Source organism: Eleutherodactylus coqui, chromosome 10, assembly GCF_035609145.1.
Source record: "Eleutherodactylus coqui strain aEleCoq1 chromosome 10, aEleCoq1.hap1, whole genome shotgun sequence".
In the NCBI taxonomy this organism is placed as follows: Eukaryota; Metazoa; Chordata; class Amphibia; order Anura; family Eleutherodactylidae; genus Eleutherodactylus; species Eleutherodactylus coqui.
The window spans coordinates 126,315,527-126,589,553 of NC_089846.1; the positions used below are offsets into that span (position 1 = coordinate 126,315,527).

The 274,027-nt window shown below is 44.4% G+C and overlaps 3 protein-coding genes and 2 long non-coding RNA genes across 10 annotated transcripts in view; 4 read left to right on the forward strand and 1 right to left on the reverse strand.

Moving 5' to 3' along the window:
* Nucleotides 1-74,639, forward strand: part of ATP11C (ATPase phospholipid transporting 11C) — a 157,756-nt gene extending 83,117 nt beyond the window's left edge. The window contains exons 9-30 of one of the 3 annotated variants that reach the window (XM_066581798.1): nt 1,031-1,095; nt 2,258-2,339; nt 4,531-4,681; nt 5,762-5,959; nt 7,901-8,053; nt 11,294-11,451; nt 16,817-16,888; nt 17,268-17,341; nt 18,367-18,470; nt 20,950-21,131; nt 24,876-25,139; nt 28,601-28,769; nt 31,190-31,292; nt 32,680-32,825; nt 33,202-33,261; nt 34,952-35,079; nt 36,152-36,287; nt 53,029-53,094; nt 54,112-54,215; nt 55,723-55,876; nt 58,289-58,379; nt 68,918-69,010. In XM_066581798.1, coding sequence (XP_066437895.1) covers nt 1,031-1,095; nt 2,258-2,339; nt 4,531-4,681; nt 5,762-5,959; nt 7,901-8,053; nt 11,294-11,451; nt 16,817-16,888; nt 17,268-17,341; nt 18,367-18,470; nt 20,950-21,131; nt 24,876-25,139; nt 28,601-28,769; nt 31,190-31,292; nt 32,680-32,825; nt 33,202-33,261; nt 34,952-35,079; nt 36,152-36,287; nt 53,029-53,094; nt 54,112-54,215; nt 55,723-55,876; nt 58,289-58,378 — 2,659 coding nt within the window. In that variant the 3' untranslated portion in view covers nt 58,379; nt 68,918-69,010. Of the gene's footprint in view, nt 1-1,030; nt 1,096-2,257; nt 2,340-4,530; nt 4,682-5,761; nt 5,960-7,900; nt 8,054-11,293; nt 11,452-16,816; nt 16,889-17,267; nt 17,342-18,366; nt 18,471-20,949; nt 21,132-24,875; nt 25,140-28,600; nt 28,770-31,189; nt 31,293-32,679; nt 32,826-33,201; nt 33,262-34,951; nt 35,080-36,151; nt 36,288-53,028; nt 53,095-54,111; nt 54,216-55,722; nt 55,877-58,288; nt 58,380-61,740; nt 61,843-68,917 lie in introns of all 3 variants that reach the window. The other 2 variants (XM_066581797.1, XM_066581796.1) reach the window with 2 other exon arrangements.
* The window catches only part of LOC136580895 (uncharacterized), a 261,801-nt gene extending 183,939 nt beyond the window's left edge, over nt 1-77,862 (forward strand). The window contains exon 2 of the long non-coding RNA XR_010787025.1: nt 71,116-77,862. This is a non-coding gene — a long non-coding RNA (uncharacterized lncRNA). The remainder of the gene's footprint in view (nt 1-71,115) is intronic.
* Nucleotides 77,863-96,521: 18,659 nt separating this feature from the next.
* LOC136579831 (uncharacterized) lies at nt 96,522-97,985 on the forward strand. The gene is made up of 3 exons (XR_010786931.1): nt 96,522-96,669; nt 96,833-97,006; nt 97,318-97,985. It is a non-coding gene; the product is annotated as an uncharacterized lncRNA (long non-coding RNA).
* Nucleotides 97,986-105,059: 7,074 nt separating this feature from the next.
* MCF2 (MCF.2 cell line derived transforming sequence) lies at nt 105,060-243,495 on the forward strand. 4 transcript variants are annotated; one of them, XM_066581801.1, is made up of 30 exons: nt 105,060-105,649; nt 138,126-138,194; nt 140,206-140,320; nt 157,269-157,359; nt 187,806-187,925; nt 189,793-189,909; nt 196,294-196,443; nt 198,612-198,736; nt 200,635-200,749; nt 202,573-202,692; nt 202,873-203,064; nt 205,181-205,372; nt 208,467-208,638; nt 210,560-210,648; nt 215,264-215,352; nt 217,136-217,202; nt 221,053-221,168; nt 225,095-225,164; nt 226,162-226,254; nt 226,583-226,675; nt 229,366-229,491; nt 229,967-230,188; nt 230,276-230,368; nt 233,329-233,407; nt 233,505-233,568; nt 236,693-236,796; nt 237,272-237,381; nt 238,450-238,559; nt 239,255-239,355; nt 242,917-243,495. In XM_066581801.1, exons 1-30 carry the CDS (start codon nt 105,553-105,555, stop codon nt 242,955-242,957), a joined length of 3,342 nt encoding a protein of 1,113 aa, XP_066437898.1. In that variant the 5' UTR covers nt 105,060-105,552; the 3' UTR covers nt 242,958-243,495. The 4 variants fall into 4 exon arrangements, with proteins under 4 accessions (XP_066437898.1, XP_066437899.1, XP_066437897.1 ...); XM_066581802.1 differs by having other exon boundaries at nt 225,110-225,164; nt 238,450-238,562; XM_066581800.1 differs by having other exon boundaries at nt 105,061-105,649; nt 238,450-238,562.
* A 9,549-nt stretch (nt 243,496-253,044) lies between these two features.
* Nucleotides 253,045-274,027, reverse strand: part of F9 (coagulation factor IX) — an 80,861-nt gene continuing 59,878 nt past the window's right edge. The window contains exons 7-8 of the mRNA XM_066579886.1: nt 259,296-259,425; nt 253,045-253,894 (exon numbers count right to left, since the gene is read on the reverse strand). Coding sequence (XP_066435983.1) covers nt 253,344-253,894; nt 259,296-259,425 — 681 coding nt within the window. The 3' untranslated portion in view covers nt 253,045-253,343. The remainder of the gene's footprint in view (nt 253,895-259,295; nt 259,426-274,027) is intronic.

Genomic DNA, 274,027 nt, shown 5'->3' on the forward strand with positions numbered 1-274,027 from the left:
CATTTTGCGCTGTAAATGACACAACGATTATCGCTCAAAAGTTGCTTGAGTGACATCTTTTGAGCGACTATCGTTGTGTCGAAGTGGGCCTTAAGCCACACATTTGTATGTATTCAGTGATCGATGTGTTTTGTTTTACCTTTTTTTATTTTATTCTAACAATTATTACAGTAAAATATTGATATTTCCGCATCCTCAGCAAGATGGAAACTTTTAATACTGTCAGGATAGGTCATCAATAGTTAATTGGCAAGGATCTGCCACTTTGGACCCAGCCTGATCAGCTGATCTCGCACCCGCCGTCAGTCCTGCAATACACAGGGGTGATTGATTTTAATGCGAGCTGTGGCTGCAATTGCAAGCACCGGCCACTACACAGGGCTTGGCGCAGCAGCTTCTACTCTGTGCCCTGTGTCTTGTGGATCAGACAGGGTCCCAAACGGTGGACCCCAGCCAATCAACTAGTGATGACCAATTTTGGGGATACGTCATCAGTAGTATTTTACTGGAAAAGCCATTTAAGGTGGATGTACCTATTAGACTGCGGTCACTCTAACCTGCCAACTTCACGGGGCCCGCTGACCAGGTGATGTATATTACATGTTGGCCGGCATTCTCTGCGGATGTCTGATGTGGACTTCCAACATGCTCGATCATTGATTCTGGAGTGAGCTAGCTGTCATGAGAAGTCTCTGGCAGCGATTTACCCCCCTCTACCTATTAGGAACATATGCATGCTCAGCCAAACAGAGGGTATGCGAAGATTGGGAAGAGTAACTTGGATCCACAGGATTCCTTATTGTCTCGGCATCCAAAAGCCTCCAAAGTGCTGATTTATATTGTAAATCTTGATGCTGACTGACTGGTGCACAGGAGACAGTTCATTATAGCCCTGACGTCTCCCTGAAATGATGCCCCCGGTGGTTGCATCATTAGTTGCACCCTTTTTGTACTTTTTTTTATTTAGTTGCAGTGACAGCGGGTGTCTTTTCTCTAATACTCTGACATTCTTTCTTTTACTTCTATTTAGATCTTTGGGCCCTGAAAATCTGCTGCTGAAAGGAGCGACATTAAAAAATACAAATAAAATTTATGGTAAGTAGAAGAATTTGCATAAATTGTTTATTCTGTTTGTTTAAGGAGAAGTTTTTTTATTTGTTCATTTGTCATAGCCAGAATTAAAATGAAGGAACTGCTTTTGCTATTAGACTGCAGCACAATGCAGGCAGAGCTCCTCTGATCGTGGCCCGTACCTGTACCATGCGGTTGGCATTGACCAGCTGCAATCGGCATTTCTCCAACCGCACTTTGAAGGAGAGAAACGCTGCATGTAATCGGAGCCTTACGCATCACCGAATGACCCCAAGTCACTTCAGGGATGTCAATCTGTCCATCTAGGAGGCATTAAAGTGATTGTGAACCAATTTCACCTGAAATGAACATGACAACGGGTGCACTGGAGAAATAACAGTATGACCCCGCCTCCCCCACCACCACCACCTTCCCCTCAAAAAAAATCTAGTTTTGCAGGCGGTGGCCAGAGATAATTAGTCTTTCCTTATCCTTTTCATTTTTGCCAGTGTCCTTGTCACTATGGTAGAACAAGGCGGCACCTGCAGCCCAATCAGGTTGCTCAGGTACTGCAGCTCCTCCAAGATGGCACAGGAAGGTTTACTTTGTCTCCCAGCGCAGTCTCAAGAGCAGATACCAGGACACGGCCGTTACATAAGGACTTGGCCGTAGACGGGCATTAACCCAACATCAGGACCAGTACCTGCTCCATTGTGCGAGGAGGAGCGCTTGCTGAGCCTTACAAAATGACTCCAGTGGGCTACTGATCTGCATATTTCTGACCAAATAGTCAGAGGGGTGAGGGTGGCATGACGGCCCAATGCCCGGTAGTGAGACTGAGCTCATAGCCCAGCTTGATTGGCAGGTCCACCATTGGCATCCCGGTCACAGATGAGAGCAGGATCACACTTGGCACGTGACAGGCGTGAAGAAGTCCACAGACGATGGAGATCATTAAGGTCCCATGTGTGATTTAAGTGTTTCCTTCATTTTTCTGAGCAGCGTATTTCCATCACTTCAGTCACAGTTTGCGCTCAAATAGCCCAATGACTAAGAAACAATGGCATCTAAGAAGGCATAGCTAAAGAAAGTAGAAGGTGCGAGCTGTCCTACCAAAGTCATTTGGTATTTTAGGTAGCGTTTCCAACTTGGTCTTTGTTCAGTATCGGCCTTTTCTGTTCTGCAGGTGTTGCAGTATATACTGGCATGGAGACGAAAATGGCTTTAAACTACCAAGGAAAGTCCCAGAAGCGCTCTGCAGTGGAGAAGTGAGTCCATGTAAACAGCTGGTCGTACAGTTTATAGAATGTGTTCCCGTGTCCGCTGATGACGCCGTAGTTCTATCTGCTCAGATAAGCTGTCCTGCGCATTTCCTGTCAACGCTGACAAGGACAAGGCTATTCCTTCGTTCAGACCTTTCAATCAAGTCATCTGGGAAAGTTCTAATTAAAGGATTTCCTTCTCGCTTCTTTTAGCTGAAGGACAAGGAGTAAGAATAAGCATTGCGCTTAGTAAGCAGCTCCTGTGCTGATTAGCAGTAGATTGTATTGGGGGGGGTTATCGTAATTGAAGGAGTTGACCCTTGAAATTAAAGGAGCTGTCCGATTACTGGACACCATTCCCCTAATTGCTGTAACTGCATTAAAATAATAAGAAGCAGAATGGTACTTAACACTTCTCTGCCGCCACGATTCAGCATTGCAGCCCCACTGTGGTCCCGCTGATTGTTGTAGCAGATGATGTCACCGGAAGTCAGGTGACAGCTGCAGCCAATCAGAGGCTGCAGCATCACTGTTCTGAACTGCAGTGCTGATGCTAGAAGAACAGGTGGTGACGACATCTGCCACAACTAACACCGAGACCACAGTTGGAGCGCGGTGGCAGACGTGGAGTACGCAGAGCTGTGTTTGTTATTGTAGCGCAGTTACAGCTATCGGGGGAAATGTTATCCAGTGATCGGATTCACACACACGCATTTTGCGTGAAGTATGAGATTCTGCAGCGCTCGGCAGTTTTATGATTGCTTTACTCTAGCATGTAAGGAGAACGGGTTCTTGGTTTTCTGCAGAAGCACAATGATTTAGTGATGCCGGCGTTGGCCGCACCGCTTCTACAGGCGATACCAGTCGAAAGAACTTATTTCAACTGCAGAAAGTACCCTGAAGGGAAGGATTCCCAAACCAGTTTAGGTACTTGCGAGTTAAAAAGGTGCTCCAATTTCAGCAAGTAAAGCTTATTCATTAAAGGTTAACCCTTTGCAATCCAATTTTGGATTCAGGGTTTTGCTAGGGGGCTTTCTCTTTCTGCCATTATACAATGGCGCCCTCTGCTGGCTAGAGCCAGTACTGCGGTATGAGACACGTTGGAGAGGCCCCTGACAGCAGAGCGGCCAGTAATATACAGTAAGAATACCCTGCCGGACGTCTTCCGACATCAGAGCTGTACAGCCTTCAATCAGAATGTCGTCAGACAGTGGATTGGAAAGGGTTAACTTACTCGATTTCTGTATCTCTGCTCGCAGTCTTTCAATTAGAACTTTCATTGTTTCCTCTTAGTGGATAAAGTTCTGGCCATGTTATCAGAGCTCTCCTGCAACAAGCCAAGCACCTCTATGTGCAGGACATCATCAGGGCAAGGATTTAAAGGGAGGTTCCAGCTTTAAACTAGTTGACCTATTCTAAAGATACGTCAACAACAGGGGGTCTGCCCCCTGGGCCCCCGGTTGATCAGTTTTTCGCCGGGGGCCAGTGTTTCAGGGCACAGAGCTGCTGATGTGTGCTGAGGCAGTGGCCAAGCTTGGTTTTGCAAGCACAGTTTCCACTGACGTTTATGGGCGCTGTGCCTGCGCTACTACCCCAGGCCCCTGCACAGTGTCTATCCAGGGCCGTGTACTGAATCACCGGCCCCAGGGCTAAACATACGGCAGAGATTATTGGCTTAGCTGCGGTTTTTAGAGGCAAAATCCCCTCTAGACTTTGCTGCGTGCCAATACCCTAATGTGTTTTTCACCTCCGCACCTCCACTTGGAACAGGTACAATGCACAACCCCAAACAGAAAGATGCAGGAAATCTGACCAACCCCATTGTAGTCAGCGGGGTCCGCCAGGCGCTGCTTGTGCCTGCGATGTCCCATTATCCTTGTTGTTGAGCTCCTATGATGATTGCACAGTGCAGGCGTGAGCGAGGCCTTCCTATTTATTTACCTCCCATAACCTTTACTCAACACGTTCTTAGTTCCCAAGTAAAGTATTATCTCACTCCGAAGGCCGATACTCTTGACACAAGGTAGCACTGATAACAGGGAGGTTACTATTGTCTATGTGTCTACTGCATCGCTGAAATCGCACTTTCTTATCAAAGGCTTTACCCGAGAGAGCCACAAAATGACATTTATGATGGTTTTCTATTTTACTTCTTTTCGCCTTTATACATAATAATCGCATTTTCTTTTTTGCTCAGATCAATAAATGCCTTTTTAATAGTGTATCTGTCCATCCTGGTCTCCAAAGCTTCCATTTGTACCACACTGAAATACATATGGCAGAGCAATCCTGGCAACGATGAGCCATGGTACAACGAGAAAACCCGCAAGGAAAGGGAGTCGTTCAAGGTACGGTTTATATACAAGCTGTACTCTGTTTGGGATAGTTGTGGGTATGATGGCGTATGGACCACAGCAGATTGGAGAGAGGACTTTAACAGTCATGTGAGGATACAATGTAGGCCATGTGCTTATCTGTGATGGTGAAGAGACAAATCCCGGAGGATCAGCCCTCATCCAGCTGGACTCTACATCAGAAACATCTTATATGTATCTGCACATTCCGTTTTTCATATGTAAGTGGTTGCATCGTCGCCATTGAAAAAAGAGGATGACTATTTCTTGCCCCCCCGGCGCATATAATAGCGATTCCTCACCCATTAGAAGTTGTTACATTAAAGTAAGAATAATATGCTGTGCTTTAAAAGAAAGGGATAGCTAGAATTTGGGCTGACATGAGGACAAGTCAGGTGCTCCTACAAATGTAGCAACAAGTAAATGAATGTGGATACATTGTTGCAACAAGTTAACAGAATACAAGACATTAAAAAGGCAAGAAAAAGAGATAAAAAAGGGGTGGAGCAAACCCGGTCTATATGAGGGTCTGGGGCCGGTAGGATGCTTAGGGTCCAGAGGCTTCAAGGAGCTGAAGAGAAAAAAAGTGAATGTGTGTGAAACTAATCTCACCAGGAGGCGCTGCTGACCAGATAGATCACCAAATGGTGGTCAAACTGGAGTGAGTGGAGATGCACGGCTCTCCAATAAATTCCGACAGACAGAGGAATATCATTATCCAAATTCTCTCTTTATTATATCAATTAAAATCAGTAGATACGCGTTTCGGGATAGACCCCTTCATCAGTCAAGCTAAATGAGACATCACTCTTGGGGCTGGAGGATGTCCCCAAAAGCACTGGTGGTACCAGGTGGTGCCGTGAGCCTATCCAGGGAGCACCAGGAGAAGTGGTCATGAGTACCACAGTACTGGTCAAGTTAAACTCTGCTATATCTGTACTTGGAGGTGTTTTCACCATTTCTGGAAGAACCACCATTGAACTGTTTGAGTCTTCTCTTGTAACTTGACCTCTCCACCTGACATGATACAGTACTGGTTAATGTTTTTGTTTTTTTTTCCCTTCTTGCTTATAGATATTAAAGATTTTTACAGATTTCCTTTCCTTCATGGTTCTTTTCAACTTCATCATCCCGGTGTCCATGTACGTCACTGTGGAAATGCAGAAGTTCTTAGGATCTTTCTTCATTTCGTGGGATAAGGAGATGTATGACGAGGAAATAAAGGAAGGAGCGTTGGTGAACACCTCTGACCTTAATGAGGAGCTTGGGCAGGTAGGCAAACGTTTTGTATCAAAGATAGATATACATTTTTATTGTTTTTCTCCTTATCTCTTAAAAAGGCTTTCGCATCATTAATATACATTGAATGGCTTCTTTATTAGAGAAAACCATCAAGTAACACATTGGATCCCATTCGGCCTTTAGAACCGCAGAAATACCTTGTGGTGACCATCCAAGGTATCAGAGGACCCAGGGTTTGCCAAGAAAACTATTCTCACCCCAATTTTCCACCTCCACCAGCCTGAGCTGATGAAACCTGACGGGAAGGGTTCATCATTTCATGCTGCTTGCACCAAATTCTGACTCTCCCACCAGCATGGTGCAATAGAAATGTGGATTCATTTGACCAGGTGATGTTTTTCCACCGCTTAATGATACAGCCTTCTTCTCTCTTGCCCATCAGAGTTTTGCCTTTGTTTCTGGTGTTTTCTTCTTTTACACCACTCTTCATATGCTATTGAAACTCTTGCAAAAGAAAACAAGGTCGGCACTGTATAAGTTCCTGGCCCCGGCTAGTCTAGCACCAATGACCCGGCCTCGTTTGAAGTCACTCAGATTGCCGATCTACAGAAAACTTGTCACTTGATTTTACCCCACACTCCGGGGACAAGTATCTAATTTTCATAAAGGCAAACTTTAATTGTGAAAGGACCAGTGTCTCTAGTGAAGTGTCCATTCATTGTGTCTTGATTAGTATCTGATTTATAGGGGTCTAACTGCTGGGACCCCTGTCCTGCTGACTCTTACTATAGGGACTAGTAATTAGTAGGAAGTTATAGGATCAGTGTTTCCGGTGGCACAATGCGCCACACAGCTGTGCTACATGGTACATCCATTATGATTCACAGACCTCACACACAGCTCTACTACATCCATCCTGATTCACACACATGACACACACAACTCCTGGATGCAGTGATCAGCCCCTGGTCATTTGATCCCTGACTCCACCCACACAGGTGATCGCATGACTGTGACGTCATCACAGGTCCTGGTAGCTGCTGTCGGATTACCTAGTATACAGTACTTTCTACCAAAACCCAGTATGGCTTCTGCCACGGTAGTGACATCACCGCAGGTCCTTCAGCCCGCCAGATCTCTGTGGTGGCGGTTGGTCGGTGTCCCTTGTCAGGACCGCTGAATTGTGTCTGAAATAATAACGGCTAAGTTGTATTCTCAGTGTGTTATTTTTGTCCTCCCCTTCAAGGAGCCCTAACTTTGTTCTTCTTTTGTTGCTCAGGCTCTGTGTTTTATACATACTGTAGGACCTGTGGTGATGTCACCAGGGGGGCGGAGCGATGACATCACCAGGGTCGGCGCATGAGAAGCACCCACATACATACATACGGACAAGTGGTCGTTAGTAGTTTGATGACCAGTCTTGCCTCCCGGTGAAGAAGTTGCAGAGTCCCTCTCTCCCACCGCCCATTTACTTTGATAGTGCGCACGTTTTGCTTATCTGCTGCAGTTCAGTGGAGAGGACCATGTATGTGCAGCCACTTCTCCACCTGGAATGGAAGCACTCACTCTGCTCTATGAGGGTCCCAGTGGCCAGACCTCCAACATAGGGCTTGTATGGTACATCTAGTTGATATGCCATAAAACCCTTTGATGGAAAGCCCCTTTAAAGCCAGCTGTTTAGAAGGAAAAGCCAAACACATACTACATGGATAGGCTGGGTTAGCCAGGGAGTGAAAGGCTCCTTGTTAGCAACTCTCCATTCTGGTTTATAGCGGGACCCCCACTCTATGGTATGCAGACGTATGTCCTAATTCACTTATGGAAAGTGGTTGTCGTGATGAAAGAATCCCTGTACGTTTTTAGCAAAATATTCGCTAGCCTATATTTCTTTATGTATGTTCACACGCACCATAGAGACCATACATTTGATAATTAACAAGACAACTCCCAGCTTTGTGTTTGTTTCCATAGGTGGAGTACGTCTTTACTGATAAGACTGGCACACTCACAGAAAACTCCATGGAGTTTATTGAATGCTGCATAGATGGCTACAAATACAAAGAGACTGGAGATGGGCTCTCTGTAACGGATGGTCCTGCTGGAATCTATGGAAGAGCCTCCAAGGTAATGTTCTCCTATATGCTGAAACCGCCACGTTTCTATCTCTGCATTTCTTGTATGTAGAAACAAGGTCAAGCGACTGAACTATGCACAAAAACATAGGAAATGGGGTGCAGACAAATAGCAGCAGGCGCTGTCAAAATATAAAATATTTGGCTGTAACAAAAGACAGTTTATTTGCTGAAGGGCTAGAGAGCGGTACAATAATGAGTGTCTGCAAGCAGCAGTGATCGCACAAAAGAAGTTGATGTAGGCAGCAGTTGCGGTGCAAGTATAAACGGTCTTTATTCCTCCCAAAGTGTGACGTTTCGACTCAATGAGTCTGTGTCAATTGACACTTGACACAGACTCATTGAGTCGAAACGTCACACTTTGGGAGGAATAAAGACCGTTTATACTTGCACCGCAACTGCTGCCTACATCAACTTCTTTTGTGCGATGACTTCTGGTGGTGTAACCTGGATCTAAACCACAGTGGGCGCTGCAGACAACCTGTTCAACCCGACGTGGATGCTTTTTTTTTTTGCTGCTGACTCCTTTGTTGTTTCTATATGCAAGCAGCAGTGAAGCATGGTGGAGAGCGGTACAATAAGGAGTGTCTTCAGGCAGCAGTAAAGCATGGTGGAGAGTGGTACAATAATGAGTGTCTGCAGGCAGCAGTGAAGCATGGGGGAGAGCGGTACAATAATGAGTGTCTGCAGGCAGCAGTGAAGCATGGGGGAGAGCAGTACAATAGTTAGTGTCTGCAGGCGGCAGTGAAGCATAGTGAAGAGCGGTACAATAATGAGTGTCTGCAGGTAGCAGTGTAGCATGGTGGAGAGCGGTACAATAAGGAGTGTCTGCAGGCAGCAGTGTAGCATGGTGGAGAGCGGGACAATAAGGAGTGTCTTCAGGCAGCAGTGAAGCATGGGGGAGAGCAGTACAATAATAAGTGTCTGCAGGCGGCAGTGAAGCATGGTGGAGAGTGGTACAATAAGGAGTGTCTGCAGGCAGCAGTGAAGCATGGTGGAGAGCAGTACAATAATGAGTGTCTTCAGGCAGCAGTGAAGCATGGTGGAGAGCGGTACAATAATGAGTGTCTGCAGGCAGCAGTGAAGCATGGTGGAGAGCGGTACAATAATGAGTGTCTGCAGGCAGCAGTGAAGCATGGTGGAGAGCGGTACAATAATGAGTGTCTGCAGGCAGCAGTGAAGCATGGGGGAGAGCGGTACAATAATGAGTGTCTGCAGGCAGCAGTGAAGCATGGTGGAGAGCAGTACAATGAGTGTCTGCAGGCAGCAGTGAAGCATGGTTTGAGAGCGGTACAATAATGAGTGTCTGCAGGCAGCAGTGAAGCATCTTGGAGGTTCCAAGCAAGTTTGAGGCTGCATTTTAGAAAGTGGAGTTGGGGATTTGGGCAGGATTAATGGTGTCTGCAGTGCTGGGAAATAGGGGCAGATATTGATCCATCAATAAATACCATCAAGGAGGTATCCAAGTGTCTAGAAAATTATTCTGTAGCAGGACAACAACCCTAGACATACAGCCAATATCATTAAGAACTATCTTCACCAGAAAGACGGCTTCACATGGGCGAGAAAATCGTGCGAGACTTGCCCATTGTGAGACGCACAAATCTCGCACCACTATGAACCCCATTCTTTTGAATGGGGTCATACTCATGAGTGAATGCGATGTAGGGATTTATCTAAATCAGAAGATCGTTAGCACTTACCACAGAGGAAAAGAAGGGATCCTCAGCCTCCTACCACTCCTCCTCAGACAGATCTGTCATAACCCTTACTGAAGGGATAAATAGTTGTTGTTTGACGATAGCAATAACTTTGGGTAAGTGGCTTAGACAGTTGGAGTACTCCATAGACTCTCCAGTTCACCAGGAGAGAGGGATAAAGTACCAAATTGTGACTGCAGAGCGTGGCAGAGCTGAAAATACTTGAAGAAAGCATTTTTCCGGGACTCCATAACTGTCCTGTAGATCACTAAGAGAAGGAAAAGGACCCTCGCTGGGATAAACATGAGACAGAAATTTCCCTTCCACGCCCAGAACCTTGCCCCAGGGTGATCCAATGAGTGCGATAAATGAGGGCTAGACCCCATGGGCAGTCTAGATGAGAAGTGATTCCCATAATCGCCCTCTACCCCCATCCCTCGAGCCCTTGCCCATAGACCAGAAGGGCGGTCTAAATGAGAAGCGATTCACATTTATATATCTGTAAAGCAAACTGGTCAACTTTCATAAGATCCCATCAACGCTCCGGCCAGTCCTTAGAACTATGTCTGGCCACCAATCTGCATACACTAACTGAGATGCCAAAAGTACGTATTTGGAGCAGCCAAAGTCCCACGCTGCCTGGACACTTGAGTTGTGAGACTAAAGCAAGTGTTTTTCCCTGCCAGTAAAAAGTCCTAAAGAGGCGATCTAGCACATTTAAAGGATTTTTGGGGGATCATCACTGGTGAAACATGGAAGAGATCTAAGAATTCTGGAAGGTAGGATCGTAGGAGGTGGTGCCGTGAACTCAAGTTTGTTTGGGTGGAAAGTAGCAACAGTTCCAAATTAACAGCAACAAATTGGTCACACCTCGTATGACTACCACCCCAAACTTTCATTTTTAGACTTGTCTGCAATGATACCGGCACGCTTGTCTCCAGTTGGTACTAAGGACTCAATGGAAATAAAACTGATTCATTCCAGTTTACCTGAAGACCTGAGAAGGTACCGAACTCCTCAACTAGACGAAGCATTGAAGCCGGAAAGGACCAGCATCTGCCATAGACCGGTGGATCATCGGCATATAGTAAAACTGTTCCTGATAGAATGCCCCTGGTTAGACCTCGCATGCCATCAGACGCCTGGATTGCCAGTCTGATGAACAAAACTGTTTGGCTGTTGTTTAATCCCAACGAGGAACAAGAATCTTTCATTTATCATTCCGTTTCAGCTGGCATAAAGATCATCGTCGGCTCGTTCCCCTATCATTGCATTCAAACTCTCAGGAATATGAAGCACTGAACGAGAAGTCAACATTTCCCAACGATGATCTGCCTGTCTAAACGGGCTCCACCAGTGCCAACGATTTGACATCATTCACTAGTTTAGACGAGAATCGGCCCATCTAAAAGGGCCATAAGTCAAAGCATTCTTACTTTTCAGCATTTTTTCCACATCTGCCTAAAACTTTCACAGTACTGTATTATGTTATTTTTTATATATGGTAATTAGATGCTTTTGATGTCTTCCAGGATAGGGAGGAACTGTTCCTACGAGCGCTGTGCCTGTGCCATACAGTGCAGATGAAAGACGAGTGTCAGACCGACGGACCTGTCACCGCCTCGGAGAGCAAATGTTCCTACATCTCATCGTCTCCCGATGAAATCGCTTTAGTGAATGGAGCGAAAAAGTAAGTCAAAATATATACTCTGTAAATATAATATATGATGACTTTCAATGGCTTCTTCTTAAACACGGTTGGATGAAGCAGTGCCATTCACCCTACAGTACAATGCATCGCTCTGCTGCTGCATCCATTATAGCATCCCATTGGAAGTTAAAGGTAGGGCTCTGACTTTTTGCTACTATTGGCTATATACCCAGAAGGTATAAAATCTAACATCCTTTTATCACATTCTTCCTTGTCATGTGTGCTCCATGGATTCCTATTGCACCATGGAAACTATCAGCATGCAGCCCGGCTGTTACTGGCATATCTTATCATTTTCATTCTTTCCCCTGTTTAGCAGTTTGAGCACATATGATTATTTCCTAATGGGATGTGGAGCCTCAACCCTCTTTATTAAAGGGGTTGTCATGTTAAAGTAACTCTGTGGTTTTGGGACAAAATTCTGTACCAGAGTGGGCAGGGGGTACATTTACCTGCACTTGTTCTTCTTTACCATCCCTCTGATATGCCGATTCCAGTCCTGGTTTTGGACCTTCCAAGATGTCTGCTGCAATATTCTATCTAGCTAATGCCCACTCTGCATCCTCTCTGATTGGCCGGCATCGATCACTTGAGCAGCGCTGACCAATCAGAGAGCAGGTATAGAGCACTGGTAGTTTAAAACCATCAATGCACTATGGGGATTGGGTAGTCTTAAGATTTGCGTCGACCGGTTGAAAATAAGACCTGGAACTGGTAGAGAGCAGCTGCAGGCTATCTACCCCCCCACTTCCTCTGAGAGTTTTGTCCTGAAACTGGGGGGTTGCTGTAATATTCCCTGTTATGTATATACTGTAGTACAGAGGGGTCCCTTCTTTGGGACTCCTAATAATCAATTCAAAGATTAGCAACAAAGAATATCTCTTAGGGCTTATTCACACAGCAAGATGCGTAAAACACTACATGTATTATGCAGCGTTTTACCGCTGTGTGAGCCGGCTAACGCTGATGAGAGTTATCATACTGACGGGCAACTTCAAGTCACAGCGTCACAGAAGAGTTTGAGAGTATAAGTTTATGTCTATGTTTGACAACCCTCAAGAATGGAATGAACCTCAGCCCGGGATGCTTGTATAAATGGGGAATATGAAAGGTCTGAAGGAGGTCAAGACGGGTGTCCCCCTCCTAATCATTTTTTGTTTTTCTCAGAAAAATTCAGAAATTGATTCTAAGAACGTTTCCATCCAATAGGTGGTGCTGCGGAGCTAGTATGTCCGTCTTTGACCCTCTTCTATATGCATCAGAGATAAGAGACATCATAAAACTGTTTTTTTCCTCAGCTCAGTTGACTGATTTAGTACTTTCTAGTTTCTCCTCTCAGACTGTCTTGTGTTTGTTTTAAGTCTCAAATTTCTGTGTGTGAACATTTATTTAGATCAAGAGGGGTGTCCGCCTCCCCTCTGCATCTATATGTTATAATTATGTGCTATCCAAACTAGCTTCATTCATTAGCCTGAGGAAGGGGATATCCCGAAAGCTTGCTGCAACATCATGTATTTCTGTTGGTTCATTAAAAGGTATCATATCTACAAGATTACTTGGTTTTTCTTACTGAAAACAATGACACTTTAACCCTTTCCAATCCATTTATTTTTTCTCACCCATTCTCCCCAGCTCCAAATAAATTGGAGCTGGGGAGAATGGATGAGAAAAAATACATTTTCCCTGCACCCTCCTGAACTGACAGAGTTCAGGAGGGTGCAGGGAGGGACCTGCTTACCTGTCCGGCGTCTTCCGCATTCTCCTTCTGCCTCCCGGCTCGGAGATCATGTGACCGCTGGGGTCAGGTGACACCTGGCGGTCACATGATCGCCGGGCCGGGAGGCAGAAGGAGAATGCGCAAGACACCGGTCAGGTAAGCAGGTCCTCCCACGGTGCAGGCTCCCGGCTCGGCGTTCATGTGACCGCTGGGGGTCAGGTAACACCGGCGGTCACATGATCGCCGGCTGGAATCTCTCTGCATTACATAGCGCTAATTGAGCGCTATGTAATGTGTAAAGGAGAAGGCAGAAAGGGTTAAAAACCCTTTCTGTCTTCTCCTCGGGGGTCTTCGATGAGGATCAGTGCAGGAGTGCATCTGCACCCGATGTGTCTGATGATGGGGTGCAGATGCACTCCTGCACTGCAGTGTCGGGCATGTCCCGACATCGGAGCTGTGGAGGAAAATGATGATGTCGGGGCAGGCCCGACATTGGATTGGAAAGGGTTAATCTAGTGGCTAGCATCGTACCAAACCTGCTTTTCATATTAGTTTATAGTCAGGGACACTTCTAACCAAAAGGTCTTGTTCAAAGTAGAAGCCCCCTTGAAAGCCGCCAACCCCCCCCCCCCCCCTCCCCACACTTACATACTAGACAGCAGTCGTCCATACCTGCCAATTTCAGCACGTCTGGATGACTTTTGGATATGTATGAAGGTCTCTCAGATCTCCCAGGCAGACGATGTCAGTGAAATACGGATCGGCCAAATTTCAACGCCTGATCCCTTTGTTCTTGCTGTGAATAAGCCGTAGCTAGATGCGTTCAGCTGTGGCTTTCCCCACAATGTGTGACGGAGGCCTAAGGGTGCACTTGTCAAGTTCTGCACCAAAATCCTCAATCTACTGCAGATCCACACCAAAATCCACATCGCAAAATAGGCCGCAGACTTTGTTACAGATCTGCTGTGGCGTGTGAACGCACCCCAACACCAATCATACCCTCCAGTATTCTGCATCGCTTCGACTTGGTTAGTCTATATTCATATACTACAGAGTGTACGGCTATTCAATGAGGTTCAGCAAAATATTTCTTTTTAGGAGTGAGCAAGGCCTACTTATGTTGCGTGACACGAAGATCGCAACATCGCGCTGCAAAGACGCACGCTATGATTGACAATGGGGTTGTGGCAGAAAAATCCAACTCTGTTGAATTTTGGTCACAAGAGACTTTTCCACCGTTAAGACCGTTGTAAGTAGTTAGCGACTGCTACTTTCCTTCAGGACTTGTGTCGACGGGTACCCCGAGTATAGTAGAGCGCGGAAATCCGATTTTTCTTTGGCTTCTGCCCATCCTCACCCGACACGATGATTTGACTGTAGTCTTTCTGCGCCGGCTGCTTTGGGATAGAAGAGACTGACGTATCGTATATTGGGGACTTGACACAATAGTCGCTGGCATTTTGAAGAGGTGAGCGGAGAAACATTAAGGGCTCATGTCCACGGGCAAAATATGATTTAAGATCCGCAGCAGATCTCCCGCATGCGGATCCGCATCCCATAGGGATGCATTGACCACCCGCGGGTAGATAAATACCCGCGGATCGTCAATAAAAGTGATTTTAAAAAAAATGGAGCATGGAAAAATCTGGACCATGCTCCATTTTCGTGCGGGTCTCCCGCGGGGACGGCTCCCGCGGGCTTCTATTGAAGCCTATGGAAGCCGTCCGGATCCGCGGGAGACCTAAAATAGGAATTTAAAGTATTTACCATCCGTAGCGGACCGGGAAGGTCTCCTCTTCCTCACGGCCGCATCTTCCTTGCTTCGGCTCGGCGGATGTGCCCGGCGCACGTCGACGACGTGCCGGCGACGTGCCGCCGGCGTGAGGAATTCATCCGCCGCCCGAAAAAAAAGATCCGGCCGTGAGGAACAGCTGACCTTCCCCGCCCGCGCCGGATAGGTAAATGCTTTTAAATTCTTATTTTCGGCGCTCATGTCCGCGGGGCAGGAGGGACCCGCTGCAGATTCTACATTGAGAATCTGCAGCGGATCTTATTTTCCCCGTGGACATGAGGCCTAAAGGGGGTGAACAGTTGCGCATCATGTGTTTCGCAGATCTCACGCCTGCTGTGTCTTGTCCAGGCGCCGTTTTATTGCCTCTTCCAGAAATTCTGCAGGTATAATGGAATGATGTCACTCGCATTTGCAGCACTTTATCGGCGCTTCCGTAAGGTGTTAAAAGCACATGCTTCCGTTTAGCGGGATCATTAGCTCTGTCAGCAGTCCGCACAAGTGGAGCAGCTGTCTGCTTTCACAATCCAGTACTCAGACGTTCTTCTCCCACCTCTGGTTACTATAGTTCATACGAGAAGACAACACACGCCAGCAACATATCATAGTCCCCGGTCTCTTAGCTCCCCCTCATGGTAGTTTGCCAGAACATCATGCGTTCCATATAACTGTTCCGGTTACAAGGACGGAGCATAATACTTACAAAGTACATGAATAACCAGACCTATTGCAATGTTAGGAAAGTTTTAAATGCACTTATTGTGTCAAATGTTAAGATGATTCATAATATTATAAAGCATCTTAACAGCTGGCACAAAAAAAGTGCATTTTAATGTTTTTTTGGAAATATTTCTAAGCCACTAACATAACTTCTGCACATTGTGGTGAACTCACAATGCGTTATGTCCGCTGGGCGCACCCCGTTTCATCCCGGACGCAGGGATGGTGTCCTAACAAAACCGCAAGAACACTCTCCGTATTTGCAAGGACAGATTACACCACTCCAGGCAAAGATAGGAGAAACCTGTGCCTTACTAATCAGGGAAAGTGAGGAACCCCTGCCTAAAAGTAGGGTAGGCGTCCTAATAAGGGCGGCCCAACTGTCTTTACCTGGGACCTGGCTATCTCTGATTAGGCACCTGGAGAGATGTACAAAACACAGGACATGGCACTGTTCACACACAGAGAATAGAACTGTTCATACACCTCATATCCGGCCACCTGCACAGACACACACACACAGAACGCGTCGCATTTCACACCAATTATACAGAACAGGAACCCCACTCAGAACTCTCATGCATACAGTTAGTAATTTATAGCTAGTCCAAATGTCCTCACACCAAGGGGAAAGAGAGTGGGCCACCGAAATGACATAAAGGGAACTGTGTCAGGCATCACCCATCTGACAACACACAAGACATCAGATGTCTGGAGGCCGCACCTGTCAAAGGGAAAGGGAGAAGGGGGGACTGCATAAGATGCAGATGGGGAATACAGGTGTCCAGACCATCCTCAGGGAAGATGGAAGAAACACTTCAGACTAACAAGCATGACTCCAAAACTCTTAGTGGGAAAAGGCAGAATGAGTAAAATGACCAGTATTCTCTAATCAGAGGAGAAGAGTGGATTGTGCGAAGCTGTGGATTACATCAGTTCAGATGAGGGTGCTGCAGCTCGGTGGAGCGCTCCCTCTGGTCACATTATACTGGGGGTTGTTTGATGGTTTCCTTGCTGCATTATGTTAAAGTGACGCCATTGTATATTCGAAGCACTGAAGGGCCTTTCACTGATTGGGATACATTTTAGGTCAGTTTTAATTTTACTTATTTTTGCAGGTATGGATTCACATACATGGGGACTGAGAATGACTTCATGAGAGTGAAGAACCAAAAGAATGAGATGGAAGTGTAAGTATGTATGTGTGTATATGTATATATATATATATATATATATGCCACTTGATTCCAAGGCAGCCACATGAAGATACATGTGACAGCGGGAGAGAAGGTAGGGGACAGGGATGGAGGTTCAGAGAGCTGAATGCATGGGGAGTGAGAGAAGGGAGTATGAGGGAGGAGACCGACAAGGACCAAGCCGGGAGCAGAACGGAGGGAGACATAAAGGCCGTTCTCCTAGTAGACAAGAACTATGTGGGATCCAAAAGGGAGGCTCACCGTTCCCAATAAATGACACCAAGATTTTCCCCATGGATTAGCTGTAACTTGGTTTACCTGTTGTTACAGATATTGTTTGTACTGATATAAGTGTCCCTGATTTCATTACCAGCTACCAACTCCTCCATGTGCTGAACTTTGATCCTGTGAGGCGGCGGATGAGTGTGCTTGTCAGAACAAACACAGGTAGCTATGGATGACAATAACGGAATACTCTACATGGAAGTACTTTTATTTATCATTTGGTCTTATTTAAAGGGATATTCCACAACTTAAAATTGCTTCACAGTCATTCTGCGCTTCCTGGTTGTTACTGACCAGGACATGTGACTGCTGCAGCCAATCACTATCTACAGCAGTGGCCGTTTGTGGCTAGTGATTGGCTGCAGCAGTCACATGTCCTGGTCAGTAACAACCAGGAAGCACAGAATGGCTGTGAAGCAATTTTAAGTTGTGGAATACCCCTTTAAGTACAGCTGTGTCACTATATACTGCGCTTGCTGTCCGTGAGTGGAAACTATCACATCCTGAGGCAGTTATCATGATTACTGAGTAGATAATCCTTTACAGACACTGCAGCGGTGGCTTACTGAGAAGAAGTGTCAACTCTGTGTATGATCTCTTTACTTCTTCTGGATCCACTAGAAATATGCTGCCTATTTAATAATGGGCAAAATAACTTCCCACCTGCCTTTCTTGCCAACATCTGGTAACTAACCGGCATCACAAAAGTTGAAATTCTGTGTTGAGGGATGTATTTTATTAGTTTTATTTCTTTTTAATTTTTGGGTGGGGGGTGATTTTTTTGCATTGTTGCGGATGAGTTTTACCGGCACCACGCTCATAACAAGCGTCATGATGTTACACGGGAGTGCGGTGACCAGGGCCTTATATGTTAAAGCTATGGTGCCTGTGGCTTTCCAAAGTTTCTGCCATTTTCCCAATATGGCCAGTAGCCTGTTTGTACATGGGGGGCGTCTGTATTATTCTCCTCCAGGTTTCTGCAGTGTAATAAAGGAATGTAGAGATTCCTAGTGTAATTAGTAGGCCAAACCTGTCCTGTTCATGCCCGAAACAATGAAGGTTAGGGGTTAACGGCGACTACCGGTAATGAGATGCCCCCTCGCTCCTCTCCGGATTGAGCTATACTCACGGTAGAGACTTAACGGAACTTTGTGATTTCTTAATTCTCTTTTCTTCTTCTGTTTCAGACCATATTTTCCTCTTCTGTAAGGGAGCTGACTCGTCGGTGTTCCACCGGGTGGCCAGGGATGAGGTCGATCGCATTAAGGTTCATGTTGAGCAGAATGCATTGGTAAGTGCCCGGCCTGGAACATGTATGAGTAATATAGGTGTGCTAACTGGAAGGCACGGATGAGCACACGCCTCCTACAGTCTTCTGCTGCCGTCCACTTTAGAACATATATTTGTGTTCACTAGTGAAATGTTCTACCATCGGCGGTGACCAGAAGTTCTAATCCTGCCGTCCTTCTCCACTGACTACAAGATATTTCATGACCTCCTGTAGTCAGAAGTTCACAGGCAGACCCAAATTACAGTCAGTATTCTGATTTACAGGAAAGCTTTTGAGAATTTGCTGGCTTTAAGGTGCGTTCACACGTTGCGGATTTGTGGTGGAATTTACGCAGCAGATTCGCAGAGTTACATTGGAAAATCCGCAGTGTTTTATGAAGTTTCCGTGTGAACGAGATTTGCTTTAATCCCATCCACTTTGATAGCAAACGTTTCCTCTGCAAAGAATCTGCAGCGCTGTGTGAACACATCCTAAGGGCTCATTCACACGAGCGTATATCGGTCCGTTTTCACGGCCAACCGCTAGACGTGACCATCTGATGCATTGGATTCCAATGCATCAGCTCAGATGGCCGATTTTCGGGTACGTAAAAACAGTTGGCTAGAAAAGATAGCGCATACGGCGCACATTCCAGTTGTCCGTTTTTACTCCGGCCAGAAAAGATGGTTCTGGACCTATTTTTTCAGACCGAATACACCAGTTGGTCCCATAGACTCCTATAAGAGCTGCCGGGAAAAGGATGTGGGAGGGAGTTTAGCAGTATGTCTGCTAAATTCTCTTCCCTTCTCCGCCCCTTGACGGCTGTTTGCAAAGAGACAGAGCAGGAGATTAGCACACTAGCTCCCGTCCCGCCCCCTTCCATTTCAGACATCTGGCAGGGGGCAGAGAGGGGAAGGGGGGTTTAGCAGAGCTAAATTCTCGCTCCCCGCTAAACAGTATTTCCGGGCACATAAACAGGAGAAGCAGCGCCCGTGTGAAGAAGCCCTAAGGGTGCATTCACACATAGTGTTTCTGCTGCAGATCATCACCATTTTCGCATCAAAAACAGAGTCAAAATGCACACCAGTGAAGCAGATTTTGACTCTGATGCTGCTGCAGGTCCGCCGCTGATTCCAGTCTTTCAGATATGGCTAGTATTTAAGAGGAGCAATTAATGATACCAGTCGCTCTTCAGCATCACCTGACTAAAACCACACTAGTCAGGTGATGCGGAAGAGCGCTCAGTAGCGCTTCAGGGATAAAAGGGGGTAAGAATCTTTAATTGTTCCTTTTAAATACTATCTGTATCTGAAAAGCTGGAAATAAGCTGCGAGTCCGGGCTGCAATCAGCTGCAGACTTTCAGCTAAATCCAGGTCAAAATTCGCTTCAGTGGTGGAGATATTGACTCGTTTTTAATGCAGAAATCCAGCATATTTTGGTGCAGATCCGCAGCATTTCCGCTAGGTGTGAATGCTCCCTAGAAGGGTTTTCCCTGTAATTGCAAGCTTAGCTTTTCTGTAAAGGGCCACTCCGGTAGAGTTTTTCTCATACATTCTTTAACTGGCCACACAGTATATATAAGTCAGTTAGTATTGGTTTCTATCTGAAACTTCCTGGGGTCCTTCTTCTCAGATGGGTCATGTGACCTCATTCTGACCCTCTCAAATTTACTTGGCTTCATGTTCCTCTCAAAAAGTCTGTTTTTCAGACAGTAGAATTCCTATGTGATAGACCCTACTACACAAACTTTTAGAGGGGGGACTCAGAGACTCCTGTCACAGTTTTTGCTGATAAGTAAAGTCTCCTGTCACACAGTAATAATGAAGGAGATCACAGCTCGTCCTCCTGACTGTATACTTTTTGATCTGTAGCATATTTAGGTCAAGGTAAAGATAATCACAGTGTCCTCCCAGCAGGCAGAGATGGTACAGACTGTAGCTGCTCATGTGAGGATGTATCATGGGATTGAAAGCACAGAATAGTGAAAGCTAAAGCAAGGAGAAATCCCAGCATCAATCAAAATGGTGCCTGATAAGTATTAGACAAGAGGCTACACTGCATGGAAGTGACAGCAATATACACAGGAGACCTCCAGAGTTTGACAGGCAGTTAGGTGAGGGGTGAAGGGATGGATCAATGTATATTCACCCAAGTGGCCCTTTAAAGCAATTTTAAATGGTAGATGTAGTTATAGTTGTTGCAGATTACAGGCAACTTTAATCAGATAGTTAGAGGGATTATCCAACTTGTGAGAAGTTTTAAAAACCACTGCAAATGTTCTAAAACAGTAAAAGAAGCAGTCCTTGCCTTCTTTTGCCTGGAAAGTGCTCGGCTATCTCTGGTGGCCCCTTGAGCGAGCCTGTGTGACCACTGCTGCCTTCATCACTGGACGCTCTGGGTGCCAGTTCTCCGAATTGGAGGAGGTCCCAGTAGGATAGGGATAACTTGTTTCTTTCAGTCTTCGAAGTTTGGCCAACCGCTGTTTTGTGATGCTTTTAGGATGGATACCGGACTCTCTGTGTAGCCTATAAAGAACTCAGCCCAGAGGAGTATGACAAGACGAACAAACAGCTCGAAGAGGCAAAAATAGCTTTACAAGACAGGGAAGAGAAGCTGGCCCGCGTGTTTGATGACATAGAAGATGGCATGCACTTACTGGGAGCCACTGCTGTGGAAGACAGGTCTGTTGTGTGCGGTGCATGGGATGCAATGGAAGTTAGCAATGAAATTACATTTGGTATCTTAGAGAGGGGCAGGAATAAAAGGAACCCCTTTCCAGCGAACTATTGTTAAATAAGATGATCATTTTATAGTCCTGCCATTGCATATTATTACCACAGTAGGGGGCATAAAGGGGTGGTCCAAGGTTATAGATTATTTAAATAAATGTCTGTTCCTCATGCAATGAAACCTCAACTCAACTGATGCTCCTCTCCCCCCACTCCTGCTGTGTCCATGCTGCCGCCCGGCCCTCCGCTGCTCTGTTTATTTACAGGCTGCAGTCCCGCCTGGTTTCCATGATGTCACAGGCACTGCAGCCAATAACAGAGCTTTGCAATCGCTCACTGAGCTCTTATTGGCTGCAGCGGCTGTGATTTCCCATGTAAATAAACAGTAGCAGACGTCTGCACGGCAGAGGGGAGATCCACAGGAGTGGTGTTAGGCACAGCCAGAGGAGGACAGGTGAATATATGCTGGTTTGTCATTTTACTACATGCAGAACAGACATTTACTAAAAAAAAATATAACTTGGAACGCCCCTTTAAATGTGTAATTCTCCGATCACTCATGGTACACTGCGATACTTCTAAATTGCAGTGCATTATTCTTGTCACTGTTATGCTGACAGGCATCCTAATAAAACAACCCTCTGGTTTTGCGACAAAATTCTGCCCTTGAACCAGAGAGTGGAGGGGTATCTTACCTGAACTTTATCTTCTTTCCCTGGTTCTTGGTCCCGCCAGTTCCTGTTCCATTTTTCAGGCTTCCGCCAGCTATAGACTACCGGAGCATCTATAGTGCATTGGTAGTATCGGAACTACCAGTGCACTGCAGCCGCCCTAGCCAGCACGGCTTACATCAGCGCTGGCCAATCACAGAGCACTTCACAGCGTCTATTAGATTGCTATAAAATGGGGGCAGCCATCAAGGATGCCTGAAACTGAAACTGAAGCACCAAACCAGTGGAACGGAAGATAAAGTACAGGTAAGATATGCTCCCAGTCCCGGGACAGAACTTTGTCCTGAAACTAAAGGGCTGCTTTAAGTGTTCTGCCTTTGACAATCACTTTGCAGGGGGCAGATATGGTAACGGCGGGAGCCCCCTCCCTTTATCGAACCACTTGGATGTGTTGGCCACTCTTGACTTTTGCATGTAAGGGATTAAGTCTGCATTGTAAGTGTTTAGTGGATTGCTGGAAGTAGTTACCAAAGGTGCCATTTCTCTACGGCAGAAGTCAACAAGGGGTTAAATAGCATCCACTTCTAAACCTAGCTTTTTGTCTAATGCTAGCAGCATAGTACTCAGACGCTGGGCTGATGAAGTCATGAAACAGCACAGGTTACACCCCATGATGTCACTCCATTACAGATCTGCCTGTTGGCTCATATAGGGATGACTAATGCAGATAATTGGGGGATATTAGGTCTTCTGGCTACATTACGTATTTTTGTATAATGACAGCTAAACAGAAAAATAGTTTACCTGCTTTAGGGTGAGCGTGATATCTATTTGAGAAATTCGGACCGATATCGTGCTTATAAAATTGCTACGTTCTCTTCGAGTGCGTTGGGTTTTGCGAGAGCATCGCATTGCTGAACTTGCTATTTTCCCGTGCGTGAAAAGTGCATGTCTTTTCAATTTGGAAAAATCGCACAGAATGAAACTTGCATGTACATGCGAGTGCGATGCAACTTTTTCTTCTTTCCTGCCCATTGCAAACAATGGGCAAGATTTCTGTGGACTCTCCAAAAATAATTATTGCAACATGCTCTATTTATCGTGCATGCCAATAGACCCATTAAAAACATTGGCATCTATTTCACGGTGAGGCTTGTGCATCCTGCATCGTCTGTGAATGCACCTTTATATAGTTCTCCATCTACTCCCTGACGTTACACATTGGCTGCAGGAGTGAGCGCTGTGCGGAAGAAGATGCTGCATTGCAAATGAGATTTAGTGCTGAGCCCCTGGCGTCACGGATGACTCGTCCATGTAGCACGCAGTATACTGAGCAGCTGCTGATAAAGTACTGGTGCGGCTTATTCTGTCATGGAATCGTTTGTTTTCAGACATCCTAAACATTGTAGATACTATAGGGGAAAGGCGACAGAATTAATATATTGGTATTTCCCTGTCACTTCAGCATTTCAGTGGTAGAATCCCAATATCCCAAAGCAACTCGTGTATACATCTGTATACTTAGATCTAGGAAAGGACTGACTGTTCTAATTTCAGCCGAAAGATGATGGGACGAGGGTCTCAGCTGTCTCGGGCATATTGGTCTCTATACCTGATTTCTTTATAGAGGAATTGACGTACAACACCAGTATAACATGAAGAGGTAGAGCAGATTGCTTCAAGTTTTTATTGCACCTTACAGATGTTTGATGTGGGTGCCATTTGTGCATGGCAGATGTTAAATTGGTAGTTCTACCCAGGCACGTCCCGGCATATCCTCTGTTATCGATTCCACTGCAGCGGAGTTTTAAGTCATCTAGTGTCAACAACAGAGCAACTTTAGAACATCTGTTAGGTGCAATAAAAACTTGAAGAGTAGTTCTATCTTTTCATGTCATTCTGGCTGTCACATGTCAATTCACGTACGTAGAAATCAGCTTTACTTTTGCACCATTCTTTTGGCATCACCCTGTATATAGTGAAGTTTTGCCGCTTTCCAATATACTTTGTATTTCACTTCCTGTCTGTTTTTAAGTTCCCTGCTTGCTGTAAGTGAATGAATCGGATAGCTCTCGCAGCAGAGAGTTTGCTTCGCTGCAGTGTTTCCAGTCTACACAACTCTCTACAAGCTAAATAACTTCTCCTCCTGATACACTGTAGCAAACGCTTAGACAGGAAGTGAGATTTGCGCTGCTGATGTGTTTAGCTTACAGAAGATTGCCTGAGGCTGTGCTTACATGCGGAGTGTGATGAAGGTCCCAGAAAACTGGCCCTTTATCGTAAATGTGTGATTTTCAGGCTTCTGTGATGCATTTCCCCATGAAAAACGGGATTTGCTTCATTGCACATGCGTGTAAACAAAACTGTGCGTGCGTTCCGTAGTTAAAATGCAAAAAAAGGAATCGCCCTTACGTGAAAATCACACTTATATGCGTTTGGTTTTGGCCTCCATAACGGGTGATTCTCGCAGCGGGTCGCCCAAAAATTGGACATGCTGAAATTTTTCGACCTTGGTGCAAGCAAAAAAATAAAAAATCGCTCATGTAAATTAATTCATTGAAAGCAATGGGTTCTTTAAATGCGCACGTTCTGTGCGGCTCACAGATCTCGCTCGTTGTTAGCTCCTGTGTAAATACAACCTGAAAGGGATACAGTTGTAACAAACCCTCAGCTGTGAGACGTGGATATATTTAAAAAAAACACAAAAAAAACAATTTTCAATTCCTGGCAGTGAGCAGATAGAGCTGTATTTTTTCATTATTTATTCCCATAAGGGCTCAGTCACATGGGCGACGATCCGCCCGTGTTTCTGCCCGATTCAGACCACTGCACTGCAGGTGCGGACGACTCTCCGCACCGCCGGCAGAAAGAACACATGGCCAGCAATGCAGCCAGTCATGCAGAGAGTCGTCGGCACACGGTGCAGCCGTCCTATCGGGCAGAAACACGGGCGGATCGTCGCCCATGTGACTGAGCCCTAATGAAGAGGCTTTTTACTATTACTTGATTGTAATCCTCCCAATAGGCTGCAGGAACAAGCGGCAGAAACCATCGAGGCCCTCCATGCAGCCGGCATGAAGGTGTGGGTGCTAACCGGAGACAAAATGGAGACGGCAAAGTCCACGTGTTACGCCTGTAGATTGTTCCAGAATACCACTGAGCTGCTAGAACTGACAACCAAAAACATGGAAGAATGTGAAAGGAAGGAGGATCGCCTACAGGAGCTGCTCCTCGAGTATCACCGAAAGCTGGTGCAAGAAGCGCCCAAAATAAAGGCGGGTGTTAAAAGGTAATATTGTATCTAAAGTACATAGTCCATCATATCCGCTTCTGCAGTTTTTCCAGCTGATGCTATCCGCACTTGTTGGTTATGACCAATATGGCCGCCATTACAACTCTTACAAGTGTTGGTCCCCGGTCCGTCTGCCCCAGTATGGGCAAGGGGGTGCATTCCGAGATAACTAGAACATGTAGACGAATTGTAGGTACATTACTCTGTGCGGATTACTTAAAGGGGCTGTTCTGCGACTGCGGCCAATGATTGGCCACAGCGGTTATGTACTTACACTGCATGTGACCGTGTAACTTATAGGTTGAAACCATTACATAGCGAACTTAGTAATCTGGATGTTAGATATAGTTGGGCAAGACAACATTCTGTCTTGTGTTTGACAGCCACATGTTTACTCTTAATTTAGGAAAACAACACTAAGGCTGGTTCACACGGGGCGGATTTGCTGCGGTTTGCTGTTGCATAGCCGCACTGCGGCAAAACCGTTGTTTGCAGTGCAAATGTGTTTGGCCACAAAGCTGTTTTCACAGGACGGAATATTTCCACACTGCCGCAATGCGAAAATGCAGCTGTAAACTATTTTAGAATATGCACCATGTCAATTCTTTTGGATTTTCCGCAGCACTTTTTTGCCCATAGCCTCCATGGACGCAGCAAAATCCGCACTTAAATATGCTGCAAAAGTAAAAAAGTGCTACGGGGAAAAAAAAAACGCTTGCAGATTTTCCAAGCCAAAAAGGCGGCCAAAATACGCAGGAAAATCTGCAAGCCAAAAAGAACCTTTTGAAGCAGTTTTGCCACAGAAATGGATCATCTGTAGCAAAACCGCAACTGAAAAAAACGTGGCAAATCTGCCCCATGTGAAACTAGCCCAAGAACTTTGGAGCCAGGCCATCCAATCCCGCCTGAACTTTTCCTTTTTTAAGTAGCAGCACATGTGAAAAGACTTGGGTATACTAATAGATCATAGACTGAACATGAGTCAACAATGTGATGCAGCAGCCAAAAAGGCAAACACAATTCTGGGATGTATTAAGAGAAGCATAGAGTCTAGATCACGTGAGGTCATTATCCCCCTCTACTCTTCCTTAGTCAGACCTCATCTGGAATACTGTGTCCAGTTCTGGGCACCCCACTTTAATAAAGACATAGACAAACTGGAGCAAGTTCAGAGAACAGTTTACCAAGATGGTGAGCGGTCTGCAAATCATGTCCTATGAGGAACGGTTAAAGGATCTGGAAATGTTTAGCTTGCAGAAGAGAAGGCTGAGAGGAGACTTAATAGCGGTCTACAAATATCTGAAGGGCTGTCACAGTGCAGAGGGATCAGCCCTATTCTCATCTGCACAAGGAAAGACTAGAAGCAATGGGATGAAACTGAAAGGGAGGAGACACAGATTAGATATTTGACAGTGAGGGGATCAATGAGTGGAACAGGTTACCACAGGAGGTGGGGAGTTCTCCTTCAATGGAAGTGTTCAAATAAAGACTGGACGGGCATCTGTCTGGGATGATTTAGTGAATCCTGCACTGAGCAGGGGGTTGGACCCGATGACCCTGGAGGTCCCCTCCAACTCTACCATTCTATGATTCTATTAAAGGCGCTAGAGTGCATGCTCTCGTACCAACAGTTATTGTTAACCGATTTGATTATAACAGGAATGGAGAAGATGGACAATCAGGTGATTTGTATGTAAACCGGTAACTAGAACCAATAACATGTGTGCATCACTAAAGAGAGAACTAGAAGGAGGATAAAGTGTTTAAAGACATTTAGGGCGTGCAAAATGATCGAGACCTGAAGATATTTGAAGGGGGGGGTAGTGAGGGATGGGGGGGGGGTAGCCGTGGGCTGGATAGGTGAAGGAAAATATGTTCACCATAAATCCCACTTTGATTGCCACCATTTTTTCACAAGTTGGTTGAGACTATAGAAGTTATTTCTTCCTGGGAAGAGAACTCAGAACTTTTCCAGTTGTAAGCGATTGAGAGACGACTTGTATGTAATATGTGACAAATGATTCTAAAGTCCATCGGGAAACTGTCTCTCCCCAGAAATAAGAGGTAGGCCATGTGTTTCCAGAGGGTAGAGGTAAGGGGACAGCTCCAGAAAATACGAAGCTGAGACCCAAACGGCCGCAGTTTCTCCAGTAGTTTGGCGATATGTTAGTATAAATATTAATGGGATGTAGTGACATCTGACTGGTAATATATAGTATTGTTCGCAGTGAGAGGTGCATGCTGGGGATTTTACAGCCCAGTTTGAAGTATTTTGCCATTCTTGTATGGGGATTTGGTATGCAAGGTCAGTCTCCCATTTTAAGAATTGAACGGTTTCTGTAAAGTAAAGTTCGTTAGCGAGGAAAGAATGTATTGGTTTTGTGTGGTTTTATGTTGATTAAGGCTGGGTTCACACAGGGCGGATTTGCCGCGGAAATTCAGCGCGGAATTTCGCCGCGGCAAATCCGCCCTCGGCCGCTAATCTCGGGATTAGCCAGCCATGTGGACGAGATTTCTCAGAAATCTCGTCCACATGGGACGGCCCATCCGCTGCGGTAAGTCCGGCTGAAACCGCGGCCGCCGCAGCCGCGGCTTCAGAATATGCAGCATGTCTATTTATTGTTTATTTCCGCCGCGGCCGCGCTCTCTCCTCTATGGATGCCTGCAGTGGGAGAATGTGAGAAGGGGTTAAACCATAAAATATGACTGCCGATCTAACACTCATAGGTGGTGGGATTCTAGTGATGGCCACGTTTAGTCAGGATGTGTAGCGCATAGAAATTTAATTTGGTTGCTTTTGACTGCAGCATTTAAGAGATTAAAATGAATAAAGACCCACTTCATTGGTTTTCGATCAGTGCCCGTTCCTTCTGACGCTCTGCAGTAAAGAGACGGCGTTAAACGGCAGCCGTGAAATCATAATACGGCACTTGTTAAGAGGTTAAGCTGAATAACAAACCGTTAGCTCCTCCTAGTGGTGACTGTGAGCGGACAAAATTTTATCAGTTATCAATTTTTTCATCTTTGCATTGGGTTCAGCTCTCTAGATCAGAAAAAGGGATCTCCGACCCCAATAGAGAGATTCTAAAAATTTGACTTAATTTTCAACCTATGCAGAATAAAGAAATCAAAATGATGCTGATGGGTGGACATTTGTTTAAAGGAGATGTCCAAGATTAGAAAACATTGGCTGCGTCCTTTTTAAATTTTTTGGGGGTCTGTGGCTCTAGTGAAGCGAATGGGGTTGAGCTGCAGTACCACACATGACCTGCGGGAAGGTGTGGTGATGTGTATGGCATAAAGCAGACAAGTTGTCCTCATACTGTACAACAGCTTTACACTTGTCCTTGGTTCACTCACATTCATGTTCAGCCCTACTCTGTATATCCAGTAGATATGTTCATCTGCTCACCCACGGCCTACCTGGTCAGGTCAGTCAACTTCTTTATCTGTTTCAGGAGCTGGACGGGAAACCAAGATTTCGGGCTGATAATTGACGGATCCACGCTGTCCCTCATATTAAATTCCAACTACAGCTCCAGTCATTATAAGAATATATTTCTGCAGATCTGTCAGAAGTGTACAGCGGTTCTATGTTGTCGTATGGCTCCACTGCAGAAAGCACAGGTGTGTATATCAGAAACCGTAAAACAATCGCACTTTGTACATGGAAGGACAGAGGGGACCTTGAAAACAAGAGTTTTGTAAGAACTTAACGTAAAATCTCTTTCTCGTCTGTATCATTGGAGAACACAGCTTTGACCGTGGGTATATAGCAACTGCCGATTGGAGGTGGACACTAAGCAGACAAACGAGTTGGCTCCTCCCACTTGCTATATACTCAGCTAATCAGTTTTGTACGCAAGCAGTAGGAGCCAACTCGTTTGTCTGCTTAGTGTCCGCCTCCAATTAGCCCAGTGGGGCTTGTTATAAAAAAAGGTAGTGCTTAAATTAACCTAGGAGGGCGCCAGTGTGACCATAAACAAAAAAAAAAAGGGAGAAGAAGGCAAAGCATGATGCTAAAAAAATAAAAAATCCTTATCGGGTGGGTGTTGTGTCCCCCAATGAACATGACAAGAAAGAGATTTGACGGTAAGTTCTTACAAACATCTTGTTTTCTTGCCTGTATCATTGGGGGGCACAGCTTTGACCTTGGGAGGTTCCGGAGCAGTACCGAAGGGGTGGGAAAATTATAAGAAGCCGCATTTGTAAAGAAGCGTAATTAGCTCTTTATCCACGATTAGCGTTAATGGGTGCCTAGGCATTCAGTGTGCTCAGAGACAGAGCTTAAAGGGGCTCCCAACGAGGAGCTTCCAACAAGGCACCCACTGTCCAAGAAATATGTGCCGTAACACAGCCTGAACATAGGATGTCTCTGGCACGGTAACCCTGCACTGGCGCGAAGTGGCACCAGTGCGAGGAACCAACCTCAGAAACTTAAGGATCCACTATTGTTGTCGGGAGCACCAGCAGAGAGCCAGGGCGACTGAAAAATTCCACTAGAGATAGGAAAATTTGAAAATTGTGACCAGCTCATCCCATGGGACTAGTCTTCATAACGCGGGACCAAGTTACTACATGCGGTGAAATAACATGCAACAGGACGATAACTACCTTCATTTGATGACAAAGAAACTTGTGCCCGATAGCGCCTCTCGCTTAGGAGAGAGACGAGTTGACTGTGCGAGCTGGACGTGACATCAGTACCATCAGAAAGGGGGGTGAAACTTAAAAGAGCTGAGGCCCTATAGCAGGCAACCTAGTTGAACGTCAGGGTCCGCTGGAATCCAGACTGTAAGCACCCCCCAGCTAAGCAGGTTGTCGAAACGACAGCAACGCTATTGGAGGGTTAGTAGGAAGCACCCCAGGTGAATGCACAGGAGCTACCGCTACCAGATGGAATGGGAGATGAAGACACATAGCTCCAAAATACCATTAATATCCACCTTCTGAGACTGACATTGGCCACAGCCTCCACCTTCTGCATGAAGCCCCCGGACCCTGAAGAAGTCTAGGCCTAGGAAAAAGGCATCTGTGGGTTTTCAGGCCAGGGTGGCTTCATACCAAGATGTCACTCCCACCACATGACTCCAACCAGGCACCATAAAACGTGGCATAACTGCCAAATTTCCCCCAGACATAAGTCTTGCTGGTCCCTTTTTGGAACCCAACAGAGTCGGGAGGGTGACTGCTAAGAATTGAAATCAGTATTGGTGTACTAATCCGTCTCCTGCAAGCAATCCTGCAGGAGAAAATGGCACAGGAGGATCGCAGCGCGCTACTAACTCCGCCTGATTAAATGCTTTGTCTCCCGGAATGCGCCCTTACCTGCGTAGGACGACTATATAGAGAAATGCTGTAGGAGTGAAGTTGTAGACTGCATAGGAGAGAATGTGAGGCCTGTTCTGCTGCCAAATTTTGGGTCAGCGACGGACTCTGCCTCAACAAGATCATACATGCATCACAGACGGCATGAGTGACCCACGTCCGCATGGACACGGCTGACTGAGCTAGCAGCACAGTCATCCTAGAAAGCACTAGATATTGGTTTGGTCCCTAGGCCGCTTGGAGAGGGACTGGACCCATAGTGGTTCAGCATGTCAGAGCTTTTATTGCTCCGTTGACCTGCAATCGCTTCTTGAAGGAGGACAGTCGCTTGTCCCCACATCCCCGTAGTCCTGAAGACCTTACTTGAAGAGGTGTGCCTCCTACAGACACTAAGCTAAAAACTGATTAGCTGAGTACCTGCAGAGGGAATATAGCAAGCGGGAGGAGCCAACTCATTTGTCTGCTTAGTGTCCGCCTCCAATCAGCAGTTGCTATATACCCAAAGTCAAAGCTATATCCCCCAATGAACATGACGAGAAAACAGCTTCTCGCTGTCACACAGTGGAAAGAATGGCGCAGCACTGACTTTGTGTGAACTGATCAGTTGGACAGCATTAAAGCTACATCCACAATGACTTTTACACACTTTTATTCACAAACATCTCATTGCTGACCTAAGAAATATAACTGCAATTTTTATTTATTTTTTTTTTTTGCAGATCGTTAAAATGGTGAAAAATAGTAGAGGAAATCCGATCACGTTATCTGTGGGTGACGGAGCGAATGACGTTAGCATGATATTGGAAGCACACGTCGGGATTGGTACGCAATACCTTTTACACAACTGCCAGTGTATACACGCGTGATCTCTGTGGGGGCCATATTGGAGACATACACTTCCTTTTGTACCATTTTGGCATACAAAGGACTCTTTGATCGCTTTTTATTAATAGGGGTTTTCCTAAGGAACTACTATTGAGGACCTATCTGGATAGGTCATCAATAGTTGATTGGCTGGGGTTTGTATCTTGGGATTCTGAGTAATCAGTTGATTTGTGTGCCCGTTGTCAGCGCCACAATTACACATGGATCGGAGCTCCTACCACTGTGTAGTGGCCGGTGCTTGTAACTGCAGGCACAGTTTCCATTGATTTTAATGAGAGCTGCGCTAGTAGTACGATGTAATACCATAATATTACATTATACCGCAATCTGATAGGCAGTCTGTCAAGCCATGGCACGGGCATGGCTTGGTAGGCAATCTCCATTAGCTTCCCTGGGGGCTTTCAAAAGAATGATCAGGGCTTTTAAATGCCATTGTCAGAATTGACTGCGGCATTTAGAGGGTTAACGGCTGAGTTCAACGTGAGCTGACGGGAGTCAGCTGTGACAAACAGCCGGCACCTGGATTGTGTGAAGCGGGATTGGCTCCCAATCCCCATTCGTACAGATGTCCAGGACGTAACTGAACGTTAAGGGGTTAATGCTACTTCTAACCACCAGGCTGAATTAATTACATGGGTTATCCGAAGAACGACTTTCATCACCAATCCACAGGATGGGTGATAAACATCTGATCATCGCGTTTCATCCTCTCCTCCTCGCCGTGGGCTCTCTGCACCCTCCACAATGAGGGGCAGACTGAATGGAGTGGCGTTCGTACATGCGTGGCGCAGCTCCTTGTAGCTTTAGTGGGACAGACGGAGGTAGCTGAGGCTTGTACTCGCCTATATCCGTCATTCCCCATTGTTAACGAATGGAGAGGCGCCGTGCATGCGTGACCACCTCTCTCTATTCAGTCTGACGTCACTGCGGGTGGGTGCTGCAAGCCGGAAGCGACACCGGACCCCAATTCCTTGGGATCGTGGGGGTCTCAGTGGTGGGATCCCCACCGATCAAACTTTTTTGACCTATCCTATGTTTTTGTAATGAACCCTGTTTTCCCCCTTTCTGTTTTTGCTGTGAAGTATTGTCATGATACTTGGCTCATCCCTTAAAAATGATTTGCGTTTCGAAAGTCCATCGCAAACCCCATTCAGCTCATTTATATGGCCCACAAGTTACACCGGCGGCTGTAGATCGGGTCACTTGGCTCTACTCAAGGGTCTGGACCCACTAGCATTACTCTATCTGGTTTAGTAAGCAATACCTTTTTAATGCGCTCTCCTATAATCTAGCAGAATGTGAATAATCTACCATTTCCTTCCAGGTATTAAAGGAAAAGAAGGTCGCCAAGCAGCGAGAAACAGCGACTATGCCGTGCCAAAATTCAAGCACTTAAAAAAACTTCTTTTAGCTCACGGCCATTTGTACTACGTCAGGATAGCGCACCTTGTACAGTACTTCTTTTATAAGGTAAGCGCTCATTGACACCATTACCCCTTTAACGCAAATCAAACCTCAATTCCAGTAACGTACGGATCGTCCGCAGTAGAGGAAGGTTTCTTAGAGAGAAAAAAAAATCAATCTTAATCAAGGGCTTCATTAATCGGGCTTTGATAATGAGCAAGAAAGCTGCTGGGGTTTGCTGAATCTGCCTTTGCTGGCATTGTCCATGCAAGCGCCGTCCGTCATTGGTGGCTGCCCCTTATTGTAGCTGCTCCTGTCTACTGAGGAGGTGGGCAGTGTATCGGTGGAAGGTAATCCTATGAGGACTTCTTGGGACCATGGCTGCTCTTCATGGTAGTCTCATCAGTGTAGTATATTCTGACTTTTCCTTCTCTCTTTGCAGAACCTGTGCTTCATCCTGCCACAGTTTTTATACCAGTTCTTTTGTGGGTTTTCACAACAGGTAAGCGTTCTGTCCTGCTAATAACACAATGACGGGTCTCTACTGTCAATGAGGTTCAGTGGACGGAAATGACTGTACAGGAAGGCCAAGCGTGGCAGCAGGGTGTGGTGATGGTTGAAGGGTATATAGGTTGGGGATTAGGGTTGGATCTGCTCTGATATGCATTTCCTGCAGCGGGCGTGTGCTAATCTATAGATTGTAAGACGTCACCTGATATATTTCCAGGTGTGCAGCAAGGAGGAATGAATATTAAAAGGGGTTTTCCAAGGAAATACGATTCATAACCAATCCTTAGGATAGATCATCAGTAGTTGATCTGCGGGGGTCCGACACTCGTTACCCCGGCTGATGTGCTGCTCTGACCTCTGTGTAGTGGCCGGCACTTGTAACTGCAGGCGCGGTTTTCATTAGTCAATGTATACAAGCTTCATATGAATTTAGAAAGCTCATTGACTTTAAGAAATTAAGGTCTCTTCATAAGTTGGATGTTCCAGCTGTTCTTCACTGCAGAACAAGTACCTTGTGTATGGAAATCCCTTCTCCCATGACATCTAAGGAACTACTGGTGTACCACACAGTCTTTTAAACTTAGAGTGACCCTCCTGTCCTGGACAGACAAAGATGACCACACCAGCTTATCTGACTACCTGATGTATACTGTGCCTTAGTGTACATCTGTAGTCTAAGACGCTGCACTTCGCTTTGATTGGCCAGTGGTGCATACTGTGCATTTGGCTGTATTATTAGTCTTGCACTCCGCTTTGATTGGCCAGTGTTACCCACATGAGCATCCACTGACCAATCGGAGCAGCATATATTGTCTAAGACCAGTGTGCACCAGGTAGTCAGAAAAGCGGTGCAGCCATCTTTGTTGGTCCAGGACCAGAAGATCTCTTTAAAGAGGACGTGTCAGATCTTCCAATTAGCAGGGGGCAGATTGTATACTAGTACCGCTGCCCTCATTTGCCCCGAAAATATCCAATCACTTTTCGAGCCTCTTGCTAGTGTATTGTCAAGTACGCGGTCTCCAGCCGCCAGTGTTAATGGCTGACTTGAAATTTAATTGAAGCTGAATGGTGAAATTGCCCAGTTGACAAGGACAAAGCAGGAGCCATTGATGGTGGCTGGGGCGGCCGGTAGCTAAAATAAAAATTATTCTGGAAGCAGCAGGGACTCAGCAGTATAAGTACGCGGCCCGTTCTCATTATTTCATTTCATGAAAATCACCGTTGGCTCGTTCACTAATCATTACGTTTAAATAGCGGTCGCTCAGTCGTTCTCGGTCACTTATACGGCTGATGTGAACCGCTGGACGATTTCTCGTACAACAGCGTATCTTTCCCTATAAGCAGGTGGCGTGCGCAAACTCTGACGTCGTTCGCTGGCTCAACCATAAATAAGCGGACCCTTGGACAGTCTTCTGTTCTGCCACATGTGTGGGTTCCAGAAGCTGAGATGTTGGGAGTTGGGCAGTCTTACACCATGTGTACCACTGCTTTAGCTGTCCTTGTAAGACAGAAGGAATGAGTGTTCTATCCCCGTGTGAAAGACAATCTGTCATAACTGACCTTCTAGCGTACAGATAATCAAGTCCGCTGGTGATCCTTGTGGGAGGCTGAAGGAGCCGGGGCGCAGGAGATTGTTGACTACTGGATACCTAAAATATCTTTGTATTTCCCCTTTGTTGTAGCCACTTTATGATGCTGCATATTTGACCATGTACAACATCTGCTTTACCTCTCTACCAATCCTGGCCTACAGTCTGCTGGAGCAACACATCAGCATTGAAATGCTAATCGCAAATCCTAAGTTATACATGTGAGTAGAAGCTGTATTACCTGTTTATAAGGTCATTCTGCCACGGGGGCAACTTGTACACTGAGCCGAAAGTACCTATGTTATACCTTGGCATGTTCCAGAGCCTTCCAACTGATGTCAGGGTGTCCTACGTCCGGTTTCATGACTGGTCGGTACTGCTGATCACAAGTCTCGTAGTCAGTAATGCTGCAAGGAAATTGGAGCCCATTGAAATCCATTTCTGCATGTTGTAGAGATGCAATTGATCCTACAGAACCAGCGTGGTTCTTTTAGCTGCCATTATTATTCTGATTCGTCTAGTAGTGACAAGAAGCTCTTTAAAGGGGTTTTGTCATTACAACAAACCCCGTCCACCTGCTTTGCCCAGCCTGAAGTAAAAAAATAGGGCATGCTCGCCTGTCCTGGAGCCCCGGGATGCAGCTGAGAGCCACCGCCGGTATCCACAGTGACTTTTGAGTATACGGCCAAGCGGAAGTCAGGTGTCACCATGCATGTTTACCAGGAGCATGCACAGTGATGGATGCACAGTTGCGCTGTGGCCTCTGATTGGCAGCAGATGACACCTGACTTCCGTCAACCCGGAAGTCACCGCTGATGGCTCTCAGCTGCATCCCGAGGCTCCAGGACAGGCAAGTATTTCCCTCTTTTTTTACTCTAGGCCGGGTCGAGCAGGTGGACAGGGTTTGGTGTATTGACAAAACCCCTTTAAGGTTACATCTTCCAGAAATTATTTGTTACTTATCAAAACTGTAAGATGTTTGGTCAAAGGAAAATGGTAATGCTTAGAATTAGAGATGAGCGAGCCTGCTCGGATAAGGCAGAAACTCGCGCGAGCCTCGCTCTTCTCGAGTAACTGAATTCTCGTCCGAGCAGGCTCGTGGAGGGGCGGCTGGGTAGCGGGGGGGGGGGGAGAAAGAGCGATCTCTCTCACTTTCCCACTTCCCACTAAATACATCCTGATGAAGACTTGATGTAAAGCATAATGCACAATACTCCATAGGGTAACAGGCTGGGTCCTTTAGGGTCTTGGCATGCTTTTATAGACACTTTCCGCCTTCTTTACCCATTGCAGGAGAATATCTGATAACGCGATGCTGCAGTGGATGCCTTTTCTATACTGGACTGCATTGGGAGCTTTCGAGGGACTAGTATTTTTCTTTGGTGTTTATTTCCTGTTCCAGAATCCCTCATTGGAAGGCAATGGTCAGGTAAAGTCTACTTATGACCTTTATACGCCCTTTTCCCAAAAATATGCCATGTTTTTTCTATGTTTGTAAAGTTTTGCTTGTTGTTTTTCTTTATTACTCATATGAATCCACATGCAGTGTCCCATTAGCACATAAGCAACTTAATCAGAGACAATCCCACCCCTCCAGTGCTCATGTCATACGGCTTTTTCAATAAATATCCAGAGGAATGGATGGTTGTGCTTTTTTATCCCTTTTTTGTAACAATAGTTGTCCTTTAACCCCTTAGTGACGGACCTTTTTTCCGTTTTTCCATATTCTTTTTTTCCTCCCCCCTTTTAAAAAATCGTTCCCCCTTTATTCATCCATCGGCATCGCTGTATGAGGGCTTGTTTTTGTGGGAAAAGTTGTATTTTTCAGTGGTACTATTTAATGCACCATATAATGTACTGAAAAACCTAAAAAAAAAATCTAAGTGGAGAGAAATGAAAAAAAATGACATTCCGCAATCTTTCGGTGCGTCTTGTTTCTAAGGCGCACAAACTGCAACAAAAATGACACGATAACTTTATTCTATGGGTCAGTACGATTGCTACCATACCAAACTTATGCGGGTTTTTTTTTGTTCGTTTTTTTTGCTGCCATCTTCTGCACACAATAGCTTTTTTATTTTTCCATCGACATAGTTGTGCGAGGGGTGATTTTTTTTGTGGGACGTCCTGTGGTTTGCGTTGGTACCATGTTGGAGTACATACAACTTTTTGATCGCTTTTTATTGCATTTTTGTCTTGGAGACATGGTGACCAAAAAAGCGCATTTCTGGCGGTCTTTTTTTGACTATGTTCATCGTGCGGGGTAAAGGATTCATTACTTTGATCGCACTTTTACGGACGCAGCGATACCAAATATGTATTTTGGTTGTGTTATTTACATTCTTTTATTATAAATATGGCAAAAGGGTTTTTATCAATTTTATTACTTTTTTTTTTTTTTTAATTAGTAAAACTTTATTGATCTTATTTTTCCTTTTGTTTTTTTAGTCCTCAGAAGGGGCAATTACTTGCGATGCTTTGATCGCTACTGCAGGATGATGTAATGTCATAGCATTACATCATAGCACTATTGGGCAGGTAGTCTATCAAGCCACCCTACAGGCATTGCTTGATAGGCATTCTGCCATGACAGCCCTGGGGCCTTTTCAGAACACTGCCATGACACCTGCACGGCTCCCTGCGATTTCATTGCGGGATGGGTGGTGTACGGGGTCCTGAACATCGTTCCGGGGATTGAAATGCTGCTGTCAGAATTGACCACAGCATTTAAAGGGTTAACAACTCAGATGAGCCGCGCAACTTATTGGAGCTGTTGCCACTAGGTGTCGGCTGTAAGAAACAGCCCGAAGCCGCGATGTATGGCGGAAGATCGCCACATGATCTCCCTTCATACATGTCCTGCAGCTGCAGGCCGTCAAAAAGTGTACCGACGGTCGTTAAGGGGTTAAACAGAAGGCTTTTTTTTTGTTTTTGTTTTTTTCTTTAATAAAGTTTATTGCATTTGTTTACAACTGTAGAAAAGTACAAAAGCAAATTGACCACCATATACCCTATCACACTAAGGCCGCGCTCACACAACCGGGTTGGGTTCTGCGTGCTGATATCTGCAGCGGAAGACCTGTGAATGATCGCGGAAGTGAATTGCTTATGCATGCGGTTTTGGCTCGGCTAGATTTATACTACTTTTGTGGTGGTAGTATAAAGCACTTTAAAAGAAAACACTTCTTGTTGTGGAGGAAAAGCCCAGAAGAACAAGCGGAGGTTGCAGACAGCGGGCTGCATGGGGTGCTGCTCCCATGAATCCGCCCTGCATTGTCTGCCCACAACTTCTTAATTTCCTTATTCCATTTGTCATCTGATCTCCCAGCAACGTGCGTACGAATCTGCGTCCATAATTGCATATGCGCTGTGCTTTGAACACATCCATAGAGCTCAATGGAGCCCATATGCGCAGAATCCCCGGTAAAATAGAACATGCAATTGTTCTTCCGCTCGCGGAATCCACAATTCCTACCCGCAAGTGTGAGCGAAACTTCGAAAGTCAATGCCCGCGTATCATACACGTGGACGGTAATCGCAGGAGCCACAATTAAAATCCACTCGTGTGAGACCAGCTTAAGGGAGCACGCCAAGACCACGTCCTGAAGTATGAACTAGCGCATGAATGGCCAACTTAGATTTAATAGGACATGAGAAATGGATTGGCAGGTAGAGGGGCGATGCGGAGGAACACCCTCACCTCTGTGGGGAAGGGGACAGAGCGGTGTGGCTATAAACGGCCAGTCAAACAGACGAGGGGGGTTGCCAGCCAGCCAGAATTTTGCAACAGCTTTCCTAGATAGAGACAAGACTTCAGTGACAAATGATCTACCTGCTCTCCTAGGAAAGATGTCCGGCTTCGTATGTAGCTCACTTCCATCATAAAGGGGTATAGGGGGGGATCTAAGGTGAAATCCTTAGACTAAAGGAAACATTTTTCATCATCCTTTAAGAATAGCTTGTTGCCTGCTGTATTTGTTAAACCCACTTCGCAACAGACATGACAATTGGCTCGCTTGGGGACCCCTGTTCTTGCAATTGGTGGGGTCCCAGCAGTTGGACCCCCACTGATCAGATAGTTAGCACCTCTCCAGTGAAAAAGGAATGACTTCTTTTCATGAGACATCCCCTTTTACTGACTCAGCGCAACAAAAAACACATAAAAGCAGCGGCTCCTGCTCTGGCGTACTTTAGAGGGGTATTCCCTTCTCGGCTTGTCATGGCTGAGATGGGATAACCTGCAAGCTGCGTTCTGACCGCCTGTCGGAATGAGCTGAGCGCTTAGCAGTTTCCGTATGCTCTGGGTGGCCGGTAGCCCATGGCCGCTGTGTCCCATCTCGGCTATGAAAATGCAAGGCGGGACTACCCCTTTACTAGTCTGTATCATGCCAAGGATGCTGTGTTCTGTCCCTGTGTATAGGATAGTGCCTGTGAACGATCCACGTTTGTCTTTCTAATACATTTTCGACTTATTATGAAATAGAAAGTGAAAAAAAAAATTGAATTTATTGCATCGTATTTGTTGAGATTTTTTTCTTAATTTTTGTGTTTTTGCCACGGAGACATGTTACATTTCACTTCCTGTTTTAATGTTGGCATCCAGATCATGACAGCTTTTGGTAAGCATCTTTCTTTCACCTTGTACTGCTGAATTAGAACCTGATCCATGCATACATTCTAGTCATTAGTATTTTACATCTGACCCAATGACCGTACCATAGTGTGTCTTCATGGTAACGATTACTATGTAGTCTGATTCTGGGTCCTGCAGGCGTGTTCCTTTCATCTGCTCCCTACTCCTTGGTAGTAATCTGTAAGCAAGAAATAGCGGACAGATGAGAGAGAATTTGACTGCTTCTTTATAATCTGTTGCAAGGAAAAACCAAGGTCTGCAAAGGTAACATAGGCGCAAAACAATAGGGCATGTTTAAAGGGCCACTCTGGTGAAAACACATTTTTCCATCCCTGCCCCCTCACCTGGTTGTCTGTCACACTCTGGAGGATCCTCTGTATATTATAGTCACTTCCATGCAGTGCAGCCCCCTGTCTGATTCTTATCAGGCTGCATCTTGAGTTGCAGATTTCTTCCTACTTTCGCCTTCACTTTTCACTGCTGTTGATCATGCATCAGCACTGCATCACATGAACAGCTAGAGACTGTAGCATCTCTGCCTGCAGGAAGGACAGCACCATTAGCATCTGCATTCTACGTTCATCTACATAAGTTACAGACCATAAGTATACAGTCGGGAGGCTGAACGTTCATCTTGCCAAACCCAACACAGGAAATGCCAGACTAAATTTCCCCCATAAAGCAAAGTAAATCTCAGCTACTAAGAATTGAGATCACATGACCCACCCGAGAAAAAAGACTCAGGGAGGTTCAGATAGAAAGAAATAACTAACCAAGGTTATACTAGTCAACTTATACTGTATATACTGGGGGATAGCTACATAATGAAGAAGAAAGAAATTTCCCCAGAGTGGCCCTTTAACCACGACCATGCCAGATGCATTGGGGCAATATGACAACAGATCGCAACGGTGGACAAAATCATGAAAGTTTTTCATTTACAGCGTTAATGAAGCATGTTAAATACAAATGACTATGCAGTACCGCTGTATGCACAGTATTTAGGGGGCTCTGTACACACGTTCAGGGTTTGCAGCATTTCTGGACAGCAAGAATTAGGAAAGTGTCCTAGTATTGCTGTCAAAAGTACTTAACAGACGCCTTTATGGGTCAATGTGGTCCGTTAAGGTTTCTACCTGTCCGACTGAAAACAGACCAGACCTGGATGTCATCGCTCCGTTACACACCGAAGCCATGACATGAGTGTGAACAGAGCCGAGCGTTTCCCTACATCACATGGAAGAATATCTATAAGTTTTCCGGCTCTTGGCTTTGCATGCAATGAAGTAGTCTAGATTTTTTTTTCAGCATCACATTAGTTTATGCTGTGTAGTTATCCATCATTTGCCAAACCAATATCCAAATAGATTTTGTCATTTTAGCTATTGAGCAAAAATATTTGGATTATTTATTTTTTGGGACGGTTGGTTAAACTGAAAAATAAATATTTTCGAAGGCCATCCGGCGGCTCGCACCTGCATCCTCTATTCAGCGCTTCGTAGGCATTTGCTTGTTGAGATAGCTTAGTATTTCTCATTTCATACTGATGTGTAGTAAATGAGTGGAACGTCGTGCCAGCGTTAGTGCTGAATGATACTTTTACCAGCAGAACTTTATTATTTTAGCTGCAAAAACTAAATATCCACTTTGGAGAGAAGTCATCCAAACCGGCCAATTCTGGCAGAATTTCCTGCAAAGGAAAAAGAAATTTGGCGCATTGTATTTCAAAATGTCCTGTTCTAATGGGAGATAAACCACCGCCGTACATATCTGGCAGCTGCTCTGTCTATTGAAATACAATTACAGACTGAATGAGCTTTTCAGGCAACAGCTGTCTGAAGTATATGACCGGGCTAATAGCTGGACGCGCACATTAGATAAATATTTGCCAACGGTTCGATGAAAATGTGTGACGAATGGCCAATACTAGAGATGAGCGAGCACGCTCGGATAAAGCAGCATCGCTCTTCTCGAGTAACTGCTTACTGGTCCGAGCGTGCTCGGGGGGGCCGCGGGTGTTAGCGAGGGGTAGAGAGAGAGAGAGAGATCTCTCTTATTTTCCTCCTGCTACTCCGCGCCACCTCCCCCCCGAGCCTGCTCGGACCAGTAAGCAGTTACTGGTTATCTCTAGCCAATACCCATCTTGTCTATGCTGGAGAAAAGTTAGGGCTCATTCACAGGGGCATATATAAAAGCCGCAAGGAACCAATCAGAGCACAGCTTTCATTTTGAAAGTTGAGTTGTGATTGGTGGCTATGGACAACAAAGACAGGGTATCTCTTAGTTAGTCTCACAAATCTTTTTGTATAGTCATCGGCTAGGGTGGCCCTGACCGGCTGGTACAATCTGGCTGGTTGGTATTTCTTTACTGCGGTCCATTTTTATTTAATCTATGTCTCCTCCTCTACTGCGCCTGCACTTGTTTCCTGTGTGCAGGGTGTATTCCTATAGGGGAGGCTACATAACGTATATAGTCATATGCCCCTCCCACTGCAGCCGTATGATGAACGGGACCACCGAGTGCGCAAGATAGCTGAACAATGAGGGGGCGTGGCCAGCGACCAAGATGGACGGTCGCAACTGAGTGAGGCTCCCCAGGGGATTATATAATCCTGTAAATATCCTGGCCGCTCTACCTTAATTCAATTGCCGAACCGGACACGAACACTGCCCTAGCCCAGCTGCGACTGCTGGCTCGAGCTAAGGAGCCCACATATCTCCTGAACTCCCCTGCACGGAGCGGGAGCTGGCGGGAACGACCAGCGCGCCAACCGCCGCCATTACCTTCAGGCCTGCAGTCGGCACCCGACAGGCACCTGCATTCCCCCACCTCCGCTGACGACAGGCGAGCACCTTGCCTATCCTCCAGGGGAAAGACATCGCGGCGACACCGGGAGAGACCAAGCGCCTGACATCCCCTCACCACCGGACCCGGACATACCCGACGCGGCGCTCCGTAGCGGGACTCTATCATCACCGGGTGAGTGTGCCCCCTACCACTCAACCCCCGGAGCGCCCAGCGTCGGATGAGTACGGCGCTAGAGCGGACCCGCGTCCATACCCGTAACAAGCCGCCGCTGCCCTTGCTCCGCGGCCGGCACCGGAGACCCCCGCCGAGCCTCCACAGCCTGCCTCCTACCTCCGCAAAGCCGCCACCACCCTTGCCCCGCGGCCGGCGCCAGAGACCTCCACCGAGCCTCCACAGCCTACCTCCTACCTCCGCAAAGCCGCCGCTGCCCTCGCCTCGCGGCCGGCGCCGGAGACCTCCGCCGAGCCTCCACAGCTGCCTTCTACCTCCGCAAAGCCGCCGCTGCCCTTGCCTCGCGGCCGGCGCCGGAGACCTCCGCCGAGCCTCCACAGCTGCCTCCTACCTTCGCAAAGCCGCCGCTGTCCTCGCCCCGCGGCCGGCGCCGGAGACCTCCGCCGAGCCTCCACAGCTGCCTTCTACCTCCGCAAAGCCGCCGCTGCCCTTGCCTCGCGGCCGGCGCCGGAGACCTCCGCCGAGCCTCCACAGCTGCCTTCTACCTCCGCAAAGCCGCCGCTGCCCTTGCCTTGCCGAACCTCCACAGCTCGTCTCCCTCTACCTCCGCTGAAGATCGGAGGACGGTCCGGGCCCCCGCTGGGCGAACTGCACCTGAGGGGAACTGGGGAGGCAGAACGGCACATCGGCACCCCTTCACTGCCGACTCTAAACATAAGTGACAAAACAGACCGCTCTCAACCCCTGCGAGAGCTAGCGGGCAAACAGCGCTAGACAGACCCCATTAGAAGGCTACCACCTCCACCTCCCACTTTCTGCCGACAGGGGGATTCTCCCGCTCCCAGCCGTAACATCCGCCTCGCGGGAAAGGACTGCAACACGCGCCTCCACCCCCCCGCTGCCGGCCCTAGGCGCATCACACGCGACGTGCAGCACTTTGCCCCTGCCGACACGGAGAGTTCGCCCTACCTCCCATCTAAATCCTGAGAACACAGACCAGGAAAACCGGAGGGAGACCGCAGCATCCGCATCGAACATTCGGCCGCGCGGAGCTCTTGGACGCAGAAATCCACGGCCTAGAGACTACCTGGTGCACTTTCTGGGAAGACCCCCGCACCTAAGGGACGGGGAAGATCGATCGAGGCTGGACCCCAGCTTCGGGAGGAGCCACCCCAAAAAAAAGTGAGTAGACGACGGGGGAAGGGGGGATATCCTGGGACGTTTTACCAACCACATAGTCACAGAGAAACCCTCCCCCCCCAGAAGACATTGTCTGGTAATCAGCCGGCAACTATAGCCGAAAACACAGAGGACTATCATAGGCCTTTCAGTAATAAGACTATGCAGTCTGCGATAACTACAAACTAATTTGATCCATACCAGCAAACAATACAGTTATACTCCTTACTTACCAGGCACTATACAGCTACACTAGCCCAACGTCACTGAAACTAAACGACCACCCGGGGTCTCATCCAGAATTAGAGAGTAACCCTTAAGACCCATAAAGGAGAAACGTGACCGGCCCCATTAAATTAAACAAGACAACGATACGAGCAAGGATCCTACCAATAATATAGATTACATAGCTGCTCACCATGAGCACCCGCACTAAAGGCGGCGCCGCCGCGGAACGACTTAAAGAATTCTCCCGCACCGAGGGAACAGAGCAGTCACCACGTTCGTCCCGAGCCGAGCGAGCCAGAGATACCGAAACCGACTCGGGACAAAATACAGAACCTACACTGCGCCAACTATTAGACGCCATAAATACCTGCAAGTCCTCCCTTACTGGGAAAATAGAGGAAGTTAAATCAGATGTTACTTTATTGCGTCAAGATCTACAAAACATACGGGGCAGGATGCACGAAATGGAAGACCGAATCTCGAAAGTAGAAGACACCCTGCATCCGCTCCCTAAAGCAGTCCAAAAAGCCGTGAGGCAAGCAGAATTCTGCCAATCCAAAACGGATGATCTTGAGAACCGGCTTCGACGTAATAACGTACGCATAATAGGTCTCCCAGAGAGAGTCGAAGGCTCCCAACCAGAATCCTTTGCAGAAAACTGGCTCAAAACTATGCTGGGTGAAGACATCTTTTCAGCCTCCTTCACGGTAGAAAGAGCCCACCGAGTTCCGACCAAACCACCAATTCCGGGCGCCCCACCACGGCCATTTCTGGCAAGAATTCTGAACTGTAGAGACCGGGACATAATACTACGCCAGGCCAGGCTGAAAGGCCCCCTCAAATATAATAATGCGGCAATTTCCATCTTCCCTGACTTTTCAGCGGACTTACAAAAACAAAGAGCCTCCTTCATGGACATCAAAAAGAAACTCCGAGATAGAGGCATCCAATACTCAATGGCATATCCAGCTCGCCTGCGGATCGTGGCGAACGACAAAGTGATCTTTCTGCAGTCCCCAGCCGAAGCCACGGAATGGCTCCACATGCATCCGGTGTCACCCGAGACGAAATAACTCGTGCAGCAACCCAAAGATAATGTAAATTTTCTTTAAAGTAGATCTAGATTCATAATTCACTGGCATATAGGTGACAGCAGAGAGGAAAAGAACATGTCAAGGAGTGGCAGATCTCCTTTAATTACAGGTGGGCTCCGAGGCACCGGCCGGCAGTCCGATTGCCGCCATAGCGGTAATAGCCTATGATCTAAAGTCCGGAGCTAATCCCCTATAGGCCAGAAGAATTTCCCCCACTCACAACAACAGCTACTCTCAACCAGATTGTAGCTTATTTCTTTTTCTAAATTCAGATATCTGCGACATATTTAGGTCAAGCAGAATGTTAATTGTTAATTGTTCAAACTGTTATAAATGTGTACTAGTTGAGGTACAAGCCAATCTGTGCTGGTATAATATTTCCTCCTTAATGCACAAAGAAACGCATCCTAACTACCCGAAGCATCCGAGTAAGCCATATATCACAATATTTTTTAATGTCTCTGATATGTCTTAGCTGGAATGTGAGAGGGCTAGGCGCTACTAACAAACGCAAGGCAGTCTTCTCACACATCAAACAATTTAACCCCCATATTGTGGGCCTGCAGGAAACTCACCTCACCGCAGATAAAGCAGACTCCCTCAAAAAACCCTGGGTACAATGGACGAGCCATTCCTTCCACACCTCTCTCTCCAGAGGGGTTTCTATACTTATACACAAATCACTAAGATGGAACCCCATAAATGTTAAAAGAGACCCTGATGGCAGATTTGTATTCGTATACGCCGAAATTGATTCTAAACCATATGTTATTATGTGCATCTACAACCCGCCCCACGATAGCCTTCACCTCTTACAGGCGGCAATAACGTTCGCCCATCAGTTCCCCTCGGCATATGTTATCTGCATGGGAGATTTCAATCGGGTAATGAACCCAAATAAAGATAGATTCCACTTGTCTCCCAGTTCACATATCCCAATTAACTCCCCAATGCAACAACTTGTGGAAAGCATAGGATGGATAGACCTCTGGCGATCAAAACATCCAGACACCCTTGAATTTACATGCCACTCCACAGGCCAAAACACACTGTCAAGAATAGATTACATATTATCTTCCCCGACATTAGCACTTTATGCAACAGATGTAACACACTGCCCACGAGGCACGTCCGACCATAGTCCAATACTATTAACCCTTAAATTCCCCAGCTGTGGACTCACCCCTACCTGGAAAATACATCCCTTTTGGCTCAAACTCCTAAAAACTAATGACCAAACCCCAATACATATTTCAATGTTTCTAGAGGCCCATGAGAATAACACCCACTACGCCTTGAAGTGGGATACCTTCAAGGCATACCTTAGGGGAAGCCTTAAATCAGCCATCTCCTATATTAAAAAATCAACATCCCAGGCCGATAAAGAGCTTGAGACTCAAACATCAGAAGCCGAAAAAATCTATGTTGCCAACCCCACGGACTTTAACAGAACAAATTGGCTCGGCCTAGCCCGTTTATACAAAATCCAAATACATGAAAAAACCAAACGTAAATTATTCTTTACGAAACAACACTACTTTGAATTGGGTAACCAATCAAGTCATTTACTGGCGAATCTCATCAAACAGGAAAATCAAACAAATACGATCTTAAAAATTCAAAACACGCAGGGCATAGAACTAACAGATGCACAATCCATAACAGCTCGCTTCCAAGAATACTATGCAGACCTCTATAAGTCATCCTCGGATAAATCACTCCTGGACACTCTTAATTATCTACAAGACCTAAAATTTCCAACACTATCAACCGAACAAATAGAACAGCTGGAAGCCCCAATAACAATAGAGGAAATTCAACAAACAATTAAAGATATGGCACCCAATAAATCCCCTGGACCTGACGGCCTCCCAATAGAAATATATCGGAAATACAGCGAGCAAATAATCCCACTTCTACACGAAACTCTTCATCAGGCCCAACTAGGAAATTCTCTCCCTCCTTCTCTATATGAAGCGTCTATTATAGTCCTTCTAAAACCTGACAAGGACCCAGTGGACTGTAACTCGTACCGGCCCATCTCATTGGTAAATGTAGACTATAAAATCCTCACTAAAATCCTAGCTACCAGGCTGAACCAAGTAATACTATCCATTATACATCCTGACCAAACCGGTTTCATGCCAGGTAAATCCACCACGATTAATATTCGAAAAGTACAAACAGTGATCCAGCTGGGCAGGAAATACAACATGCCTTGGGCCCTCGTCTCACTAGACATGAAAAAAGCATTCGACTCCCTGGAGTGGAATTTTCTGGAAGCCTGTCTAACGCGTTTCGGGTTCGGTCCCAAGTTCAGACAATGGATCAACATCATATACAAATTCCCAAAGGCTAACGTAATAGTGAACGGGGTCCCCTCGGCAGAATTCCCACTTACGAAAGGCACCCGTCAAGGGTGCCCATTATCCCCAGCTTTGTTCGCCATAGCTATAGAAGCTTTGGCAATCCGGTTGAGATCTTCCGATAATGTGACGGGTGTCAGATGGGGGGGAGTAGAAAGCAAAGTGAGCCTATATGCGGACGATACCATTCTTTTTCTTTCAAACCCGGATATCTCCTTCTCCCAAGCCATGACCTACATAGACCAATTCTCCCAATTCTCCGGACTATTTGTGAACTGGACCAAATCCACAATTCTATACACCGACCTTAATCCAAAAAATGACCCCTATGTTACCAAATATAACCTGGCAATAGTCTCCAGATTTAGATATCTGGGAATAATCATGGCGCGTGAACACCATAAAGCCATAGAAGATAATATTACTCCCTTGCAAGAAACTCTAAGACACAAATTTAAGAAATGGGCCAAATTACCATTATCAGTAGCAGGCCGTATAAACCTAATCAAAATGGCGATTCAACCTAAATGTTTATATATATTTCAACATATGCCACTACAGATCCCCAAACGGCTCTTTCAATCCTTCAACTCCCTCATCACGTCATTTGTGTGGAATTCCACCCGCCCCAAACTAAGCCTTACGACACTACAAAGGCCAAAAGACCGAGCGGGGATGGCCCTCCCAGATCTCCGATTATACTATCTAGCAGGACAGCTGAGGAATATCCAACCATGGTTCCGTTCTAAAAAGATGCCCACGGCAGACAGTTACTTGGCGGAACAAGTAAAAGGCAACAACCTACTAAATTACTTAGAATTCCCAGAATGCTCAAACTCAGCCGAAGTATTACCCCTACACAAGCTGGCACTCAGTGTCTGGAGAGAAGTTAAAAAACTACAAAATTTCCACGACGTGATGTCGGATCTCCCTCTCTGGGATAACCCCGGGCTGACCGCCTTACTTTCCATACCAGATACCCACTATTGGACCAACTTGGGAATTACCACGACAGGCGACATATATAAGGAAGGAGTATTCCCTACATTTACCCAGATGTGCGAACAACTCCAGACCCCCCAACTGCAACTATTCAGATTTTTTCAGCTGAGACATGCGTTGAACACTCAATTTCCTCCGACCTCTACCCAAATATCAAAATTCCCCACGATCGGCATACTAAAATCACAAGGCCCCAAGGGTCTGATTTCAACCCTATACACACACCTACTCTCTGCAAAGCTAAACTCTAATCCACTTCCCGCCTTCGATAAATGGAAAACTTGTATTCCTTCCCTGACACCGGAAGAATGGACAGAAATAGAGGAATCCCACTTAACAGTATCCCCCGCTATAAACAACAAATTGATTCAACTATACATTGTCCATCAAGCATACATAACCCCTAGTCGTTTATTTAAAATGGGAAACACCCAGTCAAACTCCTGCCATAGGTGCAACCAACCAAACGCGGACTTCTGGCATCTAATATGGAACTGCCCAGCTATCAAGACCTACTGGTCCAATGTAATAGTCCGAATAAACCAACTACTAGTACCTCCCTACATCATAAACACTGACCCCAAGATAATCCTGTTTGGCATGCTGGAGGAAGAGTACTGGCCAAAATACACCTCTATATTTCTTAAAGAAGTACTTTTCCTGGCACGCAAAGAGATAGCCATGCACTGGATGGCCACGGACCCACCCTCAACCACACAATGGATTCAATTGGTAAACTCGATAATCCCATACGAAAAAATTATATATAAAAACAGAGGGTGCCCAAGCAAATACCACAAGATCTGGGGCTCATGGCTGGAGTCCTACTCCACGCTATCTACAGACTAAACAGCATATAAACAGAAATAAAAACAAGACCAGCACGGATTGCTTCAATTTAATTGTTTTTAGATATTTAGTTATTTCAGACCTTAGACATATATAACACAAGATTTATTTTGTTAAATAAAAAATAATAAACATGTGAATAAAACATGAAGATACAGCTAAAGTAAACCATAGACGGAAAACTCTAAGTACAACATTGAAATGTATTTTGATATTCTATATTTCTTTTTTCTGTATCGTATAATATGTGTGATAAATAAAGAGAAGTTAAAAAAAAAGATAGCTGAACAATGGGGTTCAGGAGTAATGCAGAACAGGACTTTACATAAATATGTATGAAATTTACTCCCACCAGCATTTTACATGTAGGTTTAAGTGCCCTAACTTTTAGTACACCAAATTAAAAGGCGCGTTCTTCATAACAAATGTAGCACGTCTGGCCAGTCTACGCACCAGAATGTGAAATCCACGCCAGCTCCGGCATAGTTTTTCACTATAATTTATGCCAGCTTCTGGCGTATATGTTTGCCTGCAGGAAGCCACACCCCATTTTTCTAATCTTGCCCAATTTTGGGGGCCAGGTGAGAAGGATGCAAAAGAGTCAGAAAGTTGCACATTTTTGTGCAAGCATGATCTGCACTAAAATTTGCAACTTTTTATCGCAGGACACTGTCATAAGTGAACACATCGATTCTCCCCAGGGTTTGTTGACTTATCCAACATACTAATTGGCTTCTAATAATAATCTAATGTTTACGTTGAGTTCTAGAATTCGGATTGTAAGCAGGCCCAAGGACAATCTACTTAATTTGCCCATAAATATGCAATATCTAACTGGAGCTTTCTCCATTATAGAATTTTATGTCTGACTTGTGGGACACTGATCAGTAGGATGAAGGGGCCAAAGTGCTAGCATTACAGTGCCTGGTCAGAAGCAACAACATGGCATAAATTGCTGTGTTTGAAACACTTCTGTAGGGTATGTTCATACTTGGTGAAGCGGTATGGATTATCCACAGCAGAAAATCCACACCACATTTCTGCGTTAATACCATTTGGTGTGGATTTTCATGCAGATTTTGGTAAGGATCTGTAGAACGGATGAAATCAACTGTGGCTCTGCACCAAATTTCGCACCAACGGTGTAGATTACGATGTGGAAAATCCACGTGTGAACATACCCATCAACTAATCGTAAAAAAGGAAATCCCTGTCAACAGGACACTCTCGTGTATCTTCCAAGATCTCGCCAGCATTTCTGCAGGTTAGTGTTGACCATAAGTGGAGATGTTCGCTTCAGCTTCATTTTATGGTCTAGACTGGACAAATGCATGAAAGCTGGTACAGTAGATGGTTGGCGGTTCTGCACAGTACTCTTATTTTTCTGCATTACTTTCACATATTATTGCATTTCACTGTGTTTTATTAGATGTCTGTACAAAACTAGAAGCTTCAGCAACAAAGGTCTCTCTATATATATTTCAGTTTTATTCCTGTTCTAGCTTTTGACCTCTCGGCTGTACATTATTCTAAATCTATAAAAGTTTTACATCATTGGAAAAAAAACTGAAAATGTGCTTTCCGATATTGTAGAATAATTGTACAGCATGTGCAGTTCCCTTGCGGATACACAAAAGTTCACTAAAGAGTAAACCTTTGGTTTAACATGACTTTCCATGGCCTTGATCATCTTCATTGCCCGCAAGCTCCATGTAATGCCTTTCGTTTGACATGGTAGCCTGTGGTAGAAGGATGAAGCTAGTCCTTCGTTAAACCAGAGGACAGAATAAGTAGTGTTAGATTAAAAACTCAGCATTGATTTGCCTTAGGGTGCTTTTAGATGGGACAACTGTCGCTGCTGTACTTTCACACAGTCATTCAGTGAGTGGAGGTGGAGTTCATCGAAGATCTCTTCTGGCTGCCCACCTCCATTCACCGTGAACAGGCAGTCATTCAAAAATGAGCGACTGCCTGTTTATGCTGAGTGAGAAGACTCTCGCTAGTTGCTTCATTTCAGTGAGCTAAAATAAAGCAACTAACGAGTGATTTCTCACCCAGTACCCTGTCGGGTCCAGCAGTTATACAAAACAGCTATTGGTCAGAATCATTCTTTTGAGCGATTTATCTGACGATAATTGGCCGGTGTGAAAGTATCCCTTAGTTAGACCTGATCCTGCATTATCAAAAAGACTTTGTGTTCCCAAAATCTAGAAATCCTGAGGATCCTTCCAACTTGCCTTTTGCTTTCATCCAGGGGCCATGCCACTTCAGTTGGGCTCAGCCCATAAACAAGAGCCTCCGTGTTCTAGAAACCATTGAGTGCCCAAGTAATCCTTTTCATATTTTGGAAAATCTGGTTTTGTCCATTTTGGACAGTGTTCTGGCCTTCTACACTAAAACGAAACTTGATATCCGGTATAAAAGGAGAACTTGATGAACACAATTGGTATTACCAACACTATAGTTGTTTGAGCTTGGCAATACACAACTCTAAGCAGTATCTACAGTATACGCTGAGGAGTCTCCAGTATTTAGAGGATATTGGCCATCAAGTTAAGATCTTGTTTGTCCTACTCTGTTTTTCTTTTATCTTTCAAAAAGATTACACAGGCATCCTCCGAACATCTTAAGGCCCATTTAGACTCAACGATTATTGCTCAAAATTCGCTCAAAAGCCATCTTTTGAGCGATGGCTGCGTCTAAACGCGCTGCCATCGTGCACTATTCATTCATCGCTGACTTCAAGCCAGCTTGAAGTCAGCAATGTGTCTTATCAGACCGCACGCTGAGTTCTCAGTGGGATAGCGCTGATAGCATTCTTTCAGCTGCAGTCTTGCTTGAGAACAAAGCAGCTGAATGCAGATAACAGACCTCCAGCTGTTACCTGCGTTCAGCAAAAGGCTTCATTTGCACACTAATAAACTCTTAAGTAGCTGAGTAGCTACTTAAGAGTTTATGCAAAATGATCACTCAAAGCTGTCACTCAGAATGACGTTACAGCGAATTTTGAGCGATCATCGTTGCGTCTAAATGGGCCTTTAGTAAAGAATTACTGATTTGAGATAATATATTGTAATGCACCGTCTAGTTTTGACAACTGTCTGAAACTCTGTCCTGGTGCACTGTGTAATTCATCAGATTTTTCTTTGATGTTAATAGAAAGGTCATTCATCAGTAAAATGCAGATTGTGGATCTACTCTTCGGTTGAAGACTACATAAGCAGAGTTGCACTAATGACAGCAGAGGAGAGCACATTGTTACATGGCCATACACATTAGATGGACGGCTACTGGACCCAATGATTATGGCAGGACCTGTTGACAGTCTAATCTAAAGAAGGGTTGGTATGAGGGGTTTCCACATGCCCCATCCTTTTGTTCTCATGGGAAATAAGCCAGCAGAGGCTTCTGGAAGCAGCTTATTCCCCTTTCCCTATTGAGAACACATGCATGCTGGACAACTATTTGAAGATGTCTGACCACCTTCCCACATCTTGCCTTTCACATTTATTAATATATTTAGCGCAGATACTGTAATAGGGAATACTATTGGTGTCTTTCCTTACAGCTCTACTGAAAGCTGTTTTAGGGCGCATTCACACTTTACGGAAACGCTGCAAAAAACGGAAACGTTCACGATTAAACGGAATGGGATTAACGTAAATCCTGTTAACATGTAGAGGGAAAAACCGCTGTGGAGGTTCTGCTGTATCTGTACCGCTGCAGAAATTCCGCACTAAATGGGCAGTATTTCCACAATGCGCGAACGCTCCTAATGTGTTTCTAAGACCGTTAGCATTTATGAATGAATTAATGATTTCTATCGTTGTGATTTTTAGGTATTTGGAAACTGGTCTTTTGGGACAATTGTGTTCACTACATTAGTGTTTACAGTCACATTAAAGGTAAGGTCATGGTTTTCTATTGACGTTCACTTCTGGTAGGGTGAATTAAGGTCCATTTAGACAGGTCGAATGTCGGGCAAACAATGCCTGACACTCGTCCCTGTGTGTCCTCACTCCCGTGCTATTGCACAGGAGCTACCGTAGTAGCGTTGGCTCGCTACCAGAGCAGCCAGCAAAGGGGCGGGGAGGCTGCAGGAGATTTCCCTCCTCTCGCTCCCCCACCCCTCTCCATTGACATAACATAGCGGACATTCAGTACTGAACGGCCGCTATTTACACTGAGCGATCAGCTCATCGGTTATGCAACATAAACGATGGCCGATGAGCTGATCACTCATCGTTCAGTGTAAATAGCAGCCGTTCAGTAGTGAACTGCTGCTGTGTTATTTCAATGGTGATGAGTGGGGGAACGAGAGGAAAAAAATCTCCTCCAGCCGCCCCGCTGTGAGCCAGCGATACTAGCTCTGGTGCAGCAGCACAAGAGCGAGTATGTGCAGGGACGAGTATCAGGCATCGTTTGCCCAACATTTGTCCAGCCAAAACGGGCCTTTGCTTTTCAGATCAGAACATTCTACTGAGCAGGTACAGATAAAACGTTTTCCTTGTATAAAGGTAATTTGCATGTATGCAGTCCTTATCAGCGGAGCCTGTGGTTGGCCATATCGTTAAATAGCTGGCGGCTATCTCGGTCAGCTTAGCTGATTGTGAATGTCTAATGAATGTAGAAAGGGGTGAAAGCCACTGCCAGGGGTAACAAAAGTACTGCCCAGACCTTATGGGGGAGAATCAGGAGGCCCCCGTACACATTAGATGATTGCCCGGTCCCACCAAATGTGTTGGCTTTGGCCAGTATCTAATGTGGCATACCCAGCTTAACTCTCTTATCTGACTGACTAAACATTTACTTTGGGTGTGGGTAAACAGTACATTTCAGCAATGTACCTACATATTACTCTGCATAACAAGCCTGAAGGTACTTCATCTATAAATAATGTATGGATATATATCTGTTTACAGCTCGCTTTAGATACCCGATACTGGACTTGGATGAATCATTTGGTCATATGGGGCTCTTTGGCCTTTTACGTTATCTTCTCAATATTTTGGGGAGGAATCATTTGGTAAGTCTTTAGTTCAAAAGATGCAATAAGTGCAAATTATAGTACAATTATTACTCAGAAGATGAAATGTACCCCAGCCAAGAGAGAAGGACTTGCATCCATATAGGTTTACACGAGCATGCACGGCCTGACGATGTAACCCACAGCCACCATTATACTGGAAGGGAAACCGACCGCCGTAATATTATTTCCTTATTGTTTCTCTTAGGATAGATCTCTGCTTATCCCCGGCAGCCTGAATTCATGTATTGATGATTTTCCAACCACGTCTGCTGGAAGTTTGTTCCGAGCATCCACTACATTTTTAGTAAAATAATATTTCCTGACGTTGCTTCTCATGTTCGCCCAACTAATCTCAGATTGTGCCCCCTTGTTCTAGTATTTAGCTTCCAACAAAAACACTCCCCTCCTGAACCGTATTTAAATCTTTAACAAATGTCAAAAGTTTTGCTCATGCCCCTCCCTTCTTTCCGCCAGGCCATACAGATTAAGTTTTTTAAGCCTTTCCTGATAAAAAACGATGTCAGGAGCTGAATGTGTTGGGACTTGAACCCTGATCTTCTCTGTTGTAACTTGCGGATTGGACCATTATTCTGCCCCGACTAGACAACACCTATTGATATATGTTAGAGAAAGGGACCACTTGGGACCGCCCTCTATTAGACAACCCAGAGAGCTGCTGGAAAGCGCAGCTCCCACTCTGCATTTCATCTTTCCCCACTGTTATTTCATGCTGGGAATGGTGTGACCACAACAACAAGAGATTACCGCCAGGTGTTACACCATATACCTCCTTTTGTGTTTCGAGTCGGCCATATGAGAGATTGTTCCCAGTTCCATCATAATTATGAACACTTGCCCAAGCATACATACTTAAGAAAATAGGAACAGGAGAATAAGTCTCTTTTTTGGCTTTACGCCCATGGGGGGTACAAAGGGCTCAAACCTGCTGAAATCCAATACTTCATTCTTCTCTCTTAATACCTGCCACCAGGGTAACAGTTGGGAGGCCAATATGCGGATAAGGTCATCACTCAGTCTTACAAAAATCAGTTTTAAATCAAGTGCTTGACAATTCTAAATGTGTTTTTTTTTTTTTCTGAGATTATTAAAAAAAACAACATGAGGCAGAAAGGTGCTAAAATAAGGGAAAAAAATAACTGTACCCACCTTTCAAATGTCCCTGGTATTGCCAGTTCTGATCTGTGCTGGAAGTCCCTGTAGAGGTTATATGACATTCATGTGGCCACTGCAACCAATCACTGGTCTCGGTGGTCACATGTGCATGAACATCACATGACTGCTGAGGCCATTGATTGGCTGCAGCTGTCATATGAATGGCAGGATCTGGTGCAGGGAGGACATTTGGGAGAGGAGTACAGTTCTTTATTTTAGCTCTTTTCTGCCCTTAGGATATTTTATAATAATCTCAGAAAACCTCTTCTGAGTTTTCTGTTGACTCGGCGGATCCGCTCTCACATCTCTCCTGTGTCTGACTCTCTTCTAGGCCTTTCCTCAGACAGCAGCGAATGTACTTTGTGTTTTCTCACATGCTGACATCGGTGTCAGTTTGGCTTGCCATAATCCTGCTGATTTTTATAAGCCTTTATCCAGAAATACTGCTGATCGTTCTAAGAAATCTGCGGAGTGCGGGCCAAAAGGTAAGCGGGGCCGAATACAACAAAAGAATCAGTCGTTTTTTACTGATTACCAGATTGCTTTAAAGCCAAATAAACACCAAAAAAAAGAATGTTATTAGTTTATATGACGAGTCTTCTCGGCTGTGTAGTTTGTTAGAACACTTTAACCAGTTCGGGGAGAAATCCGCTTATTTCATAAGAATCTTCTGTAACCAATAATGGCCAGTCTGATGGCGGCTTTTCGCAGGTCGAAGTTGACTTCTGATTGGTTCAGACCGTAGATTTATTACTTAGCGTCACATGTTCACAAGGGAAGCGCCTCAAATGAATCACATCTGCTTTTTTCTATTTCTAATTAAATTTATGGGCTGCATGTATTGTGTATTTTACAAAGTGGCCTAACTAAGGTGATAGAAAGTGATTCGGAAGCTTTACAATAGTCTAAGGGGATCTTATACAAGTCCCATTTATCTCTAATTAAAGGGGTTATCTCAAGTTTTAAACTTATCCCTACAGAACAACATGCATGCACAACTGTCGCTCCATTCATACGGGAGACACAGGGCCCTTAACGGTGGTGGGGTCCAGTGATTGGACCCCATCAGATCAGACACTTATCTCTTATCCTGTGAACACAGGACCCTTAACGGTGGGGGGTGCAGTGATTGGACCCCACCAGATCAGACGCTTATCTCTTATCCTGTGAACACAGGATGGGAGGTAAGTGTCTGATCGGTTGGGGTCCAATCACTGGACCCTCCACTGTTAAGGGTCCTGTGTCTCCCTGTATGAATGGAGTGACAGTTGAGCATGCATGTTGTCACTCCATTAATCCTTATGGGACTGTTGGAGATAGCTTCCACTTGACAGCAGATGAGGTTAAAACTTGGGACAAACCCTTTAAGGAAAACTTATTGGCTCTGCTTTTAACTAATAAAATAACTATAGAAGCGGTTGAAAAAGTTAAGCTGATTTGGGGGTTTAATTGGGGAGTGTATGGGCTGCTCCAAGACTTAAAGGGGTTTTCACACTACAAAAGAGGAAGCTGGGCATGGCAGAGAATAAAAGCAAGATCATGCTGATCTGTTTTCAGCCCCCGGGACACAGCTGAACGGCTCCGGCTGGCAGTATGTATGTTCAGCAGAGGTCAGGTGACTACTGCAGCCAATCGGAGACCGCGGCATCACTGTCCAAACCTCTAGTAACAGGCCTCACATCTTGGGCGCCATGATGACGACAGGAGTTCAGGACGGTAACGCAGCAGCCTCGGATTTAGACCTCATGTCCACGGGTGGGTCGGATTCCGCGTTCAGGAACCTGCAGCGAAATTCAACCCTGGCCGAGGACTGTGCAAACCTGTCCGGCTGGCGCACCGCCACACGTGCTCAGTAGAGTTGTGTGGGGTTTTTTTAAACTCCTGCTTTCCCGTGGAAACCTCAGCACGTCCGCAATGCCAATTTCGGACAGGCCGCGGATCGGACAGCTTCCATTGACTTAAATGGAAGCCATCCATGCGGGAACCGCACTGAAATGTAGCATGCTGCAAATTTGTTTTCTGGACGAAGAGGTCCGCAGATGAAATCTACATGCTTTAATTCAGCTGCGGACGTCCATGTATCTCTAAGGGTGACTTGAACTGTGGATCGTCTGCGCGAGTGCCCCGCTGATTCCACAATTCAAGTCTGCTCGTGGATCTTACTGCAGTGGTCAGCTGACTTCCGCCAATAGCACCTACCGGCAGCCAGAGCCGTTCAGCTGTGTCCGGGAGTGCTGAGGACAGAGGAGTAGAATCTTTTTTCTTTTCTGATATGCCCAGCTGTTAACTTTTTACTATTATTTTTTTTGTAGTGTAAAAACCCCTTTAACCCTTCACATTACAGGTGAGATGGGGCAACGGAGAATCCAGCACTCGTCCCCAAAGATAAAAACAGCCACTTTTATTCTGTCATATTAAAAACATCAAAAAGTAAGTCAGCAAAACATAATGGAGACGATACTAAGATTCGGGGGGGGGGGGGGGAGCGGGGAGGAGAGTGAGAGAGAACCCTCTCTCTCCCTCCCGATCCCCTCTGCAACCCCCCCCCGCTCACCCCGGCGGCCCCCCCGAATCTTCAGGGACGAGCCAGCAAGTTCTCGAAAAAGGCGATGCTCTCTCGAGTATATCGCCTTACCGAGTATGCTCGCTCATCTCTAGTCCCTACATTAGTGGAGATTCGTACTGCGGGAGACTTGAGAAACAGCCGTCTATACTGTCTGCGGCCCCCCCGGCTTGTCCGTCCTAGTAGGGCTATGGCTTGACTAACCAGGCATTATTGGTGTCCGTATCCTGTACTTTCCTTGCTTGCCCCTTGTGTGCCTTGTTACCTCTCACTATGTTGTCTCTCTCTTACTGATCCTGCTTCTCTCCCTGCCCCTGTCTCTGCTGCGGACCAGGCAACAAAACACTTACCTTCCTCAGGAACGTCCACCATCTTCATGCTTTCTCAAACCTCTAGTACTCACAGTTTCCCCTGGAGTGATTAAGGTGAATTTGCTTGGCTTGTTTTCTTCTTTCCCAAGTATTTCTCACATTCTTCTTTAAGGGGCCGTACACAACACGTCTTCACCTTATTTCTGGTTATTTGCTTTCCAAGTAAAGTATTAATATTATAAGCTTGCATTTGAATTAACTCCATGTTGCATTTCAGTGTTTTAGACGTTCTTCTTTTAATGATTATTACCCTAGGCTTAGGGGGTCATCTTACCTAAGACTGTAGCATAGTTAGGATGTCCACTAGAGCACACTAAGGGCCTGTTCACACGGGGGAGTCTAACGTCTAGCTAACTGAACTCGGATCCGTTAAAGGGAATGCAGTCCTTCACGCATGTGGGTTTCTTCCACAGACCAATGGTCCATGTTAAATTGCAGTATGTTCTACTTTCCTGCACCAAAATCGACTATTAAAGTCAATGGGTGCATGAAAAAAAAAACGGAATGCACTCACATGGTATGCGTGCTCGCTTCTGCGTGCATCTTTTATGTGGTCCCAACCGTCTTGGCTGTCAGCAACACATCTCCATGTCAGCTGGGAACGTGCTGCCAACAGCCATGAAACTGTACTGGGGGCGAAGGATTGCTTGTGTGAAGGCCAGTTGAATGAGCTCCAATCACTTGGACCCACCCATGTTATCTGACTCGAGCCGTGTAAAAGGCCCCAGTATACAGCGGTTTCCAAACCTTTCATTGACTTGACCAAAGAGTCATCGAGCATGCTTCCCATAGTCTTTGTTGGTGGGGGTCCAGTTGGGTTAGAACCTCACAAAATCATCAAGTTGAAAGAGTTTTGTTGTGAATGCAGCAGTTCTTTGTATTTTTCTGTAGTCATTCCACTGAGTTACCGCATTTTGACCTTTTATCCTCCATAAATTCAGTAGCTGATAGTCCTTTTAAGCTAGAACTGGCATCCTACATGACGTTGGGCAGAGTGTTCTATTTTGAGCTGATTCGATAACATTATTTGTCCGCATACACAGACTCTTATCTGTTCTGCTCATTATGAGCCGGGATGAAAGCAGCCATTGATTCTGGAAATGTTCGCGTTTATTGTAATCACTTAATACTTTTACAATAAATTAATTTGGTCCTGTACTTCATGTCTCACAACAGGTAAGTTTATTCCTCGCAGGCTTCGCCTTCCTCGCTGCGCTGATTACAGGATTGTGCAGATATCGGTGATAGAATAGATCCCTCCTAACTTATTCCCTGATCACAATTATCAGGGGCGCAGCTCTTCTTCCCCAGAGCCCCCATGATGAAAGTGGGGAGGTATAATCAGAACGCGGGGCAGATTATGAAATGTTAGCATCCCAATACGGGTTTTTTTTTTCCATTAAATAACAGTAAGTTCTTTTAATCCATTTTGAAAGTGTAACTAAACTTCCAGCAAACCTCTGACATACCATAGTGACATATCGGAAGTACTTATCGGCCGTGGTCTGGGACCAAGAACCCCCACAACCACTAAAATAAAGGGGCATAAGCTTGCATTTGAGCTTTGCTCAATCGTCTCTCCTTGACAGGCTCTATAGCATTGAGTCTGTACAATGAGTCTGTAACGGCGGGGGCGTAACTATAGAGGGTGCAGGGGATGCGGTTGCACCCAGGTCCAGGAGCCTTGGGGGGCCCATAAGGCCTCTCTTCTCCATATAGAGAGCCCAGTACTATGAATAAAGCATTATAGTTGGGGGCCCTGTTACAGGTTTTGCATTGGGGCCCAGAAGCTTCAAGTTATGCCTCTGTGCAGCATGGTTTAGGTATGGGTACAGGTACAGATACAGGTAGAGGGGGGCCCCAGCTCACCTTTTGCATCAGGGCCCCTGAGCCTTTAGTTAAACCCCTGTGTAACTGCATTCATCTGAGCTCTTCTGCACCTTTGATTTAGAGATCAGTGGGAGTCTCAGCACCCAGACCGGCAGCAGTCAAAACTTGTGACAAGTCAGTGTTAAAATTCAGAACTTTGCTGAAAGTTTAGTTGACTTTAGTTTAGTATAGCTAGAAATGTACTAATTTTACACTGTCGTTACACAGATCAATAATTTTTACAATGAACATTTGAAAAATCGGCTAAAATGTAACTTGTTATCAACTATGAGCATCAAAAACTAAGTTACGGTGCATGTAGGACAGGTCCCAAGAAGTCTGGGAATCTGCTTTGCATATTTACTTGGCTGCCGCGTTCCCACGCTGTCACACGTGGAAGTTGGAGTGCTAACAATGCAGTGGACAAGCACAGTGTTCTCTATGGGTTCATGCGTACACAGCATGCAGAAATGAACTCAATGCATGCCAACTTCCATGGGCGAGGGTTGCCAGGTAAGTATGCAGAGCAGATCCACATACTCCTCGGGACCTTTTCCATAAGCACCATAACTTAGGTTATAGCTCTTATAAGTGCTGACATGTTCGCTATAATGCGATTCTCCTGTCTTAAGACAAAATTTGGCAGCTACTGGGTGAATCCACCTTTTTCACGCGCTCCTCGGAGGCTTTCCAAGATGGTCCTATTGCTTCATCTGATGTACACTGTGCATAGGTAGTCTAAGGCATTCCTCCTACTCCTATTGGTCAATGCTGATGTTGGCCTGTCTGAAAGCAGCATGCATTGTGTAGCTACCACCCGTGGAAAAGGTGGATCTGCATCAGTATGCACACAAAGAAAGGCACCAGCTAATGCAAACACACACACCTCCGGTACTTGGGAGGGTCAGATTAAATGATTACAGCACATTGTACCACTAAGAGGCTTTCTATACTGCAGTTTAAAAAAAAAAAACAACAGCATAAAGATACAACAGAAACCTAAAATATATACAAAGATGTAATGTTTTAATTATTTTAAATAATAGTTGGGAACAGCCTTGGAACTATGGGAAGAGTCCACAACCAAGGTGGAGACTGTCCGCACCCTCCTCTCCCTGCTCAAGGCTGGTTTTCATTGGTATAGAAAAAAGCTGGAAGTTTTTATCGAAGCGTATGGTGCGAAAAACCACATGCAACAGAAATCTAGAGCTGGGCTTCAGACGTTCCCATGGTGTGGGCCCCTACGCTAAAGCTCATCAGCCACAAACCAGTTTTTGCCTAATTCGAAAAAGAGTTTGAGAGCTTACAGAAATGCCCAACCAATGCCAAATGGGCTGGTGCCCCTTCATTTCAGAAATCAGTGGTGGTAAAGATCACAGACCAATACGATCTCACATCTAGGACCAGATTTCTCCTTTAAGTACTTTGTTAAGGAGCTCTTGATTTAGCGTATCTGTCTAATGAAACCTAAGTGACATCCATAGAGCCATTTACATCTTCTCATTTCTAGCATGTTCATTTATATGTTGTTTTATCATTATTTTAGAGGAAAATGTGCACCAAACCGAGTGTTTCAGAGTCTTCCCGATCGACTGTAAGACCTCTGCTTTTAAGAACCTTCTCAGATGAGTCTAATGTACTATAAGAGGTACATCATCCTAATCCAAATGATATAATGGCACCAATCAGCTCTAATCCGCTTCTGATTGATGCTTAATCTTGGGATTGTGATACCAAATCACCGCACTGCTGAATGAGGTTCACGTTTTGGTTTGTCGATACAATTGGAACGGATGTGCCTCTTTTACATTGTAGTTTAGCCCATATAGATTCACGTGACCCGGCATTAAAACATATTGGCAAACCTTCCAGCCGTGCCTGAAGTGTTCCCATCAATAGATGGAAACTTCCAGTATGAAGAAATCTATTTTGTAGTTTGGAAACTGTTTCCAATTGTGTAAATAAAGCCAAAACGGACTTATTCAATTTGTAGCAAAAGCTAAAGGAAAGCAATAATTTTATCTTCAAGCTTCTGGTGGCGTATGGCTTATCTGTGATTTTAGTACTAAGCAAAGATGTAATTCTGCTTCTTGTTAATAGCGGCATCTGTTAGTCATAAATAATGTTGGCATTCACTCCTCTTCTAACTTCCACTTGGTTTATTGAACTTCATGTACAGAACGGGGTGGAACGGCTTTAACTATTGCTAGTCTATGACATTATTAGCAGTTCTTTAATTTTCATCTATCTGAGTCATTACCTTTTTATATGTGGTGCTAGTGAAGGGTTGTCACAGGGAATTCAAATATCCCATGATTGCCCTCATCCAAATATAGGTACCAGTCCTATTGCCTAAAAATGGGAGGAGAAGGTTCCTGGTAATGCACTGTTGGAATCTGTCGCTATATACCAGACCTGTATGAGAATGCTCTATGGGTACTCAGAGGGGGAGTGAGATGCAGATGGATACTAGGTGTAGATTAGAGAAATGACAATATGGTTTTCAAACAATAGGATCTCCTATCTGTACTTTAGTTCTCCTCTTCGAGGAGCATCCTGAACCATAAAACTTATGTCTATTGGGATCCAAATATCTAGGCTTTGTGTTCCCAGCTTCTATCCAAATCAGTAAAAACTACATTCAGGCAGAACCCTGGACAGATCCATGTTTTTTAAGAAGTCAAATGGAGACCGCTTTGGTAAAAAAAAAAGTGACAAAAATAAGTTTCAAAAAAATTACAGAATAAAATAAAATATATACATAAAAAAGAAAATGACCGACAGCCAACCCCAACCATATTATATAGCAAAACATCCAAAACACAATTAGGAACCCATTCCCGTACTTAAATTTAGCGTAAATATACTAATTTAAAAAAGAAGTTTTTTTCAAAAATGTATAGTTGTTTCTTCTTTTTTTTTTTAGCTTTTTACCCCTAATAAAAGTAAAAAATGAAAAAAAGTAAGTGAAAAAAAAAGATCTACAATAATAGCCCTATATGTCCACAGGAAAAAAAAAAAAAACCTTAACAAAAATAATTTTGGTAGCTGAAGAAAAAGATATAGGGCAATAAAACCACCACATGGGTAGAATCCCTAAAAAGTGTCTGGTCCTTAAGGAATTAATGAAAGAGGAGGAAGAGAGCCTTGACAAATTGGACAGTTTACCAGCTATTTGCATACCGCCCAGAATAGAAGATATTTCTGCTTGGACGGATCTGTGGAACAATATAAAGGTACAGTTAGTGTCATTACGGCGTCTCATATCCTGTGATAGGATTAGTCTATACTGCCAGAATCTGGTGACAGACTCTTTAAAGGAAGCCTACCACTAGGAGTATTACATCTTGTATTTGTGATCAGCACCTCACTATTTCATTGCTCCCAACTTTATCTGCAATATACATTGTTATTAACGGCATTCATTACATTTAATCAGTCTGAGTAGTTCTAGCGCTGCTCTATTAACTCCAAAGCATGGTGTCAATGGCAGAATTGCATATTTGTGCTAAAGAACTGTAGCTGGGTAAAGATTGTGCTTGTTGGAAGGTCAGCTAAGATTAAAAAAAAAGTCTAGGAAACAACACAAAATATAAAGGTGAACTAAACCAAACGCCACAAACTGTGCAACCCATAAAGAGAACGTTTGATATCATTCATGCAGACAGCAGGCTGAGAAGAAGAGCGGATGGATGGAAGAGAGTAACACATAAGAGCAGAACCAGACTACACACCAGAATTGTTTGTAGTCTGTAACCATGGAGACACATCAGTCTGTATTGGAGCTGCATATTTGGACTACTTACAGAGCCACTTCATTTCTCTAATATTTTAGGTGCTTTTGAGTAATGAAAAACATGGTTGCAAATGTGCCCTAAACAGTTAAATGGCCAATTCATCTCTGCTGCATATGTTTGTGTGGAAAGCAGCAGGGCTCGCACCTTCTTCCTCAGCGCGTAAGTAAGCATACGAAGCTGCAGATGGACTGTTCTCCGGGCTCGGTGCACACAGCACTATTTTGACATGTTGAGCTTAAAACTGCAGTTTTCAGTCATCATTGCACAGAATAATGAAGAGTAAAACATATGTTCTGCGCGAAGATCTCCTTTAAACCACGGAGCTACGGCTTCCGGAACAGACTGCGAATTTTCCTGCCCATTATCCCAACACTGACTTGATAGCCTCTGAATATGGCTTCAGGGACCCGTTACAGTGTGTCAGACTCATTGGGAGCTTCACATTCTAATTGATGCTTGTGATCTATTGCTAAAGCTTCTGAGGAATTAACGACCTTCTGTAGAACGTCATCTGTGACATGTATCATTGTGCTGAGGAAAAGACGCCGTGGCACGACCCGTTCTGTGGAAATCCCTATCGCACTTTATACAAGCAGGTTTTATTTTTATGCTTCGTTCTCTTCCACTGAGATGACTAGGGTGTAGGACCATAAGACAAAACTCACTATAGGATGCACCCAAATATTGGACAACATAAAATGGGAAAAAATAGTTCATGCTAATTAAAATTTCAATGTCGGTTTAAGGAAGCAGGGCGTATGAGGGCTCGTTTTTTGCAGGCCGAGTTGTATTTTTCAATGGTGCTATTTATTGTATCCTAGAATGTAGTAAAAAAACTTTTAAAAAACGAAATTGCTCTATCTTTGGGGCTGGGTTGGTCCTGTTTTTATGGCGTATACACTGCAACAAAAATAACATAACTTTATTCTCTGGGTCGGTATGATGAGGACAATACCAAATTGATATTGGTTGTTTTTGTTCTGTTTTTTTTGTTCTGTTTTTTTTTTTTTGTTGTTGTTGTTGTACTACTTTTAAAAAACAATTTTATATTTTTCCAAAGATATTTTATTTTCTGCCACCATCTTCTGAAAGCCATAACTTTTTTAATATTCCAGCAACCTAGTATTTTGAGGGATCGTTTTTTTCGGAACTTCCCGTAGTTTTTATTGGTACAATTTTGGAGCACATATACTTTTTGATCGCTTTTTATAACATTTTTTCTTTGGCACAGGGTGACCAAAAAAACTTAAATCTGACATTCTGGGGTTTTTTTTCCGCGCTAATAAATATGTATTTTGTTTAGTTTTAATTTGTTATAAATATGGGAAAGGAGAGGGGTTAAACTTTTAATATTTTTCATTTTTTTCTAATATTCATAAAACTTTTTGAAACTCATTTTAACTTTTTTTTTTTTTTTTTTAGTCCCCATAGGAGACTTGAACTTGCGATCATTTGATCGTTCCTGCAGTATAATGTAATATCATAGTATTACATTATACCACGATCTGACAGGCATTCTATCAAGCCACACTACAGCAATCAGCCATGTCAGTGCTAAGAGCCTTCAAAAGGCCCCAGGCTACTATGGTAACCAAACAGCACCCTAAGATCTCATCGCGGGGAGACGTTTGGGATCCATAAGACCAATTGAGGGATTTAAATGCCACTGTCAAAACTAACAGCAGCATTTGCAGGGTTAACAGCTGCAATCAGCCAGTGCCCGCATTGTATGGAGTGAGACAAGTTCTTGATCGCTCTTCATACAAACACGCTAATGCTCAGGACATAACTACATCTGGTGTCATTAATGGGTTAATGGCACTAACTGCATTGATAGGCACTGGGTTTTGATGGGTCTTTTGGTGACAGCGCACATCAAGTAGTGAAGGTAGAATGGTGAAGTATTACAAGGCAGAAAGACCTTCGATGGAATTTATATAGAGGACTTCTGGTGACGCCTCCATTCTACTCGGACCTCCTGTGCAGACTAGTGGAGAGGGAAGCCTGGGAGCTTTGCTGCCTTTAAAGGGCTTCACAGCATGAAAGGGCGATGGGTCACTCACTGCTGGATATGAGGAGGCTTACCCACAGTGCAGACCTCTAAATTAACAGTTCTTAGCGTCCTTTACCCTTCTTGGGCTAGATAGTGCCAGTAGTTGCATGGGCTGGGCATGCTGGGGCATATACAGCCTGCCCGGGAAAGGCAATGGAAAGCATCTGAAGGGGTTTAAGGGGATGCATTGGTGCGGGCTGCTAGACTGCAAACCAATCCAGCTGACTCTTGAACCACTTGGCGTTGGAGCTTTTTTTTTCAGTTTTTCCATTTTCGTTTTTTCTCCCCCCTTTTAAAAAATCGTAACTCCTTTATTTATCCATCGACGTCGCTGTATGAGGGCTTGTTTTTGCGGGACGGGTTGTATTTTTTAACGGTGCTATATGATGTACCATGGAATGTACTGAACAACTTTAAGAAAATTCAAATTGGAAAGGAATGGAAAAAATATGAAATTCCACCATCTTTGGGTGCGTCTTGTTTCTATGGCGCACAAACTGCAACAAAAATGACATGATAACGTTATTCTATGGGTCGGTGCAATGACTGCGATACTAAACTTATGTCGTTTTCTTTTTGCAATACTACTTGTATTTTCTTTCATAGATATTCAATTTTTTAAACTTATTTTCTGCCGCCACCTACTAGCTTTTTTATTTTTCCGTTGACGTAGTTGTGCGGAGGCTCATTTTTTGCGGGACGTCCTGTAGTTTGCTGTGGTACCTTTTTGGAATACATACAACTTTTTATTACATTTTTTTCTTGGAGACAGGGTAACCAAAAAAGTGCATTTCTGGCGTTCTTTTTTTTTTTTTTTTCTGACGACGTTCATCGTGCGTGGTAAATAAAGCGTTATTTTCATAGCTCATACTTTTACGGACGCAGTGATATCAAATATGTATTTTTGTTTTATTATTTAGATTATTTTATTACAAATGTGGCAATAGGGTTTTTTTTTTACTTTTATTACATTTTTTTTTAATATTCATTAATACTTCATTGATTTTATTTTTACTTTTTTTTTTTTTTAAGTCCCCAGAGGGGACCACAACCATGCGATGCTTTGATCACTCCTTCAGTATGATGTAATGCCACAGAATTACATCATACTGCTATCTGACAGGCAGTCTATCAAGCCACCCCATGGGGATGGTTTGATAGCCATACTGCCAAGACAGCCCTCGGGCCTTTCAGAAGGCTCCCGGTTGCCATGACACCCGTACAGCTCCCTGCAATCCCATTGCAGGGGGCCGTATGGGACTCGCGAACATTCGTTCAGGGGTTTGAATGCCACTGTCAGAATTGACAGTGACAAAAAGCTAACAGCTCCGATGAGCCGTGCGGCTCATTGCAGCTGTTTCCGCCGGGTGTCAGCTGTAAGAAACAGCCGGCACCAGGGATGTATGAAGAGGTCACCCCGCAATCTCTCTTCATATATAGACTGCCGATACAGGCCGTCAAAAGGCGTATCGGCGGTCGTTATGGGGTTAATAAGCGGAGTGCCACTAGACCCAATTATGGAGGTAATCCTTGTGCTGAGCAAAGCATTTAGAAAGAGATCATAAAGAAATTGGTCGTGGGTTCTCATAGTGCTGAAACCCAGACTTTAGACTATAAGATGCAGGGACTTTTTTGCATGTTTTCTTTTTTTCTTGCTAAATAGTGATTTTTGTAGCCTGAAAAATACAGCATATTGCAGTTTATTGCACTATGACCTGAATCCTGTGCCATAAGTCAAACATATATATATACACGGATGTAGCAATGTTTAACTTGAGTGTAATAACTTTCTGTGACAGGTTATCTTAAGCCATTGAAAACTTATCTCAGCATACCAAAACATTGAAAAGATTTTTAAAGGGCAAGTAAACTGCGGCACAGGACATTAACGCACTAAGCCACAATTACACTTTGCTACATCTCTATCCTATCCATTGAATAGAAAAGCCGTGAGCTGCAGTACCAGGCCCCACCATCCATAGGGCTGAGCTGCTGTAAACCAGGAAGCTCCAGTGAGTGTTGCTGTCCCTCTATTTTTTTTTTTACACATCTGTTGGTCAGATGTGTAAACCTTTATCTACAACTGCTGGAGAATCCTAGAATGGTAGAGTTAGAAGGGACCTCCAGGGTCATCGGGTCCAACCCCCACTCAATGCAGGATTCATTAAAGGCTGACTTAGACACAACAAGAATCGCTCAAAAGAATCTTTTGAGCGATTCTCGTTCTGTCTAAATGCACTGACATCATGCAGTTTTCGTGCACAAGTCGTTGATCACTCACTTCACTTTTCTTTAATTGAGCGATCAGCTGTTATCAGCGGAGCAGGCTGTTATCACAGCCGGCTGCGCTGATAAGATTCTCTCTGCCTGTGTCCCACTGTTATTTCACAAAGGGGCAGGGGCAGTAAGCGCGAAGAACACTACAGCTATTTGCTTATGCAAAACAGCTGCATTGTTCGGAGGGAGATATTGGCGGTGTCCTGCTGTGCCTGCATAGCTCTATAACAGCTACTTAGCTACTATAGAGTATGTAAAGATGATTGCTCAAAACTGTGACTGTTGAACGATCATCTGTCAGTGTATATGGGATATAAGTCATCCCAGACAGATATTTGTCCAGCCTTTGTTTGAACACTTCCATTGAAGGAGAACTCCCCACCTCCCATGGCAACCTGTTCCACTCATTGATCACCCTCACTGTCAGAAAGGTTTTTCTAATATCTAAATCATCGTAAATCATAAATTCAAGACTACTAGTGTACCGCATGTAGGACAATCACAATCTGCAAACCCGTCATACTTTTTATATGGAAATGAGAACGATATCACTCGCACCTTTCTAGAAATACTAATAATGACTTGTGTTTTTACAGAATTTACAGTTCCAGCTGCCTATGCTGATATCCTACAAAAATGTGGAGAACGGGTGCCTCTCTCGAATCAAATTTGAGGAGTACAAACTGAATCCTTTGCTGTCTTCTTTCGATGTATATCAATGATATACAGAATCCACTGTGCAAGGCCAACCATACCACTAATGACTAGGAAGCGCTTCTCTTCCGCGATCTTAATGTTACACATAAGATGAAAACCTGAATTCTCTTCAGCCAAGAACACAAAAAAAAGTCCACGAGAAGTTATGAGAGGATTCCCGACTTCTGATGCTTCTACACCCCCCCCTTGCTGCAAAGACTTGTGGTTGTTCAGACATGGCGTCTGGATGGGTTTCTTGCCTAAATCTTTTGGTGCATGTGCTGTAGACATTAATGTCGCGTTTGTGCAAAACCTTGCACAGCTCTTGGCATCGAAGAGATGCATTCTGCATTTTTATATTCAAGTGAACATTTATAACAATCAGATAACCGCATATTATTGCACAGAAATACTTATCAGTTTGTCTTTTTTTATGTTTTTTTTCTCCATAGAGTTTGTTTTGTGTAATATTGTCACATTTTGTTGTTACACATGGAAGAATTTTATGCTCTTTGGCCATAACTAGAGATGAGCAAGCATACTCGCTAAGGGCAATTACTCGATCGAGCATTGCCCTTAGCGAGTACCTGCCCGCTCGGAAGAAAAGATTCGGGTGGCGGGCGGGGGAGAGTGGGGAAGAACGGAGGGGAGATCTCTCTCTCCCCTGCTCACTGCCGCAACTCCACCTGTCACCCGCGCCGGCAGCCGAACCTCTTCTTCTGAGCTGGGAGATACTCGCTAAGGATAATGCTCGATCGAGTAATTGTCCTTAGCGAGTATGCTCGCTCATCTCTAGCCATAACCCTAGCTGGTATACTAACTGATACAGCATTACCGGTGGTTTTCGGCTGCACCAATGCCCACAATGATGCATCCTATACAAGTGCATCCATCTAGGCTTACATAGGGGAAACCAACGACGTGGAAATATGTTACGTCTACATGCAAGAATGGATGTACCTGCAGAGGACTCATCCGGGTCAAGCAGGTAGTTTATATTTAGCCACATGGACAGAAGTAAACTACCCCCTAACACTTTAAAGGGGACGTTCAGCAATGCAGTTTTATCCAGAATGGACTGAAGCCGGCATTGCCCGTCACCCCGGTGTAGCGATGTCTACGGGCGTAAATAAACTCAAACAGAAATACTTGTTGTATTTTTCTACCAGAATTTTTTAATTTTGAGATTGATGTCTTATTTCTCCCATAATGTTTTACTTTTTTTTTTTTTTTAACACATCCGTTCCCAACTTCCATTTATTTTTCTTGCGTCCTCACAGTAACCAAAAGCAGCGGTCTGATAAGTTTCTTCGCAATGCACTTAGGTTTGCTGCAGTTTATACCAGAGTTATGAGATGTGGTTTGTTACCGACTGTTTTAAAGAAAAAAATGTAAACTATTTATTAAAAAAAAAAAAGGTATATTTTTATACAGGACATCCGAGTAGAGCAGTACTAAACAGTAGTATTTATTTCACTAAACGCAGTCCTATATTATACCGCAAGTCTTCGCTGTAGGTGCACAATAATTGTGCTTACAGAGGAGCTGTAGATCTTTTTACACTTAGTTTGATGTAATATTTTACCCATCCAAACCATTCCAGATTTTAATACGACGTGTAATATACATGCAGGAATATTTTGTTTGGTTTTTGGGGTTTTTTTCATATTAAATGAAGATTTTACATTTGCGCACATCTTTGTTTCCCTTTTATATATAAGAATTTCCCAAGTCAGTGCCATCATTATGTTGAGATGTTTGATGTATATGGGCCATTATGTAAAGTGAATATAGTAGAAAGGAGACAAACTACTTGTTGGGCAAAGTGGACATACCTATAAATTAATGTATATCACGTATTGTCAGGATTTAATTCGTTCCAATTCACTGTCTGACCTCTGAGGACATTATGATTTAAGGCTGTACAGCTTCGGTGTTGGAAACCGTCCATCGGGGTTCTCTTACTGTATATTGCCAGCTGCTCTGCTGTGTCACCTCATGCAGTACTGGCTTTAGCCAGCAGATAGAGCTGTTGTATAATGGCAGAAAAAGAGTAAGCCCCCCCTAGGAAAACCAGGATACAAATTGGATTGGAAAGGGTTAAAGGGATTCATGCTGCCCCGAACCATGGACAACGTGAACCCGGGACAACATACTTTGAAGTTGCGGTGGAAATGGAGCTTTGAGTCAGAGAGCCGGGCCACACCGGCCTGTCCATTCCCGCTGCATGTGGTTTGGGCAGCTTGAACCTGGTGATAGTCCCTTTAAGTGACTGCGAATTTCTTGTAACAGTACAGTATTAGTCCTCCATTATGTTTTTGGAATTTGTTCGTCTCGGTTTAGATGGATTACAAGAAAAATACTAGGGAATATTAGTGATATAGGCGTGCGCAGACGCCGTCAATGAAACGGTCATATAACCTGTGTCTGTAGTGTAAGAGATGACTACTAAGAGCCTGAACCCATGTGGACAGGCTACAACCGAAGCCTTATTCTTTACGTATGGCTGCTGGAGGCGTCCTCCTAGATGATGTCAGGACCTCAATGGCTTCTACACTTCTGTACACCCTTCCGCACATGAGTAGAAAGATTCAGAGGTTAACGCGGTAATTGGGGCTACTCATGTGATTGTGGCTGATAAATATATATGTGCCAGGACCCCCACCATTCACAAAGTGATAGCAATTCCTAGTGACATCCCATCACTTGGTGTCATGGAGTAACCTTTTAAGGAATAATAGTCCATTTAGGACGGTTCCTATTTCAAGTGGTTTCAATTGAGGCTTAACAATTTAGTGGATGACCCTTGCCCACTAGATTAATATAGGCAGATCATTGTGCTGATCTCTGCCAGGAACTGCTTCCCTTTAGCTAAAACTGTCTATAAATGTCTTCATAAGTCCTTGGAATCTGCATGTAGTGCAAACGTTAACAATTCTGCATTTCCCTATCCCCAACCCGGAGACATACTCTTAAATGTCCATTTTGGTCCAGTACTTATACTCCAAAGGCTTAGAGCTAAACTTTGATGCTAAGTTTATGACCACGTTCTATTGGTTTTGAATTGCTAGCATTCTGGCACGGTTTATTTATTATACTATTACTAAGAAACACCTTGTGACCTCTTCGCCTTTTATTATAGGTTATTAAATCAAAAAATGATGCACTCACTAAATGACAGTCCAAGTTTAATTAGCTTGCATACTTGGTTGCATAGTTTAGAGTCTTCATGGACTGGAACATTTAGATTTATTTGGACACACCCAGTAGTCTTGTAACCGAAAGCTTTGTGATGACTAGGCTGACTATGGTCCACTTTCAAGGACTAATGCAAGGGCATTGCAGTAAAGACAAGAAGAGAGAAATAATGTAGTTAAAGGGAAGCTGTCATCTCGTTTAAACCCCATAAACTACATTATGGAGTTCAACGGTGACACAGCAAGGATCATGGCAAGCTGTTCATAATTATGGGGCTCACACTTGATTACACGTTCGCTTTAAATCCAGATGGCAAGAAAATGTTTTAGTCTTTTATAGAAAGTGTCCTTCTTCAATGAAAATACTATCAGAGTGTATGTAGGTAATGTTGTTGGCATCTCTTCTAGAAAGGACATGTTTAAGGCTCAATTACATGCAAAGGCAATCTTTCAAACGATTGAAAGATTAACAGTTTTTGTCGATCATTTTGCATAAAGTACTAATGGGCACTAATGCCCATTAGCACTTTATCAGCTTCATTTGTATGCAAATAAGCCTCCAAGAGCTGCTTGCAGAACTCAGCAGGTGGTCTGAGTTGTGCAATCTGCTCATTTGTTCTGGCATGGGCTGCAGAGAGAATATAATGTCTTTAAGGGATAATCGTTGCATGTAAATGGGCCTTTAGATTAAGGTTGACAATGGACAACCTAGATAACGCCTGAAGAAGAATAGCAAGGCACTGTATTGCATATATTACATTACAAATTTGAAGGCATAGTTTCGACCAACAGGGTCTTTATCAAGACTTAGTCCTATGTGGGTCTTCCGGAATTGTACCTTGTACTTGAAGGACTCTTGTCACCACAGTAAGCTTACATTTAAGACACTGCAAATCTCTCAGAAAGAGTGACATTTTCTTAACTTATCAACCTCCCAAAGTGTCAAATTGTCCACTGGAATGTAGTAAGCACTTATGCCCATGTCCACTGGGACCAAGAAGGGTCACATAATTCACTTCCCTTGGAGCTTTTACTCCAACCGAAGCAACAGTACTGTGCCCAGAATATCTGCTTTGTTTGGGTGCCTGGTCTTCTGATCTTTGGCTTTGCACCCTGAACAAAAGTTGAGAAGACTTTTTAAAAAAGGTACCTATTATTCCATAAGCCTTTTGACATGTCAGTGACAGGTTCTAAGTTTTGATCCCTGGAGGTGTAAGTGCCGAAACCTAAACCAGTTGCTGAAATGAAGGGGCAGAAACTTACCTGAGCATTACACCTCTCGAGCTGGGATCTGTTGTGTGGTGTACAGACTCGTATACTTTCTATGAGCTCATCCACTACCTCGATGAGAGCCCAGCACTGAAGGGTTGCCGGGATTTGGTGTTTCTTCTCCTTTCTTTTGATGATTTCTTAGTATCTCGGCACCTTGACCTCCACTGAGCGGAATATCAAACATGTCAAAAGCTTTATAAAATAGTAGATAAACTTTAAAAGTTGTCTTGACTTTTCTTGAGTCTTCAAAGTCCATGACCACTTAGGAGCTTTCTACTGAAATGATGCTCCACAGAATCAAAGTTGTTAATTACTTTACTGGTATTGGTCTCCTAATATTTCTATGTTGTACATTTTCCAAGGGTTTACTCTATTGCTATGATTTCTTTCACCAATGACCTACGTATAGCAGTCAGGTGAGACATAAGTCGATTACCAATGAATAGGTCAAAAAGGCTGGTAAGGAGTACAAATGGAATCATTCAGACTTTCTGGTGTAAACGAACATTTAACCCCCCCAGAATCCTATTTTATTACTCATACTGTCTTTTGTCAGTGCTGCTTGTGTTTGCTGTTATCCATGGAAATAACCACAAGAGGTTTCATCTGACATTTGTAAATAATTTCCAATCCTTGGAGATTCGATGACTGTGTGTCTATGTTTGCATGTAGTTGTGTGTTGAATGTATGTTTCTGTTCTTTATACAAGAAGCATCGGAAGTATTTGCAACTGTTCTCCGTGAATGACTCTTATTAAAGCCAAGTATTTAATCCAAATGTTGATTCCCTTTATTTTCATATCCAGAGTCCTACAACTGTTATACAGACTTCATGACAAAAGCATGTAGACTTTCCACTAATTGAGATTATTCTCTGACCAGATCATATTGCATGGGTATATGAATATCGATGATATGCTTTTTACCTTTGGTCAGATGTGATAACCAGGTAAGATGTCTTCATTAAAGACTAAAGTATTTCCTATTGAAATGCATGTATATGATATTTGTGCTATATTTTGTGTCTGTTTAAATCTGTGTGTTTGACCAAAAGAACACTGGAGTATAACATCTGGTGTACATGCAGCCAAGTATGTTCTTTACCAAATCTGGAAGATCAGTCCTTTGTTATAATAAAAGCGAAATCAACATTCTATCAGTCTGATCAATTTGATATCTAGATGTCTTATTTCTTATAGCTAATGATCATTCAACTTGGCCCTATGGCACCATGTTGCTATATACACTGAATGACCACTTTATTGAAGACCCTCATCTAGTAGCACACTGGACCTCCTTTGGCCTTCAGAACACAGTAGTTCTTCGTGGCATATAATTCCATTAGATTTTGAGATAGTTCTGCAACAGCATTGGACCATTTATGAAGGTCTATAAACATGTATTTGCACAAAAATGTACAACTTGTCTCCTTTCGGTGCCACTTTTTCAAAAAGTGTATGGGGCTTGTCAAGAAAAAACGTAGCCGCCCCGGATTAACATACTTCTATATAATTCATACCACAAACCGGCGTAAATTATACCAGAAATGTATGCCAGGTTGGACCCGGTGTACATTTCTGTCTAGGTGCATGGAGCTGCCAGGGATGTGCTGAAGACATGAAGAGTCGTGTGCCTCTTCTTCATGTATTCAGCGCACCGTGCCCTGGGCAAATTGTACTAAGCCTGGTGAGGGAAATACCAAGTTTAGTAAATTTCCCCTTATGACATACAGTGACTGACCACTTTATTAAAGGCACTCATCTAGTAGCGCATTGGACCTCTTTTGGTCTTCAAAACCGCAGCAGTTCTTCATGGCGTAGATTCCACTAGGTTTTGAAATCGTTCTGTAGCAGTATTGGCCCATGTGGACAGGATAGCTTTTAGTAGTTGCGACAAATTTGATGGAGGTAATGACATGCTCTGAACAGCTGACAGGAAGGGTTCATCTATTTATGCTGCTTGCACCAAATTTCAACCTTCCCATCAGCATAGTGCAACAGAAATCTGTGGTCCTCTGACTAGACGTTTTTTTTCCAGTACTCAAGGATCCAATTTCTGCATTCTTTCACCCATGCCTTTCTGTTTTCTCTTTGGCTGGTGTTAGACGAACGCATTCCAGCTACATTTAGGTGTTTGTAATATAGACTAGTGTCCCGGCCTGACCGCAGGTCTCCTGAACCAAGCTCGGAATATCATAGATTCCTATGATGCTCAAAGTTTGGGTAAGGGGAGCCATGGCCAGGCCGGGATACTCTTTCGTATTACGGACACATAAATATGGCCAGAATACACTTGCCTGTCGCCCACCTGAGACAATAATGACATTCGAACTGGTTGTCTGATGTTATAGCCCATCCGTGCTAAGGAGTGACGAGTTGTACGTTCAGACACCTTAGTTGAAGCCTGTTCATCAGATTAATTCTTGACATTTTTCTCTGACCCCTTTCATCGACAAGTTATTTACACCCACAGGATTCCCTGTCATTGCATGTTTTTTCTTGAGCATGCCATTCTTAATATACTCTTCACACCGTTGCATGAGAAATCTCCACAAGGTTGGCAGTCTTTGGAAGACTGGCCCTGGCTAGTCCAGCACCGATTCGAAGTCGCTCAGACACATTCTAATGCGGATTTGCATTGAAACTGATCCAAGCAAAACTTGCTCGCTTGGTTTTATGCTGGAGTCATAGGGAAGCTCCAGTCATGAGGGGGCAGATATCCCTAATAAAGGGGCCATTCAGTTTCGAGGAGTGGGCTGCCATTTGTGTCCTTCAAACATGGAAGCATGTGCTGCAGCAAATATATAACATGTAACTAATTCTACCATTCCTAGTTTATAAAGATCTCATGTTCTCCAGCCACTTAGTACAAATGACCCTCCTGAATTGTTTCATACAGCATTGCCGACAGCTGACTGTCTCTACATTAGGGTCACATAATACCCGGAGAGTGTTGCCACCTTGCTGTTATTCCCCATCGCAGCACCCATGAATCAGTGTTGGCTGTCAGCCAATTAGCCGTACTTCTAAAATCCAGTAGCAGAATCTATAAAATACTTACCTTGTACGAATGTGCCGGATACAACATGACTCAAACAATTGTACCAATCAGAGCCCAAATAATGCAACACACTTCTTCCATGGTCCTGCATGGCTTACGCCCCTAACAGAAATGTACATGCAAGCAGCAAATTAGTAGCCGCCTTAACCGATCTCTTCCCGTATCCGTCTCTGCAGCCAGAGATAAACACTCAATACAACAAGTGGGGCAGAAAGGATAGCTTCATTCCAAAATAGTTCTATCACTTCAGGGCTGCCTACCTAAAGAGCTCCACAACCCACCTTGTGACTACCTTGGCTATGTATTCCGCAACTGAAATTAAGTGACGGGCTGCAGAACAAACTTTGCTATTACCGAGCAGTAATAGCTTCGTAAGACACAACTTGCACGTTCTACTGGGGAAATTTGGACAACTTTTCTTTGAGTGGTACTAGATGCAAATACCAGAAGAGCCAACACCAAGCAGCCAAGGTGGGATCACTTATGGAACACATATGGAAGTATTGACCCTGCTGCATGAACCAATATGACTAGGCGACTAAGAGTCTGTAGACACACAAATATGATGGACTCTAGATATACAGGGTGCTGGAACATAGTCCTTGAAGTTAAATCAATATCAATTAAGTGAGCAAGTAGAGACTCTTACACTTTGGTGGACCTTGCTTCTATAGAGGGCCCTGCATGGTGAATGTCTCTTTTATAGAAAGGTAATCACCACTTAGTGTTCAAACTTTTGGGTCCAATAGTTTCTTTCCTGGGAAAACAATTTTTTTTATGCCCTACTTTGTATTCCCGATACACATTGTGTGATTCTGGCCAAATATATCGCTAGGCTATGGAATCAATTTATAAGCGGTGAGGTCCAGCTGGAAGGATCCCCACCAATCATGAAATTGAAGGGGCCGTGGTGCTCTTTTAATGCTGTGCCCCCTTTGGCGGAGTGCCGCTATGCAGAGAATTGCAGCACAGCTCTGTTTAGGTAATGGCGTAATGCTGCAGTACCCCGGAACACAGCTGATGGGCATTAGTCTTGCGGTATAAGGCCCGTTTCAGATGAGCATATGGCAGCACATTCGTAATACGGATCTGTATTACGGACATGTTACAGATGATATTACACCTGTATGTCATCACTATTTGACCTATATTTGCCTCCATATATTTTATTTTCTACTGGGCAAATAATGACCCTTATTTGCCCAATCGAGAACAATGGAGGCAAAAACGGAACAAATGGCTGATAGTACGTTTTTATAAAAACTGCACTGGAAAATACGGCCATGCCAATAAATATATAGATTTATATTAGCTTATTTCAGAAGCCTGTAAAGCCCCCAAACACGATTAGGATGACTGATACAAATGTTTATTGGAATATTCTGCATCAACTCCAACAGTGTGACCTTTCTGAGGACCACTAATGTATCAAGGTACATTCTGACCTTATTTATCAGGACATCTTAATATTCAAATGCTTACCGTTCCACAATGAGCGGTTTTTGCTTCTTTGTACTACTTCCAGTTTCTGAATCCTTTTTATATGCGAGGGGGGGGGGGGGGGGTGTTGAAGGCTACTTCCCTGCATGTCAGCCTAAATCTCACAGATTTTATATTTCACCAGTTTTACTGCATGGATGATACAACGTGCAAATGTCCAAAGTAGATGACCATTAATATTTTAGTTTAGAAAGGCTAATGAGATGTCATTAATAATTGCCTGTTTTTATAATATATGCTGCAACCACTGGATGTAAATCTACAATTTTGTAATGCTTGAGTTTAATCTTGCAAGCTATTTTATATTGAGATGCTTATTGCAATAAAAAAATACAAATTTCATATTTTGCTGCTTTTGTCTTTTTTACCCCCCCCCCTAAAATTAAAATCAATTGTTTCTTCTCGCCTTTTTTTGCTTTGTCCTCTCAGCACATACATCCGCCAGACAGTTCTTAGAATATGGGATGTTTTTGCCGTTTCTTTCATAGGTTTCCGCACTGACGTTCCTCAATAACACCACCCTGTCTTTGGTCCTGGCAGCTAGTGGAAGCCATCTCTCATTAGTTATGTGTAGCCAATGAGCTATGGTCCTATATACTGCTGTGTAGTAGAAGATTGAAAGAATGACAGCACGTCAAAATACTAAAAGGTTGCCATAAACGCTACATAAAATTCGCCACTTGATAAATGACTCCGGTCTTATCCAATTCAGCCGGAAATTGGGTGGTGCCGTGTTGGCCAGAAAAATCTATAATATTACTGAAAATGGGCAAAAATATTTTGTACTAATGTCAAACTGCTTTATGACTCGGTCGAGCAGTAGCATACTCGGAACTACTCGTTACTAGAGCGAGCACCAGGCGGTGCTCTGATGCTCGATCAAATTTCAAGAGAGTGAGAGAGACTCGACACCCAGCGGGTCCATTGAAAAATGCTCGGATCTCCCATTGACTTCAATGTTGTTCGTTACTCGAACAGAGCTCTCGAGCATTACAAAAAGCTCAGCTCAAATAACGAGCTCCCGAGCATTTTGGTGCTCGCTCATCTCTAGTGCTGTATTTATATGTCAGGTTATCGATGGAAAAGTCCAACATGGCTAATCGATACAGTAGATCTCTTAGATGAAATAACTAACAAATGAGGTCCAATAATCAGTTTTATCAGATTTATTGCCTGTTTATGGGCAACAGATTTCAGACCAAATGCTAATATCTCAATCTTTGGTCTTTGTTATCTGTTTACACGGACGTGCTTTCTAAAGATTGAACTGGTTTCTGAAGGGGGGAAAAATGATTCAAGCTAGTCATGTAGACGAGGCCAGTCCTAGATTGGATGGTGCCCGGCATAGAACCCTCTCTTGAAGCCCCCATTATAATCATGGTGTCCAAATAACATCACTACACAGTTGTCTAATCAGGTTCTTACCCCTATGTTTGACATACGTTTGTAGATGGCACTATAGATCTGAAGGAGGCCTTTAGGAACTCACTGGGAGGAATATGTCAGCATTAGAGATGAGCGAGTATACTCGCTAAGGCACATTACTCGAGCGAGTAGTGCCTTAGCTGAGTATCTCCCCGCTCATCTCTAAAGATTCGGGGGCCGGCGCGGGTGACAGGTGAGTTGCGGGGGAGAGAGAGATCTCCCCTCCGTTTCTCCCCGCTCTCCCCCGTCGCTCCCCGCCGGCCCCCGAATCTTTAGAGACGAGCAGGTAGATACTCAGCTAAGGCACTACTCGCTCGAGTAATGTGCCTTAGTGAGTATACTCGCGAGTATACTCAGCATATATATTTTTTTTAATTTTTTTTTAACTGCGTAGGAAAATGTAGCCTCATACTTCCATGTATAGTAGCGTTTGCAAAAAAAACCCTCTGTGGTATACTTTAAAAAAAGAGCCTATTGGCGCTATATGCCAAGTGCAGTATGAACCTAGCAGGAACATCAACTGCTGAATAAACTAGAGAATGGAACTGTGTGCTATGTAACTGCCTTTTCATAGGGTCAGGCACCAAGGCTGAGAAGTTCAGGTCATCCGTGAAGCTGGCTTCGATAATGACAGATTTGCCCTCTTCAGGTCACACAACTCTATGGCCAGTGGACATAATGGGGATTGTTCGAAAAATACTGTAGGCTTTACAAATATGTTTTCTGGAAGATGAGGCCAGTTGGCATTTTATGCTCACCAATTTAGACTGATATTAGTCTGATTGTTCAAATATCAAGTCAAAGCCCAGAATATTTTGAAACGACGCAAAAAAAGGAAATGTTGACAATTTCCATGTTATCACCACGGTCATCAAACCCAGGGTCCTTTACATGGAGATAGAAATTGTTCAAATAAGTCCTTTGCTTTCAAATGCAGTCAGTTTACACATGCAGATAATCTTACATTTGTCATCATGCGGGGGGCTGTACCAGTGAATGGGAATAACTGAACAATCGCTTTTTACACGTAGCAACAAGTGAACAACTAAACAAGGATTTTTACATCTGCATAAAATGAACGACGAACAATAAGCGAACAAATCCTTGTTCATCGTCCGATCGTTGGGCTTACTCAACTGAACAATTATCGTCCAAATTCACACAATGCAACTATATTTTTGAATGCTAATCGTTGCGTGTAAAAGGGCTCGAACGTAGATTTTTCAAATAGTAACAATTATAATCAATTCAGCCTTCAAAGCGTATCTATTTTATACACAACTTAAATCAAATGTAATGATCGCCGTACAAAGGAATCAAGATGGTTGAAGGACAACTCTTAAAAAGAGAGACAAAATCCATGGGAAAGAAATCCCAAAATGTTGCAGTTTTCCCACTACACACCGAAACAGACATTTCTTATTTTTTATGGTTCATATTTTGAATTTGCTGCGCAGACTGGAACAAATCAGCAGAGTCATCTCATGATCACTAGGCGGTGGAGGGTTGACAGCTCTATTGCATAAAAAGAGAGTACGTGCCTCCAATATGAAAAAATTCTAAAAATCATAAGCATATCATTTATTTTCTGCATTAAAGGGGTTTTCTGGTCCAAAGCTGTTAATGACCTATCCTTCCAATGGCGAATGGGAACGAGCTGCAGTACCATACTAGGTCATTGTAGAACAAATGCTGTTTTGAGACTTCCGGTTGGACACAAGCTGATCAGAGTCCCCACCGATCTGCTATTGATCACCTATCTTGAGGATAAGTCATCAATAGCTTTGGGCGAAAATACCCTTTAATGAAACTAAAGTACATGATCTGTACCCTTTTAATCCGCTGTACCTGTATGGCCGATGTTGGATGTCATTGTATGGAGCAGGATTGGGACCTAAGCCAGCTCTATATATAGCTGATCTGACACCAGCATTTAAAAGGCCCAATAGAGAGGGGTTTGTCACCTCAACGGCTCAACAAGATCCTGGGTGGCCATTCAGATGTCATGACATCTTAGAACATTCTGAAGGCCTCCTGGGCTACCATGTATTTCTGCCTATTTAGCCCTTCCTGTATGGATGAAATGAAGACTAAAAAGTAAAAAGATTAATAATAGAGATGAGCGAGCAACAAAATGCTCTGGTGCTCGTTACTCGAGTCGAACTTTCCGCAATGCTCGAGGGTTCGTTTCGAGTAACGAACCCCATTGAAGTCAATGGGCGACTCGAGCATTTTTGTATATCGCCGATGCTCGCTAAGGTTTTCATTTGTGAAAATCTGGGAAATTCAAGAAAGTGATGGGAACGACACAGAAACGGATAGGGCAGGCGAGGGGCTACATGTTGGGCTGCATCTTAAGTTCCCAGGTCCCACTATTAAGCCACAATAGCGGCAAGAGTGCCCCCCCCCCAACAATTTTTACTTCTGAAAAACCCTCATTAGCAAGGCATACCTTAGCTAAGCACCACACTACCTCCAACAAAGCACAATCACTGCCTGCATGACACTCCGCTGCCACTTCTCCTGGGTTACATGCTGCCCAACCCCCCCGCACGACCCAGTGTCCACAGCGCACACCAAAGTATCCCTGCGCAGTCTTCAGCTGCCCTCATGCCACACGCTGGCCTCATAGCCACACCACCCTCATGTCTATTTATAAATGCGTCTGCCATGAGGAGGAACCGGAGGCACACACTGCAGAGGGTTGGCAGAGCCAGGCAGCGACCCTCTTTAAAAGGGGTGGGGCGATAGCCCATAATGCTGTACAGAAGCAATGAGAAATCCAATCCTGTGCCACCTCCATCAGCAGCTGCACACGTGGGCATAGCAATGGGGAACCCATGTGCCACACACTATTCATTCTGTCAAGGTGTCGCATAGCTCAATCGACACTGCAAGTGGAAAGCCGTCTGCGCTCTGCCCCCTACCCAAGTCAGTCAGTGTCTTTGTGCCAGACAGGTCAAACACCGCGATGGGAGCTAAGTTTGCACCAACAGCATAGGTGGGTCCTAGGAAACCCAAGACATGAACCAAAAATTGATCTGACCAGCCAAACATGGCAGACTTGCACCGCGCCCACGACATAGGCCTCGGCCCACAGCTTCAACAATCCTAGGCAGGAAGCGGACTTTCACTGCACCCAGGACATAGGCCTCTGCACAAACCCTCAGCAATCGCGGGCCTACAGCGGACTCCAATGCTAGCATAGCTGTGCACGTCTCATTAGCGCTGTATTGCTCCTGTAGTTTGTCCCAATGCAGTGCCCCGGATAGTAGAGCTAACGTCAGATTAAATACAGGTGGGCTTCAGCCCACACTGCATGCCCCAGTCAGACCGGGGTTTTTTATAAATAGTCACAGGCAGGTACAACTCCGTGTGGACCGACATCATAGGTGGGTCCCAGGAACCCACCGGCGGTACATAAACAAATCCCATTGCAGTGCCCAGCACAGCTGAGGTAACGTCAGATTAAATGCAGGTGGGCTTCGGCCCACACTGCATGCCCCAGTCAGACTGGGTTTTTTTATAAGTTGACACAGGCAGGTACAACTCCCTAATGTGAAGTCCATGTGGACCCAAAGCATGGGTGGCTCCCTGGAACCCACCGGCGGTACATAAACAAATCCCATTGCAGTGCCCTGCTCAGCAGAGCTAACGTCAGATTAAATGCAGGTGGACTTCGGCCCACACTGCATGCCCCAGTCAGACCGGGGTTTTTAATACATAGACACTGGCAGGTACAAATCCCTAATGTGAAGTCCCTGTGGACCCACAGCATGGGTGGCTCCCTGGAACCCCTCGGCGGTACATAAATGTATAGGGGGAGCACAGTCTTAGTTCCATTTCAGTAGTAGTAGCAGTCAAGACAGGCCACAGTAACATTCCCGTTGCAGCAGTTTAGGGAGATAACAGTCTCTTTCACATTTCAGTAGTTGCAGTATAGACAAGACCCCAGTTACATTTATGTAGCAAAAGTGTAGGCCAACCCCACACACCTTGCTGTACCATGACTGCAGGCGAAGCCCATAAAAATTACTAGGATTACACTGTAGGCGAGGGCCCAAAAAAATTGGTGTACCAACAGTACTAATGTACCTCAGAAAAATTGCCCATGCCCAACCAAGAGGGTAGGTGAAACCCATTAATCGCTTTGGTTACTGTGGCTTAATTTGTAACTAGGCCTGGAGGCAGCCCAGTTAAAATAAAAATTGGTTCAGGTGCAAGTTTCAACGCTTTAATGAGAATTGAAACGTATAAACATTGTTTACAAAAGTTATATGACTGAGCCTTGTGGGCCTAAGAAAAATTGCCCGTTCGGCGTGATTACGTGAGGTTTCAGGAGGAGGAGCAGGAGGAGGAGGATGAATATAATACACAGATTGATGGAGCTAAAAGGTCCCCGTTTTTTATGGTGATAGAGAACGATGCTTCCATCCGCGGGTGCAGCCTACGTATTGTTTAGGTACCGCTGCTGTCCGCTGGTGGAGAAGAGAAGTCTGGGGAAATCCAGGCTTTGTTCATCTTGATGAGTGTTAGCCTGTCGGCACTGTCAGTTGACAGGCGGGTACGCTTATCCGTGATGATTCCCCCAGCCACACTAAACACCCTCTCTGACAAGACACTAGCCGCAGGACAAGCAAGCACCTCCAGGGCATACAGCGCAAGTTCAGGCCACGTGTCCAGCTTCGACACCCAGTAGTTGTAGGGAGCAGAGGCGTCACGGAGGACGGTCATGCGATCAGCTCTGTCAGACCTTGCAGCAGTTCGTGGGCCGTGTGCCTCTTGTCTCCTAAGCTGAGTAGTTTCAGCACGGCCTGCTGACGCTTGCCCACCGCTGTGCTGTCACGCCGCATGACACCGACTGCTGGCGACGTGCCGCTGCTGACACATCTTGATTGCGAGACAGAGGTTGCGTAGGAGGAGGAGAGTGGTTTAGTGGAGGAAGCATACACAGCCGCAGATACCAGCACCGAGCTGGGGCCCGCAATTCTGGGGGTGGGTAGGACGTGAGCGGTCCCAGGCTCTGACTCGGTCCCAGCCTCCACTAAATTCATCCAATGTGCCGTCAGGGAAATATAGTGGCCCTGCCCGCCTGTGCTTGTCCACGTGTCCTTTGTTAAGTGGACCTTGGCAGTAACTGCGTTGGTGAGGGCGCGTACAATGTTGCGGGAGACGTGGTTGTGCAGTGCTGGGACGGTACATCGGGAAAAGTAGTGGCGACTGGGAACCGAGTAGCGCGGGGCCGCCGCCATCATGTTTTTGAAAGCCTCCGTTTCCACAAGCCTATACGGCAGCATCTCCAGGCTGATCAATTTGGCTATGTGCACGTTTAACGCTTGAGCGTGCGGGTGCGTGGCGGCGTACTTACGCTTGCGCTCAAACAGTTGTGCTTGCGACGGCTGGACGCTGCGCTGAGAGACATTGCTGGACGGGGCCGAGGACAGCGGAGGTGAGGGTGTGGGTGCAGGTCGGGAGACGGTCGTGCCTGTGTCCTGAGAGGGGGGTTGGATCTCAGTGGCAGGTTGGGGCACAGGGGGAGAGGCAGTGGTGCAAACCGGAGGCGGTGAACGGCCTTCGTCCCACCTTGTGGGGTGCTTGGCCATCAAATGCCTGCGCATGCTGGTGGTGGTGGCTCCCCGGCTGATCTTGGCGCGACAAACCTTGCACACCACAGTTCGTCGGCCGTCTGCACTCTCAGTGAAAAACTGCCAGACCTTTGAGCACCTCGGCCTCTGCAGGTGGTGGATTATTCGGTCTGGCCCTGCCTCTACCCCTGGTCACCACACTGCCTCTTCCAACCTGCCCTGCTGCTGCACTTGCCTCCCCCTCTGAAGACCTGTCCTCAGTAGGCTTAGCAAACCAGGTGGGGTCAGTCACCTCATCGTCCAGCTGCTCTTCCTCAGAATCCTCTGTGCGCTCCTCCCTCGGACTTACTGCCCTTACTACTACCTCACTGATAGACAACTGTGTCTCATCGTCATCGTCCTCCTCACCCACTGAAAGCTCTTGAGACAGTTGTCGGAAGTCTCCAGCCTCATCCCCCGGACCCCGGGAACTTTCCAAAGGTTGGGCATCGGTCACGACAAACTCCTCCGGTGGGAGAGGAACCATTGCTGCCCATTCTGGGCAGGGGCCCAAGAACAGTTCCTGGGAGTCTGCCTGCTCCTCAGAATGTGTCATTTTAATGGAGTGAGGAGGCTGGGAGGAAGGAGGAAGGAGGAGCAGCAGCCAGAGGATTCAGAGTTGCAGCAGTGGACGGCGTAGAAGACTGGGTAGTCAATAGATTGCTGGATGCACTTTCTGCCATCCACGACAGGACCTGCTCACACTGCTCAGTTTCTAATAAAGGTCTACCGCGTGGACCCCTTAATTGTGAGATGAATCTGGGGACACCAGAAACTTGCGCCTCTCCTAATCCCGCAGCAGTCGGCTGCGATACACCTGGACCAGGAGCTCGGCCTGTGCCCACACCCTGACTTGGGCCTCCGCGTCCTCGCCCGCGTCTACGTCCTCTAGGCCTACCCCTACCCCTCAGCATGGTGTATTACGAGTAGAGCAGAAACAGAACGCTGTAATTAAATGTGCCGCTTATTGGCCTGTGGTTGGAGGCTGACTTCGCTTACGGAGCGCACAGCAGAGCTAGGAAACAATTATGCGCAAGCCTGTCGTGAGACCTAGGTGCGAATGACTCGGCTTCTGTAATTCACAGCGCAGAAGCAGTCAAGTGGCCAAAGGGCAGTGGTAGGCCTTAAGTATTTTGCTACAATTTTTTAAAATGGTGAGGTGAAAAAGCAGACAGACACCGTATGCAGCGGATATATGTATACTGTTTCCCTGTGGCGGGATGACGGCGATCATGTAACGGAGCACACAGCAGAGCCAGGAAACAATTATACCCAAGCCTGCTGTAACGCTTAGCTGGGTATTAATTAGCGACTACTACCCCCAGCAGACACGCAGGAAACTGAAGACGGTCACAGGCAGCCCAAATATAGTATTTTTCCCCAATTTTTTTGAAAAAGCCCACTGCCTATATAGCCAGTATACCTCTTTCCCTGCCTCACCAGTACTGGCCCTATACTCTGTAAAATGACTGCAGACTGAGGACGCTATGGTCTGCACGCCCGATATACAAAAAAAAAAATGTGCAACACTGCTAAAAGCAGCCTCAACAGTACTGCACACAGTCAGATGTGGCCCTAAGAAGGACAATTGGGGTTCTTGAAGATGAATATAACACCTAACACTCTCCCTATAGCAGCTACAGCAAGACAGCACTTTCCCTGATCTCTGTCAGCATGCATCTGTGGCGAGCCGCGGGAGGGGCAGATTTTAATACTCGGGGGTCACCTGATCTCCCCAGCCACTCACTGCAGGGGGGTAGTATAGGGCTGGAATGTCACAGGAGGAAGTTGTAATGCCTTCCCTGTCTTTCTATTGGCCAGAAAAGCGCGCAAATTTCTCAGGGAATAATTAATAAAGTTGGTTTTTTTTATTCTTAGTAAATTTAAAAAATATTACAAGTTAAAAAAAACTTCCAGTCATCACATCAAAAATAAATACATTTTCATTAGAGATGAGCGAGCACCCAAATGCTCGGGTCCGCGTTATTCGAGTCCAGCTTTTCGTAAAGTTCGAAAGCCCTACTGGAGTAAGAACCCCATTGGCTACAATGGGAGACTCCAGCATTTTTATATGTGGGACACAGGTCCCGAGCTTTTTTTTTTGTTTTTTTCCTTGGTTCATGTTTCTCCCTCCCTCCCTCCTCTCTCCCTCCCTCCCTCCCTCCCTCTCTCCCTCTCCCCTTCCCTCTCCCCCTCTCTCCCTCTCTCTCTCCCTCTCTCCCCCCTCTCTCTCTCTCTCTCTCTCTCTCCTCTCCCTCTCCCTCTCTCTCCCTCTCTCTCTCCCTCCCTCTCTCTCCCTCCCTCTCTCTCCTCCCTCTCTCTCTCTCCCTTTCTCTCCCTCTCCCTCTCTCTCCCTCTCTCTCCCTCTCCCTCTCTCTCCCTCTCTCTCCCTCCCTCCCTCCCTCTCTCTCTCTCTCCCTCTCTCTCCCCTCTCTCCCTCTCTCTCCCTCTCTCTCCCTCTCTCTCCCTCCCTCTCTCTCCTCCCTCTCTCTCTCTCCCTCTCTCTCTCTCCCCTCTCTCTCCCTCTCTCTCCCTCTCTCTCCTCTCTCTCCCTCCCTCTCTCTCTCTCCCCTCTCCCTCTCTCTCCTCCTCTCTCTCCCTCCCTCTCTCTCCTCCCTCTCTCTCCCTCCCTCTCTCTCTCTCCCTCTCTCTCTCTCCCCCTCTCCCTCTCTCTCCCTCCCTCTCTCCTCCCTCCTCTCCCTCCTCTCTCTCCCTCCCTCTCTCCCTCCCTCTCTCTCTCCTCTCTCTCTCTCTCTCCCTCTCTCTCTCTCCCTCTCTCTCTCTCTCTCCCTCCCTCCCTCTCTCTCCCTCTCCTCCTCTTTCTCTCCTCCCTCCCTCTCTCTCCCCTCTCTCTCTCCCTCTCTCTCCCTTCCCGCCAGACTAAACATTTTCAAATCACGTGCAGCGGGGGAGGAGCCAAAAGCTGGGGCGGGGTCGAACGCAATTTGATGTTCGTTCGAGTAACGAGCACTATAGAGTACGCTAATGCTCGAACGAGCATCAAGCTCGCCAGAGTACATTCGCTCAACTCTAATTTTCATATCTGCAAAAGTCCAATTCATTATAATCTCTCCATTGCCATCCCGCAGAATGATACCAAGAGAAAAAAATTAAATATAATGCAAGATTGCAACTTTTTTCATAAACCGCGTCTCCAAGAAAAACCAAATAAAAAGTGATCAAAAAGTCATATGTATCCCAAAATTGTATCAATAAATACTCTGTGTTGGTGGAAACCAATCAGGAGAACATACAAACTCCATGCAGATGTTGCCCTTGGTAGGATTTGAATCGAGGACCACTGGAGCCACCGTTCTGCCCCCATCAATAGTGCTCCCTTGTAGCTACAGTCAGCGAAAGGCACCAAATCTTTGCATGCCACTTTGGTAAAGGCAACTTCTTCTCACCTGATGAATAAGTTAGGCTGCAGGCTAAATCATGTGACATTCTGTAGTACAAATAAAGTAAATCGACCATTGCAGAATTTCAGTAAAAATGCATTAAGTATAGAAGGGCAGGAAATCGGCAAAAATAACATGTCCTCTTTAAGAAAGCCTTGAAGGAAGCCACTTCTTAATATCTTTCGTTCCCGATCTCTCCTGAACTCATTTACTGTCTTTGAACTATCTCCAAAATTGAAGAAAAACCTACTTAAGTGATTATTGAACTAGATAAATATATCACACTTTCTGTGTCGTATTGAATTAATTGGAGCTATTCACAGCAGAGCTTAATTAAAGTGGCACAGCGAAATGTTCTCCGTCTTTGTTACGTGATATAATCAGCTTAGAGTCACCAAAGGGAAAAAATGAATGTAACTATTTTTGGTTTCCCGGAGGATGATATGCAGTGGTGATAATGTGAGGTACCAACTTCTGTATCTCTGTATACTATAGAATGGCAACAATCATTTTATAGGGGTCCCTGGAAATACGAGTATTAAAAAGCCTTTAGCGGTTTGTACCTCCCCCTTGCCTAACTAGGGTCCTCGACTCAAAATAACGCAGTATCTGCATGCAAGTTTTATGTTCTCTCCATGTATGCTTCAGAGTATATAGTCACATGCCAACTGAGTTCATATAACATTGAAGTTAGTGTTTGTAGTAGTCCCATCAATAGAGCATGTGCGACCAGTCCTCCATTGTGTCTTCTCACTGCAGGAGTGCAGCAAGCATACAGTGAGAAGGAGGGGGAAGATGGGACCCTCATTCTCGGGATCAGACTATAGATAGGTGATAAAAGTCTATTCTATACAAGCCTTTCAGGAGGTATTTCAGGCTCTTAGTAAGCAAAACTTTGTTTCATTAATATTGCACATTTTTCAGTTTTTTAATATAGCTCATGGTATTGCAGTCAGTAGGAAGCGGCTCTGTTAACTCTTAGGAGAGGAATATTTGTACTGGTCATGTGATGGGCAAATGGGTGAAACTGTAATTGTTACCATGCTGTGGCTGCGGGTCCTCCCGTGGTGGCTGGGCGCTTGGTCCCGCTGTCGTGGCGCATCTCCCTGGCCTGTCCGGCTGCCGGAGGCGCGGGTGGTTGGTCTGCACGGTGCGCGCGCTCATTGGTCCGGGCGGCACGGTGCGCACGCCCGTTGGTCCGGGCGGCACCGTGCGCACCTGTGAATGCAGCTCCGTGCACGGGCTCCTGTTTATTTGATTCTGCTAGGAGGCGTGGCCTCCCGCTCTCCGCCCCTGGGTGGAGGCTTCTGTTTATAAGGCTGGCAGTGAGGTATATTACTGCCAGTTATTGGTTTCTGTAAGTGTGTTTGCTTCCTGCCTCTGTCAGTCTCCTGTTGTCAGCTTGTTTGCTATATCTGCCAGGTTATCCCATCCACCTCGGTCTGTGTTATTTTCTGTTGGTTTGTTCATCTGCTCTTCCTGTCAGTATCCTACCCTGTTCCATCTTGGTATGCCAGCATCCCTCCTCGGTCCTAGCAAGAGTAGGGACCGCTGCACATTTGCCCGCCTGGGCTTAGCCAGGAGTGGAGGCAAGTAGGCAGGGACAGGGGTTGCGGGTACATTCTAGGGCAACTCGGGCTGGCGTATCATCGGGTAGGATACCGTAACAGTAATAATCTTTGAAACTTACACAAGAATCTCAAAAAATAAGGCAATATTATTACACAAAGTGGAATCTTGTACAAGCGCAGGTTTCAAAAAGTTGCAGAGCTTGGAGGTCATGGCCCAACCGATTCCTTATAATTTGCTCAGTCAACTGGCATAGTATAATAGCTGCTGTAGATTTGATTTTTCTCCTACGTCTCTGACCATAGTTTTACTTGCTGGCTTTCCTTCTCTTCTTCCTCTTGCTGTTTGGGCTCCTCTGTTACAGTTCTGGGTCCTCTCCTTTTTGCATCTCCACAGCCCCTATTGAAGAAACGATCAGCAGATTTGGTTTTCAGTACCATCTCTATGCTTTTGACGCCCAATTATACGGCTCTTCCTGTGATTGTCTATCTGCTTTCTCTAACATCAAGTCCTCTCTCTATCTGAAACTGAATCTTTCAAAGACTAAACTCACCAAACCTACCAAAGTTTGACGTTTCTGTCCCAGTGTGTGGTATTACTATAACTCAGCCTGACCGCTGGGTTGGGGTTATATTTGATCGTTCCTTCACTCCCTATATCCAGTCACCTGCTCACTCATATCAGCTTCACCTTAAAAACATCTCCAGAATTCGCTTATTCTCACCCACTTTAGAACACAATTTAAACTTATCACTCTCATCCATAAAGCTCTCCACAGTGCTACACCTCCCTATATCCCCTCTCTCATCTGTCTCACACCCTTTCTGCTAATGACCCCAGACTAAAGGCCCATTTACCCGCAATGATTATCACTCAAAATTCCTTAAAAACAACGTAGATGTGCGATAATCGTTGCGTGTAAACGCTCACATCTTGCACTTTTCGTCTGAACGATGATTTTAAGGTTAGCTTAAAATCCATCGTTCAGCCGCAGAGAGAGAAAGTATTTCTCAACAAACCGCATGCTGTGTTCGTAGCGGGAGCCAAGAGAATACCTTGTATTCTGCCGACAGCCCCACCGAGAACAATGCAGATGTGTGCAGAGCCCAGCCCAAATACTGACCTCTGTAAACAGCTACCGGAGACCCTTTTACATGCAAATGAAGAGGATAAAGTGTTAATGGACATTAGTGTCCATTAACACTTTATGCAAAATGATTGCTAAAACTTTCAATCGTTTGAAATATTTTTTTTGCGTGTAAATGGGCCTTAAATTCTGCCATAGTCTGAACGCCACACTCATCTCCAAGACGTTTTCTAAACTGCTCCAGTTCCCTGGAATGCAATACCCCAGACAATCAGGTTGACCACAATTTAAACATGCCCTAAAAATACATCTCTGTAGGTAGGCACTTCATATCCTCTAATCTAACTCTTCTCCACTTATCCTTTTCCACTTTTGTATACTACCATATTTATTTAACCCTTTCCTATCCAACGTCCCTGCTACCTGCACGCTCCCCAGCTCTTATTTATTCCGGGTGGGAAAGTGCGTTGTGGATTCCTTGGAATTACTCAACAGAAACGCACAAAAATGACCCGTCATGATGATTTTATTAGTAATTGGTTTTGAAATTTAAATGTGAATTATCAGTATTGCACACATTATAACATACATTTATATAATAAGCTATTAATATCTATCTAGCCATACAGAGACATCCTAACTGCATACAATGGGTATAGCATATATTCAGAACACTATGCAGGACAGCTCTCTGATGTCGGAAACTGTTTTGTATATTACATTATGCAGGACAGTGCTCCATCAGACATCTCCATAGTGCTAAGGCCCATTTACACGGGGTCGAGTGTCGGGCAGACGATGTCCGATACTTGTCACCGTGTGTACTCGCTCCCACGCTGTCACACAGGGGCGAGTATCGCTGGATCGCTCACAGTGCGGCCGTCAGGAAGGCTGGAGGTGAGTTCTCTCCCCGACCTCCCCTGCTCTTCTTCATTCTCTGTAAGCAGCAGCTGTTCAGTACTGAACGGCTGCTGTTTACACCGAACGATCGTCGTTCAGGATTTTAAACTGCTTAAAACTGGACGACCGGATGATTCTCGTCCAGTCGTTCGGTTTCAGCATGCTTTTACACGGGACGATTATCGTTCAAAACCGCGCAAAAGTGCAGGAGCCTGAACAACCAGAACGTAATTATCCCGTTTCTTCAAAAGTGTTGAGAGTGGCACAAAAATGAGAAAGATGTGTTAGAAAATGTAGCGTGTCATGGATCCATGTTTTGCAGTGGAGTAAAACATCAAATAGCTACATTTTACTATGTTTTGGTTTGTTTACGTTTCACTGCTTTTTTTGTGGGATTGAAAAACCTATATACTACCGTGTTTTCTTAGGCTGACTGTCCAGGGCGATAAATCGCACGCGGAGCACTCATGACACACTTTCCTTAGGATAACTATGGAAAGTGCAGCCCAATGTTCACGAGCGGAAAACCACTTGTGATTTTCTGCTCATGTCCAAAAATCACGACGTGCCGCAATTCTCCATTATCACATCTAAAAATCGCGGTGACATTAGTGCTCTCCCGAGGCAGAATATCGCTTGTGATATTCCGTCCCACCCGTGGACACTCAGCCTTATAACCCACACACCAAGCGTATACCAATGTGTTATATCATTGCAGCCAAAGGCATACGTATGTAGGCATGTGTGCTTACAGCTGCATACGTTTTACACATGCGTGATCCTTTATTTTCTAGCGCTTTGTAGAACAGGCAATGGAGGAGGGGTTTTGCTACTATAAATCAACTATTTTTTAATGCACCACAAAACTGATGGTGGGAAGGGGGGTCACTCCGTCTCCATATTGCTGCATAGCACAAGAGGGGCTGTATGAAGACTGAAGAGGGGCTTTGGAGTTTGGAGATTGCTAACAGGTTTTGGATTACAAGACTGAAGAGTTGCAGAGAGTCACCGCTTGTTTGATTGCTGTCTGGAGACTACTGACAAGACTCAGGAAAAGCAAGTTCAAAGTGTTTAGCTTTTCTCTTCCACAGGTAGTGAGTGTATTTCTAATGGCAAGCATTTCCTAGCAATGTGTTTTTGATGTATTTTTTAGTTCAGATGGTGCCTTTGAATGCCCTCTGTTCAATTCCTTTGAGTTTGGTACATTTGTTGTTACACATGTAGGAATTATGTTTTAATGTCATACTATTCTGTGTTTACAAGGTTTTTTCAGTGTATGTATATATATATATATATATATATATATATATATATATATATATATATATATATGGTGGATAATAGCAAAGTATAGCAGACAAGATGACTGAAGTAGGAGACCAACAGAGGCTGACTAGCTAGCACACTGATTGCAAGTCTTTGCCCGACATTTTTAAAAAAAAGCTTTCGCCCAGGGGCGGAGAGGGGGAGACAGCCAACTCCCAAGAGCACATAATAAGTGGGAGCTCGTGCACGGCAGCTGCACTCACAGGTGCGCACGGTGCCGCGCGCCACCAGCACCACGCAGGCCAGTCACCCGCGCCCCCGGCAGTTGGACAACAAGTCGAGGGACGCGCCCCGACCGTGGGACCCCGCACACCGACGCCCCACGGGAGGACCAGTAATCGCCGCATGGTAACATATATATATCTATATAGATATATATATATACATACACACACACGTATGTGTATTGTATTTTGCAATGTTTGTTTTCCAAACCCTCCAGTTTTTCCAAGGTTGTATTTGAGTTTCCTCTGTAAGGAAGTTGTTTGTTGATGGGTAAACTGGTTTGCTATGTGGATCGATGGTTCTGTTCTTCTGTACTTGTTGATGTTGGGAAGTATTTGCTTCTTCCATGCAATCTGGCATCTATAGAACAGTTTTTGGTTGGCTAAAATGTATATCTATGTTGGTCTAATGTTTTCCTAGGTGAAGTTTAAACTTTGGTGTTTTCTATGCGCTGCGGTGTCTTCAGAACTGCTTTCCAGGCCGATGAAATAGCATTTATTTCAGGGTTTTTAAATAGAGTGCATGTTAAATATGGGCTTTGTAATTCTTGGAACATTCATTTCCAAGTACCGTGTTTTCCCGAAAATAAGGCACCCCCTGAAATGTGCAGAAGTCCCAAATATAAGGCACCCCCCGATAGTAAGGCATAGTAAAGTGTGCAGGCAAGTCAAGAGGCCTGTCCCCTGCTGCCATCCCCGTTGTCTCCAACCTCCAGATGTATAGGTAGATCTGCAGACAGTCTGCTGTTATCCTGTCCCTGCTGTGCTGTACGAGTGTGCCGTTGTGAGCTCCCCTTGCTGGCTGGAAAAGTCCATACTGTACGTTCTGTTCCTGCTGTACATGTCTGCTGTGATGAGCTCCCCCTGGTGGCCGGAAGCTGCAATACCATCCCTGCTTACAGGTGGTCCAGGACCTTCTGTCTGCAGACAGGTACGTTACTTTACAGCCCTTATTTTTTTATGGCTCTGTGTGTGAGTCAGGCAACCTGTGTGATTCTTAAGGCTGGGTTCTCACAGAGCGTATTTCCAGCGGAAATCTCGCAGTTTGGCCACAGCGATAAACGGCGAGATTTCTGCCGGGAAAGCGCTGCTTCAAAACCCACGGCACTCAGCCACTTGTTTTGAAGCGACCTGGCTGCACGCTTTTCTGTTTCTGTGGCCGGTGAATCCGCACCACAACACCGGCTTCTCCCAGCTTTGCCGTGACAGATTTGCTGTCCCATGTGGACGAGATTTCTGAGAAATTTCGTCCACAAAGCTGGCCAATTGAGGGATTAGCGGCCACAGACGGATTTGCCGCGGTGAAATAAGACACCCCCTGAAAATAAGACGTAGCGCATATTTGGGAGCAAAAATTAATATAAGACGCGTCTTATTTTCGGGGAAACAGGGTAGGTGGACATGGTGGCAATGTAAAAAGTACAAGCTAAGCGCTGCAGAATAAGTTAGCGCTATACAAATAACGATTATTATTATTATTACAAGCACACTCGCCTCTTCTTGAACCCCCTGGTATACAGCGCCTATGCTGCTGCTGGCGTGCAGGTAGATGGCCCACCAAACATCATGTGGTACTGCAAACAATCGTAGGCTGCACTGTCACTGTCAGCACTCCTGGCATCAGCATTCACATCCTGAGTGCAATGGATGGTGCCCGGAGTGCTGGTGGTGATGCTGTAGCCTTTGATTAATTGAAGAGTCTCGTGACTTCTGCCAGGCCATGTACCTTGAAGATGCCGCCACCGTGGCTGTTTTGTTGAGTACTGGGGGGCTGCTCATTTTTTTTTAATTATTCAAAACACCCCGCCCCTGCTTTTCTTCTTGTGACTCATATTGCTAAAGACTAGAGATGAGCGAGCATACTCGCTAAGGACAATTACTCGATCGAGCATTGTCCTTAGCAAGTATCTCCCCGTTGGAAGAAAAGGTTCGGCTGCCGGCGCGGGTGACAGGTGAGTTGCGGCAGTGAGCAGGGGGGAGAGAGGGAGAGAGAGATCGCCCCTCCATTCCCCCCGCTCTCCCCCGCCCGCCGCCGGCAGCCGAATCTTTGCTCCCGAGCGGGCAGGTACTCGCTAAGGGCAATGCTTGATCGAGTAATTGCCCTTAGCGAGTACGCTCGCTCATCTCTACTAAAGACATTTTATTTTTTTCAGCCCCACAATCCAAATATGTCTTCATCCGAAGCAGGAAGTGCTGGTCATGTAAGCGGTCGTGTTTGTGCAGTGATTATCATTTCTTTGCAATAACTTTGTAATAAGGATGCATTATTTTGTAGGCCCTAACTAAATGAAGGCAGAAAATGCAGGAAGAAAGCTTTAAGGGAACCTGTCACACCCCCCAGCACCATAAACTAAGTCATGGGGCTGTTACGGGACGTGACTGGGAGCCAGTTGAGGTATTTTTTTTATTCTCGCACGCCCCGCCAGGAAAATTTGTGCCGGCACTGCGAATTCAACTCTTGTATGGTGCAGAGCATTAAGGCAGCAGAAATGCAGTCCTAAGCTCTCGCTCACAGCATGAAGGTTGTGAGTTCAATCCCCACGTGGTTCAGGTAGGCGGCCCAAGGTTGAGTCAGCCCTCCATCCTTCCAGACCGGTAAAATGAGTTGGGGGAAATAATAAAAATTATTTGAAAGCGCTGCAGAATAAGTTGGTGCTATACAAGTAACAAGATCTATTATACTCTGCTATACAAGTCTATAGTAGTGCGTACGCAAGGGACTCTGAAAAGACTCAGAATTGCAGTTTTGGCGCTCTCTTCGGGGGACACCGCTGGATCCAGAGAGCAGGTGAGTATAAATACCTCACCCAGCTCCCTGTCACATCCCGTAATAACACAATAACTTAACACAATGACAGGTTCCCTTTAATACCGTCTTTCCCCGAACCATCAGCAACTCAGATGTGTCTAATGTTTTCCTAGTATTGCAGTTGTCAGCAAATAGCGAGTGTTGGCTTTATGATGTTTTGGCTACACCACATGACCGGACTTCCCAAGAGCACACTTCTAGCAAAAGATAAAGCAAGTGAGGAGGTCACGAGCGAGGGCAACGAGAGAAACAGCGAGAGGTAAAAATTGATTGTTTTGTTGGTTTTGTAATTAGATGTCTGCACTGCGAACTCTCAGGGGTAAATTCACCAAGAGCAACCCTTTAGAATCTTCTCTTAGTATGATTTACCTCAACACATGATGGTCTGAAGGACGTGTTTAATGTCTGTTATGTATTTTCAGTCATCATCATCTTCAAAGAGACATGGTCCAGATGAAGACCCAACTGATTTTGATAGTGAGACATTAATAGCCTTGATCCAAGCACAAAGAGCACTGTGGGACCAGTCCCATTCCAAGCATGCCCTTACGGTAGAAACTACTATGGCCACCCATTGAAAAGTCAAGAAATTTTTGGTAAGTGTAGCAAGCATGTGTTTGCTTTATGTATTGTTATTAGAAATAATACATTGCAATTGTGCAAAGAACATGTCAATCCATGCGTGACAGATATGTCCGTGAATGTGCTAGGCAGTCAAATTGGAAGTGGGGCTGGAGCACAGGAGAAGGCAATATACAGATTCTACAAGCACTTGCATTTAATGCAGAAAAGTTCCATGCTTAGAATTTTTTTTTTTTTTGGGGGGGGGGGGGGGGGTTGTTTTTAAGCATCTGTAAAGGGAAAGGTTTCTGAATATTTTAATAGTAATATTTTTTTTCTTCAATAGGACATCATCAAGCGCAGAACTGGAATGGAGGAGGAGGTGTGCCACGCTGTTGGGGTTGAGGGTAGTACAGGACAAGAGGAGGCAAGGTCTTCTCCTTTTGCTTCTCTGGTCCCAACTGAAGCCCAATGGCAGTGGAGTATTGCTAAGGCGGTTTGGGACCGATTGAGGCATGAGAGGAGAAGAAGAGGAGGCAACAATCACTGAAGAATACAAAGCCATTGTAGATGGTCTTCAAAGATTAGAAGATTCCCTCAATAACAGGAACTTATCCTTAGAACTCAGAGGGAACCGGTTGGAGGATAGAGATAGCAGGCCATCTCCAGATAACGGTTATCACTTCCAATTACACAGATAGCGCAAAACAGTTCTCAAAGATTTCATCAATGTACCCCAACTCTGACACTATTTCACAGCACTCCTAAGGCTCATCAGCAAGTTCTTAGATATTCACAAACATCACCCCCACAGCAGGGGAGTCCCTGGGAGCCTGTCTCTGAGTATATCAAGCTGTGAATGGTTTGGGATCCTTTTTGCACTGCTATGTCTGCTTGAGTGCCTGTGACTTTGGAACACCACCATCAAGTTGTGCAACTCGAGGCCATCATGTGGATCTATGGTATGTGTTTTTTGGGCGCAAGTGCTGTATAGGTGTTGGATGTTGAAGACTGCACACCTGACTCCACCCTTTTTTTTTTTTTACACTGAAATCCTGTAATAGCCCTATCTATCTGTGGGTAAATGCATGCATAGATACTTTATCATCAGACGCCTGTAGAGCAGCTGAGTCTAAGAGCTTATCCCTTGACTCCACATGACCTCCATGGAAAGCTATTACTTTGAATGCTGCTGCTCCAAAGTGAAAGGTCCCTACTCAAGTGACCCTCCCGTTTCAAGACCTATTTTATGTCTTGGGGCATGAAGTCTAAGTGTGGATAAATACAGTGTTGTTCTATGTTGCGCCTCCAATTTGCAGATTCTACCTCCATGTTTCAGTTGTCCTGATATGCCTATGGAGATAATACGGACTGTGATTGCTCGCTGCTGATCATATAACCAGCTGTGGGCAATCAGAGAGTAAATGTAATGTTCTGGTTTTTCTACCAAATAGCCAGTTGGTATACTGCAAAGTATAAGGGCCAATGATGGATAACTGAAAGCAGGACCTGGTGGAGCAGAGGGACAGGACAAAATACTGAACTATAGTTCTACATTCCTCCTTCAGTCCCGGGACATTACTGTGTCCTGAAACCGGAGGCTCGCTTTCATGTTATGTATCAGTATATATATTGATGTATTGGTTATGTGCCATTACTAAACCCAAAAATAAGCAAATGCCGTGCGCTTTCAATTCTTTGGCATTCATCTTGTACTGACCGCCATTCCTAGTTTACGAGAGCTCTTGATATTTGACATAAAGGTCCCAGCTTGGTTTTAGGTTTAGACTTGCACTTTGTATTGTTACATTCTGCTCTACTAGTCCTGTTACCTCGCTGTAATGATTGTACAACATTTAAGGGCTCGTTCACATCGGTGTTAGGAAGTTCAATCTCCCTGCTCCTTTTCCAGAAGTTGGAAAACAGCACCCTCGGCCGAACGGTTGCATCCTGACGGAAACAAACAGCCCTGCCATTGACTATAATCGGGGTGTGTTCGATTTCCAGCCAGGAGTCCAGCACTTTGCCGGAATTTACAGGATGAAATAGTGCTGCTTGCTACGTTATTTCGTCATGTTTTCTAACGGAAATCAGCGGTCGCCGTTGAGCCCCGGCAGCCGTCAATGACTTTTCAGGGAAAGGCTTCATAAGCACTTCCCTGAAAAGCCATTTAAGAAAATCCCCGCCTGCTGGTAGCTCTGATTGTGATTGGCTGAAGCGCTCAACCAATCACAATTAGAGCTACCAGCAGGAGGGAATTTTGAATCCACGGCTGCTGATAGCTGAGAACTAAAGAGCCAGAAGTCGCGGCTGAGCCCCGGCAGCTGAAGGGAAATGAGTATGCTTTTTTTTTTTTACAATAGTTTTCTTGGATTTTCAGGGAAGGGCTTTTGTTTAAAACCCTTCCCTGAAATCCAATGACAGAGTGTCAGCAGCAGGATTCTCTACCGCAGCTGTCATGTGTGACAGCTGCGGGCGAGAATTGAAGAATTCCTCTGCTGCATCTGCCACAGATGTGGCAGCAGGGAATTCTTTTAACTAGCGGGGGTGAAGGAAACATCTGCCGCATGCAGCAGATGTGTTCTTCATGCCCGCGGGGGTCTCGGCAGCGGCGCACAGGTACGTTTTTTTTGTTTGTTTGTTTGTTTTTTTTACACTAAAATGTTTATTTTTCAGGGAAGGGCTTATATGTAAAGCCCTTCCCTGAAAAAGAATGCAGGGGGCCGGCAGAGCATTGCTTTCCATGGAGCCGCCAGCAACAGCCGCGGCTCGATTGACAACAAGCACGTAGCTGTGTTCACGCGTGTTTTTGCTCGTACCTAGGTGCGGACGTGTGTACGCACAAAAACACTCGTGTGAACCCACCTAATATGGTCCAAATCATTTTTACAACAAATGTTTGTGTAATATTTTCATGTTTCTGACCGTTTCTGCATTTTCTGCTTGGATCTCACTTGAATGTTTCAATAAACAGACATTCCTGTTTCAAGGTTTTATAAATAAACTATATTTTATTAAACTATTGTGAGGTATTTCACCCCAAACCGTTCTTGTTCCTTGTCAGATTACAAGACCGTTCTCTGCAATAAAACTTGAGATAGAAGTATGTTAGTAGCTGTTTTATTTCATGTTAAGTACAGCCAAAAAAAGGCATGATTCTTCCCGTCTCTGTTGTACCAGACAAAACTTTTTCTTAAAACACCTTGAAGAAAAAAGACCAGTGCTTCAGCTGCGCAGTGTTTCCATGGCTACGATTTCCTTGGATCTCGGGTCCATAAATCGGTATGAAGCGTTTCTCCTTTTTTTGCTCCGTGTCGGATGGCGAATAAGTAGAGTAGCTTTTTAATATATAAAACCTCAAGAAGGAAATATCCCTACATAACCTATCTATACTGTGCCGTAAATGCTGTAAGGGGGCACCTTGTGAAGCCCACTCATAACACTACAAGGTCACATGCAGTAAAAAATGTAATAAGAAAAGGGCACAATGGAGCCACAACTCCAACTCAGGCAATTAGCTCAACTCAGCATTGAAAAGGCTGTAGCTGTGGTTCTTCTTCTTATGCCCTATGTCCTGGATGGCAGATAAATTGCTACTCGGTGGTGGTCTTCAAAGTTCAGAAATTTAGCTCATATGCACTAAAATGAAGTTCAAATTGGGATTAGGACCATCTATTGCAACACACTGATTGCTCAATAATAGCTGTATACACTTTAAGGTCCACTTACCTACCTGTTTTCTTACCAAGGGAGGCATCCTTCTGCATTCACAAATTAATTAGCAAATCTATCCCGTATCTAGATAGCAGCAGTAGTGGGACAGTGAGCGGCCCCTTGGATGTTCTGCAGTGCTGAGGTGCAATCATTGAGATCCACCAACCATGGTTCTTAACCGGAGGTTGTCAAGTACTATACATACTTGTCAACACTCTCTGGTTGCAGCTGAAGTTGTTAGCACCCTCCACTTTGCAGTTAGAATGCCAAATGCACATTCCACACATCTTTTAGCTCTTGTGAGCTAGAATATGTAATTGTAAAATAGGTAATTGAATATGTGCCTTGCTTTATTTAGAATCTACTTGCCATATGGTTTTATACGGTTTTCTGTCATTTGAAAACCCTTGTCCCCCACTACCACCAAAAGACATAGGCTCTGTTGTGCCTGAAAGAGGACATGGGAAGGTATCTCAAATTTTTGACCGTAAAGGCACTTGCCTCCTTAAAAGTATGGTAATCATTTGTCCTACCATAGGCACCTATGTCCACCACCAGAAACCAATACCTGGCACCGGCAATCAGCATCAGCACAATTGTAGACACTTTTGGGGGGTTTCTTCTTACGTACATGCTTCCCGTACACAGCTACGACATAGTTTAAGAAATTAGCTTTTCTCCAAAAATTTTTTGCAGCTGAGAGTCACTTTGATTCTGAGGGATGAGGGAGACGTTGTGGTTGCAGTTGGTTCCAAATAGCTTAAAGGGGTTTTCCAGTAAAATACTATTTCAGGATAGGTCATCAATAGTTGATCGGCCGGGTTCCGTCGCTTAGTCCCCCAACCGATCAGCTGGGCGGGCGCATGCTGTCAGCGCCACAAATATACAGAGGTCGGAGCGGAGGTCTCCGTGCTCACCTCCGTGTAGTGGCCCACGCTTGTAACTGCAGGCACGACTCTCATTGAAACAATGGGAGCCCTGCCTGCAGTTACAAGCGACGGCCACTACACAAAAGTTGGCACGGAGGCTTCCGCTCCAAATACACAGAGATCAGAGCAGAAGCCTTTTAACTGCAGGCACAGCTCCCAATGTTTTCAATGAGAGCCATGCCCGCCGTTATAAGCGCCGGCCACTGCACGGAGGTTGGCACGGAGGCTTCCACTCCAACCTCTGTGTTATTGCGGCGCTGACAGCTTGCTCCCATTCAGCTCATTAGCCGGGGCCCTGATAATAGGTCATCAATAGTATTTCACTGGAAAACCCCTTTAACATGTGTCCATTACTTTTTCCACTCCACTAGGCTTTCTGATGCGGAATTGGTAGAGGAGAGCGGTAAAGCACTCCCAACTTGTCAGTATTTTACCGTTTTTGCTTTTCTTTTTAAAGCACAATATAGTAGATTTTGTGCAACTGCCCCTTGCAAAACACTTCACATCATGGTGAGACCCAGTAAACAATATGCAGAGATATGTGCTGACAACTGCCATGCAGGAATGTATGTACATAACTCATGAAATATACTTACCGCTATGTGACCACTATTCTTTGCTCCAGACATAGACTCTTTCGGAGGTGAGTATCTTCCCTCCGGATGGAAGGTGTGATTTTCTGGAGCAGACAGTCAAATGTTTCCGTAGACATCCTGAAGTATTCATCAAACTTTTCTGGATGCCAATGTAGGTCAGCGTACAAAGTACAGAATAACCCAGACTCCTGCCTCGCCAGTAGTACCCAAAATCTTCGAGACAACCTTCTCTTGTGCTTTTTCGGCCCTTCTGTAACAGGAAAAGTCTCAACGTTCTACTGTAGACACCATTACACCCAACGCATTACTGAGCTGTCGGCACAAAACTCCCAGAATTCCCTGTTCTATTTTTTTCATAGCGAAATGGAACAAAATTTATGAAAACGCATACAATGCATACGCTTTAAAAACATAAACCTTAAATAAATACGTTTTTGCACATTTTTAAAAATACGCTTTTTGTATCCAAGTAACGGACAGCACATATCGGTGCGGACAGCCCTAGCAGAATGCTGAGCATTTCAAAATCCACAACATGACTATTCTCGTCTGTGGTTTCCTTCGGCTGTGAGTGAATGGGGTTTGATAACACCTTAGGGCTCATGCCCACGAGCGTCGTGGGGTACGCCCGCGGATTTATGGCGTGGGAGTACCGCGATTAAAAACAAAAAGCGCCTGCTGGTGATCATGGAATTCCATGGTCTCCATTAATGCTATATTAATGGAGACCTCCCACGGCGTAAATCCACGGTAAATAGAACACGTCGCGATTTATTCTACACTGCTGAAATCTGCGGTAGAATTCCGCATGTGAGCGATGGCAGGCAGAAAGCTACTAGAATAGAACCTGATAGCTGCAGAATTCACGTGCGGATTTCTGCTGCAGGAAACACGGTAGAGATCCGTTAGTGGGCATTCACCCTCAAGGACACGGCGTATTTTGGCCATAAGGGCGCAATTAAATTTTATGGGATTTTCATCTCCACTTTTCAAAAGCCATAACTTTTTTCTTTTTTCCTCGCCACGGCCGTGTAAGGGCTTGTTTTTTGTGTGGCAAACTGTAGTTTTTTATTGGTACTTTTTTTTTTGAAGGGCAGGGAGTGGAAAAACTTCAATCCTGCCATTTTTTTTCCTACAGCATTGACATTTTTTCTGCAGGCTGGTACGATGATACCAAATTATTAAATTTTTTTAATGTTTTTCCACTTTTACATCGTTGTATTCAAAGTCCCATTGCTGTTTTATTCATCCATGGACGCAGTTCTGTGACCTTGGGGAGAGCGACATCGCCCTCACAATTCTTAAAACCCCTGGAAGAAGGTGTTTTCACATGGACACAGCCTCCCTTCATCCCTGCTGCAGCAGTCACAGCCGCAGGAGGGGATGGCCATGTTCTCCAACTGTTTTCACTAGGGCTGGCGCTGCTGCCGCCGGCCCTCGTTGAGAAGAATGGGCGATATCACAAAAAGAAAGGCGATGCTGCGAAATGTGTTTTCACTTGCTCTCGCATCGCTGGAAAATCGTGCAGTTTTCAGTGTGAAGGAGTCCTTAGGGCTTCTATTTTGCGTGACGAATAGAGATGAGCGAGTATACTCGCTAAAGGCAATTGCTCGAGCGAGGGGGAGAGAGGGAGAGAGAGATCTCCCCTCCGTTCCGCCCCGCTCTCCCCCGCAGCTCCCTGCCCGCCGCCGGCACCCGAACCTTCCGTCTCGAACGGGGAGATACTCGCTAAAGGCAATGCTCGCTCGAGCAATTGCCTTTAGCGAGTATACTCGCTCATCTCTGGTGACGAACTATAGTATGTTTTGGTACCATTTTGGGGTACATATGGCATTTGTGATCACTTTTGTTGCGTTTTTTTGGGGAGGCAAAATGAACAAAATAAGCATTTTGCCTCAGTTTTTTGTGGGGTTTTTTAGTGGTTTTTGCCATGCAGAATAAACAGTGTGTTCAATTTATTGTACAGTTTGTAACAGCCATGTTCACACCTAATATGTGTGTTTCTTAAATTGTAATTTTAAAAAAATAAAAAATGGGAAAGTGTGCAAAAGGGGGCTTTTTTGTTTTCTTTTTAAAAAAAATATTTTTATGTCCCTGTAGAGGACTTGAACCATAAAACCTCTGATCGCAATGATAATGCATCGCAGGACTTCTGTCCTGCAACGCCCTATCGCTCACAATAGTGTCACACAGGGAGTGCACTCCGTCGGTGAAGCCTTCATATGCCGTGATGTACATCGATGGTGGCATGTAAGCTGTTCTCAACGATCCCCGCTGCATCAGTCACAGCCGAAATATTTACGTCCTCTTGCGTTAAGTGTCCCCCAGACAGGACGCAAACTTTCATTCTGTGGGGCTAAAACCTCATTCGCTTACATTGGACTGTATTTCAGCGTCCTGCGGCGCATCACTTCCGCTTTGTGTGATCTCACCTTTCTATCGCAGTTTTGACTTTCTCTACTATTTGATGCTAGATTAAAGGAATGTCATCCTATGTAGCCCTGGAACGCAGGTCCTAAGGAGGGTCTTCTTCAGTAGTTGCTCTTGTGTTTACAGAATCACATATTTAGTTACAATGAATCATTTTTGATACATTTGAATGCACTGATGAAAACATCTTGAGTTCTTTATCCCTTTAAGAAAAAAATGTGTCTATTCTCCGCGTAAGCCGGTATATAAGTATAATGTAAAAGCCAGCGGAGCAGCGGCGCGGTGTCACATTCCAGACTTTATATGTAACACAGCCCTGTCGTGTGTACATTATTCCTGTTTCTAGTGCCAGGGGCCCGGCTCATTGGCTGCGACGGGGAACTTAGCAGCAATTATAGTAGATTCTGGGTAGGAAAAACTACAGGGAGGGAGGAGTGAACTTGAGCTCTGGCTGCACACAGCTATCATTAACACTGATGTGATCAACTTGCATGGACTCCTATGGCTGCTGCTGCTGTCACATCCAATGCTTATTGCTGCTCTTGAGGACAGGAGTCTTTGCTGGATGAGGACGTCTGCATCCGACTTGCTTGATACAGTGTGGATTCCCTTTTTAGCAGGCAGATCTGCAGTCTCACTGCACCTTAGTGGATGTGATGTACTGTGCTCTTATGTCGGATGCCCATCACCAGCTCATACCCTGAAGATTGGCCCTGGCTGGCGATTTGGGATGTGTACCACAAGTGGAAAGTTGTAGTAGGATTTCCACCCATCTATTGCCGTCGATCACAGTCATTGCACATCACTTCGGAGGTCCATCCATGAGACATTGCAGTATGATATGGGGGCAATCCTGCACTGATCCTGCCCCGCCTGGTGCCACTCTGCATCCTCATTCACCCTAGGACTGATATGGCATCCCGAGAGGCTATCAGGATATCAACTTTGGAAATGGAGAAGTATTACAGTCTTCAGCAGGCGGTCTCCATTCTGTACACATTGCTGGAAAGTAAGTACATATCCAACCTCCTGCAATTTGTAGTTTTATCCCCCTGCAGTCCGGATACGGCAAATAGCATCCTGCTGCTGCATGTCCCTAGTAAAACTGCAGTGCTGCACTAAAAGCATCCAACGCTGCATCAGACTCCTCCCTGGCAGCACCTAAAAGTTGTATCGCTGTAATGATATCTCAGGGATGGGACATCGGGGGGAAGACCAGGAGCTAAAGGGGCATTCGTTGTAATATATGTATCAGCTATCCGCTGGATAATGTGGGTCAACCATCTACCTCCAGCTTCATGGCTGTGCTGTGGCTTGGAGGACTTGGAATGACCAGCCGGGAATACCCCTTTAATAAAAGACTGCAAATGTCTTAAGAATGTTTGCCCAATTGCCGGGATACAATCATAAGACAATTTTAATCAGTATAGGGTCTCTTACACACAAGATGTGACCATCTGAAGCATGGGATTCCAATGCATTCATTCAGATGGCCGCTTTTTAGCCACATCCCCGATAATAGGACATTGCAGCTGAATATGCCGGACAATGTTTTGACACAGCCGGAAAAGATAGGTCTTGCCCCATCTTTCAGCTGGTGGCTCCCATAAGCATCTATGGGAGCTGCTGGGAAAGGTAGGCAGAGGGAGTTTAGCAGCGGCTAGCACTGCTAAGCCATGTCAGCTAGCTCGTTTGAGCCATTTTTAATGGATTCAGGTACGGACATTGTATACGAAACATCGACGCTGGTGTGAATAGATCCTAAGGCTGCCTGTCCACGGGCGATGATCCACTTGCGATAAATCGCCCGCGGATCACGCTATGAAAAGCTATCCATAGGCTAACTATAGAAAGCACAGCCCGATGTCCACGAGCGGAGAGTCATAGCGATTCTCCGTCCCCGCAATTGCAATTGCGGCACGCTGCGATTCTCCGTGGAGAGCCTATCTATTAGATAAGCTCATCGTGGGGACCTGTCAGTGCTCCCCCCTCCTCACCTGTGGCGCAATACCGCTATTCCATCACGGCCGTGGACACACGGCCTAAGGCAACTTACATCTACACAACCGCTTTCCATATAGCCTGCTAGTACATATGGAAATAGAGAGGGGAGTCAGGGAAAGAGCTGCTGTAGGGTCCGTTCACACGTAGCGGAAATGCGGTGGATTTTTCACAAAGGACGTCTGCAGCGTTTTGTGGTGACGGTAATGCCAAGGAGATTCCAAGGAATTTCATCCACATGCAGCAGAAAATATTTGAGTGAGAGGCCGGGTAACACACACGGGTCGGAGTCCACATACTGGAGGCCCACAGCGGATGAGCCCGGCCGGTGGCTCTGCGTACCTGCTATTATCGTACTGTGCAGGCTCGCCGTTGGTCTTTCGCAGTACAGGTTTTTTGTTTACGTGTATTTCCTGCTTAGTAATATGTAGTGAATACAACTAATTGATTTCAATGAGTCTGTGCACAAGCGAGTATTTTGCGCGCGCAATTCCATCACGCAAAAAAATATGCAGCGTGTTCTATTTGGTTCTTAAACAGGCATATGGAATTAAATAGGCCAATTAGCCATTTCAATGTGCAGGACCATGACTGGCCAAAGACCTTCTGCTTACTTACATTGTCAGCGTTGGGGTTTAATTAGTATAGCTCAGCAGAAAGCACTGCTGCCTTACAATCATGGGGTCCCGGGTTCAAATCTCATCAAAGGCAACATCAACTGTGAAAAACTCCATACAGACATCAACCTGCAACAGTGCTAACAACTGAGCCACCACACCTTGTAACACTGGGGTTCTACGTTCACATTTGACTATGGACAGCATCGGCATGGAGGTTAGATGTTCTCATTGTGTTTATTCTTCTCTTTCTTCTTGAGCATTCTCCGTCATTAGTAGCGCTGGAATCGTAAGTTCAAATCTGACCAAGGGTGATGTCTGTATTTGCTTTTTATGTTTACTCTTCTATTACCTTGCCAGTGAAAGAGCAAGTATGGTGGCTCAGTAGTTAGCACTGCTGCCTTGCAGTACCAGAGTTGTAGGTTTAAATCCAACCAAGGGTGATGAATGGCTGGATGGAGTTTTTCAGAGTTGATGTTGCCTTGGATGAGATTTGAACCCAGGACAAGTCCTAGCATTGCAGGGCAACAGTGCTAACCACCACCCCACATTCAATGAAGGGCCACCACCAGTCCCCCTACCAAAAAAATCCATTAAGAAACTGGAAAGAAAAGTGCAGCGGTTTGTGCTTTTGATCCAGTGTTAAAAACGGAATGGAGATGGAAAATGTAGACATGGATTGAAACTGAAGACCTTACAGTTCGCTTTTGGAAAACGGAAATGCTTGCTTTCTGTTTGCACAACGGATCAGCAAGATGCTATCAACGATGATAATTGCTCCATGTAGAGAAGCGAGATCTGTTGTGATCAGTTGATGATTGGGTCAGCTACATTCTAAGTAGGGGGGTATCTACTATAAAGGGAACCTGTCACCAGGTATTAGCACCGTAAACTATGTCATGGCGCTCATACGTCCGGCTCCCTGCAGTCCGTGGAGATATTTCTTATACTTACCCGGCTCCCCAATCCAGCACTGTCACCCCCCAAAGTCAATGTGAACCATGCAGCCGGACCGCCGTCTGCACACTGTGCGCGTGCACTCCCATAGCAATCAGTGCTGTATGCAACTTAGTGAATGGTGCTCCTACCTGCTGACGGGTTCTCTTTAGGTAATCCTTATATGCTGCACGATTTCCGCCATGGCTTTGCACGCGGAAAAAAATACACAGCATTTAACAGCACAGGTAAAGCAGATGGGATGACAAGAAATATCCGCATGCTGGGGCAGAAATCTGCAGCGTGAACGGACCCGCTGTGCGGATTTAACCCTTTGCAATCCAATTTTTGATTCAGGGTTTCCTAGGGGGCCTTCTCTTTCTGCCATTATAAAATGGCGCCATCTGCTGGGTAGAGCCAGTAGTGTGGTATGAAACATGCTGGAGAGGCCCCTGACAACAGAGCGGCCAGTAATATACAGTAAGAATACACTGCCGGACGTCTTCCGACATCGGAGCTGTACAGCCTTCAATCAGAATGTCGTCAAACAGTGGATTGGAAAGGGTTAAAATTTGAAGCATCTTAATTTATACTGTGGATTTTCACTGCAGATTTCACCCCTTCTATGGTGAATCTACGATAAAAACTAGACGATCTGGTGGGATTTTTGCCGCTGCAGATCCACGCTATGCGGCAATACTCTAAATGAGAAATTCAGCTATAATGATCATGTGACACTTTATAGATAAGATGAGCCGGATCTGGGAGATCTCTGGACGGCTATAGATGTGAAGAATTACATATCGCTTAGCCAGTCATTTACACAGAGCAATAGTCATACCGGTGAAGCTCTCCCACAAGGGTTCCTCCGCTGCGAGTTACATGAAATCCTCTTTTTATTGAACATTTTGAATACTTTAGTCTGAATTAAGACTGGAGGGGATCTCTTACATTCTCTGCTTATCTTCTCTGTCCTTCTACTGCACGTTCCGGAATGCAGACTTTCCTTCTGCGTTATGTCTCAGCATATACAGAGCGCCCCAAAAAGTGGACCCATGTGAGCTGGTCCCCTTCACACAATGGCACATGGCCTGTTACATTATGGAGGTTATACCCGATAACTATTGGATCAGGGGTGTCCAACTCATTCTCACCACATCAGCATTATGGTTGCCTTCAGAGGTCCATTTATAAGGGCTCATTCATATTCGCACTCCATATTACATGCATAATACGGACCGCTTAACGCCTATTGACTTACATTGGGGTATTAGGACGTGTTTTACGCGCACGTGAAAAAAATAGCAGGATGTCCTATTAAAACACAATGAATAAGCATACAAAAAAATGCAAGAAGGTCCACATATGCAGTGAATATGCACAGTTTTGGTCCATGAAACTACATACGCCCATGTGAATGAGCCATAAATGTGGAGTTCTCTGCACTATGATGGGGTTTCTCCTCTTCCCCCTCTTTAGAACTGAACTTCCTCCCTCGGAGGGTGACTAGAGTGCCCAGGTAGGACTGTCAGAGCTGTGCCACCACCTCCGAGTCCTTAGGATTGATATGGGTCCCAGCTACCATACCCCCACCGATCTGTCAGTTTTTACCCATCCATTGAATGGGAGGAAAAATTGAAATTTTATCGACTAACCAGACAACTCCTTTAGAGGGGTTTCCCAAGTCATGTTTTTTTTTAACTATGCTGGCCATACACGAAAACAAACTAGCCTATACTCACTTGCCTCAACTCCCCATTGCTTCAGCACTGTCTTTCCGTTCACCCTGCCCATGTTCTGTTTACTGATGGGATGTCACAGGTTCCTGCAGCCGGTCACACTAACAATTATTCGGGCACATACAGTATTGCTGATTGCCCCATATAATTGGAGAGGATCGATCAGCGCTCATTCCTGGAAGAAAAGGGCCCTAAGATCACTATAGGTCATGTTCAGACAGCTTAAAGGGGTTGTGCCAATGGGGCATCCACTGTTTGAGGGGTTCCCCACTGAGGACCCTCCTCAATGGCCAGAACAGAGAGTGCTCTATAAGAGCAGCTCCCGTCCGAGGGAACCATATTTCGTCCTTGTAATTACAGGATGGCCATTCGTGTGAATAGTCAAGCTGTAATACTGCAAATTCTGCTGGGGAGATGTATCCCTGGGCATGGCTTCCCTGGCATAGTCAGCTGGGGTACTGAGAGCAGAAACCAGCTCTTTGCCCTCAGCCCTACAATATAAATATGATTGTGAATGTGTTGAATTCTTCTGCCAAGGATCTGAAAATGAATCCACGGCAGAGTTTCGAGGCGGTGGCTGTGGCTCAGAGTTCTGCCACGGATTTGTATGGTCATGTGCAGCCTGACAACCGCATCAAGAATCGACATGTCAATTCTTTGGACTGCAATGTGGATTTCAAAATCCACATACAGAAAATTCCAGCATGGACTTCCATAATATTTAATTATGAATACTAAATAGTGCGGATTTGGACATGGATTGTGGTGCAGAATCCAGGGGCGTAACTATAGAGGATGCAGGGGAGGCGGTTGCACCCTGGCCCAGGAGCCTTGGGGGGCCCATAAGGCCTCGCTTCTCCATATAGGGAGCCCAGTACTATGGATAAAGTATTATAGTTGGGGGCCCGTTACAGGTTTTGCATTGGGGCCCGGGAGCTTCAAGTTATGCCTCTGGCAGAATCAATGATGAAAATAAACCAAAATGCTATGGTGTTCAGTTCATAGTTCAATTGAAACAAGGTGGGCTAGGACGTCAGTGTAGCCATATTAGGGAGACCTGAAATTCAGCCAAAGTGTTTTTAATGGAAACTATCCAATGTTTCATTTTCACTGCACTTGTTTGTAGAGTTCCCCAAGATATTACAAATGGAATTACTTGAATCCAATTGAAATATTATTGCTACAAAGTATCGACTAGAGTTGAGTGAACATACGAGAGAGAGAGAGAGAGAGAGAACCAAGAAAAAAAAAGCTCGACACCCGGCGGCCCACATACAAAAATGCTCGAGTCTCCCATTGTAGTCAATGGGGTTCTTTCCTCGAGTAGAGCTCTTGAATGTTACGAAAAGCTCGACTCGAATAACGCGGACTCGAGCATTTGGGTGCTCGCTCATCTCTAGTATTGACACTTCACAGTCATATCTGATTACAAGTTCTACTTCAGTTTTTCGAGTCATTTCTGTTCTGCGCTTTTTTTCCTGATGTTTTCCTGGAATCACCTTTCCATTTGACTGAAGAGCAGTCTTTTGCTTACAGGAAGTACCTGTCAATAGGAATGCTATAGAGTAAATGGCTTAAGAGCCGTCCGATATGCTGACATGTCATTAATTTGCTGTGATAGTCTTTTGGCTCAAACACATCTTAGGCTTTTCCCTCGGGAAAGTCCTAGACATTTATAGGATTAAATCTTTGGGTCACTGGTCTGAAATTCAGTTCTATACTATTTTAGAAATTATTGTTTGACAATGATATATTGTAACTTTTCAGGATAATTTGAGGATGGTCGACCCCGTGACCTCCCTTCTCTCATCATTTGGCTTGGCTGCTTCAGTTTATGATGTTAATAATAAGCATTATATAGCAATTTCAACGTATAGCGATCAGTCAAGCTAGCCATCCAATTCCATGAGCTCGGAGCATTGGGTATTGGGACTTTGCCAAGTTCACAAAAAACTGATGATTGGGTTTGATCCGTGACCTTAAATAGGTTTGTTGAGGATTTTCATCTATTACATTAAGGGAGATTTATATTTGTCCCTGTAAGGCACTGACATTTTATATGATTAGTGAGTGCCCCTTTCACAAAGTCGTCGCTGTATCCTAATTCAAATACAGTTGCAATCAGAATGATTCAACTCCCATTGCAAATTAGATTTATTTGCCAAATTTACAAATTTTCGGAAGTTTGCAAAAAAAATCTCAAATAGGAGCAATTTACATAGCTGAACAAAACTAATATAAGAAATGTTTTTCCCAAATTCAACACAAATTCCACTTTTAATGACTACTGTAATCACAGAACTACTCAGCCCTCTGAATAGAATCCCCCATGAGAACATATATTTGAAAATCAGATGCTGTCTCAACCACACCTGATGCAACTAACCAAGGGTTTTATTAGTTGCATCAGGTGAGTTTGAGATAAAACACAGAAAATACCTAGGCTGGCTACAGTCTCGTTGGCTGTGACATTTGATTGCATGTTAGAAACATGGCTAAATCAAGAGAATGGTCTAAAAAGTTAAGAGAAGCGATCATTGCCTTGCACAAACAGGAAAAAAGATAGTAAAAGATAGCAAAGGCACTGAATGTTCCTAGAGATGCAGCTGGGAGCATAATTTGCAAGTTCAAAGTTAAAGGAAGACTGGCTACACTGCATAGACCTGGCAGAAAGAGGAGGCGATCACCAGCTGCCACTAGATTCCTAAGGAGGCAGTTGGTCAGGTTTGAATAATCTTAGTTGAAATTTGATTGCAACTGTAGGTAATTTCTATAATAATATTAATAATCTTTATTTGTATAGCGCCAACATATTCCGCAGCGCTTACATAGACAGGGGGATACAGAAAGACAAAAGTACAGAACTACGGTTACATGTAGTAATCAGTTGATGAAAACAGTGGGGCTGAGGGTCCTGCTCCAACGAGCTTACATACTACAAGTAATGGGGTGATACAGAAGGTAAAGGGGCTGGAGGTGTGCACGGTATGGTGAGGTGGAGAGTGAGGGGTGATATACACATAGACAATGGTCAGACATTTAGCCGTGTGACGGCAGAATCGTTATGACTGCATGGGCGGTTTATGATGGCTAGCAGGGATTGCAGTCAGTAGGTCAGGGAGCATGTTATGAGGTGGCATACAGAGGAGTTTGTTTAGAGTATGCGGTATGCCTCCCTGAACAGGTGCATTTTTAGAGCACGCCTGAAGTTTTTCGATTCCTGGATTGGCCGGGTAGCCTTTGGTAGTGCGTTCCAGAGGACCAATGCTGCTCTGGAGAAGTCTTGGAGGTGGGAATGAGAAGTTCGAATTAGAACACCATGTCTACTATGTTACTAAAGGTAATGATATGTTGTATGTGTCATGGCCCTTTTACCACTGCCAGTGATTGGGAAAAACATTTCTCTGAACATTTGTTTGCCCGATCATTGACCTGTGCTGGAAATTAGCCAACAAGCAAGGATGCACTCATTTTCTGCACGCTCGCATCTTCCATGTGGCCCCAAAAATCTTTGATTGTCTGCAGCACACCATTCTATGTAAACAAATGACCATGAAAGATGACAATAATGATGTTTCGAGCACATGCTATACAGTAGTTCTAATCACTCCATGTAGCTGGAGCTGAAGACCTGCAGAATCATTAACCCTTTCCAATCCACTGTCTGACATCTGAAGACATTCTGATTGAAGGCTATACAGCTCCGATGTCGGAAGACGTCCAGCAGGGTATTCTTACTGTATATTATGGTCGCTCTGTTGTCGGGGGCCTCTCCAGCATGTCCCATACCGCAGTACTGGCTCTAGCCAGCAGATGTCGCCATTGTAAAATGGCAGAAAGAGAAGGCACCCTAGGAAACCCTGAATCCAAAATTGGATTGCAAAGGGTTAATATGTGTATGTTCCTAGCACAAAATATGCCAGTGTAAGGATCTTATCCGACCAGTGTTGTAGGGGGTCCACCACTATTGAAAGCAGCTGGGCCTTCTCAACTTGGGATAATGGCAAAGGTTGTATGTAAAACAAATGGTATTTCTGTAAATGAGATGTTATTTCATTTGGCATGTACAAAGTTGGAAAACCATGACCTCAGAGGTGATGAAGCATAGGCAATAGGAGGACATCTGACTCATATCTGTACTTGGCATGAGCTGGCATGTAGTGTTGTGATCATTCATTTACACTTAGCTAGCTAATATGCCCAACTCAAGCCAGGGCATATCATAAACCCAAGGATATATGATGGTTTGTTGCAGTAAAGCCTTCCCAAAGTCATAGCTATGCTTTCTGTCTTCCAGGAGAAAGATTGACTTTGCTGCCCTAGCTAGAGTGGCTTGTTGGCCCTCCATCCAACACCCAGCATCGAGCAAATAGCCAAATAGCCTACTTTTCATTGCTCCAATGCATGATGAATAAATTTTCTGCGTAATGCTTCAGTGTAAACCTATGTGTCTCCATGGCAACAGACTTTAAACAAATCTTGTGTAGCCGCATCCTGCAGTCATATCAGATCGGTATCTGACTCCTCCTTCTATTTTTTAGTAAGAAGTAGGGGGCAACATCAAAATACACAGGATTTGCTTGTAGTCCTTTACGATTACCCCCTTGTTATGGGTCCTGTAGTGGTTGTGTAAGGGGCTTCCCTAAAGGGTTAAGAGGCTGTTTTGGTGATGTGCAGAAAATGTGACAAAAATTGCACCAAACTTGGTAAGGTAGAACTGAGCGTGCCTGAAGAACACTTACTGAGACTCCCAGACAAAAAGGATCATTTTGATGTGCAACAGGAGAGTGCAGTGGGATGTATAGTAAGCTAGAGGTGCTTATGGAGCCCTACTAAAAAAAAGGCGCATGCATACCAAGTGGAATGCAGGAGAGCTGCTGCCTATGAGAAAGCTTGGAGTACACAGTGGGCACTAGACTAAGGAACCAGGAGCTACCTGCTGCGAGGAACCATCCAAGGGGGGAGAGTTGTGTCGTGACAACCCCAACTGGATGGAAGTCACTGGACTGCGACAAGGAACTGCATTAGAACTGTGCTCCTGAATGGCAAAAGCCTGAGTGAGTACTAGTGGCGATTCTCACATACCTGAACTGTAAGTGAGGCCAGCCTCATTCCTAACTTTAGGTGTGCACAAGATTAGTTATATAGTGAGGCACCAAGGGATTGGTACTTGTTTAGACTGACTGTGTGAGGTTCATGGAGTCACAAGCATGCATAATAGACTGCAGTTCAAAGCTGAGTTCTAACAGACCGTGGAGATAGAAGTGGACGGTTTATTCTTTGGTCACAAACTGAGGAAAGCATTGTGTGATTTGTAGTTCTTTGCAGCAGGGCTCATCTTTATACAGTGTTATTGATACGGTTTCTTGTGTTACTGTTATTTTGTATTGAGCACAAAATACAAGTAATTCTGGGATTTAGTTAGCAGTATTTATTGCCCAGTTATTCCAGAAGAAAGCAGGATATTGATTGTTTGTATTTCTTTGCATCTCTTTGTTCTTAACCCTTTGCAATCCAATTTTGGATTCAGAGTTTCCTAGGGGGCTTTCTCTTTCTGCCATTATACAATGGCACTGTCTGCTGGCTAGAGCCAGTACTGCGGTATGGGACATGCTGGAGAGGTCCCCGACAACAGAGTGGCGAGTAATATACAGTAAGATTACCCTGCCGGACGTCTTCCGACATTGGAGCTGCACAGCCTTCAATCAGAATGTCTTCAGACATCAGACAGTGGATTGGAAAGGGTTAAATGAATTCTGTATATTTGTGGTACTCCTGCTCCATTGTATTCTGAATCTGCATTGCACCGCCATCACCCGACGTGTAACAGTTGCATGAGTTGCCTCTACTGCATGCCCACCCTGGAACCGCATGTGTCCCTCGGTTCTGAATCAATTCAATCAGTCGCCCCCTCGGATTTGGTGCTGAAGATCCTTTATCTAGAGATCGGCACCCCATTAAGCATCCATAGGTTTTCTTGGTCAGAATATTTTTGACACGCTACCCTAGTAGATAAGAACTCGCCGGCGTCCATAGAAGAGAAGCTATTTATATTGTATTACATACCATGTACTATACAAACCATGGTAAAGAGCCAGATAGTAATGTGCTAGTCATTCCTCTGTGTCATGTATATATAACAAGTCTGAAGTTGTAGGCAGACTCGCTGGGCGTAGGCCCGAGTTACGCTTTCACCGCTATAATTATAATGTTGACAGAACATAAAAACTAGATTTTTTTAAAACTTTTTTTTTGTTTTGATCCAAGCATTTTAAACTTTTGCATGGGTATCCGAGGCGTTTAGTTATCTTGCATTTGCTCAATCTCATCATATTTTGCTATGATTTCTGTTCTAATCATATTGTTTTTAGGCGATAGATGATAAAGGTCCGATTGCTGGGGACTCCGCCTCTGAGGCCATCATCAATCACTACAACAGGTATCCCAAGCCCCCAGTTACTTCTCCATGTGCAGCTGCAGCGAGGAAGAGTTTGTTCTTAGAGGAATGGCAATACAGCTCTCGCTGTGTCCATCAGCCCCATAGGCACATGTTTGACCACTGCTCTATTCAGACTCTTGGAAGGGACTCACTGTAAGGCCTAAGGGCGAGCACCCACTGGCGTTTGCGTTTTCCGCGGGGAAAAAACGCAGCGTTTTCGCCGCGTTTCCCGCGGTTTTTCCGCCCGTTTTCCGCGGCGTTTTTCGCGGCGTTTTCGCGGCGTTTTCGCGGCTTTTCTATTAATTTCCATGGAGAAAAATAAGGACACATATGCAACTGACAGCTCCTATGTTAAAAACGCAAACGCAACGCAAAAAAAACGCCAGTGGACAGGAACACATGTTATCTCTATGCCTGTGCAGGAAAAACGCAAAACGCAAAACGCAAAACGCAGGTAAAAAAACGCCAGTGGGTGCTCGCCCTTATGTCCACGGGGAAAATCAGGCCTGCTACAGATTCTCCATGGGTCCCTCCTGCCCCGCGGACATGAGCGCTGAAAATAAGAATAAACTTACCCGCAGCGGTCCAGGCAGGTCTTCTCTTCTTCACGGCCGGATCTTCTTTCTTCGGCCGGCGGATGTGCTCGGCATGCCGGCTGCGTGACGCGCGCATGCGTCCGCCACATCCGACGGGCCGAAGAAAGAAGATCCAGCCGCGAAGAAGAGAAGACCTGCCCGGTCCGCTGCGGGTAAGTTATTCTTATTTTAGGTCTCCCGCGGATCCGGACGGCTTCAATAGGCTTCAATAGAAGCCTGCGGGAGACCCGCACAAAAATGGAGCATGTCACTTTTTTTTTCATGCTCCAGTTTTTTAAAATTTACTTTTATTGACCATCCGCGGGTATTTATCTACCCGCGGGTTGTCAATGCATCCCTATGGGATGCAGATCCGCATGCAGGTGATCGGCTGCGGATTTAAATTCATCTTTGGCCCGTGGACATGAGGCCTAAAGCTGGGTTTCCACGGGGCGGAATTGTTGCGGAATTTCCGTGCGGACTTTCTGCATGGAAATTCTGCCGGCAATTTTTATCCCGGGATAAAGCAGCAAAGTGGACGAGATTTGCAAAAATCTCTGCGGAGAAGCTGTTGTGTCCAAGCCGCGCTAAAACAGGTCTGCCACGCGGAATTCAAAGCCGCGGCATGTCTGTTTTATCGCTGTCTCTGCTGCGGCCATCTCTCCTTTCTATCGGGGCGGCACTGAGTAATGCAGGCGGCAAAGCCGCTTTAAAACCCACGCAAGTTTTGAAGCTGCATTTCTGCCGCGGAAATCTCGCTGTATTTCTGTGAGATCCTGCTGCGGTCATTTCGTGAGATTTACCCCCTGTGTGACCGCAGCCTAAAGGGTCATGGTTGCCATGAAGATGAACTGGGAGATATACCAAAAATTGCACCAGAATTACCATGTGTGCCAACATTTTTGCCAAATTTGGCACATCTGAGCTTAGCATGCCCAGTGGGAACTTTCTAGGTGAATGCTGCCCTGATGTAAAAGGGACAAATTCTTGCTGAGTGGTGAGCAGAGCAGGTGTGGTAGAGGAGGGAAAGAGCTGCGGGCTATGAGGACAAGGTGTACAGAAACTGCAAGGAAGACCAAGGAAGCTGAGCTGATGCTGGACCAAGGTTGAGGAAGCTGGAGATGGCCGGTGAGGACCAGCCACGCTATGGGCCAGGAGCGAGTGGATATCAGCAGCTACAACCAGCGCCGACGAAGAGAGGATTGTTCCTGACCCGTAGGCAATGCTGTAGGAGCACTGGGGTTGGTAGAAGCTTCGACCGCAGCACAAAATATTATAAATGAGACCAGCCTCAAAGGTAGAGAGTGTGCACATCATAAAGGGTTAATATAGTTAGCCAGCAGGCCTGCTACAGAAGATATGCCATATACTGAGGATACTGAAGTGTTGACAAGTCTCCGGTGCTCAAGCTTCTGTTCATGGATGGCATCATTATTAGACACGAGTTATTGATAATGTTTGCAAGGTATTACCGTTACTCCAGAGGGGTCAATAGGTGTTATTATACCTACGTTATAGTTAGCAGTAGATATTAGTTAGTGCATAGGTTTTCAAAGGTATAATCATTATTATTCAATTGTTCACTTTTATTCCTGGGTTACTAAATAGATATTATACACTTTGGTTACTCCTTCTGCTGCATTGTATCCACCCACGACACTCTGAACTCACTGCAGGAATGGGGAACTCAGGACACCCATTTTAGTGATTCATGGGGCCTCCAGCGATCAGACCTTTAATGCCTATTCACGGAATAGGTGATAGATGTCCATTGTGGTACAACCCTTTTAAAATAGTATCCCCTAAAGACATGAAAATGGGTATGTAGAGATCAGATTAGCGCTCCTACAGGCATGAGATAGTACAAATGAATAAATAACTGGATTGGACTTACCCAGTACTTAGTGAGGTCCCATGGGGTAAGGGTGCCTCACTAGTACTTCCAGGTCCAAGGGTACCTTTAATATAGAAAGTTCTTCCTCCCAATCCTTAAATGGAGAGCTGCTTGGATCTTTGTGTCCTCCCAAAGCCCGGGGACCCAAACAAAATTTACACCAATAGAGGAAAAGAAGAAATGACCCCAGCACTCACTGGGGACGAACATTCTTCTTTATGGTAAACTCTTCTAGTTTATTGCAACGCGTTTCAGCCCACATCAACAAGGGAACTTTTTCAAGACTTGGTGACTATTACCACATCTCTAACCATCAGGAACCTACTGGCTTACACCCATTTCCTTTTCTTCATATGTTGAAGCCATCTGTTAGTCATATTCTTACTTATGCAGTGTTAACCTGTTGTCGTGTGTGACTAATGGTTCTTTTATCAGGGCTGATTATCACATATGACATGTTCCTCCGAACGCTTCTTCACCCGACAATCGGGCTGTGTAAAAGGATAATGATCAGCTGAGGAACAAGGGCATGATTATCACAACATAAAGGGGTCGTACCAGAATTACAAGCTATCCCTTGTCATCAGGATAGGGGATAACGTGCTAATCGATGAGACCCTCTCTCCTGTTACTGTGGAGGTCAGTTTTTCCCCGTCACTCTGAATAGAGCGCTGGCTGCACATGTGTGGTCCGTGCTCCATTCATTTCAACTGGGCTTCACCGCTAAGACCCCCGCCAATCTCGAGAACGGGACTCCTGATTCCCTCTCTCCTGTTACTGTGGAGGGCAATTTTTGTCCCCCAGGTTTCTTGGCAGTCCCATTGAAAGTGAATGGACTGCGTAATCAGTGCTTCGTTCCATCTGTTCCTCACTGTGGGGGAATGTGCAGTAACCATACAGAGAGGAGGACGTGGGAAACGGAACTCCTGTTCTTGAGATCGGCAGGTATCCCAGCAGACCCCCACCGATTAGCAAGTCATTCCCTATCCTGTGGATTAGGGATAACTCGAAGTTCTGGTACAACCCCTTAATAATCCCAAGTAATTGAATCCGTTGTTACCAGATGTATACTGAGAATGTTTCAGAACAAGTATGATAAAGGGAAAAGGTTGTGCCAGAAGGTCAATGTCTAATGGGTATGAGCCGCACGTTGCGTCACATCGCCTTCTGTTATCAGCTGTGTATGAATCATCTTGTGTATACATACTTAAGCATAGTTTTCATATAATTGGTTGTCTGTCCACAAACTAATTATTTTTGTGTACAAGACTCTCAGTTTCACAATATCTTCATTCTTTTGCATCCATCTAAGTTGACTCTTTCGCAATATGTTTTATGTTCAGTGGGCAAAGTTTTGATTAAAATATTCCCAATGAGACCTACAAAGTCCATTGAAACAAAAACAATAGTTCCAAACGATATCCCAGCATTCAGAGGCTTTGATAACAATGGCCATAACATTGGAGAGCCGGATATGCTTCCCATAATCCCTTATATACATTTTTAATGTCTTTCGTTACTCAAAAGCCTTTCATTACCCTGTTGTTGTTGGAGACCGTATTGGTTCCTGAAGCTTGCTACGACCATAGTTTTAAATATGATGGTGTCTGCAGTTTATCTTGACTAACGTTTTAGAGATTGTAATGGACTTTGCGGACCACCATGGATGTTCTAACATTCTCCAATCCAGCTCTAGGCATCAGCGTTCCATTCAAGATTGCACAGGTATAGGAGGTCCCTCTAGGAAAGATTACAATGAGAGCCAGTAAAATCATAACCACCTACAGTCCCGTACGCCCCCTCTCCCCCCCTGTTTCCATTACTTTCCATGATCATTGAGTTAACCCTTTGCAATTCAATTTTGGATTCAGGGTTTCCTAGGGGGCTTTCTCTTTCTGCCATTATACAATGGCACCATCTGCTGGGTAGAGCCAGTACTGCAGTATGTGATATGCCGGAGAGGCCCACGACAACAAAGTGGCCAGTAATATACAGTAAGAATACCCTGCCGGATGTCTTCTGACATCGGAAGCTGTGCAGCCTTCAATCAGAATGTCTTTAGACGTCAGACAGTGGATTGGAAAGGCTTAATTCCCCACAACCTTGTTTGCTAACACTGTAATGCTGGACGTGTGGACCTGCACAAGTGCTCACCACCCAGTGTTGAGTTTGTCCAGCCATACTCTCCCACCTGATCTGACATCGGATGTGAAGAGACACAAGTGCATGCTGGACAGTACAATTGCCAAGGCAATTGTCCTTGTCAAGCCAGTATCATGCACAGGTCCTAATCCAAATAATACCACCAGTGCATGATACTTACAAGGGATGGTTGAGTCGGCAAGTCCACCATCCAATATGCAGTTGTGTCTCTCCATACCCAATGAGAGAATATGCCTGGACAACCTCTTTAAGGACGCATTCATCACACGTAGCTGATTTGCTGCAGATTTTGCCACGCATTTTGGTGCAGACCTGCAGCAGATTTCATCCCTTCAATTTGGATTTAGTTGAAAGGGAGTTCTGCAGCAAATCAACCATGTGTGAACACATCCTAAATAAGGCATGCAGCCAACCTAGTCTCTGCCAGTATCCCATGGCATATGCATTGTTGACATCTATACCATGTATGCCCATTTCCAGCTTGTGTATTTTGTGAACTGCTCTCAAACCATGGGATCCTGAGGGCAGTACTGACGTTCTCCTAAATGGAAGATCTGCTTCGCTGATGAAAATGTGACAGTTACATGTTCTCGATTAGATATCACACTGTTCCCTCAATGCCAGGACATTGTGTCTCTCATCAATATTTTATGATGTCTTTTGTGCTCTTGTAAAACTCATTACAGTTAATGTGTAGAATAATTTAAGCTGATAGGAACTATTGACTAGATAGACAACATATGGAGGAGAAATATCAGACCAGTAGTGATTGTAGAAGCATCTGTCAGCCATTGTGGGAGAAAAGACAACACCTGGTTCATTGTCAGGCGTAAAAGGATTAAATCCACGGGCGTCCACATCAATGCTGGAGGACTGGAGAATATTTCCACTGGAAGATGAACTTGTCGTTGCATGTTACATGTTTATTATAAACCGCAGTACCCCGGCATCACATTATCAGGACCATTTTACTCCATGGAATGGTCCCAGGTCCCTTATACTGTAGAAACACTTGTAGAATGCCTTGTCCTCTAGAGATACAATATTTTAGACTGTTTTGCTTTATAAGCAGTGACATCAGTATTTTTCAGGCAGTATTATTGCATCTCCATTATTGCAGGTATTATATATGGATTTGTTATTAGATTGAAAGGATGATAACTAGAGATAAGTGAGTATACTCGCTAAAGGTAATTGCTCGAGCGAGCATTGCCTTTACCGAGTACATGCCCGCTCGAGACAGAAGGTTCGGGTGCCGGCGCGGGGGAGCGGTGAGTAGCGGCAGTCAGCAGGGGAGAGCGGGGGGAAGAGAGGGAGAGAGAGATCTCCCCTCCGGTCCGCCCCACTCTCCCCCGCAGCTCCCTGCCTGCTGCCGGCACCCGAACCTTCAGTTTCGAGCGGGGCAGGTACTCGCTAAAGGCAATGCTCGCTCGACCAATTGACTTTAGCGAGTATACTCGCTCATCTCTAATGATAACTATGTCTATTCACTTTGCTGTTGGTACTTCACATTGCATGTATAGAAGTTACAGGTATTCAGTTTTTATTCATTCCACCTATATGCTCTAAATCCAATGGGCTTTTGTACCTTTCGCACCTTAACCGCAGTTTCCCCCATGGGCCTTAGATTTGTTAAAGGTTTGTGATGTTTCTGCAGTATGGTGTGTGTCTGTGCTTATACATGTACATATACAGGGTGACTGGGGAATGTATTCGCACTTGGAATGATTATAAAGTCAGTGTTTATTAACATGCAGTTCATTCATTCATACAGAAAATTAATGATCTTTTTGTCTAATTGTTTTTGTTTTTTGTCAATGGCTGTCTTCAAACTGATGACCGTTCTGGTCCAGGTGCTGCAGATAACATGAACAGGGGGCAACGATAGAGGATGCAGGGGATGCGGTTGCACCTGGGCCCAGGAGCCTTAGGGGGCCCACAAGGCCTCTCTTCTCCATATAGGGAGCCCAGTACTATGAATAAAGCATTATAGTTGGGGGCCCTGTTACAGGTTTTGCATTGGGGCCCAAAAGCTTCAAGTTATGTCTCTGTGCAGCATGGTTTAGGTATGGGTACGGGTACAGATACAGATAGAGGGGGGGGGGGGCAGCTCACCTTTTGCATCAGGGCCCCTGAGCCTTTAGTTACACCCCTGAACATGAAGCAATGGAATTGCAAACATCAAGAATAATTTAATTGGTACTTGTCCACATTCTTGTTCACTGGCTGCCCTCCATTCATTCACTGTTGCTGTTTTTTGCCACAAACTTTATCTTTTAATTATCCTCATAAAAAAGTTTAGTTTTGTGAGGTCTAGTGAACGCAGACGGTGTTCTACCGGACCTCTTTGTCCAATCCGTTTGGCTGATTGTCATCCATGTAGGCCTTTACTTCATGATGGAAGTATGTGAGAGATAAAGCTCCTCATGCTGGAAGTCCTCCTGAATGTGCGGCATGACAGATTGCTGCAGCAAGTTCAGGTAAACGGCACCAGTCCCGGTAGCATCAATAAAGAATGGGCCAAGTAATCCCTTCGTTGATAACTCGCACCACACTGTAACTCCTGGTACATTACCATGGTGTTCCTCCATAATGTGCGGATTCTCAGGTCCCCGGTAGGTGCAGTTGTGGTGGTAAATTGAGCTATATAATATAAATATAGCCTCATCGCTGCAAACACTCTGTCAGGATTCGAATCCGGAGCTCCTGTACTCCAAGCGTTGGCTTCTTCTTGCTTGCTCCTGATCCAGTTCTTGATTGGCTCCGCCCTATTCCATGATTGGACTCCCTATAAAGCCTGGCCCTTCCACTCATTCCTTGCGAAATTATTGTGCTCTCTGCCTGTAGTCAATCTCCACCACCTGCCTGCTCCTCTGAACCTACTGCTGCCATTCCCATGTACTGACCTCTGGCTTCCCCTGACCACATTACCTGCCAGCACTGGTTGCAACAAGAGGCTCTGAACCTGAACCAAATTGTTAGTGCCGCGTCCTAATAAATAAATGCATTCCTAACAGTGGTAAACAATAAACAATCGAAACAAGTAAAACACAGTCCTTGAATAACCTAACCCAGTGAAGGGACCTGCCTATACACAGGTAGCCCTCCCTGAGAAGAGTGAACCTGACAACATACCTAGGCCACTAGCTGACCCTATGTGGGAAAGGAGAATATCACAGCAAACAAAATGTAAAAGATGATAACTGTAATACTTAGGCTTGAGAAGCAGCAGGGAAGCAGGAGATCAAGTTTCAAGCTCTTACTTCCACCACAGTCAGAAGAAGACTGAAAGTAACCTGCACTGAAGCTAAGCACCAGGCCAGGCTAAATAGTCCTGACAAATTACCCACAGGTGAGGCCAAGCATGTCTCACCTACCACTCCCAAAAGAGACAGAGAAACACCTACAAAACCTGTACTAGATTATTTAAAAAGGAAGTGATCCGAGAACTGTCCATCCTCTGCACATCTCACCAAGTACCACTCACAGAACTGCCCTCTCCGCTCCTGATCATCTTCATGGAGAGTATGGACTGTTCTTGGAATGTAACTTTTCCAATAAAACTCCTATCTCACGACCCGCTTGCTTTGATAATTCTAGAGATGCTGCCTCCTGGATTGATAAACATGAACAGTATTTATATAACAGTAGTAAGTAGTCCTTTTTATGAGTGGATTATTGGTAAAGTATTTGCCCACCTGAAATGAGATTATTTGTTAGGTAGGTGGGAGGTTCCTGGGTACAGCTCCTTAGTATTAGTGACCTTACTGTGATAGCAGGATTTTCTTGATCCTTATCACTATGTCTAGGTGATTAGAGCCCTGGGGAATATGGGTATGTGTGTATGGGGTTGTGCATGGTGGGATGTTTTTTTCCTCCACTTCTCTCTCCTTCTTCTCCTCTACCATGCAATGCCACCAGACTTTTAAATTATATGTGTAAAACATAATAAATAGAGATGAGCAAGTATACTCGCTAAGGCACATTACTCGAGCGAGTAGTGCTTTAGCCGAGTATCTCCCCGCTCGTCTCTAAAGATTCGGGGGCGGGGGAGAGCGGGGAGGAACAGAGGGGAGATCTCTCCCCCCCCCCCGCTCCCCGCCGCAACTCATCTGTCACCCCCGCCAGCCCCCGAATCTTTAGAGACGAGCGGGGAGATACTCGGCTAAGGCACTACTCACTCGAGTAATGTGCCTTAGCGAGTATACTCGCTCATCTCTAATAATGAATGTAATTTCCCATGGTTAAAGAGGTTAATACAATTTCATGCAATGTGTGAGGCATGGGGGACAAAACCAAGAGATACTCTTTTTTTGTTCATTTCTTCAACAATTTCCACCAGCCATTATTTGTTTATTAGAAACGCACTTAACAAGAGATACTGAACACTTGCCTCCCCGTTCTGTATGGGCACAGTCTTTTCATTCGATGTACTTGAGTTATTCATGTGGAGTAAGTGTACGGATTCACAAACTATCTCTTTTAGATGGGAGTCATCTTTTATAGATTCCATGGAGAATCTATATTTTATAGTTTTGAACAATTTAGAGAGCTTTATGATGTTCCTATGGTTACTTTCCCAGTTCCTTCAGTTACGACATGTGTTTGCTGCTCGGGCCCAGCCAGTATCTGTGCTTACGGTTCAACACCCTTTGGTGAATTTCCTTGAGTGCTCTGGAGCTGCGGAGGGTCTTGTACCTTATTTATGGACACAGAGGCTTTCTCATTATTTACAGCAATTTCCAATAAAGCTAAAAGAAAAATGGGAAAAAGATTTAGGTCATATTAGCAAAGATAAATGGGCCACAGTGTTGTATGATTCCAGTGATATCTCTATGTGAAAGTCAACGAATATCATGATTGTATTCTGTGCATAGAGCTTATCTTACTCCATTCAAAGTTGTTTAACATGGGTATTAGATTAAACTCAGACAGTTGGAAATGTCACATGGATGGTGCAGATTTAATGTATATGGGCTGGAATTGTGTGAATTTTAGAAATGATATAGGAGGTCCCTATTAGTATATATATATATATATATATATATATATATATATATAGGGGTGGGGGAGATTATGATTTGCTTAAATATGATTGATTCTATTGTTTGGGTGCACCTTGTGTTGTCCTGTCATTACGTAATGTGAATGGCCATCCTGTAATACTTGGATTATTGGAAATTCCTGTAGCAAAATCAGCTGATTGCCAAAGATGCCAAGAGAAGGACCTGTGGAGAGCAGCTGTTTGCGCCAGAACCCATGGGTATAAATATAGGGGATGCAGGGGATCCGGTTGCACCCGGGCCCAGGAGCCTTAGGGGGCCCATAAGGCTTCTCTTCTCCATATAGGGAGCCCAGTACTATGAATAAAGCATTATAGTTGGGGGTCCTGTTACAAATTTTGCATTGGCGCTCAGAAGCTTCAAGGTACGCCTCTGCCAGGACCTACATTCAGGCAAGGGTTGCGCATCTTAGCATATGACCTTAAGGAATGCAATAGGGACAAGTCCTAAGGTGGAGAGGAAGTCAGAAGCCAGAGTTCTTCTTTAATTATAAAGAATCTCATGTTCTATTAAAACTGAGCTGCGGGGCGAGAAGCTGAGTCATAGGAACATTCTAACCGCTGTCCAGAAATTTCTGCTATGTTATTAGACAGACATTGAAGTACAGTCTGCAGCAAAAGTCTGCATATAGTGGATTATTAGAGTTGAATTTATGTATAGTTATTCATTTTCTGATGATATAAATAATAAATGATGTTTATGAAATATGCATTTTATGGTGCTTTTATCAGCAACCGCTACTTTCTATCATAGGCTATTATTAGGTGACTAGGACTAAACTTCTTACAAGGGCACAGGATCAGCCATGGACGGAGCAATACGGATATTCTTCTAATGACATACTCCTAGTTCTATATAAAGGAGGCCGGTCACATATAGAGACTCGAGATGCTCTAACAAGGAGAGAAACAATGTATGGCGCCATATTATTATTTAGTTGCAACAATTCATTCTATCCTCCTGTATGTTTCATTTCTCTTATGACAAAGAGATTCTGGTATTCTCTGAATATACAGAATGGTTATTCACCCATAGAGTATGATGTTGTGCCACAATGGACATTTATTATCTATATCCACAAATGTTGGAAATGTTCGGTACTTCAACCCAAATTCTTGTTCAGGGTAGAGCAGGAGGACTCACAATGATTTCTTATGAAAATGGAGATTCATTGCAGCTTTCATGAAGTTTGTAGTAAGGAGCCCCCCTACCATGAGGCAACTTGAGCCTGCTGCCTCAGGCTGCAGGACCTTAGAGGGGCTGCTACATATTAATGGCTGGTAAAAGATTGTCAGCTGCAAGCCTGCCAGGTTGCTACCTGACAAGCATTTCATTCACCGGGTCAGGGGCATAACTAAAGGCTCAGGGGCCCTGATGCAAAACGTGAGCTGGGCCCCCCCCCCCTCTATCTGTATCTGTACCCATACCCATACCTAAACCATGCTGCACAAAGACGTAACTTGAAGCTTCTGGGCCCCAATGCAAAACCTGTAATAGGGCCCCCAACTATAATGCTTTATTAATAGTACTGGGCTCCTTATATTGAGAAGAGAGGCCTTATGGGCCCCCTAAGGCTCCTGGGCCCGGGTGCAACTGCATCCCCTGCACCCTCTATAGTTACGCCCCTGACCGGGTCAATAGCTCTGCTCTAGCTGCTGTTATCAGTCTGTGACACCACCCCCCTCCCCCATTGTGTGCATTCCTGTATGCAGCGTAAGCATAGGGGAGAAGCTTGGGGGTCACAGACTGATGGCAACGATAGCCGCCTGACTGGAGCTGCAGATGGAGTGAATGAAATGCTTGTTGGCTTGTTGTCTGGCTGGAGGTCCACTATGAGTGACAATATTACTGCTGGGGTCACTATTACTATTTGAGCTACTTTAGGGGTCACTATTACTACTGGGGCTACTATGAAGACCACTATCACTGCTAGGGCTACTATGGGGGGGGCGGGGGGGTCACTATTACTACTGGGGCCATTAGGGTGGTCACTATTACTCTTCGGACCACTAAGAGGGACACTTACAATTGGGCTAACAATTGCTCTGTCACTTTAGAGAGGTCTCAATGGTTCAAGTATGTGTTGGGTATCTTGGTTATTGGCGCTTCCAATGCCTGTAAAATTAATGTGTTTCTTGTGAGGGGGATGGGTCATTTCACACTTTGCCTCAGGCAGCAGAAAGACTTGGAGCTACCGTGGTTGTAGTTGTTATATTTTGCAGCAGTCACCGTTCATGTCTTTCTGTCCTGGAGATGTCATGTTAGCAGTCCATTGACCCCTGCTGTAACTTCCCGTCACACCATCCTCTCCGTCTCTGTGCAACATCTATATCCAAAGATGTGGGCATGTCTTCATACCCATACAGTACTTCCACCCCCCTTGTACTAAAATAGATGGTAAATACTTGGTTAACTGTGAATATCTGCAAAGTTAGGCATTCACATTATATACCACTCTCATTAATTTTGTAACACATTAAATATAACAATGGGAGCGGTGATAAATGTCTGATCATTGAAGATCCTACTGCTGAGCCCTCCACCCTCTATTTCTCTTGACTGCACAACCACAGTGCAGGGGAGTTTGAATGGAGCACTAGTGTAGCATAATCCTTAATAGAGATGAGCGAACGTGCTCGTTTAGAGCAATTACTCGAACGAGTATCGCTTTTTTCGACTAACTGCCTACTCGGGCGAAAAGATTCGGGGGGCGAGGGGGTGGAGCGGGGGGTAGCAGCTGGAGGGAACAGGGGGAGCTCTCTCTCTCCCCTCTGCTCCCCCCCCCCCCCCGCAACCACCCACTCCCCCCTGGGGCCCCCCGAATCTTTTCGCCCGATTAGGCAGTTAGTCGAAAAAAGCGATACTCGTTCGAGTAATTGCTCTAAACGAGCACGTTCGCTCATCTCTAATCCTTAATATTTCATTCAATGCTTATGGGGTTGATGGAAACAGATGAGCATTGTAATTGGTTGTCACTGTCAGCCTCATGTATAAAACCCCTCTAAACTCCCCAATTGCATTTTTTAAATTACTTGAGCAGGCCAAATCATAGTTGGTAAATGTCTTCAGTCCTTAGACCTTCATGGTTCACAGATAGGAAGCCCAGAAGTGCTCCGCATAACTATTAGTTGTTATGGCGGCTGGAACTGACCAACAGCGTTCCTAATTTTCTCCTGCTGTCAGTCATGGCCATCACCATGCCCCCAGGTCCTGTGTTGCAGATGCCACACCAGTTGCCTCTTCTCTCACCTATAGGGTGCAGCATGCATCTGACTCACTTCTTAAATGGTCAACCAGCTTTCCCATTTTCTCTATTGCTGACCTCAGATTGCATCTGGACCACGTATGGTTTGCCTTATTATTCCACAATAATTCTGCCTATCCTGACCTTGGCTTTGTATTTTAACCACATCCCTCCTCTAGTACCATGCTACACTTTCCTAACCAGTCTATGTCAGCTGCCACGGCACCAAGACTGCTCCAGGGATAATGGCCTGGAGGTTCTTGCAGTGTAGACCAGATCCTGTTTGGGAGAGTTTAAGGGTCAAAACCGGTCTATGGCATAGTGGGTTCATACCTGCTGTCCTGACATCAGTGCTGTTATTTACTACTGACATGATGTGGCATTAGAGCAGTCTGATGATCTGACAAAGGTCTCAGGACTGAAAACATTCACCACTTGTGTTTTTGGACTGTCCAAAACTTCTCAAATTGGACAATGTAGAGTTTTTTTGTATACTGAATCAGGATCCAACCCTTCTATCATTAACGGAGTGCTGTGGTTTATTGTCTACAGACAATGAGTGAAGTAGCAGAGCGCATGCTCATCCACTGCTCCATTCTTATGCAATGAGGGGGAAAGGGGGCTCAGGACATTTGTTTCAGTGATCGGTGGAGCCCCTAGTGTTCAAACGCTTATCACCTAGTCTGTAGATAGGTGATAAATATCCATTGTAGCACAACCACTTTAGAAAAGCAAATTTTCATGGGCAATTATAAAAATGTCCGTGTTAAGGTTCCTCCATATGGGGCAATTATCACCTGAATAGCGATAGCCATCCTCGTACACTGAGGACCAACTGGGCAGTGAGCGAGAAATCACTCAGAAGTCGCTAGTCGCTTCATTTCAGCTCACTCTTAGCGAGCGACTTCTCCCTCAGTGTAAACAGGAGTCATCCAATAATTGAATGACTGTCTATTCATTGTGAATGAAGGCCTCCATTCACTAAGTGACTACCACTCCTATGTGAAAGCTTATGCACCTGACAGTCATCCCTAGTAAAGGTACCAGTTAGATACCTGGAAAGGTGAATTTATGTTACTAGCCCAGAACTGAGATAATCTAGTAAATTTCTCAGGTCAACCCTTTCCAATCCACTGTCTGACAGTCTGAAGACATTCTGATTGAAGCCTGTTCAGCTCCGATGTCAGAAGACGTCCTGCAGGGTATTTTTACTGTATTTTACTGGACGCTCTGTTGTCAGGGGCCTCCCCAGCATGTCACATATTGCAGTACTGGCTCTAGCCAGCAGATGACGCCATTATAAAATTGCAGAAAGAAAACACCCCCTAGGAAACCCTGAATCCAAAATTGGATTGCAAAGGGTTAATGGTGACTAGTGTGTTCTAAAAAATGCATGCCTACATTACATAATGTCACCAATGTTGAATTGCACCATTTGCCTCTGTATGGTGACATTATGTAATGGTGAAAATCAAGTGACAATCGGGGTTCATCATGATCCCAAGGCTGGAATCCAATGCTGTCTATAATGGTGGTACATATCTACTTCTCGATACAAGAGGGGTTACTTGCTAATTACTTGTACTGTCTTTGACACTCACTCTCACCTCTGTTTGCACCGCTGTGATAAATGGTGAAACTGGACGCTATTGAGTGAACCAGGTTGTCTTCGATGACGAATCCAGGTTTAGTTTGGGCACAGACAATGGACATGTTTGTGTCTGGAGACCTCGAGATGAGGTCCTCAATCTTGCCTTTGCTGTGGAGCGGCACACTGCACCCCCTGCTGGTGTGATGGTCTGGGGGTCATCGCATATGACAGTCGCTCCCCCTAGTGGTGGTACGAGGGACAATGACAGCTCAGCGATATATTTAGGACATTCTGCAGCCACATGTGTTCCTCTCATGGTGGCTTCCACAAGGCATTTTCCAGCAGGATAATGCTCGGCCGCACACACAAGGGGGTCACAGGAAGCCCATTGTCACACAACATTGTCACACTTCTGTGGCTGCCTGGTAACCATATTTATTGCCAATAGAACATGTATGGAACCATCTAGGATGCCAACTTTGACAGCTTACGAGTTTACACAGTCTGGAACCTCAGTTACAGCAAATGTGGACTGACATGCTGCAGGATACCATACAGAACCAGTATGTCTCCATGCCTGTCCGTATTACATCTTGTATCCAAGCTAGTGGGGGTACAACAGGGTACTAGAACCTCCATGCCCACCTGTATCACATCTTGTATCCAAGCAAGAGGCGGTACAACAGGGTACTAGAGCCATTATACCACATGTATCCCATCCTACATTCAAACTAGAGGTGGTACAACAGGGTACTAGAGCCCCCATGCCCACCCATATCACATCTTGTATCTAAGCTAGAGGCAATACAACAGGATACTAGAGCCTCCATGCCCGTCTGTATCACATCTTGTATCCAAGCTAGAGGCGGTACAACAGGGTACTAGAGCCTCCATGCCCGTCTGTATTACATCTTGCATCCAAGCTTCAATCAGTACAACAGGGTACTAGAGCCTACATGCCTGCCTGTATCACATCTTGTATCCAAGCTAGAAGTGTTACAACAGGATACTAGAGCCTCTATACCTGCCTGTATCATATTTGTATCCAAGCTAGAGGTGGTACAACAGGACACTGGAGCCCCCATGCCTGCTGGTATCACATCTTGTATCCAAGCTAGAGGAGGTACAACAGGGTACTAGAGCCTCCATGCCCAACCGTATCACATCTTGTATCCAAGCTAGAGGAAGTACAACAGGGTACTAGAGCCTCCATGCCCCCCATATCACATCTTGTATTCAAGCTAGAGGCGGTACAACAGGGTACTAGAGCCTCCATGTTCACATGTATCACATCTTGTATCCAAGCTAGAGGTGGTACAACAGGATACTAGAGCCTCCCTTCAAGGGTTCTTTTTTGCGCAAAAAATGATCCTTTTGCTTTGATCTTGTAATCAGTTACATATATTAGTGTTACAATCAGACAGAGAAATTGGATTCTGACAACTGCTTCTAGGTGCTTGATTTTTTTTTTTAATGAGTGTAATTACTTTACAACCCGTGGTCCGTCTCCCTTTGGATTGCTCCACCAGGTTTGTTGGCTCTCTTTCAACCTAATCTAAGAAGTATTACGTTATTACTCTGATCTCACTGTAACGTACCTGTATAATAATATATGACGATGGACGCTCACCTCCCAGCTTCTCGCATCCCGTTTACCATGGCTTTATTTCAGTTAGTTGTAGCAAGGACTTGGTACACATGTGATATGCATTGCTCACAGCGTAACTTGTAATAAAGTGGGTTTATCAAAAATACAAGTTGTGTCCACCCCAGTGCCAATGACTGATCCAGACCTGTGACCTAACAGTCTAGTAATGCATATGAATGGGGGAGATAACACAGTACAAGATAGCAAAGCAACATTCACAAGGAAGCCCCATTCATGCAGTATTACTCAGATTGATGTGAAGTTGCTCGAAAGTGAAGTATACCTGTGAGACCTGCATGTAGATGGCGTGCACACATACATATCTAGTGGGATATAAAGTTATGCCTCTGACACGGTTTTCCGTTCCCTGCAAGGTCTCATGGTCTCCACCATCAGCAAACACCGGCTGCAGCGCACACCTGTCCGCTTCACCTGGGTGATAGGCACAGCTTTGATTTACAGTGCAAACAAGTACATAGGTGGGGATAGAACTCCTAATTATAGTGCAGGACTGAGTGCGCCAGTGTTATGGGGAAAATAGCTTTATTGTTATTGCAGAATATACGTTTGGGCAATTCATTTATCCTGTTGCAATCAGAGGGGTGTCAGACAAATAACATGTGCTATGGAGAGCTTTACACATCATGTTACTCAAATTCTGCTCCTGTGATCATTGAATTAGTGGCTACAAGATGTGTTATGTCCGTCGTATTCATCACACAGAAGTCTTCATACACAGTTGTGTCTTCTTCAGTGATATCATATTCATGGTTTGGTCACTTTGATGAGATCAACGCACTCTTTTTCTTCTCCTTTGATTGCTCTTATGATCAGATTGGTTACAGAGTGACAGAGACTTACTTTTGCTCCACCGGTAGAGCGCTACACTTTCCCGAACAGTCTACCTCACCTGCTTCAGCACCAAGACTGGCGGTAGCAGCCAGGGGTCCTACAGGGAAGACCAGATCCTGATTGGTGGGGTGAAAGGGGGAAAATCAGACAACCCCCAGTTCTGCCCTCAGGAGTATCCCCTAGCCAAATAGTTTTGTGGAACGGTGGGTCCATACCTGCTGTTCTGACAGTAGTACACAAATATAAAGAACTGCATCATGTAGGACATTATACAGAAGTTTGAAGGAGTGCAGATATCATTTCAGTTAAGTGTATAGTTGATTGTATATTTAAGCTCCGAAACGCGTTGTAGGAGTAGTTTAGAACTTTGCCTGTTTCAATGGTCTTTTTTTTATGTCTATGGATTAAATACCTTTTATTAAAAAGTCCAAGGTGGATCCCATTTATAATCAGCTTTACTCATCATTCTACAATGCTTATGAGCACATCCCCTTTTCTACCTATCCATTTCAGAATTTGTGGGACCGTAAATCACTCACCATTAGTTGCAGCAGACATGTGACTTTCGTTCCCCCCTTCTCCTCAGCCCCATCGCCTTCTTATCCATCTCAGGGTCTGTGTTACTAGAGATGGACTACACTTGGCAACAGGCAGTGGCCAGCAAGTTAGAAGGAAGGGAAACCCTCAATGGCAGCACAAAAACATCATTTTTGATAGAGTGATTTGCACTTTTGCCAGTTATGACATTGACTAACACAGAAGCATAAGTTGTTTGAAAAGTCAGTGACTGTGTAAAGAATTGTGTGTACATTACTTTAGATGTGTAGAGATCTGCCCTTGCCTGGCTCAGTTCTTAATGTTGAGTTTGGACCCTTCCGTTCAATCACCTATAGTCTAAACATACAGCCCTAACTATTCAAAGAATGTCATCCAGTCTCCCTTCCAAGTTCAAGTACATTTCCCCTTCCAAATACTCCATCCTCCCAAATCAGTTGTCCGTTTGACCCTCAGCTTTACTGCCGGGTTATATTTCAGTATTTTCATCCAACCTTGACCCTCCTGTTCTGTATTCCTCACAGTCTAACTTGCAGTTCTGCTATGATTATGATTACTTGTTACTCGCTCCCCCAGTAACATGTTAGTATATCCACGTGTCTTGGGAACTGAACCAGACAAGTCCCAGCTGATGCAACTTTACTTCGAACTGGAGCATTTCCAGTGGTGATATTAGCCAAGCAATATCTTTAACAATGTGTATTTGACAGTAATAGTGGACTGGTCATAGGATGAGTAACGCAGCACTCAGATGAGTCTACAAAGTCATTGGAATCATGCGGAAAGAATTTCAATAACTTTTAGTGATACAATTTGGAAAAATGATTTCCTCATGTTATTGGAATATGCGGCGTAGCAGGATTTGGTTCTTTACTATATGCAAGCATGGGATCTATATGATATAGTAATGTGTATTACTTCACTCCTGGCTTTCATATACTTGCTGCTATTTGTTTCCACCCCGTCGTGAATATCAAACGTGTCATTGATACTTTCTGATACATTTCCTTATAAATACCCTCTTGATGTGGATGTGTTCACAGGGAACCAATCATGTCCTATAAGCACCATAAACTAAGAGGGAATGTGGAGTTCGAGGGCGTACTTTTTATATTTACCCGGCTCCCTGCACTGTCACCCCTGAAAGTAATCACTTGGTCTATGAGTGCTTAAAGGGGTTGTCCCGCGAAAGCAAGTGGGGTTCAGCACTTCTGTATGGCCATATTAATGCACTTTGTAATGTACATTGTGCATTAATTATGAGCCATACAGAAGTTATTCACTTACCTGTTCCGTTGCTAGCGTCCCCGTCGCCATGGCTCCGTCTAATTTCAGCGTCTAATCGCCCGATTAGACGCGCTTGCGCAGTCCGGTCTTCTCCCTGGTGAATGGGGCCGCTCGTGCCGGAGAGCTGGTCCTCGTAGCTCCGCCCCGTCATGTGTGCCGATTCCAGCCAATCAGGAGGCTGGAATCGGCAATGGACCGCACAGAGCCCACGGTGCACCATGGGAGAAGACCCGCGGTGCATCGTGGGTGAAGATCCTGGCGGCCATCTTGCTAAGGTAAGAAAGAAGTCGCCGCAGAGCGGGGATTCGGGTAAGTACTAAACTTTTTTTTTTTTTAACCCATCCCTTGTGTTTGTCTCGCGCCGAACGGGGGGCCTATTGAATAAAAAAAAAACCCATTTTGGCGCGGGACAACCCCTTTAAGTACTCCCATAGAGAACACTGCAAGGGCGAGCGCATTGTCTGAAGAAAACTTTCACGCTCACAGACCAAGCACCTATTTCAGAGGTGACAACGAGCGAATGGGAAGCTGGGTAAGTACAACTAGTACACCCCCAGACTCTACATACCCTGTCCTATGAGCGCCATTATGGCCCTTTTACACCAGACGAGTACCTCACGATTCTCCTATTTCCGAGTTCATGACCCAGTGACATCATCACCAGCTCGTTCGCACTTGTGCAGCCTGGTTAGACAGGCAAATCATCCTTAGGAATCATGAAGATCAGTATTTAAATGCAATGAGCAGCCAATAAGCCAAGATGATTTTCATGGTGGCTGAAAGTGACTGATGAAGGAGAAGCGCATGACTCTTCTTGGCCGTTCAGTCGTTGGTTCACGTTTACACTGGATAAATATCTGTCACTTTCATTCGATGGTATGATATGGAATGATGAACGTTCTGTCTAAACACACCTTTAGTTCATGGTCCTTACTGGACGTGACGGGTTCCCTTTAATGTTTGTACTATTAAGGCTAGTGGCACACAAGCATATTTTTGGGTCGTGTGCTGTCCAATCCCATTATAGGCTTATGAGGCTATACAGATGGACATGTTTTCAAATGGACCCATTGCCAACATGAAAGAACTCATGGCATGTCCTATGCCTGTCCATTTCACGGATGAGATATAGGATATACAATGTATGTGAATGTGCTGTGTCCGTGTATATTAGACAGCATAAAGAATGGATGCCCATGAGCTGTCTGATGTGGATCTCACAGTTATGGTCATGTGCCATAGCCTAAAGGGATTGTTCCCATTGGACAATCGGTTTGGGTTAGAAGGGCATCCTGATAGTTCTCATGTAGCAAAGTATAACTTCACTTGTAACACTTTAGGATAACTTTCTGTGCCACAGTTTCTTTAAACTTTTAATTACTCTACAATAAGTTGGTTGTGTTAAGATAAGAGAACACTAACTTTCTAACGGCCTAGTCCTCATGCCTACGGCCGTGACGGAATCTGCCAGCAGAATATCGCAGTGGAGTCCGCCACAGCGCCCCCTCAGAAACCCCATACTTACCACTCTGATCCGGCGCACGCATCCCACATGAAGGGCCGGCTCGCACATGACATGCCGGCAGTGTCATATGACGCGGCCGGCGGTGGGCGGGGCGTGTATTCACGCAATACTTTCACTGTGTTACAGCGGAAGTATAGTGTGACGGACGGCTTTCATTGACTCAATGGAAGCCGGCTGCACGTATTCCTGTGACATTTAGAACACGCCGCGTTTTATTTCACGCTGCAGAATTCCGCAGCATGAACATTGAGCTATTAGGTACAATAGAACCTAATAGCTGCGGGGCAGCGTAAAATGTGGCAGAGCTCCGGCCGTGGTCATTAGCCTTTAAAGAGGTTTTATGTGTCATTTTTATTGATGTTGTATCCTTAGCTTAGGTCATCGATAGTTGATCGGCTGCTGTCCACTGCTTAGGATCCCGACCTATCAGCTGTTCTAGCACCCTGTCTCATACGCAAAATGCATAGGGTATGAACTGGAAGCAGATCACTCTGACCCCTGTATAGTGGCCAGCTCTGGTAATTGTAGGTGCGATTCTCATTGATTTTAATGGGAGGCACGCCTGCAATTACCAGCGCCGGTCACTACACATGGGTTGGAGCATCAGCTTCTGTTCCATACCTTGTGTTTTTTTTGCCAGTGACAGTGGGTGGAGGAATAACTGACTGGTCAGGATCACGAATGGTGGACCTCAGCCGATCAACTGTTGATGACCTATCCTTTCACCAGGTTCATGACGGTTGACTTGGAACCGAGCTCTGAGTCAAGGAGGCGGACTGTGATGGCCTCTCCCCGCACACAGCATGCATAAAGAGGGGAGAAATCTGTCAGTCTGCATAATACCAGCAAGAAGAAGCTGGTGTGGCCAGACTCCATGACTCTGAGCTCAACTCCAGTCAAACTTCATGAACCTGGTTACAGAGTCCCTTCAATACAAAATGTGTTGAAAAGCCCTTTAAGATAAGGATAACTTTTCACACTCAAGTTAAACTTTTCTGCATTGCTAAACTAATCACAGAATGTCAATGATGTGGGAGAACTCAAAAACAAGTTTTCACTCATCGCCACTGTAGGAAATGGACATTACACACTGCCCACTGTAATCTATAGTACCTAACTGAGTGACAACTGGGGTTTCCCGAGACACTGATAAGATTGACTACTCTTGTAACAATGAAGTTATGTGCAAACTTTTTATTTTGAGTTCCGATCTGCACGGTAAGCCATTGGTTTTGGGACCAAATGAGTCCCTTCTTCAAGGTAAAGAACACCATTTATGGTGTTACTAAAAGTCATCCTGTCCATTGAATTTGATCTGATCCACTAAATGTGTGCATCATTATGTCTGTTTTATAGAGGCTGCAGCTCCCATCTGTGCGAAGGACATCACTGATCTGTTGATGAAAGAATTTGCCTTTCTCTCCGGTAAGCAGAGCGCTCCTCTCCATCACCTCTGTGTTATCTTGTAATTAAATCCTCAGCATGAACCTGCCGACTGTTTGGCAAAGTGATACCCTGCGTATTATCCTGTAGTCTGCAATGCCACAAAAGTGTGCTTAATAAAACATTATGTGGATGTAGAAGATATAAAGTTTCTGTGGGGAGATAATGAAGACCCTTTATGACTGCACGACTCATAAATATGGTGCAGATATCGCTGGGCGGACCACGCTGGCATCATAGCTTCTAGTTAGACGGTTTATGTCCTGGCATTTGCATGAAATGGATTTATCAGGAGTCATTTGAGACATCTTAATAGTCTGATTAACATATGTATTGGGATGTTACCACGTCAGGGTATTTACTGCTGTAGCGGTTACATTGTATTTATTTATAAACACAACTACTGTAAAACTGGCAAAATACTGCGGGATTTGCAACAGTTGCAAGAAAACACCTTGAATCACCTGGATCTCTGCATTGATTACTAATAAAATGCGATTTGTTGCCACAGCATCTTGGTAAGGTTCAGGTTAGGACTCTCAGGGACCTTTCACAGGGGACCGAATTGTCCGCAGGATGCAGTGGATTTTGTCAATTAGTGCGGATTGTTGTTTCTAACTGCGGAGTGCGTTTTGCAGAAAGTCTTGCGAAATTTCTTGTGTGTTTTTTTTCTGCAGACCCAGGCTGCATTCCCACGAACGTATATCGGCTTGGTTTTCAGGCCGAGCCGATATATGTTGCCCTCGTGTGCAGGGGGGGGGGGGGGGGAGGATGGAAGAGCCAAGAGCAGGAACTGAGCTCCCGCTCCCTCTCTGCCTCCTTTCCACCCCTGTGCACTATTTGCAATGAAAGGAGGTGGGGCGGGGGCGGGCTAAGTTCCGAGAATTAGCCCTGCCCCACCTCTCCCCATTGCAAATAGTGCAGAGGGGCGAAGAGGAGGCAGAGAGGGGGCGGGAGCTCAGTTCCTGCTCCTGGCTCTTCCATCCTCCCCCCCCCTGCACACGAGGACAACGTATATTAGCTGGGCATGAAAACTGAGCCGATATACGTTCGTGGGAATGCACCCTTAGGGTGGATTCAGACGAACGTATATCGGCCGGGTTTTCATGCCCAGCCGATATACGGCGTCTCTCTCTCTGCAGGGGGAGGGGGCTGGAAGAGCCAGGAGCAGTGCTCTGAGCTACCGCCCCCTCTCTGCCTCCTCTCCGCCCCTCTGCACTATTTTCAATGAGGAGAGGCGGGATGGGGGCGGAGCTAATTCCCAGAACTTAGCCCCACTCCCTGTTCTGCCTCCTCCCATTGAAAATAGTGCAGAGGGGCGGAGAGGGGGTGGAGAGGAGGCGGTAGCTCAGAGCACTGCAGCGCAAATCCATCTGTGCGCATTGGGCTTTAGATTTAATGATTGTTGCGCTTTTTCATTCGTTTGAGCAGATTTTCAGCGGCAATCGTTACATCTAAATGGGCCTTAACCTGTCGTTGCTTCATTGTAGCAAAATTAGATTTTACTACATTGTACAAGAAGAGGAACTGAAAAATCAGTCAAAACAGAAAAACTGAAAAGAGCTTCTATTACAGTCAGATGCCAGACTTTACATTTACTGACGACACCGCTAATATTCAAAGGTCATATGAAGTTAGAAGAGAGATCTGCTGCCACCTCCAGAAACAGCGCCACTCCTTATCTAGGGCTTTGTCAGGTATTCACATGAACGGGGCTTGGCTGCAGTACCGGACATATCCCATTGACAAATGTGGCGCTATTTCTGGAGTAAGAAAAAGCAGATCCTTCTCCGTAATCTCATACAACAACCATGGAGCTTCACTTGAAATGAAATATTGCTGCTACAAATATTTAATCTGAAAATGGATATTTTTGCAGCTTCCTGACATAATTTTTAGCATGAGAAATAATGATTGCTCTATGATTAGATGTCCCTGCGTTAGTGATCTAGGTGTGATGCACCATATGAAATATGCCATTTACTTTTGATAGGTGGTCGGGGGAAGGATAATGGCTGGATCATCACAGTTCCTGAGAACACCACATTCCATGACGTCTCGGAGGACGTACTGAAGACCGTGCTGACATATTTAACTTCCGTTCCAAGGTACAGCTTGTAGAGTGTTATCTGATAAGCCGGGTGGTAAGCACAACTTGTTAGGGGCAGTTTTAGTTTTCAGGGGATTTAAGTTACATTGAAAGGTCAACGAGTGAAATAACAGTAATTGTCCTTCAAGAGTAAATTGCTTAGCTTGCACATCCAAGAAAGAGTCTCTTAGTTTACATAAGAGAAAGACTAATGATGTTTACCTGCACTTAAAGGGCAATTCCACCTTTAATTACCATTGGCTATACGCTAACCAATCATTGCATTAGAAACACCTACTTAATAACAGGTTGGTCCACCCTTTTGGCGATCACAGCTATTGGATATCATGGAGCACATTCAACAAAGTGGCGAATATTCTCCATACTCAACTTGACCCATGCCCTCTGCAACAGTGATGTCAGTTGGTGCACATTTTGCAGATAGGTCAGAACAGATATCACAGCCCTTTCTAGGATATGCCATACATATTCAATGGGGTTCCAGTCTGGTGAGTTTGGGGTCCAGAGCAGGGTGGATAATTCATGTTCATCCAACCACTCCTTAGTGATCGGAACACAATGACACAGAGTGTTGTCTTGTTGAAAGATGGTAGTGTGGTTGGGGAAGACTTCCTGAAAATATAAGTGCAGATGGTCAGGTATCAGGTGCCTGTAGCATTCACCATTCCAGGATTGTGGTATGATGACCAACCAACAGTCCTAGGCCATACCAGGGGCTAACTCAAGCAATGACACTGCCCACGACTTTGCAACTACTGCCCTATTGATCTCCAACAATGACGGCTTCATGCTGTTTACACCAGATGAGGACTTGGCCATCCGTATGGTTCAGTAAGAAATAAGACTCTTCACTCCAAACAACCTTCTGCCATTTGTCCAAGGTCCATTTATTGTTTTTTCTGGGCCCACATAAGGTTCTGTTGACAATGACATGGGGTCATCAGGGGCACCTTTGTTAGACTTCGGCTATTGAATCTCAATCCACACAAGGTACGCCGCATGGTCATTGTGGAACTTTGTATAACTTTCCCGCTGTTATACAGATGTGGCAATGTGGCAGTCATTGCTGAAATACCGAATGTGCCACTTGGCGTTTGTCTCTAAGATAAACCACACGTGGCCTGCCACTGTCTAATCTTCTGTCAGATGTCTGTCCAGGATTCCATCAGTCTTGGTGCACTCCTAGTACCATAATTTGGGAAAAGCCAACAAGAGCGACTGTTTCAGAAATGCCAGCACCGCACCTCCGAACACCAACGATCTGCCTGTGGCCAAGTTACCACATTTCAATACAAGGACTGAAGTCTACTATGAATCTGCACCAAAATCTGTGTCAAAATCCGCAAATGGACAGATTTTAGCACAGTTTTTAGTGCGAATCTGCAGCAGACTTTACTCCTATTGAAAGGGTGAAATGAACTGCTGATGGGTGCCAAAATAAAAAAAACAAAGTCTTCCTCAGCTGTGCAGATTTTGACACATTTTCTGATGCAGAATTTAGGTGGATTTTGGTACAGACTTTGGCCGGCCTCACACGGCCGTGACGGGCTCCGCCCGTCACGGCGTCCCCCCCCAGAGACCCCAATACTTACCTCCAGATCCGGCGTCCTATGTCCTGCATGATGCTTCAGCGCAATAGAGCGCCGGCTACGTCATAAGACACGCCTACAGCGTCACATGATGCACCGGCCGCGTCATATGCGGCTGGCAGTAGGCGGGGAAGCAGTTTCACGCTATCTTCCACTGTGCTACAGCGGAAGATAGCGTGACGGACGGCTTCCATTCACTGCAATGGAAGCCATCCGCGCGTATACCCGCAGCAAATAGAGCATGCCGCGGGTGAGGAAGGGTGATATTACAGTGCGGAATTCCGCAGTGGAATTCCGCACTGTAAGCATTGTGCTATTAGGTTCAATAGAACCTAATAGCTGCAGGCAACGCACCAGATTTCCGCCGCGTATTACACGGCGAAAATCCGTCCGTGGGAAGGAGCCCTTTCTGCTGTGGAAAATCTGCACCATTTCCGCTATGCGTGAGCGTACCTTTATTGAGCTCCAAATACTCTCTACAGCCGTAGAGCTAAGTTATAGAATTTTACCTGCCTTCATCCACCAGAAGGGGGAGCTCACTGCAGAGGGATTTATTACTGAGTTCAAAGGAACTTGTGACTATGTATACAAGAAGCTGTAAATATACATGGATTTCTCTGGATTTGAAGCTCAGCATCCAGACAGCTGACACGCTTTTGAACCTATTTTAATATTAAAAAAAGGCTCTGCAACAGTACAGGGTGCCCACAGAAATACCCACCCAGGGGCAAAAGAGATCTTTCCAGCATTGCAAAAAGGTATGTGTTTGGAGCTGCTTGCTTTAAAGGGGTTGTCCCGCGCCGAAACGGGTTTTTTTTTTTTTAAACACCCCCCCCGTTCGGCGCGAGACAACCCCGATGCAGGGGTTAAAAAAACCACCCGCACAGCGCTTACCTGAATCCCGGCGGTCCGGCGTCTTCATACTCACTTGCTGAAGATGGCCGCCGGGATCCTCTGTCTTCATGGACCGCAGGGCTTCTGTGCGGTCCATTGCCGATTCCAGCCTCCTGATTGGCTGGAATCGGCACGTGACGGGGCGGAGCTACACGGAGCCGGCATCCTGCACGAGCGATCCCATTCATAAAAGAAGAAGACCCGGACTGCGCAAGCGCGGCTAATTTGGCCATCGGAGGGCGAAAATTAGTCGGCACCATGGAGACGAGGACGCCAGCAACGGAGCAGGTAAGTATAAAACTTTTTATAACTTCTGTATGGCTCATAATTAATGCACAATGTACATTACAAAGTGCATTATTATGGCCATACAGAAGTGTATAGACCCACTTGCTGCCGCGGGACAACCCCTTTAATGCAAACACTACCAAAGGGAATCTAGTAAGACAAATTAGCATAATAAACAAATAATGTTGGGCTATAAAGGATTAAGAAAAATGCAGGAACTGAAAACAAAAAATGATCTTAATTACTTCAGGCCTCATGTCCACGGCACGCTGGGAATCACACATGGAATCCAGCACTGCCCGCGCCCAGTCAGCCCTGCTTACCTGCATTTCCCCGGCAGCAGCGTCCGCATGGATCACTCCACTTCCGGGTTCTCTGTACTGCGTAAGGTCCTCATGGCGCGCCGTCGGACATGCACAGTACAGTTTTTTTTTAATTTTCAATAGTTTTTATTGAAAGAAATAGGCATGACATTTGTGAACTTACAATATTTTACAGTCCATACAATTATTAGATGGATTGAAGAGTGATACATTTCTTGAATACAGTTGTGTATGGGGCATTTGCCCAACTTCCTTGTGAAATAATACTTTCTTAAACTTCTAAGAACAAAAGGACGGGGGGGGGGGGGTAGCTTAGGTAAGTGGGAGAGGGGGGGGAGGGAAAGGAAGGAGGGGGGGAGGTGGGGAGGGGGAATTCCGTGCTTATACAAATTAGTATATTATTTCCATTCCGTACATACTTAAGTTTGATCATATTTAACATTTTCTATACATCTTCTTGGATAGAGTTTTTTGATCTTTACCTAGAGACTCGAGATTTTAATTTATAGATTTTATGAATTTAGGTTTAGCATAGTTTGCTGTGGGTGCAAATGTCTTATCCAGGGATCCCATGTCTCCACAAAATTGGAGATTTTGTTTTCTCTTATGGCGTAAATTTTCTCCATGGTCATGTGTTCTTTCTTTTTTTTTTTCATCAATAAGTTTTTATTATTATTATTGTTCACAAACAATGAAAAGGTTACATCTATGAGTAAAGACATTTGTAACAAGATTTGTAAATATAGTAACATACGAGGTTGAGAGTCTCTTGAAGATGAAGGAATTCCGTTGGAGATTGAACCGCTTTAGAATCTCCTTGTTGGTTTCTTAGTAAAGAACCTAGAATATTTTTGGAGAAAAGGGGGAAGGAATGGAGGGTAGGAGGGATGGGGGGGATGTGAGGGTGAGGCGATGAGGGGAGTTGCGGAAAGAGGGTAGAGGGAGATGGTATAACAGTAACAACATTAAACCAGGTCTACAGTGATTAGATTTTACTTCTGGATTGGAAATAAAATGAGCCATGGGTTCCAAGAATTCTCGAAATTGGGTAAGCTATCATTGCGGAGGGCTAAGATGTATTCGTATAAACTGTGTTCGGAGATTAATTGAGTTAACTCGTTCTCACTTGGCGAACTGTCCGACCTCCATTTCCTGGCTATTAGGAGCTTTGCGCACAGGAGGATATGACCTATTAGTTTCTTGCTAGTAGGAGGGATTGTCCCTGGATCTAGGAGTAGGAGTGCAGTTTTTGGGGTGAACCTTCAGGCCCGTCACTTTGAGTATAAGGTCGTAAGTGGATTTCCAGAAAGGGAGAATGTGGGGGCAGGCCCAAAAGATATGGATCAGGGAGCCTTGTTGATCGCACTTCCTCCAACAAAGGTTGTTGTTGGATAGGCCTCTTCTGGCCAGGATAGATGGGGTGAAGTACCAGCGTGTTATCAGCTTCTGGTGAGTTTCAATTAGGTTAGCGCTGTGAGAGGCTTGTCCTGACCATTTAAAGGCCTTAAGCCATGCAGTAGTAGGGATTTTTTGGCAGAGGTCCTTCTCCCAGTTCAACAAATGGCTCTTACCCGCTGGCCTCAATGCACCAGTTAAGTTGTCATAAAAGAGACGCGTATGCGTTTTAGGAAAGCTGGAACAGAGTGTCTTATATATTATCTCAGGTACTTTAAGCTCCCGTAGCTGGTGATTGTGAAGAATGGAGCATACTTGCGAGTATTTAAAATAATTTGAGTTGGTCAACATGAATTTGGTTTGTAGTGTTTGAAAAGGTACAGGGCCTTGCGGGGAAAGAAAGTCTGATATAAAATGGATTCCTCTTTTGACCCAGGAGTGTAGCTGGAGATTGGCAACAAAGTACTCTAGGATTCTAATAGGAATGTTCTTTAAGCTTCTAGTATTGTTTTTATCTGCGTTATGGAATAGGTTCTTCCAGGCTTCTATTGAAGTTAGCATAGGGGGTGACAAGTTCGGAATTGCGAAGCGTGGCAAGAGTTTTGGGGACGACCAGGCGGCCAGGAAAGCTATCAGCAAGCATTTCAGTGGTCTTTGGAGGTTGTTTTCTGTTTCTATTGAGACCCAGCTAACTTGTTGTGTTTGGCGAGTCCACGATATTGTTTGGCTTAGTGTTGTGGCTGTTCGGTAGGAGTCTAAATTGGGTAATCCGAGACCTCCCTGGTATCTGTTGAGGGAAAGGATGGAGAGAGCAATTCTCGGCTTTTTATCGAGCCAAATGAATTTGGATAATTGACTTTGAAAGCTTACTATGGTTTGTCTGGGGATTAATATTGGAAGAGTTCTAAAGTAGTGTAGTATTTTGGGCAAGATGAGCATTTTGTATATGTTTATACGTCCTAGCCAGGAAATCGGGCGAGATCGGTAGGAGTCCAGCTCTTTTTGGAGAGTTGCGAGAAGAGGTGGATAATTGACTGAAATTAAGTCCGTTGTTGGGAAGCATAAATTTATGCCTAAATATGGGATGCTTTTAGATTGCCACTGAAATGGGAATTCCCTTTCTATGTCTTGTTTAAGATCCTTGCTAACCTTAATGCCCAGAATTTGGGATTTGGTTATGTTTAATTTGTAATAGGATATAGAGGAGAATATGGACAGAGTATTTTGGACTGTTCTCAGGGAAAGGGTTGGGTTTGTGAGTGTGAGTAAAATATCATCAGCGAATAGGCTGATTTTATGTTGGCGGAGACCTGCAGTAATTCCCTGAATGTCTGGGTGAGTTCTTATATGTCCCGCCAAGGGCTCCAATACCAAAGTAAATATTAGGGGTGATAAGGGGCAACCTTGGCGTGTTCCATTAGAAATAGTAAAGGGATTAGATAAGAGACCATCTACCATGATTTTTGCTGATGGGAAGGAATAAAGGGCTTTGATAGCTTTGAAGATATATCCTGAAAAGCCAAATTTGTTTAATGTGGAGAAGGCATACCCCCAATGTAGCCTATCAAATGCCTTTTCGGCGTCAAGGGCAACCAGGATTGAGGGGATTTTTGTAGATTCAGATTTATGTATAAGATTTAGAATCCTTCTGGTCCCATCCAAGGCCTGTCTCCCTTTTGTAAAGCCCACCTGGTCGGAGTGAACGATATCAGGCAAGATTTTGAGTAGTCTATCCGCCAGCACCTTAGCAAAAAGTTTTATGTCGCAGTTCAAAAGGGAGATAGGCCTAAAGTTGGCAGGTGATGTGGGGGCCTTGCCTGGTTTTGGAATTGTTATGACAGTAGCTTCCAACATTTCCTTGGGAAAAGAGCTTTGTTCTATGCCTTGATTGAAGGCCTGAGATATGTGTGGAGCCAGGGAAATGGAAAAAAGTTTGTAATAATCATTAGAAAAGCCGTCAGGGCCTGGGGCTTTGTGGGATTTAAGGGTTTTAATAGTATTTATTATTTCTGTCGGGAGTATTTGGGTGTTAAGGGATGTGAGTTGGGATGGCGAGAGTGTTGGGAGATTTGTTTCTTTCAGAAAATTTTCGATAGTTTGGGTAGATGGTTGGGGTGTGTCTTTGTCATCTTTTAAATTATAGAGATTAGAATAATATTGGCGAAATGTTTCTGTGATTTGTGTTGGGTGAAAGAGTTTTGTTGAGGGATTGTGGGGGTCTATGATATATGGTATCTTAGATTTAAATACTTTTTTTTTAACCAAATTAGCCAACATACGTGTGGGTTTGTTTTTGGAGGCATATAAAGATGACCGAGAAGCTGTCATTTCTCTTTCATAGTTGTCCATTAGGATGGATCTAAGGGTTTGTCTAGTAGCGAATAATTGTTTATGTAGTGAGTCTGATGGATTTTTATTTATTTGGCTTTCTATAGAAGAGAGTTGAGCTAAGATTGTGTCTAGTTGTCGGGATTTTTCCCTTTTGTGTTGGGCACCGATCTTAATAAGCACCCCCCTGATAAAGGCCTTATGGGCGTTCCAGATGGTCAAGGGTGAAACATCCGGAGTGGTATTGTGAAGAAAATATTCTTCCAGCGCTAGTTTAATGTTGGTGTGGTATTTTGGGTTTTTTAGTAGGAAAATATTGTTCCGCCAAGGTTTGGGTCTTTCTTTTAGTACCTCAAGAGAGACATCGATCGAGACAGGGGAGTGGTCCGACCAAGTGGCCAGACCAATCTGGGCTTTTTCAACCAGAGGAAGAGTGGATCTGTTCACCAAGATCAAGTCGATTCTTGAAGAAGATTTATGTCTGGCTGAGTAGAAGGAGTACTCTTTAGATGAGGCGTTTAAACATCTAAACGTGTCGAATAGGGATTCTGTTTGTAGCCAAGGGAGCAGGGAGGTCGCCGATCTCAGAGAACCCCTTGTGGAGTCTAGGGAACTATCCGGGACAGCATTAAAATCTCCACATATAAATAGGTGACCCACTTCGCACCCTCTAGCTTTTTTTATTGTTTTATTTAAAAAGCGAATTTGGGCTTGGTTTGGAGCATATAAATTTACTATCGTGAAGGGTTTGTTGTTTAGTGAGCCAGATATAATGATATATCTGCCTTTGGGATCTATAACCTGTGAGTTAACTTCTAGTTGTAGCGAATCTTTAAAGGCAATTAAAACTCCTGCTTGTTTTCTAGGGGAGCAGGCTGAAAAAATTTTTGGAAATTTTTTGTGGGAGAGTTTTGGACAGGCGGAAGCTGCGAAGTGGGTCTCCTGCACACAAATAATATCAGCGTTAGAAGAAAGAGCCTCCTTCCAAAGCAGAGATCTTTTAAATGGTGAATTTAACCCATTTGCATTGATTGATACAATCTTAATTGACATTATGGAAACCCAAGAAGCTTTTGAGCCGGATTATTAATACAATTTGAGCAGTAGACCAAAAATAAAAAATAGTAAAAGAAGTAACATGTAACAGGCATAGAAAACAGAGCAGAATAGAGAATGCCCATATCATCTTGTGTAAGATGATATTTCCACTTGTGGAAATTATTGTGGGCAGAAAAAGAGTAGTACACTCAGAATTACAGCGTAAGATGGAGAAATACGCATAAAGCTATTACAGGCTGGGGGGCCTGAATAGCGGTAATGGGGAGCGGAGAAAGTTCGTCTGGCGGAGAACTGTCCGGGTCCGCCTGAGTACAGAGCTGGATGGGTCTCAACCTCAGACAATATTGTGGACTTGGACTTGAGTGGGAATTTGCGCTCTTTTGGAGGAAGGATGATGAGAGGTCGAGGAAGGTATATCAATCTTCCAGGATTTAAGAAAGTGGATTGCGTCTTCTGGTTTTTGAAAGGTATGAGTGGTGTCATCTCTGCGAATCAGAAGTTTGACGGGAAACCCCCATCTGTATGGAATCCTAGCTTGTCGTAGGGCATCGGTGACAATGGAAAACTTTTTTCTGTTCAACATGGTGGTTTGTGAGAGATCCATAAATAGACGAATCTTTTCATACGGTGATGGAAGGTGGGATAGGTTACGCGCTGCAGACATAACAGCATCCTTTATGTGGTAAAAATGAATGCGTGCTATAATGTCTCTTGGGACAGAGTCGGCAATGAATCTAGGCTTAGGCAGCCTGTGGGCTCTGTCAATAGTTAGGTCTAGGTTACTGGCTTCAGGGAGCAGCGATACCATCAGTTGTTTCAGGTAGTTAGGGATATCAGTGGAGGAGACGGATTCAGGAATTCCGCAGAATTTGATATTATTGCATCTATTCCTGTCTTCAATATCCGCCATTTTTGTTTTGAGCTGCTCAACCTCCTCCACTAACTCGTAGTGTGCGTCAATTAAGGCGTTGTGTAACTGAGAAAATTCACCCATTTTATTTTCCGTATGGGAGACACGGTCGCCAATCTCGTCTATGGTATTTTTAATAGCGGTATTTAGTGATTGGAAGCTGACTTGAATAGAATCACTTAATGCTACCACCATGTCCTTTATGAAGGACTCAGATGCTGGTTGTGATGTAGATGACATGGATGACACAAACTCTCTCAGGGATGGTATTTGAGATACTGAGGAAGCTGCAATGTCAGTCCTAGGCTTTTGTTTTTGTGGACTATCAGATGAGGAGGAGGACTGTGACATGTGCGGGGAGGATGTCGGCGCCATTTTAGATGGTTGCTGTGAGTGGGAAAAGTGTATCTTTCCTCCTGATTGTATCTGTAGTGAGGGCGATGTATTTGCACTCACCCGTCCCTGCTGGTGTTGTCTCGGCGGGGAGCTGTCATCAGATTGAAGCTGAGCCGTTCCCTCCTCGTTCTGTATGTCGGGCTCGGAAGGAAGCGGAGCGGTGTCTGCCGGAGCGCTCCGGGATGCCGTGGCAGTGAAAAAATCATCAAGGCGCTTAGGCTGAGCGCGGGAGTCCCTGCGGCAAGGCATTGCAGCTGTCTCTGAGATCCCCGACACCGCGGGAGAGAGGAGAGGACCCGTTAGGTGCTTTGAAGTTGCTTACAGGCTAGGACCGGAGCGGAGCTCAAGAATTAAGTGGCCATCTTCCTGCGCTGCCAGGCCACGCCCCCCCATGGTCATGTGTTCTGACATCAGCTGGGTAATATTGGACAGGGAGGGTATGAGGTGGGATCTCCAATTTCTCACTATCAGAAGTTTGTATACCAACAGACTGTGGGTAATGAGTTTTCTCAGTTTTTGAGGTATATTTTCTATGCCTAGCAGGAGTAAGGCTAAGTCTGGCGTTGGAGATATCTCAACCCCCGTAATTGTTTTTATAAGGTGCAGGAGCTCTCTCCACACCCCATTGATTTTTGGGCAGCTCCAGAAGATATGTAATAAGGAACCTCTTTGCCCACACTGTCTCCAGCACTGGTCCGAGGAATTTGGGAAGAAGTCTGCTAATCTTACTGGGGATCTGTACCAGCGGGTGGTTAGTTTATAATGTACCTCTATTAGTGAGGCGTATAAGGATGCTTTGTTTGCCCACTTATATGAGTGAGTCCATTGTTCTATTGAATACGATCTTCCCAATTCCTTTTCCCAGTTTAGGGTATGCGCTCTTTTCTTTTGGTTCGGTTGAGAGTTGGATTCTCCGCAAAAGAGTTCATAGATGTCCCTTAGGGGGGTTTTGTGAGGGGAGGGGTTGAAGAGGAGATTAGTTAGAATTTTGGGCAGGGAGGTCCCCTCAAGTGCCAGAGTGGGCCATCTACTTTTTAGTTGGGGATATAGAAGGAAGTCCCCTCCTTGTAGGCCATATTCTTTTTGAAGTTGGTGGAAGAGTTTTATTTTTTTTCCATCAGCTAAGTCTGAGATCAATTGGATACCATTTATTCTCCAGGATTTTGTGTTTATGGTGTTAGGTTCGAATTCTACACTTCCTATCGGAAGGGGTATATGCGATCTGGGAAGGAAGTCTTGCGTGATTTGGAGTAGGTGTTTCCATATTGCTAGCGTATTTGTTATTATTGGGTTTTTGATTGGGTTAGTTTTCCAGTTCAAACTTGTGATCAGTAATAAATCCTTTAGTGTTCCATTGCCCAAACTATTTTGTTTTATGGATAGCCAGCTAATTCCTGCTTGGGAGGTTCCCCAAGGTCTAGTTTGTTGGATGATGTTTGCTTCATAGTAAGCAGCGATATTGGGGACACCCAAGCCTCCTTTTCTTTTTGGGGTATAAAGTATGGAAGCGGCAACTCTAGGTCTTTTGCTTTCCCATATAAAGGACATTAGTTGTTTTTGTAGTTCTTTTAGTAGTTTGGGGTTGCATCTTAATGGGATACTCCTAAATATATATAATATTTTGGGTAATATCATCATTTTGTAGATCACTATTCTTCCCATCCAAGTTAGTTCTGTTTTGCTAAAGTTAATCAGGTCTTGGTGGATAACCTGTATAAGTTGTGCTATGTTATTCAGTACAGTTTTTTTTAATCTCCTGCTTTCCTGCGGATCTGCGGCACGTCTGCAGTGTCAGCTGTGCGTGTGCCGCGGATCGGACGGCTTCCATTGACTTCAATGGAAGCTGTTTGTGCGGGATCTGCACAAAAATGGAGCGTGCTGTGATTTGTTTTCCAGGCCAAAAGTCCGCAAATCAAATTTGCATGTTTTAATCCATTTGCGTTCCCCTGCACGGATTCCACAAATCAAATTTGCCCATGGATATTGGGCCTTACTTACAGAAAATGTTCAAAACCACCGCCATCAGCAGCGATACAAAGATGTATATGGTCAGAGGCGTAACTTGAAGCTCCCGAGCCCCGATGCAAAACCTGTAACAGGGCCCCCAACTATAATGCTTTACTCATAGTACTGGGTTCCCTATATGGAGAAGAGAGGCCTTATGGACCCCTAAGGCTCCTGGGCCCGGGTGCAACCGCATCCCCTGCATCCTCTATAGTTATGCCCCTGTATATGGTTGAGCGTGGTGAAATTGATGGCATGTAGCGTTCCTGGGGCCACTGTTTCATAATGTAGTTTATGGAGCTCAGAGATGATGACAGAGTTCCCACGAGACAACTTCACTACGGAAATCTTGCGGTTTTGCCGCAGCGAAAAACAGCTAGATTTTAGCCGGATAAGTGCAGCTTCAAAACCCACGGCACATAGCCGGGGGGTTTTAGAGCGGCTTCGCCGCATGCTTTTCCATTGCGGCCAGCTCTCCCATACAGAGGAGCGAAGCCACAATGGAAAAAAAAAATTTGACACGCTGCGTCCCGGCAATCCGCGCCCCAGCGACAGCTAATGCCAACTTTGCCACAACGGATTGTCCGCCCCGTGTGGACGAGATTTCTGACAAATTCTGTCCACACGGCTGGCCAATCCTGGGATTAGAATCACAGAGGTGAGGGTATACGCAAAAACATATTTCACTGGAAAAGAGCCAAAAATGCAATACCTGATAAGGTGCAGAGCAGGCACGATCGCCGCTAAGCAGGCACAATTTCCATAAGGCCGGCACAATGGCCGTAGAACCTAACAATATGCAGCAAAATGGACTGTAAACTGGACGAGCTAAACTGTCCACTGCAGACCTATGTGCAGCCGCCCACTCAACCAGCCCAGATTGGGGAGGAGCGACTGCATGCAACCAAATCTGCAATGTGAACGATACCACAGAAGCCAGCCAATAGATGGGTGCATCCCACAATACATGATTACAGCTTGCACTGATATAACAGCGGGTTGCCCCGTATCTCAACAGCGGGCCACACTGGCTAACATCTTGGGCTCCCCCAGAAGTCTATAGCAAACTGCATAAAGGAAATAATAATACAAACTAATAAAATGCAGGTGTTAGTTTAGCATTTTGGCCAAGACGCATCCGTCAGAACCCACACTATCTCACTGTAAAGTCAATTAAAATCACAGAGGTGAGGGGGAACACAAAAACATATTTCACTGGAAAAGAGCCAAAAATGCAATATCTGAAACGGTGCAGGACAGACAATCCCGGGATTAGCAGCCGCAGGCAGATTTGCCACAGCGAAATTCTGCGGCAAATCCGCCCTGTGTGAACCCAGCCCTAAACTGCTTCCCTTTGGTTACTTAAAGGGGTTGTCCCGCGGCAGCAAGTGGGGGTATACACTTCTGTATGGCCATATTAATGCACTTTGTAATGTACATTGTGCATTAATTATGAGCCATACAGAAGTTATCAAAAGTTTTAAACTTACCTGCTCCATTGCTGGCGTCCTCGTCTCCATGGTGCCGTCTAATTTTCGGCCTCTAATGGCCAAATTAGCCGCGCTTGCGCAGTCCGGGTCTTCTGCTGTCTTCAATGGGGCTGCTCGTGCAGAATGCCGGCTCCGTGTAGCTCCGCCCCGTCACGTGCCGATTCCAGCCAATCAGGAGGCTGGAAGCGGCAATGGACCGCACAGAAGAGCTGCGGTCCACGGAGGGAGCAGACCCCGGCGGCCATCTTCAGCAGGTGAGTATGAAGACGCCGGACCGCCGGGATTCAGGTAAGCACTCTCCGGTTTGTTTTTTTAACCCCTGCTGTCTCGCGCCGAACGGGGGGGGGGGGGGGGGGGGTTAAAAAAAAACAACAAAAAACCAGTTTCGGCGCGGGACAACCCCTTTAAGCACTGAGGCAAGCATGCTCCTCGCATATATACCCTTGTGTGATGCTGGAAAGATCTCTTCTGCGATAGGTATTTCTGTGGACATCCAGTATATACACAAATGCAGTGTTTATATAACAAGCTAAAGTCATCCAGGTCATTCAGCCATTGTGCAAAACTAGAATCAATGCAACTAACACATAATATAATATACTTTATAATTTGTACAAGAGACATTAGTACTAGAGATGAGCGAGTATACTCGCTAAGGCACAATACTCGAGTGAGTAGTGCCTTAGCCGAGTATCTCCCCGCTCGTCTCTAAAGATTCGCGGGCCGGCGCGGGTGACAGGTGAGTTGCGGGGGGGAGAGAGGGAGAGAGAGATCTCCCCTGCCACTCCCCGCCCCCGCCAGCCCCCGAATCTTTAGAGACGAGCGGGGAGATACTCGGCTATGGCACTACTCACTCGAGTAATGTGCCTTAGCGAGTATATTTGCTTATCTCTACTTAGTACCATATTAGATTTTCAGCATGTCTCTTCCTGAGATAAACGGAATTAAATGGGATCTAGGCAGTAGATCACAATACACACACACACATATATATATATATATATATATATATATGCAGAGAAGTCATGCTAGCTGGTTATGTAGAAATCCCCTGCTACAGTAGCTCCAGAAAGTCCTTTCACTTTCTTACATTTTGTTATGTTGTTGCCTTTTGCAAATTTAAGGAAAAAAATGTCCCCCCCCCCATCATGCTGCACTCAATGCCCCATAATAACAAAGTGATAACAGAATGTTAATCATCTCTGTCATTTTTTTCCCTAATGAACAACTAACGTTTCACATTGCCATAAGTATTCAGACCCTTTGGTGTAACGCACATCTGGAGAAGGCTACAAAAACATTTCTGCTACACTGAAAGTTCCCAAGAGCTCAGCGGCCTCCGTAATTCTTGAATGAAAAAGTTTGGAACAACCGAGTGTCTTCCTAGAAATGGCCGACCCACCAAGCTAAGGCGGGGCTCAAACGGACGGATTCGAATGGCGGATTCGGCGATTGCCATCCACAGTGAAGATCGCGGGCATTGAAAGGAATTTATTTTTGAATTTCTATGCAAACTCGAGGATATAAATTGCGTATTTTGTGATCGGAAGAAAAATCCCAGCATACTTCATTTCAGCACGGATTCTACGTGAACAGCCTCCATTGAAGCCAATGGGTGTGTGTGCTCCATCGCTCATATGCAATTAGCATTGCATATGAGACGCAGAATCACTCAGAACTAGGTATGAGAATACAGAGAAAAGGAGAGAAAGAGAGACTAAGACTCTGCATAGGCATACATCCGTGCGGTGAAACACTTTTTCACAATTACTTTTCGGAATGGATTGCAGGTCTTCTGCTGCGGAAATCCGTATGTGGAATCCAACCCATTCGTGTGAGCCCGGCCTAAGCAATCAGCGGAGAAGGGCCTCGGTAACAGAGCTGACCAAGAACACAATGGCCACTCTGGATGAGCTCCAAAGATCATGTGTGCAGATGGGAGAAACTTCAAGAAGGTCAACCATCGCTGCAGCCTCCACCAATCTGGGCTTTATAGCAGAGGGACCAGAAAGAAGCCTCAACTCTGTAAAAGACACATGAAAGCCGCCTGGAGTTTGACAAAAAGCATCTAAAGGACCCTTAGACTGTAAGGAACAAGATTCTGTGGTCCGATGACACCAAGATCGATCTTTTTTACCTCAATTCTAAGTATTATGTCTAGAGGAAACCACACACTGCTCATCACCTGCCCAATACCATCCCTACAGTGAAGCATGGTAGTGGCAGCATCATGTTGTGGGGGTGTTTTTCAGTAGCTGGGGCAGGGAGACCGGTTAGGGTTAATGGAAAGCTCAATGAAGCAAAGTACTGAGATATTCTTAATGAAAACCTGAACCAGAGTACAAGAGACCTCAGACGGGGCAGAAGGTTCACCTTCCAACAAACAATGACCCTAAACACAAAGCCAAGAGAACACAGGAGGGGCTTAGGGACAACTCTGTGAATGTTCTTGAGTGGCACCGCCAGAGCCCTGATTTGAACCCAATCAAGCATCTCTAGAAAGACCTGAAAATGGTTGTCCACAGACGTCCCCCATCCAACCTATCAGAGCCTCAGAGGATCTGCAGAGAATAATGGCAGAAAATCCCCAAATCCAGGTGTGCAAACCTCGTACCTAAGACAACTGGAGGCTGTAATCACTGCCAAAGCTGCTTCAGCTATGTACTGAGTATAGGGTATGAATACTTATGTCCATGCAAAATGTTGGGTTTTTCATAAAAAAAAAAATTACAAAGATTTGTAACATTTGGTTTTCACTTTGTCATTATGGGGTATTAATTGCAAAATGCTGGAGAAAAACTTGCATTTTTTTTAAAATTGACCACAACATAACAAAATGTAAAAAAATGAAAGGTTCTGAAGACTTTCCGGATCCACTGTAAGTTATTTGGATTTCAAAAGGCAAATGCATTAAAATGGGGATTTTATAAAGACATCCATTACATTTGTGTGACACTGACCTGCCTTATAATCTGTGATTGTATTGTGTTTCGATTGCATATATTGAATGTTTTGGAATGTTAGACTATAAAGTGTACAGCATGTAAAACCACGGAACATCTAAAGCTGTTACTGTTACAATTAGTAGCCGTGTTGGTCTTTATCACCATCTGCTGGGCGCAGCTGGTATCATTATGTATCATTATGTCTGTTTGTTTATGTAACAAACATTTGCATTAGTTTAGACAATGCTGACTTTGGGCAAGCACTGATATTGGTCTTCGGCTGTCCAATTACTGGTGCAATCATCATTACATAGACAACTAAAATGGTTTTATGAGACTAGAAAGAAAGGTCTTCTTCTTTACCCCACAATGTATATTCTATTACCTCAACATCCTTCCCAAAAGTATCATTAAATCAAATATCAGGCCGCCCCTTATACTCATGGCAGCCAAGAGTCTCACCACACTTTTTTGGAAACCTCCTGTTCTTCCCTCAATATATGATATTTACAATTGGATACAACATATACGCTCTCTGGAATACTTGATGGCCTCCATCCACAATACAATGGAGATGTTCGACTCCATATGGTCTACTTGGGACTCCTATGTAATAACTATCTGCTTGTAAAGCCTGCTTCTTTCTCTCTACTGAGAATTTTCTTTTTCATGAGACTGTGCGATCACAACTTTGTTTCTTATTCTTTGTGTTAATGGTTTGATATTGTTATGTACCTATTGGAAAATATAGGCAAGTTACTTCTAACCTTGGGAGTATGTTGTACAAAATGTATTTGCATAGTCAATACCCGGGTCAACCAAGTGTCTTGCAATTAGCTAATTTCCCAGGTTTCTCAAGTTCCCTCCATCTTCTATATATGGAACGTTAGATAATACGAGTTATTAACTCTACAATACGGTTTATATGTCCCATCACAGGGAGTACTATTCATCTTTGTATTTAATTATGTTAAAAATTAGAGATGAGCGAACCTACTCGTTTCGAGTAATTACTCGATCGAAAAAGATTCGGGGGGCGCCGGGGGGCGGGGGGAGGCGTGGCAGAGTGGGGGTAGCAGCGGGGAACAGGGGGAGCTCTCCCTCTCTCCCTCTCCCCCCCACTCCCCGCTGCAACCCCCCACTCACCCACGGCGCCCCCTGAATCTTTTCACCCGAGTACGGAAGTACTCGAAAATTGCGGTGCTCGGGCGAAAAAGGGGCGTGGCCGAGTACGCTCGCTCATCTCTATTAAAAATCAATAAAAATACTATTTCAAAGAAAATGCTTGTAATACCAAGTTTTGTTTCCTTTATTTTTTTTTTTAGTAAGGAAGAAGATGACGTTAAATTCATTGTTATATTAGACAGAAGATTGGATACATGGACGTCTCTAAAATTGACACTTCAGAAATTAGCTGTAAGTTGCAGCCATGATATTAACTTCCATGGGTATAAAATGGGGTTAGAACTCATTGTGTTCTCATCATTCCTGTAATATACAGTACTTGCACTAAAAATGTTGTTGCTTTATCACTGTAAATCCCGTTTGAACTGGCTACCCCTAGGGGTCTCCCTTCTAGCTTCTCTGCAATCCAATAGCAACAGAAGGAGGGGCTATCATCTCAGGCAGCTCCTCTGAACTTACAAGCGGACAGATTTTCAGACATTGTGATAATGATCTCCACAGTCTCTGCCTCTCCTTCTGTTATAGCATCTGTGTTTGTCTGTGCACACATTTCAGTGGCTTTACTAACTATTTGGCTAGAATATCTCTAAATGCCTCAATCATACTGGGAAAGTAGAGGGCTGGGCATTCAGATTCAGCCTCCCTGCCGATTTGACCAGAGACAGTGCAATCAAGCATGGAAAGTAAGGGCAAGGAAGTCAGGACAGTGAACTAGTGGCAAAATAATAGGCATGCTACCAGCCCTCCTTCTGAAAGTGGACAGCAGTGCATCAAAAAAATGAGGAAGGACACCTGAAAATCAGAGCTTACAGATATGAAACAAGGTGAAAAAGCAGGAAAGGAGAACCTAGTACAGTGTTGCCTTGGGTTAAGAGTTTAATTTGTTCTGTGATGGAGCTCTTAACCCAAAACACTCGTAAGTCAAATCAATTTTCCCAATTGAAATGAATGGAAAAGCCATTAATCTGTTCCGGATTGAGAAGCTTTCCCACTGATTTCAATGGGCATGGTGCAGCCCCATTGAAAGCAATAGGATGCTGGAACCCCCGCAGTGATTTTCGGGGAAGAGCCCTTCCCTGAAAATCATCCCTAGCTGTAGTAAAAAAAATAAAAAATATATATACTCACCTGTCTGCCGGGGCTCAGGCGCGTCTAGCCGCCGCTTGTTCTCCCTGTACTGCTCTGAAACTTTTCAGCAGGTGGGGATTAAAAATGCAGGGAGAACAAGCGGCGGCTAGACAAAAGCCCTGCCCCGAAAATCACTGCAGGGGTTGCCGGCAGGCCGTTGCTTTCAGTGAGGCCACCGTTAGCAGCGGTGGCCCCATTGAGAACAAGACTCCTAACCCAAGTTTTGCTCTTAAATCAGAGCAAAAATTTGGGAGAGAGCCTACTCTCAAGTCAAAAAGCTTGTAAGTTGAGGCACTCTTAGCCCAAGGTATCACTGTATATTGTAGAAAACTTGTTTCATTCTGCACTACAATCTCTTTAATCTGTAGAATGTAAAATATGATTAATGGGTATTCCCATGTTAACCAATCATGACTGCCATGGAAATAAACCTGCTATGAGGCAGCAAGGGTAATGTTGAGTAGGGCTGTTGTATGATGCTTCTGTTACTTCCATTCACTTCTATGATAGTTACAGAAATGAGCAGCCCGCTCAAATATTTTCATATGCCTGACCACCCCCAGCAACTGCATACAGCCAGCACAGGGTTGGGGACTCCTTTCTGTAGTTGCTGCTACCAAAGGTTGAAACTCTCATCTATCAGACTTTTATAGAATATCCTGTAGAAATAGATAATAGCAGCCCCAAAATTCTCCATAAAAGCTTCATGCTTTATGTATGACATGAAGAAAAAGGTCCATGGTGCATGCAACCAAGTTTAAAACACCAACAGTTTACATCAGGGGCGTAACTAAAGGCTCAGGGGCCCTGATGCAAAACGTGAGCTGGGGTCCCCCCATCTATCTGTATCTGTACTTTTACCCATACCTAAACCATGGGGCCCCTAAGGCTTCTGGGCCCGGGTGCAACCGCATCCCCTGCACCCTTTATAGTTACTCCCCTGGTTTACATGTTTCAGACTGGAGTCTGGTCCCTACTCATAACAGAGGTATTACATGGAAGGTAAAGTTTTACATAGTATGGCAAGAAAGGGGGAAAGTCAAAAAGCAGAAGGAGGACTGAAAGAACAAGACAAAAAGCAGATAAAGAAAAAGATAAACATAAGGGTTAATAATAATAATTAAAATGAAAAACCTCACATAAGATATTACTATATGCCAAGATTCATAGATGCAATATTAACAAATTCACATCAAATCTGTGTGGTAATTAAAGGGTTTTTTAGGGAAAATACTATTGATGACCTATCCTCTATCCTCAGAACAGGTCATCAATAGTTGATCATCTGGGGTCCATCACTCAGGGGTCAGAGCGGTGCTTGTAACTGCGGGTGTAGCTCTCATTAAAATCAAAATGAGCGGTGCCTGCAATTACAAGTGCCGGCCACTACACAGAGGTCCGAGCAGAGACGTTTGCTGCTTGCTCTTGACTCCTGTGTAATTGCGGTGCTGTCAGCGGGTGCACAATCAGCTGATCGGCTGAGGATTCCAAGTGACGGACCCCAGCTAATCAACTATCGATGACCTAGCCTGAGGATAGGTCAGTAATAGTATTCTCCTTGGAAACCCCTTTAAGTCCCTGCAGGGCCTGCGTCCCCAAATTCAGATTGCGGAAGGCTCACGCATCATGAGGAGTTTTGCCTAATCACCTACTTTAATGAGATCCCTGAACATTTTCTATGCCTTGTACATGTGATAAGCGCAAATCCCTTTTTGTCCTCTGTTATGAGCAAGGACAGGACTCTGGTCTGAAATGCGTAAACTATTGGTGTTTCTATCTTGGCTGCATACACCAGGGATCTTTTCTTCTTGTCACGAATAAGCCATGACATCTTTATGTAGATTTTTGCCTTGCTGATGGAGTTACCTTTGAACTAATGCTCACCTAGAAACTAGTTTTCTTCCCCGCACCCGCTATCACTCCTGAAAGTTCGGATCCCGATCACACTCAAAACTTTACTAAATCTCTACAGTCTTCCCTGTACCCATCTCTCTCCTGCCCCAACCTAGCCGCCACACATTACAACACCACTCTCATACATGTCCTGGATGAAGCGGCAACCCCTGTTCCCCGTGACCCAAATGGGGGGGGGGGGGGTGTGGCTCACACCTCAAACTCGCTTCCTCTGGCAAAGCTCTAGGTGTGCCGAATGGCTGTGGAGAAAGTTGCAAATGTCCGCCAACTTTCTCCACTTTAAATTCATGCTCAGAACCTACAACCTAGTCCTCCACCATGCCAAACAAGTCTATTTCATCTCTCTCATCTCCTCACTATCTCACAACCCTAAATGTCTTTTTGACACTTTTCACTCCCTTCTCAGCCCTAAATTGCGTCCCCCAGTGACGGATCTCCGTGCCAAAGAGCTGGCTGCTAACTTCAAAACGAAAATCAGGGACATCCAGCAGGAAATAACCTCCTAATCCCAGACTAGCCTTGACCCTAGTCTTATCAGTACTGCATCTAGCTCCTGCTGACTGTCTGTACTCAGACCAACGACAGAGGAAGAAGTCTCCAAACTGCTTTCCTCTGCTCGCTCCACCACCTGCGCTAGTGACCCTCTTCCCTCACACCTCCTCCGGTCCCTCTCCCCAGTGGTTATCTCCCATCTCACCACTATCTTTAACCTCTCTCTGACCTCTGGCATTTTCCCCTCATCATTCAAACATGCCATCATATCCCCACTGCTAAAGAAACCAACTCTTGACCCGACTGATGCTGCCAACTACCAACCCATCTCAAATCTTCCCTTCATCTCCAAACTATTAGAACGCCAGGTTTACTCCTGCCTTATAAGCTATCTATCAGAAAACCCTCTTCTTGACCCCCTACAGTCCGACGTCCTCCCTTTACACTCAACAAAAACTGCCCTTACAAAAGTATCAAATGACTACCTGACAGCCAAATTGAGGGGTGACGACTCCCTAATGATCCTCCTCACCCTCTCCGCAGCATTTCACACTGTTGACCACAAACTCCTCCTCAGTATGCTTCACTCCATTGGCCTAAAGGACACTGCTCTCTCCTTGTTCTCCCCCTACCGATCCGACTGCTCATTCAATGTCTCCTTTGCTGGCTCTACCTCCCCTCTTCTTCCCCTTGCTGTTGGGGTCTCCCAGGGCTTGGTCCTCGTTCCCCTTGTCTCCTAGCTATGGGGGTCCCACAGGGCTCGGTTCTCGGCCCCCTCCTCTGCTCCATCTACACAGCCCCTATTAGACAAACCATTAGGAGCTTTCGCTTTCAGAACCATCTGTACGCTGACGACTCCCAGTATACACCTTTTCCTGTGACATCACAGCAACATTGCTCCAGAATGCCACTGACTGTCTGTCCACTGTCTTTAACACTATGTCCTCTCTCTACCTAAAACTGAACCTCTCAAAAACTGACCTACTGGTGTTTCCACCCTCCACTAACCAACCTCATCCTGACATCTCCATCTCAGTGCGTGGCACCATAACTCCCAGCACGATCACTGCCTTGGGATTATATTCAACCCCGATCTCTCCTTCACTCACTATATCCAATCTTTTGCCCGAACATGTCATCTGCACCTCAAGAACATCTCAAGAATACGCCCTTTTCTCACCCTGGGCACACTAAAAATCCTCACTGTTACCCTCCTCCACTCTCGGCTCAATTATTGCAACTCGCTGCTGATCGGCCTTTCCCCACACCAGACATTTTCCCCTCCAATTAAGGCTCATCTTCCTGTCCAGCCGCTACTCGGACACCTCTGCCCTGTGCCAGTCACTGCACTGGCTGCCAGTCAAATACAGAATTCAATTTAAACTCACTACCTTCATCCATAAAGCCCTCCAGAGCACCACACTGCCCTACATTGCCTCCCTCATCTCAAACCACCACCCAGCCTGCGCCCTCCACTCTGCTAACAAAATCAGATTAAGTGCCCCTTTAATTCGAACCTCTCATTCCCACCTCTAAGTTTTCTCCAGAGCAGCACCAGTACTCTAGAACGCATTACCCAAAACTATACAGGCAACCCCTGACATACTAAACTTCAGGTGTGTTCTTAAAACGCAACTCTTCAGGGAGGCATACCACATCTCCTAAACCAAACCCCTCTGTACACCGCCTGATAACATGCTCCCTGTCCTGCTGATTGCAATCCCTGCTAGCCATCATCAACCGCCCCTGCAGTCATACCGATTCAGCCACTATATGGCTTATGTCTGACCATTGTCTATGTGTATAGCATCCCCTCACTCTCCACCCAGCCATACCGGGCACATCTTCAGCCCTTTACCTTCTGCATCACCCCATTATGTGTAGTATGTAAGCTTGTTGGAGCAGGACCCTGCTTCGAGCAGTGATCTGATTCTTCCTTTCTTTCTGGTTGCTTGCAATATCCTGTGGAAATGTCTGAGATGGAAATAACCGGATTAACAAGACGAAGTAGAGAAAAATGTCAAAGTTCTTCCCTTAAAGCATTGAATTCAAAGCTCAAAACCTACACGTCAAACATAAGGCCCGCAGGCTGACTCCAGGCCGCCGCTTCATTTTATGTGGTCTGCTGCACGTAAAAACCTAGATCAGGTTCATATGGAGCGCCATAGAAGCGCAAGATTCCATGCACGCCGCGGCAGAGTTTTTTACCCCTTCCACTTGTCCTCTCTCTGTGACCTCGCTGTTTTTTTTGTTTTTTTTTACACATGTAAAATAGATGAATACACCAATATGCCTAAATACTTCAATGCAAATCAATGGTGTTATATGCTGTCTGCATTACGTTTGTGAGAACACGCCCGTGTGGATGGGCCCCGAACCCTTCTATACAACCACTGTGGCTTTATATCATTGATATATTTTTTCACTGACTTTTTTCAGTTTTATTAGGGGGAAAAAAAGCTAAATAAAAATATTTATTTTTAAAATTAGTATATTTACGCTAAAAAGATGTATAGGAATGGGTTTCTTATTTTGTTTTGGACGTTTTGATATATAATATGTATGGTTTTGGATTACAGGGTGAATATGGCAACGGTTTTGGTTGGTGTCAGCTTTGGGTCATTTTCTTTTTTTATGTATAGATTTTTATTTTATTCTGTAATTTTTTTTCACGTAGCTTTATGACTATTTTTTTACCATCTATGTCCCCCATGATGTCATATAAGACCTCTGGGGGTCATTCATATTGCGTTTTTTTTTTAATTTCACACTTTTCTACTGTAGCTGGGGCATCCATAGGAGCCGCACCAATGGAAGCCCTAGTTGCAGGGAAAAATATCCCCCCGTAGTGACAATAATCACTAACAGAGCTGATCTTGGTCTTCTAGGAGCCTGCAGCTCTGCTGTGACATGTGGTAGCTGGCGGTCATGTGATCACCGGGTTGAATAGGGGAGGTAACACTTCCGCTTTTTCTCTTTAGTATATAGGGCTCATTGTGCACTATGTTGTATGTAACGGAGAAGGCCGGAGTGGTTAAAATATCGTTTTTCCCTTTTTCTCCACATCCTCAGCTGTGTCCGATAGCCGAGGACCCGACCTGCTCCTGCTTGATTGCAGAAGCTTAAAAACTACGCCATACTTCTGCTTTCAGATGGGATTATAACCAAGGACCAAGCCCCGTAAATTTACCACGCTTGGTCCTTAAAGTGTTAATGGGGTTGTACCACAATAGTCTTTTATCACCTATCCATAGGAAATGTAATTAGAGTCTGATTTGTGGGGGTCTCACCACTGAGACTATCAGCAATCCTAAGAATGGGGCCCCCATGTTCCTCTTTCCTCCTCACTGTAGGCTTCCTGCATCCCCCTCAGTGAGGAGGTGAGTGAATGGAGCAGTGGTGATGCAAGTGCTATGCCGCACCATTCATCTTGGGATGTCAGAGATAGCAAAGTGCTTGTACTCAGCTATTTCCATCAGCCCCATTGAAATGAATGTAGACGCCCTGCACATGTGTGACTACAACCCTATCACTGTGGGTGGGTGTAGTCAGCCCAGAGTGATGAGAGATGGGGATACGGGGCCTCTGTTCTTGAGATCAGCGGTGGTCTTTGCAGTGAAACCCCACCAATAGGACTCTAATCATATATCCTATGGGTCGGTGATAAAAGTCAGTTGTGGTACAACCCAATTAAGGGTATATTCACACACAAGGGGAAGTGCTGCAGTTTTTCCACAGTGGAAAATTTTGTGTCAAAATCTGCAGCATTTCTACAGAAGGAACGGCAGCCAGCAGCCATAGAAATCGCAGCACCGCTGGTCCCATCGGATCCATCATTGGTCAACCCTTTTTTGGGATAAGAAGGGAGTTCTGCTTGTTGACCTCCCAAAGGGTTCAACCATCAATGCAACATATTACTGCTCATTATTGACAAAGCTGAGGCAAAATATTAAGGAAAAACATCAAAGAAAGCTCTCCAATGGGGTCATCCTGTTGCATGACAATGCCCCGTCATACACTGCAGGTGCATCAGACTGCTGAAGGGGGTGCCACCCATGGCCTGGCATTCAAGGCTCATGAACACCAGAAATCTTAATATGAATTGTATATTAGTACTGTTATTAACAGTATAGCATATAGCGTAGGGGCCGCCATAGACAAAATACTGCACTGGACACCATTCAAATTATGACTGGTCCTGCACTTACTACCCCTGATGTCTCATATTAATTGCCCAATTTTGTATTAAAACATGTGGGAAAATGTCCCAACATGTCTACAGTAATATTTACCTTGTTCAAGACCCTGACCTGTATTAATATAAGGCTTTATACGCGGTTGTCCCTTCATATGTGACTGATAATTGAGTGAAGAAGTTTCAAAGAGAAATGCTAGGCCTCATTTGCATGGCATGGAGGCTGGATGGCGGCATATGGTGTCCCATATGGCTCTGTATCATATGCCACTATCTAATCCTCTGTGAAGTGATATACGAGTTGCCTATTCTTTGCTAGAATCAATACTTCTAAGCGAGTACATGTGGCATCCAATGTAGCATCATACAGTATAAATAAGTATGAAGAAGAAATAGTGGAATGCCCCATCTGATGCTAAAAGGTTGGAGCTTTTCTCCCACGCTAGAAAATTGTAGGCATACATGTGTACAGTGAAGGCTTCCTGCACATTTATGGGCACCCTATTATGGCTGTGTTCAAGATATAGTGCGACTGTTAGTGTAGTCAATAGAGATGAGCGAGCACCAAAATGCTCGGGTGCTCGTTGCTCGTGTCGAACTTTCCGTAATACTCGAGAACTCGTTTCGAGTAACGAACCCCATTGAAGTCAATGGGCGACTCGAGCATTTTTGTAAGGGAACATCTGAGGCTCCCAGGTCCCACTATTAAGCCAAAATGGGGGCAAGGCACACCTTAGCTAAGCACCACAGTACCTGCAACCAAGGACTATCACTGCCTGCAGGTGACACCGCTGCCTCTTGCTGGCATTGCTGTCCAACCCCCCCCCTCCCGCACGATCCAGCGTCCACAGCGCACCCAAAAGTTTCCCTGCGCAGCATTCAGCTGCCCTCATGCCACACACTCGCTTCATAGCCACACCACCCTCATGTCTATAAGCGCATACTGGATGAGGAGGAACCAGAGGCACACACTGCAGAGGGTTGGCATGGCCAGGCAGCGACCCTCTTTGAAAGTGTGGGCGAAAGCCCACAATGCTGTTGAGAATTGATGATAAATTGACATACGATCATCATTCCAATCCCGTGCCACCTCCGTCACAAAATTGTCAGGAGCCGCAAACGTGGGCATAAAGGGGACTCAGGTGCCAGCCCAGCACTTCTACATATCTCCACAATGCAGCAATACTCTGTGTGGGAAGCACGTGAGCGGGCCCTGGGTCAGGCTCGGTCCCAGCCTCCACCTTGTGTGACCCAAGGTGCCCTGAGTTACATAGCAATTGGAAATCCATGTGTCCCTACACAATTCATTCTGTGTAGGTGTTAGATAGCTCAACACCGCAATAGAGAGTCCTTGAGTTCCTTGAGCTTGTCTATGCTGTCGGTGCACAAAGATGGTATTACACAAGAAGAAATCAGAACGCCCAAACATGGCAAAGTTTCACCCCGCAAAAGACCTCGGCCCACATTTCTACCCTAGTCAGTCAGTGTATTTGTGCCAGACAGGTAAAGCAACACAATGGGAAGTCTTTGTGCACTCACAGCATAGGCGAGCTCAAGGAACTCAAGCATGGTATTACACATGAGGAAATCAGAGTGCCCAAACATGGCAGAGTTTCACCCTACTAAGTGCCTCGGCCTACTTTTCTGCCCTAGTCAGTCAGTGTATTAGTGTCAGACAGGTAAAACACCGCTATGGGAAGTCTTTGAGCACCCACAGCATAGATGAGCCAAAAAAACCCAAGGATAGTATTAAACATGAAGCAATTACAGGGCCCAAACATAGCAGACTTTCACTCCGCTGAGGACCTCGGCCTCTGCCCACACCCTCAGCAATCGTGTACATAAAGCGGACTCCAATGCTAGTTCAGCTGTGAAGGTCTTATTAAATCAGTTATGGTTGCTTTCATCGCTCCAAAGACTGGAGTAACCAGGAAGAAGTTCCACGGGCCAAAACTGGCGCAGTTGCATTTCCCCCAGGACATAGGCCTCTGCCCACACCCTCAGCAATCGTGGGCATAAAGCGGACTCTGATGCTAGTACAGCTGTGAAGGTCTCATTAATGCAGTAACGCTCCTTTTGTTTGGCCCAAACCAGTGTCTCAGATAACTGTGGTAACACGAGAGAAAATACATGTTGCCCAGTGCTGATTCCCTGACCCCAAGCAGGAGGAGGAGGTGGCATTACAAGGCCAAGAAACCATGACCAGGACCCGCTATAGTCTGTGTGGGAAGTATGTGAGCGGGCCCTGGGTCAGGCTCGGTCCCAGCCTCCACCTTATGTGACCCAAGGTGCCGCGAGTTACATAGCAATAGAAAATCCATGTGTTCCCACGCAATTCATTCTGTGTAAGTGTCAGATAGCTCAATCAACACTGCAAGGGGAAAGCCACCTGCACTCTGCACCCTAGCCAAGTCAGTCAGTGTATTTGTGCCAGACAGGTAAAACAGCGCTATGGAAAGTCTTTGTGCACCCACAGGATAGGCGAGCCAAAGGAACCCAAGGAAAGTATTAAACATGAAGCAATTACAGTGCCCAAACATGGCAGACTTTCACTCCGCCGAGGACCTCGGCCTCTGCACACACCCTCTGCAATCATGGGTATAAAGCTGACTCCGATGCTAGTACAGCAGTGAACACCTCATTAATGCAGTAATGCTCCTTTTGTTTGGCCCAAACCAGTGTCTCAGATAACTGTGGTAACACGAGAGAAAATACATGTTTCCCAGTGCTGATCCCATGACCCCAAGCAGGAGGAGGAGGTGGCATTACAAGGCCAAGAAACCATGACCAGGACCTGCTATAGTCTGTGTGGGAAGTATGTGAGCAGGTCCTGGGTCAGGCTCGGTCCCAGCCTCCACCTTGTGTGACCCAAGGTGCCCTGAGTTACATAGCAATGGGAAATCCATGTGTCCCCACACAGATAGCTCAACATCGCAAGGGAAAGTCTTTGAGTTCCTTGGGCTGGCCTATACTGTCAGTGCACAAAGATGTTATTACACAGGAAGAAATCAGAGTGCCCAAACATGAGAGAGTTACACCCCGCCAAGGACCTTGGCCTCGGCCCCCATTTCTGCCGTAGTCAGTGTATTTGTGCCAGATAGGTAAAACACCGCGATGGGAAGTCATAGTGCACCCATAGTATAGGCAGACACCTGTAACATTCCTGTAGCAAAGGTATAGTCAGACCCCAGTAACATTTCAGTAGCAAAGGTATAGGCAGACCCCAGTAACATTTCTGTAGTAAACATAAAGGCAGACCCCTGTAACATTCCTGTAGCAAAGGTATAGGCAGACCCCCTATAAAATTCCTGCTGCAGAAGTATAGGCAGACCCCAGTAACATTTCTGTAGTGCAAGTATAGGCAGACCCCTGTAACATTTCTGTAGCAGAAGTATAGGCAGACCCCTGTAACATTTCTGTAGCAGAAGTATAGGCAGACCCCAGTAACATTTCTGCAGTAAAAGTATAGGCTGACCCCTGTAACATTTCTGTAGCAGAAGTATAGGCAGACCCCAGTAACATTTCTGCAGCAAGAGTATAGGCGAACCCCTGAAACATTGGTGTACCATGAGTGTAGGTGAAGGCCGAATAAATTAGTTACATAACAGTATAAGCGAGGGCCAGAAAAATTGGTGTACCAAGAGTACAAGTGTACCCCTGAAAAATTGCTCGACCGCGAGGGCAGGTGAAAACCATAAATATTTTTTAAAGATACAGCTCGCTGTTACTTAAAGGAGATGTCCCGCGCCGAAACGGGTTTTTTTTTTTTTTTAAACCCCCCGCCCGTTCGGCGCGAGACAACCCCGATGCAGGGGTTAAAAAAACCACCCGCACAGCGCTTACCTGAATCCCGGCGGTCCGGCGTCTTCATACTCACCTGCTGAAGATGGCCGCCGGGATCCTCTGTCTTCGTGGACCGCAGCTCTTCTGTGCGGTCCACTGCCGATTCCAGCCTCCTGATTGGCTGGAATCGGCACGTGACGGGGCGGAGCTACACGGAGCCGCTCTCTGGCACGAGCGGCTCCATAGAAGACTGCTGAAGACCCGGACTGCGCAAGCGCGGCTAATTTGGCCATCGGAGGCCAAAAATTAGTCGGCACCATGGAGACGAGGACGCTAGCAACGGAGCAGGTAAGTAAAAAACTTTTTATAACTTCTGTATGGCTCATAATTAATGCACAATGTATATTACAAAGTGCATTATTATGGCCATACAGAAGTGTATAGACCCACTTGCTGCCTCGGGACAACCCCTTTAATTTGTAACAGAGCCTGGAGGCAGCCCTGTGAAAAAATTGGTTTCTGTTAAAGTATCAATACTTTAGAAACTTTGAAAAATTGTAAAAAAATTATAATCAGAGCCTTTTGGGCCGCAGAAAAATTTGCAGTTCAGCGTGATGACATGATGTTTTAGGAGGAGGTGTAAGAGGAGTAATAATATCCAAGAGTGATTGACAAAGCTAATTCCCCCTTTTTTTTCCGGTGATAGAGAATGATTTTTTCTCCGGTTGCAGCAAAAAGAATCTTTAGGTTCCGCTGCTTTCCGCTGGTGGAGAAGAGAAGTCTGGGGAAATCCAGCCTTTGTTCATCTTTATGAGTGTTAGCATGTCGGCACTGGCAGTTGACGTGTACGCTTATCCGTGATGATATCCCCAGCTACACCAAACTAGCTGCCCGCCAGTACTTGTCCACGTGTCCGTGGTTAAGTGGACCTTCCCAGTAACCGCGTTGGAGAGGGTACGATTAATGTTGCGGGAGATGTGCTGGTGCAGGGCTGGGACGGCACACCAGGAAAAATAGTGGCGACTGGGGACCGAGTAGCACGTTACCGCCGCAGCCATCATGTTTTTGAAAGCCTCCGTTTCCACAAGCCTGTACGGCAGCATCTCCAGGCTGATTAATTTGGCAATGTGCACGTTTAAAGCTTGAGCGTGCGGGTGCGTGGTGGCGTATTTGCACTTTCTCTCCAATGCTTGCGCTAGCAACAGCTGAACGCTGCACTGAGAGACATTGCTGGATGGGGCTGAGGACAGCGGAAGTGAGGGTGTGGGTGCAGACCGGGAGGCGCTCGTGCCTGTGTCCTGAGAGGGGGATTGGATCTGTGTGGCAGGTTGGGGCACAGGGGAAGAGGCAGTGGTGCAACCCGGAGGCGGTGAATGGCCTTCGTCCCACCTTGTGGGGTGCTTGGGCACCATGTGCCTGTGCATGCTGGTGGTGGTGAGGCTGGTAGTGGTGGATCCCCGGCTGATCTTGGTGCGATACAGGTTGCACACCACTGTCATCCGCTCTCTCACTGAAAAACATCCACACCTTGGAACACCTAGCCCTCTGCACAAAGGTTTGCCGCGAGGTGGTGCTTTGGGAAACAGTTGGGGGATTCTTCGCTCTGGCCCTGCCTCTCCCCCTGGCCACCCCACTGCCTCTTCCAACCTGTCCTGCTGCTGCACTTGCCTCCCCCTCTGAAGCCCTGTCCTCAGTAGGCTTAGCAAACCAGGTGGGGTCAGTCACCTCATTGTCCAACTGCTCTTTCTCCAAATTCTCGGACTTATTGCCCTTACTACTACCTCACTGACAGACAACTGTGTCTCATCATCATCCTCACGCACAAAAAACTCTTGAGACAGTTGCCGGAAGTCTACAGCCTCATCACCCGGACTCCGGGAACTTTCCAAAGGTTGGACATCAGTCACGACAAACTCCTCAGGTGAGAGAGGAACCATTTTTTCCCACTCATGGCAGGGACCCGAGAACAGTTCCTGGTTGTCTGCCTGCTCAGAATATGTCATTTTCATGGAGTGAGGAGGCTGGGAGGAAGGAGAAGCAGCAGCCAAAGGATTCAGAGTTGCAGTCCCTGGGCCGGGAGTAGTGGACTGCATAGAAGACTGGGTGGTTGATACACTGCTGGATGCGTTTTCTGCCATCCACGACAGGACCTGCTCACACTGCTCTGTTTGTAATAAAGGTCTACCACGCGGACCCATAAATTGTGATATGAAGCTGGGGACCCCAGAAACTTGCCTCTCTCCTAATCCCGCAGCAGCCGGCTGTGATTCACCTGGACCAGGAACTCGGCCTGTGCCCACACCCTCACCTGGACGCCCGCGTCCACGTCCTCGACCCTTACCCCTACTCCTCATCATGGCGAATTACGAATAGAGCAGGGCCCAATTAAATTACCCCACTGTACAGCACTGACAACTGTGGCTTAATTCACCGCACACAGAGACTTGTAGATAGCAGAGGCTCTATGCTGTGACTTGAAAAAAGTAACCCGCTGGCTTGCGCTGATACCTAGGAGTAATTTACTGCTTGCAGAGACTTGTAGATTATAGAGGCTGTGTGGAGTGGGAGAAGACTCTAAAGCCAGTGGATAGTGCTGGTAACTGCGGCGATCTCAACTCCACCAACGGAAATGGTATTGTGAGATGCTCTGCACAGCGGCAGAGCTGAAATACTTTGCAGTGGCCCCCGGTAATATTACAGAACTGTTTAGCTGTGAGACCGCTGTCTAATTCACTGCAGATACAGAACGGTATAAACGAAGTCGTTCGCAGCAGGCTAGGAGATGTTAGAGAGCAGTTTCACGGTGAGAGCTGGTTGTACGGCACAACAGCCTGAGAATGCTATTACTGACAGGCTGGGAACAGGCCTAGGCCCTAGATGCGTAATACAAAAATGGAAGCACTACAACTCCCAGCCAGCCACAAGTATAATGCATGCGGTCAGATGTAGCCCAACGAAGGAGCTTTGGGGTTTTTGAAGACAGGATCCTACTCTAACACTTTCCCTATATCTGAGAACACTATAGATGAAATGGCCTGCACCGCCCGAGATGAAAACAAAAAAATGGTGCACTACTGCTCCCAGCCAGCCACAACAGTAGTGCACACGGTCAGATGTAGCCCTAAGAAGGATCATTGGGGTTCTTGAAGACAGGATCCTAAGCTAACACTCTTCCTGAATGAGCAGCAGCACTTTCCCTAACCTTTGCCAGCGTGTGTCTGAGGCGAGCCGCGGGTGGGACCGCTTTAGGTACTCGGTGGTCACTTGATCTCGCCAGCCACTCCCTGCTGGGGGGTGGGATAGGGCTGGCACGTCACAGCAGGAAGTGGTAATGCCTTCCCCGCATGTCTATTGGCTAGAAAATGGCGCTAAACATGCGGGGAAGGAAATGCAATTGACTCGAGTACCGCGTGGTGGTCGTCTCGAGTAACGAGCATCTCGAGGACCCTAATGCTCGAACGAGTATCAAGCTCGGACGAGTACGTTCGCTCATCTCTAGTAGTCAACTATTCTATACTTCAGATTTAGCAGAAGCAAACAAAATCCCTTGTCAGATGGACACCAAAGTAGAGTCTGTTTAACTAATGACAGTGAATAGTTACAACTCAATGCCATTTTCAGCACCTGTGGCCAAACCCCAAGACGGAATTCCACACAGTAGTGAAGACGCTGTGTAAGGGCAGCCTAAGAGACTGTCACTTAGTCTAGTACTTATGACTGGTGGTTGGATTCAGATATATAAGCCATTATCATGTTTCTTTTTAATCAATAGGCTTTAATGTTTATTTCATGTTTACAGTATGATAGCTTTACATTGAGGTCTACTCTAATAGGTTGTGAGTACATCAATGATGCATTAGTTCAACAATTACAATGCACAGTCTGCAAGTTTTAGAATAAAGCTATTCATATAGACCAATTGGGTCCTCTGAACCACCAGTCGTCTTAACCCTTTAGTGACCAAGCCTGTTTGAGCCTTAATGCCCAGGCCAAATTTTGGAAATCTGACATGTGTCACTCTAACATAGAACAACTCTGTAAAGGTTTTGCATATCCAGGTGATTCTGATGTTGTTTTTCACAACACATTGTGGTTCATTTAGTAAAAATAGACCAATAGAATTTGGGTATATTTATTAAAAGTGCCAAAATTGGGTAAACTTTGAACATTTTTTTCCCATTTTCAACTGCAATATCTCAAATATGTGCAAACATACTGTACACATTTTTGATGAGATATATATATTTCCGTCTGTTTACTTTATTCTGGAAGCACATTGCAAAAACTTCAGTCTTTTAATCATTTAGGAGATGCACAAATTTAACATTATTAACATTTTGAGGAACATTTTATTCTTCTACACCAAGCCAAGATTGCAAGGGCTTATAGGTATTAGAATGATAGATAACCCAACAAATGACACCATTTTAAAACTACACCCCTGAATGTACTCAGTGAGGGATGGCATGAGTATTTTGACCCCACAGTTAATTTTCAGGAGTTAATGCAATTTAGAGGAGAAAAAATAAAACTTCATATTTTTGCAAACATGTCATTTTAAAAACAGGATTTTTTTCTTTACTGCACATTAAAATAAGGATTTGCACCCCAGAATTGATACCCATGTGTGTCCTGTGTTCAGAAACATACCCATTGTGGCCCTAATCTTCTGTCCATATGCACAACGGGCCCTAACCGAAAGGAGCAGCCGGTGGCTTTTAGAACAGACATTTTGCTTGGAGGCATTTTAGGCCCCATTTCCAACTTGTAGACCCCTTGAGCGACCAAAACGATAGAGAACCCCCATAAATGACCCCATTTTGAAAACTAGACCCCATAACAAATTCATCTAGGGATGTACTGCATATTTTGACCCCACAGTTTTTGAGTAAATGTAAGCAAAGCATAAGGAAAAAAATTACGATTTAAAAAAATTTACGTTTTTGTGGCTATTGTGTAATTTTAAAAACACTTTTTTTTGTACAGCACACATAGGAATGAAGACTTTCAACCCAAAATCGATACCCCTGCTTGTCCTGTGTTCAGAAACATACCCATTGTGGCCCTAACCTTATGTCCGTATACACAACGGGGCCCAAACCAAAAGGAGCATTAAACTACAACAGTTTTTTTACTTTTACGTGGTTGCCATCATCCATTGGTTAACAGTGATGATGTGACTGGGCTCGCTCACCGCAGCCCTCAGTCACTGCTCCAGACTTGTGGCTATCTATAGTAGCCAGGAGAAAAGAGATTTTAAATGTCCTGGGCCCTCCCCAGCTTCTGAAAAAAGGTCCGCGGATAAAATGCATCACACAAAAATTGCAAAGCACAAACTTGCAACGTGTTTTTAACATTAGAAAGTCCCATTGACATTCTCGTTAAAAAAAATGCAGCGATATCGCAGAGTTAAAAAAACACAAGTGGGTAGAATCCCTTAGGTAAGTAATTCCACCTCCTCTCATAGATCGGATCCCTGAAGGGAGGTGAAACTTTTGATTTTTTCTACTTTTACGTGATTGCCATTAGATAACAGCGATCACATGACCAAGAACCAAGGACCGCCTGCTAAAAATCTCCAGGTTTTAATCCCCAGATTAGGCCGCCTGCAGACGGCTGGGTTGGATTTCACTGCGAGAATTCTCGCATCGGGATGCGGCCCCGTGCCCCTGCCGCTCCCGGCATCTTCCGTCTCTGCAATGCGCCGGCTGCTGGCCAGCCCGCGCATGCGCAGAGCAGAGCCGGCCTGTCACTACTGACATTTCTATGTGGACCTCTGCGAGACCCGCACAGAAATAGAACATGTCGCGATTCGTTTTCCATGCGTGTTTTCGCGTTTTGTAATGCAATCCTATGCAAGCGGGCATGGGCGGAAATTCTGCGGGAATTTCCACCCATGTGCTAGGGGCCAAAAAGATTTTTATATTTCGTTGACATATCCAGATGAGGGCTTGCTTCTTGCAGGACCCGTTGTATTCTTTAATCACACTATTCTGAGGAATGTATTGTGTGTTGTATAACTTTTTTTCTTTTTTTTTCCGGCGGGGGGGGGGGGGTTATTTTAAAAAAATAAATAAATAAATAAATAATTTCCGCCATTGCTTTATCCACTTTGTTTTATTTGTGTTCACATTAAAAGCATTTTTAAAAGTAGAATAAAATTCTCTCTCCGTTGCTGCATTACATTTTTATCGACAGAGCTGTATAAGGACTTATTTTTGGCAGGACAATCTCTAACTTTTATTGGTATAACTTTTGGGTTATGAATGACTTTTTGATTAGTTTTTATTCCACTTTTTAGAAAGTAGCATTGGCAAAAAAAAAAACCCCACCAATTCTAGAACTGGTTTCTGAAGGTTTTTTTTTTCCAGTATTCACTGTGTGGCATAAATGACCTTTCTCTTGATTCTGCAGGTTTATATGATTACAGGGATACCAAATTTATATAGTTGAAAAAATGTTTTTACCACTTTTGTTATTTTTTTTAAAGAAAAACGAGTTTACCTTTCCGCCTTTCCGCATTCCAAACTTTTTTTATTTTTCCACCTACGAAACTATGTCTTGTATTTTTGTGGAAAGAGATGTAGTTTTCAATAACACCTTTTTTGGGGGTACATGTAAAATTTTCATTGTTTATTATTGCATTTTTTTGCGAGGTGGACAGAAGAAAAATAGCTATCCCAGCATATTTTTAAACTTCTTTTTTTATGTCTCTCACCTTGTGGGATAAATAGCTAAACATTTTGATTGGTCAGGTCATTTTGAGCACTGCAGTATCTATTGTATGAATTTCTTTTTTTTTTTTTTTTTTTTTTTTAAGTATTTGTGGCAGAAAATGTTTTTTTCCCTTTATTTATAGAACTTTCTTGACACAATTTTGTAGCCTCTCCAGTGGGCTTGAAGATGTTTTCATTTGATCACTAGCATAGCATACTGCATTACTTCTGTAATGCAGTGTACTATGCACAAACTGTCAGCTTATTAGACTCTGCTCGAGTTATTGTCTGATAGGCTGAGCTAAATGGCAGACATGGAGGCCTTGTTTTAGGCCTCCTACTGGCAGGGAAACTCATTTGTATCTCACAATCGTATCATGGGGTGGTTATGGGTTATAGGGGAAGCCCCCTCCTCTGTCACCTGCTTACATGCCATGATCACTATTGATTGCAGCATGGAAAGGATTAAACAGTCAGGAAGAGCCTGACACTGATGTGAGATTCGTGGTCTTGTAATGTTGTGTTGCTTTGCTGGTAGGAGATGGCAATTCCTTGGTGCCAATTGGGTAGATTGTTCAGTGGAACTGGATGAGGTGCCTTAGAGACCTACTGTAGGCCTGAGCTTGTCTGCGAAGGAACTGATCAGTGGGTTGGAAGCTGAGAGGAGTGATAATGTGCCTGAGTAGAAGCTGTGTGGTGGATCTCATGAAGTTGTGATGGGGCCCAGAGGTTTAGAAGTGCCAAATTAGTATGGCATAGCAAAGCCCACGTATCATTACAGAGAGGTAATGGGTGTGCTGGCTGAGGGCAGTGTCCTGTGAACTATTAAGGCCTTGTAGAATTCTTAAGTCCTCAGAGGAATTGAGTCATTAAGACTCTGTGGGCTGTGTGAGACCTTCAACACCTGTGGGAAGCCATAGTAAGGTTAGTGTGGGCTGTGTAAGAACATCAACTCTGATGGCAATAAACAACCTGTTCCTTGTGGGAAATTTCCCCAGGGTCAAAGCGGGACAAAGGGGTGTGGTTAGGGGTGTGGCTTATCATTATGTATTTTGTCTCCGTTGTTATAAAATGTACAGAGCTGATTCAAAAAAAGACAAGGAGCAAATTCGGCAGTTTTTCTGCATCCAAAAAACTGGTAAAATACGTATGTATCCACAGCTGAGTTCTTACTATTCTGTGTTCCCCCTCACCTCCTCCATAGGCTTCTCGTAGTTGACAAGACTGCTGGGAATCAGTCAGCGGGAAGCCTTCAGGGGAGGTGAGGGGGAGCACAGTATGAAATCAATTGCGGATATCAGTACCAATGGTAAAGATTTTGACAGTTTTTTTAGATGCACAATTTACTGCAGACATTCTGCAACATTTCCGCCATGTGGTATGCTGCCATGTGCAGAGTGGCCTCAGTAGTAATAGTGTCCCCTATTCCAGCTCTATCAATAATAGTGACCCCCACAGTAGCCCTAATAGTATTATCGCTCCCCTATACCATACCCAGCAATAATAGTGACCACCACAGTAGCTCCAGTAGAATTAGCACCCTCCTAAACCAGCTCCAGCAATAATAGTGACCCCCACAGTGGTCCGGCAGTAATAGTGCTCCTCTATACCATCCACAACAATAATAGTGACCCCCACAGTAGCCCTAATAGTATTATCGTTCCTCTAAACCAGCTCCAGCAATAATAGTGACCCCCACAGTGGTCCGGTAGTAATAGTGCTCCTCTATACCATCCACAACAATAATAGTGACCCCCACAGTAGCCCTAATAGTATTATCCTTCCTCTATACCAGCTCCAGCAATAATAGGGACCCCCACAGTAGCTCCAGCATATATAGTGACCCCCACAGTGGTCCAGTAGTAATAGTGCTCCCCTATACCAGCCCCAGCAATAATCATAACCCCCACAGTAGCCCCAATAGTATTATCACTCCCTTATACTTGCCCCAGCAATATTAGTGACCTCCACAGTAGCCCCAGTACTAATAGTGACCCCACAGTAGCCCCAGCAATAATAGTGACCCCCCCACAGTAGCCCCAGCAATAATAGTGACCCCACAGTGGTCCAGTAGAAATAGTGCTCTCTTAGACCAGCCCCAGCAATAATAGTAACCCCTACAGTAGCCCCAATAGTATTATCACTCCCTTATTCCAGCCCTAGCAATAATAGTGACCCTAACAGTATCCCCAGCAATAATAGTGACCCCTCACAGTAGCCGCAGTAGTAATAGTGCCCCCCACAGTAGCCCCAGCAATAATAGTGACCCCCACAGTAGCCCCAACAATAATAGTGAGCCACCCACAGTAGCCTCAACAATATTGTACTCCCTTAAGACCCATATACTTACCCTTCTTCCGGTCTTCACAGAGCCACTGCTCATCTCTGCACTGCTGCTGGCGGAAGTCTGTGCACCCACCGCAGTGTCTCCTCCCCTCTCCTCTCTTGCAGAAGCAAGGAGGAGAGCTCAGGGGAGATGATGAGGAAAATCCCCACTTAATATGACTTGGGACTTCTTTCACTTATATGAGATTTAGGACTTCTCTATGTCGGATGAGCTTAAGTCTGTCTCAGAGGGTGCTCTTATTTGAGAAAAAATGTGATTTTCTCGAAAATCCTGTAGATCTCTCAAAAACAGGTTATGTTTTCTATCCTTTATTCGGTGTGCATATTTGTTAATGGTTTCTTGTAGAGCTTTTTTGCTTTGCCCGAACTCTGGATCGCCAGTGAATTTTTTTGCTTGGAGGACCGAATCCTCCAGCGCCTTTTGATTTTTATTTAGCGTAATTTTTTCCTCTTCCAATAGTAAATCTATTAGCTTTAGGGAGAATTGAGTCCTAAATGTCATATAAGTGAAAGAAGTCCCAAATTATTTATTTTAATCTAGTCTAAACTGTGAAGAGCTTAAATATAACTATCAAACTACTGCCCCTGTGAATTAGTTTGAAATGAAAGTAAAGAACAAATAAGCGAGTTAAGATGAATAAAAATATTGGATTAACTTTGTTTCTCCAAATTAAATCTACATTTTTGTCTCTTCACAGTCGCCCCTCTAGCTGATATAGTAGCTTTACACAATCCATTGTATTCAGATATTGTTCAGAGATTTCATCCCAACGTTGTTACAGAAGTTCCCACAAATGTGCTGCACTTGTAGGTTGCTTTGCTTTCACCCTTCTGTCCAGTTCATCTCAAACAAGCTCAATGGGGTTTAAGACTGGAGATTGTACAGGCCATTGCATTCCTTGAAGCCTACTGGCTTCTTCTTGTCTTCTTAAGTAGTTCTGACATAACCTAGAAGTATCTTTTGGATCATTAATGTGCTGTAATATGAGGCCCTGACCAACTATGCCGAATGAAATGGCAAATTAGTCTAATGAGTTCCAGATGTGTTCTTTTTCTACTATGCAGTTACGTGCATCTCCCAGCGTATTTTGCAGGCATTTGCGAATCCCCATTGGCTTCTATTGAGGACTTTGGGTGCGCAAATGCATCGGATCATATAGCATGCTGGGAGTTTTTTCGTGCAACCGAAATGCTCAGCAAAAATACAAGCATGTGAATGAACCCATTGAAATCAATGGCTTCTATTCTCTGCATGTTGTAAATACGCCCGTGTGAAGGCGCCTAATTTATCAGTTGTATACAGAACCTAACACAAAAAACACAAAATGCCTCCATATAGAATCAAATGGCATATAGAGGCAAAGTATGTTGTAATAGACTGCTATGGGTGCGACATTACTGCCCTGGAGGTTGTCTACATCCAGGTACGTCCAGATGGCACAGTCGGGTACTAGTATTGCTTCCCTTAGAAATCCCCAGTATGAGGACATGTGCGTGTGGGAGGTTTGGTCACATTGATTGTAACCTTGAGCCGCGATAAAGCAATGATTGACTGCAGGACAGAGTTCTGATGCCGTCTGCAGTTTCTTCCAGCCGCTGTACATTCGCATTCAATTGTCATTTCCCCCCTATGTTATAACTAAGCCTCCTTCTATTTGTGACGCATTCTATTGTGTGTGATGTCTGTTGGAATAATGCATGTGTAAGGGCTAAGCTTAAGTTATACACTAGTGACAAATGCAGAAACTTATACAATGATTGCTATGCACTATATAGATAGATAGATAGATAGATAGATAGATAGATAGATAGATAGATAGATAGATAGATAGATAGATAGATAGATAGATAGATAGATAGATATTGAGAAAGGTTTGTTAAAAGGACTTAAAGGGAAACTCCACCTACAATAAAACTAATCGCCAGTGAATAGAACTCAAGTTCTCTTCTTCTTTTGGATTGGTAGATGTACAGTACAACCATTTGTGCTTCTGCAAAAGCTTCACTATGGAGGTAAGCACACCTCCCAAGGGGTTCTCAACCAGGAGTCCTAAAGGCAAATCTACCTAGAGGAAGGGAATGCATACAGTCTAACTAGGCAGAAGTCTAGGAAAGTTGGATGATTACTTTTGTGGGCCAATTTGGTGGTTTCCCATCCTTCCTGAAAACAGATAAAACTTAAGGCAGGTGCACATTAGGGTAACTGGTTTGCGCCCGGAGGACTTGTGTATCAGTCTAATCCAATGCTATCCAATATACACATGCATCGGCACATCCTATTTATTGACCATGAAGCAGCAGAAATGGCACTCTAGCTCCCGCCCCGTCCTGCCCACTCCCCTTACCGGCAGCCAACAAGGGGCAGAGAGGGGGTGGGAGTTTAACATGCTGGCTCCCGCCCTGTCCTGCCCCCTCCCTTTTGCCGGCAAGGGACGAGGAGTGGGAGGGAAGGGGGAGGGAGTTTAGCAGAGCTAAACTCTCTCCCCCTGCCTGACGGTATTCCGGGTTGTGGCATATAAGCACTGCAGCCTCGGCCGTCTGAGCGGGTGACATAATCATGCGATTTTCATAAAGGAGTCCTGAGGCTGGTGTCACACAGACGGAAGTGCATTTACGCACACATTTGGACTGCATATTTGTGCAATGGGTGTTGCATATTTGCACGTGTGTGTGTTTTACTATAGTTTTTGCGTGCGAATAAAAAGTGTGCAAATTTCATGTCTTGATATGGAAATGTGATTTTCTGTATTGGAATTCTGCACATAGATTTTGCCCATTGACGGGGCTAAATCTACATGTGGGTCCGCACCAAAAACTGCGATAGAAAGACGCAGATTTTGACATGGTTCTTAAAGGTGGATTTCACAGGGAAAATTCCAGGGTGAATTCCACTGCCTGATCCTACCCTTACAGATGTAATCCACATAGTGCAGAACATTCCCTGTGGATTTCATCCTTCAGTATACAAAGGGCGAAATCTGCAGCAAATTCACAGCATTTCTGCATTGAAATAAGAAACAAAAACTGCACCATTTGGGCAAAAACACACGGTCATATGTGTCACTACAGAGGGAAGTTGCACATGAACAGTTCTTTTATTTCAGGCCATTCAAACTCTGCCCCTCTGAAGAAACCCTTTGGTGCAGTTTTTGTAATTGCAGATTTTGCGCAGGTTTGCTACGGATTTTACACCGTGGAAAATTCCTAGTGAATCGCTCCCTTGGGAACATCTCGAAACACTGAAGAACTTAACAGATAAGGACAACCCAAGGACTTCTCAGTGTAGTGCTGGTTACCATGGTGTTCTACGGAAAACGAAACTCCATGTTAAGACATGCATCGGTTTAAGGCTAGCTTCACTGGGGCGATCACGATATCGCTGCGAGAAACTTGTGGCAAAATCACATCTTTTTGCTGTAATTTTTGAGTGTCAACGCTGCTTTCTCTTGCAAAAAAAGATTGCTTGCGATTTTCCTGTGATTTTTTTTTTTGCGCAAAAGTCAATAGGACTTTCTAATGTTAATAACGCGTCGCACGAAAATCGCAAGTTCGTGCTTTGTGATGCAATAAAAAGGAGGCTCCATAGAGAAGCATTGGAGATTTTGCACATCGCAGAAAGATAGGACATCGCATGAGTGAAAACATTGCAAATGTGAAGGAAACCATTGAAAATCATTGCTTACATAATTCTGTGTTTTTATTCACTCTCAAATTGGGCGAAAACCGTGCAATTTTATTGGCAGTAGAAATGCTGTTTTTTTTAATAGCCCATAACAATATACAGATGGAGGAAACTTTAGTGCAGCGACCCCAGTGCACCTCAGTGTAGATATTCCAGTACTGATCATCTACAGTATGGGGACTAACGTGTGACCCATCTGTTAAAGCCATGTTCACACAATAGTTATAGTGCAGTTTTTTTTTTAATGCATTTTGGCTTGGATCCCAAAACATGAAGCTTTTTGTACTTCTCATCCCACTGTGATCCACTCCAGGTTTTGTCTCAAGACTGCATAAGACACCTCTGCTTGCTGTAATGTATTCTTCACGCTCAGTATTGGGCACTGCAGAGCAATAGCCATCCTGTATATGTCCCATCTGGCATCTTAGAGGTTAACTCCCCGTCATCCCGTCACATGCGGAAGACAGGTGTAGTGGTTCATCTGGGCTGTGTGCGCAGTAGATGCTGCTCTGTATGGCTATGAGAGCCAGTAAATGAGTTTCTGCTGGAGATTAACATGAATGCTGGCGAATCAATGCAGGGCTCTGAGCAGTTTTGTAGTCCAGTAGTTCCTTCTTTTTCGCAGTGCTGTGATAATGGAAACGGCTGCAGCAGCAGCAGCATTGCTTCAGCTCATCAGCAGCAGTCACTTAGCAATCTCTAAACTCTCACCAGCAGCCAGATCATATATCAGCTATGCTGCCCTGACAATAGCACAAGGAGAATAATTATCGGAAGACATGGCCGAAGGAAACCCCCCAAGAGGAATGATGAGGTTCCGAAGGAATGCGGTAAGGGCTCTGACTGCAGTCTGTGCAGCACATCCCAAGTTCAGAGGCTCCAGTACTGCAGCAAGGAGCAGGTTCTGGGCTCTGGCACAAACTGCTGATGTACACATCACATACGTAATGCAGATTCCACTCTGCAGACACATAGCCAAGTTTCTTCTGTCATTCCACATCCAGAGTGCTGATCTTATACAGGTCACCACTGCTGGCTGCATTAACTTCCAGCTCGGGTCCGCTTCTATTTATACTGGACTTGGCCTATATTTGGGATCATGTGATTCCAAGTATAAATTCTGCCTTATGGTGATAAGTAATTATCAGTGTAATTGGTTCTTTCTATAGCATGAAACTAAATATAGCTCCTTACTTAGTAAATGCAATAGAAATGTTGCAGACTGAGTTTGGCAGATGTTCTGTATCACTTTTGGTATTATGCATCAATCATACCACAATGTTTATCTGTGAGAATAAAAGTTACACAGAGACGATGCAGTCCTGAAGTGACACATTCAGCTCTGCTTTGTTACATATATGTTTTGTATACTTTACATCTATTTGTATTTGTTTATAATTGTCAGTCCTTTATTTTCTATTTATCGTATTTGTATCATTTTTAGGGTTGGAAGAATCAGATGTCTATCCAGCTTGCAATCAAGTTGAAACCATATAATGTTACTGATAGAGGCCTATTGTCTATTATGTTTATTCTTCCACCATTAGATTAGTACAGTAAATATATCACATTGGCTGGCAGTGTATGCTGGAACCTGTAGTTCTACTGAAGGCACAATGTTATTCCAACAGACATGCTGTACTGTAGCTATTCTGTTTTGTTTTGAAACTTTAACTCCATTTCTCTAACTTTATTAAAGGGTCTCTGTCAGCTACTTCTTTATCGAAGGGTCTCTGCCAGCTACTTGGAGACCTACAAACTAAGCTTATGGGCTCAAAGTAGCTGACCCACTGAGTTTAGGAATGTATATTTTATTCTTACCTTCCTCGCTGTTCCCCTGGTATTAGCATTGAAAGCTGGAATTGCAGTGCATTGAGGTGGGCTCTAAGTTCTAGGCTTAGAATGGGAGAACTACTAAGGGCACCATGCAGTCCACTCAATGCACTGCAGCAGCGGCTTTCAACACTGACACCAGGGAAATGGAAATAAAGATAAGTATGAAACTTACCTCCCTGAACTTAGTGGGTCAGCTGTTTTCAGCCCATAAGCTGAGCCTATAGGGCTTAAAGTACCTGGCAGAGACTCTTTAACTAGCAAAAATGGACCAGTGAGATCCCTTTCCCAAAGGGCTCACAATCAAAATAAAGTTTTACTGTGAGCCCTGAGACTAATAGTATTGTTTGCAGTTTTTAATCAGTTTAATGTGTTTTAGTAGTCAGGGACTTATAGTTCTTTGGTGGGTATAGGGACAGAGTCATCATGTAGTTCTGTTTAAAGGGGTTTTGTGGGTCTCGATGTGATTGGCTGGATGATAAAATCGGGCCAATTTTTGCTAAATTGGATCAGATCATCCTGATCCGATTTTTAGCAAGAATCACCAAAATATTACTTTGAACAGAAAGAACAGGTGTGTTGGCTTAGCAGTGCTGTCTTGCAGTGCTGGAGTTCTGACCTTGATGTGGATTTGAGCCTGGGACCCTACCACTGCAAGGCAGCAGTGCTAACAACTGGGCTGCTGCTGCCGCCACCACCATCATTGCATCCTCCACTGTTCTTCAAGGAGGCCAAATTAGAGAACATGATTTATGCTCCTATTGATTTTAATGGAAGTTGGTAGCCTGATTCACAATTATTTTTTAGCATTGGGTCAGTAACTTCAGACCTGATTATTTCAATAATCACCTAACACTAATCATCAATATCTGAACTGTGGGGGTATGAGTTGCAACACCTATTGATCACTTATTTACAGAGGCTGCAGTGCTTGGGTGAGTCCCATGGCCTCTTCACTGCATACTAGGCACAGCGCTGTACATTTCATAGTGGCAGTTCTTGGTATAGCAGACCAATACCATTCACTTGAACGGGAATTAGCTATTTTCAGGTCATGACAAACAGGATGTCAATGGCCTGAGAAGAGGATGCAGGGATCACCCCAGTGCCATGTTTTTTCAGACAGCTGATCAGCAGAGGTCCAATGCGATGGACCCCCACTGATCAGAAATTGGTGGCCTATCCTGAAGATAACCCCTTTAAACTGTAAAAATACAGTAAATGAATGAATGGCATAATTGAAAGGATGAGAAGAATTATCTAGAATATTATAGGTAGTTCTCAAACAATAGATTGACACAATTAGAGTGGTACAATGATCTTTTTTTTTTTTATTACTGCAATGCAACTAAAATAAAAATTTCCTACTGTTTTATGTACACAGCTCCTTTGCAGATCAATGTGTTTCCATAGTCACAGACTACATACAAACTGTGTGTGTATTCTAATGCTGTCCCCTGCTTCCATCTGTCCCCTACTTCTTGCTATCTTATGTAGGTATGTGCAGTAGGTTAGCAGGAAGTACAGAGGGTATGTTTCAACTTTTTAACTATGGAGACACAAAGGACTGCATAGGAGCTGTATACACAAAACATTAGGAGATTTTCAAGTAAGACTGCAGAGAAGTTAATTATTGGATTGGTCACATTTTGTGGGTGGAGGGTCTTGCTGTGACTTGTAGTTTTACAGTGGCTAATTACATTACATGTATGTACAGTGGTAAAAGATGATTAATTGTAATGTAGTGTTGTCCCGTCTGTAACCTGAAAGCCTCAGTCCTATAATGGTCGCTGTCTGTGGTGCTGAAATGATATATGGCAATTAGAGATGAGCGACCATACTCGCTAAGGACAATTACTCGATCGAGCATTGTCCTTAGCGAGAACCTGCCCGCTCGGAAGAAAAGATTCGGCTGCCGGTGGGGGAGAGCAGGGGGGAACAGAGGGGAGATCTCTCTCTCCCTCTCTCCCCCCCTCTTCCCCCTGCTCACTCCTGCAACTCACCTCTCACCCGCGCCGTCACCCGAATCTTTTCTTCCGAGCGGGCAGGTACCCGCTAAGGACAATGCTCGATCGAGTAATTGTCCTTACCGAGTATGCTTGCTCATCTCTAATGGCAAAACTATGTGTGCTATAGCTTATGACCGCCGGGCAAAAGTCTTCAGGCAAAGTCATCCATTACTATGAAGGACGTCTTTATCACTTCGGATGATACTTGTGTCCTCTAAACCTGGTTATCTGATCAAAGTGTCTTATAAGACTGCAGATGACACCATGAGTGAATATTAGATTCCTGATAAACCTATTCAAAGTTATGTGCAGACCTAGCAAATCTTAACTTGACATTTAATGCATAACTTAACCCCTTAAGGACACGCCCCCCCTTTTTTTGTTTGTTTTCTTCTCCCCTTTTTCAAAAAAATCAAAACTCTCAACCTTCTATTGATGTAGTTGTCTGAGTGATTGCTTTTTTTACAAGATGTGTTGTAGTTTTTAATTTTGCCATTTAATGTACTGAAAAACTGAAACATTTCGAAGTGGAGTGAAATAGAAAAAAATACACTTGTATATTTTTTTTTGGGGGGGGGCTGATCTTGTTTTGACAGTGTACACATTGCAGCAAAAATGACAGGGTAGCTGTATTCTGAGGGTCAGTACAATGACAACAATGCCAAATTTATTGAGTGTTTTTTTTTTTTTCTGTACTACTTTAAAAAAGATATAATATATTGAAAAACAAATTTATGCTGCCATCTACTGACTGCCATAAAGTTTTATCCTTATGTCAATATAGCTGTGTGAGGGCTCATTACTTGCAGTTTCTCGTGGTTCCCTTTTGGCATACATACAACTTTTTGATAGCTCCGATTAAAATGTTTTTGGAGACATTGTGACCAGAAAGATGCAATTCTGTCATTGTGTATTTTTTTTTCTGATGCCGTTCACCATGTGGGATAAATAATGCATTATTTTAATAGATCAGACTTTTATGGATGCAGTGATGCCAAATATCTTTTTTTATTATTTTTCTTAAACTATAAATACAGGTAATGGGGGTGGAGTAAAACTTTTAGTATCCTTTATCTTTTACAATAATAAAAAAAGAAAATTTCATGGATTTTAACTTTTTTTTTAGTCCCCTAGGGGGACTTGAACTTGTTGTTTGATTAGTTATACAATATACTGCAATGCTTCAGTATTGCAGTATATGGTATTTCTGCAGGCAATCTATTAAAATGTGCCACAGCCATGTCTGATTAGGTAGAAATACATGGCAGCTCTGGGGGCCTTTAGAGGGTCCTTGGCTGCCATGACAGCTGGATAGCACCCCATGATCTCATCATGAGGGGTCCATTTGGAACCTCTGATCACCAATCATTTCAATGCAGCTGCCAGAATTGACAACAGTACATAAAGGGCAAACATCTGTGATTGAAGTGAACTGAGCTAACACTAGCTATATATGGAGCAGGCTCGGCTTCTCATCCCACGCCATATTTATCCCACGCACATCAGATGTACATACACGTCATGGGAGATGAAGAGGTTAACTAGCACTACAGTGCTATAAATCGAGTTATCACAATGCACTATAGTCTGTCTCATGAAAAGAATATAGTATCACTCCACCGTTTGTGGTTCAGGACTGGCCTCCTGTGACAAGCGTCACTGGTGCCGATCATGTGACCATCTCTGTTAACCAGAATAGAGACAAAGAAATGACAGGTGGCCAATCCCCCAACTACAAACGGCGAAGTGATACACTCAGTACCCCCACCATCGGCTGCACTCTCTTCGTAAGACAGGCTGCAGTCATGTGACCAAATGCTACATCTGTACAACATTGTACCATGTGATCTCCCACATCCCACACCTCTCTATGTGTTGTGCAAAGTGAATACTTGTTATCTAGGCATAATATAATAGATTGATGGATATTGTAGACTGGTCCATGGAGATGACAGAAGGTGCTACAACCAGAGATGAGCGAGCATACTCGTCCGAGCTTGATGCTCATTCAAGCATTAGGGTGCTCAAGATGCTCGTTACTCGAGACGAGCACCACGTGGTACTCAAGTCAATTCCATTTCCTTCCCTGCAGCGCCATTTTCTAGCCAATAGACATGCAGGGGAGGCATTACAACTTCCTCCTGTGACGTGCCAGCCCTATCCCACCCCCTGCAGTGAGTGGCTGATGAGATCAAGTGACCGCCAAGTACTTAAAGCGGTCCCGTCCGCGGCTCGCCTCAGACACACACTGGGAGAGACCAGGGACAGTGCTGCTGACGAGATAGGGAAAGTGTTAGTGTAGGATCTTGTCTACAAGAACCCCAACGGTCCTTCTTAGGGCTTCCTTAGTCTACAAGCAGTCCATTGCATTTACCTTTAGACCTTGAAGGCAGTGCACAGCATATGGCACCTATACATGGAGATATCAATGGTGGGCACTGCATTCAGGTCCATCTGCCATTCACAAAGCGTCACAACTACTTGCATACAAGGCCCAAGTGCTACAGATATTCACAATGGTAAATGGGTGCGATCTTGTATTTATGGACTGACACACTCTTAAATATCATTTGTTTCAGCACTCATTTCCTGGGAACCTGCATCTGGTTTTGGTCTTACGGCCTACTGGATTTTTTCAGCGGACTTTCACCGACATTGGATTTCGCTTCAGCCAGGAGGACTTTATCCTGAAGCTTCCGGTAATGTTTACAGTATTCAAAACACAATCAAAATCTTACAATTTGCTCATAAATGCAGTCAGTACAGCTCTGACAACCCCTTACTAGTGTACATGGCTAGGATTTCTAAGGACTAAGCATTTTTTTCATTGTCACTAGAGATGAGCGAGCGTACTCGGTTCGGGTGTTTTTGAACTCGAGCACCGCTTTTTCCGAGTAACTCACTACTCGGACGAAAAGATTCAGGGGGCGCCGGGGGGGCGGCGTGGTGGAGTGGGGGGTAGCAGTGGGGAACAGGGGGGAGCTCTCTCTCCCCCCCCCCCCACTCCCCTATGCAACCCCCTGCTCACCCCCGGCGCCCCCCGAATCTTTTCGTCCAAGTAGTGAGTTACTCGGAAAAAGTGGTGCTCGAGTGCAAAAACACCCGAACCGAGTACGCTCGCTCATCTCTAATTGTCATATTTAAAGAGCCTAAACTTTTTAAAAATATTTCCATCGATATTGCCGGGCGAAGTCTGGTTTTTTGCGGTATGAATTGTATTTTTCAATTGTACCATTTTGGGTTACAAAAAATGTATTAATGAGCTTTAATACGATTTTTTTTTTAGGGGGAAGCAAAAAAAAAACCAAAAAACAAAAAAACAATCTCATAACTTTTGATGTGCATTTTTTTGTTTACTGTGCAGTAAAAATAACCAGTAAGCTTTCATCAATGGGCCGGTACCAATGCAGTAATGCCAACAAAGGATAACGTTTCTTTTACCTTTTAGCACTTTTTACACAATAAAAAACATTTTTTTTTAACTTTTAAATCCTTTTTATGTCAGCGAATTCTGAGCACCATTGTTTACTTTTCCATCAGTATAGTCGTATAAGGAGATTGTTTTTTGCAGGATGTTTTTACGTTTTTAGTCGGACTATTTTGGGCTTAATTTACTGATTATTTTTTAGAATTTTGGGGGAGAGAGAAGTGGGATGCACAAAACCTGATTAGTTCCACCATTTTTATTTTCTGCATTTTTTTCCATTATTTGCTATACAGTAAAATTAACAAGTTACGCCATGATCACATCTGTGTTTGAAACCTCCATTCCGAGGCTCCATTGGAGATCTGGCATGAAATGCCAGCCAAAGTCTTGCATGCTGGACTTACTTGTCCGGCAAATTGCAGACAGTTGAACGGAAACTGAATGAATCCCATTATAGTAGATGAGGTCTGTTTAGCGCCGTTTGGTTCCATCATGAGACGGATCCATTCAGCCAAGGAGTGCTGGCCCCCAAACGGCAACCCTGGACGCAGATTTGAATGACCCCTTAACTGTGGTCTATAAGATAGTACAATTGTAGTGGGGCTAAATATGTTTTTTTATGGTGATCCATATAAGGATACTATTACATGGGCCAGTAGTTTCCCGAATAATCGATCAAAGGAACGATTAAGGCCAGCTGACTGCCTATGTAAACACGGCACCTGACAGGCATTCCATTTTGGTTAACTGAAAGGGGAAGACTAGTCAGCGACTTCTCACTCAGTATAAATAGGCAGTCATTCATCTGTGAGATTGAGTGAATGGAGACAGGTGTATAGAAGACATCCATGGTGCGCTCTGCCTCCATTCCCTGAACCACTAGCACACTGGGTGAAAGCACAGGAGCAGCAGTCATTGGGATGGCTGTTGGGCGCTCAAGCACCTGCCTGTTGTCCCATCTAAAGCCACCCTAAAAATACAAGAATGAAATAAGGAATTTTCCTTTTCCGTTTTCCTCGGCATCGGGATCGCAGCGCACATCTTAATGTTTTCGATGAAACCTTGTTAATATTGGCTATGCTAATACACTAAATGTTGGTCAGCCATGTAACAGCTAACATTCCGCTTTATGTCCTCAGGTGGTTATGCTCAGTTCTGCCTCAGATTTACTTAAGTATATAGATGAAAAGCAACTGACAACAGAATTTGGAGGAACACTTGAATATCGGCACCGGGACTGGGTTGTCTTCAGAACAGTATGTCTTCATCATATTCTAAGTTGCATTTTTTACACTTAAATGAAAAAGTTACTTTACTTCCCTTTTATTCAGCCATTATTATCTTGCCTTTTCCTTCTCGATTTTCTGTAACAACCCACATTATCAGAATGGGATTCCTTGGACCCACCAGAGGAAATGATTCTGAGCTGCTCCTCCATCTATACAGAACATGTGTCGTTTTAATTGCATACACTGGCGTAACTATAGAGGGTGCAGGGGATGCGGTTGCACCCGGGCCCAGGAGTCCTAGGGGGCCCATAAGGCCTCTCTTCTCTATATTGGGAGCCCAGTACTATGGATAAAGCATTATAGTTGGGGGCCCTGTTACAAGTTTTGCATCGGGGCCCGGGAGCTTCAAGTTATGCCCCCTATTGCATTATAATCTTTATAATTACCATTGTACTCACAGGACATATCATCTATAAGGTCTACAAGGCTGGGCCCCTTTCACATCTACTCTGGAGGCTCTGTAGTGAGCAACCAGTGCAGATCTGACATGAAATCCAGGATAAAATAGCACAGCATGCTGCACTATTTAATCCAGGACACTTTGGGTGGCATGCAGCAAGCTGGTGGGGTCTGTCTGGCATGGTTGGGGTCTGACATTTGTTGGATCCAACAGTTTCAGAATTTTCATTATTCGGTTCCAAGCACAAAACGAGACAACAAAAATAAAATCACAGATGTGGAAGGGGGCTTATTTGTTAACCAGCCCACAAAAAGTAGATCCTGTTGACAAGTGACTGGCGGCAGAGTCATCTGCAAAGTGGGATTGTCTTCCAAATTTGAGAAATTCCTAATCATTATTGGATCATAGTGTTCAGCTGCCAATGCTAAATGAGGGAAAAAAATCATTTTTTCCTGCAGCAATTTATGTGTCCATTCTAATTAATAGCCCATCTGTTTAACCCTCTCCAATCCACTGTCTGACGTCTGAAGACATTATGATTTAAGGCTGTACAACTCTGCTGTTGGAAGACATCTGTCGGGGTTCTCTTACTGTATAATGCCAGCCTCTCTGCTGTCGGAGGCTATCCAACGTGTCACCTCCTGCAGTACTGGCTTTAGCCAGCATGTAGCGCTGTTGTATAACGTCAGAAAAAGAGTATGCCCCCTAGGAAAACCAGGATAGAAATTGGATTGGAAAGGGTTAATGCTCAGACATTTTACACCCACATATCTATAACCTCCATTCTAGATTTGGACCCCTCTCTTACTTCCCTTTGCAGAATGTCATTTTCCTTGTCAGGCCGTGAACATAACATGGGCTGTTTTATCTTAGACTTTATCTACTGCCCAATAAGATAATACAGGCTGGCAAATTCTACTCATACATATTCAAATGCCAGTGAGTTGGAAATCCTATCTGATAGGAGCTGCAAGAGAATCACAGTTTATATACATTGAATTCTCTGCACTCCCCTGGATAAAAAGAATTACCAGGATGTCCATGCTGGAGCTCAGCAGCCATATTCCCCTGTCTCTGTCTGGAGTGGAAGCGTTACTGTTAGAATGTGACAGAGGGGACCAATGTTCTGTTAGAGGGACATATGAATGGATATACATACTATATCCATGTAACCAAATCATTGAGCAAATACATTATTACAGTTACATTCTTTGTAAAAAAGAAAAAAAATCAAGTCCCTAGAAGTTGTCATTTTGCTGCCAAATTTGGCATGCAGTCCCATCTCAGGCAGATATGCAAATGATGAGGGTTGTGGTGATTAGATGAATGGTCTTGTCACCTGAGACCCTAAGACTGGTTCCACCCTATAAAAGGCTCTCAGAGGCTCCTTGCGTGTAGTGACCTCTTCTTCTTCCGCTTGTGTAGAGCTTGTTGACCACTAGACGCCTCTACGATGCAGAGAAGAGATTTCACCTCGTTACCAGAGTCTGAGAGGGGCGCATTATTGGAATGCATGAAGCTGGATGGTCATATCAAAAATTGCCTGCCACCTGGGGTGCTCTAAGCAGACTGTTAGGAGGTATTGGGACCAGTGGATGTGTGACAGCATGCACACGAGACGACCTTCATCAGGATGCCCTCAACAGACCACCAGTAGAGAGGATCATCTGATCATCCTACGAGCATGTGCAGATCCAACTGATTCACTGTCCACCTTCAGTAGACAGGTAGAACCATCGCTACAGGCCCTGTATCTGTTGGAACCATTTCCAGGCACTTGGCTGAAGGAAATTTGGTGTCACGGTGCCCACCATCGCCTCCCTTTGCAGTTGTGTCATGAACGTCAAAACTGCATTGCTATGTAGTGAAATCGGATGGTCTTCAGCGATGAATCCAGCTTTAGTCTGGGCACTGATGACGCCATGTTTGGGTCCGGAGACAACACTGTTCCACTTCCGTGGCCCCCCGGATCACGAGATTTATCGCCAGTAGAACATGTATGGGACCATCTAGGATGCTAATGTTGACAGTCTATGAGTTTTCACAATCTAGAGGCTCAGTTACAGCAAATGTTGACTGATATGTGGTGAGATTCCATATGGAACCTGTATGCCTCCATGCCCACCCATATTACATCTTGCATGCAATCTGGAGGCGGCTCAACAGGGTATTAGAGACCCTGCAATAAATTATCCTTTTGCTCTTATATTATAATCACTCACTTATATCAGCATTGCAATTAGAAACATAGAAAGTTTCATTCGATTTTCGACAACTCCTTCTAGGTGCTTGATTTTTTTGGATGAGTGTATAATGATACTATACAAGTCAGTGTGGCTTTCTATATTGTTTTAGAATCAATAGACATGTACTGACTGCATTGTAAATGACCTTGAAAGGTCAGGAGCTAATCAGGAAAACTTAATGTAGTGTGGCGACCAGGGTTGATCTGGTTGACTGCGCAAGAGCGGTAGGCCTAAAAACTTGTCATTATATGTCACTCCCTTGTCTGGTCAGTCACACACATTAACAGGGTATGTGGGGACAGTAAGGTGCATTGGGACTGGTCTCTCTTCTCTCATGTGGATGGTGTGCTATAGTGCGTTACCCAAAATACAGTCCAGAGAGTCAGAAGAAGTAAAGTTAAAACTCATGTTAACTTGTAACCAAAGCGTAGTGATATAACATCCAGAGATGAAGACACATTTCTGAAAATCATCAGATTCACAGTTCCAATACTCCTGGTGGCTGTAATCCTTCTCAAGTGATCCCTGAACTCCATGCTTACCTACTATGATTTCCCCACAGTCCTGGAGTGTTTCGAACATCTGCACTGCCCTGTTATGAGGTGCTCACAGACCTGGAGTCTGTAGCTTTCCTTTGGGAGCCTTTCCATCAGTGTAGCCAATCCTTTAGTATCCTGTGTCTTATGTATAGTGATATCAGGTGTCAGAATAGCAAGCCTGTCATTCACTCAATAGTAGACCTTAACCCTTTCCAATCCAATTTGAATCCTGGTTTTCCTAGGGGGCTTACTCTTTTTCTGCCGTTATACAACGGCGCTATCTGCTGGCTAAAGCCAGTACTGCATGAGGTGATACATTGCATAGGCTCCGACAGCAGAGAGGCCTGTAAGAGACAGTAAGAGAACCACAACGGACGTCTTCCAACATCGGAACTGTACAGCCTTAAATCATAATGTCGTCAGACCGTGGATTGGAAAGGGTTAATGTCTGCTTCTCCTAGGCTTGGAATAAAGCAGGTGGTTACTTAATGTTAGATAACTCAACCTCTAACCAACAACTTATGTTTGACTAAGTGTGTGCCTCGCTTTATACAACTTTAGCTCCACCCACTAGTTTAGCTCTCATTGGCAATATGAGTAAGACTACAAACTGGAATGATTTAGGCATTGCGGAATCCTTGGTGGGCGTCCGCACTGCGGATCCTCAGCAAATGCCTTTCATAGCATGCTAAGGGAAAGCGCTTCTTCCTGCACACTCTCGGAAACCAATTGCAGTTTCCGTGAGTGGAGGAAAAATCGCAGTAGGCTCTATTTTTGTGCGATGTCCACATGGATGGCTTCCATTGAAGTCTATGGAAGCCGTCCAACCCGCAGTGCTTCCTCAATTGATATTACAGAAAGGTTGCAGGTACCCACGTCATCGCCTGGCGACGGCATGGGAAAAATAAACATTTAAAAAAATATATATACTGCACATGGCAAGTGCAGAGAAATGGCAAGTACGCAGGGTTGCCAGCCAGGAATAGGATGGGATTCCGCTGCAGGCTTCCACATGCGTAATCCAACCTGTTCATGTGCAGGCGGCCTAACCCTATATCTGCTGTGCTCTGTCGGAGCCTTCACCTCTAAGGTATAATTCAGTGGGTAGAACACATTCACAGTGCAGGAAACATTATAAAGGCCAAAGTACACATTATAAACATCTGAACTTATTAACAAACTCCTTTGTGGCGTCAGAGTCTCACTCTCGGATATCACATAAACACGTTTCATTTTCAGAATAGAAGATATTTTTCTGTTTTCTATGTTTTTATATTCCATATGAATTTTTGATGGACCTTTAATGTCATTGGCTTATAAAGAACATACATCAAGGGGAACAATGTCTTCTTATAGGCATTGTAAAACTGCTGAACTACAGAAAATCAGGGGAGCTTTAAACTACCCTGTTTCCCTGAAAATAAGACATAGCATGATTTTCCAGAATTTTTGAGGATGCAAAATGATTTTTCAGGCTTTTTGAGGATGCTTGAAATATAAGCCCTACTCCAAAATTAAGCCCTGCTAACAGTTAATTAAAAAGTCAATTTCAATAGCTATACATGTAAAAAAGTTAAACCTTTTTGAACAAAAATTAATATAAGACGCTGTCTTATTTTTGGGGAAACACGGTAGTTAATAGCATTATTCTTTCTACGTTTAGAGACCCCCACGGCCATGGAGCACAGCTGAGAGGATTGAATAACACATGGGCTGTAGAGTGCTTTCCCTTACCTCTGGGTTGCACCTTAGGCTACAATTGTTTGTAAACCTACAAGTGCTAACTACTGATACTTTACATATTGGGGAACCATTGGTCTTGTGGTCTAACTCCCATAAAATAAGGACCATCCTATAGAACTGGCTCTGCACATAGCAGTTGAAGACCATCAAACCTTATGTTAGGAAATGCCAGCTTGGGTTCCTAACCCAAGGTTGTAGCTATCTATCTGCTAATTCTGTGTAGTGGATATCATGGTTATGTCTCCCAAATGCTTTAAAGGGGTTGTTTGATAACTGGACCATATTCCTTTAATAGGACTCCTGTAGTAATATAATAAACTGACCTCTACACCGCTACCAGAATCCAGCGCTGCCACCTCGGCATTGATTCTGGTCTGGCATTGAGCTGACATCATGGGAGGTAGTTGACTGCTGCAGGCGGTCAGAGACTACAGCGTCACATTCCTGAACTCCTTGCATCATGGCGCTCAGGTTTTGAGCAACGATGCCAGGAGAACGAGCGGTGATGCTGCAGCTTCATATTGGCTGCAGCAGCCACCTGCCTTCCTGTGCAGCAACAAAGGCCAGGACCAGATTGAGACTGCAAGGTAAGTAGTGCTCAGCTTAATATTTTACAGCTTATTAGAAGCCTTATTAAAGGGATATCTGATAACCAGACAACACCATTACTTGAGTAAAGAACAATGTATCTCCACTAGAACCTATATATTTAGGTATGACTGTAGTCCTTCTCATTAGCCTCCCTCCTCATGCCATACTTACAGAGGTCCAGGAATTGTCCTACAAATTGGTGATCATTGATTTTTTTTTTTCTTCCCATGACCAAAAGGGCAGTGAAATAAGATTTTTTTTCATCATGAAGACCTTCTATTGTATTAGTGAGGAAAAGAACATCTTTATTGAGCATATTGATTCCACAGAGGTGTGAAGACAGCTAAAGCAGCTCTATAGTATGAGAACTGCACCAAACAGCTTCCTTTATATAATCTGCATCAGGGATAGTCCTTACATCAGTCCCTCTCCCCTTGGGGCCCCATAATATAAACTCTATCAGTATTTTCGTGGAGACAAAACCAGGCAAACATGGGGAGAACATGCAAGTGTTAGCCATGGTTGGATTTGAACCAAGGACCCCAGTGCTAGTAAGGTAACAGTGTCAACCACTGAGCCACCGTGCTACCCATCTGGGCCCATGTAAGTGACGAGAAGATAAGAAAGATATTGGACCTTGTTATAATCATACTTAAGTTTTAAGCTTTTCAGCCTTTGAATTCCTAGTACATATTACTCATCTCTCACCTGAGCTCCGGTAAGAGAATGGTGTGGATTCTGCATTGTTGGAGAAGTTGAATAAGCGACTATAGTAAAACCATGATTTAACATTTCTTCTATTGTGATTTTATCTCTCTGCATGCGCTGCCAGGCCATTGAGGGTTTTGCCTTGACAGTGAAAGAAATTGCTCAGATGCTGCAGGCCTTTGGTACGGAACTAGCTGAGACAGAATTGCCGAGCGATGTGTATTCAATTGAGCATATTCTAGCGAAACGCACTGAAAAATACTGCCAGTTGAAGGTACGTCTAATTGGATTTTATAAAGACAGATTGCTGCGAGACTTGGAGGAGCAGCATTTTCACTCTTACCACATAGGCTGCTAGAAAAAGACGAAAGCTAAGGGTCAGCTACAGAAACTGTAACAGCCATTCCTTTCTCTCTACTGGTTTCCTATAATAGGTAGAATTGTTGTCACTCATTGCTGCATGTGTTGATTTGCTAATTTTATTAACAATAAATACCCATAGATGCCGCGAAATTGTGATAATGTGACATTCTGAGACCTCCAAATGTTGTTTGATTTTCTTTTGCAATTTTTTTTCAAAAATACCCGGTACTTCCAACCATTCAGACTTGTGTTTTGCATGTTTGTTACTCTCGCACTTTATACTTTCATGCCAGGGCAAACTGAGGAAACTAAACCCCCAGGGTCACTCCTATATACTTGGGCCGGGTGTACATTTGTAAAGTTGGGTTCATATTGTGTTTGCAATACCTCAGGATTGCAGTATATTTCTATTAAGATGTGCCACAGGAGCATCCTAATAGGGAGAAATGCTGGCCCTGGAGGACTTGAGAAGGCCCTGAGCCACCATGATAACCGAACGGCACTTTGCAATCTCATCATGAGGGGACTGTTCTGAAACCTGAATGCTGATCAGAGCATTTAAAGAGTTAACAACTGTGATTGGCAAGAATGCTGTTGCAGCTGGTTGTTAACTTTCGAAGAAATGTTATGCTGGCCATGTATGGAGCGGGATCAGCCCCTGGTCCTGGTCCATACAAATCAGGCGCATTCAGGACATATATATATATATATATGTATATATATATATATATATATATATATATATATTCTGTAGGGCCAATGGGTTAAGGGTATGTTCACATGGCAAAATCTGCATCACATCTTTCATTGCAGATTCCACCTCTAAATCCACAGCAGAACTCTACGGCTAGGTTGCGTATTCCTATTGTGTATTTGCACTTCTGTTTGCAGTAGATCTACACATGTAGATAGCCATTTTCAATGGGAGAATAGGCATGACTCCACCACAAGACGTGATGTATCACTTCTTTTTTTTTTTTCACATGTTGATTTCAACTTCATGTCTGGAAACTATCCAAACTGTCATCGCAAAAACCTGCAAAACCCAAGTATATCTTAATTGTGTCAAATTTTTTATTGCAGCTGCTTTGGAAATCAGTGAAGTCACACTCAGCCTGATGGAACCAAAAACAATGCATTTTAAATTGCTTATCTTTCTAGCCAATAATCTAGATATCAGGAGAATCGTAAAAGTTTCTTAGGATGTTCTAGAACATCAGTTCTGCTATGTTATCTTGTTTTTCTAACATAAGAGCACATGTGATGATGTCAGTGGCTTCTTTTGAAGGTCCTTCTTCTGGCCGTGTTAACTAGATAAGCCAGCCGAAGCAGCTACACCCTTTTAGCTAAAAAACCCTTCTTAATAGAGATGAGTGAACGTACTCGTCCAGGGCGATTTCACAATCGGGCACCGCTTTTTTCTAGTAACTGACTACTCGGGCGAAAAGATTCGGGGGGCGCCGGGGGGTTGCAGAGGGGAGTGGGGGGGGGGAGAGCTCCCCCCTGTTCCCCACTGCTACCCCCCCGCTACAACCATGCCGCCCCACGCCCCCCGAATCTTTTCGCCCGAGTAGCCAGTTACTCGAAAAAAGCGGTGCTCGATTGCGAAATCGCCCTAAACGAGTACGTTCGCTCATCTCTACTTCTTAATATTTTTGTATATCTTCTTAAAGCTACACACACAATTTTGATCACAACAAGGATTCTAATAATATAGACATATAAAGAGTCAATTTGCCAATGTTACATAAATATATTCTCTAACAACGCCATGTACAGATTCCCAGTATAAACAGTGGGACACAGAGATGATGGCGAATCCACATGGATTCCATGTCAACTCCACAACAAATAAACACCACGAGAATATACCCCTAAAGATACCAGAGTAGGTTCCACCATAAGCATGCAGAAGTTTCATTACCAAGGGTACTTGCACATAGATGAATAAAACGTTGACATACAAACACCTGTTGTGGGACTCATTCTTGGTATAAAATAATAAGAATGTGCAGAAGATTTGTGTCTTTAGTATTTTCCTATAATAGAGTCCAGTAAATGAATGGCTTCTACTTGCAGAAAGACATTACCTCAGTAACGAAGGAAGGGGAATTACTGCTGAACAGCTTTGAAAGACCAAGCACAAGTTTAGATACAGAACAGGAAACCTGTGAAAAACATGGAGATTGGGAAACTGTGAACAGGTATGACACACAGCCATGTCAGTCGTATTCCATAAAGTCAGACACACAAACATACTTTTTACACTTGGCTTTGAATATGACAATTTCCCCATTGAAATCTATGTAGACCTTTCTTTATGCCTTCTGTGCATGTCTGCACTTGGTCAAAATATACAAAAAGTATCCATGCAAGTAATACACAACATAATACAAAACAGTAAAAAGGTATCAAAATACAAAAGTATCCATGTATGTGATATACTGATATAACAGTGACAAAGCTGAATAATCGATATGGACATAAATGAAAGGGGTTGTCCAGTATTCTCAGGATAGGCCATCAATAGTAAATTGTTGGGGGTCTGCCACAAGGGGTCCCAACCGATCAGCTGTTTCGGGGTTGTGCAATGAGCTGCTTTCAGATGAAGATCTAACAAAATGCACATTGGGTATTTTTTATACACAAAAATATAAACCCAGACATTCATACCAAATAATAATAAATAGTTACAAACCCTCAGCTCTCTCTCTCCATCTTTCTCTCTCTCTCTCTCTCTTTCTTTCTTTCTTTCTTTCTTTCTTTCTCTCTATCTCTCTCTCTCTCTCTTTCTCTCTCTTTCTCTCTCTCTTTTTCTCTCTCTTTCTCTATCTTTCTCTCTCTCTTTCTCTCTTTCTCTCTCTCTTTCTCTCTCTCTTTCTCTCTCTCTTTCTTTCTCTCTTCTCTCTCTCTCTTTCTCTCTCTCTTTCTCTCTCTCTTTCTCTCTCTCTTTCTCTCTCTTTCTCTCTCCTCTTTCTCTCTCTCTTTCTCTCTCTCTTTCTCTCTCTCTTTCTTTCTTTCTCTCTTTCTTTCTTTCTCTCTCTCTTTCTCTCTCTCTTTCTCTCTCTCTTTCTTTCTCTCTTTCTTTCTTTCTCTCTCTTTCTCTCTCTCTTTCTCTCTTTCTTTCTCTCTCTTTCTCTCTCTCTTTCTTTCTTTCTTTCTTTCTCTCTCTCTCTCTCTCTCTCTCTCTCTCTTTCTCTCTTTTTTGGTTTATATTTTTGTATTTTGTACTATGTGGGCACTTTACTTTTGTGTCTCATGTGGAGAGGTGTTGTGTGACCCAATTTATTTGTAGCTTTTATGGTTTTTTAAGTTCTATAGATATGCCTACAGATAATGCATCATAAATTCTTGAGTCTTGCACCTTTTGATATGTTTGAAAGGTGTATAGATCTATAAATGATGTCTTTCGACTCCTTATTTAGGAGTGGCCTTCATATTGGTAAAGATGCTGTTTATGGGGTTGTACCAAGATTGACTTTTATCACCTATCCATAAGATAGGTGATAAAAGTCTGATCGGTGAAGGTATCACTGATGAAACCTCCATCGATCCTGAGAATGGAGATCTTGTGTCCACCTCTTCTCATCACTGCAGAGTCATTACACTCACCCGCAGTGATATGGAGACTGCATGGAGCAGCTATCATGCATACACTGCGCTGCTCCATTCATTTCAATGGGATTGATGAAATAGCTGAATATAAGTCCTCAGCTACACTATCTCCTGTAGTCCCAATGTAGATGAATGGAGTTTTTAGACTCACCCATTGCCTGGTTCCTGCTCTGTCCTCCTGTGACGTCCATGTGCAGCCTGAATACTTGACTCTTCTTACACTGTGCATGCACTCTGCTATAGAAGTCTATGGGGCAGCATGCACACAGTAGAGAATGCAGCAGGAACCAGGGAATGGGTGAGTGTAAGAAGCACATCCCTCGGCTCTCCGTCTCTACCCGGAAAGCACCATAACTTAGTTTATGATGCATGGAGACAGGTTCCCTTTAAATATTATTTTTGTGTTTTAGTTATAAGAACTGATTATATTAGAACAGTCTTGTAGCAGCCATGTGCTATAAATTAGTGACATGTCTCTGTTTTAAAGGTTGCTAGCACAGCTACATGAAATGGAAAGCGCTTTTGACGGTTTTTGGGAGAAACACCAGCTAAAAATGGAGCAATATTTAGAACTGCTCAAATTTGAACAGCATTTCCAAGAGGTATAATACAATAAGTAACTTATAGTATAAGTGTACAATATCAGACTACTCAACAACATATTAATAATGTGATACGATTTTCCTCACTTCAAGCCTATGCTCAGTTAAAAGCACCCCATTAGTTTATAGTGCAATATATGCAACTAAAATATTGACTATTATTGTGCCGCATTCTGTTCCGCAGTCATGTTTTTTTTTTTTTAAATTCACTGACCACTGCTGTGAAGACTTCAGTTCCACAGCTCCTTCCTCCAGGCCATGTATTCTGCACTTTTCTTCAGTCCTCCAGGTCACATGACCAAACACTCTGACTATGCTCTGTGCCCTGCAGTTAATGGGACTGATTTATAACAACTGTCATATAGAAAAGCTGTCTTTCTTGCCCTTATGCAACAGTAGAGCATGAAGTGAAAGCTGCTCTGTGATTAGCTGCTATGAGTTAGAAAGACAATTTTCCTTTAAGACACTTGTCATATATCTACCGCATTAACTGCAGGACACAAAGCGTTGTCAGAGTTATGGTCATGTGACCTGAGGAAGAAAAGTGCAGAATACAAAGCCTGCAGGGCATGAGCTACAGAACTGGATTCCTCACAGCAGTGGTCTGTGAAGCTGTAAGGCCCCACCCCCACAAAACGGAGTGCTTTTTTAATCTTTAATTTTTGAGTCGAGTTATAAGATTTAATTGTGAAGTATAATCATGGTCTTAAAAAGTTGGTCCAGTTCTTAGTAGATTTATATTTACAGTGCACCAGGCTAAGGACATTCATTTTCACAAAGAATGCCACACGTAACTGACAAAAGGCCGATATAAGCAGAAAATATTCTAAACGATATTATAATGTAGCAATAACATAAGCATGAAATAATTATCATGGCCATTCATTCTGTGTATTGTAAATGCTATATGAGATACATATTAATATATGATTGTATGTAGTAAGAAGTGAACTTTGGAAAAGTTTAGTTCATCTAGTTCGCAGAATTTTGGCAAAATGATTGGTTCGGTACGAATTAGTTTGAACCGTACTAGAACATCACCAATACCCCTAAACCTGGTGTATAATACTGTCTGAGGGTGGATTCAGACAAACGTATATCGGCTGGGTTTTCTCCCCAAGCAGATATACAATGTCCTCATCTGCAGGGGGAGGGGGAGGATGGAAGAGCCAGGAGCAGGAACTGAGCTCCCGCCCCTTCTCTGCCTCCTCTACACCACCTCTCCGTCCCTCTGCTCTATTTGCAATAAAAGGAGGCGGGCGGGGGCGGGGCCAAGTTGTGAGAATTAGCCCCGCCCACACCCCGCCTCTCCTCATTGCAAATAGTGCAGAGGGGCGGAGAGGAGGCAGAGAGGGGGCGGAGCTCAGAGCACTGCTCCTGGCTCTTCCAGCTTCCCCCCCTGCAGAGAGAGACGCAGTATATCGGCCGGGCGTGAAAACCCAGCTGATATATGGTCGTCTGAATCCAGCCTGAGTGCCATAAAAGCCTGGTATGCATTCTCAGGTCATCTAGCAGCGTATCTAAGTACATTTGAGCTGTTTTTAAGTTAATGAAGTAGAAGAAGAAAACCTAAAGAAGAAAAGAGATTGAAGGTCTAATAATAAGAAGTAAAAATAAGAAAAAGAATGGAGAAAAAGGAAAAAAGATCATTTTCTCGTCGTCTTTTTCCTTCTTCTTCTTTTCCTTTTTTGTTATTTTTCCTTCTTATTTTCCATCTTTTTCCTGCTTTTTCCTTCTTTTTTTCGTGGGTTTGGCCAAAACAACCCACCTGACGTTTAGGTTTGCGCCGAACCCAAACTAATTGTTTGCTTTACGTTTAATAGTTGAAGAATGCTACTGACTTTCTGATGGCACAACAAGCCGGTGTTCCTGATACTGGAGAGAATATATCTGAAGTCAAGCAGCGACTGGTGGAGCTGAGTAACATCGAAGAAAGGTCGAAGGTGAGGCGGCTCCTATTTCTATCTTATAGCTTGTAAAGTTTTTCTAATTAACCCCTTCACCTAAAATCTAGAAAACAGTAAAGAAGTGTATTATAAAGTATTTTAGAAATGTGTTATTATCAGGTTTACTTCTATAAGACCGGTCAACCCTTTTAAAGTTACCCAACTGTTATCTTCTAGGAATTAATAGGAAGGTCACAAATGGTGATTTTACATGGACACCAGCTTGCAGCCAATCATCATTACGCACTGAACCTAATCTGCCAGCAATGCAACGAGCTAAGACATGCATCAGACATCTTGACTGAGGCGATAAAGAAGAAGCTTGCTCATCTTTCTACCACGCATGAACTACTGATTCGACTACAGCAGGTATGTGAATCTCCTAGGTTTCAAAGCTAGATATAAAACTGCAGAAACATACTCAGAAGCGCATCTATGAAGTACTTTCCTGCAGTTCTACTTTAGTGAATATTTAATAATCATATCCAAAAGTCCAGGCCTCAAACACATGGGGGGCATTCATAAAAAAAATTCACACCAGTTTCTGATATACAAAAGTTGCAAAATTGTTGCAAAAAAGTTGCAAAATTTATGCGTCTTTTGGTGTTTTGGGGCATCGTCTACCACTTTCCCGAAAAGGGGGCGTGGCTTATTGGGAGTTGGCATTTATGCAAAACAAGGTCTAACTCTTCTATGTAGGTGCACAGAGGTGCACCTCTTCATATATTAGGTGCACCCTACACCAGGGGAAATAATATTAACCCTTTCAATCCACTGTCTGACATCTTGAGACATTATGACTTAGGGCTGTACTGCTCTGATGTTGAAAGACGTCCGTCGGGGTTCTCTTACTGTATATTGCCAGCCTCTCTGCTGTCGGAGCCTATCCAACATGTCACCTCATGCAGTACTGTCTTTAGCCAGCATATAGCGCCATTGCATAACGGCAGAAAGAGTAAGCCCCCTAGGAAAACCAGGATAGAAATTGGATTGGAAAGGGTTAAGACTGACATTTGCAACATTTTCCCCATGTTTACTTTGAAATAATCTTGTTGAACTGATTATTAGTTGTTCTAATTAGGGTGACCCTCTACAAAGCATATTTTTAAGAAACAAAGTTGTCCAGTAATCAGACAACCCCTTTCGTAGTTTCCTTTCATCGGTGGTGACAATGATGTTCATAAACATCTCCTCTTGTATTTACCTTCAAAGTTTATATATAGAGATGAGCGAGCACCAAAATGCTCGGGTGCTCGTTACTCGGGACGAACTTTTCGCAATGCTCGAGGGTTCGTTTCGAGTAACGAACCCCATTGAAGTCAATAGGCGACCCGAGCATTTTTGTATATCGCCGATGCTCGCTAAGGTTTTCGTTTGTGAAAATCTGGGCAATTCAAGAAAGTGATGGGAACGACACAGCAACGGATAGGGCAGGCGAGGGGCTACATGTTAGGCTGCATCTCAAGCTCCCAGGTCCCACTATTAAGCCACAATAGCGGCAAGAGTGCCCCCCCCCGCACTTGAAATCCCCACCTCCAGAAATACAGCCAATCACAGCCATTCAATGACATCATTGTCATTGGCTGTGATTGGCTGAAGGCACGTGTGTTTCTGGAGGCGGGGATTTAAAGCCCTCCGTAGAGAAATCAATGCTCTGCCGGGAACCAGGAGGGAGCAACAGCCTGCAGGAGCGCCGCAGAACATCAGAAGAAGTAAGTAATGATTTTTATTCTTTGCTCCGCTGTATTGCCGGCGTATAAGGTGACAGTTGGGGGGTCGTCTTATACGCCCCGTCGCCTTATACGCCGGTATATATTTTTATTGTAACACATTTCTGGATGAATTGCAGGGAAGGGGCTATATATTTAACCCCTTCCCGACAATTCATCCTGCGATCGCCGGCAGCCCATTGCTTTCAGTGGAACCTGCTGTATTGCCAGCTCCATTGAATTCAATGGGCAAACATCGTTCTTCTCTGCCACAGCTGTTACAGCTGTGGCAGAGAAGAAGGATTTGTCTTCTATATGTTCTAAATGGGGTCGGCGCTGCTGCCGCCGGCCCCATTGAGCGCATATAGAGAAGATTTATGGCCTTAAGAAGGACCGTTGGGGTTCTTGAAACCTAAAATACTCCTAACACTCTCCCTATAGCAGCTCCACCAAGATACCACTTTCCCTGAACTAATGTCAGAATGCATCCGTAGCGAGCCGCGGGAGGGGCAGATTTCAATACTCGGGTGACACCTGATCTAACCAGCCACTCACTGCAGGGGGGTGGTATAGGGCTTGAACGTTGCAGGGGGAAGTTGTAATGCCTTCCCTGTCTTTCTATTGGCCAGAAAAGCGCGCTAACGTCTCAGAGAGGAAACTAAAAGTAACTCGAACACCGCGTGGTACTCGTTACGAGTAACGAGCATCTTGAACACCCTAATACTCGGACGAGTATGCTCGCTCATCTCTATTTATATATGCTGTTTTTTTTCCAGGCTCTTGAAAGCTGTGATAAAGGTGCATACTTCCTAGCCAACCAGCAAATGGACAAGTGTCAGTCAAGGGAAGGGGCTCAGAGGGCTTTACAAGTCGTTGAGAAGTTTTTGGACAGCTCTGAGTTGGATTTAAGTTTTGATCCACAGTCCTTGCAATATGATTTTGAGTCCATACTGACAGATGAGTTAAAGGTACCAGTTAACATTATTTCATATGTTTGGTGCGTATATATGTTTTTAGTAAGTTTAAGGGCTCAGTCACATGGGCGCCTGTGTTCCTGCACTATAAGATGACCGCACTGCAGATGCGGATGCCTCTCCGCACCGACGGAAGAAAGAACATGTGACCAGTGCCATTGCCGGTCATGTGTTCTTTCTTCCGGCGGTGGCAAAAGTTGTCCGCAGCTGCAGTACGGCCGTCTTCTTTGTGCAGGAACAGGGGCGCCCATGTGACTGAGCCCTAAAGGGAACCTGTTACATTGAAAATTCAATCCATTCTGCAGGCAGCATGCTGTAAAGCATAAAGATATATAGCTCTGTGGGAATACATATTACATATAACTTTACATATGACTCACTCTGAGCGTAGGCGTCCCATGGGTGGTCCTACTGAGTGACTGGCAGCTATCTCTGTATGCACAGTCATGCTGGGGATCATTATTAGGACCACCCATTGGACTCCTAAGAATAAGGATCATAGATCAAGTAATGCTAAATCCTTTCCTCCAAAACTAGAGATCAGTCTGCTCAGTTCTTCCTGCTCTAGACTATGCTGCCTGCATTTTGGACAGCATTTTAAGCTTCCCAGATTCCCTAAACCAGAAAAAAGACCTTTGGTGATCTAGACATATGGAACACAAGTGATAATGGCTTAAGTGGGTTATCCCATCTGCATAACCCCTGTTGCATAGACGCCCCCCCACCACACGTCTGAGCTCTCCTATGAACCAAAGCAGAGAGCCAATAACAACCAGCTGCACTTGGTCTCATGTTTGTTGGGTTATCTTGGAAGCCATCTTTGGAATCTTACATATCATAGGAATTGTCTGTGAAGAGTCAACTTCTTTAGAGATGTCAGAGTAACCAATCCCACTATACAATGGAATACTTCACTTCAATGCTGTACAATAGCTTGAGCTATACACCAAAAGTCAAAATGCGCCTGTGCCGATGCTGGCTTATGGCATCACCCCTGTCTACTAGATTAGAATCATAGAATCCTAGAATGGTAGAGTTGGAAGGGACCTCCAGGGTCATCTGGTCCAACCCCCTGTTCAGTGCAGGATTCACTAAATGATCCCAGACAGATATTTGTCCAGCCTTTGTTTGAACACTTTTATTAAGGAGAACTCCCAACTCCCGTGGTAACCTGTTATGTAAGCTGGCCCATATGGGGATCGAACCCGTAACCTTGGCATTATTAGCACCAGTATGATACTCCTTTCCGCTTTCTTTTAGGAGAAGGGTGACATGAACCACTCACTGTTTCCATTATCTGTTTTCTCATGTTGCAGTACCTTTGGATGAAATGAGCCCTGTGCAGATTCATTCAACCCATAGGGAAAGGCCAACTAGACTTGGGACCCTTTTTCTCACGAGTCATCGTAGTTGCCTCTACACACTTACTCACTTGTGCTATGTAACCTATGTAAATATGTAGATCCTATAAGGTACTTAGTAAAAGATGAATATAAACACTTACTGTGGAACTAGCTGTGTATAGAAGAAGCTAATATCTCTGATGAAAGAATGAATACATCAGAATTATGTACTGCTTAATAGTTGAATGCCATTTGTGGAAGCACTTTCCAAAACCGAAAAAAAAAATCGCAGCTGTACTTTAATGAACACCCTTGAGATGTGAGTTGATTTTGACCTACTTTTATAAAGCTGAAATTCAAATTCATGTTCAACATCTGCCAGGAACAACGTTTATACAGAAAAGTTTTTATCACAGAGTGTATTTTAAAAATTGTTTGCCAAGTCAGTGGCACAAAAGGAAGAAAGAGGGCCCCATAGCAATGACCAAAATGAGTCCCCCGTTAGAAAGTCATATTTCACCACCTAGGAGAGAAGTGTCTGGTGTTTGTCCTCCCACCCCCCCCCCCCCCTACATATTTGTATTGCCTTTTCACAAATTCCCCATTCCTTGTATGCTAACATTGTAGTTTCTTTAGAAAGGGGAGATATGAACATTTTTGCCAGCCAGTAACAAACTAGATGGAATCAACTAGAGTTTGCCCCTCTCTCCGAGAGCCCCATAGCAACAGCTAACTTTACACGTAACAACTATGGTCCGAATAGTTGCTCGATAGAGAGAATGTAACAAATAGTTGTTCCATATAAACAAGGCCACTAACCAATGACAGTCAAGAATTTGTTCCCTACTTGCTTTGTTTCAGCTTACCTAAAAATAATTGATGGCTGATAAATCATCACCAGGTCTAAACAGGTAATTGCTGTCTTTCAATGACTATCCAAAAACTTTGCAGGGTGGTGTACCCTTGTTCAGCATATGCCCTCCACAAAAGGCTCATTGACTTCTTCCTTTTTTTTTGAACAGTTTGCTCTCCTGTTTAATACTCTTTGGTTCTTAAAAACACATAAATACATGTGTTCCTCGACTGAACAGTCTCTACTGGTCTTCGAAGGAACACTCACTGTTAGGGTCTATGATTGGTTTTGATTAGAGATGAGCGAGCACGCTCGGTTAAGGAAATTACTCAAGCGAGCATCGGTCTTTTCGAGTAACTGCCTACTCATCCGAAAAGATTCGGGGGGCGGCGGGGTGAGCCGGGTGGGGTGGGGGTGGAGAGAGAGATCTCCCCCCTGCTCCACCCCGCCACCCCCCAATTTTTTCGGGCGAGTAGGTTGTTACTCGAAAAGACCGATGCTCGCTCGAGTAATTTCCTTTACCGAGCATGCTCGCTCATCTCTAGCTTCGATGTTGGAAGATACACTCACTGCTGCACTCTCTCACTGGTTGGGCCTTGGACAGAACTCTTGGTGCTGTAGTCTCTTGCAGCAATGAAAAGAAGAGTCATTGGGAGAGCTCCTTGCTAGTTTCTCCCTGCATTCTAGAGTACAACGGCTCTTTTTACTTAGGGAGACTTTTGGATTTCATACTGCTTATGGTTTGGGCAGCATGAATCTCTTGACAGGTTTCCTTTAATGACTCTTACTGACAGATTGTTATGTGTTTTTGGCAGTTTCTTAACTTGATTTCCTCATCATTCTCAGTCATTCAACAGTTTTCCTAAAATAATATATTTTTTTGATTCCATAGGCTCAAATTCAAGCTCTTCAAGTCAAGATTGAGAACATCAGAGAACTGTTTGAAAACCGTCAAAGTTGTCTTAAGAAGTTGGCTGATAAGCAAGTGCGGCCCGTCCAGTTAGTAGCTCCTCGTCCTGAGAATCCCCCTAGAGTTAAATCACCGCTTTTTTCTCCAAAACATGGTAAATTATTTACATAATGTCCGTACCTTGTATAGAATTAGATTGAGGATTTGCGCGCTCTGAGTATATTTCCTATATATATAAAGATATTGCTATCTAAATGACCAAAACATAAATTAACGCTTTCCAATCCACTGTCTGACGTCTTAAGACATTATGATTTAAGGCTGTACAGCTCTGATGTTGGAAGACGTATGTCAGGGTTCTCTTACTGTATATTGCCAGCCTCTCTGCTGTCGGAGCCTATCCAACGTGTCACCTCATGCAGTACTGGCTTTAGCCAGCAGATAGCGCCATTGTATAATGGCTGAAAAAGAGTAAGCCCTCTAGGAAAACCAGGATACAGTTTGGATGGGAAAAGGTTAATATATTAACAAAAGTCTCAAACTCCTTCAAGATAGACATTAGAGATTTAATCTGCATTACCACTGTTTATACAATGAACTTTTTCTTACTGGCCAAGACTGCATTGACACATGGCGTTTTTGCTGCGTTTGTGAACAGCAGTAAAAAAAAAACATACCATTTTTAAAAGCCATATGCGATTTTTAAAAACTGCATGAGGCTTCTGAAAACTGTATCCATTAAAAAAATGTAAAAAAAACCCACCAATTTTTTAAATTTTTTTCTTTTCATGGTTCATAAGCGCAGCAAAAATGCAGCAAAAACATCACATGTGAACACAGCACTAAAGGGGTTACCCCATGGCAAAAAAACATAAAGAGCTCATACTGATCTCTTCTCGCTCCCCGCAAGTCCCCAACCATCAGTATCAGGTCTCCTCACTGGCATAATGTTTACAGGCTGCAGTCAGCCTGTGCTGTCCCATAAACAGGCTGCTGCAGCCAATGTCAGAGCTCAGCGTTGACTAGAGAACTATGGGTTTAGCTACTGGTATCTTGTGGACTTAAAAAAGTCCCATATTAATCAATAGATTCATCATATTACTGGAAAGTCGTCAAAGTCTTTATATCTTGAATGAAGAATATTAAAATGGGAATGACGGGCCATTCCTTTCAGTAATTTAGCTTATTTCTTAACGCGCCAGTTTGTCATATGCAGAAAACTATAGTAGGCATGTCATATTCTTATCTTCCATGACCTAGATCAATCAACTGGTATACCTATGTTACTCTATATTTAATGAAGTTGCTCCATTCATTTAAAAAGGGCAGTCTGATCATAAGGCTGCAAAGGCAAGTGCTTGGCCATGCATGTTCCATGCAGCATCAGCTCATATAAGCTAGTGAACAGGCTAGGTCCACCAAAGCGAGAGGCCTTCTTATAGCTAATTATGTCCATTATCAGGGCTTATGGTCATAGGATTTCTTTCTGAGAAAACCCCTTTAACCCTTTCCAATCCACTGTCTGACATCTTCCAACATTCTGATTGAAGCCTGTGCAGCTCCGATGTCAGAAGACGTCCGGCAGGGTATTCTTACTGTATATTACTGGCCGCTCTGTTATCAGGGGCCTTTCCGGCATGTCACATACTGCAGTACTGGCTCTAGCCAGCAGATGGCAGCATTGTAAAATGGCAGAAAGAGAAAGCCCCTAGGAAACCCTGAATCCAAAATTGGATTGCAAAGGGTTAAATTTTGGAACTATGGCAAAGACAACAACTTGTTGCACAACAACACAATTGACATATAAGCACTATATTGTGTTTATTTTCCCAGTAGATGATTTGAGTCAGAGATCTTCTTCCTACTTCATCTTTTTTTCAGAATCCCTTTGCTTTTGACGTAGACATTTTAATTAGGATTATTAGTTCCGACCTCCTGACATTACATTAGACAATACATGGATGTGTACCTCAATAAACGGCTCTTCTGCTTGTTTGCTATTACTTCACTATGATGGTAATTCTCTTCTGTATGCCCTGCAGCTGTAATTATGTCCACTTTATTTTGCAATAAAGGTATGGATTTCAATTCAAGTCTGAAGTTTTCATTTGACATAACATTGCCCGGGAAAAGAACCACAAGAAAAATGCAGGCTTCACGCAAGGTAACAAAAATGGACACATTTAGAACCTAATTACAACAAGCCAATCCCAGAAACAAGTCGAATTGAACTGAAAATCCATCCTGTTATAGTAGATCTTGATCTAGAGGTGCGCTAGAACAGAGCAGAGGAAAGGGAGAAGAAGCCATGGCTGTGGAGCTAGTGCAGTCAGTAACTGTGTCTACTGTTAAGGAAGCACTGGGGGACCTTAACCCTTTCCAATCCAATTTGTATCCTGGTTTTCCTAGGGGGGCTTACTCTTTTTCTGCCGTTATACAACGGCGCTATCTGCTGGCTAAAGCCAGTACTGCATGAGGTGACACATTCGATAGGCTCCGACAGCAGAGAGGCTGGCAATATACAGTAAGAGAACCCCAATGGACGTCTTCCAACATCGAAGCTGTACAGTCTTAAATCGTAATGTCTTCAGAGGTCAGATAGTGGATTGGAAAGGGTTAAAAAGAAGTGTTCCAAAATTTAGCAGCAAAGTCTTCTGCTCACCACATGTGGGGTCCGTGATTTCCTGGTAGACCATCTTAACCCTTTCCAATCCACTGTCTGACGTCTAAAGACAGTCTGATTGAAGCCTGTACAGCTTTGATGTCGGAAGACGTCCGGCAGGGTATTCTTACTGTATATTACTGGCCGCTCTGTTATTGGGGGCCTCTCCAGCATGTCCCATACCACAGTACTTGCTCTAGCCAGCAGTTGGCGCCATTGTATAATGACAGTAAGAGAGAGACCCCTAGGAAACCCTGAATCCAAAATTAGATTGCAAAGGGTTAACCTAGGTTCCTCAAAAACTGTACATCATATTAACCCCTTAAGGACCAAGCTCTTAAATTTACAGCAGGATTAAAGCTCCTGCTACTTAAATGCAACAGAAGCAGGTCGGGTCCTCAGCTGCTAGTCACAGCCAAGGACCTGGAGGAGAAGAAAGAAACAGTTTTCAACTGCTTCTACCTTCTTCTTTACAGGCTACATAGCGTGCTATACTGTATAATGAAGAGAGAAAACAGAAGTGTCACTTCCACTATTTGACCCGGCGATCACATGACTGTCAGGTGCCTCTTGCCAAGGCAAAGCTACAGAATCATAGCAGACCCAGATCAGCTCTGTTAGTGACTATTGTCACTACAGGGGAATGTTTTTCCCTGTAACTAGGGCTCCTATGGATGCCCCAGCTACAATAGAAAAAAATGTGAAATTAAAAAAAAACAAAAACACAATGGGAATTACCCCCAGAGGTCTTATATGACATTATGGAGGACATAGATGTTAAAAAAATGTTACAAAAATAAGTTTAAAAAATTACAGAATAAAATTAAGAAAATATATATAAAAAAGAAAATGACCCACCAGCAATGCCAACCAAAGCCGTTGCCAAATGTGTCCTGTAAGCCGAAACTATGCAAATTATACATTAAAATGTCTGAAACCAAATGAGGAATCCATTTCCTTACTTCATTTGAGTGTACATATGCTAATTTAAAAAATAAACAAGTATAAATAAAAAAAAATGTTAAGCTTTTTACTCCCCTCCGCCCAAAAAAAGAAAAACCGAAAAACGTGGGAAAAAAAATTGCAAAAATAATTTTGGTAGCTGAAGAAAAAAAAATAGGGCAGTAAAACCAGCAAATGGGTAAAATCCCAAAAATGTGTCTGGTCCTTTTGGACTAAAACACCCTGGTCCTTAAGAGGTTAAGAAAGTGTGACCTCTCCGGGTCTATAGCTTAAAACCCTGTTGCTATCCAATAAACCTATGGAATTCGTTTCCATTCATTGCATTATAAATACTTTAATCATTGGATTTTTTTTTTACATTTTAGAACTAAAATAATTTCAGCAGAGAAATTGGGAAACTTTAAAGTAGTATTACTAGAAGACGTAACATTGATTTTAGGAGATCTTGGAGAGCATCACCAAAAATATCAATGGGCCTGAGAACACATACGTTTTTATATTGTTTGAGTACGGTTGCTATTAGAGATGAGCGAGTACGCTCAAATAAGGCGGTTACTTGAGCGAGCATCGCTCTTCTCGAGTAACTGCATTCTCTTCCAAGCAGGCTCGGGGGCGTGGCAGGGGTGAGCAGGGGCAGAGTGAGAGAGATCTCTCTCCCCCCCCCCCCCCCCCACTACACCACGCCGCACCCGCTCACCCACCGCCGCCTCCCCGAGCCTGCTCGGAAGAGAATGCAGTTACTCGAGAAGAGCGATGCTCGCTCAAGTAACTGCTTTATCCGAGCGTACTCACTCATCTCTAGTTGTTATGTTTGTATGTTCTTTTATGCAATAATTGCAAAATCAGTCTTGTGACCCAAGCTTATAGGTACGCTATTGTTTAAATTTAGGAACCTCATTAAATATATTGTGACACAAGGTCACTGCCCAGGATCGCCGTCTTCCTTACCCAAGGTGGTTGTCGCCACTCTTAGGAAGCCAGTTTACAACCGGACTTCTTTAGAATCCGGCGGCTAACAGCTTTATTGCACTAAGCAACTGGTCACAGTGTTTCAACTGCACATTACACCAGTGGTCAATAAATTGTGGTCACCTGACCTCTTACTATACATCAACGGCCATCTTTAATCATGCCCAATGCCAGAACATCACATAAGCACAGTCCATTTACCAACGCACCGTCCTTATCTCTCTCAGGCACAGTCTGAGTTTCTCTCTCCTACCCAGCAGCCTCTAGCTAACTGGGACTGGCACTTTCCCTCCTTGAACAAAACTTTCTCAAGTCTTTCAGCTACTTCCTATTTAAAAAGAGGAGAGGCACCCTTTATTTGCTGGAATACTGTTCTAGAACCCTCTACTGGCCGTATCTGCTACTCTTTCACCACAATATGTATATACAATACAGTATGTACAGATATAGCAATAAGATATGACATCACTTGTCACAAATTCCATGTGTATTCTGTTTCCCCAATTACAATATGATAATACCTTGGCAGAGAATTCCAGGTTTGGAAGTCTTGGGTCTTTATTAATAATTACATATAATGTTTAGAGATGAGCGAACGTACTCGGTAAAGCACTACTCGTCCGAGTAATGTGCTTTATCCGAGTATCTCCCCGCTCGTCCTGAAAGATTTGGGGAGCGCTGCGGAGCGGGGAGCTGCAGGGGAGAGCGGGGAGGAACGGAGGGGAGATCTCTCTCTCCTTCTCTCCCGCCCGCTCTGCCCCGCTCCCCGCCGCAACTCACCTGTCAGCAGCGGCGCTCCCCGAATCTTTCAGGACGAGCAGGGAGATACTCGGATAAAGCACATTACTCGGACGAGTAGTGCTTTACCGAGTACGTTCGCTCATCTCTAATAATGTTCCTTTCTTTTTTATGATACTGTACTTTAGCTTCTATATGGGTAAGTACCTTAAAGGGGTTACAATATTGCAATCAAAAGTGGTCACCTAGGGTGGTGGTCTTTTCAAAGAAGAGGGACAGTAGGTACAATATATGGTGCAGCTGAAAATCAGTCCCAGGAAATCTAGTCTGCATAAGGGAGTGGTCTTGTGAAAGAGGTGGTCTTCTGAAGGAGGTTTCACTGTATAGCGCGAAACAAAGAATTATACTAAAGTTGATACATGCTAGTCTATGAGATGTGGGTAGTACAAAATATGGGTGTCTCTACCCATGAGTATTGGATTATGTAAGTCTCTATATTATCTGACTGGCATAGTAGAGAAAGTAAGGATAACTACATAGAGTTCTCAAGAAAACATACAGTCCGTGCAAACTACAATGGAACCCAACAAAATAAGTCCAGAAGAAAATATACAACTAGAAAGTGACTGCTTTCTTCATCCACCTGCTAGCGATGTGCTTCTGCTTTCCCCCAGTGCCCCTTCTCTACTGGCTGGCAATGTATGCTATCTGGGTCATTATATTATATTTCCACCTGTGTTGGTCAGTAATATATCCATTGCCAATCCTTGATGGTCTATTTCAAGAAATAGCATCTGATCTCTGACACTTTGTAGCAAAGCAGTGCCTGACCCCTTATGGTGCAGTGGGAAAAACAATGTCTGATCCCTGGGGGTCTTGAGGAAGAGTGTAGAGATCCGTTATAGATGCTGTTAGAATAGTGTCTAAAATGCATCTCACCTTTTTAGAGCATAACTATGTATTAAAAGGAGCCAAAACAATGGAGCAGATTTAATATTACAGTCTAACAGCTTAGAACTGCGCCAATATATGTAACACTGTATGATACATTTGGCACATCTTTATACACTTTTATCTAACTTTATTCCACCTCTTGGTTGACTTATTTTAGACTATTTTTTGAACTAAAATGTTAATATACATCTGGACATTTTAAGCCACATCCTTTTCCCAAACCACACCCCTTTTCATACAAGCCACACCCTTCTCAAGTAAGCAATATTAACTAAAACACATTGGCAGAGGCCATCTATGCCATTTTTGTGCCAGCTGAGGCTGAATTTTGCTGCATTTAGCTTAGTAAAGCTCCCCCATTGTTTTATGGATCAAGTCATTGTCAAGAGCAGCTTAGGGTTAAATAGTGGCCATAGTTTTTGTGGACACTCATATGGTAAATGTGAGGAATCTTTTCATGTTTGTATCATTTTGTTGCTCTTTCTCGTTTCAGATTGAAGTGATGCATGACTATCAGGAGAAAAGAAACTCCTTACAATTTTTTATCTCAGAAAGTGAAGACAGTTTGGATATCCTTAAAGGGTAATTGTTTGCTAATTTTTTCCATTAAGATTTCTGTTAGTCAATTTTAATGAGAGCTGTGCCTGCAGTTACCAGTGCAGGTCGCTAAATAGGGGTCGGAACAGCAGCTTCCGCTCTGTAACCCTGTGTATTGTAGCGATGATAATGGGTGCCCGATCAGCTGATTGGCCAGGGTCCATAGAGGTGGACCTCAGCCAATCAACTATCAATGGCCTATCCAGAGGACAGGTCATCAATAGTATTTTTCTTGAAAACCCTTTTGACTCCTTGAAGTTTGATGATCAGTAAGGCCTCATGGACACGGGCGGGTTGGACCACACGTGCGGGATTCTCGCAGAGGAGTTCAACTGGGTGCCCAGCCAGTGAGCCCTGCATACCTGTCCGGTGCCTTATGTTCAGTGCTGCAGATGTGGCAGCCGACACTCATCGCACATGCACAGTCGGAGCCGGCACTCTGCAATGATGCGTATCATACTATGCTTTTTAGTGCTGGCTGCGGAATTGCCGCGGGACAGATGGCTTCCATTGACTTCAATGGAAGCCAGCAGTGTGTAGCCCTCGAAGCATGCTGCAAAGTCTTGTCCACGAACGGAAAATCGCAAACGATTTCCAATCGTGGAGATGAAATGGCGTTTTGCCGTTGCATGCTATAGAGCGGTATTTGCTGCGGAGTCCGGAGGCAGACGCCCACCGCGGACTCCGCAATGCAAATCCGCCCATGTGCAGGAGGCCTAAACTAGATAAAGTATTCAACACAATCTCTCACCAGCTCAGCTACTGGGCGAACAAATGTATTATTGACATCTACCAAAAGTAAAGAGCCAAAAAGTCAGTATTGGCTGGTAGTTTGACCAACAAACCTTCCTACCACCTAAACGTCTTCCTGCCTTTCCGAATTGGACTGAAAGGTTGTTTTGTTGGTTTGTCTGTGCGCAAAATATTTTGGATCCAGTGAAGTACTTGTACGGATCGAATTTTGTTATGATCAGAACTGATCGGGGCAGATCTATTTAACAACCACAGAAACCTTACTTAACTGGTATATTGATGCAGATACAAGGGTAGGTATAAACATTACTTCCCAACAGGCAAATTGCTACATGGAGGAGCATTGAGCAGGTGCAAAATATTGATGAACAACCACTTACATCCCAACCAAATATTGGAGGCGGTGGCTGCTTAGTATTATACCTGTACATAGAAAGGGTGGCAGTCCAGCTGATATATGTGGTGCACCCTGCAGGCTTTCAGCCTATTAATGATGCCCATTAGAGATGAGCGAGTATACTCGCTAAGGGCAATTTCTCGAGCGAGCATTGCCCTTAGCGAGTACCTGCCCACTCGAGACAAAAGGTTCGGGTGCCGGCACAGGGAGCGGTGAGTAGCGGCAGTCAGCAGGGGGTAGCGGGGGGAAGAGAGGGAGAGCGAGATCTCCCCTCCGTACCTCCCCACTCTCCCTTGCAGCTCCCTGCCTGCCACCGGCACCCGAACCTTTTGTCTCGAGCGGGCAGGTACTCGCTAAAGGCAATGCTCGCTCGAGCAATTGCCTTTAGCGAGTATACTCGCTCATCTCTAATGCCCATAATAGATTTGGTGGGCTGTACTGCTCCTCATAAGTAAACCGCCATGGAATGTATTGTAATAGAATGTATTCTTTGAAGTGCGTCTTTTGATGCAGTACCATAAAAACCTTTACACTTCTGCCCTCGTTCTACATATACTGGAACTTTTCTTTTTTCAGATGAAATACACATTTAATTATCTGATTTTTGCCTAATTTCAGACATGTCATCCATGAGCTTGTAGAAACGGAGAGGATTTATGTAGAAGAGCTTTACACTATTTTATTGGTAAGTAACTAGTGCTGCTTTGGGGCTTTGTGCTTGTCATGGATTGTTAAGGGATACAGTGGCTTTCCGATGTACTGTGAGAGTTCCTGTTTTGGGATCACTGTAGTTATGCATCACTATGCATCACTTTGGCAATTTTAACCCCTCTACAGTTTAGGACGAGCTCTGTTCATTGTGCACGAAAAGGAGATTACAGTTTTGGATAAACAGAGCTTGTTCTACTTCACAAGGCTCTATCTCCTGTTCTACCAGCGCTATTGGCATTTACAGAACTGAAGATGCTGCCGATTGAAGTGGGGTTGGGAATATAATTTACAGTCAGTCAATTTTCAGTTTGTGTGCAAAGCAGAGAGGGAGGGTGAGGGGTATCAGCAGGCAGCAGAGAAGATCAATGATTTTGCTGTCTCTTTCCCTGTCCCATGAAAAGGGTAACTTGGACCTTTCTTGATGTTATCACCCACCATCAATCAGAGAGCATATTTGCTCTCTTAGGCCTTAGTCACACGGGCGTTTTTTCACGCGATTTGCGGATCGCATGACGGATGCGCATCCGCAAATCGCATGACCGGTGCGCGCAAGTCGCCCGCAAATCGCCCGAAAATCTGCTCCTAGCCGCGTTTCATTAGAAACGGGACGGAGCTGTCCAGCGCATTGCATTCAATGGAGACAGCAATAGAGCCGACTCCATTTAAAGCAAAGCGCTGCGGGCGAGCCCGGGATGAATTGTCGGGAAGGGCTTAAATATATAAGCCATTCCCTGCAATTCGTCCTAAAATGTGTAAAAATAAAAAAATATATATACTCACCTTCTCCCGGCAGCCAGAGCTCCGCGCGGCCGGCCTGCAGTGGGTGTGAAGGGGGTGTGAGTCAGACCTGCCCCCTGATTGGCTCAGCGCTGAGCCAATCAGAGGCATGTCTCACTCACACCCATTCATGAATTCATGAATGGGTGTGTGAGTGAAACCTGCCTCTGATTGGTCAGGGCTGTGACCAATCAGAGGCAGATCATTCAGCAGGCAGGGATTTTAAAGCCCCGCCGGCTGAATAGTGCCGAGAAGCAGTTCAGGAGAACTGACAGCGGCCGCGGCAGAACTCCGGCTGCAGCGGAAAGGTGAGTATACAATTTTTTTTTATTTTAACACATTTTAGGATGAATTGCAGGGAATGGCTTATTTATTTAAGCCCTTCCCGACAATTCACCCCGCGCACGCCGGCAGCCCATTGCTTTCAATGGAGCGGCTGTATTGCCGGCTCCATTGAATTCAATGGGCAAACATCGTTCTTCCCTGCCACAGCTGTTACAGCTGTGGCAGAGAAGAATGATTTGTCTTCTATATGTTCTCAATGGGGTCGGCGCTGCTGCCGCCGGCCCCATTGAGCGCATATAGAGAAGAGAACAGGAATCGCAGATCGCAGATAGGTGCGATCTGCGATTTCTGTTCTATAATTTATCGGACGAGCGCATAAAAAGCGCTCATGTGTCCGATACCATTGCAAAGCAATGGTTTTATAAAATCGCCGGACGCATGTGCAAATCGCGGCTAAAAACGCCCGTCTGACTAAGGCCTAATTGTTACATATGGGGATCTTATTTCCTAGAAAAGGAGTGAAAAGATGAAGAATCTTTCATTGGAATGTGGTGCCAACAGAAAGACTTTGTAAAAGAAATAGTTTATATTGTGAAAAGTAGTAAATATAAAAAACTTTTATAAATTTGGTGTTATCATAATTGTAATGACCTGTAGAATAGAGCTAGGATAATATTTATACCACATGGTGAATGCCATAAACATAAATCACAAAAAAAACAATGGTGAAATTGCTTTTTTTCCCATTGCCCCTAGCAAAAAAAATTAATAAAAGTTATTCAATACATGTCATACAGGTACATTGATGAAAAGCGAAAAAAGTTAGGACCACAGGAACACAAAAAGGAAAATGATTTATTGGCTCTTAAGGCAAAAATTAGTTATGTCACTAATGTGTTAGAAATGCACTGAAGGTGAATTTTGGGAGGGTTTTTCCAAATTTAATGTGACTGTTGGGGAGTTGAAATGGACATTTGAAAAGTGTGCTGGAATGCACACAGTATAGTGTTATAGTGTACACATAATATTATTCTTTCATTTTTGGAGCATGCTGTAGCAGCCACAGTATGTAATAATATATATAGACTACCACTATGCATTTGCCACACATACTGTAGATCTACGGTAATCTGCTGGAAACTCAACACTATAAGATTGATGGAAAGTGGTACCTTAGGCTGCCTTCACGCGGGCAAGAAGATCACGCAAGATTTGTGCTTTGTGAGATGCACAAGTATAAACCCCATTCTTTTGAATGGGGTCATAAACATGAGCGATGTTTTCATGCATCGGACTGCAATGTGGGAAACAAATCATGGCCTGTTCTATCTTAGTGTGTGTTCTCGCATCACACCACCCATTGGTTGCAGCGGGGCTGGTGGCAGCATTTTACCACGTGCTAGGTGCACAATATGGGAGGTCTCCCATTGAAAACAATGGCGGAGGATCGCCTCTTCTCCAAAGTGATGTGAGGCAGTTTTAAAATAATGGCCCGATATCGCGCTCACCCATGTGAAGTTAACGTTAATGAATTGCATTGTTATTCTTCAATGCCCAACTTAGGCACCAAAAGACAAAATATTGTGTTTTTTTTCTAAATGATGCTATATTCAGATTGTGTCAATTTATAGATCATTACCTGGAAATTTTCTTAAGAGGGTTTTCCGAGTACAAAATGGAAATTCTGAAAATGGTGAAAGTAGGTACAGCTAAATAGCGGCCACCAGTATCTTTTATCTAATGCCCTGGACAATCGTCTTCGTTCTGTGCAGTTGTCGATCCGCCACTTTGTTTACATGCATCACTTCTGCCGTAAACCCAGCAACGGACTGTTACCTATAACTCCCAGCATGCATAAGGCTTGTCTCCCGCCCAGCACTGTAGCTCCGCCCACAACTCACGGGTCCTACAACTTACCAGCACCAACCTCCTTCACTTAGAGTGCCAGGGTAATTCAGCTGAAGCAGACAGGAGCTTCCAGCACTCTGAACTGCACATGAGCAATACGGCACGCATATTTGGTATTTTAGCCACACTTAAGCAGCGATGAGCGATTCCAGCGACCTGATTGGTTGTTGGGTACACACCCCCCTTTGGAGATGTGCACGAGTGCTACTTCACGAGACCAGCGGGGGGGTTAGGGTTTGGGGTTAGGTTTAGGGTTAGGTTTAGGGTTTGGGGTTAGGGTTTAGGGTTAGGTTGAGGGTTAGGGTTTAGGTTTAAGGTTAGGGTTGAGGGTTGTGCTTACTTGCCGAGCCTCCTACGGCCCTGCTGCTTATTTAACGGGCCGGCCACTCGTGCACATCTCCGAAGGGGTGTCTGTACCCAACAACCAATCAGGTTGCTGGAATCGCTCACCGCTGCTTAAGTGCGGTTGAAATCCCAAATATGCATACGGCACAGTGCTTTCACTGCTGTCCTCCCATCATGCACTGCTCACAGGATGTGGCAGGCCATGGACAGGGGAGGAAGTAGCAAATGTGGCAAGATGTCAGAGGAAGTGGAGATTTTTTAGGCAGAAGGTCACATGACATGATTGAAAATGAAGAAAGTAGCTAGACCCGGTACGGTGAGCCTGTTGCACAATGACTTATTGTGATGATGTATATTAGGTATTAAAAGATTAGTCTGCATCCGGAATACCCCTTTAAGCCTTTGCCAAAAACATAATCATAGCGATGATATGGAGGACAGCTGTGTGGTAGCAGACTACAGAGACATATTTATTTTGTAGCATTAAAATATTCTATCATTTTCTCAAGGGATACAGATCTGAGATGGAAAATCCAGAAATGTCTCGTTTCCTTCCACTAGCCTTGAAAAACACAAAGAATATTCTGTTTGGAAATATGCCGGAGATATATGAATTTCACAACAAGTAAGTTTTTTTTGACCATTATATATTTAAAGGAGCATTACAGGTATTTAACCCCTTTTAGTGATGACCTATCCTCAGGATTTTGTATATTATTTCAATAATAATCAACATAATATAAAGTTCACCAGCCAGTCAAATGATGTCACTGTATCATTTCTTGATCTCACACTCTATGTGAATGAAAACACTGTTTAAGTAGTAACTTCCTTTTTTAGGAAAAGTAATGCAGGTAATCAAACGACCCCTTGTCCGTTAGTATGTATGTATATGTGTGTGTGCTTCTCATGCTCCACCCCTGGTGACATCATCACTTGTCCTACAACATATATAAAACACAGAGCCTGACCGACAGAAGAAATGCAAAGTTAGGGCTCTTGGAAGGGGAGAACAAAAATAACAAAATGAGAATACAACTAAGACGTTCTTATCTCAGGCACAACTTAGTGGTCCTGACAGAAGACACCGACCTACCGCCACAACAGAGATTCGATGGGCTAAAGGTCCTGTGGTGACGTGACTGCTGTGGCAGGAACCATTCTGGATGTTTGGTAGAAAGTACTGTATAAGCTGACAGCAGCCACCAAGACCTGTGATGATGTCACCTTCATGTGATCACCTATGTGGGTGGAGTCAGGGATCACATGACCACCCCACCCCATACCTCAACGCTATCTGTGTTTATACATATCTGTGAGTGTTATGAAATCATAGTTGATTAGACTATGTAATAGATGGGTGGAGTCAGGGATCACATGACCAGGGTTTGATCACTGTATCCAGGAATCTGCTGAGCTGGTGATGTCTGGAAATCAGCATGGATGTACCACAACTGTGTATGTGTGATGTGTGTGAATCAAGATGCATGTAGTAGAGCTGTGTGTGTGATGTGTGGGGATCATAATGGATGCACCATGTAGCACAGCTGTCCACCAGAAACACTGGTACTATAATTTCCTAATAATTACTAGTACTATTCTACGAGCCAAAAGCTGTCACCCATCTCAAACTGTTAAAGTGATACCTGTAGGAGAATTGATTAGAGCCAAGCATACGTGTTCCCAAAAAAAGGATTATAGAGTTGCTGAAGCTGATATATGCAAGCGACTACAAGATCGGGGATACAAAGATTGGAAGCTAAATAAAGCTGCAAAAATGGTTAATAACATGGATAGGAATGTCTTATTGGAGGATTAGGTAGTTAAAACTAAAGGGGAGAACAGACTAGTGTTTTCAATAGCTTACAGTAGGAATTTTGAAACTATGAAACATATCTTTTTCTCATATCTACCCTGTTTCCCTGAAAATAAGACATAGCATGATTTTCCAGAATTTTTGAGGATGCAAAATGATTTTTCAAGCTTTTTGAGGATGCTTGAAATATAAGCCCTCCAAAATTAAGCCCTGCTAACAGGTAAAAAAGTAAATTTAAATAGTGTCCAGGCAGCTATACATGTAAAAACGTTAAAACTTTTTGAACAAAAATTAATATAAGACGCTGTCTTATTTTTGGTGAAAAACACGGTATGTATCATAAAACAGCACAAACGTTTAAAACAAATATTAGATAAGGGCATATAATGTGTTCAAAAAAGAAATAGAAATTCATCAAACCAGTTATCTCCAAGTTATTTCCCATCAGTTAATAATTCTCGATGCTGGTTATCCCAGAAGGGTTCTTTTACATGTGGTAGCACTAGATGTGGAGCTTGGAGATAAATATTTTAAAACCTCATGTCCATGGGGACAGATCCGCAGCTGGTCACCCGCACGCGTGATCCGTGCCCCATAGGGATGCATTGGACACCCGCAGGTAATTAAATACCTGTGGATGTCATTTTCCCTTTAGGCACGGATTGCGTGTGCGGGAAAACACCCGCAGCATGCTCCATTTTAGTGCGGGTCTCCCACGGGGACGGCTCCCACAGGCTTCTATTGAGGCCTATGGAAGCCGTCAAGATCCGCAGCACACCCGCAGCTGAATTCCTGCTCTCCGGCACGGGAGCGCGGAAGAGCAGGAGTTCAAAAAGAAAAAAAGGAGTGCACGGCGCATGCGCGTGGCACACTGCCAGCGTGCCGAGCACATCCGCCAGGCCGAAGAAAGAAGATCCAGCTGCGACAGAAGGCAGATCCGCAGCGTCCGGACAGGTAAGTAATGCTTATTTTCAGGCCTCACGTCCGCGGGAAAGGAGGGACCCGCTGCGGGATTCTGCATGAAGAATCCGCGGAGGGCCTGATTTTCCCTGTGGACATGAGGCCTAAAAGTGCAGATGGAAAATCTAAGCTTATTATTAAAAATGTCATCAATTGTGACAATAAACCTGTTATTTACAGCATATTTTGCACAAATTGTAATCACATTTACTGCACTATTCCAAGTTGAAGACACGTATTGTGGAGTATATTAAAGACAGAGAAAAAGAACAAAAATGTCTCAGGTGTTGCAAGACATTTCTTTGGAGCATCATGCAGGTTTTTTGGAGTTATTCAGATTATTTGGTATTGAAGCAGTAAGAAAAAATACCTTTTTAAGAGGATGAGATTGGAAAACCTTTGTTCTCAGCAGAGAGGTATTCTGGATTTTGAAATTGGGAACTTGCTTACTAATGTGGGTTTAAATCTTTGAAATGCTGTATATTCATTAAATTAAAAAAAGTATATATTTTGGGTGTTTGGGGTGTTGCAATCAAGCTTGTAAAAATGTGTACATATGATTTAGATGATTGGTCTTTAATTGATTTTAATGGGGAGTACCATGTGCGTTTGTTAGCGGTGATCAAGAAAGAAGTGTCTTTAGAAACGCATCTGGTGTAGAAATGGTGCCACATTATATGAAAGAAGTGTTTTTAAGGAGCCAGCTTATCTCCTTTGTTATCCGCAGGATAGGTCATGAGTAGAGATGAGCGATCGTACTCGGTTCGGGTGTTTTTGCACTCGAGCACCGCTTTTTCCGAGTAACTGACTACTCGGACGAAAAGATTCAGGGGGCGCCGGGGCGCGGGGGCGGCGTGGTGGAGCAGGGGGTAGCAGTGGGGAACAGGGGGGAGCTCTCTCTCTCCCTCCCCCCCACTCCCCTCTGCAACCCCCCGCTCACCCCCGGCGCCCCCCGAATCCTTTTGTCCGAGTAGTCAGTTACTCGGAAAAAGCAGTGCTCGAGTGCAAAAACACCCGAACCGAGTACGCTCGCTCATCTCTAGTCATCAGTAGTTGATCAACAGTGGTCCCCTGCTTGGGACCACTGGCAATCACCTGATCTCCACCAATGAACGCACTGCAGCAGGGCTGGCCATCCACATTAGAGTCGGAGCTGGAACTGCTATAAAAGGTTTAGCTTCCAATGATTTCAATGGGAGAGAAGTCTTCTGTTACCCCAGGGTCGGAGCTGGAAGTGCAATAGAAGGCGTCGCACCCATTGAAATCAATGGAAGCTATACCATCTATAGCACTTCAGGTTCTGACCCCAAATCTGGTCAGAGACATCAACATCCGGCCTTCTGCAGTAAATGTAGAGGTTCTTAGCTGTGGACCCCTGCCGATCAATCCTGAGGAAAGATGAGTGCTGAAAGCCTGGAATACCCCTTTAGCATTACACAATCTTCATTGATGCAAATATGCTCTCTTTTGCAATTCTTGGTTCTGATGTATCACTTTTTTCAGGAAATTAGAACAAAGTAACCTTAAATGGGTTCAGATTAGAAGAACATGGTTTTGCACCTCAACTCCATTTGCTTCACTTAAACTGAGCTGCCATACCAAACACAACCCAGGGACAGATGTGATACTGTTTCTGGAAGAAAGCAGCCATGTTTTTTTCTAGACTGGTAGCTGGCTTGAAAGTTCATGATGCACTAAAACGGGCCTAGAAATGGATAGTTTATTAAAATCTCCTAATTCGACACCCATTATATTTTGTTTTTGATTTTAAACAGAATATTTCTTCTCAGCCTTGAAAGCTGCATCGGAGCACCGGAAAGAGTTGGGTATTGTTTCTTAGAAAGGGTGAGTACATTATTTATTAATTGTGAGGGCTGAAAGTAAAATATTAGACCTTAAAGCACTCATTTTCCTCTAGTATTAAGGGGTAACTGCACTTTTTTTTTACAAATTTTTGACATAGTAAGGTGACATGTCAAACGTTTTGATTAGTGGGGTCCCACTGCTGAGACCCTGCGTATCAATAAAAGGATAGGGTTGCAGCACTCACCCGAGCTCTGTGCACCTTTGACTGACAGGATGGTACACAATATTAAAACCTCCCAAGTGCCCCCTTAAGTAGTAATAATGAACCCTCAAATGCCACCTTAAACAGTAATAATGTCCTCCGCCTGCTTCAGGATGCTGATGTGGCCTACTTGCCTACATGATGAAGAATGGTAGGGCAGAGAGCCAATGGCATTCTGCTCTACCATAGGGTTCAACTGTATTGGAATCGCATAGATGCCAACATAATTCAGAGTGGGGTTTACTCTGGGATCCAGGGCACTATGTGAGGCCCACCATAACAATAATGCCCCTGAATGCCCATTAAAAAGTAATAATGCCTTTGTGTGCCCCCTTAAAACTCAATAATGTCCTTGTTCCCTCCTTAAAAACCAAATAATGCCCCCCAAGTGTGCCTTAAAAAGCAATAATGCCCATAGTGTCCCCTAAAATAGTAATAATATCCCTGAGTGCCTCCTTAAAAAGTAATAATGCCCCCAACCCGTGTTGGGATTCCGACGTGGCCTGCTACCTATCAGAGAGTGGTAGGGCAGGGAGCCTATGGCTTCCTGCTCTACTATAGGGTTCAACTCTATTGGCATCCCACAGATGTCAATACACTTGAGTGTGGAATTAGTTTGAATATCAGGGGCATCAAGTGAACCTGGTTATGTGAGTGGACCTAAGGGCCACCACTCCATGCCTCTACGCTATCTATGTTTATACATATCTGTCAATGTTATGAAATCACATAAGACTATTTAATGATAACAGAACTTTTAAACTTTTTGTGCAGAGAGAAGACTTCCAGATGTATGAAAAGTACTGTCAGAATAAGCCGCGCTCGGACTCTCTCTGGCGGCAGTTTTCAGATGCTGCTTTCTTTCAGGTATCTAAGACGGTATTTTTGTTCATACTCATCAACCATGCAGGTCTTATTCCACAAAACGTATGCCTCCACATTATGGATAGGCTGTTCATTACAATGCAGGTGATCCATTAAGAAATAGTTTTCAGTATATTCATTCTATACATAAGGTTAGTGTGTTCACACTATACAGTTTAGCTTCCCCATCAGACCTTCTGTAAACTGTATCAGTAAAACCATCAATGAGTTTATGCATATTTGTTTTATCTTATTAGCTCTCATTTCACTTTTAAAGAGTTATTAATGAACAAATGTCTATACTTGACCATTGACTCCTTCATTGATGCAGGAATGCCAGAAGAAATTGGATCACAAACTTGCACTGGACTCTTATCTTTTGAAACCAATTCAGCGTTTAACGAAATACCAGCTGCTACTGAAGGTAAGGACCAGGGATGTCTTCAGGAACAAGGATGATCAGGGATGTCCTTGAAAATAATTTTTATTCATGACTGTCCTACTGCATCTTGACATTGAGCTGGTGATGGGCTCAAAGGGTAATAAGGCTGTTTTTACATTTGGCAATGAGAAAAAAAATCTAAGAAGCAAGCATCTACAGAGAATGAGCTCTCAGCCTTACTGCTATGACGTCATATGCACCACGTATGTGCTCTACGTCACAATGTATAGCAGGGGCTGACTACAGAGGATGCCAGTTGCACCCGGGCCCAGGATCCTTTGGGGGCCCATAAGGCCTCTCTTCTCCATGTAGGGAGCCTAGTAGTATGAATAAAGCATTATATTTGGGGAATCTTCAAGTTATGCCTCTGATGTATAGCATCTATGTCCTATGTCCAAGTTAAAAACTTATTTTGCCTATGTTCACATCCCATCTGTGGTGTACATTTGATGTATGTGAGAAGAACCTCTCAATCTATACACCATGATCTGATACACTTTATTGGCCAAATGTAAATCAAAAGCACCATATGTGTAGCCAGCAGTAGTGATCAGCCAACCTTTGAAAAGTTCCATTAGGCCAGTTTGCCGAATTATGGCAAAACGTTCGTCTCAGTTTAAATTAGTTTGAACCAAATTGGAACTTCACCAATACCCATAAAACTGGCGAACAACACTAAGTGCCATAAAAGTCCCGTATAACACTCTTAGGGTATTTAGGAGTGTATATAAGTACTTTCCACCAGTTTGTAAGGCAAAGTTAATGATGAAAAAGAAGAAAAAAGAAAAAAGGAAAAAAAAGAGGTAAAAAGGAGATGAAGGAAAAAGAAGAAGTAGGAAAAGGAAGGAAGAAGAAGGTAAAAGAAGAAGAAGGAAACAGATTATTTTTCCTCTCCTTTTTCCTTCTTCGTTCCCCTTCTCATTCGTTATCCTCCTTCTTCTTTTAGCTCGTTCAGCCAAGATGAATAGCCCAAGGTTTGGGTTCACACTAAACCGAACTTTTAGCAACGTTTGACCTGAAAGCGGATATGACTGTTTCGATTCACTCAACTCTAACTATTTGCAATAGCTGCTACTGTAACCAGAGGTGTAACTTGAAGCTTCTGGGCCCCAATGCAAAACCTGTAACATGGCCCCCAACTATAATGCTTTATTCATAGTACTGGGCTCCCTGTATGGAGAAGAGAGGCCTTATGGGCCCCCTAAGGCTCCTGGGCCTGGATGCAACCGCATCTTCTGCATCCCCTATAGTTGCGCCCCTGTCTGTAACCCTTAGGCCACATCCACATGGGCGCCTGTGATTTCAACGCAAGAAAATCACAGCGATATCGCAACTGTGGTCCGTTCAATATTACTGCGTTCTCTCACGGTGATAACATGATTCTATGTTGCTACAAAGCCGCAATGATTTTCAGTGTGGGGGGGGGGGCTTGAAATATAAGTGCATGGTGCTGCGATGCACCTTTTGCAGTAGGAAATCCTACTGTAACAGCACTAAATTAACCCTAGCTGTATCAAAAAAACAAAAAATAATAATACACCCCCTAAGAGGCGCTGTGTTCTCCAGCGTGTCTTCTCCCTTGAAGCTCCCCGGCACTAGCTTGAAGTCTTCTGCCAGCCCTTCCTGGATCGGAGGATCAAACTCTGCACCTCCAGAAAGGGCTGGCTGTGATTGGTTCACGAGTGCCGTGGCTCAGCCAATCAGGGCCAGCACTTGATGAACCAATCACAGCCATTCATTTATTGGATGGCTGTGATTGGTTCATCGAGCACTGGCTCTAATTGGCTGAGCCACGGCATTCGTGAACCAATCACAGCCAGCTCTTCCTGGAGACGGGGATTTTGATCCTCCAATCCAAGAAGGGCTGGCAGAAGACTTCAAGCTAGTGCCAGGGAGCTTCAGGGGAGAAGACATGCCAGAGATGACAGCGCCTCTTAGGGGGTGTATTATTATTTTTTGTTTTTTGATACAGGTAGGGTTAATTTAGTGCTGTTACAGTAGGATTTCCTACTGTAAAAGTTTCATCACACTGCATTTTCGTGTGATACAACAGAAAGGAAGGGTCCATAGGGAAACCTGGGCTACAAAAAAATCCCAAATTGCGATTTTGTAGTTTTGCAATGTCACAGACTAGAAAATATCACTCGTGTGGAAGAACCCATAGAAAAGCATGGGCTCTACATACATGCGATTTGTAGCACTGTTGCATTGCGACAAAATCGCGCGCTAAAGTCACACGTGTGAATGCGGCCTTATGGTAATGTTTCTGTACAGGGGTGAATACAATCAGATGCTAAGTTTCCAATTGCAACACAACTGATTTCGCTGCAGTTTGATAGGTTAGTTTGCACCTTCTTTCATCAAGTATCTGTGTGATATGAGGAAGTAGATTTATATAACCGGGTTGTGCGGTAATATTTCTAGGTGTGTCAGGTTTATGAACCGTACTCTATGCACACAGTTTTTTATACATTCTTTGATATCCTGAATTCAACAAACAGGGTAAATCTAAGATAACTTTACCTAGTGGGGAAAAGTAAGAAAACTAGAATTTGCTGGCAAATCCAGGTCACTTCTCTTAATATGCACTAAATTCTGCCTTATCTGTAATTAAATCCAAGAAATCTAAGCATTTCCCATGTCTCTTAGTTTACAATATTGTATATTGACAGGAATTACTGAAGTACAGTATTAATTCAGAAAGAGTCCAAGAACTACAAGAAGCTTTGGTTTCTATGTTGGATCTATTAAAATCAGTCAATGACTCCATGCATCAGATTGCCATCACAGGGTTTAATGTAAGTATGGATACTTAGTAATACCAATGGAAGATAGTAGTTGTTGCCTAAAAATCTATATTTATTGGGTATTCATGTTATGGGGTAAAGCAAAAAATTCATATCATACTAGGACAGTATAGTACAAGCAGCAGCTCATGGTCAGAACTGCTGTCTTGCTGTGTTGGAGTCCTGGGTTCAAATCCAACCAAGGAAAACATTTGTATGTTTCCTTATGTTTGTGTCGGTTTCCTCCATATTAACCCATTGCCCCCCCCACACTTAAAAAATATACTGATTGTGATTGTCCCATGAAACTATCTGAGTTCTACACTGATCTTGAGAATGGAGTTCCGGATGGTCCCCAAATGAATGGAATAGTGGTCACGCTTACATACTGCCACTCCATTCATTTCAATATGACCTTCGGAGGTAGATGACTCCAAGCTATCTCCGACATTTTAGTCTTATAACAATCCTTTTTGTTTCCTAATAGGGAGATATAAATGATTTGGGTCGCATCTTGATGCAAGGTTCTTTTAGCGTGTGGATCGCTCATAAAAAGGGACCTACAAAGATGAAGGAACTTGCCCGCTTTAAGCCAATGCAGCGACATCTTTTCCTCTATGAGAGGGCAATAGTATTCTGCAAAAGGAGAGAAGAACATGGAGATGGACATGACAAAACCCCATCCTACAGTTTCAAACACTTTCTAAAGGTTTGTTTCTATTTGCCATATTGCATATTTAAGACTGAGCTGTGAGAAGATACCACAAAGATGTCATCTGTTCCTGTCTCCTTTTAGATGAATGCTGTCGGCATCACCGAAAATGTTAAGGGTGATAATCGCAAGTTTGAAATTTGGTACAGTGGCCGAGAAGAGGTTTATGTTGTGCAGGTTTGTTTTTCATACCCAACGTAATTTATAATAAATTCTATCTGACCAATGGACGAGTGGGAGCGGGCCATCGCAAATGCAATAGTTCCACTGGGACAACAGAACAATGGCTTTGCCTCATTGGTAGAAATGCACCACACCATGTGATCATAGTGGTGCCTTCATTTAGCTGGTAGGGTGTTCTAGACTTTGCTTTGCAGAAAGCAATCAACATGCGTCCTCTCTCTTCCTCTGCTTGCGCCTCTTGACCTCCCATAGGGAGATGCACACTGACCTTGACATACTCATGCTACTCGGTCACCTGGTTCCACCTGTCCAATCAGCTGGCTTAACACTTTAACAGGAACCATTGCAACTTATTTAACCATTTAGCCTCTAAGTGGCAGAACCTCTCTGCTGATACTTCTTATCAGGGCTTGGATGTCACAACTGTACTTTAAGGTCATAACCCCTCTACAATACCAAGAACATCTGACCTCATCTGTTCAAATTAGTGGCTACTGTCACCTGAAATCTGGATTTTGACCAAACTCTTATCAACAACATCATCCGAAAAGAGCAGGATCAGTCCATTGAAGATTGCCTTCCCTTTTAAGATAAGAAATGTGCATGTGGAGATCCATAAGGGGAAATGAATGAGGCTGGTAGCATGCTGATCTGCGGTTCCATACTGCTGGGTTTACCTTTACATTATCAGTATAATTTCCAGAAAGATTGACTTTAGGTGATAAAAGCCTGAATGGTTGAAGTCTCACTTCTGAGACATCCCCAGATCCTGAGCACAGGAGCCCTGCGTTCCCCTCTTCTTCTCACTATGGGCTCACTGCACCCACCAGCAGCGACGTGGAGACTGAATGGAGAAGCAGTTGTATATGCTCAGTGCCGCTCTATTGATTTCAACGGGGCTGACAGAAATAGTAGAATACAAGCGCTTGGCTATCTCTGGCAGTCCCATTGAAGATGAATGGAGTGACACCAAACCAAACCCTCTGTACTCTGCCTGATACAATGCTTCCTGTCCTACAGACTGCAATCCTTGCCAACCATAATCAACCTCCCCCTGCAGTCATACCGATTCAGCCACTATACGGCCCAATTTGACTATTGTCTATGTAGCATCTCTCACTTTCCACCTCGCCATCCCGTACACATCCCCAGCCCATTTACCTTTAGTATCACTCCATTATTTCTAGTATGTAAGATTCTAGTATGTTGGAGCAGGACCCTCACCCCTACTGTCTCTATCAATTGATTACTTCATGTAACCATGGTCTTGTTTTATTCCCCCTGTCTTGTAAGCACTGCGGAATATGTTGGTGCTATATAAATGAAGATTATTATTATTATACATACGCGATCACCACTCCATTCAATCTCTTTTGCACCATGGGGGATGCATGGGTGGATAGGTGAAAAAATCCTGTGGATAGGTGATAGAAGTTAATCTTGGTGCAATGACATTAACGAGAGAGAGAGAGAGCACTTCATTCAGGCTAATTCAGAAGAAATTTACATACACCACAACTTCTACTTAGTGGTAACCCTAGCAAATGGTTACGCCAGCCAACCTATATGTAGCATTTGTATAGCCTAATGCCAATTAGTGAATTACTTTAAAGGGGTTTTCTGAGTTAAATTTTTGTTATGTAGTTTTGGGACCCATGTGCCCCAAACTATATAAAAGCAATATACTTACCGTGGTGCCGGACTTCCATTTTGGTGCTCCGGCACCATGGTATTTGACAGACGATGTCACCAGGTTATCTGGCCCAGTGATGTCTCATAAGCCTGTCAAGTGGGCATTAGAAGCCCCTGGCAGGTTTATGGGATATCACTGATGACATCACTTTCCGGCCTTCTACTGGTTGCAGCAGTCACATGGATAAACAATCATGTGACTACTGCAGCTGAAGTTAACTCAAAACCGGAGTGGTACCGTGGAAGAAGCGTAGCAGCAGAGAGGTGAGTGGTGTGTTTCTTTTTATATATAGTGCATATCCTCTTTGCCACTAATGTTTATAGTTATCAGAAAGCCCTTTTAAGTAATTGTGACGGGCTACAACCCGATGTGCGGTCAGTGTGGTCAACTTTTCTCAACACCTTTTGATCGCTTACAAATAGTTTGACACTTACTGAATGAGAGAAATATATATTACAAGTACTGTAATAGACTCAGTTGGCCACATACAGTACCTGATAGATTTAAACAATGTCACCAACCATCCAGCCAATGGACTCTAGTCCTGAGATAGACCATGTGGCTGCATTCATATAGTATGGGCCAATTATCAGAGCTGAGCATTACTATGAACACTCATGGCCCGACAATTGAGATCTATAAAAAGGACAACCGATGACCGTTGATTGTGTCATTTAGGTGAGCCTAAAAATACTTGGTGGTTAGCTGCACCTCTCCTTGTGAAAATAGGGAGACGTGCAGCCAATCAATGACAGCTGTATGTGGACTAACAATCACGTTAACAACCGGTCGTCCACATAGAGCAGATCCTTTGCCATGTACACGGAGGGAACAAACGCTGACAAGATACTCATTGTTGGTCAGTGATCGTTAGCAGGGACACATTATTTAGCTATGTAAGAGGACCATTGGTAATAAAGGAGTATTGGATGAGACCACATGGTATTCCTTGACTAATCAGACAAAACAGTCCTTGGAAGTATGGGAGGGGGTGTTCAGAGTGTGCCATTGTACAGTCCCCACCCGCTCGTTTTTAATTAGGGCATCTAAAGGAATCTAAGATTCCAAACAACAAGATATTAGCCTAACCGAGTGATATATATTCAGGAAGAATTTCTAGAATCTGTTTGATCATAAAGGCTTTGGAAAGAATCAGAGGAATTTTTTTTATTTGTGTCAAATGCACCACGGCTAAACTGCACGAACTCTGTTTTTATAAAAAGACGTAAAGAACTTCAAATAGTTTATTTCTGTGTTCCAGGCCCAAACTGCAGATCAGAAGGCAGCATGGTTGAATGAAATCCGCAAGATTTTGACTAGACAACGAGAACTTATAAAAGGTACTGATATATTTTTAATGTTTGTCCTTATCCAGCTGTGCTCATGCAGTTCATGGGTAAGATATTTCATATATAAACTGTTCATTTTCGGTTACAGTAGAAAAACTGAAGCAAAATTCCTTTTCAGATCAGGTTGTTCTATCACCACAAATGAACGAGGGGTAAGTAACCATTTACAAAACATTGCCGACTTTCTTTGTAGGAAAAATTAAACATAATTCAAAACAAAAAATAGCTGAAGTTTTTTCCATTTTATGAAATGTTGGCATGTCTCTGTGATATGCCGTCACATTATGATCATAAAGGTCTGGCTATCATGCCAATAAAGGGGCCAAAGTGCAGATTTAGTGCTATGCTATTTTCAACGATTTGGTGGCCAGTAAGGGCTCCCACCCACTGGCGATATTTTCTCCACTGCAATGCGATTCTAAGGTAAAGTCTCGCATCACAGTGCGAGAAAAAAATCGGCATGACGCCGGGGATATCGGCATCACGCCGACATATCGCCAGTCTCTTCAATGGGGCCAGCAGCAGCAGCGCTAGCCCCATTGAAAAGACATGGAGAATGCCGGGAACTTCTGCCACAGCTGTGACAGCTGTGACAGCTGTGACAGCTGTGGCTGGAGTTTCCTTCATCCCCGCGGGGACCGTGGGGATGAAGGAATCCTCTGCCACAGCTGTGACAGCTGTGGCAGAAGTCCCCGGCATTCTATTCCATTGCTTTCAATGTGTAAATTTTTTCACACTAATTGATGATTATTGGGGAAGGGCTTATATTTCAAGCCCTTCCCCAATAATCATTCCGCAGGGCTTGCTGAAACCATTGATTTCAATGGGATCGGCAGCAGTGCCGATCCCATTGAAAGCAGTAGAATAGAATGCCGCGGACATCTGCCACAGCTGTGACAACTGTGACAGCTGTGGCAGAGGATTCCTTCATCCCCGCGGTCCCCGCAAGGATGAAGGAGGCTCCTGCCACAGCTGTCACAGCTGTGGCAGAAGTCCACAACATTCTCCCTATGCTTTCAATGGGGCCCCATTGAAACCATTTGCGATATGCCGGTTCTATACCGGCCTCTTTCTTGCGCTGCGATGCAAGATTTTTCTCGTGCTCTCGCAGTGCAAGAAAGAAAATATCGCCAGTGGGTGGGAGCCCTAACTCAACTGTGCAGAGAATTGCAGCACAGCGGTCCCTTCATTCTCGGTATTAGTGAAGGTCCCGGCCGTCCAACACTTACTAATCAAAGTGAGTAAGGGCACTAATCAAAGTGATTAGTAATGTGCTATCACTTTATGAACTTATTTTAAAGTTTTCATCTTAGTAAAAGGGAGCCTGTCATCAGTTAGAGGCTATAAAACCACCTGGACTGATAAAACAATAAAGAACTGCAATTTTAAAAGTAGTTTCGTTAAAAATCCTGATCAAATCATACTTGTAAAAATAAAAGTTTAATGATTTCCTGTGCCACAAGCTAATTCCCAGCGAGCATTCAAGTTGGTGGGCTACACCAACTTTGGTGGGCTGGCCGCACCATCTAACACCATCTAAGTGCACTTCTTCATTGTTCAGTGTAGGTGGTTTTATAGCCACCAAACTGATGAAAGGTTCCCTTTGAAGGATGGGATGTCTTGTTCTGCAAAGCTCAGCTGCTTCTTCTCTTGACATACCAATATCTATTTATTCAAGACCAGGAATTACAGTCATGAGAGAAAAGAAAGTTCACTTTCTTTGAGTTTCTTGGTTTTACATATCAGGACATAATAAAAAATTTCTGGTACTTAGAAGGTCTTAAAATTAGGTAAACACCATCTCAGAGGAACAACACATGACAAATTACGCAGTGTCATTATTTATTTAACACAAACTAGGCCAAAATACACAATAAATGTGTGAAAAATTTAAAAGATGTTTTTGCAGTTTGCTGGTCTGGAGTATTCAGGCATGTGTTAAGACAGTGCTAAAGAGAAAAGACATCAGCAGTGAGCTTAGAGAACCAATTGTTACTGCCCATCAATCTTGGATGGGTATAAGGCTATTTCCAAACAATTTGGAGTCCTTCATTCTACAGTGAGACAGATGATTCACAAGTGGAAAACATTCAGTTCAGCTGACAATCTTTTCCGGAGTGTCCATCCCAGCAAATTCACCCCAAGGTCAGACCATACAGTGCTCAGAGAAATGTATGTTACAAGTTCAAGTTCATGACCGTACAATTAGAAAAAGACTGAACAAGTATGGCCTGTTAGGAAGCGTTGCCAGGAGAAAGCCTCTTCTTTCTAAAAAGAACATGGCAGCTTGGGTAAAGTTTGCAAAGAGGCATCTGTACAAACCACAAGATTTCTGGAACAATGCCCTTTGGATAGAGGAGACCAAAGTGGAGATGTTTGGCCATAAAGCCCAGCACTGTTTTTGTGCTGATGTGTTCTGCTTGGTTTTCACTAAACACCTCACACCAACTGTCAGGATGAGGATTTGGGAATGAGTTGACTGTTAACTCCTCTGTATACTAAAGTATTTTAGAGTTAAATGTACGGCAATCTATCCAAAAGCTAAAATTTAGCCCAAACTGGAACACTCAATAAGACAATGATCCCAAGCATACTAGCAAATCTACAACAGAATGTGCTGAAAAAGTAAAGAATCAAGGTGTTGCAGTGGCCCAGTCAAAGTCCAGACCAACTGAAATGCTGTGGTGGGACCTTAAGACAGCCGTGGATAAACAAATGTACCTCAATGAACTGGAAAAACATTGGAAATAAGAGTGGGCCAAACATCCCCCAGAATGATGTGAGACTGATAGTCATACAGAAAACAGTTACTTCACGTTATTGCTGCTAAAGGCGGTACTACAAGGTATTGATTCATGGGGTATAGTTAATTTTTCACACACTGCTTCTGTATTTTAGCCTTGTGGTTGTGAAATAAATAATGACATGATGTAATCTACCATCTGTTGTTCACCTGAGGTTGTACTTACCTAATTTTAAGACCTTCTAAGTAGCAGATGTGTTTTTGTTATGTTCTTTTACATAAATTCAAAAAAATTCAGAGAGGGTGTGTTTAGTTTTTCTGCTGACTGTACATCGAAATTGATATCTATGGAGCTGCATCCTTGATCTCCCGATCTCCTTCCTTAGATTACGAGCCTGCTTCATTACATCAGCATGTTCTCTGCGCTCTCTACTTCTACCATTACCACTACTACTTTTACTATGACTACTGCCACTTCCTAGAGTTAGACCAATGCCTATTGTAGTTTAAGTGCTTTTTCATTCCTTCTAAAGGAAATTACAGAGGGCTTCTATCAGTTCAGAAGAAAATGATTCTGAGACTTCCAGTCCTATGTTGGAGGGTTTAAACATCTCCCCTCAACATAAACCGCACAAAGGTATGTATGCCATAAAAAAATTAACTATTGCCCATTTAAAGAAAACACTAGATGACAAAAATTGCAAAGTTTTATTCTTATATATCCAAAAACAATGCAACATATACTTACTATTCGCAACACAGTATAAACTTGGTATGAACTCTTAGGGTTATGGTTGTAACCAATCCTAACAATTCGCACAGACTTCATACCGTGTTGCATTATTCTTCCATATTTAATAATAAATCACTGCAGTTCTTATAATTAGCACCGCAATTATTTCTGCCTTACAATATCTAAAAAGATACGTAGCTTTTCATGAAAGTCATTGGAAATAGAATATTTATGGTTCCACCAGTTGATTGCGTTATAGGATTGTCATCTTCTGTTTGCTTCCTCTATGCTTTTACATAACATAAAAAAATCTAAATGTAAGTTATAGAATAGATTGTCAGTAGTTATTATGTTGCTTTATATGAACATATTAATACAGGGTGGCATGGAATGTCACAGTCCTTAGAAATCTGTGAAGGCCTCGAAGGATGGTCAAGTCATTGTTCATGTGCTTGTTCAGACACAGAAGAGGAGGACACCGTTCACTTGGTTGGTATTCTGTTGTATTATTTACATTTGTTCTACGTATACTTTGATTGGAACTGGAGAATGTTTAAAGTTGGTTGTCCAATCCCCCCCCCAAAATGGGAAAATGTCATCACCTTGATAACAATGAATGCGAGAGTGATTGCAGAACGCTATCTGAAAAGAGTCACGCTGTGTGCACGCCAAGTAGAGTTGAGCGAACATACTCTGCCAAGCTTGATGCTCATTCGAGTATTAGCGTACTCGATGGTGCCACATACAAAATTGCTCGAGTCTCCCATTGTAATCAATGGGGTTCGTTACTTGAGTAGAGCTCTCGAATTTTACGAAAAGCTCGACTCGAATAACGCGGACCCGAGCATTTGGGTGCTCGCTCATCTCTAACGCCAAGTTAATGGGGACATAGTGCAGGAACGGGCAACCCGTGAGTATGGACCACAGCTTCCTGAGCTTCCCATTCCCTCACCTTTAAACCCCAAAATGTATTTTATACGGATAACAGGTTCCCTCTAAACTTGCTCAGGGTGATCATAAAACCAAAAAGAAGCCATACCTCACTTGATCCCCCACAGCTCCCCACTTTCTGCTGTAGCAGTTATGTTAGGGCCTCCCTATTATGTCCATCATCCTGCATCTTGTATCCAATTGTATACATCTGGAGATCACCTACCGATTTGGAAATGTAGAGAAATATTCTGTTCTTCATGCAGCCTTTAATCGAGTCCATAAGGAAGGGGAAACAGTCTACTCATTAGATCCAAAGCTTACACTAATGTAAAATGAAAAGCACTAGGTTGGAAACCAGATTTGTATATCATTGTCTATTAAATAGGGGACTTTCAATTCATAAAGAAAACTTTGTAGCTCCCATGCAGTGACTGGTGTCTAGTACATGGGTGGCAGCAGTGTTTGGGCACTATATACTTACCTGAATTCCACCACAGCGATACGGCCTGTACTTCTCTGGCATCACTTTGGGTGGGAATGGTATACTTTATTTTCTGTGACATTATCCATATTTATTCAAAAAATTCCCATTATGTGGCAATTGACTTATGTATTATGTGATAGTCTCCTGGCAAATACAAGGCACTGGCTGACTGCAAGAAGAAAGGTTCTGAGGATGTACTGGTGAAAAATGGGGATGTCATCCAACTTCTACAGGAAGATGCTGAGGGACAGTGGTAGTTCTTATTTATTCTTTATACTCTTACACTACCCTAAAATTCTTGAATTCATGCATGGACATCATAGGTTTCAACATAATCTCCATGTAGTTTCCATTATGCAGACATTGTCATATAGAAAAATATTGATTTCTGTATTATATTTGTATACTCGAATGTCTAAACTGGCTTATCCACTGGTCTTCGACATTTGCTAAAGACTATTGATTTACTATGTGCATGTATTGTAATGGGTATCAGCTGGGGATTGCCCCGGGATAGGCACCACAGGTCATACCTTCAATGCAAGCAGCCTGAATATGGATCTTCCAAACTCAAAATGACATTTTCTTTAACTTGAAGTGCAGCTATACAGATATCAGCCATTTTTGGGATTAACACAAAATAAAATCTGCCTTTCCGGCTCTAGCTTTACATAAAATGGCCCTAATAGCCGGCTGGTGGGCGATCCCCATCCAGCCGAACCAAGAAAGCAATTGGACCAAAGTCCAATTATAAATTCTGCACTAAAATCTGCAAATTCTGATGCGGAATTGAAAATGTCTTACTTTTGCCAGCATATCTGCATCAAAATTCGAATGTAGACATGAAGGGTTCAGAATTCTGAATGGTAAATTAAGTTGCATCTTACAGTGCCGTAGTGCAGATACTTTCCACTCATTCTTTAACATCTGCCTTTATGATAACAGGTTGGTGAAAAATTTGAACAGAAAAAAAGAAGGATGGATTCATGGAAACAACTTACAAATTATCATTGGTGAATGTAGGATGCGGGCATCCAAACTAACAGGTAATTCACATAGAGGGGTTCAAGCAAGTAAGAGGGGTTTTTCAACCTGTAGTACAAAACTTGCTCCAAGGTAAGAAACGGCAAAAGAAAAATAGCCATTACTCAGTCTTCCAATGTGCCTCTGGTCCAATGCTGCCGACCGGTTCCCGTCCTCTCTGGTTGCTGAAACAGGAAACAATGATATCATGTCCATATGGCCTTGGCAGCAAATAGCTGGCCTCAATGGTCAGGTATGTATGAATGGCCGCTGAGGGCAGCCATTGGCTGCAACAGTCATATGAACATGTGAATGGTTGTGTGGATTAGGAATATGGTGTCATCACTTCCTGTATCAGCCAGGAGTAGATTTAAGGAGCCCGTGTCGAGACTGCTGGACTGGAGTTCCATTTAGAAGGTGAGTAATGTTATTTTACTTCTTTATGACATTCCCTACCCTGGGAAATAGGTCGAAAAACCTTTACTCTTAATGAAGGAATGGGACATACCATCCAAGTCTATGAAAGGTTTAAAAAATCAAGGAGAAGGGCGTGACCCTGTGGACAACCCTTGTTCATGGGCAAATATGCTCCGTTGCCACAGACAGATTTTTACATATGTTTGTCTGTTGAAACCCTTAGAGAAATCCAGCAGAGGCGGCCTATATGTGTGTGTGAGTGTATAAGTAGGTGTATATGTGTGTGATTCTTACACAAGTATGCATGCAATGTATTTGGGAAGTCTTCACACCCTTTCACCTTCTTACATTTTATGTTGTGGCATTGAAAAAATTTTAAAAAATTTCAAAATTTTCCCCGTCATTCTGCACTCATTACCCTGTAATGACAAAGTGAAAACAGAATGTTAAAATCTTTGTAAATTTCTTAAAAATGAAAACTAACATTTTGCATTGGCATAAGTTGGTATGACACTTCATACTTAGCTCTGGCAGCCTTTCCTTTCTCTGGATCATCTTTAGATGTTTCTACACCTTGATTGGAGTTCAGCGGTGGTAAATTCAGTTGACTGGACATAATTTATAAATACAGCCTCTGTCTATATAAGGTCTCACAGCTCACAATACATATCAGAGCCAAAACCAAGACATGAGTAGGAAAGAAATACCTATACAGCTGAGAGACAGGGTTGTGTGGAGGCACAGATCTCAAGAAGGCTGCAAAAACATTCTGCTGCACTGAAAGTTCCCAAGAGCACAACCAGGACATTTCCCAGAACTGTCTGACTCACCAAACTAAGTAATCGGGGAGAAGGGCCCTTGTAAGATAGACGACTAAGAATCCAGTGGTCAATCAGACTGAACTCCAGAGATCCTGTGTGCAGATGGGAGAAACTTCCAAAAGGTCAACGATCATTGCTGCACTTCACTAATCTGGCCTTTATTGAAGAGTTGGCAGGAAGAAGCTTCTACTCTGTAAAAGACACATGAAAGCCCATCTGGAATTTTCCAAAAAAAAACCCTAAAGGACTCTCAGACTGTGAGGAGCAAGATTCTCTGGTCTGATGAAATCAAGATTGAACTTTTTGGCCTCAGTTCTAAGTGATATGTCTGGAAGAAACCAGGCGCTACCCATCACTTGCCCAATGCCATCCCTACAGTAAAGCATGGTGGTGGCAGCATCATGCTGTAGGGGTGTTTTTCAGCAGTTATGACAGGGAGACTGGTCAGAGTTGATGAAAAGCTGAGTGGAGCAAGGTCCAAAGATATTTTTAATTAAAACCTGATCCAAAGCACAAGGGACCTGAGACTGGGCAGAAGGCTCACCCTTTAACAAGACAGTGACAGTAAGCACATAGCCAAGACTACATGGGAGTGACTTGAGTGGCCCAGCCAGAGCCCTAACTAGAAACCCAAACATCTCTAGAGGGACCTGAAAATCGCTGTCTACAGTCGCCCCCCCCCCCCCCCCCATCCTCTGACCTGATAGATCTTGAGAGCATCTCCAGAAAAAAATGGCAGAAAATCCCCAAATCCAGGTGACATCATACTCAGAAGGACTGGAGGCTGTAATTTTTTTCTAAAAGTTCTTCAACCAAGTACTGAGGTAAGCGTCTGAATACTTATGTCAATGCAAGATGTCATTATGGGTTATTGAGTGCTGAATGATGGGGGAAAACGTAAAATTAATTTTTAATTTGCACCAGGCCACAACATAACTCAATGTAAAAAAGTGAAAGCGTCTGAAGACTTTCCGAATGCACTGTGTGCCCATGTTCACGGCTGCAAACCCTTCCATATAGAACTTCTGTGTAGGCTATTGTGTTATTTTAATATTTAACACTTTAACATTTCACATATTTAACACATTGTAGAATCATGAGCAGTTGTAGCCACAGGCCAACCATTCATCTTCAAGCCTGACAGCTCATTTTAGTTATTACAATATAACTGGACTTTCCTCCCACTAAACTAGCATTACATTACAGTATCAGTCTTTTAGAGATAAGCTTTTGTGTATTTTTAGTTTCTGTGTTACTTTGCTCTATTTGGCCCTCACTGAGCATTTAGATGAATAATAAATTACTGTTTGATTCCAAGAAAATCTCTCATCCTGATGATTCCAACCCACTTTACAAACTTGATCCATTTTGTCTTATTTAAAAAGAATAAAGAGCTTGTCCAGTTGTAAACTATTGACAGCCTGACCTCAGGATAGGCCATCAAAAGTAGATTAGTGTGGGGTCTGCGGTTTGGGAACCCCATTAATTAGCTGTTCATTGGGTCATTGCACTCATACACTGAACTATTTTCTACAGGAAACAGATATTCCCACTGCAGTAGTTAAGATATCTAGTACAGTTAAAGTTCCCATTGAAGTGAATGTCTTGCAATACCAAACCAGGCCACTGCAGTGAGAATGGAGCTGCTTCCTATAGAAATCAACTCAGAGCACAAGTGCAATGGCCTGGCAAACAGCTGATCAATGGTCGTCCCAAGTGGCAGAGCCCTGCTGATCTACTATTAATAGGATAACCGAAGGATAGGCTATCAATAGTTTACACCCGGACAACCCATTTAATCCCTGTACCTAGAACTTGGCAGCTTTATTAAAAAGAGATGTTTAACTGACTCAGCTGCTGTTAGCACTTCCCGATCATGTGCATCTCTAATCATTATCAGTGTCTGGTCCCTCCTGGCCGGTAGCTACAACACTTGTATCTTTGATGTAATAGTATATTCAGCATCCAAGTCCTGTGGTCGTTGGTGTATTGAGTATCCAGGTCCTGGTGGTCATTGGTGTATTGAACATAGAGGTCGTGGTGGTCATTAGTGCATAAAACATCCAGGTTCTGGTAGTCATTGGTGTATGAAGCATCCAGGTTCTGGTAGTCATTGGTGTATGAAGCATCCAGGTTCTGGTAGTCATTGGTGTATGAAGCATCCAGGTTCTGGTAGTCATTGGTGTATGAAGCATCCAGGTCCTGGTAGTCATTAGTATATCAGTCATCTAGGTCCTAGTGGTCAGTGTTAAATTAGACATAAATACTGTATATTGGTCCCTCAGTTGGGCAAGTGACGAAGCCTAAGTATGTACATACCTTTCACCTTTGATTCTTCTTTTCCAGATGCTGCTCTGTGTAGCACAAGGAAGTTAAGCTCGCCCTGAAACACCCTGTAAATATGATGACCATACAGATCCATGGATGTAGCTCAAACACTGTTATCAGAGGCACTGTTATATGTTAACATCACAAGCAATCTTATCCTTCAACATCATCTTTGACCATCCTCTAAAGCTCCCAGTCACCTTTTTCACGTGGACAAAGGACACTTTTAAGAACTTCATTTTGTAAAAAGGTTATTGTACATTGGAAACTTCCATTTTTACCATGCTCCTTAGTACCATTACCTTATTTTTCATCTTGGCTATGGAAATGTTTTTAACTATGTAAATAGGTAAGCTGACATTTGTAGAAAATCCATTTCAAGCTTTCTACATGTTTTACCGTTTTCGAGTAAAACGCCTGCACTTTATTCACATTCACTTTATGTGTCTTGATGAGGATTCTCATGAGACAAGAGCTTGAAGATGGCCTTCTTTATATGAACTGGACTGGTGGATCTTGAACATTTGACATTGTTGCCATTACCTGCTTTATGGTGTAATGTGACAAATTGCAATAAAAAATCTCGTTCTTCCCTAACTTGGAAAAAAGTAAGTTTTTGCTTGAATTATTGACCAATTCAGATTAAATTAACTTGTTTATGTGTATTAGTATTATGTTAGTGTCAAGCACCTTTATATGGAGGATTGCTGGAACATCATACTGCCCTTACTGACAAGAACGCCAACCATCAAAGTAGAAGAAAGTAGATTTGCCATTCTCAAAAAAAAATCTATGATGCTCAGAGTTCTCTTTGGAAAATCCCTTTTTTTAAAGGGTCTCCCAAAATAAATGCTTTGCTACTGGGACCCCAGTGATTAGCTGCAATAGCGGGGATCTCGGGGGAAATTGTTCTATTTCATTGCAGCACAACCACAGCAGAAATAAGATCAATGAGCTATATGTGTTATACAATGATATTCCGGGTCCTTCAGCAAAAGAGATGCTCTTCGTAGTGCCTATTCACTCTCCAATCTGCTAGTACCTGAGGGTCCTGACTAGAGATGAGCGAGTACCCAAATGCTCGGGTCCGCGTTATTCCAGTTGAGCTTTTCGTAAAATTCGAGAGCTCTACTCGAGTAACGAACCCCATTGACTACAATAGGAGACTCGAGCATTTTTGTATGTGGGCCGCCGGGTCCCGAGCTTTTTTTTTTCCTAGGTCAGTGTCGGTCTCTCTCTCTATTGTGGTTTATTAATAGACTATAACATTCATTACAATGGTCACACACTCTCTTTAAGGCTAGTTTCATATCTGCGTTGGTATCTCTGGTTGGAGGTTCCATCACAGATCTGGCTGAAAATACCAAAAGAAAAAGTGCTATATGCAGTGCTTTTTCTTCTATCCAAAAGCCGGGTAGCTAAGCAGAAACTGAACGAACACCATTATAGTCAATGGAGTCCATTCAGTGCTGTTCGGTTCCGTCCAGAGGCGGATACATTTGGCCATGGGGATTCCCCTTTCCTGCTCCCCGAATGAAGCAAGAGAGCTGAACTCTGGGTTCAGATGTGAAACCACCTTTTCCTGATTATCTGCTGAGGATTTAGGAACAATATATTGTCACACAACAAATTGATTACAACTAGAGATGAGCGAACGTACTCGTTTAGAGCAATTACTCGACCGAGCACCGCTTTTTTCGAGTAACTGCCTAATCGGGCGAAAAGATTCGTGGGGCGCCGGGGGTGAGCGGGGGGTCGCAGAGGGGAGTGGGGGGGGGGGGAGAGAGAGAGCTCCCCCCTGTTCCCCACTGCTACCCCCCGCTCCACCACACCGCCCCCCGAATCTTTTCGCCCGAGTAGGCAGTTACTCGAAAAAAGCGATGCTCGATCGAGTAATTGCCCTAAATGAGCACGTTTGCTCATCTCTAATTACAACTCAACTCAGATTCATACTCACACGTCACAATTACAATCAACACTTAGATATGTTAATTGGTAGCAAAGACAAATATTATAGTTAAAATGGCTTATTAGCTGTACTCTTTTTTAATATTATTATGTCTGTGACCAACTGAAAGACTAAAGCAAAACTCTCTAAATATATCCGGGTATAGATTATATTTTACATAAGTGGGTTTTTATAAATCTAGAGTAGAAAAATAAAAGGCAGCAATCCACTAATTCAGAGCAGCAGAATGCACTTCAAATTAGAAAAATATATATTTCAGCAAACTCAATCGGGGCCTATTGAAGTCTTATTAAGGTAGCACAAGGACAGATGACACGGTCACTGATAATAGTTAGTTTAACTGGGTTCTTATTTAGTGGTTTTATTTCATTGTGAATAAATACATCAAGATACTTGCAATTTGCTTAAAACCATTTCTGGAAATAGATGAGAAATGTAAATTGTAATGTCTAAAGTACTGTACAAGAATTTCTTCGACAGACTGATATAGAATATTCTGTAGCAAAGCATATAGTCAATATTCATCTGATGGACTACAAATACAGTGCATTCCATTTATGGTTAAATGTACATTAATGGTTCTAAAATTCAGTCTTAATTAACTTGGCTTGAAGAATAACATGACGACCCAAAGTTGTTATGATGGTTTTATAAGAAAATAGAAAGACTTCTTGGCTAAAACTATGCATTGACCATAGCATATGGTCTCCCTCCCCCCAAATCCTCAATTCTAAGAATTTAAAGCATATTGAAAGAGGAAATACATTTTTCTTCTATTTCCAATGCCTTTAGAAAGTCTTCAGACTAGAGATGAGCGAGCACCCAAATGCTCGGGTCCGCGTTACTCGAGTCGAGCTTTTCGTAACATTCGAGAGCTCTACTCTGGTAACGAACCCCATTGACTACAATGGGAGACTCGAGCATTTTTGTATGTGGGACGCCGGGTCCCGAGCTTTTTTTTTTTTTCTTGGTTCGTGTGTTCTCTCTCTCTCTCTCTCTCTCCCCTTCCCCCTGCCTGCCAGCCCAAAAATTTGTCAATGACACGCACGCTGCGTCGCGGTGGGGAGGGGCCAAAACAGGCATGTCACAGTGGGGAGGAGCCAAAAACTGGAGTGAACACGGCGTGATGCTCGTTCAAGTAACGAGCACCATCGAGTATGCTAACACTTGAACGAGCATCAAGCTCGGCAGAGTACATTCGCTCAACTCTACTTCAGACCCTTTCAGCCTAACATACTATGTTACTACAATATGTAAAACAAAATTGAAAGAAGACAATGTTCACCCAGTTGAGTTTGTTTCCACCGCACTTCTTGATCCAGAGAAAGGCGGAAAAAAACAATGAGGCAGAATCCAATTTAGCCTATTGTTTTGGGATAAAAAAATTCATTCCTGACTCTATAATGGCAGTCAGAATAATCCCTCGATCAACATTTGAAAGTTCCTACCTGACTGTAAGACCAGGCTCAACAACCCCGCTGGTTATTTAATGTCTATATCCTGTAATGTCACAGCGCTCTAAAAAGAAGTTTAGTCCCCTCTTAAACTCCTCTATGGATTTCGCCATCACCACGTCCTCAGGCAGAGTTCCACAGTCTCACTGCTCATACAGTAAAAAATCCCCTTCTATGTTGGTGATGAAACCTGCTTTCTTTTAGATGTAGAGGATGCCCTCTTGTTAGCGCCACAGTCCTGGGTATAAACAAATCATGGGAGAGATCCTTGTATTGTCCCCTAATATATTTATACATAGTTATTTGGTCGCTCCTTAACTGTCTTTTTCCAGGGTGCATAATACCAATTTTGATAACCTCTCTGGGTATTCCAGTCTTCGCATTCCGTTTATCAATTTAGTTGCCCTTCTTTGAACCCCCTCAAGCACTGCAATGTCTATCTTGAGCACTGGTATCCAGAACTATATGCAGTATTCCATGTGAGGCCTGACAAGTGCCTTATATAGTGGGAGGATAATGTTATCGTCCCTCGCCCCTATACCTCTTTTAATGCACCCCCAAACTTTATTTGCTTTTGCAGTAGCCGATTTTCATTGATTGCTCCAGTTAAGCCTACAATCCACTAGTACCCCCAGGTCTTTTTCCATATCACTTTTCCCTAGCAGCACCCCATTTAGTGTATATTGGTGACATCCATTTCTCCTGCCTATGTGCATAACCTTACATTTATCGATGCTGAACTTCTTTTGCCATTTTCAACCCAACCCCCAGTTTATCTAGGTTTCTTTTGCAGCTATACATTATCCTTTTGTTGTATTAATTATCTTGTATAATTTTGTATCATCTGCAAATATCAATATTTTACTGTGCAGTCCCTCTAGCAGGTCATTGATAAATATACACACGAGGGGGTGCTGATAAGTCTTTGGCTTTACCCAGAAAGAAACTAGATAGGAAGATGAAACTTTGCATTTATTGCACATACTCTCCACTGATGCCAACCCACTTCTTACAGCGGTATTCCAAGTTCTATAAGTCTTGCAAAAAGAAGGATTTTGGTTGTGCCTCAAACCAGTCATCCGTAGCAGCCATAGCATCAGAAATGGGGTGAAATTTGGTACCCTTGAGGTGTTTCTTCAGGTTTGGAAACAGATGATAGTTGGAGGGAGCTAGATCTGGTGACTAAGGTGGGTGGTCAACCAGCGGGAAGCCTAGCTCCACCAGTTTTGTCGTGGTCACTTGTGCAGTGTGAGCGGAGGCGTTGTCTTGCAGAAACAAAATTCCTTTGGACAGCTTGCCGCGCCTTTAGCCTTCAGAGCTGCCTTCAATTGGACCAAAAGTTCAATGTAATACCTTGCATTGATGGTGGAACCATTTTGAAGGTAGTCCACTAGCAGCACGCCCTCCTTATCCCAGAACGCAGACGCCATCATCTTAGTGGCTGAACTTCTTTGGGCGAGGAGAACCACTGTGCCTCCAATCGTTTGACTGCTTCTTGGTTTCAGGGTCATACAAATAAATCCAGGTCTCACCCATAGTGACCGGTCGATCCAGGAAGTTCTTATCAGTCCGGAAACGCTGACAAATCTACCGGGAAGTTTTCACTCGCATGCTTTTCTGATCAAAAAAAGTGAGAAATGGACCCACTTTGCAGATAGCTTCTTCGTGTTCAAATGTTTGTGGATAATGGCACAAACACATTCACGGGAAACCCCCATGATGTCTGCTATTCCTGCAGCTGAAATTGGCCGATTCTCCAGTATGAGGTTGTGCGCAGCATCGACTATCTCCAGAACAACAACCTCTCTCGGTCATCCAGGATGTTCCTCATCATTGGTGCTGAAGTGGCCTGTTTTAAATTTGGCACCCCAGTTCTTAACTGTAGAATATGAAGGGCATTGATCCCCCAATGTCTGCAACATATCACCATAAATATCCTTCACAGACTTTCCTGGCAGAAACAAGAACTTTATCACTCCTCTGCTCTCATTTGCTGTGAATATCGCCTTAGACTCCGACATTTTTTTTTCCTGCGTGCCTAGATCACTGTTGCCATAAGCTTCAAACACAAAATTTTGAAAACATATATTAGACACATAAGGCTTTCATGTGATGTAACATTCGTTGCCATTAGAGATGAGCGAACGTGATCGGCTCCGCCCCTTTTCGCCCGAACACCGAACTTTGCGAGCAATTCCGTGCTCGGGCGAAAAAAGTTCGGGGGTCGCCGTGGCAGCGCGGGGGGGGGGGGGGGGGGGTGCGGCGGGGAGTGGGGGGGAGAGGGAGAGAGAGAGGGCTCCCCCCTGTTCCCCGCTGCTGCCGCCCGCGCCGCCGCGCCTCTCCCCGCCCCCCGGCGCCCCCCGAAGCTTTACGCGCGGACACTGAAGTCCTCGGCAAAGCCGGTGTCCGGGAGCGTAAGTGTTCGTTAAGAACACGTTCGCTCATCTCTAGTTGCCATAGAAACAAAAAAAGAACACAAAGCCAAAGACTTATTAGTACCCCCTCGTATTAAACAGAATGGTCCTAATACTGAACCCTGTGGCACCCCACTAGCAATGGTGTCCCAATCAGAGTATGAACCATTTATTTTCACCCTCTGCTTTCTATCTCCTAGACAGTTCTTTACCCAGCTTCACACATTTTCACCTAGACCAAACTGTCTCATTTTATATATTAACCTATTATGCGGCATGGTGTCAAGTGCTTTAGAAAAATCCAGATATACAATATCAATAGACTCTCCCAGGTCCAGCCTAGAACTTACTTCATTGTAGAAGTTGATCAAATTGCTCTGGTATGATTGACCCCTCATGAATCCATGCTGATGAGGAGTTATACTGTTGTTTTCCTGGAGGTATTCCAGGATGGCATCTCTCAGAAACCCCTCAAATATTTTTCCAATTATCGAAGTGAGCTTTACCGGCCTTTATTAGGCTGTCATTTGACCCCTTTTTGTATATTGCAAGCACATTGGCAATATGCCAATCCAGTGGTACAATCCCAGTCTTAATAGAGTCCCTAAATATAAGAAATAGTGGTCTATCTATCACATCACTTAATTCCCTTAGAATGCTTGGGTGCATTCCATCTGGGCCCAGCAATTTGTCGCTTTTAATTTTTTTAACTGACTCTGTGCTTCATGCTGTGTTAGACTGGTGAAATTTTCCGGGAGGTTCACCTTATGCCCCTGCATCGCGCGTGACATTCCCTTTTCCTTTGTGAATACACTTGAGAAAAAACTGTTTAATAGATTTGCCTTCCCATCATCATCTTCTTCTATGGTTTCTCCTGTATTATATGTTAAAGGGCCAGTACTTTCAGTGCAGATCCTTTTACCATTTATATAATTGAAGAATAATTTAGGTTAATTTTTGCTCTTTTCGGCAATCAGTCTCTCTGCCTCCTCCCTGGCAGTTTTGATCTTTTCCTTACATAATTTGTTTTTTTGTCCTGTATGTTTTTAGCGCTTCTTCACTGCCTTCTTTTTTTAATAATTTAAACGCTTTCTTTTTTTTACTTATTGACCCCCTTCAGTCTTATGGAGCCACATTGGTTTCCTTCTACTTGTAATTCTCTTATTTTTGAAGAAAATGAACTACTCACATGAAGTAATTAGGATTTTTTAAACTTCACCCATTTGTCACCTGTACTGTTATGTTTGAGGACATTGTCCTATTTAATGTTGCCAAGAGTAATTCTGAGCTGATAAAATTTTGTCTTACTAAATTTGATTTTTTTTTGTCGCTCCCTGATAAGGCTTCCTATTGAATGACAACTGGATATTGATTATTTTGTAGTCACAATTTCCCAAATTTGTCTCAACCTGCACCCCCGTGATTCTGTCCAGTTTATTGGTTAATAATAAGTTCAGATTGGCCTTCCCTCTAGTTGGCTCCCATACAAATTAGGTATGGTAGTTATATTTAATTGTTCTCGAGAACTTATCACCCTTGTGAGATTCGCAGGTTTCATCTTCCCATACTATACCCGGATAATTAAAGTCCCCCACAATAATTACTTCATTGTAGTTTGACACCTTTTCTATTTGTCTTAGTAATAAGTTTTCAGATTCTTCTGTTATTTTTGGTGGCGTATAGAAAACCCCTATCAGGATTTTGTTAGTTCTCCCTCCCTGTATGCTTATTCACTGAGATTTCACGTTTTTGTCTCCTACCCTTATATCTTCTCTTAGCTTCAGCAATAAAGGGGTTGTCCCGCGATAGCAAGTGGGGTTATACACTTCTGTATGGCCATATTAATGCACTTTGTAATATACATCGTGCATTAAATATTGGCCATACAGAAGTTATTCACTTACCTGCTCCGTTGCTGGCGTCCCCGTTGCCATGGTGCCGTCTAACTTCAGTGTCTAATCGCCGGATTAGACGCGCTTGCGCAGATGGTTCTTTTCCTTTCGGCTCCCTCCGGCATCATCGGCGTTCTGGCTCCGCCCCCTTGTACGCATCATCGCGTAGCTCCGCCCCGTCACATGTGCCGATTCCAGCCTCCTGATTGGCTGGAATCGGCACATGTGACGGGGGTGGAGCTACGCGATGATGCGTACAAGGGGGCGGAGCCAGAACGCCGATGATGCCGGAGGGAGCCGAAAGGAAAAGAACCATCTGCGCAAGCGCGTCTAATCCGGCGATTAGACGCTGAAGTTAGACGGCACCATGGCAACGGGGACGCCAGCAACGGAGCAGGTAAGTGAATAACTTCTGTATGGCTCATATTTAATGCACGATGTATATTACAAAGTGCATTAATATGGCCATACAGAAGTGTATAACCCCACTTGCTATCGCGGGACAACCCCTTTAAGTAGGATTTAACATACAGACACACCCCCTTCCTCCTTTCTGGATCCCACAGTCTCTTCTGAAGAGATTGTAACCCTGTAAATTCACTGCCCAATCACACTTATCATCAAGCTAGGTTTTCGTTATTCCTACTATATTGTAGTTTTCTTCAGACACTCTCACTTCAGCCTCACCCACTTTAATGATCAGACTTCTTGCATTCGTTACCTTACAATTTATACGGTTTCAATTATTTGAATTCATTATGCTACTTATGGTCCTATTAGCTGCTCTGTCAGTTCTAACTGTACTAACCCCACCCCTTGCTCGACCGCCATTCCCATTACTTGGTCCCAGGTCACTGTCTACACTGTCTTCCCCACTATCTCTTTGGTTACCCCCCCAGTCCCTAGTTTAAACACTTCTCCAACCTTCCAAGCTATTTTCTCCCCTAGCACAGCTACGCCCTCAGCAAAGTCAGCCCAGTTCTACAGGAACCCAAACTCCTCTTGCTTACACCAAATCTGGAGCCACTTATTTACCTCCCTAATCTCCTGCTGCCTTTCTGGTGTGGCTCATGGTACAGGTAGTATTTCTGAGAAAACTACCTTGGAGGTCCTCGACCTGAGCTTAGATCCTAGGTCTCTGAAATTGCTTTTGAGGGTCTTCCATCGACCTCTAATTTTGTCATTGGTGCCTATGTGTACCATGACCGCTGGATCCTCATCAGACCCTCCCGGTAATCTGTCAACCTGATCTGGGATGTGTCAAATTCAAACGCCATTACATTTTATTATGTTGTGGCCTTGTTCTAATTAAAACAAAATTTCAAACTTTTCCCCATCATTCTGCACATAATACCCCATTATGACAAAGTATGATGCATGTATGATGCATTTGATAAATTCAATGGGTAGGACAATAGTTTTGTTGCACAAACTTAGGGGACTTCATGAAGTCCTGACCACTATGCTAAACATCTGTAAATATAACTGTAGAAGTAGATACAGGAGTAGCTCTATAAATCACTGTACCAATCACTGACACGACCGCCCATTGGACTGTTTAGCTCAAAATTTGCAAAGTTTTAAATGAATAAAATAGAAGTTCTACTGAATCTTTCCCCATAACTGTATATCAATCTGCTCAGCTTCTTCTACTCTATAACATGCTGCCTGTGATGCTTGAGCTGACAGATGTCCTTTAAGAAAAGGGCTATTTCTTTGTTGTAAAATGATACTGAAATTACAACTTTCAAAGTTCAGTTGTAGTTTAAAAGGGATTCTGTCACCAGGTTCATGCCGCATGTACTCAGGACAGGTATGCTTATTGCTACCATGTATGTTTTATTCTAAAACCCTGCAGAATTTTAGAAAAAAAATACTTTGAGGTTTGACTTGAGAACAGAGATGAGTCACAGAGTTGGTCCATGTCAGCCTCTCCCCCTACTGAGTGACCGCGCTCTCTCCTTTTGTGCATAGGGTGAGACCTGTCAGTCTAGATACTGCAGGAAGGGAGAGGCAAGGGTGGCCTGCCTCCGCGACTCGGAAATCCACTCCCAAGTCAAAAGTCAAAGCTTGTTTTATCTCTAACACCACAGCATTTCAGAATAAAACATACACAGGGCAAATAAGCATACTTGTCCTGGGTTCATACTGTCCATAATTTGGGCAGCATGATAGGTTCCCATTATGTTTTGATCCTTGCATTTACTATATTGTAGTTCACAGTGAAAACTACAGCTGGGTACAAATTACGTTCTACTAGAGTCAACCTTAACGATGCAGCAGGTACGGACCCGCTGTGCCACTGATCAATTGGCATCAGCCGCACAGGACACAGTAAGCACAGGAAGAGGGTAAAGAACGCCGTTGGTCATGAGCGCCAAACTTTAACAACTTTGATCTGTTTTATTACTCTTACTTTTATTCTACTTTTAATATCCAATGTAAAGTCCTACTGAGAACAACTTCAAATTACACTAGAACATTTCATCAAACAGAAGAAAGCTAGCGGCTCTCTTCTAACATATTTTCTTGTACCAACGGCTTAAAGAGAGATTATCTACAACCAAATATTTAGAGGATTATCCAAGCAACTTCAACTTTTAATTTCCTTGGTTAAAATTAAACATTTCTTGATGAATCATACTAAGAAGCACATATTTCTACGAGTGCTGAAGCCTTAAAAAGAAAAGATCTTCATCTATAATCCAGGCCTAGCTTAAGGGAGCTTTGTCCTACTCAATATCCAGTCAGCGAATCGGTACATTCGAGTATATACTCCATATTTGTCTTTCTCTGCACATTTGTCACCCCAGCTGGTAATACCAGTCAGAAACCAAGTACTTTTGAATACCGAGGAATGGGGGCCGCCGCTATCCCCCTGACATGAGTCTTTTTCTTCATCAGCATATCCAGCGCAGAACATGTGTGTGGACACAAAAAATCGGCTTGACTTCTTGCAGGTGGCTCGGTCAATGTAGGGCACAGCCAGCTTCTGAAGTTTTATACTTGGCCTTCCTAAGAATCTTACGTTCCCCCAGCCAGTCACCCAGCTATGTGATACAGTTTTCACCAGTTTGTCTATGAAATCTCTGTCTCCAATGCAGATGGGTCTTGCATAGTCACTGAATTTGATTGAGCCCACTAGTTCTACAAGCGCTATGTCATTATTGTATTTACTCTTGGTTGCATTGTAGGTTGCATGGGTGATAACTTGTGCTATTTTCAGTTCTTCCTCGGTCCCCTCTTTAACTTCTGTGTTATAGTCTCCTAATAAAAGTAAATAGTAAGATTGTTATTAACTCCCAGTCATGTCCTTACAATATTTCACACAACTTTGAAAATATAATGCAAGTCAAATAACCAGAAATGGACCGAATACAATAAGGTATCTGTTACAAATTTTGCACTCAGGCCCCGAACCTGCCTTCAAGTTATGTATCTGTGTAGAACTACTTGACGAGTGACTGAATAACCTATTTATCCTAATTTTTCTGTTTTGTAGTAGACATTGCCTGTTTATTGCCCATTGTTTTCAATTGTTCCATCTCCCTTATTTGCATATTACCCAGAGGAGCATGAATGGCCTTATAAGTCTCTTCACTCACCTTCTAAGTGTTCTCCAGATAGCATTCCTGATCCATATCACAGGCATCTCGCTAACCATGCCAGAAATCTACTGCTCACTGATGAGGGGCAAACACCCCAAAACAGCTGTCTGTATATGGATTCTGGCCTGGCTTTTAATTCCCAGGCATTGCTACAAGGCTTGTATAAGAGTCTAACATTGACTTGCAGGAAGCTGCCTTCCAATAGGTGGCACTTTAGAGGTATTGTTCTATCTTCCTTATTTACAAATCTCCATTTGTAGCAGAAATTAATGGTTGTGTTACATAGAAGTGCATGTATTGGGGTGGGGGTGGGGGGTTGAATTAGGAAGAGAAGATTAAACTAATTTTAGAAAAAACATCTTTGCTCACAATTGACTAAATTGAAGATTATACTCCTGTGGTATATTCATGTTCTCCTTTTTACCCTTTTAACGCGTCTGGCCTATATTGCACTGTAACCTCTTCCCATCATACATACAACTACATACATGCTAACTTCCTATGCCCTGTGCAGTTAGGATGTATATAAATGTCCACAGTATATACTATGTATGGAGCGGGTTTGGAAGTCGGCTCCGCTACATAGACAGCAGGTAGCGGTTGCTTTTGACAGCTAACAACTGCCTACACCAGCTGCAATCTGAGATAACACTGATGGCAACTGTTAACCCTTAAAATGCTGCTGTAAATTCTGAATCTGGATTGATCAGAATTGAAATGTCCCGATCGACAGGGGTCATAACAAATTTGGAAGAATATTCCAAACTTAATTTTTCCCACAGTCACCACATGCCTGGGGGCAATGCTGATTAGTCTCCAGGCAAAGCCCTGTGATCTCAGCTGTCATTAAACACTAAGATCATGAAACTTCTGCACAGTGGGTGGGTGGGGTGGGGTGGGGGTGGGGGACTCTAGGGGGATTTTCTGCTAGGATGTTTTAAAACTTTCTTGCAGAGATAGATAAGCACTGACTGGGCATTAATTGTCTATGGGCAGTCCTGAAGTGGATAAATGACAAGTAGAAGACTCCACCCTCATTACATATTGACATAGTAAAAAAGAAAGATTTCAATGCATTGGTTATGTTTAACCCTTGATGGATTATTTGCAGTAGAATTATTCACTACATTTTTCTACTATTTCTTCCAGTGATCCTTCCCTAATTGCGTTTTTTCACTCTCTCCATACCCTGAAAGGATAAAGATGCTACATAGAGATGAGCGAGCCTACACGGTAAGGCAGTTACTCGAGCAAGCATCGCTCTTCCTGAGTAACTGCTTAGTGTTCCGAGCAGGCTCGGGTGGGCTGCGGGGGATGGAGGGGGGGGGAGAGAGAGAGAGATCCTGGCTATATTGCTAGTACCTACACTAACTAGAAGTCCAGCGGCACCGGAAACAGTTCACACCGCAAGCTGCAACAGCACAGACAACCGAACACAAGTCACACAGCAAGCTGCACAGGACCTTTCTTGCAGACCCACACAAAGAACCTGTTCACACCACAAACAGAGACAGAGTGAGCACAGAACAGGACTGCTCACAACAGACTACAACAGGTAGTGCATGCAACACGGACTCCACCCAGAGCTCGAATGCACACAGATGAAACTTCCCAGCAAGTCTAACAGTGTCCTCATACCAGGGGGATAGACAGTCAGCCACCGTGCTGACATAGGGAACTGTGTCAGGGATCCACCAACTGACCCACAGACGAGACGTAAGACGTTTGGAGGCCGCACCTGTCAGGGGAAGGGAAGAGGGGATCTGCATATGAAAGACAAGGACTACAGGTGTCCAAATCGTCTTTGGGAAGCAAAGAAACACAACAGACCTACATGCAAACACAGATCTGAGTGGGAACAAAACAGATACATCCAAACAGTACAAGACCAGCCACAGCTACTGACAGGGGGCTATATGTGCTGCAGGCTAAAGGGGATTGGCTGCTGGAGAATACCACACCCAGCCAGCTCAATTAACCCTCACCTGTGGAGCTGTGCTGCTAGGAACCTTAGTACTACAGATCCCAGCAGCACACGTAACGTGTACAAGCACTATGAGGCATGCTGACCTCGTCAAACAGCTTTTTAGGGGGTCCTGAGGGACTGACGCCCACTGATTTACTAAGGATAATCTTTTCCTAAAGATAGGGCATAAGTAGTTTACAATTGAACAACCTGCTTAATTCTGTGGGTCACTACAATTACAGCCATTCAAAATGAATATTTTTTTACTACTTTTGCATAATTAAAATACATTTCAAAATTCTATCTGCATTGCCACATGCCAAGACCCAGAACTATTTTATTTTTCTGCTAGTGGAGCTATTATTTTTGCGATACGTGTTTTATTCTTCATTGGTGCCATTTTGGAGTACTTCTGAGTTTTTATTGTATATTTGGAAAATAGATGAGTGGAAAACAGCAATTCTGGCACAGTTTGTTAAAATAATTTACTGCGTAGAATAAATAGCATTGTATTTTTTAGAGTCTGGGGTATTACGAATGCAGTGGTGATGCCTACTGTGAGTATTTTTTGAAGTTTTTCCATTACAAAGGGGTTTTATAGGTCTGTTTACTCTATTCTTTTAATGAAACTCTATTCTTTCTTTTAAAAACTGTTCTTTAGTTCCCCAAAGGGACTTAAAGCTGCAATCATTTGATCAATGACATATTATCCTGCATTACCCATCTAGAGCAGTATAGTGTATAGTATGCCTAAGACTGCAGCTTCTGGCAGGGTCTAGTAGATTGGCTTAGGGCTCCCACCCACTGGTGATATTTTATCCACTGCGATGCGATTCTAAAGTTAAAGTCTTGCATCGCAGTGCAAGAAAAAAATCGGCATGACGCTGACATATCGCCAGTCTTTTCAATGGGGCCAGCGGCAGCAGCGCTAGCCCCATTGAAAAGAGATGGAGAATGCCGGGGACTTCTGCCACAGCTGTAACAGCTGTGACAGCTGAGGCAGAAGTCCCCGGCATTCTAGCCTATTGCTTTCAATGGGATCGGCACTGCTGTCGATCCCATTAAAATCAATTGTTTTAGCCAAGCCCCGCAGAATGATTATCGGGGAAGGGCTTGAAATATAAGCCCTTACCCGATAATCATCAATAAGTGTGTAAAAAAATAAATAAATTTATTACTCACCTCTCCTGCTCTCAGCCGGGTCCTCCTGCTGGCTCCCTGGCACTGCTATTAAGCTCTTTCAGCAGTCGGGGATTTAAAAATCCCCGCCTCCTGAAAGGGCTGTGCAGATTGGCTGAGGGCTCAGCCAATAGCAGCTACTGCTTAGCTATTGGCTGAGCGCTCAGCCAATCACACATAGCCCTTAGCTATTCATTCATGAATAGCTATATCTTAGCTGTGGCAGAAGTCCGCGACATTCTCCCTATGCTTTCAATATCGCTAGCGCTGCTGTCGCTAGCCCCATTGAAACCACTTGCGATATGCCGGTTCTATACCGGCCTCTTTCTTGTGCTGCGATGCGAGATTTTTCTCGTGCTCTCGCAGCGCAAGAAAGAAAATATCGCCAGTGGGTGGGTGCCCTTACATGGCAGATCCATAGGCCTTTTCTAGGCCTCTGGTTGCCATAGCAATTCATTAACTTCTCACGATCACATCTGATTGTGACAGAGGGAGCCCACTCCTTCTCTCAACGACTTACTTAGGGGCCTCGTTGGGTGCAGAGTGTTAAGGCAGCAGTATGCAGTCCTAAGCTCTTGCTCACAACCTAAAGGTAGCGAGTTCAATCCCCGCAGGGTTCAGGTAGCCGGCTCAAGGTTGACTCAACCTTCCATCCTTAAAGCTTTTCGTGATCCTGCAGATTTTGGTGGGGATGTGCCATGGAATTGCTGCAGATTTCACCTTTTGCAACTCTGCTGTAGAATAGCTGTTAAGTTGCCAAGGTTGAACCCTGGCAAATATGCATCAAAATCCAAATACAAGACATGGATTTTGTGGTAGATTTGTTCATGGTGAATTTTTTGACCACATGTGAAAGCCCCCTTATAGACATATTTATTGATGTGCCGATGGCTGGCCTCATTTATAAGTTGATGAGTGGAGGTTTCAGCGACTAATGACTCAGTGCTCCCACCGCGGCGTCTGGGCATCCGGAATGCTCCTCTCCACTTCTCTCTCTCATTAATCTTTCCAGCTCTAGCCTATTTTACCTTCTGTAGTGCTGATGTGATCCTAGTCATTCTTTCTGCACACTCAGCAGCTCCCCCGTGCCTCAGCTTAGTGCCCTTTCTCCTCTGTAGTCAGCAGTCTCCTGCTTCCCCTTGTCTGGCGCCGTCTCTTCTTTCAACCCCGGCAGTCAGTAGTCCTGTAGCTCATTCTTAAGTCCTGCACTCTTGTGCAGCAAGAAAAGTCCTTTTTGTGGCTAGGCATCAGCCAATCAGTCAACGTTGATGGATCTTTGGTACACAAACTTTGGTACACAGATTTTAGCACAATTTTTGGAGCATTTCTTCAGTCCATATCAACCTTACAGCAACTTTGCTGAATGATAAATCTGGCGTATCTGTAGACGGTCTAGTCTAATCTTTTACCACCTATTAGTTTGCTTAGTTTCCACCAAATGCTTAACAACATCTTTGAAATCATTTTTATTGCATGATGTTGCATTTAGGCTACGCCCCATTTTCCAGGAATCCCTTTGCCTTTGTCGCCACGGCAAAGAAGTTTCCAAAAGGTTTTAAAACACATGATAAATATGGTGTAAACGCATGAACGCATAGAAAGCTGGATGGAGACCCTATAGAATAACTACCATTAGATGTCATTGGTTATCTCCATAAGAAATGATAAATGATAAAGAAACAAATCAATTAAATATAATATTAATACAAGCAGATCTATCAAATATCTTTGGGGATTTAAGTTGTAAATGCTCCATAAGTCCCTACGTCTTTCAGTAGGAACTGTGTGACTGTTGATCTTCTTGACATGGGGTGGTGGAAAAAAACAACCCAAACATTGTCTTCTAATAGGAAATATAGATGATTCGAGTTTGCAAAGCTTGGCATGTCACTGCATCACATAAATTGGACTTTACCTGCAACTACTTTGACTTCATCGAGTTGAAGATCCGGTAGAAGAAAGCAGTGGGCTGCAGTTACTATCCATTTTTCATTCACTATGGATCCACCACAGAAGCTTACGCCATCTTTATAGGCAAACCGGACCTAAAACAACAATGTAGTCAGGAATCACACTCAAAGTTTATAATATGCCTGTATAGATATGTAAGGCAAGAGCGTTTTATTGTGACAATCTTGCCATTATAAAGCGCAGGCCGAAAATCTGAAGCATTGAATGCCAATGCATCCGTGCAGATGGGCAATTGTCCAGTGGGTAAAAATCAGCCATCCGGAAAAGATAGCGCATATGGTGCGCATTCCGGTCATCCGCTTTACACAGAATATATAGCCAGTTTACATAGACTCCTATGGGAGCCTATGAGAACCATCAGAAAAGAGGATAGGGAGGGAGGTGAGAGGGAGTTTAGCAGCGGGTCGCATTATTAAGTCCCTCCCCTTGCTGGCAGCTGCCCCGTCTCTTTGCCGGCAGCTCCCATAGGTTTCTATGGGAGCTTATATTGCTGCGATCAGCTGGCAAAGGGAGGGGGGTAAGGCAGAGAGACTTTAGCAATGCTAAAGACTCCCCGCCGATGGAATTTCGGCAAAGCAGTGGAGAAGAGAGGCCTTATGGGCCCCCTAAGGCTCCTGGGCCCGGGTGCAACAGCATCCCCTATAGTTACGCCCCTGCCCCTCTCCCAATCTTGGGTTGTGTTGAGTGGCTGCACATGAGTCGGCACTGAACATTTAGCTCCCCCATATTGCAATCTGGCTTTCTGCATGCTACAAGGCATATGGTGATTGAGCCGCCCTGCGGTATCAGGTGTTGCGTATTCACCTTCACAATGGAGCTTATTTATTATTTCTTGGATGGAAGAATTTAGCATTTGTTCCTAAGACTGGGTGGGAGCAGCTCTATGGAGCATGGCTGCACACGGGCCGTCAGATGGACTTTAATCACTCCATACACTGGGATAGACAATGGCAAAAATAAACCGACTCCAGCTCGGAGCTGACGGAGGTTTTATCTGGTGCACCAAAGTGCGGCCATATGAAATAAATGTATAAAGAGGCTTCACTTCTTAATACATTTATCGCTGGTCGATGGGCACACAGTTTACTTAGATTGGCGTATGAAATGCCGGTCTGGTCTAAGTAACTAGGTCCCATTTTGTCCACCTAGAACAGGAGTCCAGTTTATTTATAAATTAAAGTAAGGAGTGGACCCAAGCGAATGTGCGGAATACAAAAGTTTTTCATAACAAGATTGCCCCAGGGCAGCAAAAAATGACCCATAATGCTGCTTTTACCATAAAACTTCACTCTTAGTTCATAATCAAAATAAAATGTGCAAACAAAAATCCTAATAACTCTAAAAAGAACTGAATGGAGTGGCTATATCCACTAGGTGGCAGATCTGCAGTGAGTATCAGAAATAGAAGAAAAGTTACATCTAGAGATGAGCGAACGTACTCGTCCGAGCTTGATACTCGTCCGAGTATTAGCGTGTTCGAGATGCTTGTTACTCGTGACGAGTACCACGCGATGTTCGGGTTACTTTCACTTTCATCTCTGAGACGTTAGCGCGCTTTTCTGGCCAATAGAAAGACAGGGAAGGCATTACAACTTCCCCCTGTGACGTTCAAGCCCTATACCACCCCCCTGCAGTGAGTGGCTGGCGAGATCAGGTGTCACCCGAGTATAAAAATCGGCCCCTCCCGCGGCTCGCCACAGATGCGTTCTGACATACTTTAGGGAAAGTGCTGTCTTGGTGGAGCTGCTATAGGGAGAGTGTTAGGAGTATTTTAGGCTTCAAGAACCCCAACGGTCCTTCTTAGGGCCACATCTAACCGTGTGCAGTAGTGTGGAGGCTGCTTTTTGCAGTGTTGCACATTTTTTTTTTTTGTATATCGGCCGTGCAGAGCATTGCGCCCTGCAGTAATTTTACATTGTCCAGGGCCAGTAGTGGTTAGGCAGGGACAGAAGACATTTTGATTGAATATAGGCAGTGGGCCTTTGCAAAAACATTTGGGGAAAAAAATCTATTTGGGCTGCCTGTGACTGTCCTCAGTGTTCTGGGTCTCTGCTGGGTGTAGTAGTTCTCCAAATTCATACGCAGCCAGCTAAGTGTTACAGCAGGCTTGCGCAAAATTATTTCCTGGCGTTCCGTAAGCGAAGTCAGCCTCCAACCACAGGCCAATAAGCGGCACATCTAATTACAGCGTTCTGTTTCTGCATTACTGGTAATACAGCATGCTGAGGGGTAGGGGTAGGCCTAGAGGACGTGGACGCGGCCGAGGACGCGGAGGCCCAAGTCAGGGTGTGGGCACAGGCCGAGCTCCTGATCCAGGTGTATCGCAGCCGACTGCTGCGGGATTAGGAGAGAGGCACGTTTCTGGCGTCCCCACATTCATCGCACAATTAATGGGTCCACGCGGGAGACCTTTATTAGAAAATGAGCAGTGTGAGCAGGTCCTGTCCTGGATGGCAGGAAGTGCTTCGAGCAACCTATCATCCACCCACAGTTCTGCGCCGTCCAGTGCTGCAAATCCGAATCCTCTGGCTGCTGCTCCTCCTTCCTCCCAGCCTCCTCACTCCACTACAATGACACATGCTCAGGAGTGGGAAGACTCCCAGGAACTGTTCTCGGGCCCCTGCTTAGATTGGGCAGCAGCGGTTCCACTCCCACCAGAGGAGTTTATCGTCACTGATGCCCAACCATTGGAAAGTTCCCGGGGTCCAGGGGATGAGGCTGGGGACTTCCGGTAACTGTCTCAAGACCTTTCAGTGGGTGAGGAGGACGATGACGTTGAGACACAGTTGTCTATCAGTGAGGTAGTAGTAAGGGCAGTAAGTCCGAGGGAGGAGCGCACAGAGGATTCGGAGGAAGAGCAGCAGGACAATGAGGTGACTGACCCCACCTGGTTTGCTACGCCTACTGAGGACAGGTCTTCAGAGGGGGAGGCAAGGGCAGCAGCAGGGCAGGTTGCAAGAGGCAGTGCGGTGTCCAGGGGTAGAGGCAGGGCCAGACCGAATAATCCACCAACTGTTTCCCAAAGCGCCCCCTCGCGCCATGCCACCCTGCAGGGGCTGAGGTGCTCAAAGGTCTAGTTTTTCACTGAGAGTGCAGACGACCGACGAACAGTGGTGTGCAATCTTTGTCGCGCCAAGATCAGCCGGGGAGCCACCACCACTAGCCTCACCACCACCAACATGCGCAGACATATGATGGCCAAGCACCCCACAAGGTGGGACAAAAGCCGTTCACCGCCTCCGGTTTGCACCGCTGCCTCTCCCCCTGTGCCCCAACCTGCCACTGAGATCCAACCCCCCTCTCAGGGCACAGGCACTACCGTCTCCTGGCCTGCACCCACACCCTCACCTCCGCTGTCCTCGGCCCCATCCACCAATGTCTGTCAGCGCACCGTCCAGCCGTCGCTAGCGCAAGTGTTTGAGCGCAAGCGCAAGTACGCCGCCACGCACCCGCACGCTCAAGCGTTAAACGTGCACATAGCCAAATTTATCAGCCTGGAGATGCTGCCGTATAGGGTTGTGGAAACGGAGTCTTTCAAAAGTATGATGGCGGCGGCGGCCCCGCGCTACTCAGTTCCCAGTCGCCACTACTTTTCCCGATGTGCTGTCCCAGCCCTGCACGACCACGTCTCCCGCAACATTGTACGCGCCCTCACCAACGCGGTTACTGGCAAGGTCCACTTAACAACGGACACGTGGACAAGCACAGGCGGGCAGGGCCACTATATCTCCCTGACGGCACATTGGGTGAATTTAGCGGAGGCTGGGACAGAGTCAGAGCCTGGGACCGCTCACGTCCTACCCACCCCCAGAATTGCGGGCCCCAGCTCGGTGGTGGTATCTGCGGCAGTGTATGCTTCCTCCACTAAACCACCCTCCTCCTCCTCCTCCTCCAACGCAACCTCTGTCTCGCAATCAAGATGTGTCAGCAGCATGTCGCCAGCAGTCGGTATTGCGCGGCGTGGCAGCACAGCGGTGGGCAAGCGTCAGCAGGCCGTGCTGAAACTACTCAGCTTAGGAGAGAAGAGGCACACGGCCCACGAACTGCTGCAGGGTCTGACAGAGCAGACCGACCGCTGGCTTGCGCCGCTGAGCCTCCAACCGGGCATGGTCGTGTGTGACAACGGCCGTAACCTGGTGGCGGCTCTGCAGCTCGGCAGCCTCACGCACGTGCCATGCCTGGCCCACGTCTTTAATTTGGTGGTTCAGGGCTTTCTGAAAAGCTACCCACGCTTGTCAGACCTGCTCGGAAAGGTGCGCCGGCTCTGCGCACATTTCTGCAAGTCCCACACGGACGCTGCCACCCTGCGCACCCTGCAACATCGGTTTAATCTGCCAGTGCACTGACTGCTGTGCGACGTGCCCACACGGTGGAACTCTACGCTCCACATGTTGGCCAGGCTCTATGAGCAGCGTAGAGCTATAGTGGAATACCAACTCCAACATGGGCGGAGCAGTGGGAGTCAGCCTCCTCAATTCTTTACAGAAGAGTGGGCCTGGTTGGCAGACATCTGCCAGGTCCTTAGAAACTTTGAGGAGTCTACCCAGATGGTGAGCGGCGATGCTGCAATCATTAGCGTCACCATTCCTCTGCTATGTCTCTTGAGAAGTTCCCTGCAATGCATAAAGGCAGACGCTTTGCGCTCAGAAACAGAGCCGGGGGAAGACAGTATGTCGCTGGATAGTCAGAGCACCCTCCTGTCTATATCTCAGCATGTTAAGGAGGAGGAGGAGGAGCATGAGGAGGATGAGGAAGAGGGGGAAGAGACAGCTTGGCCCACTGCTAAGGGTACACATGCTGCTTGCCTGTCATCCTTGCAGCGTGTATGGCCTGAGGAGGAGGAGGATCCTGAAAGTGATCTTCCTAGTGAGGACAGCCATGTGTTGCGTACAGGTACCCTGGCACACATGGCTGACTTCATGTTAGGATGCCTTTCTCGTGACCCTCGCGTTACACGCATTCTGGCCACTACGGATTACTGGGTATACACACTGCTTGACCCACGGTATAAGGAGAACCTTTCCACTCTCACACCCGAAGAGGAAAGGTAAAATGGTAAAATTCCCATCCGACAGCGCTAGTGGCCGAAGGTGCAGTTCCGAGGGCCAGGTAGCAGGGGAGGCGCGGAGATCAGGCAGCATGTACAGCACAGGCAGGGGAACACTGTCCAAGGCCTTTGACAGCTTTATGGCTCCCCAGCAAGACTGTGTCACCGCTCCCCAGTCAAGGCTGAGTCGGCGGGAGCACTGTAAAAGGATGGTGAGGGAGTACGTAGCCGATCGCACGACCGGCCTCCGTGACGCCTCTGCCCCCTACAACTACTGGGTGTCGAAGCTGGACACGTTGCCTGAACTTGCACTGTATGCCCTGGAGGTGCTTGCTTGTCCTGCGGCTAGCGTCTTGTCAGAGAGGGTGTTTAGTGCGGCTGGGGGAATCATCACAGATAAGCGTACCCGCCTGTCAACCGACAGTGCCGACAGGCTTACACTCATCAAGATGAACAAAGCCTGGATTTCCCCAGACTTCTCTTCTCCACCAGCGGACAGCAGCGATACCTAAGCAATACGTAGGCTGCACCCGCGGATGGAAGCATCGTTCTCTATCCCCATCAAAAACGGGGACCTTTTTGCTTCATCAAGCTGTGTATAATATTCCTCCTCCTCCTCCTGCTCCTCCTCCTGAAACCTCACATAATCACGCCGAACGGGCAATTTTTCTTAGGCCCACAAGGCTCAGTCATATAATTTTTGTAAACAATTTTTATATGTTTCAATGCTCATTAAAGCGTTGAAACTTTCACCTCAACCAATTTTTATTTTAACTGGGCTGCCTCCAGGCCTAGTTACCAATTAAGCCACATTAACCAAAGCGATTAATGGGTTTCACCTGCCCTCTTGGTTGGGCATGGGCAATTTTTCTGAGGTACATTAGTACTGTTGGTACACCAATTTTTGGGGGCCCTCGCCTACAGTGTAATCAAATTAATTTTTAGCCCACCTGCATTACAGCTGACGTTACATCAGCTGTGTTGGGCACTGCAATGGGATATATTTATGTACCGCCTGTGGGTTCCAGGGAGCCACCCATGCTGTGGGTCCACAGGGAGTTGTAACTGCATGTGTCTACTTCTAAAGAACCCCAGTCTGACTGGGGCATGCAGTGTGGGCCGAAGCCCACCTGCATTAAGCACGACATTACCTCAGCTGTGTTGGGCACTGCAATGGGATATATTTATGTACCGCCGGTGGCTTCCTGGCACCCACCCATGCTGTCGGTCCACAAGGAGTTGTAACTGCATGTGTCCACTTCTAAAGAACCCCAGTCTGACTGGGGCATGCAGTGTGGGCCGAAGCCCACCTGCATTAAACATGACATTACCTCAGCTGTGATGGGAAATGCAATGGGATATATTTATGTACCGCCGGTGGCTTCCTGGCACCCACCCATGCTGTCGGTCCACAGGGACTTCACAATAGGGAGTTGTACCTGCCTGTGTCTATGAATTAAAAACCCCGGTCAGGTTGGGGCATGCAGTGTGGGCCGAAGCCCACCTGCATTTAATCTGACGTTAGCTCAGCTGTGATGGGCACTGCAATGGGATACATTTATGTACAGCCAGTGGGTTCCAGGGAGCCACCCATGCTGTGGGTGCACACGGAATTCCCATTGCGGAGTTGTACCTGCCTGTGACTATTTATAAAAAACCACGGTCTGACTGGGGCATGCAGACACCTTGACAGAATGAATAGTGTGTGGCACATAGGTTCCCCATTGCTATGCCCACGTGTGCAGCTCCAGATGGAGATGGCACAGGATTGGATTTCTCATTGCTTCTGTACAGCATTCTGGACTATCGCCCCGCCCCTTTTAAAGAGGGTCGCTGCCTAGCCGTGCCAACCCTCTGCAGTGTGTGCCTGCTTTTCCTCTGGCAGACGCACTTATAAATAGACATAAGGGTGGCGTGGCATGAGGGCAGCTGAAGGCTGGGCAGGGACAGTTTGGTGTGCGCTGTGGACACTGGGTCGGGGGGTTGGGCAGCATGTAACCCAGGAGAAGTGGTAGCGGAGTGTCATGCAGGCAGTGATTGTGCTTTGTTGGAGGTAGTGGGGTGCTTAGCTAAGGTATGCATTGCTAATGAGGGCTTTTCAGAAGTAAAAGTTGTTGGGAGGGGGAGGGGGCACTCTTGCCGCTATTGTGGCTTAATAGTGGAACCTGGGAACTTGAGATGCAGCCCAACATGTAGCCCCTCGCCTGCCCTATCCGTTGCTGTGTCGTTCCCATCACTTTCTTGAATTGCCCAGATTTTCACAAATGAAAACCTTAGCGAGCATCGGCGATATACAAAAATGCTCGGGTCGCCCATTGACTTCAATGGGGTTCGTTACTCGAAACGAACCCTCGAGCATCGCGATAATTTCATCCCGAGTAACGAGCACCCGAGCATTTTGGTGCTCGCTCATCTCTAGTTACATCCAAAAGAAAATCTTTTCAGGTAACTCTATACTTTCTAAGTCCTGGGGTAAAGCTACCCAGCCACAAAATCTATAGCTACAGCTCCGCTGTTTAACTGGACATAGCAGCATCATCAGGAGCTTGGGGCCAAATGACCTGGAGTAGGGGTGTAGGGGGGCCAAATGACTTGGAGTAGGGGTGTAGGGGGGCCAAATGACCTGGGGTGTTGGGGGGGCTAAATTCCATTTTTAATTAGCTAGGTAGAACAATGCAGCAATAGTTGTAGAGTTACAGATTTTCTGCATAATTAGCAATATCCTAGACTTAGACCGTATTTACACAGAAGAGAAAACAGCGCAATATTTACAATCGGTTAATTTACATCACTGTGAACCAGCCAACCCAAACAACCAATCAGGTTGTGAATCGAGCAGAAGTGTTGTGGACTATAGATATATGCGTCCTGTAGATGTGGACATTTAGTGTCAGAGCCTACTCAGAGATCAGATGACCCAATAGGCACATTCACATACTGCAGCCTGTGCCTCACACTCCCTGGGTATCCGGCAGAAGTGTGTATCAGGATATAAGCCACGGACTAGTCTGGTGACAATCCATATACCAGACGGCTGTCTTCTTACCAGTTCTTTTGTGTTGTTAGTCTGTCCACCACCTTATTTTGATAGTATTAATAAAAGTTAGCTTTTTTATTCTTTTTCAGTGAATTCATACGTGATTAAGGATCGGAAGTGTTTCTCATTGATTTCAGTGGGAAACCTCGCATAACATGCACATTCAAAGTCCCATTGAAATCAATAGGCGATGCATTCGGAGGAAGGCAAAGAGATGGAACATTCCGCAGTGCGGGGGAAAAAAAGAAATCGCTCATGTGTTTGACTCCATTCCAAAGAATGGGGTTTGTATTCATGCAAGATTCGTGCTTCTCGCAACGCACAAATCTTGCATGATTTTCTCGGACGTGTGAAAACAGCCTAATAAAAAAATTATTTCTTTTGGATGGAACCTTTCCACTATTTGTGGCCAGGTGGCCACATATCGGTTTGGACCACTCCAGGGTTTTTTTTTCGATAAAAAGAATTTTTGTTTCCATATTTTGTGTTGATTATCAACTAAAAGTTTAGTTTTACAATGAATGTTCCATTAGGGATACTTTTTGCTGCCTTAGGGCAGATTTATTAGGAGAGATCGTTTGTCCATACATCATTGTGCCCCATATTACTACTCTAGGAACAATCACCTATTAGGTCTGTAATCCTTCCATCTTTTGCTGTACTCAGCCGTGAAGTTGTATTCCGGATTGATTTTTTTATTGTAATGTCAGATTTAGAATACTCGAGTTAGAGGAGAGATCATACCTTTTTTGGCGTTCTATCTAAGCTGTTCATGGAGTGATAATTACTGTGGGCTTTAGCCTCTAAGAGACCAGATAGTGATTAAACCTGGGGAGTTTTCATTAATACAGTAAATTTACCCACAGGGATTTATTGCTACATTAACTGTGCTTCAGATCCATCAGAATTATTTGATATTTCGGAGGACGACAATGTTTGAGATATTGAATAATGTGGCAGCTGAAGATTTGTCAAGACTTTCACCTACAGATCAGATTATCATAACAATCCAAACTGGATAAAAAGAGGGTTTATGGGTCAAAGCAAGACACAGTGTGTCTTCAATGTGGACCCTTCCAAACTTCTAATTTCCCAGTTTCCTGGAACCCCATGAGTGTGAATAACTTTTGCAAGAATGTACAGGGTGAAGGAAAAGTCTGGACACACCAGTTTAACTTGTGTAATATTGAGAAAATTGATTTCTAATGTGTGATGTCTTAGAATTAAAGGCCCAAATAGACAATGATTATCACTTAAAATTCGCTCAAAAGCCATCTTTTGAGAGATAATGTTTGTGTCTAAATGTCCCCATCTTTCAGTTTTCTGACGACCCAGTTTTCAGTTCTGCTTGAAAACCATTGTTCGGCAGAACAGCTGATAAGCAGGATCGCAGGCTGTGTTCTGCCAGGGGAGAGCTAATTACAGCTGATTGCTTTGTCTCAGCTGTCAGCCCCACTAGCAGAACAGCTGATAAGCAGGACCACAGGCTATGTCTGCTGTCCATGGTGCTGAATTCTCAATGGGGAGCAAGAGATTACATTGTTTTCTCTTAGCAGCCCATGGTTAAACAATGAAGCTAGTTACAGACCTCCTGCTGAGTTCTGCAACAGCTCCCAGAAGTTCATTTGCATGCAAATGAAGCTGATAAAGTACTAATAGCAATTAGAGCCTATTGCTGATCATTCAATCTTTTGAAAGATTGTCTTTGTTTGTAAATGGGCCTTTATCAATTCTTTATCATGGTATATTTTACCTGTTGATGCGCTAGAGAATGTTAACTTTTCTTGATATATTGGCAGGCCAAGCAGTTAGAGCAGGTGTATGTACCAACAAATGCATCTTTACTCAACCACATGTTAGTATTAAACTTTGGAGCAAGATGGCTTTTAACTAATCTATCTCTCAAATTTTTACCACAATGGTAGGTTAACAGAGGTCTCTCAGAGAAAGAGAGAGAGAGTCCTTGATATCAGTATCCTCTTGTAAGACCTCCCAACAGCGTTCCAGAATAGATCAAACTTTATAGGCCCCAGTATCAAATGTGCCTATTAGAGATGAGCGAGTATACTCGCTAGGGCACATTACTTGAGCGAGTAGTGCCTTAGCCGAGTATCTCCCCGCTCGTCTCTAAAGATTCGGGGACCGGCGGGGGGCAGGGAGCGGTGGGGGAGAGCGGGGAGGAATGGGGGGAGATCTCTCTCTCCCCCCCGCTCCCCGCCGCAACTCACCTGTCACCTGCGCTGGCCCTCAAATCTTTAGAGACGAGCGGGGAGATACTTGGCTAAGGCACTACTCGCTTGAGTAATGTGCCTTAGCGAGTATACTCACTCATCTCTAGTGCCTATAAATCTGATCTGACTTTGATTTTTAAGTTTACTTGCTTTTATTTCAACTTGCAGGTATTCAATAGGATAATATCTAAAGCATATTTGTTGGTTATCTGTTCAATTTTTGAACAAAACGCAGGTTTGTCTTGAAATAAAGTGGGGCATGAAGAGGACCTCAGACATCTAGGACCGATGATACTCAATAAAGGTGTTTAAATGTAACTCCAAAGAACTTAGATACTTTGATTCAGACTCCCACTTACCCCTATTGAGGGCTGCTGAAGGCAATGTCAGAACTACTTACAGCTATACTGCCAATAATTCTTCCACAATATAGAGAAAACACTGAATGGACGAGCATTCATAATTCTTACTTGAAAAGCAGTACCGCAACAAAGTCAAAAGGGGGTACATTCCCAGGGAACATCGATCCATAAAGAGAGAGGAACATCACTCCAAATGTATGAAGGGCATGGATGCATGCCTCCTCTGCGGGAATAATGCGTATTACCCAACCATGTATATCATCAGAAAAAGTTGAAAGCGGCTTCCAAAGTGCGGTTCAAAAAAGGATCTTTTCATTCCATAAAAACGAGTGTGACGTTTTCAAGCAGAGCCAAACACAGTGCGTGTGCACTAATTTATACCCCAGCTGACATCATCCACATGTGCCTCAATTAGTGACATCACCGCAATGGACAAACATCCATACTGTTATGTAACTCCACCCGTGTTTCCTTCATCCCCGTGATTCGTCTATTTTTAGTTGGATCGTTTCTCTCATTTTTAGGATTGTGCTACAGCTGAGATTACCGTATCCTCTGCTGTTATCTTTTATCCCATAATGCTATTTTTATGCATATTATCTTTTTGATCTTTTTTGTTAGAGTTTTTTTGTCTTCATTTTCTCCTCTTTCAATTATACTTTTTTTATTATGTTGTAGATAATAGTGCATTTTTCTTTGATGGCACTAAGTGAATAAGATAGAAAGTCTCATAATATTTCCCATCATTTCAAACAAGTTCGCATTACTATGGTTTAGCATTAGTCTTTAGAGTTGAAAAGGATTTTTTAAATTCATTATATCCAGTATCAAAGGCATGTTTTGATACCCAGTGCCTCTGCGTGAATGCTTTGATTTACTTTCTATTATGGGATACATATCAGCAGTCTGTAGATTACTATTCTTTACAATTAAACATACATTTCTACATCATATATGTTTTCTAGCACATTTTTCAGACTCCTAATTTCCCAGTTTCCTGGAACCTCGTGAGTGTGAATAACTTTTGCAAGAATGTACAGAGTGAGGGTGCATTCAAACGACCATATATCGGCTGGGTTTTCACGCCCAGCCGATATACGGCGTCCCTCTCTGCAGGAGGAGGAAGCTGGAAGAGCCGGGAGCAGTACTCTGAGCTCCCGCCCCTCTCTCTGCCTCCTCTCTGCCCCTTGCAACAATTTGCAATGGGAGGGGGCGGAACAGGGGCGGAGCTACGTTTCCAGATGTAGCTCCACCCCTGTCCCCCCTCCCATTGCAAATAGTGGCAAGGGGCGGAGAGGGGGTGGAGAGGAGGCGGGAGTTCAGTGCACTGCTCCGGGCTCTTCCAGCTTCCTCCCCCTGCAGAGAGGGACGCCGTATATCGGCTGGGCGTGAAAACCCAGCCGATATACAATCGTCTGAATGCACCCTGAGGGTAAAATATGGAATTTTAGTAATCATTTAGACAATGATTACTGCTCAAAATTTGCTCAAAAGCCATCTTTTGAGCAATAATCGTTGTGTCTAAATGTGCCCATCTTTCAGTTTTCTGACGAACCACAGTTTTCAGTCCTGCTTGAAAACCATCAATTGGCAGAATGGCTGATAAGCAGGACCGCACGTAGTGTTCTGCTGGGAAAAGGTTAATAACAGCTGATTGCTTGTCTCAGCCTTGACAGCCACACCAGCAGAATAGTTAATAAGCAGGACCACAGGCTGTGTCTGCTGTCCATGGTGCTGAATTTTCCATGGGGAGCTAGAGATTACATTGTTTTCTCTTAGCATACATCTAAACTCCATCCGTGTTTCCTTCATCCCTGTGATTCATCTATGTTTAGTTGGATCATTTCTAGATCATATATTTTTTCTAGCACATTTTTTATCTGTAAATCAAAATAACTAAGACTTAACTACGCTGAATGACCATTAGAGACCCCCATGTAATTGTGTATTGGACCTATTTGGCCTTCAGAACCACCACAATAATGGCATAGATTCCACTAGCCATTGAAATTGGTCTACAGGAATATTGGCCCCTGCGAACAGGAAGCTTCTTGCAGTTGCTGCAATTAGATGGAGTTATGACATCATCTGAACAGCTGACAGGAAGGGTTCATCGATTCATGCTGCTTTCACTAAATCCTAACCCTCCTGTCAGCATGGTCGTAAAGAAATCTGGATTCAGCAGTCCAGGTGTTGTTTTTCCACAGCTCAGTAATCCAATTTTTGTGCTCTTTTGCCTACTGGAGTCTTATCTTTCTATTCCTCGACAGTACTCCAACCTGTCATTAAAGGGGTTGTCTCACGCCGAAACAGGTTTTTTTTTTTTTCAATAGGCCCCCCGTTCGGCGTGAGACAAACCCAATGCATGTGTTAAAAAAAAAAAAAAGTTTAGTACTTACCCGAATCCCCGCGCTGCGGCGACTTCTTCCTTACCTTACTAAGATGGCCACCGGGATCTTCACCCACGATGCACCGCGGGTCTTCTCCCATGGTGCACCGTGGGCTCTGTGCGGTCCATTGCCGATTCCAGCCTCCTGATTGGCATAAGAAGGCATAAATGGCACCGAGACTTGGAGGACTACCACAGGGGCAAGATTTACAACTGGTAGGGAAGAGCCAGGCAGGATACAAGAGGGAAACTGAGGTGGCCTCCGAGAACCACACCAGTGGATATAGGAGCAACTACTACTCGGAAATCAGATTGTGTTCGTAGGCACAGCAATTTCTACTCAGTAAGATGCTGATCATGGAGCAGGGCAGGCCGCAAACATGGGAGATCCAGGAGAGATGCGGCCCCCCTACAGGAGGTATCCTGCCAGACGCAGCAGGAAACTGCTGACTTGGTGGTAAATATATTATTCTATATATTACCTGAGGTTGAAATAGGTTCTTAGCAAAAGATTATGCTCTTGACCTAGTCCCAAGGTGACTGGTTTGACCAAGAGGTAGATCTGTAAAACTTTGGGTACATACCTCTTCATTCCAAATAATGATGGTACATTCGCGCCTTCAGTTCCAATTCCCTTTCACTTAGCAGTTTCATTAATACACTAACTACCATACCCATTCTTTAACCCCCTCGGGATAGCAGTAAGGCCTCAGTTACATGAGCGCTGTTTTCATGCATTAGAGGCATGTGAAAAGAACGCTTCTATAAGAACGAATGGTTTCCTATAGAAGTGTTCACATGAAGGAATTGTAGATGCACTAAATCCTCGCACCAACCAAAGATAGGACATGGTGGCTACAATGCCCACATATAAGGTCCGTGCCGCGATGTGCAGGAGTTTCCATAGATGCCTATGGGAGCAGGAGTCTATGGTAACTCCTGTGCAGGAAAAGAAGATTTCTGCCAACCAAGGGAACACCCCACTACTTACAGTGGGACATTTAAAACCTGCTGCTCAGAAGCACATTTAAATGTCCCGCTGTAAACTCCTGTTAGTCTCCTCGGGGATGAGGGGAAGTCCTGGAGGGTTCCCTTAAACCCTGCAGGGACTAACAGGAATTTACAATGGGACATTTAAAATGTGCTTCTGGGCAGCACGTTTTAAATGCCCTTCTGTAAGCAGTGGGGTATTCCTCCAGCCCTGCTGCTGGGCAATGCCCCAGCAGGGGACTCCCTCCATCTCTCTCCCCAAGGGATTTCCCTATAGCAGGAAGAGAGAGGGAGATGAGGTTACAGGGCTTCTCCGAGAGTGTGAGAGGAGGAGGTGGGGCTAGAGGGATCCACCCTCTAGTCCCACCCATCTAGTCCTGCTCTATCTATCTTTGCTATGAGGAATCCATGTGAGAAGTCCCACAGTCCTGCCCCCTTTCTCTAGCCCCACCCCCTCTGTCTGCGGTATGAGGATATCCCTCGGGAATCCCCAGAGCAGGAAGAGAGAGACCCGGGCTATGGGTTAATCCCCCATAGCAGAGAGAGAGTAGGGATGTGGGGGATAAACCCATAGCAGGGAGAGAGAGCTGGGCTATGGGGGATTAAGTCCAGAACCCCTC

What these genes read in the sequence shown, in the direction of transcription:
- MCF2 (XM_066581800.1), top strand. Translation starts at nt 105,553, where the DNA reads ATGGCATCCCGAGAGGCTATCAGGATATCAACTTTGGAAATGGAGAAG. An exon ending in GATTGGGAAACTGTGAACAG is followed by an intron (nt 198,737 to 200,634) that starts GTATGACACACA and finishes TCTGTTTTAAAG; the next exon opens with GTTGCTAGCACAGCTACATG. An exon ending in GCTTTTTTCTCCAAAACATG is followed by an intron (nt 208,639 to 210,559) that starts GTAAATTATTTA and finishes TTTGCAATAAAG; the next exon opens with GTATGGATTTCAATTCAAGT.